Source organism: Globicephala melas, chromosome 6 (genome assembly GCF_963455315.2).
Source record: "Globicephala melas chromosome 6, mGloMel1.2, whole genome shotgun sequence".
Taxonomy (NCBI): Eukaryota; Metazoa; Chordata; class Mammalia; order Artiodactyla; family Delphinidae; genus Globicephala; species Globicephala melas.
The window spans coordinates 93,231,875-93,519,159 of NC_083319.1; the positions used below are offsets into that span (position 1 = coordinate 93,231,875).

At 48.6% G+C, this 287,285-nt stretch overlaps 4 protein-coding genes, 1 long non-coding RNA gene and 1 other non-coding gene across 16 annotated transcripts; 4 read left to right on the forward strand and 2 right to left on the reverse strand.

The window, feature by feature from the left end:
• The first annotated feature begins 6,506 nt into the window (after positions 1 to 6,506).
• Positions 6,507 to 11,831, forward strand: CKS2 (CDC28 protein kinase regulatory subunit 2). The gene is made up of 3 exons (XM_030832494.2): positions 6,507 to 6,682; positions 10,159 to 10,286; positions 11,550 to 11,831. Exons 1-3 carry the CDS (start codon positions 6,624 to 6,626, stop codon positions 11,600 to 11,602), a joined length of 240 nt encoding a protein of 79 aa, XP_030688354.1. The 5' UTR covers positions 6,507 to 6,623; the 3' UTR covers positions 11,603 to 11,831.
• Positions 11,832 to 13,852: 2,021 nt separating this feature from the next.
• On the forward strand, positions 13,853 to 53,455 carry SECISBP2 (SECIS binding protein 2). Of its 7 annotated transcripts, none has more exons than XM_030832510.2 (17): positions 13,853 to 13,986; positions 14,990 to 15,138; positions 20,278 to 20,527; positions 20,774 to 20,897; positions 22,175 to 22,404; positions 25,742 to 25,823; positions 27,404 to 27,609; positions 29,119 to 29,241; positions 30,761 to 30,850; positions 32,165 to 32,297; positions 39,644 to 39,810; positions 40,516 to 40,654; positions 42,290 to 42,413; positions 43,050 to 43,270; positions 51,378 to 51,532; positions 51,871 to 52,063; positions 52,514 to 53,455. In XM_030832510.2, the coding sequence occupies exons 1-17, from the start codon at positions 13,951 to 13,953 to the stop codon at positions 52,615 to 52,617; spliced, it is 2,526 nt and encodes an 841-aa protein (XP_030688370.1). In that variant the 5' UTR covers positions 13,853 to 13,950; the 3' UTR covers positions 52,618 to 53,455. The 7 variants fall into 7 exon arrangements, with proteins under 7 accessions (XP_030688370.1, XP_060157194.1, XP_060157196.1 ...); XM_060301211.2 differs by having other exon boundaries at positions 27,518 to 27,609; XM_060301213.2 differs by having other exon boundaries at positions 27,521 to 27,609.
• Positions 53,456 to 54,450: 995 nt separating this feature from the next.
• Positions 54,451 to 173,160, reverse strand: SEMA4D (semaphorin 4D). 5 transcript variants are annotated; one of them, XM_060301217.1, is made up of 19 exons: positions 173,023 to 173,160; positions 104,170 to 104,234; positions 91,362 to 91,708; positions 89,811 to 89,956; positions 86,904 to 86,966; positions 85,065 to 85,163; positions 81,820 to 81,913; positions 81,058 to 81,171; positions 80,098 to 80,249; positions 78,884 to 79,059; positions 78,645 to 78,801; positions 77,423 to 77,645; positions 76,535 to 76,650; positions 71,207 to 71,379; positions 71,075 to 71,118; positions 67,516 to 67,725; positions 60,059 to 60,268; positions 56,335 to 56,432; positions 54,451 to 55,962 (listed from the first exon to the last, which is right to left on the reverse strand). In XM_060301217.1, the coding sequence occupies exons 3-19, from the start codon at positions 91,465 to 91,467 to the stop codon at positions 55,939 to 55,941; spliced, it is 2,205 nt and encodes a 734-aa protein (XP_060157200.1). In that variant the 5' UTR covers positions 91,468 to 91,708; positions 104,170 to 104,234; positions 173,023 to 173,160; the 3' UTR covers positions 54,451 to 55,938. The 5 variants fall into 5 exon arrangements, with proteins under 5 accessions (XP_060157200.1, XP_030688355.2, XP_060157199.1 ...); XM_030832495.2 differs by lacking the exons at positions 54,451 to 55,962; positions 56,335 to 56,432; positions 60,059 to 60,268; positions 67,516 to 67,725 and adding an exon at positions 67,881 to 70,207; XM_060301216.1 differs by lacking the exons at positions 54,451 to 55,962; positions 56,335 to 56,432; positions 60,059 to 60,268; positions 67,516 to 67,725; positions 173,023 to 173,160 and adding exons at positions 67,881 to 70,207; positions 130,128 to 130,284.
• Positions 173,161 to 214,180: 41,020 nt separating this feature from the next.
• LOC132597425 (uncharacterized) lies at positions 214,181 to 260,065 on the reverse strand. Its single transcript, XR_009564191.1, has 4 exons — positions 258,594 to 260,065; positions 256,953 to 257,032; positions 218,448 to 218,555; positions 214,181 to 214,903 (listed from the first exon to the last, which is right to left on the reverse strand). It is a non-coding gene; the product is annotated as an uncharacterized lncRNA (long non-coding RNA).
• Positions 241,765 to 241,837, forward strand: TRNAE-CUC (transfer RNA glutamic acid (anticodon CUC)). Its single transcript has one exon. It is a non-coding gene; the product is annotated as a tRNA-Glu (tRNA).
• A 162-nt stretch (positions 260,066 to 260,227) lies between the features above and the next one.
• Positions 260,228 to 261,795, forward strand: GADD45G (growth arrest and DNA damage inducible gamma). Its single transcript, XM_030832530.3, has 4 exons — positions 260,228 to 260,401; positions 260,663 to 260,764; positions 260,894 to 261,107; positions 261,194 to 261,795. Exons 1-4 carry the CDS (start codon positions 260,349 to 260,351, stop codon positions 261,302 to 261,304), a joined length of 480 nt encoding a protein of 159 aa, XP_030688390.1. The 5' UTR covers positions 260,228 to 260,348; the 3' UTR covers positions 261,305 to 261,795.
• Positions 261,796 to 287,285: the final 25,490 nt, after the last annotated feature.

Sequence of the window (287,285 nt, forward strand, 5' to 3'; positions counted from 1 at the left end):
TGAGCAGGACCCTATGGGGCTCCCAGGCACGGAAGCCTTTCTGTTTCCCCATTTCTTATTTGTAGGGAATAGACTCCAACCTCCACTACCTTCCCTGAGTCCCAAAGGACAGATTAGAACAGTTGCTAATCAGGGAAGGGAGGGGATGCAGAGACAAGGGAGGAAACCACCTGAGGCCAGATTAAAGGAGTGCAGGCTCTGCACACACCCTGATCCTTATCAGCAACGCTGCCCTTGAGCCATTGCTATAAAACTCCTCACTAATCTTCCCGGGTTGGGACATACAGTTTTTCAGGGCACAAGCCTGCTGTGTCCCCCTTTGCCTGGCAAAGCAATGCAGGTATTCTTTTTCACTTCACCCCAAACTCCATCTTTGAGATTTGATTCAGCACCAGTGCACAGAGGTTGAGTTTTCAGCATCAAGACCACGAGGTGAAGGGCATCCCAGAAGCTGTGGCTCACAGCCGACCAGAGGGAGATATCCCCACATTCTAGTAGAGATTTTCAAACGTTAAGAAGTGTACAGATCACTTTTGAAGGGAAGTAAATCTCTCCAATCAATCACCAGTGTAAACTTTATATCCATTATACTAGGGGAAAAAACCCACATATCTTTATTATAACGTTATATACCTAAATATACAAAAATAGAATACGGCTTATACCTTTTAAACAAAACATCAAAATGTCAAATACAAGATAAACTAACTTCAGTTTAAATACAAATTAAATTGACTTTAATGTGATAGATGTTTTGCTGAAACCAATCATCACCGTCAACACACTATGATAGTCTTAAAGATGGTTTTTTTTTGAGGCCAGCATGACTTACCAATCCTATTGGGCTTTTTGATACTTCATATTGTGATATTGTGATTTATAAAAGCAATACTTATTTGGTCTTTGACCCTGTTTCTGGCACAGAGCTCCTAAAATGCTAGTAATTTACAAAGACCAGAGAGCAATAAAGGTGTCCTCCTATGTTAATGAGGTGACTTTCGGAATGCACATAAGAATGGGGGCTGGGGCTTCCCTGGTGGCTCAGTGGTTGAGAGTCCGCCTACCAATGCAGGGGACACGGGTTCGTGCCCCGGTACGGGAAGATCCCACATGCCGCGGAGCGGCTGCGCCCGTGAGGCATGGCCACTGAGCCTGCGCGTCCGGAGCCTCCGGAGCCTGTGCTCCGCAACGGGAGAGACCACAGCGGGGAGAGGCCCACGTACCGCAAAAAAAAAAAAAAAAAAAAAAAAAAAAGAATGGGGGCTGGCTACCAGTGTAACCAAACACCGGAGTGTTGGAAATTTCAGTCCCACCTCCTGACCTCCGGAGAGGGGAGAGGGGCTGGAGGCTGAATCAGTCACCAATGGCCAATGATTTAGTCAATCAGGCCTGTGTAAGGAGGTCTCCATGAAAACCCAAAAGAGAAAAAAGACGGGGTTTGGAGAGCTTCTGGTTGGTGAACGTGTGGACGCTTGGTGAGAGCTCAGGGAGGGCATGGAAGCTCTGTCCCCTTTCCCCATGCCTTGCCCTGTGCATCTCTTGCATCTGGATGCTCCTGAGTTGAATCCTTTTATAATTAACCAGTAATCTAGGAAGTAACATGTTTCTCTGAGTTCTGTGAGCCACTCTAGCAAATTAATTAAACCTGAGGAGGGAGTTGTGGGAACCTCTGATCCATAGCTGGTTGGTCAGAAGTTCAGGTGACAATCTGGACTTGCAATTGGCATCCTGAGTTGCAGGTGGTCATAGGAACCTCCAGTTTGTATTCGGTCGATCAGAAGCACAGGTAACAAAACTGGGCTTGAGACTGGTGTCTGAAGTTGTGTGTGTGGTGGGGCCGGGGGCAGTCTTGTACGACTGAGCCTTAACCTGTGGCTATCTCCAGGTAGATAGTGTCAGCACTGAGCTGAATTGCAGAATATCCAGCTGGTGTCAGAGAAATGCTTGGTGGTGTTGGTAAGGGGAGCCTCCCCCAGCCCCGCACCGGCCCCAACCATTTAGGAATTTGTGATCAGGAACAAAAGACAAATCCTTTATTACTTTATTCTAACAACTGCAAAAACTTTTCTATAGTGTACCTTTTGTTTTCCTTTGACATATTCTAACTCTGTTAGTTTCTCATTGGTCCACACAATTAAAGGAAGACTAACAGGAACAAAAAACATGCTTGGGCTCTGAAATTAAGAAGTCGTATAGATGATGTAGAATTAATTTGTCCATGGACTTAAAACGCAAAGTTTAAACAGTCTGGCAGGGAACTTGAGGATCCTTCCCATCTGTGGAACCTAATTTGAGAAACGTTGCTCTTAAAAGCTGTTTTCCTTCACAGTTTATTCTCTCCATCCATTCACATCCTTTGGCAACCTTTAAAAGATTCCATAGTAATAAATGACAAAAATCTTAAGCAGAACCCAGTTTTTCACCTATGAAAAAGTGACAAAATATTTCGATAAGAATAGTAACAATATGATTAGGTAAATTCAGACTTTGCTTTTTTAGACAATAAATGTACAAAGTTACTTTGCTTTATTTCCAATATATTTTAAATTGTCTTGAATTTATTCTACTCCTTCTTTCAACACTTTGTGAACAGTAATACATTTTCTTTTTGAATCCAGTGTTGCTTTTGAGATTGTTATTGTCTATTCTTGTTGCTTTGTAGGTGTGATTGGCAACTTCTCCCTGGAAGCTTTTAGAACTTTCCTTTCTCTTTGACGTTCTTAAATTGCACTATAATCTCTCGCTGGCACTCTATAAGCCCTTTCAATCTGAAGTCTTTTTTATCTTTACTTAAAATTGGGAAATTCACAGCCATTATATTTGTATAGTATTTCCTCTCCTGTTTATTCTCTCCCTTGTATCAAATGGGACTCTTGTATCGAATGTTATCACTTCTCCCTTTAGCCTCCAGGTCTTTTTACTTCATGTTTTCCATCTCTACCCCTAACTGATGGTTTCTGCGACTGTTACTCAGCCCTGTGTTCTAGTTCACTGATTTGTTCTTCATTAGTATCCACAATACTTTCAGTTTACCTACTGAATATTTTATTTCAACTATTTAGTTTTCAATAATATTGCTATTTGACCTTTCCTTAAGACTGCAATTACTAATATCCTTTAATCTCTTATGATATTTATAACTTATAGTCATAATTCCAAAAAAATAATCAAATGTAAAATAGAAAATCTTTTAAAGTATGTGGTGAACTACAATGTGTATTTATGATAAAAATTTAGCAAATTAGTAATGAAAAGAGTACACACAACCTCAAAATGACAGAGTAGCTAGAACTTCAACAAAACTGCAGTGAACATTATACTGGGCTGGTTATTACATCCCAAAGTCAGTTTGTCTATCAAGGTATCTTAATTTTTATAAGCCACTGCTACACTGTCTTAATTACTATAGGTTCTTAATAAATCACGATCTACTAGAATCCATTAAAGTGTCTTTGCTATTCTTGGCCCTTTTCTCATCCATATTATAGTCAAATAAGTCCTTTGAATGTGGTATTTTTATTGGAATTAGATTGACTTGACAATCAATTTGGAGATAATTTATATCTTGACCATATTGAGTCTTCCTAAGCATGAACATAGTATATTTGTCCATTTATTCAAGTCTTCATTTTTGTCTCTCAAAATTTCATAATTTTGCATATCAGCACTTTGTATATCCTTTGTTAGGCTTATTCCTAGGTAGGTGAATTTGATGCTAATACTTTCTTTTTGAATAGGTTTTCTAGTTGTTTCTGCTATATAGGAATGCAACAGACTTTGGATATGAATCTTAGACATATAATTACATCAGTTGCAAATGATAGTTTTATTTCTCTTTCCAAATAATTTGCCTTAAACTTCTCTTAATTGTGACGGCAGACTTCTGTACATTGTTCAATACAATTGGAGATAATAGAACATTTTAAAGAGAATGCTCCCAATGTTCCCTCATGAGAATGATATTGTTTTTTATAGATACCTTTACAAGGTTAAGAAAGTTTCCTCCTACTCCTAATTACTAAGTGTTATCACTGGTGAGTGGTGGGTTTACAGTTTGTATTATAAAAGAGTGGTGAATGTTAGGAAATGTTTTCTTCTGCTTCCATTGAGAGGATTTTTTTCTCACTTCCACTGTTAATGTGGTGAATTACATTAACAGATTTTCTAATATTAAACTATCCTTGCATTTGAAGATAATATATCACCCTTTTAAAAAACACAATTGGATTCAGTTGGCCAGCATTTTATTTAGGATTTTTACATGTATCTATTTGAGTGGAAGGTATAGGTACTTTCCTTTCTCATGTTGTTTTTTTGAATCAACATTATTCTTGCCTAATAGAATAAACTTCTGCTCTAGAAGAGTTTATAATTAAGAAATAAACTCTTGGTAAAACTTTTCTGTAAAGCAATTTGGGGCTAGAGCTTTATTTTTATGTTTTTAATTGAAATATTCATATACCGTACATACGGTTCACCCTTACGTATACAGTTGTTTTTTCCTATTCACAAAGTTATGCTGCCACTACCAGAGTTGGACTTTTAATTACTGCTGTAAGTTAATTGATATAGGACTCTTCAGTCTTTCTCTGGCTTCTTGAGCCAGTAGAGGAACACAAGCAAGGGGAAGCAGATGAAGGAAAGACGGAGAGACCAAATAGAAAACAACTAACAGAGACTAACGAGGAATCTAAGTGTAGTAATGACACGGCGCTAAGTATTTTTAAAATTTTTCCTGAGATTGTATACCGTGTACAGAGACATACACAGAAGTATTATCTCAGAGTGAAATAACATTATATTTGGGATCTCTTTAAAAATATTCTAGGAGGGCTTCCCTGGTGGCGCAGTGGTTGAGAGTCCGCCTGCCGATGCAGGGGACACGGGTTCGTGCCCCCGTCCGGGAAGATCCCACGTGCCGTGGAGCGGCTGGGCCCGTGAGCCATGGCCGCTAAGCCTGCGCGTCCGGAGCCTGTGCTCCGCAACGGGAGACGCCACAGCAGTGAGAGGCCCGCGTACCTCAAAGGAAAAAAAAAAAAAAAATCTAGGAAAAAGGGGGAATAAATGAAACAAGATGGGCCAAACGTTAATGGCTGAAGCTGAGCAACTGGTACCTGGAAGGTGATTATATTACTATTCTACTTTTCTGTGTTTGAGATTTTCCACAATGGTCTCTGTAAAAATATACCTCTTAGTAAGCTTTCCTTTCCCAGGTTCCACCAAAAAGTTAGTGACTTCCTTACCCATCTCCCTTAACGGGCTATTCACATCTTTCCTTTTTTTGGCTGAGTCATGCCGGATCTTAGTTCCCTGACCAGGGATCGAACCCACGTACACGGCAGTGAAAGTGCCCAGTTCTAACCACTGAACCGCCAGGTACAGTACTTGTATTTTAAACTAGGATTCAATGCTAAGAAGCCAAAGGATTTTTTTTTGCGATAGACGGGCCTCTCACTGTTGTGGCCTCTCTCGTTGCGGAGCACACGCTCCGGACGCGCAGGCTCAGCGGCCATGGCTCACGGGCCCAGCCGCTCCACGGCACGTGGGATCTTCCCGGACCGGGACACGAACCCGTGTGCCCTGCATCGGCAGGCGGACTCTCAACCACTGCGCCACCAGGGAAGCCCCCAAAGGAATTTTTGCTAACCACTTTTAATCCCATTGTCCTCTACTAAACATCATTATTTTAGTAATCTTTTTATTTTCCCATATACACGCACACACGCATATCTACAGAGTTGTCGGAGTGCGCAAACGGCATGGGAAGACAGTTTTCACCTAACATAGGTCTCTGGGCCATGGCCCCACCGCCATCTACGCAGCACTCCGTGGCAAAGCTCCGGAACGTCCCACTCATCCTGGCGGCGCGCATCGCCGCGGTGAGACATCTGGACGTCTTCCTCATGTCTGGGCACAACTTCTGCTTCTCCCCGTCCTTACTCCCACAAACCGGCCTTGGGCGCCCGCGGTGATACTCCTCCCCTCACGCTTCCCACGCCTGGGTTTCCCACAGTCTAGGACCACGGGCTGGCTTTTCTCACCTCCCACTGACTTAAGACGCGGAGCCGGGTCTGGGGAAGGTGCGCCTGCGCACAGAGTGCCGTTCGTCGGGCAGCCCCCACCCCCCGCCCTCGCCAAACCCCGCGATACCTTACCCCTCCCGCAGGCTCGCTGCCCCAACGGCTCCGCGGACCTGGAACTTTCTAAACCCCTGCGCACGCGCTCTACGGCCCTTAACGTCCCGGCTCCGCCCTTCCCTGGCCGCTCCCCTTTTCGTCAGGGAGATCCCCGCCCTCACGCCACGCCAATCATCCACTTCTTTCCTAGGCCGACCTCGCAACAGGCCTTTGATTGGCTGATCTGGGTGCGAACGCCGCGGAGGGGCGGCGACGATAGGCTGGGAGCCGGTCCCGGCGTATCCGCAGAGTGCGTGGAAGGTGATTGGTCAACACCGTCGTCCAATCAGCGGCGGGCTGTCGGATTCAAACCGGACTCGTTTGGCTTACGGTCGGTTGGTCTCAGTCGAGTCGTTGCCTTCAGTTGGCGAGGGCGTGTCGGTCGCCTGCGCCCGTTCTTCGCGCCTCGTCGCTCCAGTCCCTTGCTGCCCACCGCCCTCCCGCAGGATGGCCCATAAGCAGATCTACTACTCGGACAAGTACTTCGATGAGCACTACGAGTACCGGTGAGCGGACGGGACGGCCTAACTCAGCCGCGGCCCCGGCCGAGCCTGAGCTGGAACTTAGGCCGGGTACCAGGGGCCAGGACCGGGAATCGGGGTGGAAGTGCGTCGGGCTGAGGTTGGGGTCGGAGCTCGGGGCCGGGGGCCGGCGGTAGGGTCAGAGTCGAGCCCGGGGGCCTGCCGGGAGTCGCGGTTGTGTCGGGGTCGGGTCGCCCGGGCGGGAGCTTGCGCTTCTCCTCGCCTGGAGGGCCGGCCCGGCTGGATTCCGCCCTTTGTTCCTGTCTGTGAAGAGGACGAGGCTGGGGCGAGGATGGGGCCGCTTCTGGTGCAGAATTGCTACCTTAAGGGGAAGGGGCCGAGGGCCTGAGCGGACCTGGCGTAGCTGAAGTGCAACGCCGAGAGCCCTAATCGCAGCGGTTCCTAAGAACTTAGGCCTAGTTCGCATTTAGGCAAACGTCCCCCTCCCAGTCACAGCGGGCGAAAGGCTGTCGGAAGGGTAATTTTGCTCAGGTAACGTCGCCAGAGAAACACTTCTCTTTTTCTCTCATTTGAAGTTAATGGCCCTAAAAAGTAGCTTGTAGGGGAGTCCCCCTAAAATGAGCTTCCTTGGGATTCGAAATGTGTCTTGAGTATGGCGACTTCGGCAGAGGCTGGTGCGTGTTAATCCTCTTGGGTTATTATTAAAGGGGCTTCCTTTTGAGACAAAATTGAGAACTCGAATGGATTTGGGGCATTTTTTTCTGCTAGAGTGTATCGGCAAAATTTTTGGCTTTGAGGGATTTCTGGTTTCTGCATCATTATGTGATGCACTAGAACATAGTTGCTAAATGTGTAAGATTAGCAAATTGGATTGTGTGAGGGAAGAAACACTTAACATTAGCTTTAATATATGCAGGAGTCTTAGCTGGGGTGTGGCTTCAAAGACCAGCGCCACCCAGTTCTCCTGGGTGGTGACTAGGATGCTGCATTCTGGGAAACTACCAACTTGTAGGAGGGGCCAAATAGTGACCTTATTTTCTGCCTCCTATCCTTTTACGTTAGATTTCCAAGAATGCTATTTGAGTTAGAAAGGATATAACAGTGGGTGGCCTCTTTTTTCCCCTCCCCTTAGTATCTTGTAATTCTTTCTTAGTATCTTGTAAATCTTTCTCTGGAGAAAAACGGAGGATTTCTCTGGGCAGCTTTGCAGGTTAGTAATACCTGCATTGCCCAGCAGGGGTTATCCAATAATGGACAGAATGTAAAACCACAATCTTTCTAAAAATCTGGGAAAATATTAATTGTGAAACATGTCTGGCTCCGAGTAGTACTTTTCAGGACTTTTCCTGGCAGTAGTTACATTTTCTAGTTTCAGTATACTAGCATAATCATTGATGAGCACGAAGTAAACTAGTCTATGCTATCAAGATTTTAGCCTAATAGACTAAGTGGTTTATGTGTAGTAATGAATAGAAGAAAATCCTGTCATATCTGAAATGATATATTCTAATCCAGTTTTAATCTAATTACTATCTAATCCAGTATTAATCTAATTAATATCTAATCCAATATTAATGAAACCTGGTCTTTCTTGACCAAGCCACTTGCCGTTATCAAACAGGACAGTAATGTCCAGAGAAGGGAAATTTAATTGTATCTTGCAGTGTTATCTTAGTAGCTCCTTTGTTGTTTGTACTGCTGTGGCCTTTTTTTAACCCCCTCTTCACCCTCCATGATAAGCCCTTGGTACTGAAATGTTAGATTTTTGGAAACAGTTCTCCTTACATGTAGTTAGAAATACATAGAGGAGTTATATCCATGCAGAAAAAAATACAGGTAGACTTCCCATCTGAGTTTGAAGCTACTTAAACATTTTTCCCTCGTAATCAAATCCTGATGAAGTTAGCCTGTCTCCATGGTTTATGGAGAAGGTAGGGTATATGACTTATATCTAGACATAAATTGGAACATTTTGTATGGCATACATAATATGAGTACAAAAGCTAGTTTGCATTTTACATTTCTCTTGAGACTAATCAACAATTATGTAGAGGATAGAAATAAGGTAACAGGCTATTTGCAGAGCCTTAAAAGTAGATGTTAAAGCAGTATTTCAAGAGTCAATGAGCTAGCTGGTAAGTATTGCTAAGAATCATCATGTAGTTCACTGTAATTGGTAAAATTTTTACCAACTATGATAGTAAGCATAATTTGACTTGGTGGCCTTGTGGCCAGCAAGCAACATAACACAACAGTTCTAAGGCTTGATTTTGTTATGCAAATTATAGGAAATTGGTACTTAACCAACCACTCACAGACTAGAACTTAAGTTGGTGACAGTGCTTATTATGGGTATGGGTTCAGTTTTCCTGTGACCTGACTGCTCCTTTCTTACCCCAGCCAACAAATTCACAGGCATATATCTAATACTAGTCAAAAAATTTGGTTGGTGGTAATGGATGACGGTATAAAACTACTGCTCCTGGAAGTGATTAAAAATGAGCCTGGGAATTTTGATTTTTATAAAGATCCTTTCAATTGTAATTAAATAAGAAGTCGGTGGGGGTGCATATTTGTTTTCTAAGAATTTTTCAAATCTCCAATTGTACCTATTCTTAATGGTTTGACATTGAAGAATATTGCATGCCTTCTTTAAAAATTGATTAAAGTTTTGGATATAGGCCAGTAACTTATTGGAAAACTGAATGTCTGTTTTAGGTAGCGGGTACGTGTATATGTGCATTTAGTGTTCTTTGCTTTTAATTTCGAACAAAGTATAAAGCAACTTCTGGAGTTATGTACAAGGACTTGTGTCTACTACAGATCTATAGAGTAATAGGAAACCCAAATTAACTGTAACAAGCTAGATTCCCCCAGCCCTGCTACCTGGGGCTAGTATGACACTTCTTAAAATCAGGGACCATTCTTAATTTATAATCACTTCTGTGGTCTTAGATGGTTTCCCTAGCTCCCTGATCATATCAATCTGCTTCATAACTAACAGGAAGGAGAAAAAAGAGAATTGGGCATGTTCTTTTCTTTCGAGGATACTTTCCATAAGTTGCATAAATTCTGCTTATATCCCGTTGGGCAGGATTTAGTCACATGTGACCAGAGGTAGCTGCAGGGGAGGCTGGGATGTCTTGTATAACCATGTGTCCCACTTAGTTTTTGAGGTTCTATTCCTGAAGAAGATTGAGACAATTAGCAAGCAGTCTCTATTAGGGAAAAAAGTTAATCATAAATAAAATGCCTTCTACTTTTGGACTGCATATTCTAATCTCTAATTTGAACACAGGCCATCAAGATCAGAATTAAAGGTAGTAGAGAGTAGTCTTTAAGATTGATGCTAATGGTAATGTAACAGGGTTGCTTTAAAGAACTTTAAGGGCAAAGAACTCAAATTTTAAGTATCCTAAAGATGCATGTATAAAGTGACCATAATTGTAGGAAAGGCATAGTCACTTAGAGCACTAATATTTCGCTGTATTTTTTAACAGGCATGTCATGTTACCCAGAGAACTTTCCAAACAAGTACCCAAAACCCATCTGATGTCTGAAGAGGAGTGGAGGAGACTTGGTGTCCAACAGAGTCTAGGCTGGGTTCATTACATGATTCATGAGCCAGGTAAGTTTTGCTATTAGGGAAGCACTAACTGAATTAAAACAGTAGTGGTTGTTAAAATTTTTTTAGTAATATTGACGTTTCAGTGGTATCCCAAAGTAACTCTGATAAGCTTGACTATTTTTGAATGACTGATACCTCCCTAGAGAGGGTTCCAATTTTATAGTAAATAAAATACCATGAGTGAAAATAATGCATTCTTCTAAACTGCAAAAATAAACTATTTAGTTAAGAAAAAAGAAAAGGATATTCTGTTTTATTTTAAAATGCGTGTCATTGCTAGTAGTATCTTGAAGTATTTTGCCATAAATATATTTAGAATTCTGGTATCTCCTCTTTGAAAACTAAGAACTTAATGTAAGACAACTGAGTGTCCTGAAGTTCTGTGTATAGAAATTGATGCAATTTGAAGTGATTTGTTTTTTCCTTTAGACAATTAGTATCTACCACATTAAGATGAAATGAGATAGCATAGCTAGTGAACTCAAATGTGCTGCCTGTGTTATACTTGAGTGCTTATGCTATTACGTGGTATTTACCAGAGAGTTTTCCAGATTACTGTTAGTAACTATTAGTAAACCAGACTAAGAAACTTTGTGGTGTTAAACTGTGTTTTTGGGTTATCAGTAAATCTAACTAAAGGACTTAAACTGCTTTGAACAAAATTTTAAGTCTTAGAAGCTGAATTAGGTGAAACTAAAGCTGTCTTGCTTTCTGCTTTTGTTAAAAGCAGCAGCAGCAGCAAAAACTCTAAGACTTGTAACTTTCTTGGGATTGGAGCATATAATTATATTAAAAAGGTGTTTCTCCAGATAATACAATGCAGCTGAGGACCTTACCTGTAGGTTCATAGTCAGTCCTCCACCTGCCAAAACAGAATCTACAGGGATGGGCCCCTAGGACCTGCATATTTTGAATGAGGTGTTAAGTGTTTTTTCCAAAGAAGAGAAGACCTTTTTCTTTTCACTGGAATTGAGATTCTAAAGATAGAAACCATTCTCCTTCTCAAATTGCATCTTTACTTAACAGCCCTTTTCTCCAGGGTGTGTAAAAACTGGGGGAATATTGTTAGGTTGTTTTCTTCTGTTTACTGTTTACAGTGACATGGAGCAAAATTTATTTCAGATACCTCAATAAGTAACATTAATTGACCATAGATTTATTTTACTTTATTTTGGTTCAACTGAGAACTCTTTGAATTTATGTTGAATGAATGAAAATTAACCATATAATATTAAAATAATATAAAACATTTTCTTTCTACAGAACCACACATTCTTCTCTTTAGACGACCTCTACCAAAAGATCAACAAAAATGAAGTATATCTGGGGATCATGAATTAAATCTTTTTCAAATTTAATGTATATGTGTATATAAGGTAGTATTCAGTGAATACTTGAAAAATGTACAAAGTGTTCATCCATTCCTGTGCATGAGCTGTATTCTTCACAGCAACAAAGCTCAGTTAAGTGCAACTGCAAGTAGGTTACTGTAAGGTGTTTAAAATTTCTAGTCAGTTTTTCTTTTAATGTAAGTGCCTGTTTGACTTTACCTGTTACTTTTGTTAAATAAAGTTTGTATGTTGCATTTATCACTGAAGTTACTGAGGTTTGTTTTCTTAAGGTTAATTTGTGACTATTGAGGATGTTGGATGATTTCAGTTTTATAATTTTAGTCCTGAGGAAATAAATTCACTTTATAGAAATAAAATGTTAGGTGGGTTTAAACCCATTAGCTTGGTGTGATTGAGGGTACCATTTTTTAATTTATTTATTTTAAATTTTTGGCTGTGTTGGGTCTTTGTTACTGGGCATGGGCTTGCTCTAGTTGCGGCAGGTGGGGCTACTCTTTGTTGCATTATGCGGGCTTCTCATTGCAGTGGCTTCTTGTTATGCAACATGGGCTCTAGGCGTGCAGGCTTCAGTAGTTGCAGCACATGGGCTCAGTAGTTGCGGCACACGGGCTCTAGAGCGCAGGCTCAGTAGTTGTGGCGCACGGGCTCAGCTGCTCCGTGGTATGTGGAATCTTCCCGGACCAGGTATCGAACCCGTGTCCCCTGCATTGTCAGGCAGATTCCCAACCACTGCGCCACCAGGGAAATCCTAAGGGGGTACCATTTAAATTCACTTATGAAGACACTAAGAACTAGGGATAAGTTTAATAGAGCCAAGGTAGATTTTATAGCTCTGTCATTAATTTAATTCCTAAAGAATTGTCTAGAATCTCCAACTGAACAAAAAGAAACCCAACTTAATACTCTGGGCTACCTCCACTTATGTAAATACTGCCACACCTAGTTACCTTGGGAGAAACCATTTAACCCCATTTCTCTTTTCCATGTGCCAAATGGGGATACAGTTTTCTATAAAATATCAGCATTTTAAAAACTTTGAAAGCACTGTAAAAAGCACCCTTCTTTCAGTGTGCATTTTGTGTCTGTTAAATTGCTTTTTTAGCTGCTAGGAAAATATTTTAGAGTGAATGCAAACAGAGGCTTTTTATCTTCATTGCTTTATGCTGGAGAAAACTTTTAGGTGAGCTGCCAGTAAGCATAAGATCCCAGACCCCAGTGTGGTGGTCCTCTATGCCCCTCTCTTTAGAAAAGGGTGGTGCCTTTACACAATGAGCAAAATAAACACTGAAGGTGGTGATGGGCAGGAGCCTAGAACTTATTTCATCCCCAGGGACCCACCCATTGGCGAGAGGTCCCAGGTTAGGACAACAGAAGGATGCCAGAATCGTTAAAGTAAACTATTGTATTTAGTACAGACCAGTATACTGCATAATGCTCAACCTCTCCCCACTCTGGAGGTTTGGGTGTGTCTAAGTATGTTTAATCGCCCTGTGGGATCTGCACAGAAGGACACCAGGAGATGAGCTGGAGCTGCCTGCATTTACTGCTTGAAATACCTGGTAGTCACTCAACAGAGGAAACCTACAATCAGCCTCCAGTTTAAGATTTTCAACCTACTTAACCGCTGTCAAACAGCTTGCACTCTTCACCAAGTAAGCAAGAATTCTTGACTCTGCACCGTCCCTCCCTCCCCACTTCCTCACTCCTTGTCTCCCACTTCCCATCCTACCTAAAGTCTCCTGCCCTGGAGACTGCTTACTTCCACCCTACTTTTCCATCTCTACCTTTCCCAGCACATTCCCTAGTGGTCAATAGCTGTCTGTTGAACTGAGCAGTTTTGAAATTCTTTTCCGCGGTTACTTCCAAACTGCTTTAGGTTCCTGGAAATTTAAGACGCCAAATCTTGTTGGCTTTCTCCCTTCGTAGGAGTACAGGGTATGCGGTTCCCTTAAGTCCCCAGCCTCCCCGCTCCAGGTGCCCGCCACCCTGTGCACCGTCCCCTCGTCCAGGCCTGGCCGACCGGGGGTTGTCCGCTGTCTTTGCGGAGACAGTTTCTTGTAACTCCATACTCGACACGCGCTGGGCTTTGGCGGCCCAGAGGGTCACCCCACCGGGAACCTCGCGCAGGCCCAAAACTGTCACCGCGCACACTTCCGGCCGGAAGCAGGGCGGGGCCGGGGCGCGTTTTTGTGACGCAGTTCCTGGAGTTCGCTCCAAAGGTGGAAAAGCGGGGAGGAGGAGCGTCGCGCTTCCGTTCCGCCTGCCGTCGGGCTACTGGCCTACCTGGCCAGCCCTCTTCCTAGCCACCCGCCATGGCGTCGGAGGGACCGCGGGAGCCCGCGGGAGAGGTGAGGATGGCGGCCCTGGGCGCCCCAAAATGATGGTCTTGGGCGGACGGGGTAGGAGCTGGGTTAGCGTGGCCCGGAGGCTTGTTGGGGACAGGCCCGGGGGCGTCGGGGTGGGCGGCCGCGGTCCCCAGCCCCCGGGCGCGCCCACACGGCCCGCCGTTAAACGCGGTGAGGAAGGACGCTGTCGACGGGAAACCGCCTCTCGTCCCGAGGCTGCGGAGGGGTTGCGCTACCGTGCCGGCTCACCGCACTGCTGATTGGGAGCCGAGTGTTTAAAGCAGCTTGTTAGTAACGTTTTCTGAAGCGGAAGTCTGCTCGACGTGCTCAGAGTACCTCTAGAAGGAGCCCTGGTAATCGCATAAATTGGCTTTCACACAAATTAAAAACCATGATTATAAGTTGTTAGTGGAAGTAAATCTCTCAATACAGATGTAAAAACTGAAAGAATAAAAGCCAAACGAATTTTTTTGTATTCGTATTCCAAGGGCTCATGGCGATAGAAAGATTTTCTAGCAACGCTTACTTTTGCGTTTCAACAAAACAACTTTTAGTGCTTCGCTGAGTGAAAAGCAACAGTTTTAAGTTCTTTGGGAAATCTAATAGAAATAAACTTCCGCAGTGTGTTTTGAGCGCTACAGTTAAGTTTGACAGTTTGATTGTCCCTAACTCAGCTGAGAGAGGTAAACTACCATATTCTACGTTAAAGCTAAGGAAACGTTGTCACTTGTGGTTCTAACTATACAGTCTGGGTTGACTTTTACTCCCACTTTAATTGGTTGTCCTTATTCTTCATTTTTAATATTGGGTAGACTGTTTTTTTCTAGTGAAAAAGTGCGGAGAAATTGTTAGCAAACAAATTCTTGTCCTTGCTAGGCAGAAGTATTTGGACAACAACATTAGCATTTCTGGGGCTTCGAGAAGGGAGGGACTCTCCCTTTTTTTATTTTTTTTCCCCCACTTGGTTGATCTCAGAAGGTAGCCAAAACCCCCTTTTTTTCCTCAGGGCATCAAGTTGTCAGCAGATGTCAAACCATTTGTCCCTAAATTTGCTGGGCTCAGTGTGGCATGGTCAGAGCCTTCAGAAGCACGCGTTTTTCCCAGCTGTGCAGCCACGACATACTATCCATGTGTCCAGGAACTAGCAGTGCCTGAGTATGTATCCTTCTGAATGTCTTGCCTTACCTGGGGACTTTTTTGCTTGACTTTAATGGTGATTAAACTTGAAATATGCAGCAGCTAACACATTAACGTTTTCAGAGCAACTGGAGAAGATGCTCCTCAGCCAAGAAGCGTCTGATCCAGTAGCACAACTTAACTGTGTCCCACACCAAAAACTGAAGCTCCATCTCTCCTTTTCTTTCTCCATATTCATTTGCTTATTTTTGGCACAGAAAGTGGAGACTGCATTGCATTTATTAGTGGGAAATGCAGTTCATTTGTGCATACAGTTTATAAGTGTATCATGTATCTAATGGGAGATGAAATGGCAGGAATGAGTGGGCGAGAGGAAATTGGGCAAAGACACGCCCAAATAAATAAACATGAGGAATGAGTGGGTTTTGCTTTTATCTGTTTTGCTTTATACATGTTCTATGGAGATGGATTCTACAAATTTTGGTTATAAATTCTAGATTTGACTTGAAAGAAGGCTTATATTGTCCTTTAAATGTTCTTTTTCCTTCTCAGGATTTATTCTCTAGGTATTTACAAAATGGTTTCCATTTATTAGCTGAATTTAGAAAAATAAATGTTAAACCTTGCACATAATTGTGTGGATTACTTGTAGGTTTATTTTTAAGGCATGAATCACCTTTATGCTTATGTAAAAATCCTTGTCTTTATGTTCCTTTGTTGGGTCAGACTTGTTTCCTTTTTTTCCCCATACCTACATGGTGTAATTGAAAATAGTTTATACTTCATACAAATTCTAGAACTGTATTCACGAGAATGAAAGTTGGAATGAATAAGAAAATTATTGGGTTGTCTGGTGTATTTAGGAAATAAGGAAAGTTATATTTTTTGACAAAAGTTGAAGTCCTGCCTGAATGTGCTGAAGGTCTTTGGTAGGAATACCAAGTTTTCCATTGTAATTTCATCCTTTGTAAAAGGGAGGTTGGCATGGGTCTCTTTTGAGTCATTTCCTACCTTGAGTGGCTCACATAATAAAATACAAGATGTATCACTCTCAGTGACAAGAACTCTTAAGTCATCTGCTGGGTGAAATTCTAGTGACCCAATATAAAGGTGGAAAATAGTTGTATAGCTAAAGCAGCATTCTGGTAGTAACATGAATTGAGACTAATCAGAGGCTCAAGGATGCTAAATGCTGAATTTTAAAATTATGTTTCTTAACCCCTTATCCCTTTATAGCTTTGATTTTTTTTTTTTTAATTGTTTATAACCACTGAAAAGGTTGACTGACAGTATTCCTGCCTGGCAAGAAAACAATTAAAGACAAAGGAGGCATGAAACCAAAGGGCAAGTTTAGAAAGAATGAGTGCCTTTAAAGTGGAGATGAAATGGTGAGACTTTACACAGTAGAGAAGTGATTATCTAGTCAGTTCTAATATAAGTTAAGATTTGCATTGCTATAGTCAGATTTTGTTTAAATGGAGATCTCTTGCTGCCTTGTAAAAAGGAGTAGAATTTTCTGTAACAAACATATGTCCTCTTTCCTACTTATTCCAGTATAGCAACCTAATTCTGTATGTCCTTAAAGGAGTGACCTTTAACAGAATATCCATCTCTAGTACCTCTAGCAGTGCTTGCCAGGGGACTTCATTTATTCATTTGGAGTTCATTAGTGAAAGCCTATTACATGGAAAAGCACTAGTTCCTAAGCGGGGAAAGACTGTCTCATGAGCTATGCTCCTGTTTTTGTCTTATATATAGATTTGAACTGGTGGAGATGGAAGAACACGAACTACCAATCTCCTCCAGGTTTGTTATAGACAAGACAAATATCAATAGAAGTATTCTGGTATATAGAATTGGCCATGTTTGGGAAGTAGTGAGTATTTACTGGTGTAATGAACAAATAGAGGTTATGCAAACAAAGTAAGTTCTCTGTTCCCAGTCATCATCCCTGGACGATGGCTTTGTTGATTGTCATAGTACCTGCTTTGTGACAAATCCTGTGTAACACATGCATGAGGACATGTGTGCTTTGTTTGGGAATTACTGAATATGTTCATTTCTTTCATGCTTGCCACAATCCATGAGGTTGGCAGGGAGGTGTAGTGTTATTTTACACAGGAGAAACTGAGACTAGAAATGCTTGTCCAAAGTTCCTCAGAGACGTAGCACCAGGACCAGAATTAGCATTCAGTTCTTCTGACCTGAGTTCGCTGTATTCCCCAAAGCTGCTATTGCTGTCGGTAAAGTTGAGCTTTTTCAGTATCTTGTAGTATACTGTAAAAATCACAGTGCCAATGGATGCTTTTAAGTTAAACCTCTTATCTATGAGAATTAGCAGTTCTCCACAGAGTGTGGCTCACGTCAGGTGGGTGGGTGGAGGAGTGACTGGATTCCTGACAGGTTCTGGCCTGGTTAGAGGGGACCAGATGCAAGATATGTTTGGGAGACAGTAGAGGAGTACGGCCCCATTGTTAGGGGGAAGCCACTAGTCAATTGGCCTACATGGTACAGCTGAAAAGTTAGGTTTGTTGGGTAGGAAGTAGAGAGCTCTTGGGGGTGTTTTGGTTGGGGTCATGATAATCACTCCTGGTTTCTGGCTCAACTTAAGGGAAAGGGACTTGAAGGTTTTGATTGGGTTCTAGGCACTGGAAATAGAGAAGAAAATACCTGGAGACCTGCTGCAAGAGAAAAGGGTTCAGTGGTTGTCCATATGGGTTTTGGTGGAAAAGACGCTATAGCAGTTTCCAGTTGAATACATGGAAAGATTTGGGATTATTCATGAGAGCATAAGTTGGCAGTGGGGCTGGTTTGGGGACCGGTTGTTATGTTTTGGAGCTATATGTGCCAGATGGGGGAAAAGTGAACTATTAAGTGGAAATGACCTGTAAGTTGGAGATAGAGTCCTGGAGGTGGTGAAAGTGTTGGAATTGAAGTATGTAAGTGAAGTCCTGAGCAGAACGAGGAGGAATTCTGACTCAGAGTGAGTCTGCCAGATGAGATAGGGAGAGTGTAGGGGAGGCCACGCCATGGAGGAACCTTTGGAAAATGGGTGAGAGCAAGGAGAGGGCAGAGGCTGCCAAGTGCAGGCTAGTGGAGCTTTTCAAGTGATGTGATAGAAGTAGACACCATGCAATAGAGGCTACTGAGCTTGGCAGGAAGGAGGGTCCTGGGAGACTTGGTGGTCGTCGGTAGTGATGGGGTAAGGGGAAGTGGGGCTGAGAGATTAGCAGGGGAGGTTAGGGGCTGCTAATAGCAAAAGGAGGGGGGCAGATGAGACGGTGGGGCATAGAGGAAGTGTGTTACTATGGTTAAGGGCCATCTGAGTGATTCGTGGCAACTGGAACTTCAGAGGCAAGCCATTTGCCAACCGCAGATGCTGTGGGTTATCTCTTTGAAGTTTTGTGTTGTATGTTGCTCTCTGCATGTAACTATATTTACCTGGGATGGAAAGAAAAAATATCAACTTTCCAGAGGAATAAGGATCAGTGAGGGGATAGAAACCCAAGTGACTTGTCCAAAGGGGGAAACCAGATTGTGACCCAAACCGCGGTCTCCTGATTCACAGGAGAAAAATTTTCTGGGTGACAACAGCCTTCAAAACCACTACTGGATCCTGCCTCCTCCCACCTCCCTTTCCTTCTTTACCTGAATTTCATTGGTTTGTTCATTTATCCATGTTTTGGACTTGGGCTAGTCATTTTAACTTTTTTTTTTTTTTGCTATCAGCCCATCTTCTTTGCCTGTCTTCTTTTGTGGAGAACAGGTTCTTCACCTTCATCTGCCCTCCATTAGATTTTCTGAGCATCAAACAAAATAAAACAGAGATTCACATCTAGGGTTAGCATCTGGGGAGCAGGATGAAGCTTTGAATCTTTCTCTTCTCAGCAAAGAGCAGCACTAGGCCAGGTGTTCTGTGGGGCAGAAAATGGTCAGTAAAAGGGTTCGTTGGGGTTTTAATCTGGAATATTTCATTACTAGAATCAATTGCTTACAAGAAAAAGATCTTATAAGATTTAAACTTGTTATAAAATGTCATGAATTAATAGACGGTGATTCCAGGCAGTTCAGTGCTGCATGGAAGCGAAAGCAGTGAACATTCTCATCAGTGTGTTAACAGGTCTAGCCTGTAGATAGTGACTCCTTTCCTTCCTCAGTGCAGACTCTTCCTTGCAGCAGAGTAGAAACACGACTTCTAGTAAGTGGTGCCTACGCCCATATCTCCTGACAGTTGAACAGTTGGAAGATCATATGGGATGTCTCATCATTAGCTTTGGCTCTTCCTGCCTTTCAGTGGACCAGTACACTTTTGGGATTTCATTGATTTGCTACAAGATAATTTGGAGCTCTGGAAAGTCACAGAAACATCTGCTGGTGCTTATTTGTAGGAATGAGAAGATAGTGATTTGTATTTAACTCAGCTGCTTAGCATTTTGTCATTGTATCAACTTTCATTGCAAAATGGTTGAAACCTCTGGCCGTATACCAAATTTGCTAAAAAAAAATCAATGTTAAATTATATTTCAGTTTAGCCTAGCAGCTTGAGAAAGTTGAGGCAGTAGCAGTGTTCACAGATGGTTCCATCTTGTTAGCAGCGTGTGTAGTTCCTGGACCGCCTTGTGCGTAGTGTCCCCATTGCAACTCCAGCCCCAAGAGTCAGTAGAGCACAGGATGTGGCAGTGGGCTTGGAGCAGGGAAGGGGCTGGGCAGGCTGTCTGCGGGCACCTGGGGCCTCAGGAGGCAGGCCCTGCAGGTTGTCGGGGTAGAGGTTGGATGGGCAGTAAAAAACTCCCTCTACTGAGAGAATGGTCTGGATAGCTCTTTTGGCCAGGGTTGCTGAGAGAGGCTTTTCCAAATATTTGACAGCATGAGAGTGGAAAGCTGCTGGAGCCTCCTTGGGCTTTTCTAATGTTCCTTATAATAGGGTCCTTTCATGGAGGTTCCAGATAAGTAATGAAAAAAACAGAACTAGGTCAGCATCTTTCTTTGCAGGTTAAGAAAAAGTGCTCAGAGGTTTTATTTGGTTTTTAATTTGAGGTATTGCTAGAATAAATGACCTCAAAAATAGTAAAAAGTTTAAATTTGTTTATTACAAAATATTAAGCTCCTTGGTTTGTGGTATTAAATCTGCAACTAAAATTTACCCATTTTATTTAGACAGAAACTCTATGCCGAAGATATGGCTTTTGGAGCTTCAACTTTTCCACCTCAGTATTTATCTCCTGAGATCCCTCTTCATCCATATGCCTATTCTCCTTACACCCTGGAGTCGTCACAAAATGTTTGCCCAGTGCCTGGCTCCCAGTATGATTACAACCAACCCGGTTGTTTCGGAGGTTTTCAAACCGTGAAGCCACGAAACGAGCACGTGTGCCCTCTCCCGCAAGACACAAAAGCTCTGTTTAAGGTCTGTAAATGTTTTGGTTTTGTTGATCACTTTAGCATTTAAAACATAAAGAACTGGTAAGTTCTTGCGTGTTATTTAAGATATTTAAATTTTGAGATATTTAAAATTTGATACGGTCTAACCTTTCTAAAAAATGGTTGAGTTGTACTTATGAATTTGCAGATTTGAGCCTTTTTTATAGTGAATTTATGTTACTTTTTAATATGTTACTTTTCAATTATGTTTACTTTTTATTGTTTCCTGCAGAAGAAAACCTGTGATGAGCAGAAGTTTGACACTAAGAAGACTGATGGACCTATATCATCTGATCTAAAATCAGTTAAAAGTTCACCTCGTATGTCCATTCATGCTGAGAATAGTTTGAAATCAGGTAAAAATAACATGCTCTGTATGTTATGTCTTCCTACCTTGTCTACCCCCAGAAACGTCTCTGTTCTTTGAACTATTTTTGTGGGCTTACACATCATGAAAAACTGAGGCCATCAGGTTTCCTGTGGGATCCTGGGGGCCTTTCCTCCCGGGGAGGGAACTTGTTTGTGTGGGCTCTATGACGTGTCCTTAACATGTTATTACCTTGTTTTGTGCAAGAACTTCTGTTAAGTCACATAGCAAGTAGGTGATAATCACCCGCCTCAAAACAGTTGTTAAATAAAAGTGAATTACAGTCACATCCCTTGTACTATATTTGATCATGTTCATCCCTGAAATAGCTTCTCTGGTATTCTGTTGGGACACTTTTTAATACGTGGGAGAGTTGACTGTGGTTTAAATCCCATCCTAAACAATACTAAACCTGGGGCAGGACAGTCATTCAGAGGACATGTCTGCTCTGGTCTTGAAAACTGCTGTTCCAGTCTCTGGCTGAAAGTTAGTGATTATACATGACGTCTTGTTTTTTTCATGTAAATTACTTACTATTGCACGTTGATCACAGCCATCATCTGTTTATATAATAACTTAAAACCTTTGTAATAGCGTACTTACTGGGAATGGTCTGTCATTTTATTTACATGTGTAATTTATTGTTACTTAATATGTAACTTTTTCTCTTGGTGTTGACTTCACTCATAAACCATCTGGTACTTGGTAATATGAAAGAAAATTTGAACAGTTAACTGTAATAACTCTAGCCTTAAAATTAAATAATTTAAAAAATGCTGGGGCTTTATGGCATTGTAACCTGTAGCATCATTCATTTGCATTTGAAGGAGAAAGATGGGAAAGAGCTTATAAGTTTCGTTTTACTTGTTTCTCTGCAGTTTCTTTCAGCAAACTAAAACATGGAAATTTTATTATTTAAAGAAAATTTGTAAGAGTCCCCTTAATCTCACAAATCTCTAAAGTGTGTATTAAGAATAATTGAAATGCCCAGCTGCACAGTCAGGTTAAGGTAGCTATTTCATCCACTTTAGAGTTGCTCCTAAAATTTGCAGTGTGTTTTCGTTTTTCTGCTTGGTGGCCCCCATGGTCATTTATGTTTTCCACTGTTACAGAGAAGGTTAACAACACTACAAAAAAATTAGGCTGTTTAGACAATAACGTGTTGCATCAATAGCAATAGACTTTCTACTCTGCAATTTAAGTGTGAGTACAGGTCATTAGACAACATCTAAATTTTTACCCCTACTTTTAATTCTGTAAATACAGATGGTTATTATAAACGAACAGACAGGAAATCCAGAATCATTGAAAAAAGTGGATCTGCCTCCAAACCTGAGTTTGAATTTACCAGGTTGGATTTTCCTGAACTGCAGGGTCGAGAGAACAGTGAGATACCAGAGATACAAAAGCAGCTCAAGTGGGGGCCTTTACGCTCTGCCTCTACTGATGTTTCTCTTCTAAGAGAAGTGGGGAAACCTGCTGCAGTGTTAGCAGAGGTGAGTGCAGCCTCCTGCTCTTTTTGTTCCCTTCTTTCTTCCTTTCTCCTCAGTGATGGGTAGTGATGCAAGGACATCACTTCAAATACTACACTTCACATCTTGGTATGGGAGGGGCCTCTCAGTTCGCTTAGGTGACTTTCTCTGTTGTTTGAACTGTTTATAGTCAGCTGTAACACCTGGTGTGGCTATTCTTTCCAGAGAATCACTTAGCAAGTGTCTTCATATCTGGTGGCTAGAAAGCATTGCAGTGTCTCAGGAGGAGAGGATTGTAGCACGGGTTCCTGCTTCCACAGCACATTGTGAAAATGTTGTTTCTACCATTGCATTCTGGTAGCACTTTTTCCAATACAGGGAAAGAGATTTTTTTAAATCAAATAGTAATGTTAAAACTGTGTAGTGTAACTTCTGATTTTTCCAGGCTTTTTATCTGCACCTCAGTCTTGTCAATGATACGGAAAATGTCATTGCAATAAGTGCACTCAGTGCCTAATAATTTTAAATTGCACTGTATTCACCATTTGATCTCAAAGTTTTACTCCATCAAATTGACGCATTTTTCCTCTCAAACAGATTGATTTTGAGACTTCCAGGAAAAAACCTTATTGGGTTAGTAGTCCCTAAAATGGCTTGTGACAAATTGGGGCCCATCCCAGTATGGAGGTAAGGAGAAAGAAGAAACAATGAAGAAAACAGAGCTCACCAGTTCATTTACCTCTTGAATGGAGAAAGGATTTCCATTTCCTGTCCTAGCACTTCTCTTGGGTGCCTGGATACTAAACCCTCTGAAGACTTGATGGTAGTGGCTTATAATGTGCAGAAAATAAATCATTCCCCACATGTTGACCCTTAGACTATTATACCTTGGTGTTATAATGTGCAGAAAATAAATCATTCCCCACATGTTGACCCTTAGACTATCATACCTTGGTGTTTTCCTTTTACACAGTGGTGATAAGTAAGGCCGATTGACTGATACAGAAGAATCACAGTTTCATTAGGCAGCTTTGTGACTGCTTTCTGGGCCCTGGCTGGGTGTATGGAATAGCTGAGTAGTCGAGGGGCTCCATGCTTTCATCATGGGTGGTCAGTGGATAATTCTAAACCCGTGAGCACTGTACAAAAGTAGAACAGAGTACAGCGGGTCCAGGGTGAGTGGAAGCATGACTGACACTTTATGTCATGGTCACTTGTTACATATGAGTACTGCATATGTGGACAAGAAGTAAGACATATCATGCTATGTGGGGAGATGTACATACTCATTGCTTTATATATTCACACTCTTGAATTATGTGTGGAGTATTTTTTTGTTTTTTTCCCATTTTCCCTCTAAAAGAGACCTTTTTTTCCTGATGGTATTAGTAACATCTTTCAACATGAGGAAAATATTCAGGAAAAAAAAAATTGTCTGAAGCTGTACAACCAAGAGAAAACCATGTTTGACACTTATTCTTTTTTTAATGGTACATTGTGGGAATTGAGGGGCATTCCTTTCAATTTAGGATACACATGTATGATACAAGCTTGTGTTTGAATTTTTCAAAACTTGTGGTAGTTTTTCCATGTCATAAAATATTTTTTGAAAATATAACTGTTGCATTGAATCTTTGGTATTGATATATATAATTTACTTAACTATTCTAGAATAAGTAAGCCATTTCTAGTGTTTCATTGGCTTTGGTGAGCATAAAAGTTACGTTTACTCAAAGAACAGGCTGTGTTTTAATCATTTATGTTATTTTATTTTCTCCTTTGATGAATTTATTTTTTTTTAGTTAACATAATTGCCTTTACATACTGTGTCTATCTGGAGCCCCATAGAGAACACAGCAGCCTATAGGATGGGGCCGGAAGAGAATTTGTTTCTCAGTGTGCAGTCACTTCCACAGAGCTATGCTGATGCCACATCACCTCCTCCAGGACTAGCCCAGTGTTTTGGAAGCTGAGAAAGGTGCTAATAGAAGGGAGAATGGCATCTTTTTCTTTGCCAGACTCCCAACCTCCCCATGCCTTTGGAGTTTCCAGAAATGTTTCATTAAAAATAAAAATTCACTTCCCCAGTCACCCTTGTTTTGCATCCATTTAGTAGTAGCGAAATGAAATTATCGAGATTCTGTTCAGAGGTTGGGCCTCAGTCCTGCAGTGGATTGAAGCAGACAGCTTCGCACTCCTGGGATGGGGTGGGTGCTCTAGGCGGCACCTCCTGCAAGATTGGTATGGTGTGCATCTGTCAGGCAGTAATTTGGAATTTGCAGGTTAGCAAGTGACACCTGCCTGCCCAGAGAGCCCTGCCTGATGTCTGTAGGGAAGTGGTGGGTCCTCTGGGGAGGCCCTGGGGCAGGAAGGCCCAGGGTGAAGTAGGTATTTCCAGGCCCTTAGTGAGCTCTACCACGGGGCCAGGAATCAGTGGATGCCACATGGAGGATTTTGCTTTATTTCTATTTGTATTGAAAATGGGGGCTTTCTGTCCTAGTTAAGGAACATGTTCTTTCCATTGTTCTGAAACAGCTCTTGGAGGTTAACAGGCTTCTACTATCCAAGCAGAGAAGTGGCACAAGGCATATTCAGCAATCAGCTATTTTGGCCACTGAACAATTCTTTTTTTTTTTTTTTTTTTTTTTTTAACTAGGCTTAGATGTAATGGAATGGTAAAATGGATAAGTTTATGAAACATATGAACTCCAGAATTTATTTTAAATCCATTCAGTGTGAATTTATCATTTTCCTTTCACCTTGGCTGCTGGTCATTTTGAGGTCTCTCTTAATGTACTCACTTGTCCCCAAGTGTCGTTTGGTGCCTCTTCCATGCGTGTGGCAGCTTTCTGTCTGTGAAAGGGAGTACGTATTAGAAGGCCTGTATTTGTTTTTGTGGGTATGTTCAGGGATTTTTTGAGCCTTGGTGTGGGGGTGTGGTGAACGACAGCTTTTGCATTCACAGTGGGCACTTCGGCTCTAAGAATCGTGTAGGTACATCTGTGCTGATTTGGAAATTGTTGGTTGTATGTTGGTTTTTTTCCCCTAAGTTACATGATACTGCGTGTGGTGTGATCCCATTATGGAGATCCATTTAAAATAATATACAAATGTTTATGTCCTAAGCAAAGAAATAGAAGGATGCTAGCTAAGCTGTAGACGGTGGATGGTTTTTCCTCTAGGGAATGAGATTTGGCAGAAGAAAGTAATTTAATTTTTCACATAATGTACTTACGTGTTTGGAATTTTTAATTAGCGTATGTTTTGCAGGTTTTAAGAATGGCGAAGGAAACTATATATTTCAAAAATAATGATTACTTTTATTCTGAAATAGTAAGAAAAGAACTGGTTTGTTTTTTAGGGTGAAACAGTGGTGAAGAATAATAATCGGACCGGATCTGTAACTGATAATGCTGCTACCAGTCCCTCTTCATGTACAAGAGGTAAGAGTGGGCTACCAAATATTATTTTAAAATATAAAAATTGTCTATTGTTGTCTGTTTTCTTAGTTCATTTTCAGTCTAGTGCAACTGAAATGTTTTTGTTTTAAAGCCTTCTTTAAGGCAGCTGATGGGTTGATAAACTGGCATCATTGTTAGAAGACTGAAGTAAGCAAACGAGATCCCACATCCATGCACAAGGAGTGTAAACTACGTACAAGTAAAGCATTCTAAATGAAATGTTTGTTCGGTTAAGTGAGACATTTTATGAACTCAGAAATGATTACTTTCTTAAGCATTACCTATATCAGTGGTTCTCATAGTTTTTGGTCTCAGGACCTCCTTAATACCCTTTAAAAGAACCCCAAAAAATTTGTTTATTTGGATAACTGTCAATATTTGTAATATCTGAAATTAAAACTGAGAAATACAAAATACTTACTAATTCACTTTAAAAGTAACAATAAACCCATTACAGGTTAACATAGCACATTTTAATTAAAAAAAATAACTATTTTCCATAGTTAAAAAACTAGTCAGGAGAGGAGAGCAGCCTTTACGTTTTAGCAGCTCTTTAATGTCTGGCTCAGGAGATCTGCTTCGGCATTCACCTGTTTCACTGTTCTCTGTCGTACAGCCTCTGGAAAACCCCACTGTACTACGCTCATGGGAGAGTGAGAGTGGGGAAGGCAGATGGCACATTCCTGTTACCAGGAAAACAATTTTGACTGTGGACCCCTGAAAGGGTCCTAGGAGTCTCAGAACTTTGAGAACTGCTGGTCTGTCCTGACCTGGCCCAGAAGTGAGATATTCAGAGAGAGTTCAGTAGATTCTGCTTTTGAAGTTTTTGTGAGTAGCTTGTCCTAACAGAAGACCTTTTCACAAAATTATTCTAGATTTATTCACAGGTGTGTTTTCAGTTGCGTTAGCATGTTTGGTACGTACGTGGTTCAATAAAAGACCTTCACTTTAGCAACTGCTGTGAAGATGCATAGCTGTGTGGTGACAAGAACAGCCTGTCTCCCCACTGTGGGGTAGCCACAGGCTGCTGACATGACCTGCCCGTGTCCTGAAGGATGTCCTTTTGTTTTGTCTGTATATAGAGTTTCATGGGCACCTACGGAGTAGTGTTGCCATACTTATGCCTATGTTCTAGAAAGAAATAAATTACCAGTTATTGCGATAGCTGAAGTTTAGTGATCTTTGATTTCTGATGTTAAAGGTACACATCAAGGTTAGTAGGGCCACAGTTTGCTCTTTAGCTCATTATATCTGTGTGTTTGCCACGTGGATGTATTTGTGGATTATTGTTTTTTAATGGAAACTTTTTTGTTTACCACCTGCACCTCTAAGTTAAAAGAACAGTTCCTAGGAAAGTCAGTTCCCCTTACAAGTTAATTCAGCATGCATGTTCCAAGAAGAAAAACAAATTTAGTGGATACTGTAGTTTCCAAGAGAATGTTCTTGACAACACTTTAATTTAACTATGCTCTTGAGTACTTCATGTAATGCATGCTTGGAATTTCTAAGGAATTTCTTTTTACTGTTGGGATTGTTCAACAATTTTGGTTATCTTTGAGCAGAATTATCTTGGACACCAATGGGTTATGTTGTTCGGCAGACATTATCTACAGAACTGTCACCAGCCCCTAAAAATGTTACTTCCATGATAAACCTAAAGATGGTTGCTTCATCAGCAGATCCTAAAAATGGTAGTATGTCATCTTCTGAAGTTTTATCTTCGGAGCCTTCGTACAAAGAGAAACATGTTGTCCATCCTACTAAAAAGGTACGTGTCACAGTTTGATTATGTTGCTCTTCTGTACCACTGGATTGTCTTTTTTTCTCAAATCCTAACTGAAAGTGTTACTGTAGGCACTAATCTGAGTTGGTTGTATTCAGTACTTGAATTGAATACAGTCTAGGGACACAAGTGGTAGCTTTTATACACAAGTAAGGACGTGCATGTTAGACCTATGGTCTTAAAATATCTGTGGACCATTTTTAATTCTTTACAAGAGAGATTCTGGCAGTAGCTTATGCTCTGGTATATAAAATACTGCAGTCTTTTGTCTGTTGATTTTACATTGCTTTTACCTACCAGGTACTGGTAGCAAGATAATTGTGTGTCACATTTTGCGATCATCATGTATGTTAATTGATTCTTGGTTAATTGCAGCTACTTACTATAAAATAGCATTTCAGAATCCATTTTTTCCTTTCAATTCAAATAATTTTAAGTTGTTATTTTTCAATCCCTAGATTTCTTTCTTGAAGAGCCTTTTTTACTGGGCTAGATTTTGGGTTTGATTTTCATTGTGTACTGATAACATTATTTTAAGTTGAAATATGGTCATATTTGTTTAGTGCTGGTTTCCTATCTTTTTGAGTGTTAGAATACTTTTTGATATCGAAAGTGTCTTAGACCATCCCACACAAACAGGAGCTGCGTGTTTATGCTTGGTTGATTGAGAAATCTCTGCTGGTAACAATTAATGGTGAAGTCAGACCTGTGTGCCTGTTCCCTACAGCTTTATGCACATACTTGTGAAACACAGGATGCGGCTGTGAGGCCCCTCCAAGTACACATGGAGACTGGCCAGCTCCAAGGCCCCGCTGGTGTCGGGGCGCAGGCTGCACAGTAGACCACCAAGTCACCATCTAAATGAGCTTTTAACACTCTTAAGAGTTAACAGATTTTATTTTATTTTCCCAGCATCTTTTTAAAAATTATTTTTTAATTAGAGGTGTAAGAAAAGTTTATTTTTGAGAAGTCCCAAAATAAAGATGAGAAAATGAGGATCTCCTGTAATCCTATGACCCAGATGGCTTTGCATTGTGGTCATAATGTTTTTTTTTCCCCTTCTAAAACTTTCTGTATTGTGAATTTTTATTACTGAAATAGCACCTGTAATACTACAAGGATCTAATTATGGAAAAGGTCCTTTTCCCATAGCCCTTTGGTCCCCACCCCTCTAGGAGCCTCCATTAACAACTTGCTGTCTGTTTTACCTCAGGGCTCCTGAAAACATAAATAAAGATGTTTATTTTGTTTTAAGTTTGTTTTTTTTTTTAAAACAGAAATGCGGGGACTTCTCTGGAGGTCCAATGATTAAGACTTTGCCTTCCAGTGTAGGGGGTGCAGATTTGATCCCTGGTTGGGTAGTTAAGATTCCACATGTCTTGTGGCCAAAAAAACCCATAAAACAGAAGGAATATTGTAACAAATTCAATAAAGACTTTAAAAATGGTCCTAAAAACCCATGATTTTTGCTTTTTTTTGTTGTTGTTGTTCTAGTCCAGAGCATCACAAGGTGACGATCCTGAGCAAAACGAAGCCTCAAGGAAGAATAAGAAAAAGAAAGAAAAGTCTAAATCAAAATATGAAGTCCTGACAGTTCAAGAGCCACCAAGGATTGAAGTATATTTACATTTATTACTCACCTTGTTTGATATAATAAATGGGTCTTCCTTAATAGAAATGGGTTCATACTGGTTGCTGAAGTAAAAATTCTCCAACATTTTCTTTAATAATTGTAGTGCTGGGCTTCCCTGGTGGTGCAGTGGTTGAGAGTCCGCCTGCCAATGCAGGGGACGCGGGTTCGTGCCCCGGTCCGGGAAGATCCCACGTGCCGCGGAGCGGCTGGGCCCATGAGCCATGGCCGCTGAGCCTGTGCGTCCGGAGCCTGTGCTCCGCAATAGGAGAGGCCACAGCGGTGGGAGGCCCGTGTACTGCAAAAAAAAAAAAAAAAAAAAAATTGTAGTGCTAAAGAAAATAGTTGTCACCCATTTTCTTCAGTTCTTCATTTTGGTGTCCCCAGTGCAGTGCCCATCTCATAGCAGGTTCTCAGTAAACGAATGAATGGCCTAGAGAAAAAACTACTTGTATTGAAATTTAATGGTGTGTATGCCCTACTACTAATATATACCCCTCAGTATCTTCTGGTCTGTTTTTTTCTTTGCTTTGGCATGCTGGCTTCTGCAGGGCCTCCTTTTCTATCTAGATGTTTTGGTATAATATGCTCCACTATTGAGAGAAACTTAGAATACTGTAGATCTGTTGTGGACCCTGGTCAAGAAGAGAATATCATGAACTTCCGAAAGTGCTCTTTAAATTGTTGTCCAGTGATACTCCAAGAATGTCTCTGTTCTCCAAGGAGCCATCCTGGATCCTGATTATGTTTCTCATGGGTCTGCAGTACCAGACTCAGCAGCCTGGCTCCTGGTGCTGGCAGAAGGGTCTCTCAGCAGTACTCCCAGGCAGCCAGCTTAGGGTCAAGCCCGAGGTGTTCCCACAAACTCGAGGGGCTCCCAGGGCTTTTTGAACATTCCCTTGAGAGTAATGGGGTTGCATGTTTGAAAACCTATGACTGCGGTAGAGCATTATTGTTTGGGCCAACAAATAACTCATTATTTCTGCCCACATTTTTCACATAATTTCTCCAGGGTCCCTAAAATGTTGACAGAAGCACATAAGACATTTTAAAATGATTTAAACATTGTTTAGAGACCTGTTCCTTTGTTTCTTTTTTCTAGTCTAGGATCAGCACATGTGACAAGATGCTTACATCCCCTGAGTCCAGATTGATGGTTTCCCTACAGAAAAGCATAGTTGAAGGATGGGTGCTTGAAAACTCTTGTGCCAGTATGCTTGGGGCAGTTCGTAGACTGCTTGGTGAACCCACATCCTTGAGGCCCCTGCTCTCTGCCTCTGGAGCAGGGAGATTCAAACTGCGGTCCTTAACTTTGTTCTAAGAGTGAAATAAAGCCGAAGCACTTACATTAGTTTTTTGGTTTTGTTTTGACTGTTTTATAACACCTTTGAGCACTTTTATAAGGATATTTTTATGGAAAGAAAATAAGACCAAGGAACAGGTTGTAGTTGGGCTTATTTGATAATTGTGATTTGCGAAGAGCTAAAGGGTGTGTGGTTTACTTAGGATGCCGAGGAGTTTCCCAATCTGGCAGTTGCATCTGAAAGAAGAGACAGAGTAGAGTCACCGAAATTTCAGTCTAAACAGCAGCCACAGGTAATTTTTAGATTGAAACCACAATTGCTTTTGGCTTAACTTTTCTTGCTAAACTAAACTGAGAAAAACTGCTTTCCAGACTTCTTTGTGTATGGGGACAGGTGGTTTTGTTTTGATTCATTCCTTCATTGGGGAACCACATCCAGTGTGTTGAAACAAAGTTGCTCTTAAGCTAAAACTGCTTTATCACTTTTGAAATTAGGCTATTGGTAACTGCCATTGCTGTATCAGAAAGGAGGGGAACACAAACTGCCTAACTTGGATTTAAAGAAAAAACTTTGACTTAGTTTATTCAGGAAACAGAAGAATCTCTTTGTGAGGCAGTAATGTCTGACAGAAGGAAAAAAGAGAGCCACCAGCATTTCACTCAGGTAGTCAGGATCAGAGGAAGAAATGATTCTTCTCTTGCCTTAGCCCCACTGTGGATTCAGGAATGAACTTGTAGTTCATAATCTAGATGGAGAACTTGCATACTTTGGGCATGTTCGTTGTCATTTTGCCTTTCAAAGTGGGGTGATTGTTTTCACATTTGTGAAAAGTAAAATTCTAAACCCATGTATCTTTGCATTCCTATGTTGTAATTTGGTTATCTTCCATCCCTGCAGAGGTCTCTGTGGCTGCCTGTGCTGTGCTTAGCACTCACCCATTGCCATGAGCCCTCACCCAGCGTGAATTTGGCATCAGGGAAGAGAACAGTGGCGTGGGGCAGGAGTGGAGGTGTTAAAGCACAAGAGACAACACGTCCGTACACCCTTATACAGTCTCAAAACCCAAATCAGAATGATTTCAGAAATAACATTTGTTTAGAGTGTATCTGACTTTGCGCCTAAATATAATACTCACCTGCTGGGTGTGTTTTGGACTTGTATAAATTTTTGGTCATGCCTCCATGGTTTCATGGCACTTGGTTGGCTCACTTAGGCAATTGGAGAGCGAATGGTGTTAATGAGGCAGTAGTACCAACCAGCTAGCCCCACACATAAACTTTCGTAGCCCAGGACTTTATACAAGTCTTGGTTCCTTATCTGTAGATGTATGCTGTTATTCACAATGGAGATGCAGACGTGTAAGTGGTTTAATTAAACCAGTGTTATGAAAGAAGGAGGAGAAAATAAACAACCTTGGTGGTAATATTGGCAGATAATTTGGAATTGACTGGGGTTTTAATTACTTTAATTTTTTTTAATTTTAAGATTTTTATAGTCCCTATATCTGTTTTATCTTACTAATTATATGATTTTTTATCATAAAATGAAAAGCACAATTTGTAAAATTTAGTATTATAAATAAACTTCTGATTTTTGAACTTTTTAGAATAATTTTAAAAGTAGTGGAAAGAAGAGCCAAATTCCAGTACAGTTGGATTTGGGAGGAATGCTAACCGCATTGGAAAAGAAGCAGCACTCCCAGAATGCAAAGCAGTCCTCCAAACCAGTGGTGTTCTCAGGTAAAAGAGTCTTTTCATTTCAGACAAATGATTGAAGTCTTTTTCAGTAGACTATTTTGTGACTGTTTTTTCTTGTAATCAAAAGTTGTTTATATATGATCAAAATAATGTGGTGCTGGAATAAGGATAGTTATAGACCAGTAGAATAGAATTGAGAATCCAGAAATAAACACACATATCTATGGCCAGTGAATTTTTAACAGGGTTGTTGAGTTCATTAAAAGGACAAAGAACAATCATTTAAAAAATGGTCCTGGGGCAACTGGATTTCCACATGCTTAACAATGAAGTTGGACCGCCAACCTCACACCATATACAAAAATTAACTCAAAATGGATCAACAACTTAAATATAAGAGCTAAAACTTGAAACTCTTAGAAGAAAACAGAGGTAAATCTTCATGACCTTGGATTACGTGATGAATTTTTAGAAAGGACACCAAAAGCACAAGCAACAAAAGCAAAAATAGATAAATTGGATTTCATCAAAATTAAAAACTTTTGTGTACCAAATGACATTATTAAGAAAATGAGAAGACAACTTATAGAATGGGAGAAAATATTTGAAAATCGTATAAGGATTTAAGATCCAAATATATAAGAACTCTTACAATTCAGTAACACTCATTTAAAAAATGGGCAGAGCTCTTGAAAAGACATTTCTCCATGAGAAGGTATATGTACGGTCAATAACATGTGAAAAGATGCTCAACATTGGTAGTCATTAGAGAAATGCAACTTAAAACCACACTGAGGCAGTTCTTGAAACCTACTATGATAGCTCTAATCAGAAACATGGAAAATAACAAGTGTTTGTGGGGATTTGGAGAAATTGGAGCTGTTGCTGATGGAAATATTAAATGGTGCACTTACTTTGGAAAACAGTCCCATGGTTCTTCAGAATGCCAAATAGAGAGTTGTCATGTGACTTGGCAATTCCACTCCTCTGAATGTATCCAAAAGAATTAAAAACAGAGACTCAGACACTTGTACACCAGTGTTCATAGCAGCATTATTCGTAGTAGCCCAAAGATGGAAACACCCCAAATGTATATCAACAGATGAATGGGTAAGCAAAAGGTGGTATATACATACAATGGAATATTCAGCCTTAAAAAGGAAGGAAATTCTGTCATAGAAAATAGATTAGCGGTTACCAGGGGTTGAGGGGAGTGGGGAATGAGGAGTTATTGTTTAATGGGGATAGATTTTTATTTCGGGGCATGAAAAAGTTCTGGGTATGGGTAGTGGTGATGTTTCCAACAACGTTGTGAACGCAATTGATGCCACTGAATTGTGAAGTGAAGAATGGTTAAAATAGTAGTTTCTATGTTATATGTATTTTATCACAAAATTTTTAAAGTTATTTAAGTACGATGATTTTAAGAAATAGGTCTTATTAAAAGGTGGGTTTTGGGGACTTCTCTGGTGGTCCAGTGGTAAAGAATCCACCTTCCAATGCAGGGGATGCAGGTTCAATCCCTGGTCAGGGAACTAGGTTCCCACATGCCACAGGGCAGCTAAGCCCATATGCCAGAACTCCTGAGCTCAAGCATCTCAGCTAGAGAGCCCATGTGTCACAAACTACAGAGCCCACGCACCCTGGAGCCTGCGCGCCACAACTAGAGAAGAGAAAACCTGCGCACCACAACTATAGAGAACCCTGCACACTGCAGCAAAAGATCCCACGTGCCGCAACTAAGACCCGATGCAGCAAAAAATAGATAGATAAACATTAAAAACAACAACAACATGGGTTTATGGGTTTTCCACTTGATGTGATGACTTGGTGTACCTAAAAGTCTTACGTAAGTGCCCTGTACAGGTTATAAATCTTCACCAGATTGAAATGAATTACCTGCCTGTCCATGGGAACGCAGCGGGTGGCAGTGTTGGCTTGGTAGTGATGCAGTCATTCTCTCCTCTGAAACACCTCTTAGAGCCAAGATAGTTAAAATTGGCAATATGTTATACAGAGAAATAATGCACATTTGCCACCATAGTCTTTTAAATATGTTTCCCTCTGAGGCAGTTTATTTACTTTAAAAGTGAAAAATAGGTATCCAAGGAAATGGTAAAGAAGCTTACTTTTTTTGGTTTCTGAAGCATTTTAAAGCAATTTGTGGACATCATGTCATTTTACTTATAAATACCTCAATCTGCATCTCTAACTGATGGTGATTTTATTATGGCATTAATCCCAGAAAGGATAAACATGATTTGTCTCTTCAGGGGAGGGAGGTAGCATTTCTTTTCTTTTGAAAATTTTCAAACATCTGGAAAAGCCGAATAAAATCATGCAGTGACCACCCATGTACTCACCATCTAGATTCTAATTTTTTTCAATCTCGTAATTTTTCCAGAGGTCAGCAAACTATGACCTGCTGGCTGCTGGCTGTAAAGTTTTATTAGAACACAGCAAACACTTGTTCATTTAAGTATTATCTGTGGCTGCTTTTGAGTTATAATGGCAGTTGAGCATTGCAGTATGCATATGCTCATTAGCCTAAAATACTTGCTCTCTGGCCCTTTAAGGAAAAGTTTGCTGACCCCGATTTATCCATTCATCAATATGTTGTTTTTTATTTTTGCTGCATTTAAGGTCGGTTGCAGACACCACTGTATTTTACCCCCAAGTGTTACAGCATGCATATCATTTACTAGAATTCAGTATTTATTTATGGCTCTTCTTTTCCTTTGGAGGTAAAATATGCATTTAGTGACATGCACAGATCTTAAGTGCACCATTTGAAGCCTTTTGGCAAATGTGTAACTGTGTAACGTAGACTCGTGGCTATGTAGGACATCGTCAACACCCTTGAAATTTTCCTCAGCCCCTTCCCATTCCAGTCATTCCCTGCTGCTACCCACAGGCAACCATGGTTCTGATTTTTTTTCTGCCATAGACTAGTTTGTCCTTGTTCTAGAACTTCATGTAAGTGGAATCTTAGTATATGCTTCTTTGTGTAAGTTTTCTTTCACTCGACACAATATTTTTGTGACTTACTTACACTGTAGATGTATGTCAGTAGTTCTTTTTGTTTTTTATTGAGATGAAATTCATGTAGCATAAAATTAACCATTTTACACTGTACAATTTAGTGGCGTTTAGTACATCCACAGTGTTGTGTAACCATCACCTCTGTCTAGTTCCTAATATTTTTATCACCCCAAAAGGAAACCATTAAGCTCCCCATTTTCCTCCTTTCCCCAGCCCCTGGCAACTACCTATGGATCTGCCTATTCTGACATTTTATATAAATGGAATCATATAGTTTGCGACCTTTTCTGTCAGTCTGCTTTCACTTAGCTTAATGTCTTTGATGTTCATCCATATTCATGTATCTTATTTCACCAGTGTTTGTGATCGAATCATATTCTGTTGACCACAATTTCTTTATCTATTGATGGACATTTAGGCTGTTTCCACCTTTTGTCTGTTGTGGATAATACTGCTGTGATTATTCATGTACAAGTATTTGAGTGTCTGTTTTCAATTCTCTTGGGAGAGTGGAATTGCTGGGCCACGTGGTATTTAGTTTATAAATTGCCAGACTGTTTTCCAAACTGCCTGTGTACCATATTACACTCACCAGTAATGTATGAATGTTCTCCTGGTTCCACATCCTCATCAACATTTGATGTTGTTGGTCTTAATTTTAGCCATTCTGATGGGAGTGGAGGTGGGATTATTTTGAAGCTGAAAATTCTGAACACTCTCTGGCAGATGATTTTATATGGGCTGCTGAATGATATAGTCAGCAGTTTCCCAAATAGCCTTCTCATGGCTACAGCAGAAGTAAGTTTTAGTGAGTTTCATAGTGACCTTTATTAAAAGCCCAGAGTACAAATTTAAAATGTCTGAATGCAGTTAATTTAGCCCATGTACAGTGTGGCTGAGGCACCAGTCGACGGTGTGTCCCTGAACCCAGTGTTTGTTTTTCACACAGTATCCCCAGGATTGCCAACAATGGCACTGCCTGGGAGTGAGCTGAAAGTGCAGGTTCCAGGAACACCTCAGAAGTGGTACACTAGAACCACTTGGTATGGGAAGGGCAGTAGGTGTTTTTAACAAGCACACAGTGGGATTTTTTGTTTTGTTTTATCTTTGTTTTTCACTTTTTTGTGGTGGAAAATTTGAAACATAATCAAAAGTAGAGAGAATATGATGAATACTGCCACCATGTGCCCATTACCCAGCTCCATCAGTTAACAACATTTTGCCAGTCTTGTTGCATCTGGAACTCTACTTTTTTTTTCTGAAGTACTTGTAGACATCAGGTCATTTAGCCTGTAAATACGTCAGTATCTCTAATTGATGGTGATTTTGTTTTTAATTGAACCACTCTGCCATCCTCCCGTCTAATAATATTAATGATTATTTCTTGCTAGCATCTTGTATCCAGTCTGTATTTAAATTTCTTTGTCTCAATGATTTTGGTAATTTTATTCATTTCAGGATCCACAGTTTTATACATCACATGTGTGAGTAATTCTTACATATATCAAAACTTGGGACCACTGCCTTCTTAGATATTCCTCAAAGTTGCTTTTCTCAGCTCATCTTCTGTTTGGTAAAGGCCTGCAGTGTTGGCCTTTCCAGAGAAATCTGCAAAGTGCTTGGCCAACCGCTGATTCTGAAGAATGTAGCTTCTTGGGGAGCCTGCAGGGAAGTGTGTAAACTACTGACTGAGCATTCTAGATCTCCAGTCAAAGGTAAAAGCAGGAAAAGTGAGGGAACTACCTCTGAGGCTATATGAGGTGGCTATTTTGCAACTAGTTTCAAGTTGGACCTTTTAGATGCAGTTGTGTATGAAGTACATAAACAGTTTTGCAAGGAGTGGGGGCCTTCAATCAGATGATATTTTTAAGTATTTGAGGTTGTCAGATTGTAAGGTTGGGATTTTGGTAGTATTGAAAGGACATTTTGGTCAGAGATCCCAGGAATACCCAAATACTGACATGTCCATCACCTTCCTTTTTGACATCAGTAAGGGAACCATTCTTTGCAGAAAAAGTAAAAATTAGGTAAGAGGAATTCAGGGTTCCTCTTTATTTTAGATGAGCCAGTACCAAGTACCCCTATGTGGGGCTTTTGTGCCAGAACACAACTTAAGTCAAAGGCCTTTGGAGGCTTATGTCTATTCTGGAGCCCAAGTCAGGCCTTCCCAACTGGCTGGTCAGATTAAAGAGGAGGTGAATGCTTTTACCAGCAGCATAGGGAAGAGTAGCCCTGGCCACCTAGCAGACGGTGTGTTTAAGATATGTTTCTTGTAGACAGCATATAGTCGGAGCTTTCTTTTTTATACAGGCCAACAATCTCTGCCTGTTGAGTGGGGTGTTTTACTCATTCATGTTTAATGTAATTGTTACTTTGGTTGGATTTACTGCTGTTGCTATTTTTTTCTGATTCTTATTTATTCTTCTGTTCATCCTTAACTGCTTTATTTTATGTTAAATATAGAGTACCATTTTGATTCCTTTGTTGATTTTTTCCTTTACTTTAAAAATCCTATTTTCTTAAAAATAAAGTGGTTGCTTATAAATAAGTAAATTAAGCAATGAATTCTGTCATTGTTTATCTAGGAACATCTATATTTTACATTCATTTTTTGAAGGATAGTTTTGCCGGGTATAGAATTTTTGGTTGACTTTTTTTTCTCCCAATACTTTGAATGGCATTCCATTGCCCTCTTGCCTCCATTGTTGACAGTGAGACGTCAGATATTACTTGTCTTGTTGTTCCACTTTCTGTGGTGAGTTGTTTTTCCCTTGCTACTTTCCATAGTTTTTCTTTGTTTCCACCTTCAACAGTTTGACTATGATATGTCTAGGTGGGAATCTCTATATTTATCCTACCTTTGGTTGGGTACTGTTTATCCTATTTTGGCTTTGTAGATTAAAGTTTTCATCAAATTTGGGAAATTTAGGGCCATTATTTCTTCAGAATATTTTTTGTCTTTTCTCTTTCCTCTCCTGGCACTCCCATTATATGTATAGTGGTATGTTTGTTGTTGCTCCACAGGTCTCTTGAGGCTGTCTTCATTTTTTCAATCTTTTAAAATCTTTAAAATTTTTCTTTCAATTGAATAGTTTCTATTGATTTATCTTCATGTTCACTGATTTTTCTACCATCTCAAATCTGCTACTGAGCCTTTCTCCTTTGTTATTTGTATTTAATGAAATCCTGTGTTTTCATCTATTCTCATAGTTGCCTTGAAGTCTTGGTCATCTGTGTCCCACAGCTGGGAGCACTCAAAGACAGTTTCTGTTAACTTCCTTTTTTCTTTAGTATGGGTCACACTTCCTTGTTTCTTTGGAAGTTTGAAAAATTTTTTGTTGAATACTGAATATTTCAGTTAATATATTGTAGCAACTCTGGATTTGATTTTTTCCTTCTGAGAGTAGTGATTGTGCTGGGGTTTTTTTGTTTTGTTTTGTGTAAGGAACTGCCTTGGTCTGAATTTGGTGGCTGTCTTCCTCACAGTGTGTGGTTGTTGATGTCTCTGCTCAGTTATTTTTTTTTTGTTTTTATTTTGTTTTTGGCTTGCCTTTCCAGGAGTCACCCCTGTGTCTACACAGCACTTTTAAAACATATTCCAAAATTAAGGAGGGTGGGTAAAATATATTTGGAAAAATACTGATGGTTGTTGAAGCTGGACAGTGAGTACCTGAGTTTGTTGTTATACATTCTCTTTTTCTTTGGTATGTGTTTAGAAATTTTCCTAATTAAAAAGTAGGGGGAAAGTATGAACAAGTTAACTATTTCCTTGGGAACAGGAACAAGGTGGGAAGTAGAACAGAACCATAGTATGCAGTTGAAGTGTACTGAGTAGTGATTGTGGTCATGTATTTACACTGTGCAGGGAATTTAGGAAAGTATGTTTATGTCTAGAAAACTCAAGAGAATCAACTTGAAATATAACTAGGATTTTATAAGGTAGTGAGGTAGAAGGTATGCATAGGGAAGCCAGTGGCCAACTCCTGCAAAGGCAGTGTCAACTGAAAATGGTGGAGTAAAAGGCATCTTAAATCTTAAGTACAAGCTACCCGGAAAAATTCTTAATCAAAAAATGAGACCCACACATCATCAGATTTTACTGAGCAACATAGGAGATTTGATTACAACATAGGAGATTTGATTACAACATAGGAGCAATATAGGAGATTTGATTACAGGGATAGGAAGCTGGTTCTCTAAGGGACAATTTGATGAGGATGAGGAAGGTTGTGGGTATGGGCGGGCAGCATAAGGAGCCCCTGAGACAGATCTGCAGCGAGCCTGCCCTCTGGAGCCAGGCAGGTGGCGGGCAGCAGCCTGAGCCATGTGTCCCTACTGTGTTGTAGTCGGGGCGGTGCCCGTCCTCTCCAAAGACTCCATGTCAGGGAAGAAGGGCCACCGCTTTGGCCAGGTGAAGACCCCGCACAACCCGTTAGACTCCAGCGCCCCCCTGATGAAGAAGGGGAAGCAGAGGGAGGTCCCCAAGGCCAAGAAGCCAACCTCGTTGAAGAAGGTGTGTGGTGTTTTGTTTGAAATTGGGCGCGAGAAAACCTACAGACTCTCCTGTATCTGTGTTACTCCTTTCGACTCTTACATTTTTAGATTTTAACCTTCACTCTCATTTGAAACTGCTCTTGTCAAGATGGGTACACGATTTTCTGAAAGATGATCCCTTGCTCTTCCCACATGGTGTGCTAGAGCGAGTGAAGCAGGGTGCCTTAGCTGCTGGAGGGGGAGGCCTTATTTATTTATTTTAATGCTTTGGAATGACATGGACAGAAAACCAGAAATGGGGGAGTATGTTCTCATTCACATTTTTTACCCTCATTCTACCCAAGGCAATCTGTCTAGTGCTCAGATTTGGTAAATATTGGACACTTCCTGGCACACGTTCTTTGATTTAATTTTCAAAGCAGCCTGTGGAGTGTGGTGGGTCTCAGATGGAGGAAGGCATGTCTTGCCTGGGGCCAGGTAACAGTTGAGCTGCACAGTTGCATCAGAGCCCAGTTCTCACATGCCCTGCTCTGTGCACCCAGGGGGAACATGCTGCTCCTGGGCTGTGGGTGAGAGGGTTGGGCCCACCCATGGGGGTGGGTGGGGAGTAAGGGCACAAACAGGCACAGTGCCAACCAGCTTAACTTGGGTGGCTTATTTTGCAGAAGAGCTTATTTTTAAGTGCAAGTATTTAGATGTTTTGATCGTTTATTTAATTTTAAAGATTATTTTGAAAGAGCGGCAGGAGAGAAAGCAACAGCGTCTCCAAGAAAATGCTGTGAGCCCAGCTTTTGCCAGTGACGATGTGCAAGATGGAGAGAGCGGTGGTGACGACCAGGCCCTCGGGCAGCCTGACCCCTCAGGTACCGAGTTCTGTTGGTTTGCTTCTTAAAGAATCCTTCAGCGGGGGCGGCCGTATGCACAGCCAACTGTCTGGGCTTTGCCCAGCCCTTGTCCCTGTGTGGTAAAAGCACGTGGGCGTTGGGCCTTGGGAATGCAGAAGTTTTCAGTCTCCTAACTTGACAGTAAGAGGACGTCCCTATGGGCAGGTGGAGCTTCTGGTGCCTCTGCTTCTCAGGGGTGAGAGGGACAGAGGGGTGAGGCCCCTGAGTTCGATCTGTGTGACATTGGATGGTCCTCGCAATTTGAAGTGCCATGAGAATTAACACCATTAACTGCAGAGCTGCTTGCCCACAAGTGTGTGAGACATGGTGTCATACAAGAAATGGGTTAAGTAAGCATTTTAGTGAATTATACATTCAGAACAGTACACAAATCAGAAGCATATAGCTTGAGGACTTTATACCAAGTTCAGAATTGTATCAGCCCCACAGTCCCCATGATTCCCGCTCAAGGCCTCAGCCCTGTCTGCAGCCCTACCCGTGAGCTTTCAGGCTTTGTTCCAGTGGAATCTTGTAGTGTGTGCCCCTCTGGCCAGCAGTATATCTGTGGCCTGTAGAGGTAGTACCAGATTGTCATTGCTGCATAGCATCCAGGTGTACAAATGTGCCAGGTGGCATGGGAGTGTTGTGGGCGTTTCCACTTTGGGGCTATTAGAAGCACAGGTGCTGTGGCAGCGTGGGATGTATATAGGGGACGTGAGCACCCCTCCTGCTGGCATTTCCCCGGGGTGGATCTTGGGGTTGGGTCCACTGCCACCCAGCCTAGAGGCTCCTGCCATACAGGCTGCCAGGGGTTTTACAAGCTACGCCTATGGGTGGTGGAGAGGCCAGCCACGGGACATTGTCTTTCCTGGTGGATGAACTCCTTCCTCTGGTGATGTTATTGCACTTGCACTTTGGAAGTGTCTAGAAGTAACAATTTGAGTGTTGTAAGCTGTTATTGAATCCTGTCTGATGGATTTAAACACACCTATTGTGGCTTTCCCAGTTTAGATGTTCAGCTTCTCTTTTAAGGGTTATTTGATAAAGGAATGGTTTCAGGCATTTGCAAAAAAATTGAGAACTAATAAACCTGCTTTTAAAACTTATTGATAAGAACTTCAGGTTAAATTTCAAAATTAAAAAATAAATTTGGCCACTGAAACCACACATTTAAAAATGGTTAGGGAATTCCCTGGTGGTCCAGTGGTTAGGACTCCACGCTCTCACTGCCAGGGGCTCGGGTTCCATCCCTGGTTGGGGAACTAATATCCTTCATGCTGCGTGGTGTGGCCAAAAAAACCAAAAACAGTTAAAATGGTAAATTTTGCAAATATTTGCCGCAATAAAAATAAGAAATAACTAAATAAGGGGCGGGGAGGCACCTCTAGGCAGTGCAGAGAGTCGCCCGGTTCTTCTGATTTCCCAAGCCATTCCCATCACTCCTCTGCCTGCTGTGACACTCGGTGGCCGTGTCTGGATGTGGCGGGTGTGTGCCGCCGAGTCTGGCTGCTCTGGCGACACTGCCGCTGTTGAGCATTCCCTGCCTCAGTCCCCGCAGTCTGTGTGTGGAGCCCTGGAGGGGCCATGCTGTGACTTCTTTCTCTAAAACTCCAGGGGGAACAGAAGAGTTGGTGTCCTGTGCTTCTGTGGCAGAGAGCAAGTCGGAAGACCAGCTGGGAGCTGAGCCCCAGAAGGAGGTGGACGCCTGCCCCAAGATCCACAGCCGGCGGTTCAGGGAGTGAGTGAGCCTGGCAGCTGTGCCTGCAGTGGGGCCTGGGGCACTGTGCTCACTCTGACACTGGGCGTTGAGTTCTTCACCCACTGGCTCATCTGGGCCCCGGTGTTTGCATCCTCCCGGTGGAAGGTGGCTAGGACCTGGTTGTAACACATGCCAGGGCTACCTAATCTGCTCCCGAGAGGTCCTAGTGCCGTGATGCCAGAGGTGCCCTTGAATCCAAGCTGTGGTTGGGGGAACGGGTAGTGAGGTGACAGCCCGTTGCATCTGGGTTCCCCTCTCGTTGTGTAATTTCTGTATGTAATTTCTTAGGGCACTCCGCCTCCTTCCCTCCCACTTTTCTTCAGGATAGACTCCCCAAACATTTTTTTTCATGAGGAGAGGTGCCCGGGAGTAGCTGCCCTGGGGACATGGGGCCCAGAGGTCTTTTGTCCCTTATAGTTAGGGCTGGAGAGGATGCCTCCATCCATACCTTTCATAACATCCTATCAGGAGTTCCACCTTTTTGACTAGTATTGCTCATCAGAGCGTGATTTCTTGAAAGTGGCATGCTGTCCCCCTCATCTGAGGTGTGCCAGGAGCAGTGCGCTGGAGTGTCGCAGCCAGTGGAAACGTGACTGTGTCTAACATTTCTTTCAGCTACTGCAGCCAGATGCTCAGTAAAGAAGTTGACGCTTGTGTTACGGACCTGCTGAAAGAGCTGGTTCGTTTCCAAGATCGTATGTACCAGAAAGATCCAGTCAAGGCTAAGACCAAACGCCGACTTGTGTTGGGGCTGAGGGAAGTTCTCAAACATCTGAAGCTCAAAAAGTTGAAATGCGTCATCATCTCCCCCAACTGTGAGAAGATACAGTCGAAAGGTAAGGGCGCTGTGGCGTCCCTGGCGTGTGGCCCCCTGCAGTACACACCCTCTGGCTGCCACACACGCATCAGCAGCTAAGGGGCACCGAGGCCTCGGCACCTCAGTTTGTTTCATTTTCTCTTAATTGAGTAATTTGTTTCCAGAGTTTATGGGATCAGCCAGTGCATTCCTCTGTGAGGCAGGCTGTGGTCTTCACAGTGTGGCTCAGCTGGCCTGCGCAGGCCTCTTGTGGTTACTGGTCACTCGCACCACAGAGGCTTTGTGACTGGCAGCTAGGCGGTCCCTGCATTGGGCTTTTGTCCGTTTTAAATGTGCTTGCTCAGTCTGTGACTAACTCATCTGTCCACTGATTAAAGATGGGTTTGTTGGGCTTCCCTGGTGGGACAGTGGTTGAGAATCTGCCTGCCAGTGCAGGGGACACGGGTTTGAGCCCTGGTCTGGGAAGATCCCACATGCCACGGAGCAACTGGGCCTGTGAGCCACAACTACTGAGCCTGCGTGTCTGGAGCCTATGCTCCGCAACAAGAGAGGCCACAACAGTGAGAGGCCCGCGCACCGCAATGAAGAGTGGCCCCTGCTCGCCGCAACTAGAGAAAGCTCTCGCACAGAAATGAAGACCCAACACAGCCAAAAATAAATAAATAAAAAGAACAACAACAACAAAAAGATGGGTTTGTCCAAGCACTTGGCCATCTTACTGATGCTGGAAGGTTGGTTCCGTTTTTCGGGATGTGATACGCTGGGCGAGGTGACCGACAGATGGACGTCTGTGACATCTCCCATTGGCCCTTGGGTGGTCCATTTTGTGTCCTCCTCAGGCTGCGCGGTAGAGGGGTTGTCAGTTAAGAGCAGAATGCCGTCACTTAGACACTGGTCCTCCATCTTCGTGTAAGTGTTCGGAGTCCTTCTCTGGTCCTATTCCTCTCTCCTTCAGTGTAAACTTCCACTCGGCTGGAACTGGACTTTGAGGGATCCAGTCCAGATCCTAGCCCTGAGCTTTTCTGGTTGCTGTTCCAGTCTGAAGACTTGAGGTTTCCTGACTTGCCTGCAGCACCCAGGGGCACTAGGGCAGCAGCTGGACCTGCTCATTGCCAGCCCAGTGGGCTTATCCCCGTCCTAGTTCAGGGCAGGTCCAGTCCCAGCCATCAGAAAGAGGTCTCGGGACCTGCCTATTCGGTTGTGTGCTGGCAGTGTCCCCACCACAGTCCCATGGCAGGCGCTGAACTTGAAATGAATCACTCCTCAAGCTCTCACCCGGCTGCCTGAACCTCTTAAGGCAATGGGTGCATCGGGCATTCTGCAGCGTCTCTCCTGGAATCGTTCCAGGCTCTGTGCTTCCTGTGCAGCTGTCGTCCTGGGGACGGCCTCCCCCAATCCCTGTTGGGGTGTGGTGTTTAGTGGCTCTCGTGCACTCCTTTGTCTCGGGGTGTGCACATCCCCCAGTGGCTTATGAGAGAAAGGGTACATGGCAGCACATTTAGAAGATGGTGCTTGAAATCCAGGCTTTCTGGTTTCTGACCTTTTCCCCTTTGTTCTCCCTTATCTCTGGAAGCTTGTGGGAAATTCCTTGTGCGCAGGGTTCTGGGAGGTGGGGCGGTTTGCAGGCAGTGCCCTCAGTTCTCGGACGTGCTGTTGGGTTTGTGCTCTGAATCTCCCTACAGTTGGTCCTCTCTAGGCTCTTCCTGGAACCATGTTGCTCAGATGCTGGGCCTCCTGCACTGCTGTCCTCCTGTGACTTTTCCTCTTCCTTTCACCTCTTTCGTTTGGTTCTGTTTTCCGTAAGGATTCTTCAACTATGTCTCAATCTTTCTGTAGAGGTTTTTATTTCTGCTATTATTTTTAATTTCTGGGAGCTATTTTTATTGTTTTCTGAAGTTTCTTTGTGTGTTGCAGCTGCCGTTCCTCTGTGGATGTGTTTCCTCCCTGAGAATAATAGTGATGTGAGGTTTCCTTCTCCCTGCATAGCCTCCCTTCCCAGGTGGTTTGCTGTTTTGATCTCATGGTGGAGGTTTCTGCAGATACCGGTGTCTGCTATCTGTTTGTCTTTTTTTTTTTTTTAATTATTAAATTTTTTTGGCCACACCGTGTAGCATGTGGGATCTTAGTTCCCCAACCAGGAATCAAACCTGTGCCCCCTGCATTGGGAGCACGGAGTCTTAACCACTGGACCACCAGGGAAGTCCCCTGTTTGTCTTTAACAGCTATTATAGCTGACTAGAAATCTGGGGGTGGGGCTGGCATTTAAAGGCTTTGAGCTGCATTTGAGGGCAGTGGTTCTCAAACTGTAGTGAGCATCAGAGTCACCCAGGAGGCTGGTGAAGACACAGATTCCAGAGTTTCTTCCTGAGCAGGTCCAGCAGGCCCCAAAATTTGCATTTCTAGTAAGTTCTTAGTTGCTGCTATGGATGCCAAGCTAGAACCTCTGCTGTAGGATGACAGCTGGGCTGCTGCTCTGTCTCTCTGACTCCATATTCCCTGGGGAAGAACTCTCTTACCTCCTGCTGGGAGTCTGTGACCTTGTCCTTATGCCCACGGTTAGAAGTGTGGGTCCCAGTGTCCCACAGACCTGCCCATCTGCCTCACCAGAGGCCTGGCACTGGCATGTCGGCTGGGTGAAGTGGGTCTGGACATCAACTTGCTGTCACCTCATCTGAACTTCACCCTGTCTCTGAAGTGCCCGGTGCTGCCTGTTAGCTGCCAAGCTCTGGGGATTGAATTCTAGGGTGTAAATGGCTGGGTCTAGGGGTTTTCCCATTGTTGGCTTAGGTCAGCTGAGTCAACTGTTTGCATTTCAGCTTCCAAAACTTTTTTGCTCTTATCTTGCATTCTCCTGTGGATTTTCACCTTTAAAAGACAAACCAGGGACTTCCCTGGTGGCACAGTGATTAAGAATATGCCTGCCAATGCAGGGGACACGGGTTTGAGCCCTGGTCCAGGAAGATCCCACATGCCACAGAGCAACTAAGCCCATGTGCCACAACTACTGAGCCTGCGCTCTAGAGCCCGAGAGCCACAACTGCTGAGCCCATGTGCCGCAGCTACTGAAGCCCACGTGCCTAGATCCCGTGTTCCACAACAAGAGAAGCCATCCCAGTGAGAAGCCCGCGCACCTCAACGAAGAGAAGCCCCCCGCTCGCCGCAACTAGAGAAAGCCCACATGCAGCAACAAAGACCCAAAGCAGCCAAAAATAAATTTTAAAATTATAATAATAATAAATTTAAAAAGACAAACCAAAAAATGGGAATGTGTGTACTCAGTTGGCAGTCCACCTTGCTCTTTCTTTAAGCCTCCACTCCTCTGACTGTGGCAGAGAATGGAGCTAAGAATGTACTGATGGACATCTCAAGGATTTGTTACTCATTTAAAATACGTTGTTTAATCATCCGTCCCTACATTGTTTTTTTTTTTTTTTGCTTTGAAGCATAAAGAACTCGATTATGTGTTTTAGGAATGTTTATTCCTTTGAAAAGATAACCAATAGATTGTCATCATTTTACATGTAAAATTTAGTATTACAGCCTGGGATTATGTTAAAATACTGTATTTGCTCCGAGTGGCATTGTTCTGATAATTCTGAACTTAAACTTTAAATGGAAATTGTTTACCTGATTGAGCATTTGCTTGTTTTAAGTTGTCTTCCTGTGGAACTTTGAGAAGTCGGCACTTGGAGATGCTTTCAGCTCTCACTAGTAACGTCGGCTGGGAGCTGGGCTGAGCAAAACCATCTTGACTTGGCTGCTGTGTCGGGGAAAGCAGGGCATGCTTCCAGTGTCCTCTCCCAGGGGAGTCAGAGGACGCGCTGAATTCCCTCAAAACGAGATGTGACAACACGTGTGAAGTGTGATGTCATCTACCAGGGAGGCTCCTTGGGGCTGGTCACATGGGCACCCTCTGCCTGGCATGTCCCCACATTCCAGACTCACAGAAGGAAAGCTGGTGTTCAGTGTAATCCTCATATGCATTTTGGGTACAGTAGCCACTCTTCATAGTTGGGGTGACAGGGGTCCTCCCAAAGCCCAAATTCAGGGACCAGAAGGGTCAGCCAAGTAAGTTGGCCTTTTTATGGATGGCAGCTGTTGGGCCGGTTGCATTATAGCTCTTTTCGGTACACTGCTGTAACAGCCTTTGTGACCAGCTCCTGGGTTGGGGTACACAAGGCAGAGACAGACCCTTGAGTGAGAGGCCATGGGGCTGATGTTGAAGAGACTCGGTCAGCCTCCCATGGTAAGCTGAAAATATATCACTGTAAGGAACACAGCCATCGCCTCACCTCTGGTCCTGTCTCCCCCTTTTCACCACCTGCCCAGAACTGTTTTTTCTTTAAAGTTTATATCCCCAGAGATTTCATCCTCATCTTTGATACTCTTCAGGTAGATCTGGGGCAGGGGGGTGGGCAGATTTCAGGGATATGGGGCTTAACCATTAATCCCCAGTCAAACCAGCTGCAGAATGAGTTCCCAGTTCCCTCAGAGCAGTAGGATGTGCATTTGAGAAGTTCCTCTTGAAAGAAGATTAGGTAATCATATATAATTAGATACCAGGTGATAGGAGATCTTGGGAAATTTTTCCTTCCATGCAGACGTTGTGTGTTCACTCAGGAATTGGTCAGTTTCCAGAGGAACCGGGGCAATGCCATGCTGTAACCTCCTTTCAGATGCTAGGTTCAAACAGCTCACCATGCAAGAGGGCAGGATTCAGTGCTTGTTACTTTCCTTTGGGAGTAAGTCCCCCCAGATACTTCCCACCACCCAGAGGCAACCACCATTGCTATATTTTGATGTGTCCTTGTTAGTCCGTGTGTGTGTGTGTGTGTGAGTGTGAGATCTGGTGTCCTGGATCCCATTTGTGCCTTGCTCTTTTTAGTATCACAGTCTGGCTCGGGACACTCCCATTCTTCTGGCTGCGCAGTCCCGGGCTGATGGTCACTTAAGTTGCATTCAGATTTCTGTAGCCGTAAACAAGGATGCACCTTTCACACTGTAGTTTTTTTCTTTTTTCTTTTTTTTTTTCTGGCCACGCTGTGCGGCATGCAGGATCTTAGTTCTCCAACCAGGGATCAAGCCCACACCCCCTGCAGTGGAAGTGCAGTCTTAACCACTGAACCACCAGGGAAGTCCACACACTGTTGTTTCTTACTGAACATCTCCGTAGGTACATTCCTAGAGCGAAACGGCCTGTGCACTTACCAGGTTAACGCACATGCCACGCTGCCCCCCGGGGACACTCCAGCCCCTGAAGCCGGGCTGCTGCTTCCTCCTGGCCTCCCCACCCTCTTGGGAAGATTCTGTTAGCATTTTCTTGTGAAGGGAGGTTGAGTACCTTTCCACTTGTTTAAGGGCTTGGCATTTTCTGTAAATTGTTGATTCTTTACCCATTTGTCTTTTAGGATGTCAGTCTTTTTTATATTTATGTATACCTTTTTTTAATAAATAAGAGCCCCTTTGGGTAAGAGGTGTAAATATTTTTGTTTTGTCATGTGTCTGTTTTTCTTTAAACCTTTTTTGGCCATTCAGAGACTTCAGGTGTGTACATATTAGTATTTTTTATTCTTGTTTTTATTGCATCTAGGTTTTGTCATTCATCGACCTTCCTGCTCCAGGATTATTAAAGATTTTTTTTCTTAATTCTTTTTTTTTCCTGGTTCTTCCATGTTTTCATTTTTGTTTAGGTTGAATGCATTTTAGTCTAAGATGGATCTTTGCAGAGGCTGACCTGCTCGCTGTCCCTTCTGCACCTTCTCCGGTGCTTCAGAGTGCTTTTGCAGACCTGCTCAAGCACCACGCATTTGGGTCGTTTCTGGACCTTCCATTCTGTCGCTCTTCATCCCCCGTTTACGTTTTTGTAGTTTTATAGCAAGCTTTAATACCTGGCGATGCTAGCCTGACGTTTCCTTTTTCAAAAGGCTGTTCTCATATTATGTATTGGGTTGGCCAAAAAGTTTCTTTGATTTTTAAGTAAAAATAAAAGACACATTTTTCATTTTCACCAAGAACTTTATTGAACAACGTATTCACCCTTTTGTTCCACTACCTTCTGCCATTTTTCAGGCAACTTCATAATTCCATATTCCCAAAACTTTTTGAGCAAAGAACTGTCCCGGGTGCCTTTTACAGTCTTCCAGGAAATGGAAATTTTTTCAGTCAAGAGACTTTTGTAAAGACTGAAATAAATGGAAATCTGAAGGTGCAATGTCTGGTGAATACGACGGATGAATCAGAACTTCCCAGCCCAGCCAAGCTGTAACAGTTTTTGCCTGGTTATCAAAGAAACATGCAGTCTTGCGTCATCCTGATGGAAGATTATGCATTTTCTTTTGACTAATTCTGGATGTTTCTCAAGTGCTGCTTTCATTTCGTCTAACTGGGAGCAGTACTTGTTGGAATTAATCGTTTGGTTTTCCAGAAGGAGCTCATGATAGAGAACTCCCTTCCAATCCCACTGTATATACACCATCACTTTCTTTGGATGAAGACCAGCCTTTGGTGTGGTTGGTGGTGGTTCGTTTTGCTTGCCCCAGGATCTCTTCCATTTCACATTATTGTACAGTATCCACTTTCCATCACCCATCACAATTTGTTTTAAAAACGGAACATTTTCGTTACGTTTCAGTAGAGAATCGCATAACGAAATACAGTCAAGAAGGTTTTTTTGCTTATGTGGAACGCAAACATCAAAGCGATTAACGTAACCAAGCTGGTGCAAATGATTTTCAGTGCTTGATTTGAATATTTTGAGTATGTCGGCTGTCTCCTGAGTGTGGTGTAACGTTGATTGTTCTCAATTAATGTCTTGATTTGGTCGCTATCAACTTCAACTGGTCTGCCCGACTGTGCAGCATCAGCCAGCGAGAAATCTCCAGCACGAAACTTTGCAAATCACTTTTGACACATTTGATCAGTCACAGCACCTTCTCCGTACACTGCACAAATCTTTCTTTTGCGTTTCCACCTTTCTTGAAATAATAAAGCATAATATGCCGAAAATGTTGCTTTTTTTCTTCCATCTTCAATATTAAAATGGCTACACAAAAATTCACCAATTTTGATGTTTTTTTAAATGCATGCTGATATGGCAGCTGTCACAATACAATCTAACAAAATTGTTTCGAATGAAGTTAAAGACATCTAAGTGCTACTGGAGACATCTTACGGAAAAAAAGAATGAACCTTTTGGCCAACACAATATTTTTTAATTTCTCAAAAAAATCCCACTTAGAGGAAGTTACAGTATAAAAAGTTTTACATTAACATAAAATTGACGTGATCATATTGGATCATTCCATCCAAGAGCATAGGTGCCTTTTGTTTAGATTTTCTATTGTGTTTCACTAGCATGTTGAAGTTGCTCTATAAATCTCTCACGTTTCTTGCCACATTTATCCTTACCTGTTGTAGTGTTTGGTTGCTGTCATGTATAAAGTCATTTCTTCCGTTTTATGTTCTAGCTGGCTGATGCGTGTGTGCATACTGGTTTCTGCACTACTTGTGCACAGACGTCCAGATGTGATCCTCCTGTTGGTGGTAACTTGTCAGTGCTGCTGGGTTTCTGGCTTCACAGGCATGTCACCCGCATGCAGGGCTCCCTTAACCCTCTCTGCTCTCAGTGCCACCCCCGCCCCACTCCTGCCTGGCTGCTGCTTCGCTGGGAGGCAGGGTTGGAGGTACTCAGTGACCTCTCTGGGCTCTGGATTTCCATCTCTTAAGTGGGGTGCAGCCTCCCCCTCAGGGTTTTGTGAGGATATAGGAGCCAGTCCACACGAGGCCGTTAGACCGAGAGTGGCACGCGGTATTCAGCAGATACTTAACCAAGCCTTCATTTTTCCATTACGCACAGCACCAGCACCAGATGTTGACTTGACGTGGACACGTTTTATTGCTTTTAGAAGTGTCTCTTGGAGAGTTGATTTCTTCCATGTGGCCTAGAGTAGTAGTGTACTTGCACCGCAGTGACTGGCTCTCTCCTGGTCAAACCTGGCCTGGTACACTGGCTTGAGTAAGGAAATAGCCAGGAGTGTCACTGTCGGGAAAAGCCCTTGGCGGCCAGTGTCACCAGCACGCTCGTGTGATGCACTTCCTTGTCATTTTTTTCATTGTCCTTTGACCAGGTGGGCTGGACGATACCCTGCACACTATCATTGACTACGCCTGTGAGCAGAACATCCCCTTTGTGTTTGCTCTCAACCGCAAAGCTCTGGGGCGCAGTCTGAACAAGGCTGTTCCTGTCAGCGTGGTGGGGATCTTTAGCTACGACGGGGCCCAGGTGAGATGGCGAGGGGGCGCCGGCCTATCTTGCTTGTGGGAGGGAGTCGGGAGGGATGGTGGTTGTCTGCACTTCCACAGCACAGCAGCCCTGAGCCTCAGGGGCCCCCGTGTTGAAGGCAGCAGCGTTGGTGGCCTTCTTTCCTTAAAAGCATGGAAGTGTGATTCCGAATTTAGGTCCAGGCTCACTCCTGCCGCAGAGGAGCCTTAAGCAGGCCTGAGGTCAGCACCTGCTCTTCCCTCGGGCAGCACCGCAGGCGGGCATCACCCTGCTTCCCCGTGGAGGGCGCCATCGCCAGTTTGCAGGGGATGTCACCTGTGCTCTCGTTTCTGCCCAAGGACCAGTTCCACAAGATGGTCGAGCTGACGATGGCGGCCCGGCAGGCGTACAGGACCATGCTGGAGAATGCGCACTGGGAGCTGCCGGGAGAGCCTGGGCCCCTTGCACCCGCTAGCCCGCCCACGCAGGGCCCCAGCTGCTCTGCAGAGAACAGACCCCTGGCCCCTGCCGGAAAAGAGGAGCCACACTACAGTGAGTGCTGGGGGAATGGATTTGGGGTTGAGCCTCCTCTAAGTCTTCATCGACACGGATTAAAAAGGGTGCCCAGGAGAGCAGCATGGCCACTGTGGCAGGACCAGCTGCAAAAGGCCCCGTTAAGACCCGGCCCTTGTTTAAGAGGTGGTCTCAGACTTGGGAGGGCTGGTCAGTGGATGTCTCAGACAGACCTCGGGTCAGATGGCACCCAAACAGAGGGCATCCTTGAGGACAGCTGTATCCCTGGCGGGCGGTTGTCAAGGCCGGCGTGCGCCAAGGTGCTTGGTGCTGCTCACGAGGGGGTTGCAGTTGGGGACTTGGGCTTGAGTCCTTGCTGGGCCCCATTTAGGGAGCTGGTTCGCTGGGCAGGCCACATGCTGCTTGCTTTCCAAGAGACTTCCCTGACTGTCCCTGCCATTCATCAGCTGTGCACTTTCTTGTTTCCAGTTGAAATCTGGAGAAACCATCTGGAAGCATACACTCGACGTGCCCTGGAACTGGAGGAATCGCTGGAGGCTTCGACCTCTCAGATGATGAACTTGAATTTATAAAAGTTCTTTCCTGTGTGTTTGTGTATTTGGGGTAAGGGGGCGGGGGCTGAAAGACTTCGGGGTCTTTTTCTTCTTCTCAGTTCTTCGTTGACCTAGTGTGTGTTTTGTATGACTGTTTAATTGGGAAGTTAACCAGTGGTGTTTGTAGGCATCCAAAAGCTGCGAGTCCCATGGACGGGCACTTGGTATGCTGGCGGAAACCTTTTCACAAAGCCTCGGGATGCAGCCTTGGCCCTCTGAGTGCAATATGAGTCTGGAAAATGCTGGAAAAGGTGGTACTTGGAGTACTCTGCTGCTAAGGGAACGTCTCTCCGTTGCAGAGTAGCTGAGCCAAGTTAGTTTGTGGAAAGCAGCGGGGGTCTGAGGTGATGTGGCTGGGAGGCAGCGGGGTGCCAGCCTGATGTTCCCGGTCCCGGTGACCCAGCACAGCCCTGCAGAAGCCGCTGGACGGGCGCTGTGGGAGCCAGTGTTAGTGCAGGAGCGGTGGGGTGGGGAGGGGTTCCTTTCTCAGGTTGTGGCTTTTTGGCCAGAAGATTTGGGGGTACTTGGAGGGTTTGCTAAAATGAGCCTCAGGAGGAAAATCGGTTCTCTAACCTGTGACCTTTTGACATGAATTATTCCTTTTATTCTTTATTTCGCAAAGAAACAAATGTATATTGAAGTTCCTAAATTTCAGTTTTCTGCAAATAATCTGCAAATATTTTTTTTCTTTTGTAAGTGAACATATTTTGAATGTGGTTTCTATCTTAGAGGCCAGAAGGATAGAAGTTTACTTTCATATTTTCCTGTAAGTAAGAGGGCTTATTTATTTTGAATAAAGAGTGATTATTTAATTTCACTGGAGACTCCAGTCATCTTGGTCTAATCAGTGGTCCTGCGTCCTGATACGTGTCTTTTGGGCACTCTTCTTTGAACTGAAGGGGACTGAGCAGGGAGAGGTTTGCTGCGCTCAGGCCTCTTGGGTCTCGAAGTAGAGACTAACCCTTAGAGACTGTTGCTGGACCCGCCTCGGTCTGGCCTGCTGGCGTGCTGGTCACGGGAAATGGCAGGAACGAGTTTCACTGCTTTGCACTTGTCAAGCAAGCAAGGTATCGTGTGGGCTTGAAAATACTGTTAGTTGAATTCAGTCATGCCAGATGTACCTCTGAGAGTGAGTGGCCTGTGACAAGCAAATAAAAGTGGAATAAGGAGTCGGAAATGGCCCGCTGCGTGGCCAGGGCTGGCGGCGAGGTGGAGGTCATCTGTGGGAAGCACCAGTCTATCTTCTCATCTGTTGTTCCCGGTGTGTGCCCTACTTTTCCATACACTTTCTGAGCTGTTTAAATGAGGGACATGCAATCTGGTCCACCAAGCCCTCCATCCTGTCACAGGTTTCTCCCTCAGGGCCACCAGGAGGAATAGCAGGGAGGACCCCACCCTGTGTCAACTATAGTAGGTTTGAAAAGTAAAGGTTCCAAATGAACTTATAGGGAGAAAGTTAAATAGCTTGTCAGCTGCATTCAGCAGTCTAGAATTATAAAACTGACAAATCAAAAAATCATTAAGAAATCTCTGCTAGAGATGCACGTTGTTTGTCCAGAGCCCCCAAGGCCTCTGGGTCTGTAGTATTTGTTCAGATTAGCTGAACAAAGTACGTTGGGTTTTTAACATCACATTCATTCAGCTCCTGAGAGGGTTCACTTGTGTGACTTAATGCTGAGTTGCCCTGGTCATGGTGTCATTTTCCTGACAGAGGCCACTGCTGCAGGTGACACAGTGACCTACTCTGTACTGATGGTGCCACAGAAAGCAGGCAGGCTCCCCAAATACAAACACGCTTCACTGAGCAAATGTAGAAAGAACTCTTTATTTTCTTCCAACAAACAGTTCAGAGAAAACTCATCCTCATAATCCCATTTCCCACCAGGACCCTGCATGTTGACGTTGTGATAACTGCAACTGTCTGTTTTGTTTTGTTGGGCATGAAAGTGCTCTGACTGTATCCAAACTTGAGGAAGAATCATAGCACCAAGGAAAGGGCCCCAGTCTTGGAGCTATCCACTCCGCAGCTGTGGTGGCTGGAGCCTACCTGCACTAGAACCACAGCGAGGGCCGATGGGTGTTTCACCAAAAACCCTGTCACAGTGCGTGGCGGTCCGTGAGCCAGCTTGGCGTCTGCTGGCAAGGTGGGCCAGCAGCTGGGTGGGCAAACGGGACAACTTTAACCCCGAAGCCAGCCGTCCTCAGAAGCCTTGTTCAGAATGGATCCTCTAGGTGACTGGCTGGAAATGTGTGCTGCTCTTGTACGAAGGTACCCAGCTTCAGGACAAGGGGGTCTGGAAACAGCTGTGGTCATGAAGCTGAGGAGACATCCATTTGCTAGGGTCACAGGAGAAGTATAACTTAACAGAGGTTTTGGTTTTATGATAGACTGGCATTCCATTAAAAAAACGTCATTCCACAAACAAAAAGTATCTGTAAGGTTACAGGCTGAGCAGCCTCGGCCTTCATATTTATACACACACACACACACACACACACACACACACACACAGCGTGAACAACTAGGGACCCAGAAGCATGTGTACAGAGTAGCCTCATCAGACCCGCACCGCTGTGAGAAGAGTGACTGTGACCTGGGAGAGGCACACAGCTGACCTGCTGGCTTTTCCGCTTCATACAAGCTCGGTGCCCAGGCCGTGGCCGCCAGTGCACAGGTGCACACTGGGAGCTTTAGAAAACAGGCCGAAGCTCTGATATTAGTGAGGAATAACAGAGTCTCTTCAATCCATGTTTGTTAGCTCCTGAGTTGGGACCTCAGCACTCAAGGTTTAAGGCAAATTCTTGTCATTTGAAGCCTTGCCCTTCCCTGTCCTTTAGAGTCGAGTGGCTAAGTATGAAGGTGGCTCCACAGCAGTAAAACCAGCAGTTAAGAGGGGACTGAGCTAACACTGGGCTGTTTAGGGGGCAGGGGGCGGCCCCTTTGCATGACATGAAATCAGTCAGATGGTGAGGAGTGACCTGTGGAGCATAACAACAGTGCTTCTGGGGGAGGAACCGTCATGCACACTGCCGTCTTAACCAGGGTTTCTGTCTGTAGCCTGTTAACACCTTTTTGGTTTCCTGTTTCTGTCAGGCCATTCTGTCCCATCTAAGCACCTAATTAAAAGAGGTTTCGGCTACTGTCGCAGGTTCACTCAGGGCTCCGTGTTCTCCACTGAGCAGCCCTGATGGCCTCGTCCAGCAGCGGGGAGGCAGCTCACTGCCCTGGGGCGTCCAGGGCTGCATGGCAGGTGACGGCAAGGTCGGCTTGGGGTTGGAGTCAGCACTGCCTCCTGGTGGCTAGGTGTCCTGGTTACAGCGTTCCTGAAAGAACAACGTGGACTTCGAGTTCCTGGCAGAACAGGAGGGCCTCGAGTCCCCTTCCCGTGTGCTCCCTGTGGGGTCTAGGGTCCCGCGGGAGGGAAGCCTGGTGTGCTAAGCTGTGTCTGGGGGTCGCAGTGGCCATGGGGGCTTCTTGCCAGAACCAACTGGCCCTGCCTGATTTCGGTTTCCTGTAAGGGCCCCACCCTGCGCTGACTCCCTTCCGGGGATTGGCTCCAGGCTGGATGGCTGCGGGTGGCAGGGGTGCAGGTTTCAGAAAGCAGAACTGCTCAGTGGGCCAGCAGGAAGCACGTGGGGCCCACTGGCAGCACGGGCCCCCCAGACCCCTGCCCTCCCTCGGGCCCGGCCACATACCCACTCCTTCCTCCAGCTGTGCATCATGCGGTCGTGTTCCCCGACCACGGCCCTCCAGGTGGCGAGCTCTCTGGTCCACCTCTCCTGCTGGGTCGCCTCTGCAAGACAGAGGCGGGGCTCCAGGTCTCAGCTTGCTGGCCTTCACGGTCCCCCGGGGGCCCTCCACGCACCGAGGCTGTGCTGTGAGCTAGGTGATGCCCCTCTGTAGGGCCGAGCCAGGCCGAGGCAGCCAAGTGGGCAGGAGTGAGGCGTTTACCCTTCGGGCCTCGCCTTCCTGGCTGCAGGGGCTTCCATAGTCAGTGCCCCCTGCCTGCCCTTCCCCGGGCCACCAACTCCCACAGCAGCTGCTCCCCAAGGTCACAGTGGCCCCAGCCGCACATCTCACTGGCCCTTTCTGTGTAGCCAGGAGAGGGGCTAACTCCCCACACCTCACGAGCAATGCAGATACTCTGGGGCTCGTGGCGGTGGGGGGCAGGGGCTGCTGCTGCCTCCCTCGAGTGAGGCGGGAGCTGAGGTTCAGAAACCTGCTCGGTAATGAGGTCTGGCGTCCCCTTACGTCACGTGCTACTCGCCCCGCACTGCCCTCCTTTTGTGTTTGATCCTGAATTTTGAAAATGAGTTACTTGTAGGGGTTGTCAGGGTGGCATGAGTCTGAGAGCCATAGCTTTTCTTTGTAAACATAAAAATGCACCCCGTCATTGCTTTCAACTATAGCTCACGTGACTAATTTCAGAAATGGGTTCCAGGGACTTCCCTGGTGGTCCAGTGGGAAGACTTCGGGCTCCCATTGCAGGGGGCCCGGGTTCGATCCCTAGTCGGGGAACTAGATCCTGCATGCATGCTGCAACTAAAGATGCTGCGTGCTGCAACTAAGACCCGCCGCAGCCAAAATAAATTCTTTTAAAAAAGCAAGAAAGAAATGGGTTCCAACGACCTGAGTCCTTCAGACAGTAAGTCGAACTAATACCCTGAGCAGAGCTGAGCAGGCCCAATGGTGACGGTAGCCACACAACCAGCCCTCGGCTGGAGCTGCCCCATCCCAGGACGACAGTGGGAGGCACCCAGAGTTCTGGAGGAGGGCCCTTAGTGGCCCTTCACTACAGGGGCCCTGCAGGGGCTCCTGACTCAACACGTGCGAATCCAAATCCCAAAAGAAACATTTCATCTTCTAACACATCCTCACCCACCACCACCCGTACCTTCAGTAAACATGGTGGGGTCTGTGGGGAGATAGAAAATACTGAGCTGTCTTAACTGTGCTCATGCCCTCTCCTGGATTTTGGGTCTACTGTCCACAGAGTGACCCAGGTGTAAATTTTCTTGCCATCAGAGTCAAGCCCTGCTCCTTACTGGCTAGTGAGCTGTGTGACCTTGGATGAGTCACTTAACCTTCATCATCTGTGAGCTGCACCTTCCTTATAAGGCAGCTGAGTTAGATGAGGTCAAGCAGTAATGGCCCCAACTGCCTAGTTGCTTCTCTGGCTACTCCTACTTAGCTACTTGCTGATAGTACCGTTCACTTGACTTCTGGATAAGAGGTCACAATTTGTAAGGCACACTTATGACGAGATCATTCATTTTACCTTGACAGCAACAGGCAAGGGCATTCTACAGAAACGACAGGAACGGAGGTTCTAGGTGGGAGCGAATATTTGTAACTTCCTTTTCTCTGTAACCCCCACTTAAAGGACAAAGGACCTTTTAAAATATGTACATTTACATATAAACTCTTGAAAAAGGACAAAGAATAGGAGAGGAAACAGTGAAAACCTGAAAGTTGAGAAGCAGAGGGACCAGTGGAAACGGCCCCTGGCAGAATCAGCAGACCCAAGCACACAGGGTCCTAGGCCAGCAGCTGGGAGACGCTCAGGAGCTTGGGCAACAGGGAGTTGGCGCGCAGGCTGCTTCAAAGGCTGTGCAGAAGCAGAAGCACGTGGCCCCAAGGACCCTAGCCTCTCTGCACAGCCGGGGAGCTGCCCTGCCTCTGCTCCCCAAGAGACTGTGTTCTTGGAGAGCACAGGACGGGTGACCTGGGCAGCACCCGCACTGAAGGCAGACAGGATGGTGGGCTTTATGTACTGAATGATGAGGCCCCAGCCTCTTGCCAACCTAAGTCCTCACAGATGGCCCAACCTAAGCCCTGGACGGCCTGCTGCTCCAAGTGTGGGCTGTAGCCAGAGGCCCTCCGCACGACAGTGGACGGGTGCGGGGCAGACCAGCCTCCTCACTAGCGCACGTAGGAATCTCCTGGAGAAGTTAACACAAGGTGCTCCCGGGACTTCTGAGTCGCTGTGCATTTCTAATGAACTCCCAAGTAGTAGGAATGCTGCCTGTCCAAAGACTGCACCTTGGGGAGAAAGGGCCTCGTAGGAGGGATCTTTGTGCCCCTCTCAAATGTAACCAACAATCAAGGGTCCCAAGACTTCTGAGGGAAACAGACAAAACCACCAAAAAAGGGCAACTGGGAGGGAAAAGAAAACTGGAAAATCCTCTCAATAACCCTCAGAGAGGGGAGAAGACACCGCATCCACAAGGCAAGAAGAGAATGCACTCATGACAGAACAAAATGAAAACCTCCGAGTAATAAAGTGTGAGAGTGGGATGAAAACTAACAGGTGTGCAAGATAAAGTTGAGAAGAGCTAACAGAAGCAGAGGTGACAGGAAAGAGAAGATGGACCACCCCAAGTAGCCCAACATCTTGGAAAACAGTTCCAGAAAGAACAGGAAATGAAGTGGAGAAAAGTGAATAAGTGTTAAACGCTTCCGAGAGTTGAAGGCGGGGGCTTCCACGTGTGACGGGGCCCAGCCAGGCACGCACTTGCACAGCGCTCAGAAAGCCAGTGGTCACACAGGGTCAGTGGCAGGCTCTCAGGAGCCAGAAGACAGGGCCAGCCTCACACACTAGGGAATGATTTTCAGGCCAGAACTGTCCAGCCTGCTGGACTCTCTAAGTGTGAAGATGGAGAAAAGACATAGGCTCTCAAAACACTGACTCCCCCCATACACCCTGGGTGTGCCAGAAGAGACACTTCACAGAAGAATGAAATCAAAGAAAGGAAGGCACGCCGGGAAACACATCACGAGATCCAACAGAGAGGAATGGAATCTCTAGCCTCAGCGGGAGAGCCAGTCCCAGGGAGGCACTTGGCTCCTGGTGCAGAGGTTCTGGGGATGCTGACAACAGGACACCAGTATGTCTGTACTGACTGGGGACTGAACTGCAGGGTCTGATGTGGAATTAATGACAAGTATGAACCAAGCAAGTAGGAATCGGCACAGTGGTTACCTACGTGGGAAACAAAAGTACCGGAGGGGAAATCATAATAGACTACGGGGTCGGCCAACCTAATAATGTTAACACAGGGAATTCCCTGGCGGTCCAGTGGTTAGGACTCCGCACTCTCACTGCCCAGGGCCTGGGTTCAATCCCTGGTCGGGGAACTAAGATTCCACAAGCCATGCAGCCAAAAAAAAAAGATTGAGTCTTCTATCGGGAGGACGGGGGATTGGCAGCCAGCATGCATTCATGTGTGCACACGGGTACAGGTGTGTGCGTGTGCACACACACATGCATGCACCAATGAGGCAGACAGTGAAAAGCTAACTCATCCATGTTCGTGAAACCCTACAGGTAATCCCCAGACTGAAATGTTCCCATGCAAGTCTGCTGCTCGAGGGACAAGGGTAAATAGTGAAGAGTCGAGGCTAGGAGAGCGCACTTACCGAGTCTGGTCACGGTGACCCGCACCTTGGAGGTCTTGTTCCCCGCCGTGGCGAGCGCGGAGCAGCGGTACTCGGCGCTTTCCCGGAGCGCATCTCGCAGCCAGCTGAGCACATGGGCCCTGCCATCAGGCAGCGCGTGGGTTTGCGCAGGAACACACACCTCCAGCTCTCGCCCGTTCTTCTCCCAGAGAAAGTGAACGTCCGCAGGACCTGGGGGCACAGAGACCACCTTCACCACCAGGACCCCCACTAGGGATCATGGGAACCATGGGAACTATCCTGGCACGGGAGATGGGGGCTTCCCAGATTAGGGGCCTCGTCCCAGCTGGACTCAAAGTGACAGTGCAGTTTTCCCGTAAGTCCCTGTCCTTCCCCTGGAGGAGGCCTGGAGGTGGTTCCCCACTGTGGTCCCCAGTGACCCTTGGGAGCAAAGGGGTACAGACCCCTTAGTGCCTTGTGCCCCATGGCTCCCTGCTCCCTGACCTTGCTCAGGTGCCTTTTTCAAAGCACACCTGCGTGGCCATATCCCCATGACACACTCTAGGCCATTGGGGGCACCCCCTTTCCCTTTCTCGCCGGGCTGTGCACCCCCGTTGGAGTGCCTGGTGGCCGAGCTCTGGGGCGGATGTCTGTTTGGCACAGAGGGTCTGGGCCTGGGAACTTCATCTGCCCACCTGGCCCCGCTGCCACCACCTTCTTCCTGAAGCTCTGCGTCTGCTGGGCCACTCCCTCTTACCCCAGTGGAGCCTGGCCAGGCGTGTCCGGGTGCTGAGAAGGGCTGAGGGCCTGTCTTACAAAATAAGGGCTTGGAGGAGAGTGGACCAGAGGAGGGGAAGGGCCCAGACAGAAGCCCCCTTCCCAAAGCATGGCAGGGTCCTGTACACGAGCCACCCGCAGATCCCGTACTCATTCCACAGTGGCTGGGGTGGTGGGCTGTGGAGACCACTCTGTGGAAACCCTGGGGCAAGACTGGGCTCTGGTCCCAACACTGCAAACAGCCTCAGCAAATGACCTCCTTGATGGGGCCACCTTCTCCTCCCACGAAGTGCAGCTGGATGAGCCTGGGGCTTCAGGCTTCACCCTGGGCCCCAAGGGCTGTGCTGAGACGGGCCCAACTCCTGTCCCTGCTTCAGAACCAACAAGCCAGGCCGCCTTCACTGTGATCTGCTCACACACTGGCTTCCACTCAAAAGTGGCTGAAGACAGGACAAGGTCAGATTAAAACACCCAGCTGGCACAACTAGGCTCCTTCCTGGGTTATGTGCAGACCCCCAGCTGAGCTGAGCTGGGACAGAGCAAAGGCCAGGCCAGGCCCTAGACCGAAGCAGCCGCCGCCTGCCCTGAGCACCCAGCTGGCTCAGAGCCGGCCAGGAGTGGGGTGCAGGCCCTACTCCCTGTGGGCTCTGGGGGACGCACAGGCCCTCTGTTCCCGCTGTTCCCAGTAACGGGGCGGGGGGGGGGGTGGATGGTGCGGTGCTGGGCCAGGCCCTGCTGCTACCCTAACTGCCTCTGCCAGGCAGGCACCCCAACAATGTGGACGAAGGGGCCCTCTGGCCTCCTTGCCCAGGGACCCAGCTCCCTGACAAGTGCCTGCTGTTCTGCGTGGACAGCACCGCCCTGGATGGGCATGCCGTGAGGCTGACCCTGACCCAGACCTGATCACAATCCTGCCTGAGAATCAGCTTTTAAAAGCTAGATTCCATCTCAGATGCCCGCCAACCTGGGAAATCACATAAAACGTGATTTCATGCAGGATGGTCAGCAGTACAAGGAATACATCTGCCTGTGGCTGGAGTTCACTGAGCAGGAAAAACAAACGATAGAGCCAAAGGATTAAAAACCAGCACGAGAACAACTGGCATCGGGGTGTGCTTGCATGCGGGAGCCTGTGGGAACGGCCAGGTGGGAACGGTGGTGGGCAGACATTTCTCTGTTACGTGCTGGGCTTTTTAGAAGGGGAAGAGACTTCTAGTTTAGATATGATTACTTTTGATGGGTTCGTCGCCAGTAAGGTCCCCGTGTGACCAACTTGGGACCTATTCACCTTTGTGCAGTCCCTGCATCAGTGACCCACCACGTTCAGGATCCTCAAAGAACCTTCCTCCCAAGGGAAGGTGAGACCCTTGAACCGGACAATCCTAGGAATGAATCCGAGACAATGATCAGAACCCACTGAAGCCGTTTCTATTGGAAATTAGGAAATGTCCCACAGGGGGGTCCCCTGAATGCTGTGGCAACCACCCGTGTTGTCACTGATCAGGAATCACGTTTAAGATTTAATAACACGAAAATGTAATAATAACATTATATTAAATCAAGACAATATGTAAGTACATTGTGTATGTATGTACATGTGTGTGGACACATGCACGCGAGAAAAGGCCTAAAAGCGGCCATTGTGCCAGTGGGGCTGCAGCTGGTTACATTTGGGGGTGACTAGGTTTTTGCTCTTCATACTTTCCTGAAGTTTCCAAATTCACCACAACAAACAAATACTGATTTTATGATAAAAATAAAATGCTATTTGGAAGAAAGACACGTTACACAGGCTCTGGAGGGAATCCTGAAAGCGTTTAGAAGCGTTTTACACAGCAGCCCCCAGCCTTCCTGGGCCAGTGGACGAGCCCTCAGGGGTCTGTTTAGTTGTCTTCTGGGCAGGATTTCTGGTGTTTTGTTCTATCACTATAATTTTGCATAATATAAACTTATATAATGTACAAAACAAAGCGTTTTGTACTCTACCCATAGATAACTCTATACATACTCTCCGTATACATTCAGATGTACATACTTGTACATATACGCACACGTACACGTACACAGCCCCACGTCTGTGTGCATCTTCCTGGGTGCCTGTCAGTCGGGCAGAGGTACTTCCTCCCTTTAACTGAATGCACTTGGTGACACCATGTTCCATTTAGTCATTCCCTGGCCAGCAGGCACCTTGGTGGAGTCTAACTTTAAAAGCTGATATGCCCGAGGCATTATTGATTAAGAATGCGTGACTTGTCTCTGAATTTCAGACACTGAAGTCGGTTCTCATCCCCTTGCCCGGCTCAGTGGTGCCATGCACCGAGCCCCCCAGGATGGGGGCCACGAACATGGGTCACAGGAGCCTCTGGAAGGTTCTCATGACTGACACTGGGACAAAGAACCCGGGTGGCCTGAGCTGGGGATGATTCGTCACCCCAAACCACATGGGCCAGGACCTCTCAGGAGCCAAATTCTCCTTCCACCCACAGTGGCCAGGGCACAAACAAGGACAGAAACCACCTGTATCTCCATGGTGAGGACAGCGTCAAGCACCGTTAAACGTTCTCTAAATGTGTATTTAATGGTAGTAAAACGTTACATATGTTAAAGTACTTACGTTCCATTTATTCTTTTTTAAAACTATCCAACTCATTCTGAATGCAGAGGAGATTAAAGAGAGAGGGAAAGCGACAGTTAAAACCGGTCAGCAGGGCCACCACATGACGTCAGTGGGGACCTGGGGCAGCAGGCCAAACCCACCTGTCCCACAGGGACCTGCTCCTCGGAAATTCGGGGCCACCAGGAGTCGGGTCCCAGCCCACCTCAGGATTGCGGGACTGTTGGCTCCATCCTGCCCGCACCTCGACCCACACCGTCTAAGGAAACCTACTGGTGTAGAGTTGACTCTACTGTGTGACAAAACCAGCATCCCTCCGAGCAATGGCCTCTCTCCAAGGGAAGCCGGCCCATCCTAGAGGTGGAGGGCCTGAGAGTCCCCAGCTGGAGGGGGTTGTGATGGGATCCACCCTAAGTCCTCAGGCCACGTCCTGACAGCTGCCCCACTGCCTTCCGTGCAGCTCCAGGCAGCCAAGCCTTCCTCCAGGCATCCTCCGTGTGGTCAACTCTGACCCCCAGGCCCGTTGCCCTGGGGCCAACCCACCGCCCATACTCACGCCCTGGGTCCTTCCAGCTACTGGGCGGCCGGGTGCACCCCTGTGGGGGGCGGGGGGGGCTCTTCTCCGAGCACCCAGAGGCTGCACACACCAAGGACACTCATTCCAGATTCCCCGGCGTGGCCCAGAGTTCACATCTGTACAGAAACCAAGAGAACCTGCCCGGGAGAGGAAAGGGGCTCTCCCAGGTCTCCACCACCCCAAGGTCATCAGCTTTCCTCCTCAAAGTGTCTCAAGCCCGTCACACAGGTGCTGGGGCCCTGTGGTCAGCTGAAGAGTGACCCCCAAAATATCCAGATCCTAAACCCTGGGACCGTATGTGGCAAAAGGCGCTTTACAGACAATATTGTGGGCCATGTCGGAAGGAGTGGGAGATGCCTGCACGGCTGCCAACTTCACGGGTTCGCTGCAGGAGCTCCGAGGCCCAGGCCGCTTCTGCCCCTCTGACCCTGGTGGCTTAAAGGGCTCTGATTTCTAACATTGTAGTTAAAACATGAAAGGCCATCTGAAACCTGAATATGCAAATGTCACCCAAAGTAGAGAGGATCCATTCTTAGCTTTAAAAACAAAACAGGTCTAACTCTGACATAGAAAAATAGTTGTATCAGGAATGAGGGCAGGGCCGTTAGGGTAAAGAGAAGTTCTACGTTTGTTAAAAAATTATATAGGTCTATTTCTGTCTGTATATATGCGCACGGTGCATGTGCAGACACATGCTTTGCACAGACGTGCATATGGACGCATTATCAATCGCTGTTACACGTACAGGCCTGCCTTGTTTTACTGTGCCTTGCTTTAATGCACTTTGCAGACACTATGTGTTTTACAAATTGAAGGTGTGTGGCAACCCTGCATCGGGCAAGTCTATCGGCGCCATTTCTCCAACAGCATTTGCTCAGTGTCTCTGTGTCACATTTTGGTAATTCTCACAACGTTTTAAACTTTTTCATTATTATTATAATTTTATGGTGACTGTGGTTGGTGAACTTTGATGTTACTATTGCAGCTTGCTGAAGGCTTGCTTGATGATTAGCATTTTTTAGCAATAAAGTCCTTCTAAATTAGGTTACATAATGTCATTGCATACTTAACAGACTACAGTATAGTGTAAACGTAACTTCTAGATGCATTGGGAAATCAAAAAAATTGTGCAACTTGCTTTATTGCAATAGTCACTTTATTGTGGGGTCTGAAACTGAACTCACAACATCTCTGAGATGTGCCTGTACGTTTTATCTGTATTTTCAGCCAAAATAAAGGTAAATGTGCTCATGTGCACGTAGTGGGAGATTTCTTCGCTTATCTGTACTATTCTAATTTTCCCACAAGGAGCATGGATTACTTCAGAAAAGTGAAACATGACTACATGCCTTCGTAATTTCTCCAGCTTAGAACCCCTTTTCTGTATTTGTCAATATTTTCCTAACTCCCCACTGTGCACATACATCGCTTTCAAACGGAAGACAGCCAGCAGTTAGGAGACCCGCCCCCAGAACCTGGAATTTGTCCTCCTTACACTCAAGACTCAGGGCCTGTGAATGGAAGCATGGCCACAAGGCACATCATGCAGGGTGCTTTGGACCAAAAAGAAACACAAACACACACATACATACACACACACACACACACGGATGTGTGCATACATGTCCACACAAGAACATACATACATGCACACACGTGTGCACAGATATGTCAGCAAAGCACACGCACATACCCATGTACACACACACACACATGCACACATACACACATCAACATACAGACACACAGGTGCACACACACACTCCACCAGCATGATCTGGAGATGCAGAGAAGACGGTAAGCTGAGAAGCCCCTCCGAGTCACCCAGCCGCGAGCCCATGCCCGCCGTGAGAAGCCGACCTGGCCTTAGCTGGGCCAGAGCTTGAGCCACTGTGAGATGGTTCCCTAAGCCTAGCTCTGCAGTGACACTCAGCCCGAGGCCACGTGAGAGCAACCTGGACAGGGAGGTGCCTGCAGGCAGAGGCAGGAGCCAACATTTCTGCAGAGCCGCAGCCTGACAAGAAACTTGGTCTTTAGTTCTGGTGCCTTCTGGGACTCGGGGGAGGGGATGGCCAGAGACACTGCCTTTTTAAACTGTGCACTTGAACACCCACATTGCACAGGGAACCGGCTTTCGCTATTGGGCTAGGTTTAGAGGAAGAGGGCAGTGCCTGCCTAGATCTGGACGTGTCATTGGGGACACCCAACCCAGTGACATGTGGCAGGATGAGCCTGGGGACAAGGCCTGCGTGGGGCCTCAGACAGAAGGGACATGCTCTCGTCCACTCTGCCCCTCAACAGCAGGCCGCCCTCGGGAAGAGCAGGTTCCCCAAGTGCAGACATGAAACCGCTCTGTTGAGGGGCGGGTCCCCGCAGGCCCAGCTATGGGGCCTGAGGGCCTGTGTCTGCTAGCAAGGGACCCTGGTGTCCCCAGCACTGAGCCTCTCCGCCTTCCCACCAAGGAGGTTCCCCAGTGTGACTGTGGAGGACCCTGCCACTGTGGGACGGGCCTGGGGGCCTGAAGCAGTTCCCGGGCCCCTGTCCCAAGGGAGTCAAGTGGCTGAGAGCAGCACCCAGGGGACCCGGGGCCACACGGACCCGCCCCTTGCAGGTCTGTCTGCAAAAGTCCCCTTCACTGGCAACTTCCCTGCCCACTGCCTGAGGTCCAGGCAGGAGTCACCAGTGGCCACACATGCGGGGTCACAAGTGGACAGAGCCACTCAAAGGCTTGTGAGCCAACTCCACAGGGGATCAGGCAGCAGCATAACACTCAGCAGCTTCTCACAGCTTGCTTAAATTCTCAAAAAAAGGAAAACAATGAGATTTGCTTGTCCTCCTCACTAACTTCATTCCTCGCCTCTGAGCAAACAGAACAAGCCGCCAGGCCTGGAACATGCCACGTGCTTTCCCTCCACGGCTACTGATGAGTTAGAAGATGGCAGCCTGGGGAGACCGGGCCACCGGGCGCTGCCCAAAGCCCAGGACACACTCGGAACGTGTGTTTGGCTGACGCCCCATCCCAATACCATCCAACACAGTGCCAACGCCTCCTGCATCCGAGGGGGCATGCTAGACTCCCAATCTTTTCTGCGTTTAAACATCTTGAAGCAAGTTGTTAAACCAATTCCCATTCTGGAGGCTCTACGGTTAATGTTTTAAATCTCCAAACGCCACATACATCAAACCCAAATTGTTAGCCGACAAAGAAGTAACCCTATATACCAGCAATTGGCAAGCTGCCGTTTGTAAATGAACTTTGGTGCCCGCGCAGCGGCAGCTTTCAAGCTACAAGGCAACAGCTGAGTAGCTGCAACAGAAACCATGGCTGGAGAAGCCGAAGAGTTTGGCCCTTTGAGGAAAACACTGGTCGGGCCCTGCTGTCCACAGGAACAGCCTCGGGGTAACAGTTTAGCGTTGCTGGGGACCACCGGAGAGGTGCAGCCAGGAAGGCCGTGCTCGTGGAGGAGGCCCCCACTGCCCACCCCCCACCTGGACAGGTGCCCCGCTCACCTGTGGCATGGCAGAAGAGGTGGAAGGTCCCCAGGGCATGCACGTGCTGGGCCTGGTCGCTGAGGAAGGGCGGCAGCAAGGTGACCTGCAGGCGGCTGTCAGGCCCCGGGCCCGAGGCCGGCCAGGGGCTTCGGGGAGAGGAAGATGAGTCAGGGACCAGACAGGACAGGGAAGAGGACCCCGGAGGAGGAAAGGGCAGAGGAGATGAGGCTGCGAGACAGAGGACAGAAAAGAGAGAGGGCTCTGAGGCAGAAGTCGTCAGGAACACACCGCATGCCAGAGAAGGGGAACAAAGTGCAAGAAAGACAGGGGCCCAGGCCGCGCGGGGAGGCGGCGGGAGAGCCACAGGGAACCACGCGCCCGCGTCAAGGATATAAGCTTCTGTTTATTCGGTTACTTTCCGAACGTATACAATTCAAAGTAGAAAAATAAAAACAAAGTAAATCTTATAAAACACAAATGTTTACACCAAAACGGTCGAATCCTATCATGCTGGAAGATGACACTGTCCACACAGGCCACACACACACTCAGAGTTTATTGCTCTTTGCCACAGAAAGAAAGGCTCCTCTATGTGGGTGTCTGGAAAGCAGGAAATGGAGCATGACGTCGGTGATGGTTAGACTGTGCCGCCCACTTGCACCTTGAAAGAGGGCGACAGGCCTGGCAGGTCCGTGGCGGCGGCATCTGTGGGAGGGGTGCTGTGCTCACCAGCCTGGCTGTCCCCGGCCGCCCTGCTCTCTTCCAGTTATGGACAGCCCGGTTAGGCCAAGTGGAGAGTCTGGGCAGGCAGAGGGCATGAGATGGAAGCAAAAAGAAAAAGGAGATGTTCAGATGACCAAGATGTCCCGGTGAACGTTCTGTCTGGGCAGGAGGTTTTGACCAGTGGCCGTGGGCACTGGATTGTAACTCACTCGTCCCCTCAACTCTGGGCCGGCCCAGCTCCACCCAGAGCACGCTGGGGGCCACATCCCTCCCTCCAAACCCTGCCCGGTGTTGTGAGACAGTCCTCCACAGCCTTCTCCTCAAAAGAGTTAAAACAAGAGTTAAAAAAAAGGTACAGAAAAAAAGTCTCTCTGAAAATGATGCTTCCCTTAAGGAACATTTAAAAAAAAAAAAAGGACATGTTCTCAAGACATGGTTTTGTCTACATTTCTAAAAGCAGAAAAGAATGCATTTAGCAAAAGTAAGATTATCCCTGAGAATCTTAAGCAACATAAGCCATACCTTTACCCTAATATACAACAAAATTCAGAAGATGTACATCTTCCAAATATTAAAACATCTGCTTTAGTAATTTAAAAAATGAACGACCCAACAGGCCAACAGAATTAAAGCAAAAATCCTAAAAAGTAATTATGTGGAAGAAATGGTTCGTGCCAACCTGGACAACAAGCGATAAGTTACCAATCTGATAAACTAAAACGTCATTTCCAATCTGGAATTAAATTCTCTTTCAGTGGCTGCTACAAGGAGGGGATGCTCATGGCCCAACTCTTCCCGGGCCAGTGGCGGCCCAGCCGTCTTCCCGCCGCAGAGTGGCCTCGGGCAAGCTTGCAGGCATGACTCCAAGGGCCCCACCGACCAGCAGGCCGGCCGCGACGCTCGCCGTTTTCCGAAAGGACAAAGAGAAACCAAGTCACAAGCGCGACCCAAGAGAAAAGACACAGAAGACTGAGGTTTGCTGACGATGGCTACCTACGCAGCACTGGACGGGGGACTGAACTGGCAACACAAAGACCTCCCGGGGAGCAGCGGGTGCCTCAGTCCCCGTCCGCGTCCGAGTCGGCAAACTTCAGCTCGCACTTGACGTCGAATGGCCGGTCCCTGACTGGGAGCTCGTCGATCTTCTGCGAGTCCTCCCGGTCAGTGGGCAGCCTGCTGGCCATGGTGTCCTGCTCTGTCTCATAGCCAGTGTCCAGGGCCGGCTTGGGCTGCCCCCCGTTCTGCTGGGAGAAGCTGCCCTGCTCCACCAGCGTCTCCTTCACACTCTGCTCGCAATCCGAGAAGTCCGACGTGGGCTGCTTCTTCCCGAGGAGCATGGCCGAGCGGAACTTTAAACACTGCCCGGGCAAGTAGCCCTTATAGCAGTTGTAGGTGAAGAGGCAGAGGAAGAGGACGAAGAAGAAGAGGAAGAGAAACATGAGGAGACGGTTGTCACTGGACTTGAGATACATTGTCTTCTCCGAGTGGACCTGGGGGACCGTGTTGATGACAATCTTTGGTTCACAGGACATGCTGGTGGGCCCCTCGGGGCTGGAGGGCAGGGCGATGGCACTGGGAGTGGTGACCTGCAAGGCTGGGGTCTGGGGAAAGGAGCCTTGGGTGGGCCCCGCTGACACTTTGGAGGTGATCCTACTACCTTCTGTCCGTGTGACCGGCGAGGTGGAGGCCACCGGAGTTCGAGGGACCACCTTGACCTCCAGAACGTGCTTGGCCACCACCTGCAGGACTGTCTTGTTCTTGACCCTCTCCTCAGACAGGCACTGGTACACCCCACTGTCTCCTTCTGACAGGTTGAAGATGAGCAAGTTCTTCCTGCCCACCAGGCTGTACTTGGGGCTTTCGGCCTTGAGCACGCCATTCTGGAACTTCCACACCACCCGGGCCAGGTTGGACTTTTGGGAGCATTTGAGTTCTGCTGTGCCACCATGCTTGAAAAAATGCTGCAGGTAACTTTCTTTAATTTTATCTGGAACATCAAAATAAACGTGCACAGCATCAACAACCCTGCTCGATACTTCTTTCAAAACTAGGTTAACACGCACAAGAGGACACAAGAGTTTCACCCTGTGGAGCAACATGGAATCTTCCAGAACAGCAAGGAGATAAAGACATGCGTGACGGAAAAGCAAAGATTAAGACCCCAATGGCAGCCCTTGGGGACAAAGAAATTGAAGCCAACTCTGAGCAGAAGAAATCCTGTTTCGTACCCTGATTTCCCAGGAGAAAACTCCCCAGGCCGGGGAGGCTGGGCAGCGGTCAGCTGTGCCTTCTGGTGGCGGCGCTGAATCAAACAATGGGCTTCTGCTAGCGGCTGCCGGGTGTGCTAGCCGTTCGGTGGGCCTTGGCGCCCTCCTCCTAAACTTGTCTTAACTGATGCCAGCTAGCGAGCGGGTTAGGGATGGGAGGGCAGGGGCCCAGGGCACGCCTGCCTTCAGCTGGGACATGCCTGACCTCCTGGCAGGGGTGGGATCCCCCGAGGGGAACGGGGACTAATCTCTCATGAGTTCCTCCCTCCTGTTCACGAGAGGTGTAGGTTTTGTTTAACGCGCCCCAAGCTAAGCAGAAGAGAGGATGCATCCCAAGAGCAGACATCACAGTTTGGGATGGAGAGTGCCTTCCAGTACACAAATACACTCTGCGTGGCTTCAACATCCTGTTCTGTGATAAAAGGGACAGAGAAACATCACGGGGTCTGCCACGAGATTACTTGACCTCTGTTCCAAGTAGAGAAAGAAAAACAAAATGTACGAAATGCCACACCAGCAAAGCATCATGAAATGGTTACGTGACCTGGCCGCCCCTGAAGAGAAGGCAGCGAGGACGAGCAACTTACCGGGGCAAGCGGACGCATCCCCACTCATTTCCTGAATCAAACCCCTGCAAGACAACCGGGCACAGGTTACACAGTGCATGCGCTTGACGCCATGGGGCTGGGCGGAGCGCCTGCATGCAGTGGGGCTGGTACCTGCTGGGGCCATCGGTCTGGTACAGGGCGATGCAGGCGGCCGCGGCCGGGCTCCAGGCGCAGTAGGGATCCCGGGCCAGCACGCAGTCCTCGCAGGTGCCATGTTTTCCACAGAAGGCCACGGGGGCCTGCACCACGCCCGAGTTGGAACCGGCATAGACAAACCTTCTGCCCTGTGGGTGTGAAACAGATGAGAACGGTGGGCACTGGGTGGGGGCAGCCCTCAACGCGCCAGGTGCTTCTCTAGCTCACGGGGAGTGATGACAAAGCTTCGTCCCGAGCTTCTGGAGGAGGAAGCGGAACGAGGCCAGGTTAGATCCAAGACAAATCTGCACTGCAGCGTCGTGACAGACGGGTGGATTTTGGACGGAATCCACGGGCTAACTCAGAGTGTGCTGGGCCTTGGTCCAAATCCCTCCCCTCCCCCGTCCGAGCACCCACCTTCATCCTACCCACCAGCAGTGCATCTCTGCACCTCCTCTGCCTCCTCTGTGTGCAAGAAGACCCACTAGCCTGACACTCCCGACTGCCCTCCCAGCCTCACTAGACCAGAGGCCAAAGGGCACAGCCTCCAAAGCCCATCTCGTGCAACACGTGAGCACCAGCACACAGACGGCCCGTGTCAGTGTGTGAATGCAGCGGGGCCGCAGTGAACACAGGTGGAGAGTGAACAGAGCTCTAGTAAACAAGTGAGGAGGCATTCATTTCTCACGCATCTACGTTTACGAGAAATGAACGCGGCTGGGGAAATGGACAGCCACTCTCAGAAGCAGAGAGCAAAGCAGGCTCCTCCGTGTTTTGGAATGCTGGGCCTGGGACGTCTCCACCCTCAGGCTGATGCCGCCGGCGCCCGCAGCACTGGTAGGGAGCCGGGCGCACGGGCAGTTGGGGCAGGCTGATTTCCTCACGGGACTCAGCTAGAACGAGGGCTCCCCCAAGGAGTCCACCTGAAGCCCAGCAGCAGACCCAGGGCTGGCAATTCACATACGGCATTTTCTCTCTCCTTTGCTGATAAGCCTCTGTCTCACCCTGACACTCTAGAAAAGCCGTTGGTTAATGTCAAAAGATTCCCACGTTTCCACAGAGCTTAGTATTTAAAACACAGCCTCTATCCTCTGAGGACATGTTCTGAATTAATTTCAGAGTCCAGCTGGAGTGCAAAGGCCCTGGCATTACATCAGATCTCCTGGCCTGCGATGCCTTGAAGGCCCAGGGGTCACAGACCCACCGTGTGTGAGCACAGCCAAGAGAGGGCAGTCCCCTGTGCAACAGAGTCAAACTGTGATGGCAGGTGGCAGAGAGAGTCAAGCCCAGTGCCAGCCTGTCCATGTCGGCAGAGACCCGGGCAGATGAGGCCAGGTGAGCCCATATTCGTAAGAAGGAATCAGGACGACACCCTGTACCACAGTTGGGATCACATGGCTCAGAGGTGAGGAAAAATTTCCTGGGGAGACCGGCCAAGTGGGCAACTTCAGTGGGGTCCTATGGAGGGGCCCTGGAGAGGGCTCGGACACTCATGCACCCTCCTCACACCACAGCCTGCTCAGCCTCCAGCCCTCGCTCCCCAACAGGGCAGGGCCTCCCCAATTCCAACGAATGTGGACGGGAAGGGAACAGAAAAGTGGCTTGAGATCCCACAGCAGCAAGCGCTGCAGGCAAGGCCCATGGGTGGACATGCAAGTCAGTGGGCGAGAGGCAGCCGGGTGTCTGAGTAGCCTCAAGGTCACCCACAAGTAAGTGTCAGCCGCGTGGGGGCTGAACACGGCCCCCAAACTCTTCAACTCCTCCTTCCAGGAGCTGGGGCTTAGCTCCCCGCCGCCCCCCACCCCCGACCAGGTGGACTGGATCCACTGACCACACGGTGTGGGGACAACGTGGAAGGAGAAACCGAGTAACTCTGAGAAGTCATTGAATCCGTGTCCCCGAGACAGTGGTCATCTCCCCAAATGCTCAACCCCAATTTCAACGCGAGAAAACATCAGATATGCCCAAACCGAGGGGCGTTCCACAAAACGCCGATCAGTTCTCTCCAGATGTGTGAAGGTCGCCAAGATAAGGGCAGACGCGAGCCGTCAGACAGACACCGAGGGAGGCCACGGGGGGCCCTGGAGTCAAAAAGCAGGTCGTGGGAACGCGCGGATCGGGCGTGTGGAGGTGAGTGCAGGCGCTGTGCCAGCGGGCCTCCTCGGTTAGGCAGGCGCGCTGGGGAAGGGCCACAGGACCCCTGTACTATTCACCCCAGCTCTTCCGTGAGAGAAAACAAGCCGGCCAGCTACCACCCGGCACCTGTGAGATCGGCTGAGTGTGCACGTGCCCAGGTGCCCTCCTGCTGGCCCCTTGTGGGTCCCCACCCTCTGGGTGACTGTGCCCTCAGCTGCAGCACCAGGCTCTCTCAGTCACATCTTGGTCTCTGTACACACAGGTGGGTGATTGTGGGTGGACATGGCCAGAGCTGGAGGAGCTCCCACCTTTGCTGTACAGGGGGCATCTGACCATCAAAGAGCGTCCCCGGGAAAACCACACTCAGCCTGCTCCATGGGCCCAGAGCATGCCTGCCATGTACGCACAAGAGACTGGAGAACACGGCTGTTCATGCAGCAGGGGGAGAGGCAACCCAAGTGTCCACCAGTGGGTGAATAAACCAGACGTGGTGGATGCGTGGGATGGAATACTATTCAGCCCTGAAAAGGAAGGACAGACATGGATGAACCTTTAAGACATTATGCTGAGTGAAATAAGCTACTCACAAAAGGACAAATGTTGTAGGATTCCACTTATATCAACACGAGGTTCTTAGAGTAGTCAAACACACACAGACAGGAAGGGGAATGGTGGGTGCCAGGGGCTGGGGAATGGGAGGAAGCGGGGAGTCAGTGTTTAATGGGTTTGGGGTTTCAGTTTTGTAAGATGAAGTGCTGGAGATGGGTGAGGATGAGGGTTGCGCTATGTGAATGTACTTAATGGTGCTAAAGTGTACACTCAAAAATAATTAACGTGGTACAATTTATATGATGTACACTTACCACAATAAAAACAAAAAACAAATGCACTTGTCAGGGGAGAGCAGGTAGTGACCAGGGACCCCCCTCCCTGGTAGCACTTCCTGTGCTCCCCCAGCCCTGTGGCAGCTGCTCGTCAGTTTTCTGCATTGAAAGCCAGGCATGATCGACCCAGAAGAGGCTGCTGGTGGGGAATGGGGAGGGGGGAGCAGGTGTCTTTTTACCCTAAACAGCCGCTTCCTGCTGCCACGGCAGCACGGACAGCATTCTGAAGCCACCCTGAGCCCACTAGCCCAGGAGAAGGTGTGGGACCCCATGGGCACCTGAACCACATCCCAGCACAGTGGAGGCTCCTGTGGGAACAGGCAACTCACTCCCTGCATGGCTAGCCCCCGGCCATATGACCAATCCTGACCTCAGGCAGGTGAGCACAGGACTCACCTGTCAGACTTCCCACAGGTGGTACTGCCCCCTCCCTCCCTTCTCCCTCCCCTATCCCTCCCATGGGATCAGTACCCACATGCCCTGGAAGACTTGGGTTCAGGATGGCAGGGCCAGCTGGGTCTGTGAGTGATGTCGTGGAGCAGAGCCGAGCCCTGTCTGCACTGGGGGCCTGGCCTTGGTTCTGATGAGTACCAGACCATCTGGAGGCTCTAAGCGTGCTTGCTCCAGCCGGGCTGAAGCACCTGAGCAACGTGGCAGCGGCCAGAAGGGCTCCTGGGTTTCCCTGTTTCAACAACGATGCAGGTGGGCCTGGGGGAAAGGGGGCCAAAAGCACCCACCCGAGAGGTACAGATGTCTGGTAGCCTAACCCCATTAGGCTACTTCGTCTTCCTTCCCTTTTAGAACTGGAGCAAGAAAACACACACTGCGGTGGCCAAGAGGGGAAGTGACCCTGCTACAGGAGTCTGAAAACCAGATCCAACTCCTCAAGCTCATGATGCCGGGGAGAGGACGAAAGACCGTGTGTGGAGTTTGCAAATACGCATCTGACCAAGAGGTCGCCTTCTTTTCTTTCTCGCCTGGCTATCGGGACCCCCTTCCTACTGCCCACAGCCCAGGGAGGAGTGAGCCTGGGCCCCACGATCCGGGTGGAGGCCCCTACCCGGAGCCAGGGCAGGGAGGATGCTCTGAGGGGCTGGAGGAACAACCTCTTTCCAACGTGAAGAGAGGATGGCCCAGGAGTGTCACAGGTGAAAAGGGAAAATCTCAGCAACAGGGCGACGCCATACGAAGCAAGGACAGCCTGGCTTGGTGCTTCCAAGCAAGGCTTTGCAAACAGGGTGCAGGTGGGAGAGGCCAAGCGATGGGTGGGCCTGCAGTGGAGGGGAATTCGATATATGGCCAGGCTACCAATTTCTGATGCTGACCAGAGCCTGTTAGCCCAAGGGTCACAGCATGGGGAGTCACAGGGCAGGGCTGGGACAGTCCCAGGGTTTGCCGTCCCTCATCGTATAGATGAGGAAACCCAGGCAGGACTGGTCCACCCAGGCTCACAGTCGCGCACCTGGAGCCAGGACATGGATGAGGTCACCTGGTGCCCGGCCTGAGCTCTGCTCTTCACTCCCCACTCCGGCTGTAAACCGGGTGGCACACTTCCCAAAGGCCACTTTGGATGTACAGCAGGGAACAGCCTGTGGACCACAGGGCAAATCCAGCCTGCTGGCTGTTTCTATACAGCCCATCAACTAATAGCGGGTCTCACATTTTGAAACGGTTGAAGAAAAATCAAAATAATAATATTTTGTGACATATGAAAATTCCACGAACTGCAAAGCTCAGTGCCTGTAAATGAGGATTTGGTAGAACATAACAGGGCTCACTTGCTTCCGGACTGCCCACGGCTGCTCTCAAACTGCAACAGCACGGGCATCAGAGCCTACAACATTCACTCTTGGCCCTTTACGGACAAAGCAGGCCGGCCCTGGTGAACGAGACAGCGCCTCATGAAACGGGGCTTTACAGACACGGCGCATCGTTACTCAGAGGACGCTTTTCTGTGCAGATGAGGAAGGTGCATGGAGGGCACCCCCGCCAACTGGGTCTTACCCTCACCAAGTTCCGGCACAAGAAGTGTTTTCACAGGCCAGTGAGCCCCCCGACAGCATCGTACATTGGTCCCAACAACTCGGTGAGGTTCTGCAACTTTTAGGACACAGTTTGCCTTCCCTCCACCCCATACCCCACAGCTCATGGAAGGACTTTCTATAAGAGCCTGAAGGTCGGCTCCTCTAGGCCAGATGGACGACGGAGCCTGCCTGGTGCAGCCCGACCCAGCCTGTGGGCACCGAGACGTGGGGCCATCCAGCCGGCCACCCAGTCACTTTACCTTCTTGGAGGACAGCAGCAGGGTCTGGACGGGCTCGAAGTCCTGGAAGAGCTGTGTCTCCTCGATGATGTGGACGTTGTTCTCAAGGCTGATGGCTTTGTGCAGGGCACCCCGGTCTGCAAGGTCAAAGCTGCAGGTTACTCCCCAGGAGGAGAGGACGGTGCTGGCACTGTCAGCCACGCAGCCAATGGTCACCCTTCTGCCTCCCACTCCTTCCCCCAGTAGGAGGCTTAGAAACAGATGTTTTTGCATTAGACACGGAAAAGGAAAAGCCATCAGCAAAATAAACAACTGGACTGACATGGGTTATCCCATTTTTATCTGAAAAATAAACAGCCCTTTGTTGACTTCAATACCCCTCATCAGAGTAGTTGACACTGTGTCCTCCAAACAAATGTGACATGGTTCTTGGGCTGCACTGGCCTCTGAGGGTGCCATCCTTGTGCCAGGAGCCCCAGGCAGGGGAGGCTGGTGGCTGCGCAGCACCCAGAGCTGACCACAGAGCCCGCCAGCTGCTGCTGTGCCTGGCTACCAAGACCATTCCAGAAGACTTGTGTCGGAGTCTACGGACCACCAGGAAAGGTGTGTCTCCCACGGCAGGTCAGGACAGGTGTCAGGCAGGGAAGTAGGACGTGCCCATGTGCCGGCTCTCAGCAGCCTCCCTTTGCACCGCCCAGACCTACCACACCTGAATTTCTAGATCTGGGCCAGGACTCGCATTTTTAACCAGCGCCCCAGGTGTTCTGATGGTCACAGAGATCTGAAGCCATCCAGGTGTGGTGACTTCTCAGAAACGCTTCCACGCCCTAACAAACCACTCAGGCACCTGGGCGAGATGCTGGCTCCGGGAGGCAGAAATTAGCTGGACTCACCCACGTTCTTACCCACCTGTGCTGACAAACATGACGTCATGGACCGTCCCATCCAGGGCCCAGGTCCTGTCCACCACAATCTGCGTGTAGTTCACGTCACTCTTGATCAGCCGGGGCCTGTTGTCTATCGGGGTCACGGAGTCATCCATCAGAGGGTGGTCTTTGACAAACTGCAGAGTCTTGTCTGGTAGGTTGAGGGAGCTGGAGAAGTTGGCCGCACGCACCTCCCGGTTGATGCACTGAAGGGAGCAGACCACCCGTTACTGCGGGGTGCACGGGCACATGGCGCGCGCTCCGCACAAGAGGGGAGGCTTCCCCGAGGTGACGAACTTAGGACTACACAGTGGATTTCTTGAAAAAATGGAAACACTGAGGTGATCTTTCCCCAGGAATCTGAAAACACAGTTATAAAGCAGGGAGGAAATGCAACTGTCCTTTTGTCCACAAGACACAATTGTGTCTCATGATACATATAGTCAATGAAGTAATTTTCATCCATTCATGAATGAAAAAAGCATATCACACTTCTGAAATTGAAAAATACACACTTATCATTCCACATCTCTCCCAGAAGAGAAGCCTCGAAAAATGGCTAAAAATAGTCCAATTCTAGATATAAATAGCATAAAGGTCAAGAGCACAAAGGATTCTTTTTTCTATCCTAGTTCTTGATGTTCATAAACCAAAATTCATGACCACAGGTGAACACCTTTTGCTTAAAGATACGCATGAAAGGAACTGACCTGTGTTAGCAGAGACGTACCCCAGAGAGGGGGACCATCCTGGGGGAGTGAGCTCCAAGCACCAGGCCACTCTCCCAGGTCACAACCCCACCACGGGCCATGTACACGGCCCAGCTCACCAGTCACGTAATAAACGGATGCAGCCACATCGGCCTAGACACCCACACTGATTTCTACATAAAATTCACTACTTTTAGGAGAAAAAAAAATGTGACTCATATTAACAAATGGAGAGTATCGCTCATCCCTTTGCTAAGAAATCGTGTGTTTCTCTGCAAGAAACAGAAAATGAAAAAGCTCTAATTTTATTACGCAATGTTAATCCCACAGTACAGCTGGTGCCAGCCAGAAGAGCTTTCTTGTTCGGGCAGTTTGTAGCCACAGCTGTTACACAACACACCGATGAGAAGAAGCCAGGAAAAGGAGAGTGTGTCCACGGCCCTTCCCAGTCCCGGTGGACGCCCGTTCCCCGTGGAGAGAGCCCGGTCCACTTACCGCCCCGGGCCGCGGTGTGGGCACGGCCCCGTTGTAGCGCACCCACTTGGTGTGCGACTGCTCCACCGTGGCGCTCTGCATGTACTTCCCACGGGAGAAGACTGCCTCGGCTGTGGACAGGTTGTAGGCGCACACGGCCGAGAGCCCCACGTTGTTCCTGGGGAGGAGGGGGCGACGTGACTGCCCTGAATCGGGAAGCGCAGTGAAAACACTCCCAACCCACCCACCCGGGCACTCACAGCTGTGGGGTGAAGACCCCATAGAACATGGGCTCCTTCAGGCTGGGAGACCTGAGGACAAAGACGTCTCGCAGCACGTTGAAGACGAGGTTGCTGTCTGGCCGGGAGCAGATCAGCCTGGCCTTCAGGAAGGAGGTCCACTTCTTCTGTAAGGTCCTCAGGCCGCCCTGATCCCCCTGTAACCCCAAAGACACGTGTGGTAGGAGGAGGGCAGACTTCCCCCGTGAGCAGGTGATAAGTGATGTACTTGGGCCCAGAGCAGCTCTGCCTGAATGAAAGGAAGCCAAGGCTGAAAAGGAAAGCTGGCTGCAGACTACTAGTGACGCCAGCAACTCCCTTCATGCCAGCTCGGGTCATCGATTGAAGCACAAAACCAAATCAACAAAACCCTCTCGACGGACCAGTCTCCCAACTGTAGCTAGAACAACTGTTCGACTCTGCCCACACTCTGTGTCATGCAGCAGACCCCCGCCATCCTTGCACATGTTCACTGCTTTGGCCCTTTGGCTCATGTGCATCTCCAGACTCACGACCCGTCCATGAGTGACTGGCAGAGCCAGGGGCTGGCGGACGCACAGGCTCCCCAATCTGTCTCAAGCCAATGTGTGTACGTGTGGTCTCCCCCAAAAGGGGCTCCTTGTGGGAGATCAAATCTTCACTTCCTTCCAGCCCCCAAGTTATCTGCTGAGGTGCTCTGGTCCTGCCAGGTCCTCCAAAACACTTTTCAGTGAACTGCCCACCAAGCAGCAATCGTGAAACACCCCTGACGTGACTTGGTCTGGAGAGAAATACCAAAACTCTTACAATTGGATGCAGAACATGAAATCGATGTATCCTCACTTATTCTGGACCCAGTGAAAATGCACCCCTCCTCATCTTTACGTTGGAATGGAAAAACCCCAATTCCAACAGAATTTGGTTAACACAGTATAGAAAAACTAACTTTTAATAAACTGGGGGAGGTTTGAGGGAGGTGTGTTAAGATCAGAGCCCTGAGGACAGTCATCGTCACACACGGGGCGGGCGCCCCTGTGGTCTCCAGGGAGGCCCGCAGGGAGGACAGAGGCCCGAGCCCTCGGCCCGTCCACACTGACATCTGTAGCGTGGAAGAATAAAGTGGTCGGGAAATGGACATCTCAGAGGAAGTGTGGAGCCTGGGTGACACACTCTCACTGAGGGCTGGGACCAAAGAGAAGAGGGGGTGCTGGGCTCACCTTGCAGACCCTCGCTACCCGTGGGATCATCAGCTTGAAGACGAACTCGTACTCCACAGACACCTCTGTGAAGAAGAAGTAGACCTTGTCGTCCCCGTCGTCCCCGCCCTCCAGGCTCTCTCCTATCACGTCAGCAAACACGAAGCTGGGCTCTGCAGGGAACAGACGCTCTGGTTATGCCTGTGCGCACCGAGGGCCCGGGCACCCCCTATCGAGGATGTGGGAGGGTGTCCACACCACACCCCAATCAAACGCCAGGGCCCGGGAATGGTGACGGTGCCCATCTTGCCCTCCTTGGCCTAAGGAGATGCCCGAGATGGGGGTTTTGAAGCACAGCCTCCCGGTCCAGCCCAACAACTGAGGGCTGGGCCTCACAACTGGCAGGCAGCCTGGGGGCCCCAGGGAGCTTGATCCCACCATAGCCTGGAGACCCACTGGAAGATATGCATTTGCCAGTTTAAACAGCACGTGCCTAAAAGAGACAAACTGCTGACCACCAGATCCAGGTGCCCCAAGGTTCTGGCTGGCTGGCCGATGCCCACGAGAAAAGTCCCCTGTGAGCATCTCTGTGAGCCATCTGGACTGTGAATCCAACATGGACACATGATGTCCAGACATAATGGTATAATATCACATGCTGATGTAACGAGCCTGAGCTCGCCATTCTGAGCCTCCCAGATCCGTTTTCCAGAAGGCGTAAAGGCAGGCTTGAAATAGCGCTCTCTTAGCAGAGAAGAAAGCAAAGAAGCCCGTGGATGCTGGCTGTGGAGCCCCCGGCAGTTCCAGAAGCGCCCCTACTGCACTGGGGCTGACGTGAGCCCCGGGACGGAGGAGGGTGAGCCGCAGATGCCCTCCTGTGAGGCTGGGAGCCGGCAAAAGGAGAACTGGAGTGAGGGCTCTGCCGGCGAGGAAGCCGCCCCGAGCAGAAACACACCTTCCGTGATGCCACCTGCTTCTTACCGTTCAGCCAAGGAATTGCATACTCCGTTCTCAGAGGACTGTGGGAAGAATTTCGGGAGATGATGGGTTCGCTTCCCAAAAAGTTATACGACGTCCCAGAATAAAGCTCTCCATCTTTGGGCGGAAAGAGGAAAAGGGAATCAACACTAGTGTCGGGGACAGACGCTCAGCACCGCATTCTCCTCCCAAGCTAACACAAGTCCTCCCAGGAAGCGGAGAGACTATCGCCCTGCTTCTGGGCGCATGTTTCTGCTTCCTGAGTCTTCTGTTTTGTTTCTTTGACATGGGTAATTTTAGGCTCCATGTTAAACTGTTAGGGGCAATCAGTAACACAACGCAAGTAACTCCTGCATCCAGTAAAATAACAAACACAACAGTGGGTGCACACAAGGCTCCTGGCCTGCTCGCCTTGGGTGTACAAGGCCGTTCCGAGGCAGGTCATGGCTCAGTCACAAACGTCCCTCGAACAGGAGCATTAACTCAACGTGGCCGAGTAATCCAGATGATTTGCACAAAGGACAGATATAAGATAATCTCTTCCTACAAATCTAACCTGAGGACTGTGGAGGTGGCTGGTTATCCTACTGAACAATGAATTCAAAAGCTTGTATCAGCGGGTCTGTGGAGAGGCTCCTGTACCTTCTGTGAGGATACTGAATATGGGAACGAAGCAGAGGGAGACCCCTGTGGAGGAGGAGGAACGGGACCTCCTGGGGGTCCAGCAGAGCTAAGCCAGGGACAGACCCTGAGAGCAGGACTCACCAACCATGACGGACGTGTAGCTTTGTGCTGGGTCAAAGGGACACCTTCCTTTGCCGTCTTCATTTTTGCCCAGAAATTTAAAGGATGTTAAGTTCTATAATTGAATGAAAAGAAAGAGTGCCATAAAATGTCTGAACTTCTGTAGTCATAATATATCTTTGTGGGACCATTTAATTTACAGACTCACTCTTCTGGGGGGACAGAGGAGAGAACACATGCACGGTCTACCACCTGGTCCCAGGTCTGGACGCTGGTGCCTTGGCACCCTCTGATACCCTCGAGAGCGCCTCCAGATCTTGGAGCCTCAGTTGACTCTCCTATAGGACAGAGACAGCAATGCTGATGGCTCTAGGGTCGTAGAACAGCCAGGGAGAACCAAACACAGGATGTGCTCCGGAAGGGACTGGAAGGCCATGTGCAGAACTTTAATATCAACAAAGATGCCTTCAAAGCAGCGGGGGACCAGGCTATCCAATAAACAGATAACAGGAAAAAAGGAGCGGAATCTCTACCTCATTCCACCCATCGAAACACACTCCAGGTGGATCGATGATTTAAATATTAAAAACAGAACCGTGCTGCACTAACAGAAAGTATGGGTGACAATTTCAGTCTTGGGATAATCTCTCCTCACCTGACAAGACAGTCCAAAGCCAAGTAAGGGAAAAAATGGACAGATCCAGTACACGAAGCACTGGGAAGCGTCTGTCCACAGAAGAATGAGACAGAAATTGACAGTGACAAAGAGGGGGAAATGCCTGCAAAATGACAGATGAGGCATTTCCATCCCTGAATATACAAGAAGCTTGTACAAATGAGTAATAAAGCATTTCCAGGAGGAAAACAGTCAAAGCACAGCAAGTTAGAGAAGAAGAAACCTATCCGGCAGCACAGACAAGAAAGGATGCCTGAGCTGCCAGCAACCCAGGAAGCACAAGGCAATGAAAGTGCGGTACCATTTTCCACCTGAAAGCCTGGCGAAGCTTAAGAAGACGGACACCCAAACTGCGATGGGTGGATGGGCAGCCCTGCTGTCTGTCAGAGCGAGGGAAACATGTCACAGACGGAGCAGAGAGGGCTCAGGGGCATGGGAAAGATGCAGTTACATTTCTAACAGGCTGGTGGAAACAATACACAGACTTTTCACCTCTTAGGTTAGGAGGTGTGAACTGGGGTGACAGTGCACCCCACTTGATGTGATTCACTGACTGCATTTCAAGAAGATGTTTGGGGAAATCTGAACAGGGACTGGAGGTTAGATGACATTAGAGAATTATTGTATATCTCCTTAGATATAATGACAAACCCAGCATTACTGTAGGAAAATGTCATTATTCTGAGGCATGTGACAGCATTTAGGGGTCATGGGTGTGCTCACACCTGTGCACACATACGGACGCTCCCAACCATGCAATCTGTGTGGTTAGAACACGTGTGTGTGATCAACTTTTCTGTCGGCTTGAAATTTTTTTTAAATATTGGGGAAAAATATAGGTCTAGATTTAAATGAAACATATGATTCCCTTACCTCAACAACTGACATGCCCATGGAATTTAAGTTTAAATTCCATACCTTAAGCTTCTAACTATAGAGTTTAGCCAGGAAATCCTTTCACGTGCAAAATGTTTCTAATATGACTAATGTGACCTACGGAAAAAGAAACTAAGTCTGTCTATGAGGACTGAAGATCTCAACACCTAGATGCACCCCCTACCCCGATCCCAACCTCTGTTGCCAGAGTCTGTGGACACAGACAGCCCGGCAGACCCACCCTATGTATGGACCCCACCCCAGGGGTCTGTGTGCGGATACAAGGTTTTCGAAGCAGGTCCTTACTTCGCCCATACTTTGTCCTGTCATGTATCTCGGACTCAAGCTTGGAAAACATTTTTTTAATTCCAATGAATTTAGGGTTCTAGCAAACTAAGCTTTCCACTTTAGCATACTTCACACTTGACAGTTACTCACTAAATAGGGACAAACACTAGAAAATGTGCTTCATTATCGCTCCTCAAGTGCATTTAAAACACTCCTCCCTCTTTGTGGTTGTTATAAATGGCTCATCAGATTATCTGAATAAAAAGAGTATCTCCCAGAGAGGAGATGCTGCTGTCTAATCCGCTCTCTCCTTCCGGCTACCGTCAGCAAGGGAATCAGGAGTGGTGGGAGGGCGGTGTAAGAGTGGGGGGCCCTCTCCAAAGGACCCTACTGACAACTGACGAGGCTCAAGGAGAGTCAAGGACATGATGCAGGTGATGGAGAGATGGGTCCTGCTTCTATAACCGCTCAGCAAACTGGCACTGTGTTGTCACTCCTCAGAGGGAAGAATTCCAGAACTGTCTATCAGTGGGCAACTTGTACCCCAACAGCCAACACTGAACGTGGTGCCCCAAGACCAGAGCAGCAGACACCATTGTAGTGAGCCCGGGCTGCCATGACGACCACAGACAGGGGTCGGGGGAGCTGCAACCACACATGTTCCTGCCTCATGGTTCTGGGGGCTGGAAGTCCGAGATTAGGGTGCCAGCATGGCTGGTTCCTGGTGAGAAACCTCTTCCTGGCTTGCGGACAGCCACCTTCTTGCTGTGACCTCACGTGACAGAGGGAGAGAGCTCGAGAGCTCTGGTGTCTCTTCCTCTTCTTATAAGGCCATCATCCTATCAGGACCCCGGCTTCATGACCTCGTTTAACCTTAATTACTTCCTCATGGGCTGCATTTCCAAATACCATCACATTTGGAGAATTAGGGCTTCAACATATGGAATTTGGGGAGACACAAACACTTAGTCCGTAACATATATGAACCAAGAACAAGGGATCCAAGAGCAGAAGTCCTGAGTTTTCTACTTGACCAGGGCCCATGTCATAGCCAGGGCTCCCTCACAAAACACAAAATGTGACAAGGAGAAATAGGCAAGATGCTGGATCAGGGCACATTGATGCTTCCTCTCTGTCAACACTGGCCTTCCCAGAAGGTCCCCCCACTGCCCGCTCTGCACTATGGGCCAGCGGTCCTGTAAGTCCTGCACCCAGTCATGCCCTCAATCATGGTGGTTTACAGACTGGAAGGCTTAAAGGAGGCCAGTAAGTGGGCAGAGGCCTTCTGCGGAGCCATGGACCACCCCCATCCCCACACAGCTGGCAGGAGAAAATCCTCCCAGACTGCAGAGTGGAGAACACTTGCTGCTGCCTCGAGCCCCACACGCTGCTTTAACTACTGACCAGGGGACCTGCGCGGCCTTACCAGGTGGTCACAGGCTGGCTGGAACGCATTGGTCCCGCACACGTAAAGGGCACTGGCGCTGAGGGGCTGCAGCACTCGGATGTAGTTAAGGCATTCTGTCTACAAGGAAGAGAAACACACGGGTCAGCCACCATGCAGGCTCCACCGGACGCCCTCCCTGATCCCAGCTGTCCAGGCTGCTCACTGCACAGCACGAACCAGCCAAGCACAAGCCCAACAGCAGCTCCTCACGGCTCACTGATGACCAACCCGGCTGTGAATTCGCTGCCACCCTTCCACCTCGGGCCTCAGGTGCCATCCATCTGCACAGGCTAGCCCTGCCCTGCCTGGCACGGTGGGAGCAGGCTCCCGGAGACCCGGCTCCACCCCTGCACAAACCTAAATCTGCAGCTGGCCAGAGTGCTTCTGCCTCTGCAGGGTCCACAGGCCGCTGTCAAGTGCCAAACAGATTTCACCTCAGTCACTGATTTATACTCAGCAAAAGTGTATCAGCCAAAAAGCAATGAAAGCTGACCTCAAACCTTACTGGACACCTGGCACAGGGAAACACGTATTCACTCTCACTGAACACACAGACCATTCATTGTGTTGGCAGGCCCGAGGGGGTGTGTGATGTGCAGAGTTCCCTCCACCTTCCCTTTCTCTGGGGGACCCCACCCTCGACGCCCCAATGTGCGCAACTGGAAGCAGTGCTTCTCAGGAGAGGGGTGTGTCCGGCCCGCCTAGCTCAGGGGAGAGGCAGGACTAATGAGGGGCTCCGAGCCCGGCTCCACATCAGAAAGGCCCTGCAGGAAAACCAGATGCCACTGAAGAACCCACCCACTATTTTAGGCTGAAATGTACTTGGATTATATGTGCTAGCATCTGAAATTATCTCCACTCGGGAAAGGTTTTTTTTTTTTTTGCCGCGATTGTTTTGAAACTGGTTGGAAGTAATTCATCGTCCCTGAAAGAACTGGGAGGGACCCTTGTCCGCTGTATGGCCTCCACGTGGGGCTGGCCAAAGTGCCTGTTCTAATTTAGCTCTAAGACAACTCCCTGCGACACCTGTTATTACATCGCAATGCCTGCATTTTCCCTCATTTCGAATTTAGTGACTTTGGTGAAAGTGTTTAGTACTTTGCTAAAAAAGTTTAGCCAAAACATTTTTTCTGTTTTTGTTTTTTTTTAATTTTAATTGCTTTGAAATTAGCCAACAACTACTGAAATTGACTATAACCCAGCTGTCTTAACCAACTACCAAGGAAGACGGGGCGCTTGTATTCCAAGACTCCGACATCGGCCCAGCACCAGTTAGGGGCAGGGTAGCCCAAGTGGGTGGTAGCCATAACCCAGAGCTCTGGAGGGAGATGGATGGACACTCAGCCCAGCGCTTCCCGGATGGCCACCACACTGAGATGCCCAGTATCTCCTAGCGAAGGAGCAGTATCTCAAGGCACAGATGCTGCCAGCAATCCAGAAATCCTACAGCAACCCCTCCAGGCCACTGGAGCTCAGGGAAGGCATGAACCCTGCACTGTACACCTTTAGGCCAGCAGGCACCAGACATCGTTTTCTGTAGTCAAAGTTTCAGGCCATTTGAATAAATTCAATTCAGATAAACTTTAAAGTAATTTTCTAAAGTCTAGTATGTTTGGCACTTGCACTGAGAGCCCCAGGCTCGCCACTTGGGAACAGGGAGGTAACCTGCAGGATGAGTCACGATGACGTGAGCAAGCCTGGCAGCATCCTGAGGGTGGGGCAACCTGCCTGGGCTGCACCACAGAAGTCGGGGCGTTCGGGAGAGTCAAACAAGTAAGACAGGCCTGGGTGGGCTCTGAAGCTTGCAAAAGAAATTACCTGTTTTGATTTCCCCTTTTCCGCGCATTTTGCTTTTTTATCTTCCGAGACCTTCCAATATGCCTGTGAGGAAAAACGAGAGTCCATTTCAGTGCATGTTCCCCCTTTAGAAGGAGATACTGGTATAAAAAACATACAGTTTACAAAGCACATGGTGGTGTTTAGAGCACAGGTATTTCCCAAGACATTAATATCTCAGATTGCAAAGCGAGGCTCAGAGAGCAGACGCTGGGACCCGTGAGCAACGGGGCTTCATGAAAGTTCTGTGATCCTCATGCTGCAGCCAGGGGGCCTGGAAGGCGGCTCCCAGATGACTGCGATTCACTGAAAAAACCTGCAAATATTAAGTGACTGCAAGTGGGGAGGATTCAATTATTTATCAAGAAAATAAACTGCAGGCATTTTCTTTTCTTTTTTTTTTTTTGGTCGCACTGCGTGGCATGTGGAATTTTAGTTCCCTGACTAGGGATTGAACCCGTGCCCCCTGCAGTGGAAGCGCAGAATCCTAACCACTGCACTGCCAGGGAATTCCCTAAACTGCAGGCATTTTCAAACATCAAGTGGGTTTTCTCATCCCTTCAAAACTGATTCTTGAGTCTAGTAAAATGTCTTGACGTTTACTTTATCAGTGGAACAGCAGGGTTATGATGCTTTAAATTTTATGTGATGGTAGGAGGTGAAAGTGATGAAGCCACGGGGCTCCCTCAGGTCAGATGCCTTCCCACTGAGATCTGTGCTCCTGCTTCTTCCACACCAGGTGGACGAGCCAGGCTGGCAGATGCCTCAGCCCTGCACCCTCCAGAGGACAGGGAGCAACAGCGCTGCATCACAGAAGGCTCCCACGCTCCTGCCTCACTGTCCCCAAGATGCCCCATCTGCCCGTGTGATATTCCAGGATTGATGCCAAAATATATTTCCTCCCAGAGAATCAAAGCTGGCCGTAGGGCACTCAGAGGTCAGGAAGTACACAGTGCTTCGCCATGGCAGTGAAGTGAATCCCCTAGCAATGTGTTTTCAGAGAAATGGAAGTGCTAATCAGGACACGTGAAAGCAGAACAAAGTCCCATTTCCAATAGCAACTTCCTTTAGAAATTAAAATGTAGACAATTTCATCATTATCTACAGGCAGTGCATAAGGATACAGGAGCATGAACTCTGACAGGCCCTTGATCATGGCGTTTTCACTGAAGCTTGGCTGTAGTCCTTTCACTTTTTTCCCTCTTTTACGTCTACAGAGCCTAAAGCCTCTCGGTTACCCACAGTGATGGCATTAACAGAGCAACGGGGGCTCTGACTGAGCACCTGCAGGTCGGCACAAGCACACGGTGGAACCACGATGCTCCCAAGACGAGATTCTGAAAGGCAGTGTTAGCCTGAGTTGTTGGAAAGGAGAGTAAGGCTCAGAGGAAGGGGATTCAATGAACACAGGGACTAGGGGCTGAGCAGGGCAGGCCCTTGGCAACCCTCTGCTCTAAGTGCTTACTGTTCCAAACACTTTATTTTCAAGGGGTAATAACCAGAATCTCGTTTACATGAAACAGAAATTAAGTACTATGCCTGACTCTGGAGACTAACACAAAATGAAACAAAAAAATAAGAGATCTGGGGCAGAAAAGGCACAAGGTGAGCATGGGCTGGCTTTATTCCAGAGAACCAGAAAATTACACCAACCACTAGGGTGGTGTCTAAGGATTCAGGAGCAGAGGAGAGGCTGCCAGAGGCCAGGAGGGGACAGACTGAGCATTGGCTACAATGGCTTGAGGCACTTCAAACACGTTTAAATCCACGAGTCATGGTCATACTAAAAAACCAAAAACAGTCCAAAAACCCACTGTCTCCCTTTGGGGAGAACTTACTCATTATTTGGAAAACTAGTAAATAAAGGCGAAGGTTTCAAGCACTGATCCTGTCATGTCCAAAGGAACTGGCCTCGGGAGATGTGAATAGCTGGCAACGGGCATTTCCCCGTCACTGACAGTATTCCAGCTCACAGATGGAGAAGGAAAGGTAGAGGCGGGACGTCCCATTCTGCAACCCTTGACGTGCTCCAGACTGCGACGGTCAAGGGCCAGGAGGAGGACGCCCGCCTGGGTGGAGGGTCCGGCCTCTCACAGGAGCCAGACCGGGGCTGGGGGCCAGACAGGATCGCGAGTGGCTCTCCCAGCCAAGTAGACCCAGGGCGGCTCCTAGGAATGGAGACTCCACGACGGACAGAGTGCCTGGCCACACAGACGGCCTGAGTTCAACCCGATCAAACTGAATAGTCAAACATCATTTATGAGAGAGTCCGTGAAATTTGAACACTATTTGATGAAATTAATTTGGGGGATGCAATAACGATAGTTTGGTTATTTTGAAAAAAGGAGTCCCTTCCTTTAGGAGATGATCAGGGAAACACGTGCAGATGAAGAACATGTGTTTGGGATTTGCAAAGCCTCCCAGAGGGAGCAGAGGAGGAAGACGTGGATGGGAGGATGGGGGTGAACCCCCGGCCTGCGGGAGCCTCGACGGGTACAGGGTTCATCATATCACTCCCTCTGCTCCCGTGTGTGCCTGAGATTTTCCGTAATAAAATGTTCAAAAATCCAAGATAAAAAGAGGGTGACCCCTGGGTGAACTGCCAGCCTGGGGAGGACGGAGGCTGCCAGGGGACACCCTGAGATGGGGCTTGGTAGACACAGGGCGGGAAAGAAGCTTCAGGATGACAGGGCCCTCAGCCCTGGTGGACAGGAAGGCTGCTCGCTAGACGCACAGGACGTCCGTGGGGCTGGCCACTGGGGTAAGCAGGCTCCACAGCCAAGAGAGGGCCTGACATCCCAGGAGGAGGCCGGTGTGTGGCTCTGAGGAGAAAACACTGGAAAGGGTGTGTGGCCCAGACAGCAGGGGAGCGGGGAGCCCACACCATACCTCATGTTGCTTCTTGGAGATATTGTGTGCGTTCAAGGCAAACACGGCTTCCCGGGCGCCCACGTACAAGGTGTCCTTGTCCTCACTCAGCAGCAAGGACGAGTAGTTGAAGATGCCCGGCTCGTGAAATTGCACCAGCTGCACCTCTGGGGAGGGCGGGGTGGGGGGAGAACGTATTAGGTATTTCTGAGCTTGGACACACCCTGAGCATCTGGTCTCCTTTTAGTGCGTGGCTGTCTCACTAGGGCCATGCATGGGTCTGCTGCCACAGTGGACAGGCCCCAGCCGAGGCCAGAACTCAGGCACCTTTGGGTGGAGGCTGCCACCAAGTGTGAGGCCCCAGAGCCACTGTGCTCTACCAGTGCTGTGGCCTGACTTCCGTCCTGCTCCGCTCCCTCCAGCCCAGCTGAGTTCCAAACCCGGCAGCGTGACCTCCTAGGAACATGACCTTCAGGCAGCGTGACCTCTTCGCAGTGTAACCTTGTGACCTCCCAGGAGACTGCAGTCCAGACACCTTAAACTGCTGACCACTGTGGTTCCCTCTCCCTCCCATCAAACTCTTGTCTATGTGTATTTAATCACCCACAAGTGAGGTTTATAGAGAATATAACTATTTAGGATTTTCTTATTCAGAAAAAAGTCATTTACCTCAAAGCCTTTAAAAAAATCTATTTCAGTGATTACACCCCTTAACCCAAGCATTTTCCAAGGATATAACCACCACAAACTTAAAAAGCAGAGAAACAAATGACTCTTTCACTTATTTGGTAATTGCATCAATAGCTATTTAGGAATATGAGGAATTTAAGGATGAGCTATTTAGGAGTCATATAAATGTATTGACATGATTTCTTAAGGAGCTACTTCTTCTTTTTGACCATCCCAGAGTCAATTTTAAACTTGGCTTTCCATCTGTCACCAAGCTCTGATTTTATTGAAGGGTTAGGAGGTCACACTTCTGCTCTTCTAATTTCCCACTGTTGAAGAAAGATGCACACAGGATAGAGGCTCTCCCAGCACACACACTGCCTGGAATTCTGCACAAGACAGCTCCAGCCCTGCAAGCACACCTCGCTCAGGACCACTGAGCCTGAAAGACTGGAGCGGACGGTTCCTAAGACACAGCTCCCAAACGAGGAAATAAACAAAAGGGAAACTAATAAATAGCAAATGAAAACAACTGGCCTGACGCTCAGCTATACATAATTAAATAGCCTCAAAATATTGATACTACTTGGTGTGGTTTGTGCTCAGGCAGTGCACACCAAACGTCATCAGGCACAAGGAAGATAAACATCCTTCCAGGGCCCCCCCGCACCCCGCCCCGATTTAGAAGCCAAATCAGCAGGCCAAGAACAAGCCCTGCGAGTGTTTCCAGTTATCGGACCATCTCCCCAGAAGCGGCGGTGCAGGCCGTCTGCCCACACGCAAGTGCCAGGAGGCCAGACCCAGCAGAGCAAAGGGCACCTGTGCATCTCAACACCACGAGCAGGGAGCAGGGTGGCCATTCCCTTCAGATGCCACCAGCGCCTGACACGGTTCTGCCCTCACCTCTGTGCTCCCAGGTGATCCTAGGTATGGGTGCAAACGCCACCGCTGTCCCAAACACCACTGTGAGGGCGGTGAGCAGCCCCCCGACGGGGGCGCACATCCTCATCAGCTGGGGCCGCAGCGGGGACTTCAGCAGCAAATGCCCGCGGGCAGGCGAGCCCACGGTGGGTGTCAGGATGGTCGCTGCTCAGAGCTGCAGGGCAGCCTGGAGCTGGTGGGCGGCGCAAGCCCTGAGGCCCCGCATTTCTCAGCACTCTGGGTGAGGTCGAGCTGCTCTCACCACTGCAAATATCAAAGGCCACCTGGTTCTTAAACAGCGTGCTTCTCTACAGCCCTCTGAAGAAATCCTGGAAGAAAGTGAAAATGAAGGGTTACGAGTCAGGATGTGTCGTAATAACGCCTGCTTTCTGTTTGCTCAATATCCCCCCACGGCTCTGCTCTCACCACATCCCCAGCCACGGACTCTGTCTGCTGAGGAGAAGAGAGTGGTGGAGACATAGAGGGCTTCCTGTGGGGACAGCCCCACACAGACACCGCATCCCAGAGTTACAGGAGTCAGGGCTTCCTGGTCCTCAGGTGGGCCCGGAACACAGGACAGACACAGGGACCCAGACCAGGGAGACAAATGCCTGCCTGGCTGCCCAGCTTCCTCCCTGTGCGGGCACTGTGTCCAGCTGGTAATGCGATGGGAAGGTAGGGAACGGAACCGGGGTTTCAGTTTCCCTCAGAGACTCTGGCTTCCCAATTCCTGTAATACTCATAGAGGACGACAGCCAGAACTAAAGACTAGAGAGCTGCACGGAGGCTGAAATGTGAGAGTACACACACAGACACACACACAGATGTATGTGCAAGCACACACGTATGCACGCATACAGATATGCATGCCTACAGACGCACATGCCTACAGACACATACACATGCACGCACGCATGTCCTGGTCGTGCAGGAGGAGCTGACCTCCTGCAGGGGACAGGGCCACCCCAATGGCCTCGCTCCTCCAGCCTCACTGCAAAAGTCGGCATGTCATGGAAACTGGTCATGGCCTCTGATCTGTCACTGAGACGAAGCACCTCATGGAAAGAACAGGCCTGTGCTGAACAGAGAAACTGTGGGGCTGGGGGTCCTCAGATCTCCTGGCACCCACGCTCTGCCCCTGCCCCACGACTGCCTGGAGTCCCGGCCTCCCGCCTGCTCAGCCCCATGCACCATCTGCAAGGGTCCCTGCGGGGAGCTGCAGGGCAGCCCTGCTCCACATCAGTGAATTGGGGCGATTAGGGTTTGCCCCTGACCCAAGGCCCCACCAGGATCCCAGTGAGACTGTGAGATGGGCTTGTTCCCGCCTTCTCAGGGGGAGGTTAAAGCAAAACGTCGGCCTGAACAGAGGCAGGACGCTTGCCAACCACAGCTGGGGAATACAATTAAGCTACAGCAGAACCACTGGACTTTGCAGATGTGCTGCCCTGGGGGGCCCACACGGAATCCAAGGGCATGCAACCTGCTCCTCAGCTGAGTACCCTCTGCTGCAAAATGGTGAAGCAGCTGCCTCCCCGACACCCCTCTCCCCACCCCCACAGGCCCTGGGAGTCAGCCATGCTCACGTCCTCCTCTGCCTTCCACTCCCACCAAGCCAACCCCCCTCCAGGTCTACCAGTCCTACTGACACCCCCGGGCCCTCCCTCTCTAGAACCTTCCCCTGCACCCACCACCACGTCAGGACGCCTGAGGGGCAGCCAGCTCCCTTAACGCCCTCTCCAGCCGTCCTCTCCCGGCTCCGGCTCCCTGGGGACCCCACAATTTGCCACAGGGCAGCACCTGTGCAGCCACCTGCCCTGCTGCCCTCTGACACATCAGTCCAAACCAAACCTCCCAAGAGGGTTTGGGGAGAAGGTCCGGCTTCCTGTTTACCTGGTTAAGTCACTGCCTCCAGGGAGCCCTCCCTGCTCCTTTCTATTCTGCCTGGGAAGTCACCTCTCACACCCTGGTGTCCTTCTCTGGCCCCCAAAGCCTAGCAGGGAGCACGGCTCACCCTCCACAGTGCTCTGGGGTCCTTTTATTTTATTTATTTTTTTATGTGCACGTACGGGCCACTACCACCCCCGCTCCCCTTCACAAAGGAAGGACTCATGGGGGACTTTCACGGTGAGCACTTGCCACTGGGGAGATGCTGGGCAAGGGCCAGACACCAGGGGCCAAGCCTCATCTGCCCGCCCACCTTCCCTGCTCAGGCACCCACTCTGCACCTCCTCCCCCCAGCCCGAAGGCTGCCTGGCGGGGCTCCCCATCCACCCAGGATCTGTTCTCCATCCCAACATGCCTATTGGCCCGTGAAGTCAGGGAGCACACCGAGTCCATCTTTTCCTCCAGGGACTGGCCCATCCTGGGTGGAGACTGGCACCTCTTTTCGACAAAGGGCCGGATGGGCATTATTTTCAGCTTTTTGATTCCTAGAGCCTCTGTCCCAGCTACTCGAGCCCAGCATGGTAGCTCAAAAGCAACCACAGATGACGTGTGAATGGATGAGCATGGCCGTTTGCCAACATAACTATTTACAGGATGGGCACTGGGCTGCAGGCCAAGCCCTGCGCTGGGGGCCCAGGGGGACGGTCAGCCCAGACACCCAGTGGCAAAGGCACGATCCATGCTAAACACAACACCGGATGCACCAGGAGGCCAAGGAGGCCGGGAGGGGAAGAAGAGAGAGAGCTGCCTCATGGGGTAGCCGTGACTGCTCACCCTCTGCGGAGCCAGCTCTTAGAGGCACCCACCGTGTGGGTCACAGTCACCCTCAGCCAGGGCCCTGGTGGGGACTCTGCTCTCCTGCCCTTAGCAGGGAAGTGAGGTACAAGGTGGTTCCAGAAGCCCAGGCCAGGCGAGGCGTTCCCGATGTGACCCACTCAGCAAGCAACCCCGGAGTGTCCAGTGAACACTAAATACACTGCAGCAATCCTACACAGCCACAGGACGCCCAGGCCCTGGCGAGGGCTCTTTGCGTGGATGTTACTGGCTCGGGGTGCACCAGACACCCGCCTAGCTCGTTCCCGGGTCCATTTCCGCCACTACCAGTCTAATTGAAGCCGTGCCCACCCCACCCCAACCCCCATCCTTACCTCTCCACAGCCTCCCACCCCTTTACTCTGCTTCCGTTCTTGCCGCCTGGGGTAGAGATTGCTGGCTTCCTGTCCCAGCATCCACATCCCTTCATTCTCACTAACAGAATCTTGATTTTACCTAGGATGGCAATGTGGCCAGTTAACCATGTCTCCCAGCTCCCCTGGCAGCAGTTCTGGCCAAAGAACTGTGGACAGGGCTTCCCTGGTGATGCAGTGGTTGAGAGTCTGCCTGCCGATGCAAGGGACACGGGTTCACGCCCCAGTCCGGGAAGATCCCACGTGGCATGGAGCGGTTAGGCCCATGAGCCATGGCCGCTGAGCCTGCGAGTCCGGAGCCTGTGCTCCGCAACGGGAGAGGCCACAACAGTGAGAGGCCCGCGTACCGCAAAAAAAAAAAAAAAACAAAAAGAACTGTGGACAGAAGTTATTAGGTAGGAATTCCAGGAAAGCTCTCTAAAGGAGGCTGACTCAGCTAGTGTTGGCATTTTTTTTTTTTTTTTTTTGTCTTCAGCCTTTTCTCCTTTTGCTGCCTGGAACTCAAATTTGATGGCTGGAGCTCTGCCAGCTACCTTGTGAACATGAAGTTAAGAGTCTCATTCTGAGAACAGCCAAGTAGAAATCCAGAAGAACTGGGGACCCTCACAACATACTGGAGACTTTACACCTGCTTTCTTCTGCCTAGACTTGATAATAAACTATTAATCTCTTTAAATTATTGTTTTTTTCAGATCTTTGTTACCAGCAATCAGATACAATTCCAAACAGATACAACCTCCCTGTGACACATTTACCAAACAGCAGCAGCAGACAGAATAACGTTTTTAACGTAAATCAGAGCATATCATTTCCCTACGTGAAACATTTCTCACTCAGATTAAACCCAAGCACACAACCTTGGTCGACCTTCTATCCAGCCTCTCCTGTTTCATGTTCCCTCCACCTTTCTGTCCCAGCCATTTCTGGACGTGCGGAGCCTGGCCCATCTGCTAGGCTGTCTTCCCACTGCTTGGCAAAGCAATTCAGAACATTTCCAAATGTGTCTGTACCAGAGATCATGTGTGTAAATCCCACGGCACAGTCTCATTAATTTACCAGAGAAGACTTTCTCTCTGTATGATTGATCAGTGACTGGCAGTGCCTCCCCAAAGCTTCTCTGCTCCGAGCTCCCAAACAGGTAAGGTTTCTAGGAATGCTCCAAATCAGGGCAGGGAGAAGCTCAGTGGCTGCCAGGGTCAGAGCGGAGTGAGGGGTGAACAGGCAGAGCTCAGAGGATTTCTACCACTCTGGAGTGAGACGTTGATGTGGAGGAGGGGACAAGATATATGGAAACTCTATGTACTTTCTGCTCAATGTCACTATGACTCTAAAACTGCTCTCAAATAGAAAGTTTATTTAAAAAACCCCACCACACACCAGCACAGAGAGGTCTTTCCTGAGCACAAAAGGAGCATGTGTGAGGCCCTGTCCCAGTGTGCCCACAGCCTGGGGTGCCCTTCTGGCTGCGGGGCACAGATGTGAGGCCCACTGGGATGTTTCACTTCCCCTCAAACATCAGCATGGAGCCCAGTCTCTGTTGGAGGGAAATGGTTTGCAAGGATTCAACGGCAAGAACAAATTCCTACTTCAGTCGCTGACAGAAGTCACTTTTCTGGGACATCCCATGACACGCAGGCTTAGAACCCAGATGTGGGAGATGGGAGAATCCCTCTTTGGAAACTGGTGCCCAGAACACAGAGTTTTATCTCAACTCCCTCCTCATACCCAGTAAAATTCTGACACCCTAAAAGGACATAAACCCATACGGATAAAAATGGGGAGAGGGTGATAGCCCATGCGGACGTTAACAAACCTGGGAAACTAGAAAGAAAACAGGTGAGCAAAAGCAGTGGTGTACTGGCAAACCTTAACAACTGGCTCTCCAAGAGGGCAGGGTGCCCTGCTTTGTAGTGTATGCCGATCCCTGGGGTGCAAATGCTGCTTTCAAGCTTCCAACATGATGTCACTGAACACAGAGACAGGACGAGATGCACGGTAGCACACCAGTGCACGGTAATTCCACCACACAGATACAACAGGCATGTGGCCTCAAGAGCAGGTAATAGTACAGGAAATAGTAAAATGCACGGGAAGCAGTGGGTTTTGAGTATGTTTACCTTCACTTGTATTTTTAATACAATTTATTTAAGTCCACATAATTTAGTGTTTGATAATGGCTGTGTTCACTAGCACACCGCTGTTAGTAATTAATTGCCGCTGTGGACAAACAGAGCTGAAACTGGAGCCTGTGAGAGGAGAAGTCACAAAGAAACCTGAGAAAATGAAAGCGACCTTAGAAATTAAAATCTTGATTAAGGCAACAAAATGTTCAGCTGAAGGATTGGAAGATAAAATTGAGGAGGTTTCCTAATAGTTGAACAATGTGACAGAGAAAAACAAAGGGAGAGAAAAGAGAAGAAAGCTAGAAGATGGATTCAGGAGACCCATGTCTAACTGACAGGAGTTCCAGAAAAGAGTGAGAATACAAGAAGTTACCAGAGAAATAATAACAAGAAAATGTCCAAAATGAAAACCCCACAGGTTTATAGAATGGAAGAGCCCAGCAGTGCAGTGAATGAAGAAAGGCTGCAGTAGAGCCCTGGGAGACAAAGGGGGAGATTCTGAAAGCTTCCAGAGAGAAAACAGGCTCCAGACAATGGCCTCTCAAGAGCCACACCAACAGCTAGGAGGCAGCACAATGCCTTTAAAGTCTCAAAGAAGGAGGACTGCTCATGCAGACTCTCAAATCAAACCCAATTATCAGTCACCTGAGTGTAGCACAGAAACATGTCCCAAGCATGAAAGTTCTTAGAACTTCTACCTCCCTTACATCCTTTCTCAGAAAGTTACTGAAGGACTCACGCCACCAAAACAAGGGAGCTGCTTCCCTGGTCTTCCTGAGAAGGAAGAAGAGCTGGGGGACGAGAGACAAGGTGTGCTCCGTGGAGAAGGGGTGCAGGGGGCAGGAGACAGAGGCCGAGAGGGTGCAGGAGAGCTCGTGCAGAGTTACCGTGCGTTTGTGCGCTGAAATATGAGGGGAGCCTGAGGATGAGTAACACATTCATAGATTAAAAATGTAGCACACACACTCAAAATGAAGCAGTTACTAACCCCAGAGAAAGCAAAAGTGAAACTTGAAAGGAAATGTGATCAAAGCATACTTATTATGGCCCAGCTTTGAGCAATACTGACATGGCACCAATAACAAAAACCGTGGAGCAACGTCACTGGGAGGGTGGGGGAGGAGTGAGTGAAGGAGGACATCAGAGAGCCCCCATCCTCACCTTCCATGGTAATACAGGATCTAAAATAGCAAATGCAGGAAATACCTGTACAAGCACTTTGAAGGAATATTACCCAAAATGGCTAAAACAGTCGCAGCTCACTGTCTCAGGGACAAAGCGACAAGACCTGAGCTCCTGTTTTCTCTCATAAGCTGTATAGTAATTATTTCAAGTTAAAATCATGCGCATTAATTGCTCTGATAAAAGCTAATTAAATTTGTTTAAAGAAATCAATGCTTTGATTCTTTGTAGCCTGGAAGACAGCAGTTCAGTGGGTGGAGAAGCAGGGGACACGGCCCCCTGCAGGCAGCCGTCCCAAGGACCAGGCAGAGCAAGATGTGCTTATGCAGCCACACTGGGGTTCATACATTTTTGCAGAAATAGGATTATTCACCAAGCGGCAGAAGTGCCCTGAGCAGCAGAACAGGAGTTAGTGTAAAATGAAGCTTTGACAGTGCCCAGCAAGGGGACCTGGCCTCCCGTCCCTTCACTCGCCACAGATCACCCCCCAACCCCAGTCTCTGCATTTGCCGCTCCCTCCTCCAGAACATTCTGCGACACCCCCACCCCGCTTCCCCACCCAGGAGTTCCTGGTGGCTGGCTCCTTCCCACATGCACCCTGGCCCCAAGGCCACCTCCATCCTCCTCCTGCTTTATTTTCTTCATAGCAGGAGTAGGGACTTAATGCTCAACGATGTGGTCCCTTCTAGGGCCGGCAGAACCAGAGGAAATACAAACATCTCAGAAGACTAAGGCCAGAGCTGGAGAGAACCAAGGTGAGGCCCCAGTGGCAGAAAGTTTCGCACACATCATAGCCAGAATGAACAGAAATTTAGAACGGATTCACAGCTCCAGGACAGGCTGAGCTGCCTTAACAAATGGGCCCAGTGGGGCTTCCCTGGTGGCGCAGTGGTTGAGAGTCCGCCTGCCAATGCAGGGGACACGGGTTCGTGCCCCGGTCTGGGAAGATTCCACATGCCGTGGAGCGGCTAGGCCCGTGAGCCATGGCCGCTGAGCCTGCGCGTCCGGAGCCTGTGCTCCGCAACGGGAGAGGCCACAACAGTGAGAGGCCCACGTACCGAAAAAAAAAAAAGATGGACAAACAAATGGGCCCAGTGAATTTCAGCGGAGGCGGGTGGAAGGGCCAGTCTCTCTCCTTCCGGGACCTGCAGGAATGACCACTGTGCACACGGGCTGCTCACACTGGTTTAGGTGAGAAGGGAAAACATTCTTCTTAATCGCCTTGAGCCTGTACCAACCCAGACACTGTCGTTAAGGAGCAGGGCGGGTGCTGAACTAGCCAGGGGGCCACTCACTCCCAGCCATTCCCAGGCCCGCCCTGCCCACGGCGGCCTGAGGACGGGTACAAGTTCTTTCTGCAGAAGTTTCCCAGCATGGACTTCATCCAGCTCTCAACTATCTTTACCTCATCAGCAGGCGCCAGACTCCCGATGGCCTCAATCAGACCCTGCGTCTCGTCCCCAGATGGTCTTTAAAAAAATCCACAAGAATAGCCAAAGGTCAGGAGGGTCCATGCCACACACAGTTGACTCCTCTCTGGGGAAGAGGTGTGAGGGATGCATGTTTTGCTTTATGGCATTGGAAGGGTTTGATGTTTGTCCTTTTTCAGTAAGCATGCATTGTTCCGTATAATTTAAAAGTGCTAAGCAAAGCACACAGCACACTCACCCAGACACACAGCCACGGTGCACTCAACCGGGAACACTGGCTCGGCAATCGCTGCCGCGTTAAGAATTGAAGCCTTAAATGTTCAAATGGAAACAACTGGACGAAGCGCCCACCCTCTGGCTTTCGTGGGCACTTCTGCTGGGAGCCAAGTGTCAGGAGTGTGCATTTGGCCTCCCCCATGTGAAAGTGTCACAGTGAGACAGGAGCCCATTAGAAAGACAGGGTCATACAATGTCACACCCGTTACCTACACATAATTGTGCTGGTTCAGGAGGAGTGCATGACCCCACTTTAAATGTCAGGAGAATGGAACCCAGAGGGGTCTCTGAACCCGGCACTCAGGGGCCTGTCAGTGCCTGTCATGCGGCAGCTTTCCAACCGAGCGACCCTGAATCAAGTCAGGGGGTTGGGGCAGAGGAAACAGGGTAAGGGCTATTTCATGAAACCATACACACATCTGTGTACGTACGCTTGTGTGTGTACATACGTGTATTGTGTACCTGTGCACATATACACATATATGTGTGCACCTTTAAGTGTATATTGGAGTATATGTGTGCACGTATGCATCTCTGCGTGACCTGTATATGCGTGCATTCATGTATGTATGTGTACACGTGTCGTTTGTATACACGTATCTATGTATATGAGTGTTCATCCATGCATGCACACACCTGTAGGTGTGTGCATGAGTAGGTGTGTGCATGAGCATCTGTGTCTGTTCATGTGTGCCTGTATGTGTGTGTGTGTACATGTGTGTATGTGCATGCCCATGCAGTGTGTGTGCTCTCTGTGGCAGCACAGAAATCCCGATCTAGCACTGCATTCCTAGATGTGACCGGTGACGAAAGGCTAGGGTCCTTTAAGGCAGGAACCATGGGCCGAGGGTACTGTCTGGGCTCTGTCACGCCTACCCACACCTTGGCTTCCCTTTCTGGGACCAGCTGTCTGTAGGGTCACAGAGGGGACACCACTCACTACCCCATGTAAGGCATCAATGCTGGCATCAACAACAGGATGCTAAACCAATGTTCAAAGTGTCTCCACTGGCATCCCCTGGAAACCCATGAAAGGGGAGCTCAGGTGACAGCTGTGGACAACTACTGGGGGAGCCTGTTGACGCTTCTTGTCTATGGGGTTTGCCCAGACAGGGCAGGTGAAGCCCCACTTACCCTCTAGGCCCTGTGGCCAGGACAGCGGAAGACACACAGCTAAATATACCTTCCCTTCCCAGCCAGGAGCAGAGAACACAAGAGCCACCCTACGACCATGCCCTGCCAGTGCTGGTGCCAGGCCCAGTGTCCCCATCCCCAGGCTGTCCCCCACCCTAGGCTCCCCTACCCTACCCCAGTCACCAGCCCTGCCCCAGGCTGCACCCCACTCTCAGCTCCTCTCCCTACCCAATCCCCCAGCCCCAGCCCCAGGTTGTGCTCCCCCCCACTCCCCTCCCCACCCTCAGTGCTCTCCTCCCCCGCCCCTGGCTGTGGTGCTGATGTCACCACCTTGCCAAATGGCCTTGCCCTCTCAGGAATCAGGAACAGGTTTCAGAAGCTCTCTGTGTCACACACACAACAAACAGTTTTTTGTTTCAACTTCAGTTTCCCCAGGACTTAGAATGGATCCCAGGAGCCAGGCTCAGCCTTAGAGCTGAGTCCAGCTGGACGCTCCCCGCTGCCCCAATGGAAAAGCGTCCAGGACACCGGCTTTCCCCTCCAGCCGCCCCGCAGGGGCAAACAAGCTGGTCAGGATGTCCCGACACACCTTAACCCTCGTTCTCTCACCTAAACCCAGGCACGTGTGTGTCACAAATGTGCCGATGGAAGCCAGGAAGGAGAAAAAGGGCGGCAGGGTGACAGATGTACATACCAACCAATTAATCAGCAACCAATCAGCAGTGATGATGCTGAGAAGGGCATACGCAGGGCAGGTGCAGGGCAGCGGGGACCCTGAAGCACAAAGGCCAGAGGAGGGAGGGATCACACCACCTTGTGTGACATCATTCTACACTTCACAGTCACACTGTCTCTTTGGAGGGCGTGTGACACCCTCGCATAGCGTGTGCAGTGCATTTGTCTCTGAGCCCGGACAGCTTAGCACCAGGGAATACAAAATAACCTACCTCCCCTAGCCTGATTCTTCCTGTCGGCCCACCCCCAGGGAGGAATATCTGTTGTCCAGGGGCTGCTGGCGTAGTAGGGAGCTCAGCTCCAGATGTGCCCCCAGGCTTGTTTCCCAAGGGCTGGAGGACACCATGTGCACCAGGAGATATTTTAAATGTCACTAAAACTGGTGCTTCAATCCCCAGTTTGACCTGTACAGAGAGCAAACTTAGATAAATGATACTGTTGAAAAGTTCTGCCTTAACTGGAATTTATTTGCATTCTTTTTTTTTTTTTGCGGTACGCGGGCCTCTCACTGCTGTGGCCTCTCCCGTTGCGGAGCACAGGCTCCAGACGCACAGGCTCAGCGGCCATGGCTCACGGGCCCAGCCGCTCTGCGGCATGTGAGATCTTCCCAGACCGGGTCACGAACCCGTGTCCCCTGCATCGGCAGGCGGACTCTCAACCACTGCGCCACCAGCGAAGCCCTATTTGAATTCCTAATTTTCTCCTTACCTTATAAAACTCTCCTACCTTCCAAAGTAACTCCAAGGGTGCTTAATAAAGAAATAAAGTAATAAAGAAATGTAAATTAAAATAAAATACCTAATTATCCCCCACGAGACAGAGAAATTTAAGATTGCTGCTGGGGTGCTGGTGAAGGGCTGGAGGATTTCCGAAGGCGATTCTGAATTTCCAAATGGCTCCTACTTCCTAGCTAGTCTTGGGCAGCTATCCTGGACCAGCCCAGTGTGCAGAGCCATGTGGACGAGGACAGCCCACGAGGGCACCTGGAGGGATGTGCCTCCACCGGGGGGCCTAGTTAGCAGACATGTGCAGGACACTGAAGAAGCTAGGCAGGAACCACCAGGAAGCACACAGCACCCTGACCACATGGAAGGGCAAGGGCAGAACAGCAAGCCAAGATGACCCATGTGTGTCCAGGGAGGAGGTGCCAGTCCACATACACATACGCGCGCGCGCACACACACACACACACACACACACACACAGATGCACACATGGACACAGACATACATGGACACACACACACATGGACACACACACAGAGACACACAGGCGCACATATAGACACACATGGACACAGATATACATCCAACTGTTAACAGTGATTATCTCTGGGGAGGGAGAACGGCCAGGGAACTCACTTTTTAATGTTTGTTTTTAAAACAGTGAATAATGTTTATAATGCTTTGTAAAAAATTAATACATTAAAAATTTATGTCTCCTCTACACTAGACTCAAGTCAGTGAACAAATATTACATCCAGCACATCAACCTGTGCACTGGTATGTAATGTTCCACAACCCAGCCCATTTCTTGGTGTCTATTCTTGCCATTTTATTTTTTTGCCCTTTTGCACTTACACAGAAATGAGAAGGGGCTTCTTTTCCTGCATGCTTTTTATGACCACAAGGTAAAAGTAACAGAAGTCTATTCTTGCCATTTCTTTGCCCTTTTTGCATTTACATAAAAATGAGAAGTGGCTTCTTTTCCTGCATATACTTCATGCTTTTTATGACCGCAAGGTGAAAGTGAGAATCCACCCTCTTAGACTTTTACATTGGAATTCTCTAACAACTCAATATAGTACTGAACAGAAGAAACCACCCTTGTTTTCAATTACCTTCTGTCCAAAGATTCCAAAATATTTCTTTAAAATAAAGTGTTCAGCAAACAAAATCCAAAGACAAATGATCTAGGGGAAAAAAACTAGGAAAAAACACTTGTAACATAAATGCCAGGGCCTGGAATTCCTAATAAGTGCAGTGATCTAATAAACTACAGAAAGAAAAGACCTAATAAACTACAGAGCCCTGGCCAAACAGAGCAGGTAATTAAAAATGTATATGTATATAACCAGCCAATAAACACAGAAAGTGCTAAGTATCCCTAGAAGTGAAGCTGTGTTCATTAAAACCACCCCCACCCCAAAACTGGCATAACAAGTCCTCGTGACTGCCACGCATGGCAGACACCAAAGACTACACTGGCAGCAGGTGTGTGGAGAAGCTAGCAGAAATGACAACCCCACCAGCTAATCCACAATACATGAGTAGCATAAAGGGATGAAGGGGAGGTAGGGGCTTACTTTTTGTTTTTACAAATTAAATTGGCATTTCTCTTTCCTCTAAAACTGGAAATACACGGTTGACCACGTATTAACTGACCAAAATTAAGATTAATCACAAAATGACTCGGCTTCAGGGCAGATGACATGGAAAGCCATCTTTTTACACCAGACATCACTGATGACCGCCCCATCCCCAAAAGAGAAGATGGAGCATTTCTGTGCCTAGAGCAGGGGCCTGCAGCCCAGAAAGGGGGCAGGGGAAGGAGCACGGGGCAGAAAGGCAGTGGGGGAAGAAAAACAAACAGGCAGTGCCCCTACTGCCCTGTAGGCTTCCCTCAAGCCAGCCCCAAGGGGCAGCAGCCAAGTCCAGATCTTTGGCCCTAAGATAGCACAGGGACCAAGGACCGACCTTCGGCTGGATCCCACTGAGGTTTCTACAAGGTGTCATCTTTGCTAATCTGCGAGATAGACTGAGAAACAAAGGGATTTTACCTGTATCTTGTGCCTCTCGATACTTCCCAATTGTTTCTAGGAAGGAGTCTTCAGAAATCTTGGCTCTGAAAATAATGGGAAATGAGAATATTTAAACAGTTAAACTGTCCACATAAACTCAGCATCACTTCTGGAAAGGCACTGAGAACAAACTCCTGCCTTCACTTCTGGAGCCCCGCAGCTGACTCTCTGACCCAGGATGGCTTGGCACTTGTTCACTTGTGCAAACAGGAGGAGGGAGTATGCAACTGCTCACCCAGGAACAAAGGAAGTGAAACCTGTTGGTCACCCAGGTGCCGGAGCTGGTCCCCAACCACTGACCACCACCACTTCCCTGCAGAACAAGCCATTCAAATACAAGCCAGAGTCACTGTCAGCTGTGAGTCCATCAATCAAAAAAGTATCATCTGGGCTTCCTTGGTGGTGCAGTGGTTGAGAGTCCGCCTGCCGATGCAGGGGACACGGGTTTGTGCCCCGGTCCGGGAAGATCCCACATGCCGCGGAGCGGCTGGGCCCGTGAGCCATGGCCGCTAAGCCTGCGCGTCCGGAGCCTGTGCTCCGCAACGGGAGAGGCTGCAACAGTGAGAGGCCTGCGTACCGCAAAAAAAAAAAAAAAGTATCATCTACTGGCTATTGACTTCAGATATGTATCCTTTAGAATTCATCTTCATTGAAATCCAAAGGCACCAGGCGATGAAGGAAAAAGTGATACAGATAACATATTCACGAGAAAATGATTTCCTAAAAATCCCATTTAATTCCTTTTCTTTGTTTTTGATTATTGTTTATAAGCCAAACAGAAGAATTTCCACAGTGGTATAGCAAGTTCCTATATTGTATTTGCTACCCCTTCCCAGTGCAGGACAGAGCCCTCAAAATAGGAATCCCCAAGTCCAGTAAGATCACAAACTATCAGACAAAGAGAATCAGAATTGCAAAATCAGAGGTCACAGTGCAGGATTAATGAAGGTTTAGAGGCTGGTTAAATGGACGCTGACGCCTCTGCAACTGCAAATGATCCAACATATTTTTTAAACCTCAGAATAAAGCTCTAGCATTTTTTTGTCGTTGGAATTATTTTTTTCTTTTGCTTCAAGGGTTTATACAATTATTGCCATTTTTCTGAAGACAGCTGAGAAGTAGGAGATGCTCCTTGGAAACGCCGTTGATGCCCCATCTCTCCCACACAGTGCCCCCGCACCCCGGGGAGTGGGACCATCATGTCTGCAGCCCAGACACCAGTTTGTACCCCACTCTTACATGTCCACCCAAGCACACAGTTTCCAGGGCCACCCAGGGCCCCTCAGTGCCCAACAACTCAAGTCAGCAGATGAAACCTCAAAGTGACAGGCAGAAATGGTTAGGATTCACCCGGCCTCACTGTGATGTACTGCCTAAGACTGAGTCTGGGTCTTTCCCACAGAAGCGACTGCTTCTGATGGCCAATTTATAAGAAAAATATCTTCAGATGAGCAAGCAGGTAAGTGTCCTAGAAAAAGTTATATCCACGCAAGACACAGAACCTATCTCTTCTGTTTAAATGCTCTTCTGGGCGAGCAGCTGACACAACCGATGGACAGGCAATGGGCAAACCCAATGAGCTATGGCATTTACCCGTTCACACGGGGCTTTCCTAGCACATGGGCAGGCGGGGCCCAGCAGCCACTGGGGACTGCTGAGAACTCTTAAGGAAAAAAGAAAGTGAGTCACCCATAAATAAGAGGTTTAGATAAATAATGTGAATACTAAGAATTTTAAAAACAAAAAACTTCTCTCTTCTAGAGATTCAATAAGTCTTTGTCACTTTAATAAATAAAAGCCCAGAGCTGCTTGTTCTGTGGTTGGACAAGGTGCGTATCATATTCACCCTAATTTCATGGTTTTGAGCAACAAGTGACAGCAGGCTAGGGTTCCTGTGTGTGTGTCTTCAGCACCTCACACAATGCACTTGGACACTGGTGTCCTCATTTTCTGCCTTCAAGCCAAGCCTCCGTATCTACCCTCCATCAAAGAGCTTCTAGCCCCCAGGTTCCTGAGTGAAAATACTCGCTTCTGGCTCAGTCAACCGAGAGGCCCTGAGGGCCCCCAGTTGTCTGCACCCTTTACCACAGCAATTTTTCTCCTTTCCCAACATAAAAACCCACAGGCTATAATTAGTTATCACCATACTGAAGAATGCAAAAGACATGCTCTGTACGCAACTACTAACCATATCATTCTGACTACGCATCTCCTCTGACTATGCAAACCTGCTTATAATGCACATAATGTACAGTCCATTTTCAAAAGAAAGGAATGGAATCCATCAGAAGAGAGATAAGTGTTTTCCTCTGGTACACACAGGAAAAACCTGGCCCATGCCCCGATGGCAGCGGTCTCCTGACCATTTATGACAAAAGTGCAGAGCCCAGGTAAAGGGGGTCTTCATCTTGCAGGCACCTTGCCTACATTCTGCCATTGTGACCTCACCTTCCGAAGGCCCCTTGCCTCAGCAGTAACCCGGTGTTCTCTTTAGTGCGTGGAGAAGACACAAGCGGGATGGGGCCAGGCATGGGACTCTGTTGGGTCAGAACGACCTGGGTTCCAGGCTTCGCTTCTCCATTTTCCAGCTGTGTGTCCTTGGGGAAGTTACTGGGCTTTTCTGTGCCTCTGCCTCCTCATCCAGAAAGTGGACATAATAATAGTACCTACCTCATTTGGTTGCTGTAAAGATCCATGAGTAACTTATGTGAAGAGCTTAAAACAGTGTCTGGCAGCTTCCCAGCACGGCATAACTATCAACTATGACTCTTCCTACCTGTGAAGTGGAGCCAGTTATACCTAACTTGTTAATTACCTACCTTGAGAGACATACATATCAGCATTCGGCATGTGTAAGCACATTCCCCATTCCCCATGACCAAGGCTCTACCAGCCTCCTCCTCTCACAGGGAATTCAGAGCTCAGAGCCTGGGTCTGCCTGGGGTCACATCCACAATCTCCTGGGAACAGGGCCCCTGTTTCTGCGGTCGTGGATGGGGAAGGGGCCTCGAGCCTTATCTGCTGAACTTCCTCACTTCAGCCCAGAAGCCCACGCTGGAGGTGTCTGGGCAGTGTGAAATGGGGAGATTCAATCAGCACTCCACCCACATGCCCTGTCTGGGGTGAGTTTGCACATTAGTGCAAGACACCATTTCCCACCTCTGAGAAGGGCAGCAACGAGACAGGCTGGCTAAAATGTACGGTGATTAGGGGCTGGGGGCAGCATTCACATGCACTGGGGCAACTTCTCTGGGGGCTACTGGGTGACACCTGTCAAGATGCCATGTCCAGACCCTCTGACCCAGCAGTTCTCCACCAGGAATTCAGCTGGACACACCCCCACGTGTACAAGATGCCCAAGTACAGTATGAGGCTGCTGATAGGAAAACTCTGGAAACACCTAGAAGTCCATCAGTTCATGTGCATGTGGGCACATATATGTGTGTGTATGTTTGTGTGTATACATACATATATATACACTGCATATGTGTAAGCTGATTTGTGTATGAGCTGTGGCACATCTATAGGATGGAATACTACACAGCTGTTAAAAAAAATAAAGTGGTCACTGAGATGAAAGGATGTCCAAGATACTTAATTCAGTAAAAATTAAGGTCCCCCACAGTGTTATAATATGTTCTCATTTGTGTAGACACAGGGTATGTAACCATTTGTACGTGCACATAATTTACTCAAAACTATTTGATTAGATCAGCCCTTAATCAAGGATCTGCTGGCAGTGAGCGACTAGAGAGTGGCTTTGGTCTGGAGTAGGGGTGTATTTCAATTTTTACTATATGTATTCTTTAGTACTATTTGAATTCTTATGTTAAGCATGTGGTTTCCTAATTAAAATACTTTAAATCTGATATTAAAAGTAAAATATATTAAATGTAAAAAACTTGGAAAATAAAAGGTCAGAGAAGAAAACATTTCTGGCAATTTCAAAAAACAGGTTACTATAACTATTAAAACATGATTCCCGGAATATTACTCAGCCATAAAAAGAAACGAAATTGAGCTATTTGTAATGAGGTGGATAGACCTAGAGTCTGTCATACAGAGTGAAGTAAGTCAGAAAGAAAAAGACAAATACCGTATGCTAACACATATATATGGAATTTAAGGGAAAAAAAATGTCATGAAGAACTTAGGGGTAAGACAGGAATAAAGACACAGACCTCCTGGAGAATGGACTTGAGGATATGGGGAGGCGGAAGGGTGAGCTGTGACAGGGCGAGAGAGAGGCATGGACATATATACACTAATAAACGTAAGGTAGATAGCTAGTGGGAAGCAGACACATGGCACAGGGATATCAGCTCGGTGCTTTGTGACCGCCTGGAGGGGTGGGATAGGGAGGGTGGGAGGGAGGGAGACGCAAGAGGGAAGAGATATGGGAACATACGTATATGTATAACTGATTCACTTTGTTATAAAGCAGAAACTAACACACCATCGTAAAGCAATTATACCCCAATAAAGATGTTAAAAAAATAAAAAAATTAAAAAAACATTTAAAAAAAAACCCATGATTCCCTTTCTGAAATTTACTAAACGCATTTCATCAAAATGGAAGTTTTCAAGAACAGCAAACAGACTTTACATCATTTCCAGCAGTTCCGACGTTTTGTTGGACCTATTTATCCTAAGAAAACTCAGACACAGAGGAAAGCATTTTGGTGCAGGTGAGTGCCGCAGACCCCGAAGTGGGAGAGGCAGGCTCATAGCCATGCAGCAAGAGGAACAGAGACCTGGAACTCAAGAAAGAAGAAAGCACCTGCAGCATGTGGGCTGCTGAGTCAGGGAGCGGGGAGAGGAAGTGAGGGCCCCAGCGTGAACTGTGCCCCATGAGTCTCTGCATTTGGCCCCATCCCACATGATCCAGGGTTCCCCAGCACCAACTTGTGACTATGCCATGTTGTATAGCTAAATATGATAATGTTGCACGTTCAGATCATTGTCAATTTCCTACTTAAAATTCATTTTTAAAGACTGATTTTAACCAGCAAAACTTGAGCTAGAAACCCTTCTTTCTAGAATGCAGAGCCTATTTGCCGAGGTCAGGTGGCACAGAGAAGACACCGTGAGAGGGTCATCATAAGGCTCCCCGCTTACATAGGTGGGGGCCAGGACACACTTTCGTAAAATATTGATTTGACTCACTTCTCAGTTTTCTATGAGTTGAGGTATTTTGAAAAGGCATACTTTCTATGATATTACACAGTCAACATCTAAAACATTTTTTATATTTCTTTCAAGCAATTTAGGTGCCTTAATTCAGTCCATGTTTATTCTCCCCTAATGGGGAAGGCAGCAAAGTGTGGTGGCCAGAGTGCGTGGCCAGAGCATGGACTCTGAGGCCAGTCTCCCCAGGATCAGGTCTGGCGCTGCCACTTCTCAGCTGTATGACCTACAACAGGTCACTACCCACTCTCCCCAAGCTACTCCCCCAGCCCCTCCACCTCCTCCCCAGCTACTCCCTCAGCCCCTCCACCTCCTCCCCAGCTACTCCCCCAGCCCCTCCACCTCCTCCCCAGCTACTCCCTCAGTCCCTCCACCTCCTCCCCAGCTACTCCCTCAGCCCCTCCACCTCCTCAGCTACTCTGCGGAGGAAGCGGCATGAATGAGGAGTCGTAAAGCACATATACACACTACAGGAGTGCACACTGAATCAATGTTAACACAACAACACAAGCGACACTGCGCTGTTGTGATACAGTGGGGACACTCCCCAGTGCTGGGGAAGGGCCACCAGACCTCACAGCCACACTCAGCCACATCGTAGCAGAAACAAGTGTTGGGGAGAAGCAGGTGTTTTCAAGCCAACACCAATCCCCGTGGTAGCTCTAACTGTGATTTTGCCTAGATTTAAAGCTTTTTTTCTAAAACGCACAGCCACGACGTCAGCTTTTACTACCACCCCTGCTCCATGAACCTGAAAACGTCTAAACTCTGGGTCCATCTGACTCCAAACTCAATCAAGCCCTTTCTTTGAGAGCCTGACTGGGCTGCCCCAGAGCGACCTCTGCCCTCTCTTCCCAAACTGTGTGTCGGCACCACCCCAGGACTCCTCCTCAGTCCGCACCCCCTTCCACCCCTGCTGTCCACCCTCCTGCAGGGCTTTGAGAGCACACGGTCCAGACTCACCTACAGACGTCCTGGTTGGAGCCCCCTGTGCACCCGGAGTCAGTGTGATTTCAGGGGCTGAGAACCAGCAGAAGTGCCACTGCACTGCCTGCCTTTCCCTGCGTGACCCTGCCTTCCTGCTCCACACACCCCGGCTGTGCCCTGTTGGGTACATCTCCATCATACCCACCTCCCGAAATCCTGGCTGTCACTACAGCTTGGCTCATGGGCCAGGGCAGCCTGAAAACTGCCCTCAGAATGGATGCCTGGACTTGACGGAGCTTTGCTTACTGGGTCCTGTGAAAAGTTATAAGCGAGAAGAATAATGAACATCCCACCAAAAGGTAAAGGTGAGAAAGTGACTGTTCACAAGAGTAAAGCAGGCACTCCTGCCGGACTCCAACAGCATCACTCGTGACGGAGGTTTCTACCACGCTTTGCTGTACTCACCCCTTGCACTCTGAGTGACCCAGGGCACATACAGTATCATGAGACAGGAGGTCACTCACGTCCCTCGTGTGCAACTCTCTGGGGTGTGCACACTCCTGACCATAAACACTGGACACCTGAAGGAGCCCTCGGTGTGGGCCAAGAGACTTGGCACCAATAACGGGGCAGCAGCCGTGCGGACCCCTGCTGCCTCTGGGAGCGGCAGTAACTTCCACTCCCCAGCAACCTCCGGATCCTTCAGAGCCCTGAGGAGGTGGGTTTCATGTGCTGCTGATGCAGAGAAAGAGAGAAAATGCAACAACTGGCCTGGAGCCAAGATCAGAGCTGGGACTCCCTCCCTCCAGGGTCTCACATTACCCAGAGGCCTTGTCAGCACCTGACAGCTCAGGACAGCCCATCACACTGGGGGTGGGGCGGGCACGTCACAGTGAGCAGGACAGAAACCGCTCTCTGGGGAAGCCTCGTGTCTCCAGTTTGAGCTGATGCTCCTTCTGCCCTGGAGCCGGCAGCTCCCACCCCTCCTTCTCCAGGAACTCAGGGGAGAGATGAGGGGCGTCCCTGCTGCACGGCTGGCACTTCAGAAACAGTGTTTTCTTCTCTTCACCATTTGGTGAAGACGTCACAGAATCTGCCCAGAAAGAACCATCTGGAATCTGGGGCTGGCAGAGGACTGCACTCAGGGCTGCCTGGGGCAGTATCCTGCACCCCCAGGTGCTCACGGCCCCCTCTGAGTGTCCTCCGGGAAGCACGTGTGGTTGCACCAGGGGAGCAGACTCCTCTTGCCCTGCACAGGGCCCCTAGACCCAGCCCGGCTGCAGAAGGACAAGAAGGTCTCTCCTCTCGGCCAAGGCGGGAGGGACAGGCCTGGGAGCCTCACCAAGCCCAGACCCAAGCGGGGATTTCTTTTTTAAGTCCAAACCACAAAATGCCACTCTCTTTGCCTTCATATCTAGTGATTCCTTAAAAATACACAGCAGAAGTACAAAGTCAGGCCAGCTCAACCACAGGCCATCATCCAGCTCGAGTCGGCAAAGGCCGGAGCCAACACGAGGCCCTCTTCTTTCAATCCTGCCTCCCTCCCCGGACGTGGCCTTCCCTCCCAGCTTGGCAAAACCCATTAGGGAATCCACGCGCTCCGGCAAAAGTGCCGTGAAGGCCCAGGTCGCCTCACCCTGGCAGGACACAAAGGAACAGCCATGTCCCATCATCTTGGGCCCAATTTCTCCTCAGTATTGATTTTAGACTTCCAACTGTTCTCTACTGTGCACATACCACTCGCACAAACCTTTGAGTCTGACTCGCCAGCTTCCACATCCCTTCGAGGGGACTTCAGGAACGCCAACTCAGCCCTGGACCGGCTGAGCACCTTGCAGCAAAGCCTGTTACTTTGAGACTCCGCTGCCTCTGTACCGTGGTCAAACCACACCAGCCCCCACCCAGTCAACGGTGGACCAAGAGGCCTCTGTCTGTCTGACCCCAAGGTGCTGTGGAGGCCGCCAGGAAGGTCAGAAGGGCACACAGTCCAGAGAGACGGCCATATTGGAAAAATCAAATGCCTGTATCCCTCCAGATGGCAGGAAGGTGCCTGCGAGTCACCTCTGCTAGAATTCCCAGCGTGAAGCGAATCCCAAGTCACAGTGAGGCATCTGAAGTAACCACACACACCCCACAGTCCGGGAATTCACTCTGAAGTCGCCACACACGGAAGAGACCACCCACGTTTCACAAGCCACTGCTGGCCGGACCCAGGTCCTATTAACCTGCAACCTGCCCGGAGCCCAGCCTAATGGCCCCAGGGCCCGCAAAGGCCCTGTCCTTTCAGCAGATGGAATTCCACAGCAGACAGGGCGTTCCCTTTCTGAGCCCTGTGTCACCTTCCAGATGATTCAGAACGTGTGAGACACGGAAAAGTGGCAGCTGGAGCATCACCATCACACTGTCATCTTCCAGGTGGAAAACTCCAGCTGACGGGTTAACCAGCCTCGCTCTGTCTCCTGCCGTGCCCAGGAGGCACCTCCGCTCTGGGACCACTGCTAAGGAGCGGGTTAGGAATGAAGCAGGAACAGAGGCAGAGAGAGGGGTCTCTAGCCAGGAGGTCTACCCTCCCCATCCATGGGAACCAAAATTAACTGAAAAATCTACATGACATTCTGAACATTCTTAAACCACATACACGAGGCCACCAGCTCCACCACCCCGCCACTAGGGTCGTGCCAACCTGCCCCTGTGGAGGACGGTATCTCGGCCCAGAATGACTGGGCCCAGAATGACTGGGCACAGGGGCAAGGCACCTTCCTCAGCATCGGCCTCAGTTACACCAGGTGCCCGGCCAGGGAAAGGCCTCTGAGCGCTGCACACATTCGCCACCTGGCGCATGCTGGGCACCCTCGTCCAGCAACAAAGGACACGGGGATGCGATGTAGGGATGGAATAGAGGGCACCCCAAATGTGGTTCTAGAACAGCGCCAACCGGAGGAAAGGACTTGGTTTTCTAACATCTCAGGACCCTTTTTGGTAAGATGCACATGATTTTAAAGGCTGAGTAAATGTGAATAATTGTGCTGCACTCATCTCTTTTCTGACCATCGGACTTACTCAGCTGATAGAAAATAGGGGTGTGTGCACACATCAAACGTCCCCGTTCTGTTGAGGATGTCAAAGCTTGGAGGCCTCGCTTCCTGCTGAGCTGGACCTGGAGCACGGCCATCTGGCTGGGCCATCTGCCCCAGGAACAACCACTCCTCCTTGGGCGCCCCCTTCTAAGACCAACCCGAGGCCTGGGCGAGGTGCCAGGCCTCCTCGTGAGCATGTAGTCCCACGAGAGACACAGGGTCAGGCCTTCCTCATCCAGTGGGTCCCTGATGACAGCCGCGTCCAAGGAGGTCCACCGGACTCCTGCTATCCTCATGTCATGGGACGTGGAGCAGGAAATCATAGGGGGCAAATGTCCACCTGTGGAGGGTCCGGCAGGTGGGTCCGTTGGGTCCCTCGGGGTGGGCTGCTGCCCCCTGGGGTGGGAGTGTGCGCCTGGTGGGCTGGCCTCAGACAAAAGTGGCTTGGTCCCCGGTCCTGGGAATAGGTGCTTCCCTTGTCTGCAAAGCTGGCTGTGGGCCAGGCCTCACCCAGGCACTTCTGCTTTCCCTGTGACCACAGAGAAGGACGTGGTCTAGACAGATCCTCCTGGGCAGTGTGGGCACCACTTCCCATGAAGGTACTTCCTTATGCTCCCAGCGGTGACGGATTCAGGACACTGCCACCCCCACTGCCACAGCTGCCCTCTGGGCTCTACACTCGGTGCCACCAGTCAGGTCCCTGCTGGGGACATCTGAGTCACTGCATGTTGGACACAGCGAGGGACTCAGGCAGGCCTGTGAGCACCTGCTGAGGGCCAAGTCCAGGCACAGATATGGGGGCCGGGCATACCTGCAGCCACCCAGGTGGGCGCTGGGCAGCAGAGCAGACAGTGGGAATCCTGGGCCAGACTCCAGGCACGCCTCTCAGAGCTGCACACATGTCAACCCGGTAAATCCTCAGAGCCCCTGAGGACTTGGCCCTTCATTTCAGACAGGAGGAAACTGAGACACAGACAGCTCTCAGCCCTGTCCGGCCGTCCACCTCTACCAGGACGGCACTCTCCCCTGCAATGGGACCCTGACAGCACTCACACCAGCCCTTCCTCTAGGTGTGGGGTGATGGGCGCCCCCAGGGAGGAAGTGCTCCCAGAAGAGCAGAAAATGAGCTCCAACTCTGGGCTGGCTGTGGGGATACCAGGAAAAGCAGAATTCTCATCCTGACCTTTGACCTTGTCAGCGGCCAATGGGGCTTCCCTCAGGGCTGGCTTGGCCCGGCCCTGCCTACCTTCCATCAGCCCCCTGGCGTCCTTCTCAGCCTCCGGGTGCCTCAAAGCCACCCAAAGCCCTGGGTCTGGAAATTGATAAGGAGGGGCAGGGAGGGGCCCCTGGGTAGAAGTCATTCATCTCAGGCCCAGGAAGCAGCGCAAGCCAGGGCACCGACAGCCAAGGTGGCCCCAGCTCCTTCCGCAGCAATGGTCACCAGGCACCTGACCACCTGACGCAGGTCTGGAGGCAGCTCCCCCTACCCACCAGGGGCCCCACAGCCAGCAGCCACACCATCTCCCCCTGGTTACCTCTAATCTTAGCGTCACTCGTCACCTGTGAGAAGCCAAGCAGATGCAAGGGGTAGCGCTGACTTCCCCATTATCACTGCAAGAGCCTTCCCAGGGCGGGGCCAGGAACGGAGTGAGTCAGGCCACCTATGACCCCAGGAATACACTGCTGTCTCACAGGGATTCTTCCTTCCAGCAACCGTGTTCATCATCAGATATTCGCAGATAAGAGTACAAAGGGCTGGAAACTTTCAGAAGCCACATCTGTGTCGAGCAGTGGGGTCAAGCGTCTGAAACCCACCGTCTCACCCCAGGCCTGCTCCCCATGTCACCTCGCCACTCCTCAGGGCTGGAAAGCAGAAATTTCCCCACTCCCACGTCGGAGACCCTGACCTAGCTGGATCACATCACGTTAGTAAACACATCTGCCTAACTGGGCTTATTTAAATCCAGTTTCTCATCAAAATCTCAACTTGTTCCAAGTTAGGAGCCCAGCGGACACTTTGTAAAGGACGGTTCTGGCCAAGGACGGCGGCTGCCTCTCAATCTCCAGGCCATCCACATGTCCCCACCTCCAGGAGATGCCTTTCCCCAGGGCAATCCGGGAAGCACGCCCTTTCCAAATAAATGCACTTTGCTAACTAGGTCAGGCAGGAGTGCACACTACCCATCGTTTCTTGCTAGCTTAAAAAAAAGGCGTAAGAGTGAAATGAAATAATTCACACAAACTGCAGCCTGCACAGTGAATGAAGAGGGACTACTTTCATGCTCAGAAGAATGTGGTTTCTGTTCAATGTCAAGCTGTTTCAGACGGGACATTCTGCTAGACGGGACAAACTCAACTGACAATACAACCTCATTAAAAATTCTATAACTACAACCAAAGGGGAGCGGGAGATGGGAGGAATTGGGAAACGGGGATTGACATGTATACACTATTCATAGTATGTATAAAATAGATAACTAATGAGAACCTACTGTATAGCACAGGGAACTCTACTCAGTGCTCTGTGGTGACCTGAATGGGAAGGAAATCCAAAAAAGAGGGGATATATGTATACATATAGGTGATTCACTTTGCTGTACGGTAGAAACTAACACAACATTGTAAAACAGCTATACTCCAATAAAAATTAATTTAAAAATAAACAAATAAATAAGAACTATGTTAACAACAACAACAACAAAAACACAACTCCATAACTACAACACTTTGGAAAAGACATTTCCGAAGTTGCTGCTTCACCCTGACCTGTGGTCAGAGGGGGGCACCCAGTGGGTGGCTCTGCAGGAGGCTGCCCAGGACAGGCTTCAGGCTTGGGATGGCAACCACACCCAAAGCATCCACGGGTGACAGAAGTTTCTAGAAACATTTCAGCCACAGGGAGGGGATTACTCAGAGGCGAGGACATACATAACAAGGCTCTCCCAACTTGCAGACCAGAAACTTGAAGCTTCTGCTCCAGCTTGCCCAGCCCAGCCCTACCCCGGCCCCCTACCCTGCGAGGTCCCTGGGGCATCTCTCTGCTCTCTCCAAAAACCAGGAGAGCCACGCTGGGTAACCCCCCTCCCTTCCTCCCGCTCATGCACGGAACCCACCGTCAGTGGATTACAAGCCCCTCAGTCTTCAGTAGGAAACAACTTCCTGGAGGTGCCTGCTGCCAGGCTGCCAAGCCTCCCCCCACACCCCGACCCTGGCAGGAGCTGGCACCTGGCCAGCAGCACAGCCCGTGGACCACGTCTTTCCAGGCCAAGGGGACCTGCAACAGTTATTGCTCACTGGTGAGGGCGGAGCTGGGCCTGGCTTTCTGGAGGAGTCTAACAAGCTCTGCCACGCTTCTTTCCTCGGACTCAGCAATCCTACAAGTTCAAAAGGATGCCAGCCCAGGAATCTTTACCTCCATGTCACTTTAACGAAAATAAAAATGTATAATCTAAATGTACACTCATCAGGAACTGGCTAAATAAATAATATTATAGCACGCTCTGCCATCAAGTTAATGCTTGTTGACAAACACGGATGAACACAATACATTATTAAATGCAAAGAGGAGACGATAAAACAGCACTTAAATGTAAGCTTATTCATGTAAAAAACTAGCCAGGAAAGCTCACGCCCAGAAGGGTGTGGGCATCACTATTCTAAGCGCTCGCTGGAGCTCAGTCCCTGATCCCAACAGGGCAGCATTACCTGCCTTTGCAGGGGAGCTCTCTGGGGCCAACTGCACCTGATCTTGCAGCCCAGGGCACCAGGCAAGCTGGCCATGATCGCCTGTCGGAGGCGGAGAGGGGGCAGGTGCGGGAGGTGCTCAGTTCTGGGCAGGGGACTTCTGGGGCATCTTTAAATATTTTCTTTAGACTTTTCTGTATCTCCTCATTTTTTTACATTAGGAAATGCATTTTTCAGTACTTTTCTTACAAAACTATCATGTCATTTCCAAACAACAGCAGCTTCTCCAGATTCTTTCAGTCTGTTTGCCCATAGGCCACCCCACAGCGAAGGGGAAGGTGGCCCCGAGTCCCCCCAAGAGTGCAGTCCTGCCATCCTCACAGCCGCATTCGAGGACTTCCAGTCCTCAGCCAGACCAGATCCGCACTTTCAAATCCCCAGCACGACTCTAGTTACCCGTGTCTCCATGTCCCAGTCACACCACATTCCCCTCTGCATCTGGGCTGCCCTGCCCCATCAAGTCTGACCCGTCCATTTACCCAACAAGAGAGACGTAAATTAGTCCGGGTGCTGGGCCCAGCTGCCTGGGTTTGAGCTCTGCGTCCCCTTACCAGCTGTGTGACCCAGGCCAGCTATTTAACCCCTCAGCCCCTCGGATTCTGAGCTGTAAGACAGAGCTGGCCTCAAAAAGTACGTGGGTTATTATGACAGCACTTGGCACGACAGACAGTAACCACTAATGTCACAGATGATATTAAAATCTACCACGGAATGGCCTGGGCCGTTTGCTAAGCCTTTAACAAGATCATCACACTGTAGCTGCCGAATCCTGCTAAGGGCAGCAGCCATAAAAAACCAATTCTGCCGGGACTTCCCTGGTTGCACAGTGGATAAGACTCCACCTGCTAATGCAGGGGACACGGGTTCGATCCCTGATCCAGGAAGATCCCACATGCCTCGGAGCAATGAAGCCTGTACGCCACAACTACTGAAGCCCGTGCACCTAGAGCCAGTGCTCCGCAACAAGAGAAGCCACTGCAATGATAAGCCCTCGGACTGCAACAAAGAGTAGTAGCCCCCGCTCGCCGCAACTGGAGAAAGCCCACACGCAGCAACGCAGACCCAACGCAGCCAAAAATAAATAAATTAATTAATTAAAAAAAAAAAAAAACACACACACCAACTCTGCCAAGTTTCACGTTTTGCTCTTTCGACAACAACTTTTCCCCAAAGAAACTGATCAGAGAGGGAAAGAGCTTTGTCCTTGGCGTCTGAGGAAATCCACCTCTTCTGCACACCTCCAAGCAGCACTGACCTCAGCCTGTGACTCTCATGTCCTATCCTAAAAGATGTCACCCTGCAGGGTGGCACCTGCTTACCGGAGGACATCTTGGGACAGGTGTTGCTGACGAGAGCAGCTGCCTCATGCAGTGACCTAACATTCATACTCCACAGCAGAAAGAGTAAGAAGACCCGTGGAAGGGAGGAGGGCACTTGGGTTGCCCAGAGCCAACCTGTGAAAGCCAAGGCCAGGAGAGGCATCCCCTGGCCTTGCCGGCGCACCAGAGTGAGGCTCACACGGGGACAGCGGGAGCAGTGCCCACAGCTCCAGGCGCCTCAGACACCTGCACTGGCTCTCATGGTTTGTTGGGAAAGAGACTTTGCCTCGGTAGGGTCTGGGAAATGTTTCTGATACAGTCTTTACCTGAAAGGGGATGATATCAACAGTACCTCTGGCGGAAAGTGTAACCATTTCCAAAAGCTTGTTCCTGCATTAAATCCACCTCCCCGCAACACACAGCCGAGAGCACAGCCAAATCCCACCCCAGAGAGGGCACTCCCACCAAAACCCAAGTTCACAGAGTCCAGGGGTACGGCATCCTGCACACCCAACCCAGCAAGAACGGGTAGGGTAGGGAGGGGGGTGCTGGCGTAATACTCAGACCTTCTAACTTTCAGGAAATTATACAGAACAAGCCAAAAACAGCCATAAAGGAAATGAATCCACTGGCCTGGCTGGCACAAAGCTAATCGAGAGCCACACAGATGCTTCTCGAAACCAGTAGCCCTATTGAGGGGCTAAGACACTAAATCCCACAGAAACATATAAGCTGGAAAAGATGCGTCCCAGGTCCCAAGCCACAGCAGAAGAAGGGGCTTGAATCTAAAGTCCAACTGGGGTAGTTTGTTGAATTAAAAGGTCGCATAGGGCTTCCCTGGTGACGCAGTGGTTGAGAGTCCGCCTGCCGATGCAAGGGACATGGGTTCGTACCCCGGTCTGGGAAGATCCTACATGCCGCGGAGCAGCTGGGCCCGTGAGCCACGGCCACTGAGCCTGCGTGTCTGGAACCTGTGCTCCGCAACGCGAGAGGCCACAACAGTGAGAGGCCCATGTACCCCCCCCCCAAAAAAAAAAAGGTCACATAAGCTAAACTGTGTCACTGGAGAGGACACAAAGAAGGTCTGTGACAGGGCATAATCCAACCAGAGGGAGGGCCGGGGGCACCAAGGCACCCAGAGCCAGGCTGCTGGGCCCTGCACCTTAAACCAGCAGCAGCACGGACAGCACCGAGGAGGGGGTTGGCTGCGGGGTCCTGCTCACTTCTCCTGCTGGGTACCTGGGAAGGCACTCCTCCTGCCCTGTTCACACTGTCCTCTGTCCTCTCTGTACTGCATGCCTGGGGCCCATGGCTGCTCGCCTGGCCCTGAACGCATGAGTGCCTCATGTACAGTGCACGCTCGGTCAGGTCCCTGGGCAGGAAGAGACGCTGGACCAGGGATGACTGATCCTGCCCCCGAGCAGGGGGCTCCTTCTCAGTGCAGCTGAGGTCAGGGCAGAGTGCCAGCACACTTCCTGCTCCCACCGTCCAAGTCCCCCAAGACACACCACCTCCTCCTTCCCTCCTGTTGTTAAATCCTACTGCCCTTTGCAAGCCAGCAGGACTTCCAGCTGCTTCTGAGCTGCTCTAAACCCCTGCAGCACCTGCAGTCTAGAAGGTGATGCAAAGCTCCATGCCAGGCCAGCAGTAGCAGCAGCGGAGTCCACGGGCACATTCACGGCCCCCCAACAGCATTCCAAGTTTACACAAGCTGTGTCTGCTTAAGCCCTCTAGGTACTTCTTACCTAAAGTTTGAATACCACTGGTCTACATGACACAATTTCACACTAGATTTTACATTTTCTTTGCTGGTCAATAATGATTTCATTTGTCTTGTCTCCATAAGTGATTGTGAAGCTCCTCTTAGCACAAAACCGCATCTTAACGGACCTACATTGGTTTCCTATGGCTGCTGTAAAACAATACCACAAACTTGGTGACTTAAAACAGCATAAATTTATTATCCCAACTGTTCTGGAGGTCAGAAGTCTGACATGGGACTCACTGGGCTAGAATTCAAGAGCTGGCTGCATTCCTTCTGGAGGTTCTGTGAAGAATTGTTACCTTGCCTTTTACAGCTTCCAAAGGCCTCCTGCATTCCTTGGCTGGTGGCCCATTCCTCTACCTTAAAGCTAGTGAAGAGCACAGGCCAAAGAGCCCACTTGAGCATAAGGATTATTTTGAGCTGAAGGCAACTGAGAACAGCAGATACAAGAAAAGCTCCCCGCCCTCCCCCATTTGCCTAAAAGCAGGACATAAATTCTCTCTGTAAAAGTGTACCGGAGATGACACTGAGATGAGTCTGCATAATTAACCTTACTCAACATCCTTTATCTACCATATGCTTCCTAGTCACCTTCCCACAATTTACTATCCCTAGGGACCCAACCCCCCTTTCCTTCGTCTTGTCACTTCAAAATGTATTGCCCTTTGTTAAAGTAATATATAAGACCCAAGTTTAACTGCTTCTTTGGGTTTTTACTTCTTTTGTGTGAAGTCCCTGTGCATATAACAATATTAAATTTTGTATGCCTTTCGCCCCTTTAATCTGCTGTCAGTTTAATTCACAGGCCCCAATCACCAAACCTAAGAGCAGAGGAAAAGTTCTTCCTCCCCTATGCCAGCAGCACAGCATCTTCTCTCTTCTCTGCCCTTCTGACTCTCTTATTACGATCCTGTGATTACATTGAGGGCCTACCCAGATAAACCAGGATAATCTCCCTATCTCAAGATCCTTAACTTAAATCACATCTGCAAAGTCCCTTTACCCTGTAAGGCAACACAGTCACTCCAGGGACTAGAATGTGGACGTGTTTAGGGACCTGCAGACCCCCTAGCAGAGCCCTACTGCCATTCAGTAATGTGGCCCTACAAGGGCACAACTCCTAATTTTTCTCATAGAAAAAAATAAGGTTTTTAGGTGGTCTCCCAATTTCTTGATAGTGAAAAGTAATTAAGATTTACTTTTTTAATACTGGGAAGTCCAAACAAGACCCATCTGCCTTTGAGGGCTGAGTTAGCCAGCTGGCCTGAGAGCTAAGAGTCCACGTAGGTGCCGTGTTGGATGGGGGCCGCTGAGAGGGGAGAATGCCACTCCTGCACATCCTCCATGAGGTCAGACAGCGTTGGAGATGCCAACACAGAAATCCAGGCTAGGAAAAGTCAGGATGAGGGCAATTGTAAAGTAGCATGTATTTTAAGAATGCTGGTTGAATAAAAATGCAAATGATTGTTAATAGGAACTAGAAAATAAGAAGGAAACCACACATTCCAAGGTAATCTTGACTTGATGAGTCATTCAGATGCAAATTTTATCCCAATTTTGGAAGGATTTACAAACACCCCCATTCACAGCCCTATTCCTATGTTAATTCTAATCTCAGAACTCTCCCTCCACAGTTCCCAGCCTGGGCACTTTCCCGCCACTGTCTCTTTTTATGAGGCCCTTAAGCACAGGCAGCTTTTTCAAGCTGGCACGGCGGAGTTTCTGGTGTGTCTCTGGCCACCCCACCCCGTTCCGGACCCCCAGGGACAGAGCCCTCCCCAATTCTCGGACTTTCACACACTTGAGTCCGACTGGACTCAAGGCCCATGGCCTTCATCGGCTTCTTACCAAGCACATATGAAAGGGAGAAACCAAGAGACCTAAGCAATCCAAACAATAAAGGGAGGTGACAAACGACTCCCTGCCCCATATCCACATCTGCTGTGACACATCCACAGGGACCTGAATCAGCTGCCCAAGTAAAGGACCCAGGAGCCTCTCCTGGCCAGCAGAGCACCTGCCCTGCATCACAGCCTCAGCCCTGGACGCCTGCTGACCTACTGCATGGACAGATGGACTTCTCACAGACAAACTCCTCCAGTCCTCTAGAAGAGTGACTGGTCATTCAGGCCCTGGTCACTCGGGTGGGGGGATAGAAGGACACCTGCCTGCTTACTCAGCCCGCTCCCATTCAACTGATCTGTGAGAAGTGGGAAAACAAAACCCCATCGGCACGAATAGTAAGAAGATGCTGGGATGCACTAAGTACGCAGCCTCACTGTACACATCTCCTCGTCAATGAAATGGGGATGACTGGAACTCATCCCAATTATTGAGAGGATTAAACAAGGTGCCACATGTCAGGCACTCAGAACTAAAAAACCAAACTCTGATTTTTATACATTCTTCTACCCGGTAGTTTATAGATCCTCCTGGATTCTTCTAGTAGGAAATAACAAATCATACCATCTGGAAAAAAGAAAGGAAGAAAAGAAAATGCTGAGCCTCTTGGCAGCAAACCCTAAAGAGCCAAGCCCCTGCTGCCAGGCCCGGCGGCCTCCCCTCTCCCGGGGCCACACTTGCCGCCGGCTCCCTGACCCCACCCTGGCCACGGGCAGGATGGCGCTCAGGATGCGGTCTGGCCTGGCCGCCCCATCCTCATGGGGAGCTCTGTTGCCCAGGGCGTCTGTGCCGACACCTGGGTCTCCAGGGTGCAGCCCGGGTGGGGCCACAGGGACGGGCCACGGGCAGCTGGGCCCACTGGGGCCACGACAAGGCGCCGTTCAGCAGCGGGACAAGGCCCCGCAGTGAGCCTCCCTCGGGCCATGGAACACGCTTGCCCCATTCTTGTCCCTTTCAATGGTCGGCTGTGCTCCATCGATGTGGGCCCGATTGTTCTCCTGTGTGGGCTCATTCAGGGGGGCGGGCAGGGCCAGCCCAGGCCGAGGGAGGAGGAGGCAGGAGCTCCTGTCCCCAAGAAGAAAGGCCCTTAGAGCCCTGCAGGGAGGGGGGGAGGGGTCCTGCCGAGGGCGCGCCCCTCGGTGCCCAGGGATCACACAGGCCTGGCCACGCAGTCACTGAGGGCCTCTGGGATCTGGGGCGAGAATGGGAAGCTGCCCTTCTTCCTGGCTCCCCTGCAGGGCCCCGGGCAAGCCCCTCAGCCCCTCCAAGAGTCAGTGTCCAGCCTTGAAAACAGGGAGAGTCGTGGCATCTGGTCATGTGGTGGCTGCAAGGTGGCAACGAGGGTGAATGGGGACGTGGTGTGTGCAGAGCACCTCTGCACCGCTGGCCAAAAACCAATGCGGGAAGAAGTGCTGGTAAAGGAGCGCCTCTTCTGTCTCCTGACCACTGCCCATCGGCACATCCTCCCATGAGCGGGCCTGGGACCGCCACCCCGTCTGTGGGGTTGGCTGGGCGGGGGCACACGAGCACCAGTGTGGCACTGGCCGTCCCCCGCGGGGGCTGGAAGGGGGCACAGCGTGGGGATGGTGGTGCCCACACATGGTCGTGAACAAACGCGAGGAGATGGGCAGACATCGCAGGCTCAGCCTCCCAGATACGGCTTCCAACCGGCACCCAGCACCACACCAACCTCCCCCTTCCCCAAAATGCAGCACCTGCACCTCTGCTGCTGCCATGAGCAACTCTGGGCTCCATGAGGGGAGGACACGGGCCTGGGACACAGCGGTATCTGGTGACAGCAGGCGCCAACCCACATGTGCTGCCTGCAACAGGCACAGACTCTGGTGTCTACCTCTGGTTATGCGGCCACCAGGACAGAGGACTGGCTGACAAGTCCTGGGCTGAAGGAAGCTGGGTCGTGATGTGGGCAGACACAGATGACTGCCATGCACACTGGGTGTCTGAGCCTCAGCCATAAGCTGGATTGGGACTGGCCGCACCCATCTGACGGACGGAGCTACACTGTATGAGAGGTCCATGCCCTGCCCCAGCAGGACAGTAACTTGCTCTGTCCCAGACCTCAACTCTAAAATCCCTTAAACACAGCAACCAGGTCCATCCCACCTGCTGAAACAAACAGCGCCCAGGCAGCTGCCAGCACGATGGCCTCTGCCCTTTCTAACTGGATGGTTCCTAATGAGCCACAGAGGCAGTGGGAGGGGGTCAGTCTGCGCCAGATGCAGGAAGACTGTGACAAGGGGCGGTGATGCAGACTCTGCAGGGAGCAGCCCCACCTGACCCAGGCACCCGTCCCGTGACCTCTCACACCTTCCTCTCCCTCAGAGCCTTTGGTGACAACGCCCTGACCTGCAGGCTTGGAGACAAGATGCAGGAGAAGCAGGAGGGCCACAGCTGTGGTGGGCTCTGGGAACGCCACGCCCTGGGATGGCTTGGGGTCGACTTCCAGAGCCTCCCAGGGCCTTGTGATGGTTCCCATCAAAAGTCCAAGAAGACATGCTCCGTGACTTGGTCGATGGAGCCAGGTGACTGTGACCCTCAGCTAGTGACAGAGCTGGGCTCATGAAATTCGGGAAAATATTAATCTATCCCATCATGAGTTAAAAGCTGCTCCAGTCAAACCAGCATTATGAAAACACTTTATTTTGTTCATGAGAAACACGAACGTTTCTGGCTTTAAAGATATTTTGAGGCAATGGACTGAAATATTCTTTATACTCATTGACTAGAATTATATATAACTTATGTATTGTAGTCTGCGACATGCTTTACAATTTTAGAATATTTTCATAGACTTATAATATATGAGCTATATGTTTTTAAAAAACAGAGTTTCTTTGAATCCTTTAAGGTCTGCTTGCTGCGAGTCAAAACCACTCTGGTCTGTAAATTGCCTACGAAGATGATTAGCTCTGAAGGCAATTTTCTTAAAGTAGCAGTAACATTAAAAGAAACACTTGGGGGCTTCCCTGGTGGCGCAGTGGTTAAGAATCCGCCTGCCAATGCAGGAGACACGGGTTCGATCCCTGGTCCGGGAAGATAGCACATGCCACAGAGCAACTAAGCCCGAGCGCCACAACTACTGAGCCTGCGCTCTACAGCCCATGAGCCACAACTACTGAGCCCGTGCACCGCAACTACTGAAGTCCGCATGTCCTATAGACTGCGCTCGGTAACAAGAGAAGCCACAGCAACGAGAAGGCTGTGCACCACAACGAAGAGGAGCACCCGCTCCCTGCAACTAGAGAAAGCCCGCATGCAGCAACGAAGACCCAACGCAGCCAAAAAAAATTAATTAATTTTAAAAAATTTAAAAAAATAAAATCTGTATCTTAAAAAAAAGGAAACACTTGAGGAAACACTTTTCTTCTGTGATTAAAGAGTTCACAAAAAAATTAAGGTACCAAACAAGAGGCTAAGAGTTTCAAACAGCAGCCTTTGCCTTCCGCAAATAACGAGATGCAAAATTTAATTCCGCTTCCACTGAAAAGGTGCTCCTCTGATCAGCACTAGCTCAGCAGACCAATCTCAAGATCTCTGCAGCCCACTCAGGCCCCAGAGTGTATCAACAGGTCGATTCAATTTATGGTAAACAGCAAGAGAAGTGTCTATTTTTATAAACCTATTTACAGGTACTTGCACCTTTACAAAAAGTTAGCAAAGAACCAAATGCACAAACTTAGGTCAAATGAAAACCAGCTGACTTATGTTCAAGCTCACCACATCTTAGCATCAATTTGAAGCATGAATACAACCTTATTTGGCTCAAGAATGCTCCGTATAATAATTCTGCAGTCAGTGCATGGCCTTGGTCACAGCCAAGAGCCAGCTAGGGTGAGCAAAAGCGCCAGGGACAAACCAGTCTGCCTTCTGTCTCACCAAGAACAGTCCAGACAGACAATGGAGGCCCAGTGGTCATCACCTGCCCTCTGACCTGATCCTCCCTGTGTGGGTCACCCAGGACATGGAGCTTCTCTCCTAGAGCCCCTCACCTGTACACACCCTACACACTGCTGTTCCCAGCCACGCTGACCCCTTTGGCCCCGTCCTCTGCTCGGGCACCTTCCACATATCAGCCACTCAGGGCATCCTCCACACCCTTCAAATGTGGCCCAATACCCTCTGGGTAACATGTCCCTGATTTTCCAGAAAAAAGGAGGCCACGATGGACAGACCATCATGGGGGCTCTCAGGGGGTCTGCCTGGTGGACATGCCATCTTGGGTACTCTCAGGAGGGTCTGTGCAATGGACAGGTCACCCTGGGGACTTTCAGGGGTATGAGTGGTGGATGAGCCATCATCCAGTTGGGGGAAACATGCGTTTCCAGGCAGACAACCCAAAGGTGCTGAGGCGAGAGCCCAGCACATCAGGGCCAAAGCCAGAAGAGAGATGCGGCCAGAATGCTGATAACATAAGGGTGACCCTGGGCTCTGGTCTGGGGCCAGGCTGTGTCAGGATGCCCCCACCACGAGAAGGGGGCAAAGGGAGCCCAGAGGCAGGAAGAGTGAGAGGGCACAAATCACCTCCCGCCCAGAACTAGGGCTTCCTTCTCAGAGCTGTAGGGTCCCAAACGCCTGGCCCCCTCAGCCCACCTGCCATCAAGGCTGCTTCCTGCGGGCATAACTCCTGGGTCGCTCTCACCATGTCCACCTCCACACCAGGCCAGTGCTTTCTGTTTCCAGCTTTCCTACCTGGACCTGCACTAAAATCCCATTAAACTGTGGCCTCTGAGCAGCCCCGCAGCAACAGGCTCCACCGCTGGGACAAAGGGCTGGGGGCTGGCAGTAGGATGACTCCTCACACAGGGGGCTATCACCCAGCAGGGCAGGGAGGAGGCAGACGTGGGGGACCGACAGCGCCTCCCAGGGCACACGCCCCACAGCTGGGTTTAAACGTCTCTCCTCCCCACTGGACACGCAGCTCGATGTGCACATGCCCGCATCGTGCAGGTATGGACTTGCTGACTGTCACAGGCGAGGCTGGCGAGCTCGCATGTTGCTAACGCCCCCTCCCCGGCCAGGCTACCGGGAGTGCGTCACACGTCCTTCCCACCCCTGCCGGCCACAGCCTCTGGGCCCCAACTAGGTTTACTTCCCCTGTGTGGCCTGGGTCATGGTCAGTGCCACAGCAGTGGGAGGGGCTCTGTGGGACAGAGGCCAAGGAGCTGCCCGGCACCCACCCACAGCCCCATAGGCGCAGAAGGAGTGGCTTCATGTTCTCAAGCTCCCCTGTGTCTATTAAGTATAAAAAGCTCTGCAAGGAGCACTGAACTTCTTACTTGGTCACAGCAGCACAGGAGGAATTATAAGGAAGCCAAGTGCCTGCAGAATCTCAGGAGCGGGGTGCCTGCAGCAAGGAGAGGCAAGTGTCAGCGCGATCTGAAACATCAGAAGAAACTGCCCAGCCAGGGCCACCTCCTCTGCTGGCTGGAAGTACGGAGTCCAAGGTGAAATTTGGAAAGACAGATGAGTTTCTCTTCCGCAGGCACCCAACAGCTGGCAAAGAATCAGCACCACACACCCTCCCCGCCTAGAGCTCTTGTGTCAAAACCCACTTGTGGGGGGTTAAGAGCCATGCAGGCCTGGAGGGGTCAGCACTAGACACTGCCCGGCATGGCCGGGGTCCCTGGCCCGCCCTCCTCACCCCTTCCCAGTAAGGAAGCAGACAGACCACCAGGCACAGACCCTGGATCAGCCCTAGGACCTGGTTCAAGTGCACCAGACAAACACCCACCCCTCGGTGTGCCAGGACTGTCTGCAAACCCTGTCACAAGCAGCCAAGCCCGAGTCTAGAGGACCCGAGTCACCCAGGAGGAGCACGCCTAACAGCGGGCAGACACCACCCCTGCAGCAGCGCCAACTGCCCCCCACCCTCCTCCCTCCTTCCCACGGGGCCTGCCCTCCACCCACAGGAAGGCACCTGGTTCACCTTCCACTGACTGCACAGCAGGTGTGCACGGTCCAGTTGTTCCTGCAGAGCCTCCAGCCACCCAGGTGTCTGGGGGACAAATGAGCCCGCCTGCACAGTGTATCCTGCACCCTACCCACCCATGGCTGCCACCCGAGAAGCAGGCTGGGCCACCACCAGCTGCCAAAGGAGGACCTTCGCAAGGCAGAGTGACACGACAGCCCTAGGCCTGCAGCACCTACACCCTCCCCCCGCCCCACCCCACCCCCTCTTCTGCTGAGCCCAGCTTCCTTCTGTGAGTCTGCTGTCATCCTGTGTGGGGTGAGGTGTATGCAGCTCAAGGCACACCTCCACCTGCAGTGTGGGCGGGGCTAGGGCCACAAGAGGGTCAGCACAGGCCCTGACCACACCAGGCTCCCAGTGTGGGTGCAGCCAGGCCAGCTTGGGCAGCACAGTGGGAGCTTGGGCACAGAGGGTGTTTGGGGGACACAGAGGACACGTGGGGAAACAGAGCACTGCTGCTCAGAGGGCCCGAGTCAGTGCTCAGGTGTGAGCTCCTAAGGGCAGCCGGCAGACACGGGGTACCTGGGAACAGCCGCATTCACACACGCCAAGGGCACATGCACCCCACCACGTACACACATGCCCCACCAAGTGCAGAGTACTAGCACCCACACCCAGAGAAAAGCCACGCCATGGCAAGTCCCCGACACAATGGTGGAGCCAGTGCAACGTATTATCTTTTCACTCCCCCCATGATAAACTTGTTCTCTGTTTAGTGCCTTTTCCCTTGGACACTACTATTTCACTTGTTTAATGATCTTTAAAAATTCTGCATGTGCAGAGGGGTAATTTTATGCAATGTGATGGTCGTTGTGCCCCTTTCCACCTGGCCCTCCCTCCAACCTCCACCATACCTTTGTGCCCACTGCCCCTGGCAGCACAACCACCGTGTGTCCACCCAAATCTTCCTCTGCCCAGGAGCCATGAGACACATGTAAATGTGGACACGCAGTCATGAGTGCATATATAAGAACAGTCCTGTAACATCTCATTGTGAACACAGAGCTCAGCAAGGGGGTGCGGTTCCTTCATCTGCTATCGAAACACACTGTACATACAGTCACTACCAATGTAAAGTTGGAAAATGGAAGACAAACAGGCCAGTGGTATGGAATGGAGAATCCCTGAAGGTAACCAGTTTACACGAGACCATACTATACCACAGAACTGAAGTTCAGTTCATTGATCAAAGGATGGATTACTGAATAATTAGTGCTGGTACACTGGAAGGAAATAAAACCGGACTCCCCTCCCTCAAGCATCTTACTCCATATTACGCAAAAGCATTTTAGACACACTCAAGAGCAGAATTTGTACACAAAACAATAAAACACCTGCCAGGAAGTCAAGAGACAGCCTGTGGAATCTTCCTAACAAACATGGGTACCTGGAAGTCATAAGAGGAAAGAAAGACATATTCGACAATAAAATGATTTCATCTTGATGGCAAATGACACGTTAATAAAAGTAATTAGCAAACAACAGAACTGGGAATAAATGTTTTCAAGGCAGAAAATCAACAACATTTGTAACAAATAAACAGCCCCTACAAATGGATAAGGGAGGGGAAAACACACTGAGAGAAACACGGGCAAAGAACACAAACAGGCATTTCACAGACGGAGGGATCTTTTGAGCAAAGATCCTAAACTCACCAGATTCAAAGAGACACATGTCAAGGAACAAAGCTGCAGCTCTGCCCCTCTCAGACTGACAAAGTCGAAAAGACTGCTCATGTCCACCGCTGAGAGAGCATGCAGGATCAGGGCACACTCACCCATGCAGGGAAGAGACGGGCTGCTAGATCTTTTTGAAAAGTTATCTGGCATGATCTATGAAACAAAGAGACACACACCCTGCCCCAGCAGTGCCACTCCCTGAAATCCATGCCTGAATAACAGCCCCATGCATGTGGCTGGGGTATTTACGGTAGCACTGTTTACACTGGCTGTGTTCTTTTCCTGTGGCAGCTCTAACAAATGACCATAAACCGGGTGGCTTAGAACAACAGAAATCTATTCTCTCACGGTTCTGGAGGCCAGAAGTCTGCAATCAGTTTCACTGGGCTGAAATCATGGTGTCAGCAGGGCCGCGCTCCCTCTGGAGACTCTGAGGGAGAATCCTTCCTTGCCTCGCCCAGCTTTTGGTGGCTTGTGGCATTCCTTCGTTTGTGGCCACTGTATTCGTCAGAGTCCCCAGAGAAACAGAATCAATAGGATGTGTATATAGAGAGAAAGAGATTTATTATAATGAATCTGATCACATGACCATGGAGGCTGGAGAGCCCTGAGATCTACAGTCAGCAAGCTGGACCCAGGAGAGCCGAGGGGACAAGTTCCATCTCTGGTCCGTATCTGAAGACAGGAGAAGACCAATGTCCCAGCTCAAAGAGAGTCTGGCAGAGAGAGGGAATTCTCTCTTATTCCGCCTTTCTCCTCTATTCAGGCCCTCAATTGATTGGATGAGGCCCTCCCACATGGGGGAGGAAAATCTGCTTTAGTCTGTCTACAGATCCAAATGCTAATCCCACCCAGACACGCCCAGGATCAGGTCTGACTACTATCTGGGCACCCATGGCACAGTCAAGCTGACACACAGAATCAGCCATCACACCCACATCACTCTTACTCTCTGCTTCCATCTTCTCATCACCTTCTCCCCCTGTCTTTCACATCTCCCCTGCCTCCCTCTCATAAGGACACGTGTGATGGCATTTAGGGCCCATCAGATAAGCCAGGATCACCTCCTCATGCAAGATTCTTAACTGAATCACATCTGCAAAGATCCCATCACTAGAAAAGGCAACACGCAGAAGTTCCAGGGATTAGAATCTGACTTCTTTGGGGGCCGTTCTTCAGCCTGCTACAGAGAACCAAAAAAAGCAATCTTGGAGCCTGAGTGAGTGGCTCCAAGTGGGGCCTGGTCCAAGTTCATGATGAACACTGACCAGTCAGTAATTAACCCACCGCCCCCCCACCCTCAAAGATGGCCAAGAAGACAAAGACACACGATCTTGCCTCCATAATGAACACAGCTGGGCCTCTCTCAGGTTCTAGTGAGGACACTTTTGCTGCCCATGGCATTTTCCTGCAAAAACGAGTGCCCCCTTTGACTCAAAGGCATGGGCCATCCAAGACCCTGGAGAGCCATGTCTTTCCAACGAGGCAGCAAAACAAGGCAATGAAGGCATGAAGAGTATCCGTACAGGGCTTACATAGAAGGATGGAAGCACCCCCTTCCCAAACCCACCTTCTGCTCCCCAAACCAAGCTGGGCAGAGTCCTCAAAGCCAGCCATGCCAGGGATGGGGGAGGGGCTCTGCCTCACCCACATTCCTGCTGCTCTCTCCCCGCCTCCAGACAGCTTAAGGCTCCGCCACTCACACCCTCTTCCTTCCCGTACAGCAACCTGTCCGAGTCTCCCATCAAGGGCTATCTCACCCCAGGGGCCCATCCTCGTGTCCCCCACAGGCCAGCCTCACTGATGGACGCATGCTTGAGGGACATCTCCAGGCAAGGCTGCCTGCTCTCTGGGAGAACTTGCTGCTGAGCTCCAGCTGGGAACTACCCCTCGGGGCCACTCCTTGGACATCTCCCCAACTCCAGGCGTAGGCTCCTAGGGCCTCCTCCCCTCCAAACTTCATGTGTCCCCAAGCCACACTCCCCGTCTCCCAAGGTTGGGATGCCTCCTAGACAGCCCGGGTGGAGCTGGCCTGTAAGTGGACCCTCCATCCTTCCAGTTGCTCAGCCAAAACCTCAGTGCACCCTCGGCCCCCACCCCATCCCCGATCCAACCTGGCAGCAAGTCCTCCCAGCTCCACCTCCAAATAAATGCCCAATCGGGCCATCCTCCCACCCCTACTGCTACACTCTGGCCCAAGCCACCACGTCTCTCCCTGGATCACCTCACAGCCTCCTAACAGGGTGCCCTGTTCTACCTTCCAGGGTCCATTCTTCCTAGAGGCCTGTGGTCCTTCCAAACCCTTGGCTCCCAGGGCTCCCATCTCAGCACCCCTGAGCACAGATAAACTCACCATCTACCTACCTCTTCTTTCACCTGTCCCTCCTGCACACTCCTGCCTCAGGACCTTTGCAGCTGCTGTCCCCTTTGCTTGGAACACTCCTCCCCAAACCCAGGCCCAGCTCCTGTCTTTTCTCAACAAACTGCCCCTTCTCCGCTTGACTTCTCTTCTTTGCACCCACCACCATCTCACCCCCCCATATCTGACTTACTGATCCCCTTTGTGGCCCGTCCTCCCCAACACGAGAAAGCTCTCTCCACTGTGGAAAGCCCGGTGCCTAGAGCATGTGGGGCACAGCTCAGGAGTTCAGTATGCTGTTCGAGTGATGGGCCCCAGAGGGACCTGTCCCTCCCTGGCTATCAGGGAGAGCTGGGGCTCCACACCCTGGGCTAGCCATGCTCTCCCGCCATGGGAGCGGGGCCGCCCTGGGGGCCACAGCTTGCCCGCACTCCAAGTGTGCACGAACACCACAGGGCGGGGCAGATGTGGAACCCGGAAGCCTGTGCATGCCATGAAAACGTGTCGGATGCACCAGAAAGGAGTTTACTGAAAGGCTGTTTCGCTGGCTTCACCCATGCACATGACAGCATCACCACACGCTCACTCTTTTCAGAGAAAAACAGGCTTTTGTGGGATATAAATAGCCCAGCCAGATGTGGGAAGGCCTATGGGTCTCTCCCAGGACTCGGGCCACGTGCCCTGCAGCTACTCAAACAGCAGTCCACATTCACCAGCTTGTCAGCGGGGCTTCCAGGGGCGGAAGAGGGTTAAACGGTGGTCCCTCCTCCCACCAGATCAGTGGCAGGGGTTCATCAAAGCCATCGCTGACACACAGGCTTGGCACGCCCACCAGCACGCACAGGCCACAGCTGTAAGTGGAAGATCAGGCCAGATGCACTGCACATTTCTTCATCCACAGAAATCAGGGAGACAAAAGCCCAGACAACGGGGAGCCCGGAAAACAGGGAGTCCGGGTGAGGCGCAGCCTGAATGACAGGGAGCTGGGATAGCCTTTCAGGGGAGCAGCGTGCTCACCAAAGCCAAGTGCTCGGTTCCCCATGCAAGAGAAACACCATCTGAGCACAGAACCCATTTCTTGGATGAGGCCCAGCAGGTGTGTAATTGTCTGCAGAAATGCAAAAACAATAGCACTTAGAGCTGGTTTCAAGGTACTCTCAAAGCCTGATGTACCTACCTGTTCCTAATCTGTGCCTCCCAGCCTATGGGCTGGGCCTTGACAGAAGGGGGAACTCAAACACAGAGGGTATCAGAGAACAGCTGAGATCTGTGCCCCCCACAGAAACACCAGGCGGGCCGCACACGTGACCACGTGCATGATTTCAAGTGTGCCTACAAGTCACATTGAGAGTAAAAACAAAGAGGTGAAGTTAGTTTTAATAATATATTTTATTTGGCCCAATACACATCGAAAGCCCAATCGCTTCAACACATAATTAATAGGGTCGTGGACAGGATATCCTACTGTTGCTTCTGAGTCTAGGTCTCCACAGCCACAGCACTGCTCGGCTCTGACCGACCACACCGGGGTGTGGAGAAGTGGAGCGCTTCTCACACCGTGTGGTGTCAGCCACAGCACTGGACAGCATGGGCCCAGGTGTGGCTGGAGGTGTGGAAGCTTCCAGTCACTATGAATGGACCCAACAAGATCAGAGTTGGGGACAGCTATGGAGGGAGGTCCTAGATGCAGCCCTCTGTCCACCCTGGTCCTGGTGCCTTGGAGCCCCGTCCTTAGCAGGATGGACAGAGCACCAGCACCCATGGGTGCTCTCTCACTAGACACTGACCAGGGCAGCCCCTGAGCTGGGCGGTGCTCAAGCCCTCCATCCTGTTATGGCAGCTTTTGAACACACCGCGTTATACATACATGCCTTCTTGTCAGTGACCTGTTGCTCCTGTAATATAATTGTTCCGTACGCCTTGAGAGCACACATTTGGGCTAATACCATGCACAGATCAGCGTTAGGATAAAGTTCCTTGTATATAATTTTTACATTAAAGAGTCATGAACTTTCAGCTCCTCAGGCCACTCACCATTAGTTAGAGCAGCACCCACAGGACCCTGGATGCCCTCGAGGGGTGGTCCTGGGAGCTTGTCCAGGTGACAGCCCCACAGGGCTGCAGCCAGAGGACCAGAGAGACCCTCCCTGGCCTTCTGACACAGGCAAAAGTAATTAACTCCCATTTCAGAGTCATTTAATTACATCTACAGTCGTCCTGCTCTCAGCTCTGCAAGACGCTGAATGCCATTTGCTAAAAATAAAGCACACCTCCGAGGGGCAGGTGCTCTATCTCATGCCCATGGAGCCCCTTGCCTCTGGGGGCCACCCTTGTACCCAGGCAGCACGCACAGCACACTCTTGGTAAGAATAAAACTGTGGGATTAACAACCAGGCAGCACCAAAACAAAAACACGCAGAGTAATTCACTACCTGCACTCAAGTTCTCACCATAAGCAGGACCACCAGGCTTTAACAGTTTGAGTCAAAAGGGAAAAAGTGACAGATGAGACATAAAACTGCACCCCGCAGACATCCACAGGAACCCTATCCTGGGAGGCCGCAGAGCCCCTCACAGACCCTCCTGTTCCGTGCTTCGGGGAAGCCCACAGGCAGGTGACATCCCCAAGGTAGGCACCCCAGCACCGCCAACAGACCCACGCCTTGAAGCCAGGCCTCCAAGACCACCTGGTCCCCGTTCTCATGGGAAGACACACAATCCTAGAGGTCAGCTCCTCGCAGAGGCTGACCTTGGATCACCGCACGTCCCCAGGACTCTCGTCACAGAGACAGACGGGCCCGCAGCAGCAACACAATGACATACCTGCTCCACCCTCACACAGAGAACCCACCCACACGACGTTTCCCTACGAACCCCTTCAAAGTGGCAAAGTTGATCCTGGAAATGAGTTGTTTTCTTCACTTCAACACAGTTCTAGAGTATTTTTTAATCTTCCTAAGCCTTTCCTTTTCAATTATCTTTTGTAAGCCATCTATTTACAACGTGACAGGTAAAGCCAAGAGGAGATTCCTAACATGGGGGTGGGGCAGTTCCCAGGGCCGGGGAATCAGGGCAGGGCCAGGAACCTGGGCAGCAAACACCGAACGCTCCCTCCAAGAACAATTCCATCAGCAGGACGGGCATCTGGAGAGGACGTGGTACTTAAATGTCTTGTGTACACACTGAAAATAAAAGTCACTCCTGGCTCCCTCTAACGCAAACATGTCTGGAAGACTTTTAACCCAGGTCTCTCTCCGGGACACGCACAGATGTCTGCGGGTCTGAAGTGGCCATGGCCCCGCTAGCTCAGGGTGTGACTGACGCGACTGGCACCTGACATTTCCACCACCCTCCTCCACTGCCATGTCCAGAACTGCCAGCATGGGTCCTGCTCACTTTGTTAGCTCTTCTGGAAGCTGATTCTTAGGCTGCTGGCTCCCAGCCCAAACAAACGGAATCGCTCCCTCAGAAGCTCTCTTCTCTCCTGGCTTAATCAGAGCAAGTAAATGCAACGAAACGAAAGCTCAAGAAGTGCCCAAGGCGGACCCTGAGCTGAAGACGGCCCTCCAGGGCCACAGCGGGGGCCAAAGCTTCAAATCCAGATTAGCCAGGGTGTGAGACTGGAGGTCCCAGGTTGCCAACGCCCCCGCAGGAGAGAAGCAGCATGAAAGGCAGTGATGGATGGAGAGTGAAGAGGCTCGGAGCTAGCGTTCATGCCAGCGCTGGGCGGCAACCCCATTCTGCAGCCCCAGCCCTTCCCCTCCTGCCCAGAGAAGCTGGCGCTGACCACAGACACCCCACTCCTGGACCTGCTCCCACAGCATGGCCTCGAGCAGCCCTTCTCCTGCCCTGGCCTCTGCAGCCCGCAGCTCCCAGACAGACTGTGAACCTTCCAGCAGAACTGCCTGAGCTTTCTGACACCAGCTTTCCTCCTCTGCCTCTCCAGTCCCCAGCTGGTGCCAGGGAGCGTAACAAACAGATGAAGCTGCTCACTGATGGAGGAACACCTACGGCAAGACCTGCTCAGGAGCCGCCTCTAAAAAGAACTGCACTCTGCAGGCGGATTTCATCCCCTACCTGATGATCGGTGTCATCAAACATTTTAGCAACTGGGATGCGGCTTCCTACTACCGTCTGGGATGGCAGAGTCTGAGACAGAGTGAGAAAAGGGGACACGTGAGCAGGGCAAACCGTGAGCCAGAACCCCTTACCCCCTATCTTACACGCAGACTAAATGCCCCAGCCATGCAACAGGCCCCTGGGACTCAGTCATGGGGTGCAGTTCACCTGGCCAGGAGAGACCAGATGCAGCATCTGCATGAACTGGGAGCAAAGAGCGTCATTTGCACCCTGATTCCGTTCATGCCACTCCCCTTGGCCCAGTGAACACTGAGCATGAGCTCCGGGAGGTGCAGGAGTGGGGGCGGGTCAGGCCTCACTAGCAATGGTGTGAGTGACGACAAAGCTCCCAAACTGGCCCCTAATTCACAATCACGTGGTAAGAAACTGCTGGTGCTCAAGCTTAGTATTTCAACAATGTTTAAGTTTTAAAGTGAATTATGAATGTAAAAACCAAAATCAGAAAAAGAGAAAAGGGGGGAGGAAGAGGGGGAGAGTCAAAGCAAGAAAAAAGAAAAGAAGAAACCAAAAATGTCGTGGAATCTGTGAGAGTTTTTAACAACCTGTAATCAGGGCGGGCCTACTAAACGTCCCCCAATCAGAGCCTAGGAGGAGCATGACGCTGCCGGGGCTCCTTTGCCGGGGCTCCTTCCTTCCACAGGGCTCCTGGCCTCCCTCAGGAGGCACCCCAACCCCCTGACCAAGCCCCACCGAGCAGCTCAAGGGCACAACATTGTAGATGGCCAGCGCCCCCTCGCACGGCCCTCTGTCCCCAGAGCCACTCCTGCGTGCGGCAGGTCCTTCCCATCCATCACAGCCCAGCTCACATGTGCCTCCCCTGGAAGCAGGTCCCCGTGGGAAAGGCCTGGGCGGGGCAGGGTGGCCCCACTGAGGTTTCAGCGCCCAGGCGGCTGAAGCACGCAGTCCAGGCAGCCACCTGTCCGCCGCCATGACAGACCCGCTCCCTGCAGAGCTCAGCCTGACAGTCTTGACTGCACCTGGCCCTGCGATGGGCAGGTGGACCGCGCCATCCTTCTGTGATCCAGGAAGGGCTCGCTGCACATGACTCAGATAAGACGGGGGGCCCCATTCGCCTAGGGCAAGGGGAGACACGGGCCCCCGAATTCCACTCTGTGCCCTGGCTGAGCAGCTCACCCCTACAGATAAATCGGAACGAAACACTTGTTACCCGACTCTGGTTCAGCTTCTCTCCTTCCCCCAGGCCTCCCTCAACCCACCGTGAGGCTGAGCACTCGGATGGCGCCCCTGAGAACAGGCCGGCCTTGGAGGACACATCTCCCAATCTACCACCCCATCACTCTTCATCCCCACACCCGGGTCCTAATAGCCTTGTCTACACCTCCCTACCAAGGAAAAACCCAGTTTGCCGAACCCTGACATCTCTCCACTGCAACAGCCGCCTCCTTGGTTCCCCCATAATAATCCTTCCTAATAAAGCCTCTTATTACTATGTCTGGCTTTGTTTTCCATGTGACAACTGATTACAAATTACTTGAAGCCCAAAACACACGGGTCTGATGGACAGGTGAGACCTCTGACTTCCACCTTCCTGAAGACTCATAGGGTTCCATAACGTCCCACCAGTTCAGGGTCACGGTACAAACAGGAACTGGTTCAGGAGTCAACTCAGCGGCGTGTCTGAGACCTCAAGTCACAGCTGCTCCTGGGGGCTGGCAGGCCAGAGAAACAGGGGGAAGCAACATCAAAGGAAAATCACACCACTCACGCACACCCAGTGTCCCACTCGCTGTGGAAAACTCAGCCTTTCCTTGGAAACATCAAACACAGCACATGGGACCTTTTGCTTAAGCTGACACCCCTCCTGGAGGTGGGCAGGGCTCCATGGGGCCATCCAAAGCATGACACACAGTGTATCCAGGACCCCTGCTCTCCAGGCCCCTGCAGGGAGAGAAGTTCCCGGCGGGAATACTCCCACCACCAACAAATGCTTGCCCTCATGCTCTGGGCGGGGGGCGGTCACTGCTGAACTGGTCACTGCTCTCCTGAACACAAAAGATTCTCTTCTAAACATGCTGTAACTAAATGTGTGAAATGAAATGTTCATCTCACTGGTAATCAGAATAATACAAATTAACACAAGATGCCATTCTCCCCCTACAGAATTAACAAAGAAAAATTGATAAGGCTCAATGGTGGTGAGGAGGTACGAGTCCCTCCCCAACGTCAACAGCAAGCCTCTTCAAGAAGCAACATCCGGAACCTTAGAAAAGTCAATGGTAGCTACGGGTAATGATAAGAAACAGGGACAGGTACTCACACACAAAAGTTCTCACCCAGGAGCCTCTCGATAGCAAAAAACTGAAAACTGAAAAGAGAGGATTAAATAAATGAGAGTATATACAGGACCAGACTGGCACCAGAGTGTGCGTACGTGTCTTTCTGGACACAAGACCTTAAGCAGATCGCTGCGATTTTGAGTCAAACCTCCTCAGCCAACCAAGGAGGTAATGGTGACACCCACTGCCCTACCTGAGGTGTGTTGACACATGAGGAAAACCATCAAAATAAACCTCTAGAAATTTCATCCACCTGAGTTTTTCTCCTACACTGGAGAATGGCATAAGGATAGAAAACCACAGTGTACAAACCCTGGAGAAAGTCCTGGGATCAACATGTGTCTTTAGTAACGAATTAATGGATCAGATTTAACAGAAGGGTAGGATGGGTTTTAGCAAACCGCTTTTCCTAGCAGCTGATTAAACTCGGTTTGGGTTAGGAAGGGAAACCCTCAGGCTCTACTAAGACCGAAACTGCAGAGCGAGGTGCTGAAATCACACACGCACACGCCACTCTGGCTGCGACATTCTCTGCGTAGCCAAAGGGAAATGCTTAGAAATCGCTCCGCACCACTGTGCTGTAAATACTTGAAACTTGGTCTCTTATGAATACAGATGTTGGGACATTTCACTAACTTCTCTCCAAAACTTTGGTATGGTGCCACAACTCCTCACAGAAATGAAGGTCGTTAGCCATGTGTTATTTACGGAAAACCCGCAAAGCTGGTTTCAGGAGAGAAGTGGGGACTCCGAGGGAAGGGGACCCAAGCTCTCTCCTCATGACAACACTGATGTGAGCGACAACAAGCAGCCGTCGGATAGGATGTGGAGACGCTAACAAATGCCTATCACTTAAAGCAAAAACAAGCCAAGGACATCTTGAACTGAAAGCTGTCCTTGGCCGTTTACAAAAGCACCAACAGCCCTCCTGAGGTGAAAATCTTGAGCTCACACCAGCCATCTTCTGTCCAACAATCCAGTCCCTTCTGCAGACAGGGGTTTGTCTCTGTTCAACAGGACTATTCTGGGGGTTCCCACAATCAAGGCTTGACCTTTCTCTTTCTGCTCAAGGTCACAACCACCTGCTTATTGCGGTTGGTTTTGGACAGCAGGGAAAGGTCCCTCCCCACATGGCCAAGGGACTGGGAAAAGCCAGGATCACTGAGGGCCGAGTTCAAACCTGAGGTCGCACCAGAGTGAGGGCCCCACGAGGAAGACTGACTGAGACTCGGGCCAGTTACGGGGTTCAACCTTCACACATGGAGGTTGTGCTTTAGGTCTGCTGGGAACATGGGGTGCCAGGGAGTCCTCAGCCCCTGAGGGACAGGCTGGGCCAACTCGTGGCCATTACCACGGGGCCCAGAGAGCTCAGGGGGTGAGGGTCCTGCTCTCTGCTCAGCTGATGACGACACCTAGCACGCAAGCCCACTGGCTCCGACTGCATGGGATTTCTGTTCTTGGCACTATGCCCTCTCCACAACTGTAAACATCTGGATTGCTCAACACAGCACTGGACTTGTGATAATTAATCAATACATGCTGACTGACCTGGCACAGGGCACAGAGCGCCAGCCCAGGAAGATGACTTCTTTTCAAAATATCACCCAAGAGCCCCAGACAAGACCAGGAAAGTCCACACGTGAAGTGCTCACCTACCCTCCATGACCAGATTCTCATTCTAAAAAAAAAAAATCCCCAGCCCACCGAATGCCACGGAGGTAGTACAGGAGGCGCTGGAGGACTGAAAACCAGCACCACCCAGTGAGAAGGGCTGGCAGCTCAGCCAAGGGCGGGATGGTTGTTAAAAGGTCATTTTAAAAAATGACCACATTTGGGCTTCCCTGGTGGCGCAGTGTTTGAGAGTCCGCCTGCTGATGCAGGGGACACGGGTTCGTGCCCCGGTCCGGGAAGATCCCACATGCCGCGGCGCGGCTGGGCCCATGAGCCATGGCCGCTGAGTCTGCGCGTCCGGAGCCTGTGCTCCGCAACGGGAGAGGCCACACCAGTGAGAGGCCCGCATACCACACACACACACACAAAAAAGACCACATGTTAAAAATGTTATTTAACTCATTATTCATGAGGAACCAATGAGACATTACAGTGCCTTCAAAGAAGGCACAAGATTATATGGAGGCTGAGGGAGGAGGAAAGGGAGTGACTGCTTAGTGTTACGCAGCAGTGAAGTACCATTTTCATCACGCAGGGGGTGATGAAAAGGTCTTAGAACTAGATACAGGCGGTGGTTACACACACTGTGAATGTCCTAAATGCCACTGAGCTGTTCACTGTAACGTGGTTAATTTTATGTTATGTGCACTTCAGCTCAATTAAAATACATACATATATATATATATATATATATAAAATAAAGAAATATAGAAATGAACTTCCAACAGGCACAAAACTGGATTTTTCCATGGGAGGAAGTCAACTGCCCTGACACTGGACAGAATTCATTTGCCTGTCTACAGGCGAGGACTGTCTGCATTAAGTACCACGTACAGAGCTGTACCAAGCCAGACAAACCCCACAGGCTCCAATGTTCCATGCAAAGGATGCTCATTCCAAAGTCCACGGTGGACAGAAGGGAGGGAGAACTGTGAGGTTTGGGAGGGAAGGGGTCTCAGGACCCGGCAATGGTACACAGTGAGGTGAAAGGGGAAGTGGTACCAAGAAGGACTCCTGCATTTCTAGAGGGGAGTGGGGGATGAGGAGAGCTGGGGAGCTGGGAGCTGGGAGGAGGTTTGCCCCGACAGCATAAGGGACGCAGGTCCTGGAGCATCACTGTCCAGTGAGAGGCCCAGCAGTGTCCCAGCAGCCCCTCCCAGGCTGTGGGACATTCCCAGCAAGGAACTGCAGCCAGCTGGGGCATGTGCCAATGGAGTTGACACATAAATTGCTGAATGATATGAATGAAAGATCCCCCCTTACTCAAATAAAAAAACATGCTGATCACTTAGGTCTGTGCTCACACAGCCTTGAAAATGAGGAACAGGGACGCCAATTCACTTTCAGAAATGCCTTTTCTTTCTGCCAAACTAGAATTCTTTCTAGGGTTCCTCGAACATCTCTAAGAATCCCTAACATCAGAGAGAGGGGGGCACCTGGGGCCTTCTCTTTCTTTGAAAAGAATCACTGCTCTAGGAAGCCACACACGTTTACCCCAGGTCTGCCCACCCCCCAGACCCCTTCCAGCCTGCACACACCTGCTCAGACACGCTGATACCAAGCAGACCATTCCTTGGAGGTCAGAGGAGAGACCGTTCTTGGGGCACACGCTTCCTTGAGAGGCCGCCCAGGGAGTTAGTGAGGTTCCTTCTGTATAGAACACATGCCGTGTCATGTCGAGAGGGCATGTGCTTCCGTTTGCACAAGCCCATGCTTGAGAAACATCCGTCTCAAGGTCTAAGTTGGTCACATGCATGCATGAGCTCCTTGGTGACAGGCAAACTGCTCTTTGCACTGTAATTTGTGCGCACTGATCAACACCCTCATATCCAGTCCCTGGACAGCACATGGCAACGTCTGCAGTCCCGATGGTCGGTGTTTTCAGGTGAGTTCTCATGTGACACCAAAGGACGTAACTGCCGTTCACATGGCGATGACACATGAACACCACGTCCGTTACCGGAACCTTCTGCAAGGATGCTGCTCCACTTCAACTGCCCTCTCCTTACTATGTAACTATTAGGTTCTAAGCCACAAGCTCCAGAAGACATGGCCCAAAGAGGGTTTTGTTACTCTTTTACAAGCAATCAGAACAGAAACTAAAATGTCACCAAACTCCTGGAAAGAAACAGAATGATTAGTCTGCAGAGCTAATCGTACAGGTAAGAATTAACAGGGGCTCCCCCTCTCAGCTGCTAAAGCTGAACACTCTCCGTGAAAAGGAGTGGGCATTCCTTCCCCACCATGCCTCCACCTGTGCCCCGGCGCCGGCCTCCCTCCTGGCGGCCACGTGCGGACAAGGACACAAGGACACGGGGAACGGGTGGAAGAGCGTGCCTCCACGTACTTTCATGCCCTCGCAGCCTAGCTGCCCATCTTCTGAGACCTCAGAACTAGATGGTCTTGGGATCTCACGTGGGACGCCCCCCAAGGCACCACGCCAGCATGTGGTGCCCACGATTTAGCCCCAAAGGAGACTAGGGCTGCAGGGGCTAAAAGGATTTACACCCAAACTCTATCGGAGGAGGGGCTGATTTTAATTCCCCTCCTTTCTGTACATACTACAGTACATGTGCTACTTTTGTAGTAAGGGGGAAAATTACACCTAGAAGAATTACAATTCTTGAAAGGCTCCCCACCCCAAACAGCCCTCCAAAGACCTAAGCTGTCCTGGTGGCTAGTATCCAAGCCACAGCCCCTCACCTGGAACTTCCTGACCAGCCTGCAGCAGGCAAGCAGCAGAAGGACAGACTGAGTTGCCACAGGACTGTGATAGTGACTAAAGCAGGGCGGTCAATGTGCCAGGCCTGGTCCTCCAAATGACTTGCAATCATTTAGGAAACTCTGTGTCCCTAACCTCGCCAGGGCCTGCACAGGTTTCCAAACCCTTCTGCTTTTGCAAAAACCTATTTTCTTTCTATTGCTCATAAATGCCTCTCTTATTCTAAAGCCCAGTGTGACACAGTTTTTTTTTTTTAATTAAATGAAGCAAAATTAATCTTGCTTGACAAATTACTAAACAACTATGACCCTTTCTCTCTCACTTAGGAAGATGTCACAATATCAGGATCAGAAATTGTTACGGTCTGAATGTTTATGTTTCCCCCCACCCCAAATTCACATGTTAAATCCTACCCCCACCCCCGGCATGATGGTATTAGGAGGGGGGCCTCTGGGAGGTGAGTAGGACATGAAAGTGGAGCCCTCATGAATGGGATTCGTGTCCTTATAAGAGAGACCCCAGCACGCTCCCTCGCCCATTTTACCTTGGGACGACACAGTGAGAAGTCCAAGACCTGAACCCAGGCCCTACCCGACCGACCACATCAGCACCCTGATCTCAAATGGCTAGCCTCCAGAGCTGTGAGAAATAAACGTCAGTTGCTTATAAGCCACCCAGTCTGTGGTATTTTGTAACAGCAGCCCAAACCCCACAGCTTTCCTCATTCTAAAAATGTTTACTTTAGGATTCCTGATGAAGGAAGACAAAGTATCATACAGAAGGACATGCTATCAACTATCTTCCATCCCGGCCAAATAAACGACCACTACTAAACAATCTCCACTTAAACCTCTAACTAAAACATACCACTACACTGGCTTTAATTTACCAGGGTTTTAAAAGCAACCCAGGGGCTTCCCTGGTGGCACAGTTGTTAAGAATCTGCCTGCCAATGCAAGGGTCATGGGTTCGAACCCTGGTCCAGGAAGATCCCACATGCCACAGAGCAACTAAGCCCGTGCGCCACAGCTACCAAGCCTGTGCTCTAGAGCCTGCGAGCCACAACTACTGAGCTTGCGCGCCTAGAGCCCATGAACCGCAACAAGTGAAGCCACCGCAACGAAGACCCAACGCAGCCAAAAAAAAAAAAAAAAAAAAACAACGAACCCAGTTTGTGGCCTTGACTAGAAATACATGAAACATAAATTAGTCAATACTACACACACACCACTTGGAACAATCCCCTTAAACACCATGAACAAAGGGGGAATCTCTTCCACCCTTTAGTGAGATTCCACACACCCCCGCCCCCCCTCCCCCACTGTGTGAAATTGCTCCCTGGCAGCAAACTGATGCTTCTGGAAACACAAGAAGACATGACATGCAGGTCACTGGGGTGCCGTGTATTAACTTTCCACCCCTGGGCACCAAATGCTGCCCAAAAGCCTTAAAGTTCCTCCGAACACACCTCATTTGCTACTCCCTAAAGATACCACGGAAACCCAGGGAATCCAGCCTAGGGAGACGGGGCAATGCCTTCAGCTAGGATGCTGGCCCCATTCCAAACAAAGGCTACATTTCAGACACTAGGTCTAATACATTCCCAAATCCCAGTACCAGGAGAGAGAGGTGTGATCGCTGCAGACCTCACAGACAGTAATGGATAATAAGGGAATACCACGAACAACTCTGCAAGTAAAGTCAACAACTTAAAGGGAATAATCCAATCTCTCAACCACCACAAATTACCACAATGCATCATGATGAAATAGGTAACCTGAACAATACTTAAGAAATAGAATTCATACTTTAAAACTCTTCTGAGAAAGACATCTCCACACCCAGATGGTTTTACCAGCAAATTCTACCAAACATTTAAGAAAGAACATCAATTCTACATAAGCTATTCCAGAACACAGAAGAAAAAACATTTCCCAACTTAAGTGCAGCCAGCATTACCCTGATAACAAAACCAGACAAAAACAGCACATGAAAATTGCAAACCAACATGAACACAGATGCAAAAATCCTCAAAAAATATCAGCAAATTTAATCCAGCTACAGATATATATATATATATAAATGGTACACCACAACCAAATGGAGTTTATCCCAGAATGCAAGGCTGGTTCAGTATATAAAATCGATCAATGTAATCTACCATATTAACAGTCTACAGAAGAAAAAACACACAAGCATATGAATTTACGTAGAAAAAGTATCTGAAAAAAATCAGCATCCAATCATGATAATTCTCAGCAAACTAGAAATAGAAGGGAACCTCGACAGTCTACTAACAGACATCTGTGAAGAAACCTATAGCTAACATGATACTCAGTGATGGAAGACTGAATGACTTCCCCTAAGACCAGGGACAAGGCAGATGGCCCCTCTCACTGCCTCTATTCAACACTGCACTGGAGGCCTGGCTAGTGAATGAGGCGAGAAAAAGATATAAAAGGCATACAGATTAGCAAGGAAGAAATAAAATGGCCTTTTCACAGACAGCATGATTGCCTCTGCAGAAAATTCCAAATACTCTACAACAACAACAAAAAAGCTCTCAGGACTAACAAGTGAGGTGAGCAAAATCACAGGATACGAGATCAGTAACAGAAAATGAATCATCTTTCCATGTACTCCCTATGAATGATGGTAAACTGGTAAGTTGAACTTCATCACAATTAAAACGTTTTGTTCTGTGAAAGATTTTGTTACAAGAATTAAAAGACAAGTTATAGGGCTTCCCTGGTGGCGCAGTGGTTGAGAGTCCGCCTGCCGATGCAAGAGACACGGGTTCGTGCCCCGGTCCGGGAAGATCCCGCATGCCACGGAGCGGCTGGGCCCGTGAGCCATGGCCGCTGAGCCTGCGCATCCAGAGCCTGTGCTCCGCAGCGGGAGAGGCCACAACAGTGAGAGGCCTGCGTACCGCAAAAAAAAAAAAAGACAATTACGGACTGGAAGAAAATATTTGAAAACCCCGAACCTGACAAAGAACTTGTGTTCAGAACATAGGAAAAGTTCCCAAAACTCAACAGGAAGAAAAAACCAACCCAATAAAATAAGAGACACTTCACCAGGGAGGATATAGAGATGGCAAATAAGCACGTGAGAAAATGTTTAATGCCATTAGTCACTAGGAAATGCAAAGTAAAACCACAAGGAGACACAGTGTATGCAAATTAGAATGACTAAAAAAATGGTGGTGCAGCCACTGTGGAAAACAGTATGGAAGTTTCTCAAAAAACTAAAAAACAGAACTACCATATGACCTGGCAATTCCGCTCCTGGGTATATATCTGAAAAAAAAACAAAATTGCTAAGTTGAAAAGATACATGCACCCCAATATTCATAGCAGCATTATTTACAACTGCCAAGCTATGGAAGCAACCTAAGTGTCCATCAACAGATGAACGGATAAAGAAGATGTGGTATAAATATAAATATACACACACACACACACACACACACACACACACACACACACACACAACAGAATACTACTCAGTCATAAAAAGAATGAAATTTTGCCATTTGCAGCAACATATATAGACTTGGAAGGCATTATGCTAAGTGAAATAAGTCAGAGAAAAACAGATATTGTGTGATATCACTCACACGTAGAATCTAAAAATACAACAAACTAGTGACTATAACAAAAAAGAAACAGACTCACAGATATAGAGAACAAATTAGTGGTCACCCGTGGGGAGAGGGTTGGGGGGAGGGGCAATACAGACAATGGGGATTAAGAGGTACAAACTATCAAGTATAAAATAAGCTACAAGGATATATTGTACAACACAGGGAATATAGCCAATATTTTATAAGAACTATAAATGGAGTATAACCTTTAAAAATTGTCAATCTCTATACTGTACACCTGTAACTTATATAATATTGTACATCAACTATACTTCAATTAAAAAAACCTACTAACAAAACCAAGTATGGGTGAGCATGTGGAGCAACTAAAATTCTTACAGGTTGTTGGTGAGAATGTAAAACAGGACAGACACTCCATAAAATATTTTGGTAGTTTTTACGAAGTTAAACACACACTTACCATATGGCCCAGAAATCCCACTCTTGGGTATTTATACTAAGTAAATGAAACCATACACTCACAGAAAAGCCCTCACATGAATGTTTATGGCAGCTCTATTCAAGCGTACAATGGACTACTACTCAGTGACAAGAAAAAAATCAACTGTCGATCACACAACAACTTGAATGAGCCTCAAAGGTGTTATGCTTAGGAAGGAAGCCAACCTCAAAAGGCTACCTACTCTATGGCTCCATTTATAGGAAGTTCACGAACAGGTAAACCAGAGGGACAGTCTAGGTCAGTAGTTCTATGTGGTCAGGGGTGATGGGAGGGTGTGAATATAAAGGATAATACAGGCGTACCTCATTTTACCGGTACTGCCCTTGGCAGATACTGTGTTTTCTACAAATTGAAGGTTTGTGGCAACCCTGCATTGACCCAAGTATACTGGCACCATTTTTCCAACAGCACTTGCTCACTTTGTGTCTCTATGTTACATTTTGGTAATTCTCACAATATTTTAAACTTTTCCATTATTATTATATTTGTTACGGTGATCTATGATCAGTGATCTCTGATGTTACTACTACAACTCGCTGAAGGCTCAGATGATAGTTAGCATTTTTTAGCAATAAAGTATTTTCTTTGCCTTTAAAAATTTTTTTAATTTTATTTTTAATTTTTATTTTATATTGGAGTATAGTTGATTAACAATGTTGTGTTAGTTTCAGGTGTACAGCAAAGTGATTCAGTTATACATATATATGTATCTATTCTTTTCCAAATTCTCTTCCCATTTAGGTTATTACAGAATATTGAGCAGAGTTCCCTGTGCTATACAGTAGGTCCTTGTTGGTTATCTATTTTAAATATAGCAGTGTGTACATGTCAATCCCAAATTCCCAATTGATTCCTTTTCCTCACCCTTCCCCCCAGTAACCATAAGTTCGTTCTCGAAGTCAATAAGTCTGTTTCTGTTTTGTAAATAAGTTCATTTGTTAGACAGAAGACCTAAATAGACATTTCTCCAAAGAAGGCATACAGATGGCCAAGAGACACATGAAAAGATGCTCAACATCACTAATTATTAGAGAAATGCAAATCAAAACTACAATGAGGTATCACCTCACACCCGTCAGAATGGCCATCATCAAAAAATCTACAAACAATAAATGCTGGAAAGGGTGTGGAAGAAAGGGAACCCTCCTACACTGTTGGTGGGAATGTAAATTGGTACAGCCACTATCGAGAACCATATTGAGGTTCCTTAAGAAACTAAAAATAGAGCTACGGTATGATCCAGCAATCCCACTCCTGGGCGTATATCCAGAGGAAAACATGCTTTGAAAGGATATATGCACCCCAATGTTCATTGCAGTGCTGTTTACAATAGCCAAGACATGGAAGCAACTTAAATGTCCATCGACAGATGAATGGATAAAGAAGATGTGGTACATATATACAATGGAATATTACTCAGTCATTAAAAAGACTGAAATAATGACATTTGCAGCAACGTGGATGGACCTGGATATTATCATACTAAGTGAAGTAAGTCAAACAGAGAAAGACAAATATCATATGATATTGCTTATATGCAGAATCTAAAAAGATGATACAAATAAAGTATTTTTAAATTAAGGTACATATATACATTGGTTTTTTTAGACATAATGAGATTGTACACTTAATAGACTACAGTATAGTATAAACATAACTTTATGTATCTGGAAAGCAAAAATTTCATGTGACTTGTTCTACTGGAATATACGTTTTATTGTAGTGATCTAGAACGGAACTTGCAATATCTCCGAGGTCTGCCTGTACAGGGGAGAATTTGGGGGGATGGAACTATTCTGAATCCTGATTGTGGAAGTGGTTACATAAATATACATGTATTAAAACTCACAGAACTGTACACCAAAATAATCACTTTTACTATAAAATAATTTTAAATATGAAGGAAAAAAGAGTAAAAGGACTACATTAATTTGATTCAAATGTTTTTAAAAACACTTCACTTTTAGCCAGACACAAAAGGACAATACTCCATAATTCTATTTGTCTGAGGTCCCTAGAGTAGCAAAATTCATAGCGACAGAAAGTAGAATGGTGGGTACCAGGAGCTGGGGGAGGGGGACTAGGGAGTTGGCGTTTAATGAATTTATGCACAGTTTCCATTTGGGAAGATGAAAAAGTTCTGAAGTGGACGGTGGTGATGGCTGCACAACAGTGTGACTGTACTTAATGCCACTGAACTGCACACTTAAGAGTGGTTAAAATGGTAAATTCTATTTTAAAACAACTTTATCAGAAAAGTAGATTTACAAAAGTGTACTTGTATGAAAATAAAACAATAAAAGGGAGTTCTAAAAGCAGGAAGTTAAAGCTTTAACTGCGGATCACTCTCTGCAGACTTGTGCTGCTTGGTTTGGAGTGCGGCTTCCAGACTTTCCCTGCATGAACCGTGCACGCAGGCTCCGTTACACATGGGACAGGGTCTGTTCATACTGTGATCACAAACCAGACAGAGACCCTGAGTCAACTTGTCCAATCCTTTGGACTTTCAAAGAATCATGCTTTTGCTTCCCACGAGAGGCAACCAAAAAGTCGGTAAAATACATCGATCGTCTGAAGAAGCATTTTGCACTTTTAGCCATATCTGAGCTGATCAGAACCTTAAACAGACCTGCATGTAGACAGAGGGCAATGGAGACTCTGGCCCAATCAGTCAGTGACAAGTTTGGACCCTGTTCCTCATCTCCTCCTTGAGATCACGAAGGGAAGAGGGCAGAGAAAGAAGGGGGGTTACACCCCCATGGCAGTATTTCTGGGTCCTGGAAGCTGCACTGTCCGGCCCATGCTCCTGATTCAGAAAAGTTCTAGCCGCTTTGCAGCTTCTGGGCAGGGTCCTCCCACCACTCCCACTGGCTGACAACAGACTGAACCCCAATGATGTCCAAATGCAAACTGCAGCTTCTAGATACCTGGCATCAGTAAACACCAAAAACAAACACAACCTGACTCATTCGCCCAGCTCACGAGCTTGCATCACAAGCTTCTGAATGGTAATTAACCCTCGTTTAAACTCCATGTTGGTGGTTGAGTCAAGAAATCATTGGCATTTTGATCCAGATAAGAACACCACAAGGATTATGCTAGACAAACAAAATAAAAACCTATCTGAGTGTTTCCAAGTTCTTAGTTTCTAGCAATATTCCTTTGTGTACACAGATGAGAGAGCCAAGTAAATAATCTCTGTAAACTGTTTAAATTAGCTTCTCTTTCCTTCTCTGTGGTTAGGCCTCTAACCATTAATCTTCCCTGCAGAACACAAGCTTCAGCAGACATGGACCATTTTTGAAAAACTACATACACTTCGTCATCTATTTCCAGTTTGATTCCCAGAACATCCTGACTGAGGACAGGGCTGAAAAATGAAAAACGATCAAGCCGCTGGTTTCCCAAGCCCCTACCAGCAGACCTATGTCCCTCAAAGAAGAGAAAAAAGGCAGAAAGAATGTTTGTTCACTGACACATCCCTCTTGGCTAACCTTTCCACAGGGTGTCAAGACCAGAGAACTGGTCTCAGGTCTGTCACTGGGGAGCCCCCGGATGCCCCACCGGGCCACCCTAAGAAGTTCCAGAAGGCGCTTCTGAGAGGAACAGCTGGTGCTTTAGGACCTGGGGGCAGGGGGAGGCAGAGCTGCCACACTGCTCTGGCACTCACCGCTGTCACCAGGCGTCTCCAGTGCCAGCTCTCTGGCATCCCAACTGGCATCCCAGCTGGCCTCCCGGGTTGGAAGAGGGTCAGGCTTGGGTACCACAGAGGCCCGACAGCGCCTGAGCACCAGGAGAGCCGCACGCTCAGGCATGCCCCTGGCTGCCAAGGTGGGCCACACTTTTCTCACAAATAGCGAGACAAGAGGCTTTGTGGGAAGCTTCAGAGGCCTGGGGGCAGCTGTGCCCGCACTGTGCCCCACACACCCAGAGGCAAGGAGAGATTGCGGGTCCCCGGGAACCTAGTGACGTCCCTCTCTGAGCCTCAGCCAGCTCAGAGGTGTGTGAGAAGCCACCAGACACACCGAGTGCCAGGGCCAGAACTGACGTTCCCTCCTGCCACCCAACCCTGGGTCACAGCCCTGGCACCCATGCCCCTCGGGCTCCGGCCTGCCACCCTAAGCCCTTCCACCTCTGGGACCAGCCCACTCTCCCATCCATGCATTCATTCATTCATTCATTAGCCTCAAACAGCGCACCCGATTGAAAAGAATGAGAAGAGCCATCTTCCTTCGTCAATTTGGGGAACCCTGCAGAGCTCCTGTTGGTCTGTCTCCCTTCCCTTATCCACCAAGCAGGTCATTTCCAAGCCTACAGAAACTGGAGGACCAGGCCAAGCCTGCCTGGAGACACTACACTGCTTTTCTTCTGTTTCACTGTGATTATTTATCGTCCAATTAACAGCACAGCCAAGGGCTTCCCTGGTGGCGCAGTGGTTGGGAGTCCGCCTGCTGATGCAGGGGACGCAGGTTCGTGGCCCAGTCCGGGAGGATCCCACATGCCGCGGAGTGGCTGGGCCCGTGAGCCATGGCCACTGAGCCTGCGCGTCCGGAGCCTGTGCTCCGCAACGGCAGAGGCCACAACAGTGAGAGGCCCGCGTATCGCAAAAAAAAAACAAAAACAGCACAGCCAAGAGGCCCGATAAGAACATGCCAGGCGGACAGGTCAACTTCAGCGGCATGGAGGACAGGAAAGGACAGCCAGACCATGACCCGAACAAGGGTTTCTGCTGGAAAAAGAAAACACCAAGATGCGGAGCACCAAGCCTTTCAGCTAATAAACACTTCCACCATGTCCATGTCAGGAAATGAAGCATTTTATAGCAAGAGGATGACAAGTATCCTCTCCAGAGGCACCTAGGGAGTCACTCAGGCCTAAACATGGGGCCAGAGGTGACGGAATGAAGGAGCAGTCCCAATGAGGCCCCAAGGCAGCAAGTATGGGGCTCAGCCTACGCCAGGCCAGAGCTGTGCTCCCAGCACCATCAGAATGCAAGAAACGTTACCTTCCTCCACACTGGCACTGGGCCCCGTGGCCCCTGGGGACGAGCCACAAGCCCCTGTCTGCTCAGGGAGCAGGCTACCCCTTGTCCTTGTACACCCTAAACAAGCTCATGTACCTAATCTATAACCCACCATGGGGTTGAGGCACTTGGGGGTGTTGATCAGGACGGTTAATTTTACATGTCAACCGGGCTGGGCCACGATGCCCAGATACTTGGCCAAATTATTCCAGAGGCTTCTGTGAAGGTATTTTTTGAATGGCATCACCATTTAAATTGGTAGACTTTTGAGTAAAGCTGATTACCCTCCATAATCTGGGTGGGCCTCATCCAATCTGTTGAAGGTCTTAGTAGAAAAACCACTGATCTTCCGCCAAGAAAGAGGGATTCTGCCTCCAGGCAGCCTGAGTCTCCAGCCTTCCCTGCAGGTTTCAGACTTGCCAGCCTCCCCAGTCACAAAAGCCAAGTCCTTAGAATAAACCTCTCTCTATATGTACACACACACACACACACACACACACACACACATATCACTAGTTCTGTTTCTCTGGAGAACCTTGACTGATACAATCAGGGCCACAGCTTCCGAGATGCCACCCAGCCTGGGCCACCCCCGCTCTGGAGCAGAACATTACTGTGGAGAGAAAGCCTCTATGAGCACACAGCACCCTATGAAGGGTCCAGTGAAAAGCCATGTGTGCGAATAGGACACACTGCCCAACATCTATCTGGGGCGCATAACTGCCTCCCAGGAAAACATGCTGCATTACTTATGACATTTTGATGAATTTTCACTTGTGCATTGTCATTCTAAACAAGCAAGAAGTGTGGAGGGGGTGTGGGGAGGTGAGTTTTATCATCTGGCTAAAAATACAATCAAAATGATATATAGAAAACTAGTTCTATAAGCCTCCTAGTGAGCAGACACTCCTAAATCCATGAAAACCTTTTGGAATGCAAATCTCCAGTTCTGCTGTGCACTATTTTTCAGGAATACATGCACACACACAGGCACACATGCACACGAACACACACACAGCCAATTCCAAATATCACCAATTTCTTTTTTGGGCCCCACCATTCATGGGGGCCATTGCATGTCCTGCAGGCAGGTGGCCAGGCTGGCACAACCAAAGCAGACCCATGCCTGTCCCAGAGCAATGGACATGAAAGGCTCGGACCCCTCAGGTCACCCCCACCCCCCAGACGAACCACAGAAGCAGGTGATGGTCCCACGGGTCTCCAATCAAAGTTCATTTGTATCTGTTAAAAAGCTTATGGATGCAATGCTTGTAAATAGGCTTTTCTTTTCCAGAATACTCTAAAATGAAAGGAATTCCCCAAATCAATAAAATCAGTGAAAGAACAACAGCTTAATTTCTATTAAAGTGAATAATAAAGTGGATAAAGACCAAGGTCAGGTGCTTCAAGGAGAAAATGCAAACAACTAATAAACCACAAACAAGCAATGGGGTCAGAGACCCATGACCTACCCTTCTCCTGATCACACTGGTGAGGACTAAACACACTGGTAATGCTCCGGGGCGGGGAGGTGAGGGGGAAGAGAGACTCTTGTGAGCTTCGGGGGCACAGTGCTGTCCTGGCAGACAGCCCAGCCACTCGGGTCAAAATTAAAAATGCATACACCCTTTGACTCAAATATTTCCATTCTAAGACTCCTATTCAAATACTCACTGGAGTACACCAAGAAAAACTGTCATGGATGTGGCCGACTAGAGAGACACCCAAATTTCCGCCATGGGGTAAGGGACACAGGGTACACTGTCCTCAGAGACTCGTGCACAGCTTCATGGTGCAATGCAGAGCACGTGCGTCAATGCCACAGTGCTGAGTGAAAAAAGTGAGTTGCAAAACCCTCTAAGGTGTGACCACATCTTTGGGAAACCACCATCTATGTGCGTGTGTACATGTGTGTGCACACACATATGTGTGTATGTAAATGGCACAGAGAAGACCTCAGAAATGCAGCTGGCAGTGGCATATACCCTGGGCACGAGGAGGTCGCTTTTACTCTTTGCTTTCTTTCTTCATTTTCAAAACAATAAAAACTCCATTAAAATAAAGGAAAAGTTAGTCAGCATATCTGACTTCCTGTTCACACTAAAGATTCAACGGGTATTTTTGTAGAAAAGCTACTTAAAAGAAAAGGTTCCAGCAGCAGAGATAAAAACCCACATAAAAAGATAGAAGGCCCTTTCCTGTTTCCCCTCTGAGTCAATGCAAAATTATTTAACAAAGCAGCAAGTTTCCACCACACTCTCATTTCTATAACTTCCCACGAATGCAGAAAGCAGCCGCAGTTTCCATTTTCCTGCTGATAAAGCCTCGCTGAACTATATCCTGGAGAAGGTGAATGCCTGCCAGCCCCAGGCCACACCCCCTCCCTCTGCACCCAGCCACCAGGCCAGTCCCCACCCCACCAGGGCCACCCGCCTCCTTCCAGCCCCACTCAGTACTTCTCTTGCCTTCTCATGTGCTCCAGTAGCTTGCAAAGAACGTTGACTCAGAGCCTGTGAATGTGACATTATTTGGAAAAATATTTGCAGACGTATCAATAATTCAGATCATGGAGTTAAGAGGAGATCATCCTGGGTCACCTAGGTGGGCCCTAAATCCACTGACAAAGGTCCTTATAAGAGATACATGGACGAGAGACACAAGGACGAAGGCCACGTGAAGATGGAGACAGATTTTGGAGTGATGTGGCCACAAGCCAAGGGACACGTGGAGCCAAGAGAAGCTGGAAGAGGCAGGAAGCGTCCTATCCCAGAGCCTCCAGAAGGAGCACAGCCCTGCCAACACCTTGATTTTGGACTCCTGGCTGCCAGGACTAGGAGAAGATAAATTCCTGTTGTCTAAGCCACCCATTTTGTGAAGCTTTCTTACGGTGACCCTAGGAAACATGCATGCACACCGTGATTCTATGAAGTGTAAGCATGTTTTCCTTCACAGTCAGTTTATGGAAAAGGCAGAAGGCCTCCTTGCTACAAAGACAATGAAAAACCGCAGGATGAAATTCAAGTAATTACCATTACTGTACCCGTTATGGTTCTGACCCAGCACCTGTGTCCCAGGCTAACCCCACCCGACCCGCAGGCCCTGCCCGCTTTCTGGGGAGCCACCACTCTGTTCCAGCCACCACTACAGTGTAACAAACCACCCTGGATTCGGTGGCCCAAGACATTTCCCCACGCTCAACGGTTCTGTGAGCCGGGAGTCCCAACGGGCCCCAGCAGGGACTCTTGTCTGCGCTCCAACGTCTGAGGGCCCGGCTGGAGTCCTGATGGCCAAGGGCTGCGATCATGTGACGGCCGATCCCCTCACATCAGGGTCCTAGCGATGAGGGTGCAGAGACCAGGACTGCCCACTGCAGTCCCAGTGCTACGTGGCCTTTGGGGGTTGGGCTTCCTCACAGCATGGCAGCCGCAGGGCCATCAGACCCTTACTTGGCATCTCAGGGCTCCAAGATCCAAGCAGTCAAGAGGCCACCCACCGGGAAGACAGACACAGCACCTCAGCGACAGCAGTGCTAACGGATTTACAGCCATGTACTTTATTTAAACTGCCACAGCTTTTCTCCCTACTCAGCTTCGGCTGCTTCCTGCAGTTCTTGAGTTCCGACTCAGCATTCCCGACCTTAGAGACCTCAAGCCCACCCTTGGTGGTCAACACCCACACGCAAGCTTCCCTCCCTGGTGGCACACATCCCCCGTCAGCGTGCCTATGTGCTGTCATCCGGCTGGAGGCACCACATCCTAGGTGCTCTCCCTCCACATCCCCCTCCCCTGCTGCAAACACAGCGCCTGGGACACGCAGAGCACGTCACCTGCTCACCGAAGGCATGAACAGCAGCACAGCAGAGTGAGAGGGCACAATGCAGTGAGACAGAACTGTGGAACAGAGAAGGACCACCATGTTACAATGACCAGGGAGGTTTCCACCCAGCCTTGCTGGGCCCGCCAGGCGGGGAGAGGCAGAGGGTGGCAAGGAGAGACCCCAAGGGGCCAGATGGCAGCAGGGGCATCCTGAACGGAGAATAAAGGGACAAGAATGTTCACAAGCTACATTCATAATGGCCCAAGCCAGAAACCAAGCCAACAGCATCGCAGGCATGTGAACTGTGGTGCACGGCCCCCATGGAATGGTGGACGGTGGGGAAGAAGAAAGAACCCTGGGTGTGCAGCAGGGCCCGAGGCCAGCCACACACAGGAGCTGAGGGACATCCATGGGTGTGCTCCAGAACCCAGTGTATGCAAAACCAAACCCAGCCAGAATGCACCTCTGCTGCAATCAGTGGGGACAGTACCCTCGGGGAGGAGTGTTGCAAGGGCCCAAGGGCTGCGGGGCTGCTGGTGCTCTGGGCACCACACAGCTGGGCTCCATCTGTGAGCAAAGCAAGGTCATGTGTGCATCACTGTGAAGTCTGCAAACATCTCACTGAAGAAGGAAGAAGGAAAATGGGAAGATGAAAACAGAAGCAGGGGCAGGCCAGACGGTTCTGCTGCTGCTTCTGTTTTGTTGACCTTCCCTTGCATTTTAAGGTGGGAAAGGAAGAGAGGCCACACCGAGCGGGGCAAGGGAACCCACTGCCAAGCAGCCAGTGATGGGCAGCCATGAAAAGAGGGCAGCCAGAAGGCAGGTGGCCTTTCCCAGGTGGGACCTGACACCGACAAGCTCACCCTGACCCTGGAATTCAGAGGGTGAGTGCCACTGTCTATCAGCTGCTGCTGTTTGGGCTGCTCTCCTGGAGAGAGGGTGCCCCAGGACAGGAGGGCCGGCCCAGAGCCACACAGAGGTCACTCTGCTGGGCAGAAGACAACTGTGACACCACAGCCTTAGGAGCACATTTCTTTCCAACAGACCCATCCTCCTTCAGCTCTCAACAGACAGGCATTGCACAAAGTGCAAAGAGAAGCACAGGCCAGGCTGGTACAAGCACCCTGCTGGCTCTGGTTGCTCCGGGAAGTGCCCAGCCATTCTCAGCCAGTGCAGCTAACGGCTGCTGCCAAGCTCATGAAAATCACCCTGGTGGCAGAAGCCACGCCACTGCTCCCCAAGCCCCCAGCCAGCGGTCTGCAGAGTCTGACACCTGATGTGGTTAACAAAAGGGGCTGTGTTTGGACAAAGTGTTTTCCTGTCTTTAGGGACTGCAACAGAAATGCTACTCAAGGCCTGAAAATAGTCCTGATATAAAACATCTCAGCAGAAGTCTGGGCCTTGGGAGAGGGCTGGTGTGCACACATGCTGCTTCCTCTCCCAGGGAGAGGGGAAAGCGAGTGCGTCCTGGGTCTCGCTTGTTTTTGAAGCGGACGTCTGTCCCTTCTGCTCACTGTAAGTGGTACCTTCTTCCCCAGACAGAAAGTCCATGCCCACCGGTTCAGGAGGCTTCAGAGCCATCAGTACAGACCAGAGAGGACCTGCATCTCCAGACCCTAAGCACTGAGCATCTATTTTAAAAACTGTGTTCCCACCCCCTCCCCGGTTTGCCAGGGAAAACCAAGCCCTGCTCCCTTGGTGGTCTTGTCCATCAAGTGGGAAGGGACATAAACATAACGGAGGCCGCCCTGCTTCCAGAGAGGCCCGAGGGATCTCACATTTGAAACCCAAGCCACTCTGTCAGGTTTCAAAGACCCCGCCAAGGATCCACTTCTGTGGATCAGGAGCTCTGCTCTGACCCAGTTTCCTGGCACCCGTGTGTGGCCCCATGGCAGCTGTTGCAGAGGCGGGGGCACCTCCTCTTCTCCAGGCTCCAACCTGCACTCAGCCCCAGACTCACAGAAACCAAGGATGAGGGCACCACAGCCACTGGTTGATGTGGGAAATAAAATAATATGTAGCCTGCACATTTGGCTTAATGCCAAAATTTTAAAATGTCCAGGCAGCCGCACGTAGGGCCAGATGACAAAATGGGATTTCATATTTTTCCATGTGTGGGTGAAAACTGTTTTCAATACAATGCAACTAAACAAAATATCAGAGAGCATTGTACGTGGTCAGGGGTGAGTGCCATGCTGAGGAAAACTTTGGTTTTAGCGGGGCATGCGTGTGTGTGCACGCATGCCTGTATGCACGTGTGCACACACACGTATGCAGGTATGCTGCCTCACAGTACAAATACATGTCTTACCGTGAGCCGCCCTCAGGGTCTGAAAGCAGCCAGGCTCCCTGATTGCCATGAGGTTTTAATATTCTAATAAAATGTTTTCAGCAACATTAGACAAGCACCGAAACCTCTCTGAAGCTTGGTTTTAAATATGACACTGAATTCCATGTGCATCCCGGTGCAAAGTCTGCTAAGAAGGGATGTTTCACTTGTCACCTCATTTTGTAATTCCACAGCCCCCAGGAACCGGTGCTGCCGACCCCACTCACGAACGGATCAGGCCTTGCTGAGGCCGCACACACCACACACAGGGCCTAGGCAGGACCTCGCAGCCAACCCCATGCCGACCGTCAGAATGGGCTCTCGCTGGAGCCAGGCATGGAGGAGAGTGGCGGGCCCACCCCTTGTGCGTGGTTCAGGGCAGCCACGCACTCCCACCCAAGCAGCTACTCTCTCCCTGTCTGGAGAGGCCGGCGTGGCTGGCCTGTTTCCCACAGTATGTTTTTCATTTAAAAGTACAACAAACAGAACTCCCACCTGCTTTTTAAACAAGGCAGGTATAACAAGTCTAAGAAAAGCGTGTCAGACTCACAAGGCATATGATGTGTGTGTACCCGCACATGTGATATGAAGTTGTGTTTTTCCATTTTTCTTTGTATTTTTCCTTTATTGCTGCAGAAAACTGGAGACACGCAGACAAGCACCAAGGAGGAAACAAAAGCCACATCATCAACTAACCATGTGACTCCTGTTCTGGACACAGTCTATCCAGTGCTTTCTAGGCAAATTATAGGTCCTCGCTGTAGGTACTGCTTTAGGAATGGTTCTCAGCACCTGATGTGATATGTTGATCCCCCAGCAAATTAGTCATATTTTACACTACTATTTTTAGAGATGGGCTAGCCTAACTGTATCTCCTCATCCCTGACCATCTGTCAGGGGCTTTCAGCTGGTATCTGGGTTTTCTGTTTATCAACACCCAGCACCCTTTCTAATAAATGATTCTTTACATCCATGATTCCTTAGGATAAACTTCTAGACACTGAACCGCCATGGCCGAGGGTACACACATCTTTAAAATTTTTCAAACACCTCAACCAATGGCCACCCCTCGGTGAGTGCATTAGGAGCTGTGTATGCAGAGTGCACCTCCCTGCAGGCTTCAGGCCCCCGCCCCCTTGCTCACATCTTGGTCCCACCACCTCTTGGCTGAGTGACCCCGTGCATAAATTTCTTATTCTCTCCATTCTCAACGTCCTCACCTGTAAAAGAGGGAAGAACTGTCCTGACAGGGCTGATAGGGCTGTGGTCAAGATTCCATGAGACAGGTATAGAAGGCATTTCTCAGGTCATTTGCCACAAATATCACTAGGTCACCCTTTCCCATAACGGCCTCCCTGTTTCCAAACTCGCCTTTCCAACTCATAAGCCAGAGGTGCCAGAGTCACCGCTAACCAGGGATCTGATTGCATTAGTTACTGCTCAAACCCTTGGACAATTAGGCAGAGTGAAAGAAGCTGGACTCAAAGGCTGCTCACTGTATAACTCCACTTATACAACATTCTGGAAGAGTCTATAAGGACGGAAAACAGATCTGTGAATGCTGGGGCGGGGAGGTGGGGGAAGGACCTGACTCCAGAGAGACACAAGGAAATCTGTGGAATTATGGAAGTTTTCCATATTTCCATTTGGTGGTCGTTACATGACTATGTTTTGAAACTCATAGAACAGGACATTAAAATGGGTGAACTTTTCTGATCACAAATTATACCTCAGGAGATCTCACTTAAAAACAAACAACAACCCTGCAGAGAAGGAAGTCTAAGCCGTGTGGTCTGGTGTTCCAGGCCTTGTCTCCTGGCCAGCTGCTTTCCTTCCCATTTCTCGCCTACTCCAAGATCTGGCACATACAGAACGCCCTCCGCACCTGCAGGCCCAACCAGGGTCCACACCAAACCTAAAGCCCCGGCCAAGGCTGCTGGCCTGCTGTTCTCCAAACAAACCCTGTGTTCAGACTCCAGGACCCAAATCCTCCTCTGCTCTCTCAGATCCTCCTTCTCCCGCTTCTGGGAGGCCTGCCTGGACTACCGGTAAGTAAAGATTAACCCCTCCTTCCTCTGCGTCAAAGGTTCTCAATTCTGGCTGCACAAGAATTACCTGAGCAGTTGTCAGAAGCATGGATCCATGCCCTCCCTCCCACCCCAAAAGATTCTGATGTAACTGGGCAGGTGTGGGGACAGACACTGGGGTTTTGTTTCGCTCTGTTTTTTTTTTTTTTTCTTAAAGAATCCCAGGCTCAGAAATGAAAGAGGGAACATCATGCAAATCCAGAGACATTAAAAGGATAATAAAGGAATATTATAAACAATTTTATGCCAACAACTTTGACAACTTAGGAGAAATGAGCAGATTCCTTGAAACACACAAATCACCAGGACTGACTCAAAAAGAAATAGAGGGACTTCCCTGGGGGCACAGTGGTTAAGAATCCACCTGTCGATGCAGGAGACACGGATTCGAGCCCTGGTCCGGGAATATCCCACATGCTGCGGAGCAACTAAGCCTGTGCACCACAACTACTGAGGCCACGTGCCACAACTACTGAAGCCCATGCTCCTAGAGCCCGTGCTCCACAACAAGAGAAGCCACCGCAATGAGAAGACCGCGCGCTGCAACGGAGAGTAGCCCCCACTCGCCTACAGCAACAAAGACTCAACACAGCCAAAAATTAATAATAAATAATAAATTTATTTATTAAAATAATTTATTTATTAAAATAAATAAATAAATTTATAAAAAAGAAGAATTAGAAAGTCTTAATAGCCCTATATCAATAAACTGAATTCATAATTAAAAACCCTCCCCATAAAGAAAATCCAGGATAGCTTCACTAATAAATTCTATCAAATATTTAAGGAAGAAACAATGCCAATCCTACACAAACTCTTTTTTAAAAATAAATTTATTTATTTTATTTATTTATTATTTTTGGCCGCATTGGGTCTTCACTGCTGCGCACGGGCTTTCTCTAGTTGCGGCAAGAAGGGGCTACTCTCCATTGCGGTGCATGGGCTTCTCATTGCAGTGGCTTCTCCTGTGGCGGAGCATGGGCTCTAGGCGCACGGGCTTCAGTAGTTGTGGCACACGGGCTTCAGTAGTTGTGGTTCGCGAGCTGTAGAGCGCAGGCTCAGTAGCTGTGGCGCACGGGCTTAGCTGCTCCGCGGCGTGTGGGATCTTCCCGGACCAGGGCTAGAACCCATGTCCCCTGCATTGACAGGCGGATTCTTAACCACTGCACCACCAGGAAAGCCCACAAACTCTTAAAATAATAATAAATGAAGAGGGAACACTTCCCAAATCATTGTGTGGGGCCAACATTACCCTGATACAGAAACCAGACAGAGGTATTACAGGAAAAGAATACAATATCCCTCATGAATATAGTTATAAGTAAACCTTAACAGAATTGTAGCAAATTGAATACAGCAATACATAAAAAGGATTATACATCATGACCAACTGGGGTTTGTGCCAGGAGTGCAAGGTTGTTTAACATTCAAAAATTGACTCATGTAATTCAGCATACTTAATAAGAAAAAAAGAGGAAAAACCATATGATTATCTCAACAGATACAGAAAAAAAGCATATAACAAAATTCAACATCCACTCCTGATAAAAACTCCATGCAAACTAGAAAACTTCCTTAACCTCAAAATAAAAAGGCATTGGACTTCCCTGGTGGCGCAGTGGTTAAGAATCCACCTGCCAATGCAGGGGACACAGGCTTGAGCCCTGGTCCAGAAAGATCCCACATGCTGCAGAGCAACTAAGCCCATGTGCCACAACTACTGAGCCCGCCTGCCACAACTACTGAAGCCCGTGTGCCTAGAGCCCGTGCTCCACAACAAGAGAAGCCACCGCAATGAGAAAACCACACACCACAACGAAGAGTAGCCCCCGCTGGCCGCAACTAGAGAAAGCCAGCATGCAGTAATGAAGACCCAACACAGCCAAAAATAAATAAATAAATAAAAAGAAAAGGCATCTATATAAAATCTTCACCTAACATCATATTTAATGAAAAGACAAGTTCTTTCTTCCTAAGATTGGGAACAGGTAAGAATGCCCACTGTCACCACTTCTGTTAAACATCCTAGACAATGGAATAAAAGAAAAAGAAATAAAAAGCATTTTAACTGGAAAGACAGAAGTAAAATGGTCCCTATTTGTAACTGTCATTATCTTTGTGCAAAAATCTTGAAGGACTACAGAAAAGCTACTCAAACAAATAAGTAAATTTAGAAAGGTGATAGAATAAACAATATAAAAATCCATTGTGTTTCCTTATAGTATAATAAACAATTAGAAAATAAAAAATGTTTAAATCCATTTATAACATTCAAAACCATAAAATACTCATGAATAAATTTGATTAAATATGTATAAGACCTACAGTGACTGCTACAAATCACTGCTGAGAAAAATGAAGAAAGGCAAACACAGACGGAAAGGTAGTCCATGATCGCTGACTGAGGCTCAATATTGTTAAAATTTCTACATTACCCAAGTTGATCTAAGGAGTTAATGCAACCCCAGTCAAAATCGAAGCAGGCTTTTTCGTAGAAGGACTGGTAAGCTGATTTTAAATTTATATGGAAATGCAAAGGCTAGACAACACAATTTTGAAAAGGAAGTACAATTGGAAGTCTCACTATCTGACTTCAGGAATTACTACACAGCAAGTCATGAATACAGAGTGGTTCTAGGGTCAATGGTGAATAAGCCAAAACAGACCAGAATTGAGCCTGAAACAAAGTCACACAGATTCTCAGTTACTTTTCAAACATGATGCCAATAATTCTGTGGAGAAAGGACAGTTTCTTTAACAAATGGCACTGGAACAACTGGCTATCCACACTCAAAACAATAAACCTCAGTTCTTAGCTCTTTCCAGTTAACAGGTAACTCAATATAGATAACAGATCTAAACGTAAAGGCTAAAACCATAATGTTTTCAGAAGAAAACACAGGAGAAAATCTTTATGACTATGGGCGAGGCAAAGTTTCTTATATAGGACACAAAAACCCTAAACTACTAAAAATAATTGATATAACTGGACTTAAAACTAAAAATATATGCCCTTTGAGAGATACCATTTTTTAATATTTATTTACTTATTTAATTTTTGGCCGCGTCAGGTCTTAGTTGCAATGTGCAGGATCTTTCGTTGCAGCATGCGGGCCTCTCTCTAGTGGTGGTGTGGGCTCCAGAGTGTGTGGGCTCTGCAGCTGTGGCACGCGGGCTTAGCTGCCCTGCGGCATGTGGGATCTTATCTCCCTGACCAGGAATTGAACCTGTGTCCCCTGCATTGGAAGGCAGATTCTTAACCACTGGACCACCAGGGAAGTCCCAAGGAGATATCATTAATAAAGTAAAAAGGTAAGCCACAGACTGAGAGAAAGTATTTGCAATACAAATATCTAACAAAGAACTTGAATCCAGAATATGTAAAGAACTCTTAGAACTCAAATATATGAAGACAAATAACCCAATTTCAAAGTCATCAGATTTGGGGCTTCCCTGGTGGCACAGTGGTTGAGAATCTGCCTGCCAATGCAGGGGACGCAGGTTTGAGCTCTGGTCCAGGAAGATCCCACATGCCACGGAGCAACTGGGCCCGTGAGCCACAGGTGCTGAGCCTACACGTCTGGAGCTTGTGCTCCACAACAAGAGAGGCCGCGATAGTAAGAGGCCCGCGCACCGCAATGAAGAGTGGCTCCCGCTTGCCACAACTAGAGAAAGCCCTCGCACAGAAACGAAGACCCAACACAGCCATAAATAAATAAATTAATTTAAAAAAAAAACCAGCCCCTGTTTCTACATCATAGCCCGCCAGGCCTTTCAACTAAGAGTCTGGTAGGTAGTTAGTTAATCTGGTAAGTTAGTTAGTTTCAACTAAGAGTCAGGGTAAGTCCTGAGCATCTCTTTAGAAAAAAAAAAAAAAAAGTCAGCAGATTTGAACAAAAACGTAAAATAATAAATACAAATAGCTACTAAATACAGGAAAAGATACTCAACTAGAATGTCCATGATCCAGCACAACTCCCACTAGAATAGCTAAAATTAAAAAGACTGACAACAGCAAGTGTTGGCAAGGATGTGAAATAACTGTGCTCGCACATTAGCAGTAGGGATGTAAAATGATACAGCCACTTTGGAAAACGGTTTGCCAGTTTCTTATGAAGTTAAAGATACACTTACCACACAACCCCACAATTCTACTGTTAAGTAGTTACTCAAGAGAAATGAAAACACCTGTCTGCACCCAGATGTGCATACAAATGAATACAGCATTTTTTATTTTTTATTTTATTTATTTATTTTTTTTTGCGGTACGCGGGCCTCTCACTGCTGTGGCCTCTCCCGTTGTGGAGCACAGGCTCCGGAAGCGCAGGCTCAGCGGCCATGGCTCACGGGCCCAGCCGCTCCGCGGCATGTGGGATCTTCCCGGACCGAGGCACAAACCCTCGTCCCCTGCATCGGCAGGCGGACTCCCAACCACTGTGCCACCAGGGAAGCCCTATATCTTTTTTATAGTGGTAAAATACACATAACATAAAATTTACTACTTTAACCATTTTAAAGGGTATGCAACCATCACCACTATCTAGTTCCAGAACATTTTCATCAGCTCCAAAGGAAAGCCCGTACATATTAAGCAGTCGCTCCCATTCTCCCCTGCTCCAAGCCCTGGCAACCACTAATCTGCTTTCTGACTCTGCAGATTTGCCTATTCTGGATATTTTGTATAAATGGAATCATGCAACATGTGCACTTTTACGTCTGACTATTTTTACTTAGCATAATGTTTTCAAGGGTCATCCATGTTGCAGCACGTGTCAGTACTTCATTCCTTTTCCAGCTAAGTAATATTCCATTGTCTAGAGGGACCACATTTATTTATTCATTCATCCACTAATAGGCATTTGGGTTGGTTCCCAAATTGTGAACAGTGCTGCTATGAACAGTGGTAAACAAGTTTTTGTTTGAATATCTATTTTCAATTCTTTTGGGTATTTACCCAGGAGTAGAATTGCTGGGTCATATGACAGTTCTATATTTAACTTTTGGAGGAATCTCTGTTTTCCAAAGTTGCTCTACCATTTTACATTCTCAAAGCAATGTATGAAATTTATAATTTCTCCATACGCTCACCAACACTTATTATTTCCCTTTTTTTTGATAAAAACCATTCTGGTGAGACGGAAGTGGTATCTCACTGAGGTTTGGATTTGCACTTCCCTAGTGACTAATGACGCTGAGCATCTTTTCATGTGCTTATTTGTCATTTGTCTACCTTCTTTGGAGATATAATACGTTCGCTCATGTTTCAACTGGTTGTTTTTCCTTTTGTGTTGAGTTGTAGCTCACAGCACTTTTATTCACAACAACCTCGAACAGGAAGCAATCCAAACATCCACCAACAGGTGAATTAACTAATAAACCATGGTACACCCACGTGTACCAAATTTCAAAAACATGCCAAGGGAAAGAAGCTAGACACAGAGTCTACAATACATGCTTCCATTTTGAAACTCTTAAAGAAACAAATCTCATAATAGTCTAATTTCGGCAGATCAGTGATTGCTTGGGTGGAGGGCTGATTGCAAAGAGGCAACAGGAAATTTGGGGAGGGCTCACAAGCTAAACAATCTCTGTTGCAACTGCTCAACTCCGGCTGACAGTGGCCAGGGATGGTGTGGGTGCATGAATGTGTGAGGTGCACTTGACCTGCAGGCCAGAGTTCACCCACTCCTGGCGGTTGCATAACTGTGTACCTTTGTCAAAACTCACTGAACAGGGTACTTAAAACAGTACCTTTTACTGTACGTAAATTATGACTCAATAATACTGGTTAATGAAACATTGTTTCTACAGGCAGACACCCCAAGTCTAATGGACATCCAGAGTGAGGCCCACAGCCCTGCCTCTGTCCTCCTGTCTGCCCTCCAGAGTACAGCCCACAAGGGCAGGCTGTGCTTAGCCCAGCCTTGGGTGGCCTATTAAAACCAGAGCTTCTGATTCAGGGGGTCTGGGGTAGAGGTGAAAACCTGCACTTGTGGCAAGTTAGGGGGATGTGATGCCGCTGGCATAGGAACCACTCCTGCAGATGGGTTCTCTCTCTCATTCACGTAGCGTTCAGTGGATATGGAATTAAGGCAGTGTTGCAGATAACACGCAGGTCCTCGCTAGTGAATGGGGCCTATATATAGGAAATGCCAGGCTAATATCAGGAGGGAAATGCTCACATTCTGGCTGTGAGGACACAGCCCCACTTTCAGCCTCTGTTTCTGGCCAGGCCCATCAGGCCAGTGGACCTGGCCCCCCTTCGCCCTTCTCCTGCCCCGCACAGGTGTCCTCTCAGCCAGGAGGGCATCCACCCCTTGCCCAGGAGCCTAGCAAACTCAGCTCTCCAGGCCTTCTGTGCTCACCACCCAAGAGCGCTCCATCGCCCCTGGGCACCCACTGCGGTACTCAGAGGCTCTGCTGTCACAAACTTCCATAACCATTCTCTGAGGCCCTGGCTCCTCTCCCCTGTCTGCATACCTCAGGGCCAAGCAGAGGGGCAGTGCACACTAGAGCCAATGAAAGTTTGCTTGCAGGGGAACAGCTGGCCTCCCATCTGTCCCTATCAGACGACTTGGGCAAGGGCCCCACCCCACTTTCTTCATCACTCTTCCCCTCTACTCCGTCCTTCCCTTCAGGACAGAAACCTGAAACATAAGCCTTCTCTCAAATCCTTATGCCCATCAGCTACTCCCCATTTGTCAGCGCCCCCTTCACAGCAAAATTCTCGAAAAAGTTACCGACTCTTGCTGTCCTGAGCTCTCCTTCTCCCCCTTTCCTGGCCCACCGCTCCCCTATACCTCTCATCGGGACACTGATGACCTCCATGTTGCTAAGGTCAATTCTCCAAGGATAATTCTCAGTCCTCACCTAACTGGACTCCTTGGCCAGGCAGCCACTCCTCCCCATGCATGATCTGCCCATGGCCCTGGATGCCCCTGACACCTCTGGCTTTCTCCTGCCCTGATAGCACTCCTTCTTGGTCCCTTGACTTTGGACCTCTCCTCTCCTCCATCCATCCAACTCTCCTGCCATCTTGTGCTGACTTAGCTTTAAAAATCACACCTGTGTGCCGGCAGTAGCCAGGTTGATTGCCGGGCCCAGGCCACTCCCCCAAACTCCAGCCTCACTTGCCTGAAAAGCCCCTCACCACCAGCACATGGACAGCAACAGAGCTCACAGGTACTATCTGGAGAGCCAGCAACCCTCCCGAATTCCCCACAACTGCTCTGCCCACAGAGAGACCATCTCAGGATGATGCCTACTCCATCCTTCAGGTTGCCTGAGCCAAGAATCTCGAGGTCACCTTGGACTCCTCTATTGCTCCAATCATCCTGTTGGCTCCATCTTCACAACATACCAGAATCTAGCCAAACCCACCACCTGCATGGGGCTGCTCCTGCGCTCCAGCCTCACCCGCCCCCTGGTCTTGCTACAGTGTGCTGGGATGTCCCCCTGGGTCACTCCTCACCTCCTCCATCAGCCCACCAAGCCACCTAATTTCAAATCTCAAACCCCCCCAAACTGCTGTCTCCCTTGAGCACCTGGACCCCACAATAGCACTATGGCCCCGATGCATGACATTCTGACTTATTTCTTCTCCTTAGCCTTCCATCAGCCGCTACTTGACCATAAGTGCCAAGTTGGCAGAGCCTTCTGTCTCTTGGTTTCTTGCTGCAACTAGAGCTCAATAAACATTTGCTGGGGGAAATGGTGAGACTCCATGAAGTGGACAAATCTGCGAGTTGAAAGGGGGCTTAAAGGTATCTAATTCCTTCACCTCAAGAAAGATGAAAGATGGGACCTCACCTACAAAGGACACAGACCTCCTGTGTGCCCTGAATGCCCAGACAGCACAGCTCTACTTGGGCAGGATCCCTAAGGCCTCTGGGAAGCACTAAGATGCAAGGAACACGTCTGATCTCAATGGGAAAATGGGCTGTGTATTTACAGCCCGTTCTGATGGCAGGCGGCTCACGGCCACACAGACAAGACCCCAGGCTCAGAGCAGAGCCACCCTGCTGCAGGCCTGGCTGTGCCCTCCCACAGCCACAGAAAATACTAGTAAACAACAACAACAAACAAAACTCCCTAACACACGGTGAGAACAAAGTGGGGTCCAGCTGAGGCCCTTATTCGGGCAGGCCCCCGGGAACGTAGTGTCCTTGCAAACAAAATCAAAACACGCATCAGAGCCAAACAACACCGAAATGCTAGATCAAAGCAGATTACATTCTGGTGCTTAAGCAACTCAAATTTCTTGCAATAGGACAGGAAAATAGAAAAAAAAAAAAAAAACACCACTTAGGATCCCAGAAAACTTGTACTTTTTTACTTTGTAGATATAGGATTTTTATGCTTTTTTGTTGGTATAAGATTAAAGTGACTTAACATACCATTTACTAAAAGAAAAAACAGCAACTGCTAAAAATGTGTGGGACAGCCCCACAGTGGCAGGTCATCCAACTAGCAGTGGAAATCCACCCACGAAGGCCCTGGACCGTCTTTGCTTTTGTTTCTGGGCCAAGTCCCATGGAAGGGAAGGTGGTTCTCCATTTAAAACAGGACTATGGTGGGTCTGAGCTGAGGGCTTTCCCCATCCCACGGCCCAGGACCAGGATGGTCCCTCAGCTTACTGCCCCCATTGAGAGATGATGTTGCTGTTTAATTTTCAGGGTTTGGGTCTTGTCTCCGCTATTGCCGAGGTCAGGGTATCAATGTCTCTTTTTCATGGCCCACAGATCACATACTCAGAGCATCAGTGACTATCGATTCATTGAATGCCTCATTTAAGCCACATCATCCGTTATTAAGTTGTGTAGGAACATGAATTCCTACAAGTCAAATCCATTTAGAATTTAGATTTAGAAATTTAATATTTAAAATAGGCTATTCTATTCCCTAATGGAGACCCCTTCTTAAAAATACATTTTATCATTACAAAAATAATCCCACTGTAAAAGAAACAAACCACACAGAAGTACATGGGGTTGAAAGGACAGGTTCCCCTTGCTCCTCCCGCCCTCCCCCTTCTCAACCCTCCCTCAACACACAAGCACACACACTCACATGCACACACACATCCTTCCCTCTCACCCCTGCTGCTAGCTGGACAGTCACTCTTACTTGGAGCTATGTCCTTAGAGCCTGGAACAGTGCCTGTCCCACTCATCCACAGTGGCACTCCATCATCATCTATTCAATACACAGCGTCTGTCCTTCCAGATGCTTCTACACCTTATTACCTACACATGCATAAAAGGAGTCATTCCATACAGTCTACACTAAGGAGCAGTGTTTTCACTTAATACACAGGCACTTCTTTTAAAGCAACCCTCAACTATTTTATGAAGTGAAGGATCCTACGGCATTCTGGGGTGGGGGGGAATGGGATTCTTAGATTATTAACTTTTTTATGGTAAAGAATTTCAAAAATACACAGAAGGGGCCTGAACAGAATAACGAACTCTCAGGTATGGTCACCCAGAGCCAACAACCATCCAACCATGGACAATCCTGCCCCTCCACCACCCCACCCCACCCCCACCCGTGCTGAGATCTGAAACAGATCTCAAATGCTGTATCATTTCCTCTGAAAATAACTCCAGTATCTATCACTAAAGGCTAAAGATTGCTTCAACGTAACCTCAATGCTGTTTCTAAGGAATATAATTATCCTTTAAAATCATCATTCACTCAACAAATGTCCAACTGTCTCATAAATACCATAATTTTTGAAAGGAGTGATTCTTGGGTCAAGAATCACTTTCACGCAGTCTCTACTTTCATAGACAGCATCTTGAGACTATCACAGCAAATAAGGGACCATGTCCCAGTGGAGGATCACAAGGCACGCTGGAAGGCAGTTATGGGGGAACGACACCTGGGCTGCTGTGATGCCTGGCCCAGGTACTACCCTGCCAGGTAAACGTTCATGCACTCGGGAAGGGTCAGGCAGCTGGAAAGTGAGCCACTCCAAGGAACTGGGATGAGCCAATTTGCCTATCCCAAAGGTCACCTTAGTTGACGTACCGAAAAACACCATCCCAGCTCCAGGCGAGGCCCACTTACACACTGTCTCCACTTGACTGAATCAACAGTTATTTCCTCTTAATAAATCTCCACTTCCCCACATCACCTCTTGACAGCAGGCAGGCTGAAATGGCCATGAGTTGTGCTGAGTGAGTCTCCAGTGCAGAGGAGCCTGCCCAACCGGCCTGCTCTCGGGTGACGCCCCGCGACATACTCAAGTGGCCACGGGCCCTAGTGGCACGGGTGGAGCTGGGGAGGCTGCACTTGCCAAGCCCCAGGAAGGACGGTAGTCTTTCTTCCAGCAACCACCCTCAACAGTCAACTGATGGCAAGTTCATTTGTATATTTTTACATGGCCAGCTTCACCCCACAGCACCCTGCAGGCCTGGACAGTTACCTGGCCACTGCTATCACTCTCAGAAGAGCCTGGGGATGGGGGACTGGGGGCACTGGGAAGCACCACCTGCCACATCACCTTCCCAGGAGTTCTTTTGATCAAACAAATTCTTAGCATGAGGGGAAGGTTGCTGTTAATTATGGAACAATCAGAAAGCCAATTCATTTACACAGCAGCAGGGGCCTAACCCAGGGACACTGGGGACTCCTGCTGGTGGGGAGGGAACATGGGTCCAACCTGCCAACCGAAGAGCTCTGGCCCCAGGTTCATCAGACAGAACAAGGGGTTAGGAAGAGGCTCCTGGCCACCATCCCGGCCGAACGCCCCCTCCCCCCACCAGAAATGGAACCCAGAGGGAGGGGAGGGAAGCCTGGGCCTGTCCATGCTCAGTGTGGGAGAGGCAGGCTCCCTCTAGAAGCACAGAGGACCAGCAAGAAAACCATTGATCTCTGCAACACATTATTGATTTTGCTATGTGCTGGCACCAGTGGATGGTCCTCCCCCCTCACTCAGAACCAGCCATTAGTGTGCACTCCCAAGCACTGGCCTAGACATCCCTGCCTGGTGTGGGGAAGGCACTTGAGATGAAACCCGCCTTGGCTGACCCACAGGGAACAGACCACGAGTGAATCATTAAGGAGTCATTAAGGTCATCTCCCTGCCCCCAGACCCACTGGACAGCTGTGTGGTGTGGCGTTGCCCCCTACTCCTGAGCCGGGGTGGATGCACCATCTGCCGGGACCCTGAGCAAGCCTGCCAGAGCACCCCGGTTACCAGTGGAGGGTCTCTGACAGGTTGTATTTTCCAACAATCAAAGGGAGTCAGTTCCCATGTCAGCTCGGGGTCCTGTAACATGGTGAAAGAGTGGAACTGGGCAGGGCTGCCTCTCAGTGCCAGCAATTAGTTTTTATTTCTTTATTTGGTTTACCTGCTGGTTGTATTACAAACACTTTTTTGTTCAATCTGAAGGTCCAGCCTCTTGGGGGGGACAGTCCTTGTCCACAGAAATACCCCAGCGTGTCCCTCACCATCCCCTCATTCTTGTAGGTTTTATCCCTGGTGCCTGGAGTACTCAGAGCAGGCCTGCTTTATTTTTCTTTATTCTTGCAGACGTTATGCACAGACACCAACGGTTCAAGTGACAATCGGGGCATTATCTCTACCAGAATCCTGGCCTCAGCACTGGCCGAGGCAGTCTGTTTCTGGGACACAGTAAACATTCCCAAATAACGGCCCTCAGGCAGCCAGAAGGCAGGCCGCAGGCCTGGGGCAGATATGAGGTGACAGGTCACCGATGTCACTTTACCCCTTGGAAAGGAAACTTCCGCTCAGTGGCGCCTAGTGGATTTGAATAGACTCAGAACAGGGGAGCCAGGCACTTGGCCACAGTCACCAAGTCCTAGATGTGCTTAACATAAAGGGAGGTTTTCAAATCAAAAGCAGAACAACTTCGCATGGCAAACGCTCCAGAAAGCAGGTCCCTGCCCTTGACAATGAGGCCTAGGCCTCATTTTCGGTGAACTGCTCACCTCCAGACTCCCATGCACCCCACCTCCAATACTAAATCAAATAAACGAAGAGGATCACCACGACCCAACTCTCTTTTCCATGTTTGTATTGGCAAAACCCCAGTGGATTCAGCCTCCTGCAGCTCACCAAGCGGCTGCAACAGGTGCAGCCCTGAGCTAAGGCTGCTGATTCTCCTTGGCTGTTCTAGAATCACGCAGCCAAAACCCTAAAGGAAGCCGAGGCCTGCAGCATTCATCACCAGGGCCCCGACCTGCCCCACCTGTCTGAGTGCGCGGCTCCGGGTCCAGCGCCCAGGATCCGCGGCCTCGGAGACAGAAATAGAAGCCGCGGGGCCTGGCCAGGCCCGAATGGCCAGAGTGGGGCGGGGGCCGGGAGGACAGGATCGGCGGGCCTGGCCGAACGCACCGCCCCCGCCCCTGGGCAGGGTTGGCCACGCGCCCCGAGCCCCCAGCGCCGCCCCAAAGCCGCCGAGCCACCTGCGCGCCGGGGCAGGGAAGGAGCCGAGCAGGGGAGGGGTCCTGGGGGTCCAGGGTGGAGACTCCGGGAGGGGTCCGGGGAGGAGTCAGGGACCTCCGGGAACGGGACTCCGTGAGGGTCCGGGGGTCCGGGGAGGAGTCACGGGGCTTCGGGTCGGGGTCTCCGGGAGGGCTCTGGGGACCGGCCCGGGGAGGGTCTCGCCGCCCCCACGCACCTGCCCGGCCCGCGCCCTCCCTCTGCCCAACGGCCCTTACCTGGCGCGGTGCGTCCTGGCCGCGCGGACCAGAGGTGCCCGGCCCAGAGAGCGCGGGCGTAGGAATGATGGCGGCGGCGGCGGCGGCGGCGGCGGCGGCGGCGGAGGCGGCCGGCTCTCAGGCCCGGCGCGGAGGGGCGACGCGGCCAGGCTGCGCGGGGATGCTGCGGCGCGCGAGGGCGCGGAGGCCGGCGCGGGAGGGAGGGCATGGGGTGGTGCGCAGGCCCCTCCTCTGCTCCCCTCCTCCCCTTCCCGCCTCCTCTCTCGTCCCTCCCCCTCTCCCCTGCCTCCTCCTACTCCCCGCCCGGCTCTCCGCCCTCTTCCTCTCTCCCCTAGCCTCTCCGTCCCTCCCCTTTTCCCTCCCCTTTCTTCACCTTCCTCTACTCCTCCCTGCCCCCCTCCCCCGCTGGCCCGTACCACCTCCCACCTACACACTTTCCCTCTGTCCTCTTCCCTCCCCATCTCCCACCTTCGTCTCCTATCCCCCAGGCTCCCAGAGGCTAACCCCTGCCCTGGCCAGTTCTCTGCTGGGTCCAACACAGGTTATGGTGAAGTGCCCAGTTGCCCCCTCCTCACCACCTGCTAATGGAGCAGCTTGCCCCATCTGGGAGCCTGACCTGACCCCACCCTTTCCAGGCCCCGCCAAATCTCCAAGGTTTCTCCCGCAGGGCCTGGTGCAGCTGTGTTGGGGACCTGCACACTGTGTGGACAAAGCATGTGGGCTCCCAGGACACTTGCTCCTTTGCTTCCAAGCAAATCTGATTTGTATAAGAATACTCCAAACCAAACCTCCTGCTATTTTTCCAGGGTGAAGCAGGCTGGTACCAATCTAGGATTTGCTGCAGCCCTTCTGTTTGCCCCCATGCCAACTGTGTGTTTTGTGTTCAACATTTGCTATACCCCTGGTGACACACATTTATACTAACCCACAGGTTTGAGGACCTAGGTACCCTCCGAAGACTTCTCCAAACCTTTCTGCCCTGGAGAAAGAAGTGACAGGTCTGGAAGGTGGCTGGCCTGGCCAGTAGGCCTGCTGAGGGATGCTGTCCAGAGAAGGGGGTACAGTTCCCAATGAATGAGCCAGGATTTCCCCATGAGTAGGAGTCAGGGAGCTCTGTCGCGAGGCCTGGCCATAGATCTCCAGGCTGCAGGCACACTCCCAGGGCACCTGAGGCCGCTTTCCTGATACCTACAAGCCACTGAGAGCCAGGGTGAGAGTTTTAAAATGAAGCCATTCCTAAATGATCAGTAGTAGGCCCGAGAGCCTCACTCCCTTCAGGGGCCAGTTGCCTTTCCATGCTGACATTCCAAGAGGCAGGCCTTAGGGCCAGTACACTGATGCAGGGCCAGCAAAACTAAGATGGTGAAGCTAGTGCCAAGAGTGCAGGTAGGGGTTGCCAGGAGCTCACCCCCTTACCCTCTGTAGGTAGAGATCATGACCTGGAATCTGGAATCTGATAGACTCCGGTTTGAGTCCTGGCTCTGATGCTTCCAGGGTGACCCTGTGAGCCCTGTCCCACCCTTCCCAAGGTGAAGATCTCTCCAAGCGTTGCTGAGCATGGAGGAGAGAATCTTGGGTAAAGCCCCCAGGACCATGTGGCCCACATTCATCGTTGGCTACTCTTATGAGAAAGACATGGGGGAGATGTCCCTTCCAAGCTGTCTTCCAGTGGGAGAAGTCTGTGAATCTGTGTTCACCATCTAATTTGGAGTAAAACTTGATGGGAAGAGATTAGGGCAGGGCTGTTTTAACAGCATCCTAGGCCCCAAGAAGGGACCCGTTCTTTGGATCGGTAAAAGCCAGTATTGCAGAGCTGGGGCGGGGTGGGGGTACTCTCCTGTGCTCTTCACTAGTGTGACTCATCCAGAACACGGTGCCCTTGCTTGGGGTCTAAGGACAGCCACCAGCAGGCTGTAGGAGTTGTTGGTAATACGGATGGAATTAGTTGACACATGGGGAGCCTTCAGTCTGGAAGATCCATGTGTGGAGCACAAGATGGTGGAATCCAAATATTTGCAAAGCTGTCCGGGAAGAAGGATTACCCTGCGGGGTTATGAAGGGCAGAACGAGGACAGATGGGTGGAAATTAGATTAGAGAGTCGATTTCCTCCCACTTGTGAGTGCTTCCTGGCAGATCTGCCTGCCAGAGAAGCATGTCCTGCAGGGCCAGCGTCTAGACAGGTTCTGGGACCACCACGGTAAACTGCTGGAGGGGACCTGCAGAAGGGCTGACCCCTGGAACCTCTCCCAGCTGTTAGACCATGCCACGCTGTCTTTAATAAGGCAACTGCACCCCTGCCTGCTCCCTCTGCAGACAAAGCAAAGGTTGGCCAGGCAAAGAAGAGACTGAGCACGCCTGACACGGAGCCCATGCTTCCGGCTTCAGCACCTTCGACAATCAAAATAAACCTCTCTTGACCTGTTTCCTCATTTGGATAAAGGAGATAGGGGTGGATTCAATGAGATGACAGCACTTTCCCACCACCCAGCACCTGGGAGGGACTCATCCGGATCACACAAACTGACCCAGTTTGTCTTTTCGTTCTTGTTGATGTTTTACATTCTATTATGGGACATTTTAAACTCCTTCAGAAGAATAACCAAAGGAACCCTGTGGACAGGGATGGTAATCTTGTGTCACTTTTGACCCACTCCCTGCCCCCCTCCAATACTAAACTGAAACACATCAAAGACATCCTCTCCACCAATTTGTCTTCCAGCTTCCCCAGAAATGCCAAATGTTTGGATACTTAGGTCATATTCTGTGAAGTCTCTCTACATTTCCTGTCAGAACCTTGATGCATCTCTGTGTGGATGAGCACAGTGACTGCCTAGATGATATTTAAATCCCACATGAAAAGAAACTCTGTGTCAGTTTACAGGGCACCACTACACTGGGCTTCCACCATGGCCCAAGGGACATGAGGAGAAACACCCATTTCTCCACCTCTGCTCCTCCGTGGGCAGTGGAACTTGTGTGTGGTTGGTTGGGAGCAGTTTTAAAGACCGCCAACACGGTGAGTATTTGAGCAAAGGAGGAAATGTTTTCTAGAAGAGCTGGCCCTATGCATTTCACCTGCAGCTAAGGGTACAGCCCCAGAGCCCAAGCCTGTGAACAAGGGCTTAGCACGTGGGCTGCCAAAGCAAAGGGCTGTGGCCCCGGGAGAAACGGGCCCTGGGGGCTGAGGTGATGTCTGGGTAACCTCTGCCCACTTGCTCCCAGGTCCAGGGAAATGTCTTTTGTTTTGTTTTTTTTAACACCAAAAGTTATTTACTTTTTCAGTTTTACCACCAAGGAGTAATCTCTCTTAAACATTTATGTCCTTTTATCCCCTCACATATCTGAACTATTTTTTTTTATTGAGGTGTAGTTGATTTACAATGTAGGGTTAATTTCTGCTGTACCGCAAAGTGATTCAGTTATATATATATATATACATACGTTCCTTTTTATATTCTTTTCCATTATGGTTTATCACAGGATATTGAATATATTTCCCTGTGCTGTACAGTAGGACCCTGTTGCTTATCCATCCTATATATAAGAGCTTACATCTGCTAATCCCAACCTCCCACTCCATCCCCGCCAACCTCCTCCCCCTTGGCAACCATAGGTCTGTTCTCTATGTCCATGAGTGTGTTTCTGTTTCAGAGATAGGTTCATTTGTGCCATATTTTAGATTCTGCATATAAGTGATATCATACAGTATTTGTCTTTCTCTTTCTGACTTACTTCACTTAGTATGATAACCTCTAGTTGCATCCATGATGCTGCAAATGGCATTATTTCATTCTTTTTTATGGCTGAGTAGTATTCTATCGTGTATATACTACATCTTCTTTATTCATTCTTTGGCTGATGAATATTTAGGTTGTTTCCATGTCTTGGCTATTGTAAATAGTGCTGCTATGAACATAGGGGTATGCGTATCTTTTTGAATTAGAGTTTCGTCTGGATAAATGCCCAGGAGTGGGATTACTGGATCATACAGTAACTCTATTTTTAGTTTTCTGAGGACCCTCCATACTTTTTTCCATAATGGCTGCACCAACTTACATTCCCACCTTCTGAATGTGACCGAAAAGTGCTCCTGGGATGCATGGGACCAGGCCTCCGCTGTTAGCGTGTGTGGCAGCTGATGGCATGGCTGTCACCCCACCCCTCACTGTTCCTTCCCCCACTCCAGAGAAGGCCCATTCCTGGCAGCCTCTGTAAGATGAAGGGTCCTCACGGGTCTCCACTGGGCACCTCATTATCAGAGCACCTTCTTCAGCTGGAGAGGGAATGGTCAGGGCCCCCAGTACTCTCCGGTGCCATTGCTGTCCTGGGACCCCCACAGAACATGGAGCATTCGTCTCTTGAAAGCTACATTCCAGCAGCAGCATATAAATGAAGGCTTGGAGCTGTCCTCATTGTTCTGTGTGCCTCGAGCAGTATTTTAGCTGTCAGAGCACTAAGTACTAACTCGGTCTGGTTAAGGGGTGTAACCTAGGCCTCATGCACACTCTTCCCCAGCACTTTCCCTGTTGCTAAATGAAAAGCATGGTTTATCAAGTCTTCCTTTGCCTTATTCATGGAGTGTAAATATTCCTGAGAGCAGGGCTGGTGAAAGCCGCTGAGTGCTACCCCAGTTGGAACAAGGGAGAGTGGAAATCGGGGACGCAGAACAGGATGCTGGCCTGCTGCCCTGGCTGACCATTAACTTTAACCAGAGCTGGTGTCCTCAGTTGACCTGCAACAGCAACGCCTTCCCGACCCCCAAAGGCCACCTACGCCACCAGCTGCTCGAGCCACAGCACTTCCCTGTGACATCCGGCCTCTGGCAGAGGACCATCAGGCATTACAGCTGGAACATCATTTCTCCAGCCCCACCCTCCCAACCCACACCCTGGGCAGAGCAGAGCCTCCCCTCCTGCTGTGATGTCACCTTGCATGGCTCTCAATCACCACCTGCACCAGGCTTCGCTACAAATGTTTCTTGCTGTGTTTCTCTTTTAGTCTGGTCTTCATTTTGAGCTCCTAGAGCTTAGTGAACTCTTGACCTCTTTTCGGAATATGCTTTGAAATGCATAAAGTAAAATACAGGATTAGAAGGGAAACCTATTATACTGAAATCCGGTTATCAAAATATCTCAAAATGTGATCCATTTGCTTCATTAGTTACCCACTGAGTAGCACGCTCTAGCAGCAAGCCTGATGACTAGTAATTCTGAAGTCGTGACAAAGCTGCCCAGTATTTTGAGATGTGACGTGAAAATATCTGTGATTTCTGCTGGGCGCAGGTTGCACATTTAGCTAACGTGACTGCATTCTGTTGCCTGCATTGATATTTGAATACAATTGGTTAATGCCAGTTAGAGATTAGTGGGGTGGGGAGGCAATGTAGTTCTTTCCCGTGGATTCCATCCGTATGGACCCTCCAAAGTCTATCCAGATTAAGAATTACCATTTTAAAGGGAAGGGATTTTGGATCCCCTGCATCTAGCACAATGCTTGTATAAAATTGCCCTCAAACATGTTTATTGCATTAATGAAGGAGACAGGACTCTTGGTTGCAAGTGACACAAATTCAGCTCAAACTCTAGGCTCACTTACATTTAAAGATACTGCAGGTACAGCTAGATCCAGGGGCTAAGATACCATTGGTGGCCTTCGTCCTTTCACTGACTCCTTTCCTTCTTCTCTCTGATTGACTCTGGTTCTGCTTGGGTATTGGTTTCACTCTCCTGCCACAAGGCCACTGGCAGCCTCAGTTCAAAATGATGACAAAGATTCTTTCTCACCAGACTACGCGTCCCATGGAAGGACTTTGGTTGGTTTTGTTGGGTCTCCTGCCCATCCCTATTCACTATCTGGACCTGGGTGGTGGTCAGCCGAGTATATACATATGCCAAAATTCATTGAGTTCTGCCCTGAGGACTTCTGTACTTTTATGTCATAAGTTATACTTCAATCAAAAATACAAAATGCGAAAAAGGAAGAAAAGTGTTATGTAGTTAAAAATGGTGGTGCACTCAGCTCTTGCTAGAGGGTTGGGCGAGCGTCCCACCCCCACTGGATCATTCCTGATGGGCAGAGGCACCGGCAGGTGGAGTTGTGTTCCTGACACCCCAGGGCTCGGGCTTCCCAATACAAACATGCAGGCAGGGTATGCTGGCCTCATTTGTCAGACAGGAAACCGGGTCAGGTCAGTTTCGTTCGTTCTTCACTGGTTATGTCCTTCTAAGGCAGGATTTGGACCCTGGTGTTGAGACTTCCTGGTGGTGCCTGTCTACACACAGACGTGTCAGAAGGTTTTGTGCGAAACCAGGCACTGATCAGACCACGTGATGGGTAAGCTGCCTGCCCCGAGAACTGCAGGCAGCCCCTCAATCTCATGCCCACCTTGACTACCCTGGGGACAGGGAACTCTGTGATCCAGACTACCCTCTGATTAATCAGGGATTTAGAAGGTACAAAGAATTAGTCTATGAAGAGAAAAGTCGAGGACTTCATTGCCATTGTTCTATCCCCCAGGTTTCTCTGTCTACGACTGTTTACTTAGGCCTTCTGGAGATTGACAGCATTCCTCTCACAGCATCTCCAAGCTTCACTTTCATCGTATCTGTTGGAGGCACTCACTGAATGCTGAGCATACTGTGTTGTTTATTTCCCCAGCAGGTTAGAGGAAATAGTCCACTCTGAATGAAAATACCACATGCCCACAAATGACAATAACCTACCTGTTATGATCCAGTTTTGAAAGATTATATGAAGAAGCAGAACTGAAAGATCCTTCTCTAAGAACTCTGGAATTGCTAGCAGAAATCAAAAGAATTTTCATTTTTATTACAGACATAAAAACTGTTTTCAAATCAGGCCGTTGTCTAAGCATTATGAGACCATCAAACCCTCCACCGTCCTGGCCCCCGCCATCCGGCTGTCCACATGCTCCCCTCCAGAGACAGGACAGCCCTCCCCAACGCCAGCATTCATGCCTGCTTGCAAAGTGCTCAGTGGTGTTTTATTTGACAGAATCAAAATCATCTTGAAAGAGAGTATGTTTGCAAAGATTGAGTTTTAACCAAAATCAAGGCGAAATGCTCTATTATTGAGGCAAAATGCAAGAGTAAATGAGACATTTAGAAGGAGATGCTAGTGAAAACTAATTTCAACAGAAAGCCCTCTACAGTGTAGAACTGCATCATTTATGCTTTAAAGTTATTATGCAAACATCTCAAGAGGAGTCAAATTAAATAGAAGTAAACAAAATAAGAGATGACAACCCTCCTTTCCCCCCCCATTTTGTAGCACAATCATTTTAGCATTTTGGTGCTTTTTCTTCCAGGCCTTGTTCCCCCTCAAACAAACATGTAAATATGCACATATTCTTTTAAAAGTTCTGGTATGAATTTATCTCTCTTGCTTTCTGTTATTTATTTGTAAATGAGACTGTACAATTAAATTTCATTCTGCAATTCACTCATGGACACCCTTCAATGTGCACGCATACAGCCCTACTTCATTCTTTTAAAACTCATTGTAAACCGCTATCAAAGTAACACATGGACAGGGTAAAAACAGTTTAATCCAACCACATAGAAGTACATTTTAAAGAAAATTCTCACCCTGCCTCCTATTTCAAGCCCCAGAGAAACCATTTTTGGATTCTCTTAATTACCTCCGTAAACTCTAACGGAAGGTGCTACGTTTCTGTTTCCTGATTTATCAGTGTTAGACGGTAGCTAATGGATTCTTGGGATGAGAGATGACTTTGCACCCACTTACCCCCATGTCTCTTGTTGCCCCCTAAATTTAAAAAATATGTGTGCTATTTGAGGTCTTCTATCAGTTTTCTGTTTATTGTCAAATGCCGGGCTTGAATGTTTATTTTTCTCACTCATTTTAAGCTGTTTCATTTGATTGAAATAAGAAATAAACGCCCATCCCACTCCTCCCACTATTCCACCTTCTCTTTTCCCCATCCACTTGTCATGGGGTTATTTTTTACATTTTGAATTTTCTGTATTGGGATCTATATAGGTTGATTGAAAAAACAGAACAACCAGAAGAAACATGTATCACAAGTCCGTAGCTGTTATTCCCCGAAGAATGAGTGACGGACAGAACCATTCCGGGGAGGGAAATGTCCTGGGCCACTGGCTTGACCTCGAAGGGACATGTCCCCGAGGCCAGGAGGCGCAGACCCTGTCCTTGCCCTTTACTTGTTCCTCCAATTCATGCCACTGTTCAGCTTGCTGTTTTCCCAGAATTTCTGATGCTTTTTCCTTCTGAGCACATGCCTCCAGCATAACAGAGATTTTCTGTTCCAGTAGATGCTGCTCATTTCTTGTGACCCCGTTTCTTCCCGGAGATGTGCTTCTCAGAGCCGGCTGCCGTCTGTCCCAATCTTGGCATGAAGCAGGCCCGGGTCCTCCTGTCGCTGGTACAGACTGCCTCTCCCCCAGATTGGCTCCCCTATTCAGTTGGCCCACATCTTGCTTTCTTAGTTGGCTCCTTCCTTTTGCTGGAGCATCCCCCTACCCACCAGTGGCCTTAGTGAGATGCGTGGTCAGAGCAGAATTCTAGGTTGACATTTGAAAGGCCTTGCTTTCTTCTAATGGCAGCTCCTGGTACCATGGATGATGACCATCCTGATACTCAGAACTCTGTCGTGGCCTGTTTCTCTCTGGAACTGGATGCAATCTGCTCTCTGTCCCTGGTTCTCTGAAATTTCATGACATGCCTAGATGTGGGTGTTTTTCATGTTTTGTCACTCTGGAAAAACTCTATGAATTAATTCTTAACTAATTTCCTTTCCTCTGATTTTCCTCTTTCTGTAACTCCCATTATTCAGATATTAATCTTCATTAATTGATTCTCTAATTTTCTTAACTTCTTCCTTCTACTATCCATCCTTCTGCCTTTTGTTTTACTTTTAGATTCCCTCCACTTTTTCTTCAAGCCATTCTGTTACCTTTTTCATTTTGGCTATGTGAAGTTTAATTTCCAAGAAGTCATTCTTACTGTTGAAGTTTCCTTTTTTTTATAGTATCTTGTTTTTATTTCATGGATACACTATCGTCTTTTCTCTGAAGGTCTTAATTTTAGTTTTGGGGGGGGGATCTTTTGAATGCTACGTGATTGTCTCTATTTCCTCCAAGTTCCTTTTCCTACATGTGTTGGTTTGTTTCTTTCTTTCAGCCCAGGGATTCCTGACTGCCCTTTGAGAACTTCACTGCAGAGTACTTGGGCAGGCACCACTCACTTCTCTGGGACCCTGGCTTTCTGTGCCAAGAAATCGTTTCTCTCTGGCTGTTCATTTCCTTGGGAAAGAACCCTCTGATCTCCTGCCTGGACAGGGTGGGGATAAGCCCGCTCCCCGTCCTCAGGCTGGGGCAGAGAAGGGCCGGAGGGTTTTCTTGTCCCCCACAGTAGATTTCTACTTCTATGACCCTGCCTTCCCCTGTCCCTGGCATCACAGAGGACAGAAGGTAACAGAATGGGGAGTGGATGTGGAAGTCTCACTGCTTCTTAGATTTTCACCCGATTCTCCAGTTATTGGTCACCTCCACGTTCAGAGGTCTCTGATTCCCGAGACTTTCCTGGGTTCTATGCCAAAACTGTCTTGACCTACTCTCTCTGTTAAGTTGGTACCACTACTCATCCATCCATTTTCAAGGTTCCAAAATTACTGACACCTTTCAACTATTATTACCTCTTCTCCCAGCCTCCTGGTTGCTCATTTCTTCCCCGACACTTTCATATGAAAACTACCAAACAGACAGAGGAGTTTCAAGAACTGGATGGTGAACACATGAATACCTACCACAAATTCCACCACTGACATGTGACCACTCTGTGTCCACACATCCATTCATCTGGGTATCCAGCCATTAATCCGTCTCATTTTGAAACATGCATTTCTAATTGCAGACACCACTACACTTCTCCTAAATACCTAATTATTTCAATAGCAGTTTGTTCCTTTTTATGATTTCAGTAGATTCTCCAACGTCTGAGGAATCTACTTAGAATTTCTGTGACATTCTCTTCCGTTCTTGAGTTATCAGGGTTTCTCCACATTCAGTCAGTTCCTCTCTCTCATTACTGTGGGTTTTCCCAGATGCCCAGTAATTCTTGGTTGTCTGTTCATCTGTAAGAATGAGGACTGGACTGACTGATTTAGGCGGCTGGCTTTGCCTTCCTCTGCCTTTGAAGGTGCAGGTCTGTTTTACCCACAGGGAAAGATTCCTGGAGCTAATTGTGTGTGGGAGCATTGTGTGGGTCAAGAGCTGTGGGTGCGGCATGAGTCTGGGACATGGCTCTTAGGCTGGGCTCCACCGGGCTGTGGGATAGGATGACGTGATGGACAGCTATGGAGTCCCCTTAGCTAAGCTTCCCCACATTGGGCGGGGTTAGCGTGGGCCACACTGTTTGGAAGTAGAAAGTAAATCATGGAGACATCGTATGCTTGAAGGGGAGTGGGGCAGGGCCAACCAGATGCTGGCGTGGCTGCCGGGATGGGGTGGGGGTGGGGAGTGGTCAGGCCTGCAGCTGCTCCAGCATCAGCCAGATCCTTCCTCAGCTTCTCCATCCCCTGGGCTGGGTGCATGATTTGCTCTGAGATGACCCACATTGCTGAATCTGGCATCTTGGAGACAGAAAGGACAGCATGTGGATCAATACTGGGATCTGGGTTCCAGCTTGTCTGCACTCTTCCCCTTCACATCCATCTGTCCTTCCCAGGGCCTGCCCCTCCCTGGGCTTGTGAGACAGTGGCCTTCCTCAGACTCTCAGCTTGCACAGCGAAAGGTGAAATCGTGGCACACATCACCCCGGTGGTTCTGCGTTCCTGACAGAATCCCTACACCCGCCCCCATGTGCACCCCCCGAGCAATTTGATCACCTAGAAGATTTAAACTCATGTTTACAAGGATACTTGTATTTATGTTTTTGGTTTCCATGTGCTCTTTAGGTATAGTATGGATGGTCTCATGCCGCATGTGTTTGTAATTAAATAAATTAAATGTACCTAATACTACTTAATGACTCAAGACATTTGCCTGCCAGGTGAAACTGGGGCTTTGTTTATTTAGCTGCAACCCTCCATCATACTTTCAGAAATCTCGGGCTCCGAGCTCCTACAAGTCCAGAGGAGCATCACCTCCCATCGCGCCTCACTCATGTGCTTCCACGCTGCACTGGGTGCATCTTTGCTCCTTTCCTCCTCCTCTGGGCTCCGTACAGATTCTGGAGCCACAAACACCCAAACAAAGGATTTTCCTGAGAGTCTGCAAGAGTTCAGTTATGTTACCAGGGCAATCACCTAAATGTACAAACCTAGGGAATTCCCTGGCAGTCCAGTGATTAGGTCTCTGCGGTCTCACTGCCGAGGGCCCTGGATCAATCCCTGGTCGGGGAACTAAGATCTCACAAGCTGCATGGCCAAAACAAATGTACAAACCTAATAATGACTAATGGCATTGTTTCAACTGAGCACATGTGTGGGCCATGCACTGGGATGAACTCCATATTCGAATATTTAAATTTTACCATGACATATTTCAAGCATACATAAAGCACTGAAAAAGAACACAGAAAATACCCACCTGAAGGACAAAAAGGCTACCAATATGGAGACGCCCCCTTCTGTACCCCCTTCAGCTATGTACCCCGAGGCACACTGTGCATCCTTTGGTGACTTTTAAACTTTAGAGAAACAATTAATGTGTTGAGCTCAGGGATTCTTTGAGAACCTTAGAAGATACCAGGTGTGAAATGTTGCACGTTAGCACACAGTCTTCTAGAAAGAGAGTGAGCCTTTGCAATAGTTCTTTTCTATTTCAGAATTCATTTCCCTGCCCTCTCAGAGGTTTCTCCCCCATTCCATGCTTAAGCCTTTTCTGACTTACAGTGAACTCACTGTTTAAACCTAGTCTTCTCTGACTGTATGTGGCTTCTCTAATTATTGTTCATCAAATTCTATTTCCCCGCATCATGTCAAAATCAGATGGTGATTTCTTCCATCTGTTACCACAATCTGTTCAAACTGTCACATTCCAAGAGCTTTCTGAAATGAATTTGCTTCCGCCAGACATTAGGGACTGGGTTTCGGTATACAATACTGTATTGGGGTTCTTGGTATATAATAGAAAAATTGCTATTTCCTCCAATGCCTGTCGTGAGTAACATGAAAGTGGTGAGTGAGACTCAAGCAGGATTAAATTCCGGCATCCTCAAAATATTCTTCCCCTCTAATACAATAATATTTAATAAAGAACCTTCCCATCTGTAGCCTTTTCCTCTTCAACCACAAATATTCTTAGCTCAGACAGAACATTGAAGTACTTATATTACCTTTCACAGGCTATAAATGCCACACACCTGGATTTGAAGGAAGAATCCCTGTTCTTGGATGTATTTCATGAGAAATGGGCAGTGAGTGGGCTCATTCCAGCATGGAGCTACTCCTATGAGGCAGAAAACTGTTCTCCTTTCTCATTAAGTAAAGTGGTTTGCAAAGACGCCCTGTGGATGTGTTAATGGACTTAGGGCTGAGAGGGCCAGAGTCACAATGATTTTTAGTACGGATGCGGAAAGCAGCATCTCTGTTCATTGTACAGATTAGGAGCGAAGCAAAAGTTTGCTCTGGAACAAATCCAGTGCAGAGAGGAGGAAGCAATCAGTCTAAATGTATTTTCCAGGAGAGATGTAGGGCTCAGGTACCTGCCCCACCCCTAGGATGCCCATTCTGCTTTGGAGAGCAGTCCCTGCTGGTCCCCACCCCCAAATAGTCCTGGAAACCAAGAGGATCCCCACGATGGGACCACATGCAGTGTTGTTCCCCTTTATAAATGTCAACTTGTAGTGATGTATTCTTCGTTCAGAGCAGAAAATATTCATCCTGTGGTCTGTGAAAAGCACACTTTTGGGGCATAGATGTTTTACATGTTTATATTCATTGCACAATTACCAACTCTTGCTTTCATTTAATTGTGTGAAGCTGCAGCTAGCCCGAGTCGGAATCAGGTTCCCTCTTTTCTTCCTGCCCTGCCCCATTTTTATATCCAAGGGAATGTCCTGTTTGTGAAATGAGGGAATGAATGGCAATCCCACCAGGTGCTGCCTTTCAGAGGGTTTGCTGCTCCTGCTACTTGTGACTTGCTTCTTCTGGTTCCTGAAGCAAGATTCCCTTCACTGGAACATTCTTCCTTGTCCTCCTTTCATCAGTGCTGGCCTGCTGGGGGCCATTCTGCCCAGATAGCCTGAGCCCAGGGGCCCAGGGAATGGCCCTCCGTCTCACTGAGGGCTCCAGCTTCTCAGGAGTGAGCTTTAGGGAGGCGGGAAGGCCTCCTCCCTGGGATGGTGCCAGCACCCACCATGAGGAGCTCATGTCCTCAGGGCTAAGAGCCTATGTGCTGGAATCTTACCACCTCTCTCTGACAGCAGGTTTCATCCAGGTCTGAGAAGGCTCTGGGGTGATGGGCATCCTAGGAGCACCGGGAGAAGGGAGATCGCTGGCCAGAGATGTGGGGAACCATCTCTTTACAACCTTTTTACATTTTCGGCATCTTTCCTCTCCCTTGTGGAATGAGAGGAAGAAAGTGGGCTCTGCAGGGGATTTCATCTCCAATGTGAATTCATCCCATGCTACCTGTATTTTCATTTAGCCTGGTTGAATTCCTTGGAGGGTGGGGGGTGGGGCAGGGGCGGTTGTTGTTCACAGGTGAAGTGAGTGCTTCCTTTCTTAAGAATCTGCCAGATGCTTTCCAGGGCGGCGAGACCACTTTCACATCAATACACGGTTTCCGTTGCCCCGTCCTGGCCAGTGCTCATGCTGTCAGCTGCTCCAGTTTCAACCATTCTGGGGGGTGAAGACTAATGGGATACTCCCAGCATTTCCCAAACACATTTGGCTACAGCAGATCTCATAATTCCAGCGGAGGAACCATGCCAGCCTGGGAAACCCTGCTGAAGGGTGGAGCTGAATCTGAGATGCTCTGGTACAGGTTTCTGATCAAGACTTGCCGGAAGTTTTGTATGCAGGCTGCTGCCCTGTTTGAGGGAGGTCCCAGAGAGGCTGACCCTTCTCATGGGCAGGAGTGTCTGCATACAGGGACTGCCACCGTGAGGGTTGTTCTCTGCCGGCCTCGGGGCATGGGCTGCAGGCAGGTCGCTGTAGTCACAGCCCATCCTCCCCTTGTTGGGGGATTGCCCCCAAGGAAAGGGCTTGGCTGCATAGTAAATCACCTAAGCTTCCCCACCTGGCCTGGACCCAAGGCATATCCGACCCAGAGAGAATTCTTCCCCATCCTCACCCATGTCCGTCCATGACTTGGCCATCAAACGCTTCTCCAATAGCATCTCCAGCAGATCTTCCCAAAGTTGAGAATCATCTCAGATGGAAGAATAACTTGCTGTAAAGCCCTGTCTAGCCCCTTGGAGAGACAGACACTTCCCCTCACACCCTCCCCTGGGCCTTAGCTATGTCACTGGAAGGCCGAAGCATCTTTAGGAAGAAAACTAAGGGCTGGCTGGCTGCTGAGAACCTACCTCCCAGGCCCTCAGAGGGAGCTGTCACTCCAAGCCCATGACCCCCAGGCTCCCATGCAGCTCAGTCCCACCCCCAAGAACCCGATCTCTGCACCATCATCGGTGGCTTTTAGATGTCACTGTGCATGACTGTGCAAACCGGGGCTTCTCTTTGTCAGCTTGCTCACAGGTTTAGCCTCAAAGACACCATCCATCATGGACAATTTTGAAACTCTGGAGATTAGAAGGATGGATGCACTTTCTCTGTGGAGATGCCAGCCCTCGGGAGTTGGCATTGATGACTGTCTAATTGTGGACACATCTTCCTTCCCTTGACAGCACTAAAATGCTGCCTGTTCCTGACCAGATGGTGATGGATCTTTGATCTTTGTGGTGACAAAATGTTGGCCTCTGGAAAGAGACTGTGAGTCTCAGATGGAGGATACCACAAAGGAAAACAGTGACCACATGGAAAAAGACTCTGGCACATCTGTCCCCAGGGGGAGGTGTGGCTGTACCTCAAACTGGCCTTACACAACGTGAGGCTTGGATGGCATGACCTGGGCATGGAGTGAACCCTTTCGTGGAAAAATCACTTCCTTTTTGTGCTTTGTTGAGTCTCAGTGAAGCTTAACCCAAGTTCCATCTGGGTGGGGGGAGGGGAGGGGTCCCCAAGATCATCAGATGTTCAGAAATAATTGAATCCACTTGGGGGTGAAAACTGGCCTTGGGCTCAGTTTCGGAAGCAATTGGTCTTCTCGGAAACATTGAACTCAGGGGAGCAGGGAAGCAGGGAAGCGTGGTGCTGAACAGGAAATTGGAAACGGATGGATTTTATCCCCTTTGCCAGAACTAGGCCATCTCGTCTCTGTAGTCTGCAGCTGGCCTGGAAGAAAATTATTTTCTATGTCCTGCCTCTAGAAGATCCCTGTCCTCTGGGTGTGAATCTCATTTCCTCACCAGTGGATGGTCACAGCTCCAGTCCTCATGCACCCATATGCTTCCCAGGAGAGCTCCCTGGACTGTGTGAGAAGGGGGAGGAAGTTTTCAGACCAACTGGGAGGGACTCTTGCCCTGGAAGCAGGGGATGTGATGGAACAGATGGCCCTAGACCTGGGGAAATACCTTTCCCAAAGCAGGGACATCATATATGAGGTCTAAAATGGGACAGAGAGGATGGGATTGGCAGGAGGGTAAAAACAGAATACTAGGTTATTTTCTGTGTAAAATATAAGACAGATCCTGCTATTCAAGCCTGCACTGAGTGAAGAGCCTGCATAATAAGGGGTGAGGCATATCTGATCTGCCTCAATCCCTGTGCTGGGATTTGCACAATTACCTTTAGTGATTCCACATATGGACAGGGAAATCCTCAGGGGGGGCTACGTTTGGGCCAGACTTGAGTTCAAAAGTGTCCTCAAAGGATTATCATACCACGCCACAATACATGGGGACATAGGCCTCCGTGCCTTCTGCATATCTTAACTGGGCACCGACTGTGCTCCTGGCTGGGAGGACAAGGCTGAACAAGCAGACAGGATTCCTGTCCTACCTCTTCCTCCCCATGAAAAAATGATAGGGGAGAAGACTAGAAGTGAACAGATGCAAGTAAGAGAATGTAATGATGCCATGCTTCAGTATGGAAATAAACCAGGAAGGAGACAGAGAATAATAGACTGGGATCTATCCAGAGATGGCCTTTCTGGGCAGGTAACACTAACACAGAAACTCAAGAATGGGAGGTGTCTGCCATGCAGGGCAGTTTGAAGACATAGCACCAAGTTGTTGGCAGGCCTCCCGTCATGGAGGGTGTCTCTGTCCCCTCCCCTTGGATCCGGGCAGGTTCCTGCCTGCTTTAATGGATAGAGATTGGCTGTAGTGGTGTTCTGTGACTTCCCAGGCTAGTCATAAAAAGCCAAGCATTCATTCCACTTTTGTGGAAGCCCTCATTCTTGGGCTCCAAGCTCCCAAATAAGAAGTCAGGGCCCTCTGAGGTGTCCATGCTCTGGAGACCCAAGCCACAGGGAGAGGCCACATGGAGGAGCTTGGCTCAGCAGCCCTGCTGAGCGCCCAGCTGGCAGCCAGCATCAACAGCCAGCCAGGTGGATGAGTCATGGGGACCTCTGGCCCAGTCGAGCCTGCAGGTGACTCCAGCCCCAGCTGACATCTTCCTATAACCTCAGGAAACACCCCATCTGATACTTACCAGCTGAGTCCTCCCAAATTCCTGACCCAGGAAATTGTGAAATACAGTAGACAAACTGGTATTGTTTTAAACTAGATTGGGTAGTTTGTTATGCATACGCAAGGTTGTTGCATATGCCTGGGGCGGCGTGCATGCTCAGAAATGACCTGAGAGGCCCTCAGTGTAGCCCCTTGGCAAAGACTGAGGGGCTTACTGATTCTAGGTGTTTAAAGAAATCTCTGTCCCGTCATCAGCTGACTAAGAGAAACTAATGGAACAGAGACTTTGTGGCCACATACGACAAAGAATACAGTTTTTACAGAAAATTCAGAAAAGTCACCAAACAAATGACAACATGAGCCCTAGGGAGGGGAAGAGAATCAGAGTTCCAGAGTTGCCACATTAGATTATTTAAAATGCATTTTCAACAGCAACAACTACAACAACAACAAAACAGGAAGCATGCAAAGAAACAAGAAAAGAAGGCGCATACACAAGGCCAACAATAGAAATTATTCATTAGGAAGCCCAGACATTGAACTTATTAGACAGATATTTTAAGCTGGCTATTTAAAATATGCTTAAGGAACTAAAGGAAGCTATGTCTAAAGACTAAAAGGGGAGTATGAGAAGGATGTCTCACTAAATAAAGAATATCAATAAAGAGAGAAAAATTATAAAAAAGAAAAGTAGAGATTCTGGATATGCTGCTAAGATGTCCAATATTCTAGCTGAAAGATGTACCATGATTGTGGCTACTGGGAATGAACAGATCAAAGCAAGATCTGGGGGAAAAAACCCCACATTTTCAGAGAACAGGTGGCTGAGGACTATCCCCGGTGATACCTCCATCCTCAGTAAGATGAGCTGGGAGAAGAAGCCGGTGTCTCTAACCTGCGTTTGTGTCCTGCATTGTGCTGAGTTGGTGCCTGCACACATGAAGCGCTCAGTGTTGTCTGTGTTGGCTGACCACTCCCCAAGGGTGGAGGGTCAGAGAGCAGAGGAGCAGGAATGGTGGGGAATTAACAGGACGGGAGCAGGAGGGCTTTTGGACTTGGCAAGTTTGTGGGTGACTTGGCACCCCATTTGTGGCTGCACCATGGAGGATGAGACTCTGCCTGCAGGAGGTGGTTTGGCTTTGCCTTGCGTAGATGCTTTCTCCTGGCAGAAGAGCAGGTGCTGTGAGAACGTCTGCCCTGTGCAGATACCTTGAATTGGGGTAAACCCAGTGGCTCCAGGGCAAGGCCTGGACACTTTGGGCCAGTGCACTGTGAATCTTTAGAGAGGTGACCACATTCCCAAGTGCCTGGTGGGTGATCTTGAGGATGAGATGGAGGCCCTTTCTCAGGGGCTCAGGACCAGAAGGGAGGTACCAACAACAGGCTATGGGGCCCAAAGGGAGACCAGCCAGGCTTTGCCGGGCAGTCGAGTGAGACTGGGTTCTGAAGAAGGAGGAGAGATCCTGGAGGGACTTATGACCTCCATGTGATGTGAAACTCTCCTCAAGGTCAAACGGAATCCAATGCTATGAAACTCATGGACTCAGTTAGTGACAGCTTTGACCAGCTTGAGAGACCAGTAATTCCACACGCTCTCAACTGTTGCATATCTTCTTGCAGCTGGTCGATCCCCCGGGCCATTTCTCCTCCTTCTCCTCCTGCTGTGGCCCTGTCTCCAGCCACCTGGCACTCATCTTACCTGCTGGAGAGGGGCTGGGAAGATAGCAATGCATCAGCACGGTTCTGTGGTGTGGTGACTGGGTAGGAACTCATTGCATCATCTTTCTTTATGTTGTTAGATCTCAAAAAGAATATGTTAGTTGAGGGATTCAAATGTTGGGCTACTCTTACCTACTCGTGTTCTTCCTTCTCTAATTCCAAAGACAATCGAGATTTGACCTTAATGGGGAACTCCAAACATACACCCTGCCTGAAATAGGAAGCATTGAAATATCTGGGAACCCCCATAGAAGACACTTTTCCTTCTCAGTGTCTCTTCCTCATTTCTTTTCCCACCAGAAGAACCCAAACTTTTATCTATGTAGCAGACAGAGAGACCTTCATCTCAGAGAAGCTAGGTTTCCCACGCCCCTTTGGTCTAAACTAGTCACAGCAATACCTGTTTCCTTTGCCACTGATTGTTCTAAGGGGTGCACGGGAACATGTTCTGCATGATGAGAGGTAAAAAGAAATCAGTTGGAGTCTCATTAGGGTTTTTCTCCTGTCCCTTCCTTCCAGTTTGGGATGCTGGTGCAATGCCTGGAGCTCTGAGAGCTACTTTGTAACTAGGTGACCAGCATGAGGATTAAAAGCCATTGTGCTGGGAATGAAATGGAAGGACAGGACGTGTCTGGCTCAGATGGCGTCATTGAGCTAGGGCACCAGCTCTGGCTTTTTCTTCTGTGACACCACTAAATGCCACTATTGTTTCAGCCTCTCTGAGATGGACCTTTCTCATATTTGTAGCAAAAAAACACTTTTTGGGAAATATTTTTACAAAATTCCAGCCTGAGTAGGTGTTACTTTACACAAACATATTTGTTCCTTTTCAACTAACTTAAACTGAGGTGGCTTTCACTTCTCTCTCTGCAAATCTTGTTTGTCAGCAGAGCGGGGTGGGGAGGGAGATGGAGGATGTCACCTCCCAACAGAAGAGGAGGTTGGAAGCTGCCCCGCAGATCATGGAGGCCATGTGCAGGCAGGAGAGGATCTGTTGAAACTTGTTTTGCCCTCTCAGGTCCGTCTCTGTCCTGGGGTGAGGATCCTGCTGCACTGGCCAAGGGTGGGAGACGTGTGGGGCTTTTGGACCATCAGCATCTTGGGTCTCATGGAGATTCCTCTTCCTGGGGGCCACCACGACTCCCTGGGGCGTCTGGAAGGGTGGCAGCCTGGTGGTTTTAAAACATGCCTGCAAATTCTTTGACAATCCTCCAGCCAAGAAGTGGGGTCTATGCTCCTTCCCCTTGATGCTGCGTGAGCCTCTGTGGCCTCGGGTGACTTCTGAGGCTCTGATGGAAGAGGTCAGGCAGCTGTGCCTGCTTCTCTCGGAACCCTCGCTCTGGGAGCCTCCAAGTCAGAAGTCTGGGTTTTGAGGGCGCCAAGCCGAGAAACCACACGGAGAGATAGACAGAGAGAAACAGAGAGAGAGAAAGAGATTGACAAAGACAGAGACACCTAGGGAGAGGAAAAAGAGAGACAGGCAGAGCGACAGAGAGAGATAGACAAAGACAGGGAATCAGAGAGACACAGAGAAACAGAAATAGAGAGAGAGGATGTCCACGCGCCCAGCCAGGGCCCAGTGTGTAAGTGAGAGGCACCGCTCCAGTCGTGGTCTTGGCTGCCCCACAGGAGAGGCCCTGGGCTGGGACACCAGCTGAGTAACAGGGACGACCCTGCTGACCTAGGCAACTGGGAGGTTTGCTGTGTGCACCAGACAACAGGAAGGGACGAGAGCCGGCCCCAGCCAGCGTTCTCAGGCCATTTCACAGGGACAGGACGTAGCGGGGGTGAAGCAGGGGGCTCACTGGGGCTGCTGCAGGGCAGAGAAGATACCTCGGGCTCTCAGGGGTAGGGGGTGGGGTAGCCCTGAGCCTCACCGAGCTGGGCAAACAGAACCATCTCCAGATGCCAGAGCACCCGGCCCCTCCTCCCACAGCCCGCCCTTCCAGCATCTAGAAGCCACTTTGGAGAGGGCAGGGCTGGCAGAGAAACTCTTGGAAGGATCTATACATTCAAGCCAGGCACACTTAAGTCGCTGGACTGGACTTTGTGTCATTCATTGCTGTGTCACAAACAAACCTAAATACCTGGATGAACACAGCAGTCCTTTCTTATTTTTCATGATTCTGTGCGTGGCTGGGTGGGTACCCTCCTGATATTCCCCTGGGCTCAGGCAGGCACTGCGTGGGTGTCCCAGGGGCTCCCCCATGAATCAGGAAGTCTCCTAGGCCCTCTCTCCTTGGGGTCTGTTCCCAACCTTCCCAACGCAGTGGTGGTCCCGGGAAGCAGACTTCTCACGGAGCGTCATCCTGGCCGCCTCATATGAGTGGAGATGAGTGGTGAGAGCAGCACACATCAGGATGGGGACGTGGCCGCACTTGATCCACTGCAGGAGGGGTCTCCGGGACAGACGGACTTGAGTCATCTTGCCACTTCCTTATGCCCTACCCCCAGCCCGGCGGGGCAGAGGCTCGGGCACTGTGGGATTCATCCTGGGAGGTGAAGAGCCTACCTCTTCTGCTTACCGACACCTTCCCGGTTACCTGGAGCCCCTGGAGGGCAGACAGGAACACTGTTTTGTACGAGATTTAATCTCTAGGCTGTCTTATGTATAGAAGTGTATGTTAGTGACACAATTCTCACATACCTTACATTTGGGCTTTGCATTATGCCCCTGAAATCTCCACATTAACTAAGGACATTTTATTTTACTTTTAAAATTGAACAAAAGGGCTTCCCTGGTGTTGCAGTGGCTGAGAGTCTGCCTGCTGATGCAGGGGACATGGGTTCGTGCCCCGGTCTGGGAAGATCCCACATGCCACGGAGCGGCTGGGCCGTGAGCCATGGCCGCTGAGCCTGCGCGTCCGGAGCCTGTGCTCTGCAACGGGAGAGGCCACAACAGTGAGAGGCCCGTGTACAACAACAACAACAACAAAAAATTAAACAAAAGTTGTAATAAAACTGTATATATTTAAGGTGTATAACAACAAAAATTGTATATATTTAAGATGATTCGATGTACATATACACTGTGGAATGAGTAGTACAGTTAAGCTAATTAACACATCTCACACAGTTACTGTTTTGGGTGCAAAACCCACTCTCGTAGCAAAGTTCCAGTGTTCAAATGCTATTATTAACTGTGGTCATCATGTTGCACATTAGATCTCCAGACTTATCCTATATAACTGCAGCTTCATACCCTTTGACCACATCTCCCCTGCCCCCCCCTCCCCCGCCTCCAGCCCCTGGTAACCACCATTCTACTCTCTGCTGCTGTTTACTTAACTTTTTTAGATTCCACATATGAGTTCCTGCAGTTTGTTTTGTTTTGTTTTGTTTTTTCCCCTGTGTCTGGCTTATTTTACTTAGCATAAAGTCCTCCAGGTCCGTCCATGTGGTTGCAAATGGCAGGACCCCCTTCTTTATTATGGCTGAGTAACATTCCATTGTGTATATATTTACATCACAAATTTGATGGAGACTTAGGTTGTTTCCATGTCTTGGTCATTATGAATAATGGGAAATGAACATGGGGGTGCCGATATCTCTTCTAGGTAGTGATTTCACTTCCTTTGGATAAATACTCAGAAGTGGAATTTCGGGATCATATGGTACTCTATTTTTTAGTTTTTTAAGGAACATTCATGCTATTTTCCACAGTGTCTGCACCAGTTTACATTCTCATCAACAGTGAACGAGGGTTCCCTTTTCTACATATCCTCTCCAACACTTGTCATTTAAAAATAATAAAGATTTAAACAGTCCACTTAATGTCAGCAAAAAGTCAGGATGAATCCAGGGAGCTAGATAATCATTTTGCATCGAGGAGAAAAAGCCCGAATCTCCTAAAATTCAGTGAGTGTGCTGTATCCCATCCACTTTATCTCAGCCTGAACTGCTGGCTCAAGTTTTACTGCTGTAGGAATACTCAAAAGAAGGTTAAGGACAGAGAGAAAGAAAGACAGAGAGAGAGGAATGAGAGACAGTGAGAAATAAAAAAGACGGCAGGATAGTGGGTGTTATTCCATGAGAGTAGAAACGCTGCCGGAGCACACGTTGGACCCCCTGTAGTTTTGGAACCTGTCTCTCCTCAGCTGATTCTCTTTGCAGCCTGGTCTCCTCTGCAGGCTGCACATGGGATGGGAGAGGGGTTCTCACCATCTGTCCTGATGGAGTGGTGCCTTCTAAGCTTGGGAGTGAACATTTATGGAGAGTGGGGCCATTAAACACATTGGTTTCAGAGGACCCAGCTCCAGGCCCTGAAACTCCAGACACTGTGATTATTATTGATGATTCATACCAACAGCCTGTGTAGTCTTTTATCGGGTGTTTCCTTTGACCCACACATTATCATTAATGATTTATTATTTGTAATGTCCAATGAAGCTGAAGACGTAAGTGGAAGCGATTGGTTCCAAAGGTTTAACAATTTCTTCCATTTCTCAGCTTTCATGACTAATAGGAGGAGGGAGGGGAGGTGGAGAAAGAGAAGGGATAACAGTTTAGAGCCCGTCGGGGGGCAGCACGTGGAACAGTAATAGGGAGACATCCCACCAGCACAGGCCTGCAAACCTCCAGCAGCTCACCTGCCAGGGACAGGGGCAAAGCTGAGTTGACCAGTCTGTCTTGGGTTTCGAAATCCTTGACTCAGGACTGGCTGACTTCACTCAGGTAACATCTGAAAGATTTAACCAAGAAGAGAAGACTGGAATTTTGCTGTTCCAAAAGGCTTCCATGGAATTCCCATATGCATCTGTATGGATGTCCTACTTAAATCTTTTGTGAATTTTCACCCAATAATTTTCTTTTCATCCATCCAGATTATCCCTCCAAAGAGAACATGAAGGTAAATCAAGTCAAAAGTTCTGTTCATTGTCTTTTCCCCTGAGGGGGGAAAAATACTCCAGGAATGTGGATCTGAACCCAGGATGATCCAGAGAGAAACCGTCAACTTTTAATTTTCCAACTTTGATGAAATCTTCCATGAATCCCTCACAGCCTCCAGTCTTATTTTCCAATTTCTCAGTCTGTGTTCAAGAACTGTGGAATCAAACTTGGCTCCACCTGTAGTTTTGGGCCCCTCTCCTTCATTCTCTTGGAGGTAGTGTTGTTTCTCTAGAGGTATGCTGGCTCTCCCCATGTGCCCCCTGGCCTCACCAAGTCCCTCCAACTGGAACGTTCTTCTTGGCATCTTCATTGTTGAAACTCTCTCCACCACCATCATGCCCCTTTGTGGAGGCAATTTAGCCATTTACATACCAAAATTGTCCAAGTGCAGACCCATTGTTGAAGCTTTCTAAGAGTCACTCACACACGCATACACAGACACACACAGACACACACACAGACAGACAGACAGACAGACACACACACACACACACACACACACACAGGGCTGCAAGGATCCACAGGAGAATATTCCCTGCATGTTGTGTGCAAGGGCAGAAAATAATGGAGCTCATCTCTATGTGCAGGGACAAGTTAAATGCAGTATAGCACCACTGCCCTGGGATACACACAACTTTAAAAGGGTGTAAATATGCCCAGACACAGGAAGATGCCTACATTAGCAATCTATTGCTACTTAGCAATATACTGCAAACTTAGTAGCTTGAAACAAGACACATTTTTTATTTCACAGCTTCTATGGGTCAGGAGTCTGGGCACAGTTTAGCTGGTGCCCTGAAATCAAGGTGTCAGCTGGGGCTGCCATCTCATCTGAGGCTCGATTGAGGAAGGACCTCTCTCCTCACTCACATGGTTGTTGGCAACATTCAGTTCCTTCTGTATTGTCAGACTGAGGGGCTTCCATACTCCATCTTCCCCACATGGCCACTTGCTTCCTTGAAGCCAGGTAGGGAGTGTTTCCTGGTAAAACTGATGTTATAATCTAACGTGACATAATCATGTACATTTCATCACTTTTGCCATATTTTGTTGGTTAGAAGCAAGTCATAGGTCCTCCGCACATTCCAGGGGAAGGGATTGCATGTGAATATTAGGAAGTGGGCAGGGATCACTGGAGGTCATCTCAAAGTCTGTCTGCCACAAACAAGAGAAAAGGAACACAGCAGAGGTAGATAGCTGACCACAAAGATTCTGTGGAATCGAGCTATTGCTGGGAAGGGGCTTCCAGCCAAGGCATCATTCCTCAGCACCCACTTCTATCTAGCCAAGTGGCTAGTTCTCACCAATGGCACGTGAGTGGATGCAACACGTATCACTTCTGGTCCACAGGGTTAAGAAATGGATGTGACCTCCCCTGTTTTCTCTCTCCTCATCTGCCCATTGAGTTGGAGAGACCTGTGTTGAAGACGTGGAGTCACCAGGGGCAAGGACTTGAGTCCATGAACCTGTGTTCGGAGGAGAATCCCCAAACAATAGCACCCATATGGATGGTGATGTGCCCATGAAATACACTTTTATCTTGTTTAGCTGTGCAGATTTCAAGACTTATTTAAGACCTTAAGTAATACATATGGTGAAGTATGATCCCATTAAAAAAACCTCTATATGCATGTATGTAGATATGTATGTATGTAACAATATGAAATTTTCTTTCTCTTAATCAGGTAGGTAGAATCCCCCAGCTGTCTATTGCTGTAAAACAAACTACTCCTAGACGTTGAATCATAAAACAATAAACATTTTAAATCTCTTCTGGTTTCTGTGGGTCAGGAATTTGGGAGTAGTTAGCTGGGTGGTTCAGGCTGTGGTCTCATCTGAAGGTATGATTGTGGCTGGAGGACCCACTTCCAAATTGGATCCCTACATGGCTGGGCTGTGGGTGCTGGTTGTTTTCTGGAGGCATCCGTTTCTCTCTGCATGGGCATCTCCATAGGGCTGTTTGAACATTTTCATGGTTTGTGCCTGGCTTCCCCTAGAGCAAGGGATCCCAAAGGCTACCAGGCAGAGACAATGTCTTTCATGACCTAGCTTTGGAGGTCACACACAGTCACATCTGCAGTGTCTTACTGGTGACACAAGTCAGTGCTGCACAGAGCATGAGGACCAGGAGATGAGAACCAGTGGGACCATCCTGGGGAATAGCTAATCACAGGAGGAACCAAAGGAGAATCCCTTGATGAGATCCTTGGGGCAGGGCATGGAAGCCTGAGGAGTTTAAACAAAATGCACAAACCAATACAATAAGTGGAAAGGCTAAGCTGTTCCTGATGAGAGCAGGGGCACAGGGAGAAGAGCATGAATGGGGGGCAGGTGCAAGCAGAGGGCAGCACCATGCGGGGTGGGTAGGGGGACACACCATGTGGTGAGCTCCGAGGGCTCAGTGAAGACAGAGATGGCTTTGCAGAAACAGAATCCTGGGCACAGACGACCATGCAGACATCAGCCCTCAGCCTGCCGAGTGATTTGGGAACTGATGCTCTCTTCATCTCATGGGAGCTGGAGCTGAAATCGGGGCATGTCTGCAGTGGGAGTCCTTGGGGACTCACTGTCCAGCATTCCCATGAAGTGATAAGGAGGCTGCAAGCAATTTGTACTCCACATCTGCTGCCTCCACCTCCCAGGCCAAGGAGATGTAGGGGTGGCTGCTTTATGCTGTGTCCAGGTTCTCCAAAGTGGGGGGTTCACATGGAAAACTTTCCACTTCCATTTTTTATCTACAGAATAAAAATCTTGCCTGGTGCAGACGCTGGGAGTGTGTGCCCACCCTGGCGCTGGTGCCCAGTTAAGTGGGATCCAGGACTTCAATATCTCATCCAACTGCACCCACCCCTACTAAGGGACAGATGGCTCCAAACTGCAGAGTGAAGATTATACTAAGGATTTTTCAGGGTAAGAGAAGACAGCTGACAGCGTGAAAACATCCACTGTCTGTTAGATCTCACAGGACGCCTCTCCCAAAATTACAGTAGCAAGAATTATGTAAAAGAGGGATTTACACCTGGAGTCACTACTGCAAACACTACCTTACAGGTGTATTGTCAACTGAGTACTAACCAGTGTGGTTAAGACCAACATTTTTAGCAGAACATTCAAAAATATTTTTTCAGCTTTGTTTCATCCATTAAAGGGCTTTGTGTGTGTTGTAATGTATGTAAAACACAAATACAGCAGTTACATGTAATAATATACACACATATCTATGCTCTCATCTTTTCACTGACAGTGCTGCATGATTAGAAAATGTGGGGACCATTCTTCCTGTCTCCTCCCACCTCTACCCTCCACCCCCAGCAGGCAGGGCCAGCCTTCCACCCTAGGGTGTCCCACTCGGCCACCACCCTTGGCAGACAGGGAACCCACTCTGCCTTGGGCTGATTCTCTGGTCGTCCCCTCCCCATGCAAGTCCTGCTTCTGAGGTTGGGCAATTGTAGGGCTCTGACCTGGTCAGCAGCGTGAGGAGGCCAGGCTCAGGCCCAGGTTGGGAGACGAGGAGGGAAGAAGCCTTGTCTGGGTCTGGCCCACGGCTGCACCACGTTGAAGAGCATCACTGCCTGCACAGCTCTGTGAACCCCAGGCAGCACCCCTGCTTGCTGTTAATGCCACCCTGTCTGTGGGACTTGCTCTGCTCCTGGGGCACGCCCATCAACCTCAGGCTCACCCCTGGTGTCCTCTGCACCCCATCACCATCTGCGAGGGCCATTCTTTCCCCTGTATCCCATCTTGTTCTAAGTTGGTCAAATCATTTGGTGGATCTCCAGGAACGCATCCAAACGGCAGACACTGAGGCCCAACACCTTTAGCTAGCCCCTCATCCCTGTGACACTGTCCTGACTTCCTCCAGCCTGGCAGGATGGGACTCAGGGTGAAAGTTGCAACAGGGGTTCTGTTGGCCTTCAGGGTGGCTGGTGGCCTGAGGTCAGCTGACACTAGCCCTCCAGCCCATCCTATCACCAGTCCTTCTCACCCCCACCTGGGGCAGGCAGAACTGTTTGGAGCCTTGTATGATGACTTGCCAGGCATTTCAGTGTCAGATTCTGAGGATGGGCAGAAAATGTCCAGTGTCCCCACATGAGCTCCAGTCCCAGCCTCTGTCCATTATTACTATAAATAGGGAGCTCTCTTACACCTCCCTGCACCCCAAATCCAAAGCAGCACCCTGTCTCTGGTCAGCAGGTCCTCACTGGAGATGCTCTATCAGGGTGAATACTCCGTCTCCAAGTGTTAGGTTGGATGACTAGTCAGATCACTGTCCTGTTTCCCCCCAGCCCTCAAGGCAGCTACCCTTCGTCACCTCCAGAACATAGGTAGAGGGTTGCCAGGTTCCCAGGGGGCTAAAGCTCAGCCAGTGAGGCCACTTTCCGACAGTGGGACCTGCAAGCCAGGTCCCGGCTCTTTTCTGCACTGAATAGGTTGCCCGTGGAGCATCTGACTTTAATCTGCTCATCTCTGGTTGCGGCGTCTCTGTGGGAATGGGGTGACCAGGGGTCATCCTAGACTGGGTTCGCTGACAGTTAGGAACTTTCTCTTGCTAGAAATGGAACTGTCAGGAATTCATGCACAGGAAAGCTACTCCTGGAGCCCCTGGCCTCTCTGCAAGTTCCTGGACAGGAGCTATCCTTGCCCCATGCGTCCTGGCTTCTATGGTCAGGGTTAGAAAGGTAAGAATGGATGCACGCAATGCCAGGCATTCAGTCCAGCTCGTCTTTGGGGGCTGTGTTTCCAGGCGAATGAGGCAGGCCTAGGTGTCTGATGTGCCTGGACCATCTCTAGTCAGAGGAATCATTTTCTAATTAGCTCTGGGGATAGCACCCTCCCCTCTGTCAGGAGTCAGCCTGCTTCACTCCCGGATCTGGGATGCTCGTAGCCATTGTGCACAGGGACGCCAGTATCTGGTGGCCGTTCTCTGGCTGGCTCACAGCCTCTGCCTGGAGCTTTGACCTGTCCTCCATGGGGGTGCAGACAGCCTGGGGTGCCGGCACACACAGCTTGACTGAGAGCTGTCTGACCTCCCTGAGATTCAATTTTGTAGTCTGTAAAGTGCAAATGACAACACCTCCCCTCTGAGGTGTGTGAGAGCCTTCTAGCTGAGTGCCGGGCTACCTGGGGCAGTAACCCATCTCAGTGGTCAGGGAGAAGAAGTGAGATGGTGCTGGATGGCTTGCATTAATACTGGTAACAAAGGTGGCCATTTACAATCAGAATTCCTGACCGGGATCTTCTGTGCGGCACACAACAGGCCCCCTCTTAGTGCTGGGTATGTTCCCTTTATCAGCGCCACCATTGGCCACCTGATGTGAAAGGGCCTGAGAGTGTCAGTCAAAAGTTACCACATCAGAGCTGCTCCATCACCTCGGTGGCCCCCTTCCTCCGTGCACTGCACGAGGGTGGAGGTGGGTCCCCTTTATGTCGGCCCCAAGAGGCTCCATGCCCAGCAGTCCTGGATGGTGACACTGACGTCTACTGAAGTTGGCCCCAGTCAGGCACTTTCCTTGCTCAAGATGTGACACTGTCTCATCTTCATTACCAGGGGTCCGGCCAGGCCAGGGAACTCACCCATGGCTCCACAGCCTGCCGGTGGCATCCCAAGCCCTGCAAACCCTTGGCTGGCCTAGGTAGCCTGAGGCACCTCTGCTGCTTGGGAGATTGAGTGTTCATATAGGGAGATACCTCAAGGCTGCTCCCAGGGCTCTCCTGTTGCCATAGTGACAGAAAAACTAGTGGCAATACCTCAGATGGTTGACAAGATGTAGCATCTGGTGCTGTCATGGATACAACTTGCTCAAGACTGGGTTCTAATGTGGTGAGTGTCTATGGTTTCGTACCTGGAAGGGTGGGGGGTGGAAAGGATTCCATGGCCCAGGTGACAGCTCCACCTCTGCAATTGCATGTTGATGTTATTATGGCACAGAACAGGTCATCCATGAACAGAAGCTATTGTTTTAATGAAAAATCCACACAGCTGACAATGGATAGGAAATTGAGAAATAGACTCAGGCAGAGTGAGGACTTTGAAATAATTCAATCCAGGGATTCTTAACAGCAGTCTCCAGCTCACTTGCACTTTATACCTGGGGAGATAATGATAAGAAATGCTTTCTACCAGTTAACTGGGTCTCCTTTTTCCTTATTTTTGGTGTCTTTGCTATATTGGTTTTCATTTTTAGCTCTGTTCTTTAACGGTTTCTAGAACCCAATCTCCTCTTTTTCTTGCCTTATTCTCATTTGGGGACATTTGATGATTAATAAAATAATGTTTAATCTATGTTATTATTTGAAAAGTAATGTTTATTAACTAGCAATTTGTAAAGAAATAATCCCAGTCACGATCTCCATGCAGGGGTTGGATGTCAGACCCCCCGCATGGCCCCGCCACCAGCTGTGGGTGAGAAGAGTTGGATTTCTTGCTGAGGGGAAGGAGGTCCACACCCCCAGAGCTTCATGGGCATTGCCCAGGGGTGGCAAGGGAGGGATCTAATGAGAATTGGACGCCTGATTTACGGTAGGCTCCATTAGGATTGGGTCTGGGATTCATGGGGCAGCAAGGTGAAGGATTCCCAGAATCTCAGTGTGCAAACTGTCTGTGGATGTTCTCTATCAAAGAATTGATGGGTCTTTTGGGAAGTTCCTGTCATGAATAATTAAGCTATTTGCTTGGAATAGGGAAGGGATGCTAATGAAAATGGTGTGAGAGCAGAGCCCTGCTCATGTAGACGGTGAGCACTGTACATGTGTGTGTGTGTGTGTGTGTGTGTGTGTGTGTTTCCAGTTCTCACAGGACATACATGGACATATGTTAACTTAATTTTGCACATGTTTGCTTGGTTTATGATTTATGATAGTTAAAATGGACAATACCAAAAACAATATTGGAAATTGAAAACATTGCCATCTGCCCGGCACACTCCTGCTTAAACATCTCTAGGGCTCCGTTTCGCCCAGATCTCAGTTTCCAGTGGGTCATTAGGCTCCTGGTGTCCCCAGCACCCGCCCCTCTGTCAGACCAGTGTCTTTTGCTGTTCCCGGTGTCCACTGCCCTCCTCTCCGGGCAGCACATGGTGACTCTCTCCCTACCCCTTCAAGGCCAGCCCCGTCCCCTCTTCCAGGAAGCCTCCAGCTTGTTGGGCCCGAGGAGCCCCATTTCCTGAGAGTCAGGGCTGTTGCCGAGATAGTGCTGTCTACACTATTGCTCACACCGTGTGAGGTGCATTCCTGCAGGGCCTGGCATGAGCACAATGGGTGTGTGCGTCTGTGTGTGTAGGGGTGTGTGTGTGTGTGTGTGTGTGTGTGTGTGTGTTTGTATGTAGGACTCTATATGTCTGAGTTTTATTGGGTTTCAGGGTGGAAATAAATGCAGAATAGTTAATCAAGAGGGTGATAGTTTTTTTTTTTTGTTTTTGTTTTTTTTTTTTGCATATGCGGGCCTCTCACTGTTGTGGCCTCTTCCATTGCGGAGCACAGGCTCTGGACGCGTAGGCTCTGGACGCGCAGGCTCAGCGGCCATGGCTCACGGGCCTAGCTGCTCCGCGGCATGTGGGATCTTCCCGGACCGGGGCACGAACCCGTGTCCCCTGCATCGGCAGGCGGACTCTCAACCACTGCGCCACCAGGGAAGCCCCAAGAGGGTGATAGTTTTAATTTTCATTTTAGATAAAAATTACAGTCTTCACACTGTGATCTCGACACGTCATTGACAGTTGTTCCATTTCTAACAGGCACATTTTTGTTCCTGGAAGGTTGCGCTCGGTTGAGGCTTGTGGGCAGAAGATGTATTCTCGGTGCATGGCAGCCAGGAGCTCCTGTTCCAGGCAGCAGCCCCTGAGCCCCCGGGGATCCCAAATTCTGCGTCTGCAGAGGGAAAAGTGAAAGCAGCCCCGTGGATGCCCACGCTTAATGCTGAGGAGGGCCTCAAATGACTAGCGAATCGGAAGAGACACCAGGTGTCCCTCAGCACATCAGGAAGGAAGTCCTGACAGTGGCCGCCAGGATGTCATAAAGTGACTTCAAAGAACTCAAATGTAGGCTTTTGAGGAGGTCTGAGACCCGAGGGGGTGGGGAACACCCGCGGTGGAGAGAGGTCCAGGCAAGTGTGGGGCAGAGAGGAGAGGATGGTGAGTGAGGAGCTCTAAGAAATGCACCAAGTGCCCACGAAACAGGCCTTGGTGAGTGTGCAGTAAGTAGAGGGATGCCGGCCCACATCTCCCTTTATGGAGGGATTTGTAGATGATTACTTAGCTCACTTGGTATTATAGTAGAATGAACAAAAGTCCTAAGCAAACAAAGCAAGGAACTCTGGATAAAAGCATGAGGGCAGACTTTGATTTCATCAGATAAAAGATGATTTAAAAACATGGTTTCTTATCATACTAAGTGAAGTAAGTCAGACAAAGACAAATATCGTATGATATTGCTTATATGTGGAATCTAAAAAAATGATACAAATGAACTTATTTACAAAATAGAAACAGACTCACAGACTTAGAGAATGAATTTATGGTTACCAGTGGGAAGGGTGGGGGAAGGGATCGATTGGGAGTTTGTGATTGTCATGTACACACTGCTATATATAAAATAGATAACCAACAAGGACCTACTGTAGAGCACAGGGAACTCTGTTCAATACTCTGTAATAACCTAAAGGGGAAAAGAATTTGAAAATGAATAGATACTTGTATATGTATGACTGAATCACTTTGCTGTACACCTGAAATTAATACAACATTGTTAATCAATGATACTCCAATATAAAATAAAAGTTTATAAAAAAGATGGTTTCAAAGTGGACCAATAGGAAAAGAAGAGGGAATACCAGAATTGGGATTAGTTGGATAAATTATGACACATCCATATTAGGTGGGGTTACATAGGCATTTAAAGTAACATTGAAGAATGTAATGTAATGGCATCAAAAGATATCCATGACCTTATGTGAAAATACAGAAGGTAAAACACACACACAGAAACAAACACACACACACACACCCCTCACACATATAGGTGTGTCTACACGTAAAGACAGGAAGAAAGTAGACAAAATTGCTAGAAATAATAGATGTGGGAGGTGAAAACACAACAATTTTCTTTTTCTCTCTTCTTTCACTTTTTTCTTTTGTCTTTCTTTTTTATTTTTTAATGTCAGCTTATCTGTATTTAACTTTAGCTTTTCTTTTTAAAAAATGAACATATATATATATGTATGTAACACATCTATACATATGTTTCTCTATGTTTTAAATAAGTAAAGCAATTTAAGAAAAGGAGTTTGGGAGACACCTACTGCACTCTGACTTAGGCCAGGCCCAGTCCTAGGGCTGTCTCTGTTTTCTCATGTAACAACCCCCTGAAATATCTGTACCTCTTCTCATCGGTGGGTGGGTGCGGGCGTCCCAGGACAGCTAGCTCATCAGTGCTGGGCCCCTGGCCTGGCATACTGGCTTCTGTAGCCTTCAGGGCAGGGAGAGCTCATCTCAGTTTTGTGGTCATTTCTGAGCTCTGACTGCCATATGTCCTGGCTTGTCTGGAAGGCTAGTACCCTGCAGGATGTTCCTGCCCATTCAGGTTTCCGAAGAGACAATCAGGCCGAGCTGAGTAGGCTTTCTGTGCAGAGAGAGCTGAGGTTCTGACACAGAGCTCAGGCTTCACCCTGAGAACGGCGCCAGGCCCTCTGCCTGGACTGTTAGAGGGACATTCAGTGACTGTCCACAGTGGGGCCCCAAACCAGGAAAAAGCCTTGGAAAAGACCTCGCTTTGCAGATGGCAGACAAACCTCTGTGGGGTGTTCATCTATAATCCAGATGTTCCTCTTGCTTCCTGTCTTCAAAGCAAAAGGAAAGCCCAGGTCTTTTTGTTGTAAACAGATACCATTTGTGATCAGGATGGGAAAGACAGTGGTGTTGGGTTATACGCGATGACAGAATTCCCCTGGCTGGTACTCTGGGCCGTTTCCTCTTTGTTACGGCGTTCATCATATTGAGGAAAATAAAATGCAATTCCCACTCTTCCAAAAATATACAAGTGTGTTTCAGTGTCCTCATGCCATTTATAACACACAAAAGGACAGGAAGTTCAGACACACAATTTTGCCTGTTACCTAGAATAGCAGTGGGTTGTGTCCAAGACAAAAACTGAGTCATAAGCCACAGGCTGAGTGTTCCACATGGACACCTATTTTTTTCCCTTCAACTATAAATTCCATAGTTCATAGTAAAGTCTCAGAGCCCTCGGAAGAGTGGTCATTAAAAGAGATGGGGCCATTTGGAAGAAAATAAGCCTTTCTTATTAAATTCAGACAACAGCGGGCATTAATACACAGGGCTCTTGTGCAAGTAGCTGCAGGGGCCCCGACAGGACTGACCTCCTCTCCTGCAGCTGGTGGGAGCCCCAAGGAGGCAAGACACGTCAAATAACTGTGACTGCATGATTTGGGCCATTAGTCACGTGCTTCCACTATGGTCTTACACTTCAGGGAACTGCCTTTTCTCTCCTAGACTTTGAGCTCACAGGAGCAGGGATCATGTTTTCCTGTCTCACCCACAGGGCCCAGCACTTTCTTGAACATAGTAGGTACACAGAAGTAGTCTTTGCCACTGTTGACGATGTGCAGCTTTCGCTGCTCACTCTGTGCGCCTGCTCTTTTAGAACTGCAAAAACATCCCCGCTCCATGTAGAGGTGCGCACTCTTGGGTGGGCCCAGGCTGCAGGCACAGGGCTCTCTCCTAGCTTAATACTCTTACAAAGCATTTATGTTGTATTAATGTAGGGAGCAGAGGTTCACCTCTAAATTGAGGCAAAGCCATATCCTTTACAAGAAGCCCAGCCAAGACCTCTAGTTGCTGTCACAGCCTGTCGTGCCCCTTTCCCTGTCCCCGGGGACTAACGGTGGGCTTAGCAGGCAGAGTTGGGCACCACTCTCCTTTTCAGTCTTTTGGCAAATTTCTGAACCTCTACCATTTTCCAGGAGATAGCCATGATGCTGTATTTGCTGCAAGGCGGTCGGGCTGGGCAGTGAGGTCCCTTCCAAAAGGGACGGCCAGTGGGTGTGTGGTACAGACTCTCCTTCAACTTTCCACAGAGAGCAGAGCTGAGACCTCGCAGGGGCAGGGTTGCTGCAGGTCAGTGAGAGATGGCTGAGGGACCGGGCAGGAGACCATTTTGGCTTTGGTTCCACGAACATCTGCATGTTCACAGGTGTGCCGAGATGTTTAGAGGTGGGCCCTGGGTGTGGGAGGGGTGAGCCGGGAAGGTGTAGGGATCCGCTGTATGCAGCTCATCAGCAGAGGGAGGGACTTGGTAGTGACAAGCTCCTCTCCCAGGCAGGGTCAGCCTTTCTGATTTTCAGGGAAGCTGGTGCGCTCGAGGGAGACGGACACCCCCAGGGAGTGAGAGGCTGGTGGGTGGGGCAGGACGGTGTGATGCCCGTAGGCTGCTTGCCCTCATTACCTTCTCCTCCTGCTAAGGCTTCGCTGGCTCCCCACTCCCCTTGCATGGGCCACAAGGCTGGCTTTGACCTGGAACCTGAGGCCAGGGAGAGAGCGGGAAGAGAGAAGGCCAAGGACAAATCTATACTGGTCCCTTGCCCCTCACAGCCGTTAGATCTGAGCGTGTCACTTCCAGGAGCCTTGGCTAGTCCCTCAGTGAACTGGGGAGGATGATGTCTTTGAAAAAAGGTCAGTGCTACAGCGTGGGTTCTGGGGTCTACCAGTGTGTCAGCCCTGCTCCTAGGTCTGCCACGTGTGACTGCAAACCCTTGGCAGAGCACATGCACGGTGCAGCTGGGGAGTGTGTATATGTGTATGTGCCTGCATACCTGTGTCACGTGCATGCTGTTGTGTGTACATGTGCATGTGTGTTATGTGTGAGCATGTGCTTGTGTATGCATGCAAACGTGCATGTGTGTGTGCACGTGTGTGTGCAGCTACATGTGTTATGTGTTTGCACACATGCGTGTGCATGCCTCTGTGTGTGCATGTGTGCATTGTTTATGTGTGAGTGTGTGCCTGTGTGTATGTGTGTGAATGCCTGTGTGTGCATGTACTTGTGCATGCATGCGTGTGAACGTGTGTATTGGGGAGAGCTAGATGCTCCTCCTTCTCTTGTGTATACATACATCTTGTGTCCTCAAATCCTAAGGTGCCACCTTTGCTCACAAGTGCATCTCTCTGTATGTCTTGGTTAGATGTTTACACATGGTCTTTGAAATGAGGTTGAGTGGACAGGACAGAAACACTCCCCCCATGTGGGTGGTGAACAGCATCCGAGCCGCAAGCGCTGCAGCATCATGCTGGGAGAATGTCCTACCCCAGCGTCCGGCCACCAGGGCTGCCTTCGCCTTGGCCTCCTGTGGTGCAGGGACCGCCGGAGTCCTCCTGGGTCCTGCTGGCCGCTCAGGCCGCCTGCTTTTGGCATCCCACAATCGTTGTTGACTGCCTGAGCTGATTTGTTCACAGTGTTTTAAAAGTTAATGTTTATTTTTACCAAGATGAGAGATGCACAGAGTTTTAGGAGCCACAGACTTGGAAGGAGGACCAGAATCCTCTGCCTCATTTCTCTGGTTTCATTTCTCCTGAGAAGGAGCCTTACGTCACCCCCAGCAAGAGAACGTGGTCACAGAGCTTAGTGTGGCCTGTCTCTGGAATCCCAGTGTGTCCCTGGGTCTAGATCCTCTCACTCAACATCATGTGTGATTCCCCCAGGTGGTTATACGAACAGCTGGGTCTATCCATTCTTATCGCTGCAAAGCATTCCATCGTGTGACTGTGTTGGATGCATAATGCAAATATCACTTAAATATATAAATAAGTATAATATACTTGTACAAAAATTATATATTGTATAAAATATATTTGTGTGTATAATTACATAATATGATATCAGCTATATAATAAATGATATATACTATATATACCATGTGATATATAAGTTATATTATTTATTGTGCATAAATCTTATTTATGGTTTATAAATAATTTATGACATAATTGATCTAGTGTATTATCATATTCAATTATATATATACCATTCTACTGTTGGTTCACACTTGAATTGTTTCAGTTTTTAGTTATTGTTTTTATCGAGATACAATTGACATAAAGCATTGTGTCAGTTTTAGGTGTGCAACGTCATAATTTGATGTATGGATATATTGTGAAATGATTACCACATAAGTTTAAACACTCATCACCACACATAGTTACAAGGTTTTTTTTCCTTGTGATGAGGACTTTTAAGCTCTACTCTCTTAGCAACTTTCAAATCTACAACACAGGATTATTTTAGCTATTATGAATAGTGTTGCGCTGAACAAGTCTTTGGGTGACTATGATCACGTCTCTGAGTATTCACCAGAGTGGAATGGACGTGTCATAAAGTGTGCATATGTTCATCTTCAGTAGATATGCCCGGGGGTTTCCAAAGTGGTCGAACCAATTTACATTCCCATCAGGAACACAAGACCATTCTAGTTGCTCTAAATCCTCACTGCTTACTGGTCATTGAGTTATCCTGTTTTATGAGCCTACGCAAATTTTTTCCCCTTTTTTCTGTTGTGTTGTCTGCTCCGGACGCGCAGGCTCAGCAGCCATGGCTCACGGGCCCAGCCGCTCTGCGGCATGTGGAATCCTTCCGGACTGGGGCACGAACCCATGTCCCCTGCATCGGCAGGCGGACTCTCAACCACTGCGCCACCAGGGAAGCCCTGTCTGCTCTTTTCTTATTGGCTTGTCAGGGTCCTTTGTATATGTGGACACAAGTCCTTGGTTTGGTGTGTGTAGGTTTATATCTTCCTGACCTTATTGGTCATTTTAGGGGTGTCCAGGGAGGTAGCTGATGATGATCCTACCCTGTTTAACTGAAGTCTGTCTTAACTCTCTAAGACTGTGAAACTATGCTTCACATCTCTCAACCTTGAGACAGTAGGTGGGAGAGCCTGGAGCTTTTTTGTTTTTGTTGTTGCATAGAGTTGCCTTTTTTCTCTTGGAGAAGGTCAACTTTTCTATTTTTCACTCTGCAGAGGATTGCTGCTAACTTTGCCTTTGGAGTTCATCTCCCCAGACAGCCTGAAGACGCTCTGCTTGTGCAGCAGACGCTGCCTGAGACAAGCTTTGCCTACTTCCTACCAGGTAGATTAATGTGAGCAGATAGTTCTGGAATGGCTTACTGTGGCAATGAGAGAAGGCTGGGATTGATTATTTACATCCTTAAAACAGCCCATTTCCAAGGACCACTGATTTGGTGCCTCGTTGGTTTTTATATAACCCAGTGCTGATGCTGTCGGTGCCTCACCCCGAATCCCCTGATTCGGTCCACCTGAGTTCTGCAGCCACAGCAAGTGGGCAGTGTCCTGTCTCCAGCACATGTCCCTCTCTTCCTTGGATGAGAGCATTCCCAGCATCCAGGGGAATGTCCCCTGAAGGCAGGTGGGACGCGGAAGTGCAGGACGTTAGCGACCCTGGAACAATCCACTTCATCACACACACAGGACAATCCTGGGTGCTCTCCGCACAGTTTCTCAGAGGGTCCCCAGTGGGACCGAGCACCATCACCCACGATGGTGACCTGCCCATAAATGGGTCTTTGGTGGCTGTTCTCCCTTCCCAGGCTCATTTCCCCCCTGGGCTTCCTGGACTCACATTCCAAAAAGACTGCATGCATTCAAGGCTAGGTCTCAGGCCCTGCTTTCGGAGGAACCCAGACTATGATACCTCCTTCTTTCCAGGAAGGATTCAGGGAGTTCACGAAGTATATGTAACATACAATATGTTATGATGTGATATGAAGAAAACCTTGGACTCGTGTTTTGGTGTCCTTCTCCCAAATTATAGCTACATATGACCATTGCTTCCCCAACATCTGTAAAAATGTGTGGTTGTATGTGTGTGACTGTGCTGAATAATAATAATGATGATGATGGTGATGATACCGAGCAGGACCCATGGGGCCTTCCTGGGGACAGACCCCTCTCCCATATCCTCTGCTTAACTCCTCTCTGAAGTACCTAGATAGTAGTATCTGATGCATATTTCCTGAGTTTTTCAGATGCTAAAAACCACCACCAAATGGAAGAAATTAACTACTTGATGACCATGATCACGTAGCTCCCAGACCTCCTTCTGGTGCCTAAGGATTGATCATGTTAACCCCTGTGACACTGCTCTGTTACCTCACCATCAACCGGTCAGAGAACTGTGCATGAGCTGATCGCATACTCTGTCACCCCCCTTCCCTCACCTGGCCTTTAAAAATGGTTTGCTGAGAATCTGAAAAATAATAGATATACATTTATATATAATTGAATCACTTTGCTGTACCTGAAACTAACACAACATTGTAAATCAACTAAACTCCAATATAAAATAAAAATTTTAAAACATGCTATGGTGAAAACCTTCAGGGAGGGGCTTCCCTGGTGGTCCAGTGGGTAAGACTCCATGCTCCCAATGCCGGGGACCCAGGATTGATCCCTGGTCGGGGAACTAGATCCCGCATGAATGCCGCAACTAAGAAGCCCGCATGCCACAAGTAAGAAGACTGCATCCCACAGCTAAAGATCCTGTATGCTGCAACAAAGACCCGGTGCAGCCAAAAATAAATAAATAAATAAATAAATAAATAAATAAATAAGACAAGAAAAACTTCAGGGAGCTTGGGGTATTCTGAGCACAAGCCACCCCCCCCCACTCACCCCCATTTGCTTTACTCAACCCTGCAATAAACCTTTTTCTGCTCCAAACTCCAGCGTCTTGGTTTGTTTGGCCTCATTGTGTGTTGAGTACCTGAACTTGTGTTTAGTAATAGTAATAATAATAATACGGTTAAGATGTAACAGAAGACTTGACTGGTCTGGTCTGATGTGTGTGCTCCCAGCTCATTAGATGATGGGGAAGAAATGGGCACAAATCCACCCTAAGTGAAACGACAATTCCATTTTAGTGTGAGCCTTCAGTACCCCAATAGCAAGCCTGCTGGACTATACTCCCCAACCTGTGTGTTTTCTCCACGGCAAATGCTTATCAGCTGCATTTATTAAGTGATCTGAGCAAAAGAGAAGGATGTCTTCCTATTGCAGCTGTGTGTCTTCCCCACATGTCTTGGAGGAAAGGACCTGGGCTGGGAGGTGTCAGATACTTCTTACAGGGAGAAAGACCACCGCCTCTTTCAACCAGGCTGTGTGTCCCTGAGAGGCTTCCGTTTTTCACTGTGCACTAACCCAGATGTCTGCACCCCTGTGCACACCCACAGGGTCCTCCAGCCCCAGTGCCCTTGGGGGCCACTTGCCTGTGTGAGCAATGTGGGTTTTCTGGGCACACATCCAGGAACAGACTGGGGGTTCCCAGCCCATGCTGCATGCGCCCAGCTCTCAACTTGCAACATCCCACCCAGTACACAGTTCCTCCTTCCCTGCCCTTCTCCCTGCTGTGTCTGCCTCCTTCCCCCGCCCCAGCTCCTGGATCCCCAGGCCCCCAAATCCTTCATCCTTCCATCTACAATGTGACAACAATCTCCACTTCAGGGAATTGACTCAGTTTCTGCCAGAAGAAGCCCTGAAGATGGTGATCCCACGGCTTGGTGCTGTGCTTGGTGGTGATCAAGGACCCTGCTCCTTCTAGCCCATCACTTCCCCCACACCCAGTTTCCTTCTGAGTTGCACATGGAACCCCCTCCTGGATGGAAAGGAGGCTGGTGAAGGAGGTCTTCTCCAAGGCCTCCCACCTCCCAACTCATGGGCCAGAAATAGGACGCCGGTCCCCCATTCGTTCTCCACATTTGTAAGGCATTGATGTGACCTCATGGGCTTTAACCAATCTTTTTTTTTTCTTTTCTTTTAATACCTTTCTTGGGGCTACTGATTTTTTTTTTTTTAATATTTATTTATTTTTGGCTGCTTTGGGTCTTCATTGCTGAGCAAGGGCTTTTCTCTAGTTGAGGCAAGCAGGGTCTACTCTGTGTTGTGGTGCACGGGCTTCTCATTGCGGTGGCTTCTCTTGTAGTTGTGGGCTTGAATAGTTGTGGAACGTGGGCTTAGTAGTTGTGGCTCACAGGCTTAGTTGCTCTGTGGCATGTGGGATGTTCCTGGACCAGGGCTTGAACCGTGTCCCCTGCATTGGCAGGTGGATTCTTAACCACTACGCCACCAGGGAAGCCCAGCTTCAACCAATCTTGCTGCATCTTCTGGTGCTGGCAACTATCCCAGAAATAAAATTTGGGATCTCTGGATGGGCAAAAACATAAGGGGAAGTATCTATCAATTCAGCAGCTGATAGTTTTTGTCATCCCGTCGTTGAATCAACCTCCTTGAGAAGCAGTCAGTGAGACTAGCTTTACGTTACAGAAGTGAGCAGCCGTAAGACACCCAGAGCACTTAAAATCAATAAAGGCTGAAATGCCCATTAAAAAATGGGCAGAGGATATGAGCAACAACTAAAAACAACAACAGTAAATCCAAATGGCCAATAGACATTCTATAAAAGGAGAACAACTTCACTAGAGCCATGAAAAGCAAACCAGCGCAAGACTGTTTAGTGTTTAATCCATCAGGTTAACCAAATTTGAAAGATGTTGTTTAATAGAGATGGTGAAGATGTGGGGAAATAGAACTCCATATTCTGCTGAAGGCAACGTAATTGGTACCACTTTTAGGCGCTAAGTATCTTTCAAAATTCGAAATGCATATACACGTCCATCCAGGAATTTTATTTCTAGAATAACTTTCAAAAGAAATACCAGCACATTTGCCAATAACGTACATACAGTGTTCATCTTTCATAAAGCAAAAAAACAGAGTAATTAGCTGCCCCCAGCAGAGGACTAGTTAAATGAATTATGAAACGTGTATATTATGAGCAGTGTGCAGCTGAAAGAAGGCTTTACAGCTGATGTGGAAATGCCCCTGCGTTTTAATATTACAAGAAAAAAAGTCAGGTTGCAGAGTAGTAGGTGTAGTTGATGAATAAAAGCCTACTTATGTATGTACACGCACAAACAGGCTGTGAAACAATGTCTGTCAAATTGCCAACAGCCGTCACCTGCAGAAATGGGTTTGGTGGCAGCAGCTGTGACTTTGAAGGGTCAATTTTCACTTTAACTGTGTACACTTCACATGATCTGAAAACTTTTCCATAAAGAAGATAGCTTTTGCCTCTGATATTGGTGGACCGGGTACTTTTGACCACCTGTCTTACAAGGACAACCAGAAAAGCTGACACAATGTAAAAGGCGGTGCCGGGGGCAGCAGGAAGCCAACAAGTCTGTGAGGCCCTGGAAGAGGCTTGGGACCCAGGAGGCTGCACGCAGCGCTGGGCTTTGCTTTTCCGCCGCTGGGCTGTGCAACTTCTTGAGTCAGCCTACACAGGGCGGGCAAACGTGGGTGGGGGATGGCATGGCCCATACTTCAGGTTAGGACCCCAAAGGATTGCACCCTGGGAAGTCAAGTAGCCCGTGCATACCTGCAGCCCAGCTCCCAGTTCATCCCCAGAACATCCTTGACACTGAACTGAGGCCAGGGAAGCACAGACATCCTCGCTGCAGGAAGGTGGTATTGTCCTCAGCCTCTGGGTGTGTCTATGAACGAGAGGGTTTTCAGAGAGAATATTTGTCAGCACACAGGCACAGCAGGGGCAGGGGTGGGGAGGCTCCCTGGAGGAGATGGCATGGGCTGCAGCCCTGGGTGAGGTGTGGGCTGTGGGTCTGCTGGGTTCACAGGAGGATACGCTCCTACCTGGGCTGTGGGGTATGAAGGAACATCTAGGTCAGTCAGCTGGCCCCTAGAATTGCCCATGGACTGGGAACCCTTCTTCCCGACTCCTTGGCAATCACATGGCCTTTGCTCTCATCTGCAGAGATGACCAGAAGAAACCGCTATAGTCTGTTAACACTGGAAGACATCTTCAGGATGAGAAAAGTCAAGGGTCACTGTTAAGGGCAATAGCTGTGTCCCTAAAAACCCTCAGAACAGCACCTTGATGGGACCACCTGGCATCTGAGCTTCCGTCAGTTCCTGCGACATCACCAAGAGCTCCCCAATGTTCAGAATAGTAAGATTTGATTTGGGGAATTTCTGGCCATGTTAGACTTGGTCATCCAAGCCAATCCTTGGGTTGAAGACAAGCAGAAAAGCTGGCCAAATAATTTTTACGTTTTTGACTGGGGCATCAGAGAACTAACCAGGAATAAAGAACAACAAGACTGAGGTTCAGGAGAAGACAGCAGTTCAGAGACGTGGGCCTGGATCTGGTCACTTTTGCCCTGAGGTGGTTGAAGAGCTTAGCAGTGCATTTGCCATGCTGGAGGGAGGTGTGGGTGGGGCAATGCTGGGGTGTCAGGATGCCCGTGGTCACCTCCTATACTTAGGTTGGAGCTCTAAAGTCTGCACTCTGGGAGTAACACTGAATCACAGGGAAAGTGAAAAAGAAAAGAAAAGAAAGGCAAAAGACAGCCTTCACCAGGCTGTAGTCTCAGGCCGAGATATCTAGGGGCTTAGAGAGTCTCAATTTTTGAAGACAGTTATGTAATGCCAGATTGCTAGTCAGCCAGGAGCCTCAAGGGAGTAATGAAAATCCTGTGGGTCTCAAACTATTTCTAGAAGTAATTTTCAAATACAGTGTCTAGTAAACCATCAAATTTAGCCCGAAGTGAGAGGAGACACGATTAATAAGAATAAGCAAAAAGAACAAACAATAGCCCCACAGGGGATCCAGAGATTAGAATTTGATTAGAAAATGCATCCTTAACTTCAGTCCAGGCCTTTTTCCACCTGGACAGGGCAGCCTGGAGACAGTCTCCATACGATGAGTAGTGTGTCACTTCACACAAAATGCAAGAAACTTAACTGAGAGTAATTCCATTGACCCTGCTCTCTCTTGTGCTACTGCAACCATGTGTTTTATTTCTACCAAAAGTTGAAGGCTTCTGCAAAAGGTTTATTTAATTTTCCTTTTTCTCTTTCCCTTTCTATTTCTCCTTTCTTTCTTTCTTTCTTTCTTTCTTTCTTTCTTTCTTTCTTTCTTTCTTTCTTTCTTTCTTTCTTTCTTTCTTTCTTTCTTTCTTTCTTTCTTTCTGTTGTGGACTGAATGTTTATGTCCCCCCACCAAATCTACATGTTGAAGCCCTAATCCCCAATGAGATGGTATTTGGAGGTGGGACCTTTGGGAGGTGATTAGGGTTAGATGAGGTCCTGAGGGTGGAGCCCCTATAATGGGTTCAATGCCTTTATAAGAAGAGATACCAGAGCTCTCTCTCTTTGTCATGTGAGGACACAGCCAGAAGACAGCCATCTGTAAGCCAAGAAGAGGGTCCTCACCAAAACCCAGCCATGTTGGCACCCTGATCTTGAACTTCCAGCCTCCAGGACTGTGAGAAACGGATGTCTGTTATTTAAGCTGCCCATCTGTGAGACTTTGTTATAGCAGCCTGAGCTGACTGAGGCATTTTCTTTTTTTCCTTTCCTTTCTTTCTCTCTCATCTTTTTCTTCTTCATATTTCAGTCTTACTCTTCTTTCCTCCATGGTCATCTCAGCCATAATGTTACCACAGCTGCTGCATCTCAAGAACTTCACTGGCCAGGCAGGTTTCCAGGTATTTACACAGAATATTGGCTTTCAGACTGTTTTCCCCCAGGTGAATTGGTGCTTATTTGATTTAACTCCATTGTGTTTCCTATCTGGTTTTATAAATCAGATTTCAGTATTCCCAAGTATGATTTTGTTATTCGTACTTAGGTAGCACCTCCTTCTTCAGCATCATTTCATTTCTAATCAGTTTCCTTTTCCATATCTGTATCGTTGTTGGAAGATAGATTTTAATAGACAACAATCTCTTAAAATAGCATCCTATACTTCGTTTATTCCTTCTCTCACTTGGACTTGACATACACACTGTGAGATAAGTGTCACAATCTTAATTTTACAGCTGAGAGAACTGAAGTTTCTAAATATGAAGGGACTGATCTCAGGGCTTCCTGCCTGCTAGGTCGGGAAGGAGGATGGAGGGCTGAGTCTTTGGACCCCATGGGTTTTTATGGTTGATGAGGAAGAAACGTTTCAGGGAAACAAATTGATCCCCCCAGAGCCAGCATTTGAAAAAAAGGCTTGATACTTGTCTATACTTTGTAAAGAAGACTCTCAGAACATAGAGTTTTAAAGTAGACTTATTGTCATAGTCTTCTGTGACCGTAGGATCAGTGTTGTACTGATAAATGTTTAATAATTTCTTGGGCAGGTGGAGGTGCCAGCTGACTTACAGAGCATGTGGATTTCTGTCGTGTAAATAGCTCCTCTGTGGCTGATTTCAAGCTACCAACATGGTATCACTGAGGCAGAGTTGGGGAGAGTAGCTTACTATTGTATACTATCTCTATCACACAGACACAATAGACATGTGTCCTCAGGAGCATAGGTACTAGAAAAACATAGAAGTGGTGGGTTTTGAGTGTTTATTACCTTTGGTTTTCTCAAATTAATCAATTAATTAATTAATGGCTGTGTTGAGTCTTCATTGCTGAGTGCAGGCTTTCTCTAGTTGCAGCGAGCTGGGGCTACTCTTCCTTGCTGTGCGTGGGCTTCTCACTGCAGTGGCTTCTCTCGTTGTGGAGCACGGGCTCTAGGCACTCAGGCTTCAGCAGTTGTGGCTCACAGGCTCTAGAGCGCAGGCTCAGTAGCTGTGGCGCACGGGCTTAGTTCCTCCGTGTCATGTGGGATCTTCCCGGATCAGGGCTCAAACCCATGTCCCCTGCACTGGCAGGTGGATGCTTAACTACTGTGCCACCAGGGAAGTCCCATTACCTTTGTTTTTAACATAATTTAATTATAAGTTTATATAACCTAATTCTTCACGATGGCTGTATTTAACAACCAGCTCATGAGATAGCTGCAAATCCAGCCACTGGCTCATGGGATCTGTAGGAGCTGGCTTCAGCACCCTGCTGCTTAAGACGCTGGGAAGAAACTGATACAGGAGGAAAGACCAGGGCACACAATTCAATGCCAATCCAACTGGTCAGGGGTGTTTCTGCTGTAGCACACTAACTATAACTACACAAAGGGGCCTGTCTAGCCAGGTAATGAACAGCTCAGGGAGGACTGTTTGGGAAGATGCATCCAACGCTTACCTCTCTTGTCCTGAGTCACTGAATTTCAGGAGGCAACTGCAGCTTCTGCCAGCTTCAGGCTCTGAAACTGCAGCCCATCTCTCCAGTGGGCAGAGTCAAATTGTGCCCCTGGGAGGAAGTGAGAATAGAAATAATAGAAGTGGAAATCAGAATTGGAATAGAGAGCATGAAAAGGCCAATTGAGATCCACGGATTTGCCACTGCTGTAAATATTTACATGTGCTGATTATACTTGTAATCATCGTCATGCGTGTGGAAATGTTTCACCTGCTGTTTGTTTAAAACATTCAAGAGCAACTGATACTGTCGCCTTGTGATTTTAATTAAATGTCTAGGAGAGTTTGAGTTTGCAATCAAATTTTAGAGACATCTGATTTAACATAGAACGTGTTGCTTACCAGCTGTGAAAGTCGTGCTTGTTTAGAGAAGTTGTTCTCAAAGTCTGGTCTCCAAATTCTCAGGTTCTGTCCCAGACCTGCTGAGTCAGAAACTCTGGGGGTGGGCAGCAAGTGTGTTTTAATGAACCGCCCAAGGGGTCCCGATGCACGCTCATGTTTGAGAACCATTGCTCTACAGGGATTGTTAACCCCTTAAGGAAAGTAAATTGTATATTAGATAAAACACCAAAGGTAGCGGACATTTCTCTCAACACTAAGCCTCTTGGACATTAAGGAGTCTATCTATGCTCTTACTGGAGCTTTTCTCATCAAACCCTTGGTTCTCCTCTGAGCCTCACACATTTTTTCCTTTTATAAAGTGCAGGATGAAAACCAAATAACAGCTGTTTCCTTCCTAGGTTTGGGGATAGGGGTTCTGGGATTGAAATCTGCCATGGAGTTCAGGCAGTGCCAATGCTAGGATCGTCCATCAGATACTGATTTTTACTTGTTCCCTTTCCATTTTCCTTGCCCCTGTTCTAAGCAAAACATCAAGTCCTAATGTTGCCTTATCACCTTTTGCAAGGGGGAAACTGGGCACTACTTAGAGTTAGTGGCTTAGAGCATGTGTGTGTGTTGAGTGGGGCAGTGTATATGCATATGTGTTTTAAATCCTTCCCTCATTGAACAGCTGATGCTGGATGGACTGATGGGAGGAGGGAGAGTCCAGGAGAAGAAAGAGGGCAGGGAGGGTTTTGGGGCCATGATTTAGTGTAGACCCATGCCCCAGGTCCTGACGGCACCCTGCAGAGTGACAAAGTCTCTGAGGAAAACGGTATGGTGGCCCAGGCAGACATGGCTTCCATCTTCACCAAAGGGTGATGCTGGCCTGCATCCCAGGCTGGGTGCATGCTGGGAAGGGACATCCATGCCTGTGAGTCCCCGAGACCTTGGCACACCCAGTGTAGGGGGAGGCAGGGAGAGTGGCTGAGGGGAGGGAGACTGAATTTTTTATCGCCCATGGAATGATAGCTCACAGCCAGATTTGAGTGGGTCTGGAGAAAATAAAGAAACATGAGCTTTCTTGCACACAGTTGAAAGTATGGTGAAGACTTTCATACCAGCTTCGGTTAGTTTCCCAGGGTCCTTGCCTTCCTCCGCCGCATGTTCTAATCCTCGCTTCTTTCCCCAAATGTATTATCCCAGATGAACACCCAGCACGTTGAATCTGTCCCTCCCATCTGTTTCTCTGTCTTTAGACAGAATATTATACAACTTAAGCTAAAGTGAAAACACCAATAAGGCTTGAAATATTACACTTTTTTTTTTTTTTGGTACGCAGGCCTCTCACTGTTGTGGCCTCTCCCATTGCGGAGCACAGGCTCCGGACGCGCAGGCTCAGTGGCCATGGCTCACGGGCCCAGCTGCTCGGCGGCATGTGGGATCTTCCCGGACCGGGCCATGAACCCGTGTCCCCTGCATCGGCAGGCGGACTCTCAACCACTGCAGCACCAGGGAAGCCCTGAAACCTTACACTTTTTGGTACGTGCCTCCTTACCACGAGGTGGTTCCTGCATGTTGGTGGTACAGAGCCCTTAATTCCCAGGGCCAGGGGGGTCTTCGGGGAGAGCATGGGGCATCATGGCTGACTCAGAGCTCGGTGACACAGGTCACCCCGCTGTCCCCACTCCCAGCCTTTGGTGTGGTCAGAGCCCTCAGTGACCAGGAGCTCCATGTTCTTCTGAGGTTGGTTTTGAACAAATGTTTATGCCGGAAGCACAGGATATGCTGGGTGGAGGAGGTGTGCTGACGATGGGGTACTTTCTTCTTGGAATGGTCAGTATTTTTCGTACTGATTCCTATTTTTAAATGTTAGAGAAATGAAGTCTGTCATATTTGTAGCAAAAATATCTTTTTGGTTTGTCATTTGTCTCCCAACTTCATTTGATATATTTTTGTCTACATAAAAGCATAAACCTTTTCCACAGTCAAATACAGTATTTCTAGTCCTTCATGGATTTTTCCATTGCCTTTCTACCTAGTGAGCTTTTTCTCACATTGAAATTTGTTACCTATTAATCATTTTTTTTCACCTAATTGCTTTTATGGTTTGGCTAATATAAAACTAGGTGTCTTTTGGTGCGTGCAATACAAGTCAAAATGTAAGTTGTTTTCTTTTCCTTAACTACTTAACAAATATCCCCTCAGTATTTGTTGAATAATCCATTCCATTTTCATTGGTATACTTTACTTCTTTTCTCAGAAAAATAGCTTGATTGAGGCATAATTTATATACCATAAAATTCACCCACTTTAAGTGTATGACTCAATAAATTTTAGTATTCTGTAGAGTTATGCAGTCATCCCTATAATGGAACATCTCCAACACTCCCAAAACATCCCTTGGCCCATTTGCAGTCAGACCTCACTGCCACTGCTCCGCTAGTCAGCCGTGGATCTGCCTTCTGTTTCTAGGAATCTGACAGTTCATATTAGTGCTATCATACACTGTGTAGTCTTTTGCACCTGGCTTCTTTCATGTAGCATGATGGTTTTTAGGTTCATCTGTATTGTAGCATGAATCATTAGTTTGTTCCTTTTAGTCATGGCATAATACTCCATGGTGTGAACATATCAGATTTTATTTGTCCATTCATCGGTTGATGGACATTTGGGTTGTTTCTACCTTTTGGCTATTGTGAATTTAGCTGCTCTGACCGTCGACATACAAATCTTTGTGTGGACGAACGTTTTCATAACTCTGGGGTAGGTTCCTAGGAGTGAAATTACTGGGTCATATGATAAGTTGATGTTTAACTTCTTAAAGAAACTGCCAAGCTGTTTTCCAAAGTGTCTGTGCCATTTTACTTTCCCGTCCCAGGTGCTCTACATCCCTATCAGCACTTGTTCCTGCATGCCTTTTAAAACATTTATATTTGTTTCTTTTTTCTATTTTAAATTGGTATAGTTGTCAGTCTTTTTCAAGTTATGCTTTAAGAGTAACTATGTTTTCATTTCCTTCCATAGTGAGGGGAATGCAGACTGCCGCTTCCCTACTTAATACATTCTTATCTCAGGTCATAGTAACACCCACGAAAGTTCAATTCCCCTAAAATATATATATATAAATTATTTCTCATCCCCTGTCCAACTCCTAAGCAAATTTTGAATTCAGAGCCAAGTAAATTTTGGCTTTGATCTTTGAGCTTACTTCTTTGGGCTTTGGAGGTGATGAAAACACCATGAAAGTTTCCTAGTCTTAAAGTCCTTTTGGACATTGGGGCCAGAGCAAGGCTTTTCTCCTTGTTAATCATTTGGGGTGTGTGGAGGGGTTCTTCATTCAGTACTTTGCTCTGTGATCTTTATCCCAGGTTTGGCGCTGCCCCCAGGAAACTCTGTGCTGTTCGAACAGGACCTGGAAGGCCTGTGTCCATGCAGAGATCCGGGACACCCTGCCTGCCTGCTGACCTGGGCGCACCCAGCTTGCAGCCAGCTCTGCACCCGCTGGGCATGCCTTGCCTGTGCTCGGTCACAGTGTCCTTGAAAACACTGGGTTTCTCCAGTGTGGACTAGAACTTTTTGTTCTGTGTTGTTCCTCCTCCACAGACTGTGTGCCAGCTGACCAGAAGAATTAGGCACAAGGCTGAAGAATCCCCTGCATGGATGGCTGTCCCCTGGTCACTCTTTCTTGCTGAGTGGCGTCTCCAGGACTCTTAGGTGTCTCACTGCAGTCTTGCAGAGTGCAGGGTGGAGCAGTCATGAACGGGCATGATTAATTTCATCAGCTGATCTTCATGTCTGCAAAGTCCTTGTGGAGACCAGGTAGATGGACGTAAATGGGGCAAGAGGTGTTTCACCATGGGTGCTCCAACCCAATTGCCCTGCACTCAGCATTTCTCTGAGGATCGTGCCTGTGACAGCACCTTCCTTCCAGAACTTCCTGCAGGGGACATTGGGATACTTTGGGGAAGAATTTTATAGACTATGAAGAACGTTCTCCTTTTAAAAATACAGCTCACATACCATTACCATCTATTTCAAAAAATAAACCACTTCATCCATGCTAGTGGAATTTTTAAAACAGCGAGATATTATATATGTATTTTTGTATATTTCTATTGTGAAATGATACGCGTTCAGAAAAGTTCAGAAAACTTATGAGCCATGCGGTCATTAATTATGAAAAACCAAACCCCATGAACATCACCCAGTTCAAGAAACTGCACGTGGCCTGCCTCTGAGAGCCCCCCACTTCCCCACCCCGGCTCCCTGCCCACCACCATCTCCTTATTCACCCTGAAGGCTGCTCAGATGTTCATGATAATTACTTCCTTACCCTCTCAGCACCATCTTCAAACACTATCATTTAGTCTTGCCTGTTTTGTTTATTTAATGCTCTCTTTTGATGAACAAAAGTTCTAAATTTCAACGCAGTCCAGGTTGTTCAGTATTTTCTTTGATGGCCAGTGCTTTTTATGTCCAGTTTAAGAAGGCCCTGCTGACCAGAGGTCTTGAAGGCAGCCCGTATTACTTTGTAAAGCTCCATTGTTTGACCTTTTACACAGAGCTTCTCAGCCATCCGCCCCCAACCGTGTGAGGCAGAGACCAGGGCTCACATTTGATCCCAATGCCTCCATACGACTCACTGGAAAGATTCCACTGAGCTGCAGTACCACTGTCCTCAGAAATCAAGGGTCAATCTTGTATGATGTCATTCTGAGCTTTCTAGTCTGTTCCATCAGCCTGTTTTCTTTTAATCCTTGTGCTAATATCACACTGGCTTAATTCCCAAGCCTTTATAATAAATCTCAGTAGAACAAGGTCCAGTAGAACAAGTCTTTCTACCTTCAAGTTTCATGGCTGTTCCGTTGCCATGAATTTTAGAATCAGCTTGTCAAGTTTCATACATGCGCAAATGTTGGAAATGTGATTGGAATCACATTGAATTTATAAATCAATTTTAAAAGAATTGACATCTTTACAATATTGAAAATTTCAGTCCATAAACATGGGATATCCCTCCATTTACTTAGGTCTTATTTAACTTTCTTAACACTGTTTTTTGTTTTGTTGTATAGATTCACACCTCCAGGTGTGCCCATAGCCCTCTCTTTGTGTGCTGAGCACTGGCCCATAACACCCGCCCCTATTCTCGAGATTCCTTCTCCTCCTCCTGTCCTGATTTGGGTTTGAATCTTGACTAAACAGTGAGAGGATGGGGCATATCTCTCTCCTCTCCAGGCCTCTGTTTCCCCATCTGTAAGGTAAGGACCTTAGTGCCTGTGTCATAGGTATGAGAAGATTAAACAAGAAAGTACACTTGATATGTTTTGTTAGAGTCTGGGACATGAGAAGAACTCAGCTAATGTTACTTTGAAAAACAGGATCAAGGAAACAAGCAACCTGCAGGATGGGTGCTATTCAGAGGGAGCTTGTATGCTGTGTGGACCAGTCACACAAGAGATGGCCTGGGGGGGGTGGTTCTGGAAGGATGGATGGAGGGGGTGGTTCTGGAAGGATGGATGGATTTGCATATGGGACTAAGGGCAGTCCAGGGCTCACAGTCTGCACCCCAGCCCCAAGGAAGTTCAGTGGCTTTTAGCCCACTGGTTGGTGAGCAGAAAGGCAGGTGGAGGCGGGGTTGTCATCCAGATGCAGTAAGGGGCGGCTGGCCTGGTGCTGGTGTTCTGACCCTGCAGAGGGCTGTGTTTCAGCCCAGCTCAGCCACTAGTTGAGGTCGCTGTGCATCACGCAAACTCTCACCCAGCCCTTTGTCTTCTAGTGAGGACAGGATTCAGGCTATACTCTGGCTTGTAGTAGCAGCAGGAGAATGGACTCACTGTCTGCTCCTGCCATTTATAAGTGGGACCTAGGTGACATCACACATCTAACTTCAGGGGAGGACCCAGTAACTCTGGCCTGGCCTCACAACATGTTACAATGTGCCAGGGAATTTTACAAGCTACACTTTAAAAATCATAGTCGTAATGATGTTATGGAAAGCGATAGAAGGCAACGAGGGTCAAGAAGAAAAATAGCAACAGAAGAGGTGCAGGCACGGGGAGTTGCTATTTTAAATGCCCTGAGAAGGGACAAAGTGTGGTAAACAGGCGGTTTTTTTTTTTTTTTTTTTCTTGAAGAACCTGGACTTGGGACGTTTCTCATAGGAGAGGTATTGTGTCTATGGGAGGAGCTTGGAGAAAGGGGAGCAAGCGGGTCCACCCAAATGCCCCTGAATTCTTCCTGAAGGTGTCCACGTGCCTTGGGAAACCAATTCTCCCCCGTGACACACTTACTGAACAAAACCCAGTTTACCAAACAGACGCTCACATCCTGGAGTTGATGCTGAAGGAGTCTGGAGAAACAACTTCCTGCTGAAATGTCTTGGATCTGGGTCTGACTTTCAGAGCTAGGACAGAATATCAGATAGCTTCTCAGGCCCGTGGACACCGGAGACCATGGGATCCGGAGAGGACGGCAAGTGACCGGGGGCCAGGGACCCTCCACCTCCCGCAGCCCTGTCTTTCTCAGAACCTTCAGGGGACTTCTGGCTGATCTGTGACAGATTGTCTCCTTGAGTAAACTTTAGATAGGCTCCTCTGGGCCTTACCCTGCTCTGTCCTTGACCTTTCTAGCCCAATTTTAGCAAGAACCCTGCTAAGTAAGTTTAGAGAGAGTTCCCCCATCCCTTATATCTGATCACCCTGCATAGCTGATCAAGAATTTAGAGCAGGCAGATGCCACAATCAGATCTGTGTCTGTTATTTGTTATTTGTCACTCTGGCTCCAACGTGAGCATGTAAACACCAGTAGACATGTTGCCCCAGTTGTCCAGGGGATAAATAATGGTTTCCTGACCTGGGGTGTGCAGTGCAGTTGGAGAGAAATGGATGGATTTAAGAATATTTGGGAATTAGGGGACACATGGCCCGCTGGCTAAGCAGCTCCTTTTAGGCTGCTGACCTCAGGAGGATGAGGTGGGGGAAATCTCTGTCCCCTTGCAGAGTGGGGCTGCCCAGGTATGCAGCTGTGGGGTTCCAAGGAAAGGCTCAGGCTACCGAAATTTCTAGGAAACTTAAAAGGAGGCTCAGATGCATCAGTGTAGAAAGACAACCTGAACATAAAAAACAAAAGTGCCTTGGGGCTTCCCTGGTGGCACAGTGGTTGAGAGTGCACCTGCCGATGCAGGCACACGGGTTCGTTCCCCGGTCCGGGAAGATCCCACATGCCGCGGAGCGGCTGGACCTGTGAGCCATGGCCGCTGAGCCTGCGCATCCGGAGCCTGTGCTCCGCAACGGGAGAGGCCACAGCAGTGAGAGACCCATGTACCGCAAAAAAAAAAAAAAAAAAAAAAAAGTGCCTTGTAAAATCCAAACTTTCTTTCTATTCCCTGGATTCCTATTCAGTGCTGTCAATGGGCTTACACACCATCATCCTCACTCACACAGTTGTAATCAGGTGTAGGAGTCCCATTTGATGCTCTTAAAAAAAGACAAAACAAAATAAGAACCTTGACTTGCTAGTGGGCACACCTGCACTTATTGAGAGAGTCCACTCCAGTGTTCTTTCAGGAGTTTCATTGGGGTCTGGGTGTGGCTTTGCCAGATTTCATCTGGCTGCTTCTCCATTGTGGGCAACTTGATTCACCTCCAATTTCTCATTCTCACGCTTGGCTGGGCCACGGTTGGCATGGCAGCTTGAAAGCCTCTTATCTAGACCATGGAAATCATTCACAGTGTTTGACCCAGTAATGTGGTGCCTGGGAAGTTATCCCAAGGAAACAACTGAAAGAAAAAAATAACTGCAGGAAGACACTCTTTGTGGCGTTCTCTATGACAGGGGAACAATTTCAATTGGCTGGCAAGGTCAACAATGGGGGCAGCCCAAGTGTATTGGAGAACAATAAAGAGGGTAGTTTCAAAGGCCATGAAAACATGGCAAACATGGAAAATGCCCTCATAGCTCCAGTGAAACGATAAGCACACTGTGATTACACGCATGAAGAACTGATGTATAAAACCTAAGGAAAACACCATTGGTGTCAAGATGGGAATATGGGCAGTTTAAGTTTTTCTTTGATAAACTTAATTTTAAGAATACTTAGCTGTCTCTTACAATACACAAAATTCAGGAAAATTATAGGAAACAACATGTTGTCGTTTAATTTGGGGGCAGTTATTTCTCTTGGATACCTTCACACTGACCACAGTTTTCAAATCAGAACGAGTCTGAAACATTTTCTATTGAGCTTTGTGTGGGTGATTGTATTTATATTAACCTCTTACAAATACTATATCAAAATTGGCATAGATAACACAGCATGATTCTGGAAAGGCATACCATTAAATGAGAAGCAACATTTAGCAGCAAAACCCAAAACCAAAACCAAAACAATGTACAGAGAGCTCCCTTATTTAACATCAGATTCTATTTAACATCAGATCCACGGCTGACACAATGTTACCCAATGGTGAAATAAGGCAGGGGACAGTTTATTGTTCTTGTAACTTGTGTAGAAGTCATGCCCATTTGGTTGGGAGTGTTGGAACCCCACAGGCATGAGCGTAGGCACAAGACAGATTTGCGGTCCCCAGAGCTAAACCGTGGGAAGGGAGGGAGGCGGGTGGGCCCCAGGGGCACCGATGCCCAGGCTGGCATCATCTCCCCCAACCAGTGCACTTTCTTGTTTTCCACTAGTGGACTTGTTTTCTTCTGATATTGTTCAGCCCTGATTTAATGTATGCCATATTACGTCTCGATGCAGAAGGCGAAGTTAGGAGCAAACTTTGTAGACAGGTGGGATGGCCTATCCCAGTGGCAGTACCTCGTCCCCTACCCACCCATAACACACCCGTGCTCACTCATTCTCTTTCTTTTATACACACACATGCTTAAGTATGTGTGCTAGCACACACACACAACACACACAAAACACACACACACACCTGCGCAAAATGTGAGCCCTGAATGGGCCATTCTCGTGGCATTGTCCCATGATGTGAGAACTCATGGAAAAGCGGACAGCTTTTCCACCATGAAAGATAAACCCTAGATCAGGTCACTACCTGTACCACCCAGGCTACCGGTCATAAGCTGAGTGACTTGCTCAAAGTCAGGGACCTGGGCTGTCATGGTCACCACTTTGCATCCAGCATCTGAAATATTCAGTCTTGGTCAATGGAGGCCCATCCCCGAAAGTGCGTCTCCTCTGATGTTTTTGCATCTCTGATGCTGAGGACCAGTCCCAGGCCTCAATGTTCCTTGGCTTCCCTAATTCTGAAAACCTTTATTCACCCCAACAATACCCTTGAACTGCTGAACCTCATCGCCTACAGCTGCTTCCTCTCTGAGCTGTGAGATCCAATGCATCCTGTCTTGTGTTACCCCTGCTGTTCTAGCACTCTCATTTCCTTGGATCTAGAAGATCTTCACTTGACATAGCTGAGCCCTTTGGTCTAATGGCCCTTCTAGTTTGTGAGTTCTTGGTGAGTTCTTTCCCTGCAGAATTGATGCATAATTTTAACCACGGTTTTGCCAGCATAATTAAGGCCTGTGTTGCCTTTCCTCTGCAACCTTCCCAAACTTGCATCCAATAACCCCGCTTCTACTTCTGGAATTAAGATGGTGTGCACTGCTTGATAAAATCTCCAGCTTCATGGATTGGGGACAAAATCACAGTCCTCACTGCCGTGTGTCCTTAGTACAGATGAGTCTTCCACGTCTGTGGCCCTGGCCAGCTGTCTGTCCTGCTCCTGCAGTGCTTTCTAAGCCATTCTACTTTCCTCCAGGGTCCTACTCTTTTTTCTTTACATCTCTCTTGGTTGATGACCTTGCCTTCACCCCTGTTGCAAATTAGTACTGTTAAGACTGACTTTCTACTCTCATGTCAATCAACTGGTCTACCTCTGCACCTTCCTGTCCCCTCGAGGGCCGGGCTGCACTCTCACTGTCTGGGCATCCTGTCAAATGCAGATTATGAGTCAGCAGGTCTGGAGTACATTTTAACAAGCTCCCAGGTGAGGTCATGGCTACTGGTTCCAAGATTTCACCTGAGAAGCCGAGTGTTTGTGAACACCTACTTCTTGTTTCCTTAGCATCTATTCATCCCTCCCTCCTTCCACCATCAATCCATGTGATTCTGGGGAAGCTAATTCCACTATCATCTTGCTTCTTGGCAAGGTCAATATTTCATCTTGTGCCAGGGACCACAGTGACTGTTCACAATTGGACATGGTCCCTGTTCCCTGCGTAGAGCTCAGGGAGTTTTGGAAATTCTGTGACACAGACCTGTTTCTTCTGGATGGTTGATGTGAGGCTGTGACTCTGGTAACAGAACTGCCATATTTTTTGCTCCAATGAGGCAGCATCTGGAGAAGGAAGGTAACCCATGGAGAGAGGCAGGGCCACGATGTCCCAGGGAGGTGGGGCAGAGCTCCCGTCACACGGGCCTGAAGCCTCTCTGCCCTGGGCTTTTGTGTGCAGAGAAGCAGTGTGTTCTTGCTCTTAGTTTAGGCCCATTGGCTCTGGTTTTCTGTTACACGTGGCTAAAAACATCTCCGATGGAACAAGAGACATTGCATAGCAGTGGTGAGAACAGATTACTAAATAATTCTGAGACAAGCCATTCAATACAATAAAATCAAATCTCTTACACCATATAACATTGCTAAGCAAATTATAATTAATTAATGGTTGACATAAAAACCATTATTTTCATATCCACCCATTTTCTCATGTTTCCCCAGCTCTTCTCTTGCATATGGAAATGAATCTCAAGTCTTCTCTTTACTGGTTGAGTTTTCTGCAGTGCTGTCATTTTTTTCTTTAAAAAAAAATTGTTGTTTTTTGGCTGCATCGGGTCTTATTTGCGGCACTGCAGGATCTTCGTTGAGGCATGTGGGATCTTTTGATGTTGTTGTTGTTGCGACGTGTGGGTTTTCTCTCTCTAGTTGTGGTGCAGGGGCTCCAGGTTGTGTGGGCTCTGCAGTTGTGTCGCAAGAGCTCAATAGTTGTGGCGCGTGTGGGCTTAATTTCCCTGTGGCATGTGAGATCTTTGTTCCCCGACCAGGGATCAAACCCGCGTCCCCTGCATTGGAAGGCTGATTCTTTACCACTGGGCCACCTGGGAAGTCCCATCTGCAGTGCTGTCTTAATTAGTCATCCCTGGGAAGGCAAGCTTGTGCTGCAGCCCATGGAGCACCACACTGGCCACCACAAGAAGCAGAAGTAATGCCGTCCTCTGCTTCTCTCATTAACTCCGCATGGCAGGCATTGCACACGTATTAAACAGAAAAGGAAACTCAGAAATGCAAAAGGGCTCACCTAAGCTCTCTTGGGGTAGATGTGGCAGAGTTGGAATATCAATTCAGGAAGCTCCTCCAAAGCCATTCTCTTTATGGTAAACATTTGATGATCTCTTCCACCCTTCCTTGGGCAGGGGAAGTACCCTGTCCCCTCCACAGGGGCAGACACACTGATCCTCCTAATTACGGGGTGAACACAGGACCCAAGAGAGCCAGTCAGATTCCCTCTCAGAAGTTTGCATCTTGAGCTGACACACAGTGGGGAACCATTAGAGCTGAGCCGTCCTGTAGAATGTCCCAAAGAGCTGGCTTATGTGGCTTCTACTGACCACCCCAGGCTTCCCAAGTCCTGGCTGCCCAGCTTTTCCATGACTATGATCTGCCAAATGGTCTTCCAATAGTTTTGGTTTGTTTTAAGTACGTTGGATTCAATTTCTGTTGCTTGCAACCAACGGGCCATATTGATATTCTCTTCTTGGTCAACAGTATTTTCTCCCAGAGGAAATATCAAGGAGACAATGGCTCTCAAGATGGGTTTTGGAGGTAAGCAAGAGTTAGTCAGTTACAAGGGGGTGGGGTTGAGAATTCCAGTTAGCTAGGAAAGCATACTTATAAGCACAAGTGCTTCAGGGAACCTCAAGTATTCTGGTCTGGCTGTCATGTGGTTAGGAGAATGACCTGTGTTAGCCAAGAATGAGTCAGGAATGCAAACCCACTATGCAAGTTATGGAACAGGGAATGAGACCTTACACAGTCTGGGGTTGCTGGAGGGTGTGCATGGGTAGACACGTTGGAGCTTGCAGGCAATTCCAAAGTGGGACCTCGAAGAGGAGCCCACAGAGGAAGATGCAATGCCACTGTCTCTCTGTGGCTCCTACGTGGGTTTGCCGTGAAGCGTCTGGTGATCAGCAGCAACAGAGGAGAGGGAGGGCAAGCTGGAACTTTCTGTTACTTCCAAGTCTCTTCATTACCTTATCTGATCACACAGATTTTCAGGGAGTCAGTGAAGAACACTAGCCTGCAACCACAAGGAAGGGAATGCTGGGGACACCACTCCCAGCCTGACCTAGTCAGCTAGAGTACAATCAAGCACATGACCTGACCAGAGTTGCAGCATTTGGAGATAACTCAGCACCAGAGTGAATCCTGCAGCAAGTTGGGAGAGGCAGAAGGTGCCCATGGGAATTACACACATCCCCGAGAAGTGAGGAAGGATAGCAGAAAGGGAGGGTGCTATGGTCTCAAACTTTGTGTCCCCCCGAATTCATATGTTGAAACTTAATGCCCAGTGCAATGCTATTAGGAGGTGGGGCCTTTGGGAGGTGATTAGGTCATGAGGATGGAGCCCTCATGAATGGGATTAGTGCCCTTAGAAAAGAGACCCCAGGGAGTTTTCTCACCCCCTCTTCCCCCTGATCTCAAACTTACAAACTCCAGGATGGTGAGAAATATATTTCTGTTGTTTAAGCCACCCAGTCTGTGATATGTTGTTAGAATAGCCTGAGCAGATTAAGACAGAGGGACAGGAGAGATGTGGGCAGTGACACATACTGGACTTGGGTAGTCAAACATAGCTGGTCAGTGAGGAAGATGGGAGTTTCTAGAAGAACCCCTAAGTCAGGCTTGGGTATCTAGAGGGAAAAAAGGGATATGAGAGGGCAGTCTCCCTGAGTTGGAAGGATGAAGGAAGCTGTCCTTGGAGGTAGAGTTGGCACCATTTCCAGGATTCTGGATGGGATGGAGCTTGTTCAGAAAGATTTCAGGGACCTGGCGGAGGGAGAGGGGTCGCTCTACAGCTAGTCCCATGCCCAGGCTGGCAGTGTCTTGACTGAGCAGCACAGACCTACAGACACTGGTTAATCTTTATTGAGCTCCCACCTGGCCATCCAGGTGACTCATTCATAACCAGGACAAACAGATGGAGAGATGGACAATATGGAAGAAAACCCAGCACAACTGAGCTCTGATAGAAGAGCATGGTGTGAACTCTCAGTCTGCCCCAGACCCGGGGTCAGGGAAGACTCAGCAGGGGACGGATTTCTAAATCACACCTGGCAGTTGAGTGAGAATCAGTAGTGTGCCAGAGAGAGGAATCAGCACCGCAGAGCCCAAGGGCCAGGGAGAGCACATGTTGTGAAGAGAGGAGACAAGTCCAGGTGGCCGGAACAACCTGAAAAGGGAGCTGGCGGACTCAGGGCTGGAGAAGTCAGGTGTTCATGATGTCTGACACGGCAATGCAGAAGGATGGATAAATCAAGGTAGACACTCAAAATTAAAAATATTCTGTCTTTAACCTTTTAAATAAACTGAACTCTATAAAGGTTAAACAATATATGTATTGTTTATGGAGTGATAAAATCAGTAGTGCAAAGCATTTAGCAAAAGATTCTAATTATGTTCACATTATCCAATGAAGTTTTGAAATGACTGGTGCCGTCTTTGGCTTTCCCTGGCTGTCACTACCTGTCCCACGTCTGCGCCTTGTTGGATTGATGAGCTGCACAGTCTTCTAAGGACCATCACCTACCTTCACAGTCATTTGGGTACCCGAGGGCACACTCACCGAGAATCTTCTGACATGACAGCATTGATCCTGGGATAGGACTTTGCTCAAATTCTGCTGAATTAACTGCGGTGACATTCAATAAGGCTTAGCTCTAATACTGCTCTTTAGAAACGACCAAATACATCAGTGAGAATTGCTTATTGGAATGAAAGGTTTATTTAGTTGGCTTAATTTTATCAATTTTCCTTCACCCTCAGCCCACAGTCTGTCATTTGGCCACCTCTTATGACTCAATAACTTGGAAGAACTTTTGGTTCAGTGTACTTTTCACTTCTGTTATAACACAATACATACATTTTTGTGTAATGTATTCAGACCACCAGATGGTTTTTCTCTTTGAAATGATATTTCATTTTGCTTTGTTTTGATTGGAATATCATGGTCCTTCAGTGCTCTGATAGATTGTGCTGTGTTTTCACGAATATATTTTGCTTTGTATGTTTGATCACATTGAGCATTCCTCAGATTGATCCATTTGTTCTAACAACTGGAACTTCTTCCATTACAGCCACATCTCTAGAAAAGATTTCCTGTTCCGATGGTTAATGACTGCAACTTCACAATTCCTGCAGGAGGGAATCCAAAAGGCTGGAAAGGGCCACCAAACTATCTTTGCAGTGTCGGTCTGGAGACCCCAACATTGTTTTCCATTTCCCATTATTTTAACTCCCTTTTTCTACATATGTTATTTAATCCTCATATAGCAAGGTTACCTTGCTATATGGTAGTAAATATAAAGCTTATTGAGAAAAGTTAAAGCCAATTAGTTGATTTATAGTATTTTTAAATTTTATTTTTCAGAGATGAATGCAGCATTATGGCTGATGTCAGATCAAACTATCCTAGTATTTTCTATCTGCTGTTTGGAACTCCATATTTTTCCTGCAATACTGCACTCCACCGCCTAGAAAGGATCAAATAGACATGGATGTAAATACTTCACTCTGAGACCATATTTTATGAGCACTGACAATAAAGTTTGATATATTGTTTCAGATATCTTACAGTGTCACAAAACCATTTATTTACCATGAAAATCTTAGATTTTACATTTTAAGTAAATTATTAAAATGACTTTTTTTGTCAAAAGGTTGAAGTTTTATTGGTTATAATTGAAATTTTACAGTTTTGATTTATATATTTTCCCCCAAATTGTTTTCTTTTTTCAGTCAGATATATATTCTGCAGCAAATTGATTCCATAAATTTAGATTGCAGTGATATGCCCATATCAATATGATCTTTTGTCTTATTAAATGTATTGTGTCTAAAAATGCCAAATTATTTTTTAACTACACAGCAAAACTTTTAAATTGTGATGGTGGTTGTTAAAGGTTAATATGATTTATGAATATTATTTGATTAGCTTTTCCCCAAATGCTTTATTATATGTAACTTATAATGTTATTACATGTTTTCTCATCGATGGTTGCAAATTGTCTCTCTGAACTGGGAGATTTCTCACTGCCCATTCTGATAAAGTAAATGTTTAACACTTTCCACCTTTAACCATATAACTTTTGAGTAACATTTCATCCAACAACTGTATCACAACAACAAAAGTAAGCCACTTGTTTTTCTTGAAATTAGCAAGCTATATCTTTTCATTTCAGGAAAAACAAAGTATTTCATGACAAGGTACTGCAAGTTATCCAAAGTATGAAAACAAGATGATGGACTTACTTTTATCTCTGTTTTCTCCCCAGAATTAAGAAAGACTGTAAAGGGGAATTCCCTGGCAGTCCAGCGGTTAGGACTCTGCGCTTTCACTGCTGAGGGCATGGGTTCAATCCCTGGTCAGGGAAATAGGATCCCATAGCTGCACGGCGTGACCAAAAGAAAAGACTGTAAAGGGTTAGACAGAAGGCATAACCCTGAGGGACACAGAGACAAGCAAGCAAATGGCAGTTACTGCATCTTGGATGCTGGTGATAAGATGGACAAGGGGTAACTGAAGTGCAGAGAAAGCTGAATTCTTGCTCAGCAATGTGGAGCCAGCTGAGAAATGGGTCTAATTCATACACTGGAATGCAGAAAGGACTAGGAATCAGAGGCATCAGACCCCGCTGACATGGGGAAGTGGGTGCAGTGGGAAGCAGGGTTGTTAGAAAGTTTGCATGGGGAGCCATTTAAATCCTCTAGTCCTGTTCTCCTGCCCTGCTGCTCCTTGATCGCCCTCCCTGGCTCTGGAAATGTCTGAAAGTTTGCTCCCTGCAGAGGACCAGGTGAGGGAGGCTGGACTCAGATGCAAGCATCGCTGAGGGGGGTTGATACTGAAATGTCATCTCACCTGCCCCCTTTCTCCACAAGAGTACAAGAACGTTGGCAGCCAGAGGTATACCCTTCAGGCAGGAGACCCCATGACCTTCTCCAGAAAAATCCACCAGCCCCAGAAAAAAGATGATGAAATAGCCCAGGTGACTGAAAGTCACAAAAAGCCCACCAGCCGAGTAAGTGTCCCTGCACCTACTCCTGATTTTGCAGTGAGTGTATTTGTACCTTGTTCTAAGGTCAGAGGGCCATGAATCAGACATTTGAAGACAGAAAGTTTCCAACAAAAGAAACAGAAACCAAAGTAAATAGAAAGAGCACAGGGGGGTGTTGGTGGGGGCTGGAAAAATTGGGAGAAAAGACAAACAATGTAAAAATAAAATTTCCTGAGAACTATGATTTGTATTCTTAAAGAAATAAAGGAAGATATTGCTCCTAAGAAATCAAAGCAGGTTAAAAACCAAAAAGGAATGTTCATAGCATAAAAACAGGTCTTGGAAACTAAAAAAATATGAACAGAGAAACGAAGAGTTTTAGTGGAGGTGATGGAAGGAGACTAGGGGATATCTCCAAGAAAATAGACTTGAAAAGAAAATTAGGAAGACGATGGGAGAGAAAAATGAAGAATATTAGAAGAGTACTCCAGGAGATCTGACATCTGAACAAAGGAACCCCACTAGTGGAGGTGAGAGAAAAGAGAGAGGAATTTATCAAAGAAATCACTTAAAGTTCCTAGAACAGAAGGACTTGGGTTTCCAGTTTGAAAGGATTCACTGAGTGCCCTGCAAAATGGAAGAAAAAAGACTCTCCTCAAAGCACAAAACTTGGAATGTCAAAACGCAAACACTGAGATCAAGAACAATCCTAACACCTTACAGTGAGGGGGAGGAATGTGACCCAAGCCCAACAATATGGCGGGGGCTCACAGGCAGTGAAGGAGTGCCTTCCAGAGATTGCAGGGAAATGATGTCCAGCAGAGACCCTAGACCCAGAAGGGCAAGCAGTCAGGAGGAGGATGGAAAAATGACATTTCAGTCCTGTAAGTTCTTGAGGAACTTGCTCTGCAGATACCCTTTCTCAGGAAGCTACTAGAGAATATGCTCCAGCAAAATGAGGGAACAAGTCAAGAAAGAGAAAAACAGGAGGTCCAGGAAGTAAGAGAGAGGTAAAGGAATGTTCACAATGACCTGTTACCTGAGGTGCCCTGAGGGTCTTGTGGACCAAGGCTGCAGAGTGAGCACCCTGAGGGAGCAGCAGCAGGAGGAAGGTCCTAGAAAGACTCCTTCCAAGAAAAAAAAATGCAGCTGGTGGAATACTTGATGTTTCTGAATGCATTGAGAAGAGATTCATATTTCTGGTGAAGGGTTTTGGAATAAATTTGTAATTGGTACAAAAAATGTAATAGCCTGCAATACCTTACAGTGAAACAAACAATATCTTTTTGTGGCATGAAATGCTTGCTAATTTTAAAAAAATGAGTGGCTTATTTTTGTTTTTAATGTCATAAATGTTGGCTGCATCTGTTGCTTGAAAGTCACCAAAGTTGAAATTATCAAACACATTTTTATCAGAATTGGCAGTAATGTACTGGTAAGTTCATGGTTCAAAGAAAGAAAATTTGTAGTCATCAATGCAAAAACATAAAGGCACATTATGAATTGGTTACATACAATAAAACATTTGACATATACTCGAGGACAAAAATTATGGAAGGATATTGATGATGCAAATGAAAAATATTTAGTAAATCTTACAAAAAATCTGCAATATTTCTTTTAACATCTTTAGTGGAGTATAATTGCTTTACAATGGTGTGTTAATTTCTGCTTTATGACAAAGTGAATCAGCTATACATATACATATATCCCCATATCTCCTCCCTCTTGCGTCTCCCTCCCACCCTCCCTATCTCACCCCTCTAGGTGGTCACAAAGCACCGAGCTGATCTCCCTGTGCAATTCAGCTGCTTCCCACTAGCTATCTATTTTACATTTGGTAGTGTATATATGTCCATGCCACTCTCTCACTTCGTCCCAGCTTACCCCTCCCCCTCCTCGTGTCCTCAAGTCCATTCTCTACGTCTGCGTCTTTATTCCTGTCCTAAAAATCTGCAATATTTTTGACTGCATAGTTAAAAATAATTGAACATTTTCAGACATGATATAGTTAATGGAATTTAAAAAATAATAATATTGATATGGGTATGTCATTGCAATCTAAAATTTATGGAATCAACATTTTGCAAACTATGTATCTGACTGAAATAAGAAAACAATTTTTGGGAAAATTTATTAATTAAAGCAGTAATATTTTAGTCATTACCAACAAAATGCATAGTTACATAGCTGAGATATATTGTATTAGTCTTCTCAGGCTGCCATAAAGAAATACTGAGTGGCTTAAACAACAGAAACTAACTGTCTTACAGTCCTGGATGCTGGAAGTCTGAGATCAAGGTGTTGGCAGATTCAGTTCTTGGTGAGAGCCCTCTCCCAGGCTGCAGATGGTTGCCTTCTCGCTGTGTCCTCACATGGAAAGGAGAGAGGAAGCAAGCTGTCTGGTGTTTCTTCTTATAAGGACACTAATCCCATCATGGGACTCCATCCTCATTACATCACCTAAACCTAATCACCTCCAAAAGGCTCCACCTACAAAACCATCCCATTGGGCTTCAAACATATGAATTTTGGGAGACACAATTCAGTCCATAGAGCATATCTAGACTTTAAAGAGGAGATAATTCTATGGCTGGGGGTGGGAGGACACTACCCCTTCGGAGAGCAGTTCCTCATCTCTCTGAGGCTAAATGGGCACATGCCTGTGACCTGGCAAATCTGCTCTCAGATGTGTGCACATGTGCATGTAAATATAAATGTCCACCCACAGGAGCATGAATAAACTGGGGTACATTCCTGTGATAGAACACCACATACAATGACATAAATGTATCTCAAAGTGGTAATTACGTGCTCAGGACAGCAAGTTGCAAAAAGTTGCATTCCATATGATGCCAAATATGCAAAGAAAAAAAACATGCAATACACTGTGGTCCGTTGTTTGTGGATATGTATATATGTAGTATTTGGATTAACTTTAACTATGTGAACAAGTTCCAAAAACAATATGGTGATGATTTAGACTGAAGTCCTATAAAACATATAAGATAAATTGAAGAGAAGGGACATATATATTCTACTAAGTTTCTCCATCAAGAAATAATATATGTCTCACCATACAAACAGTTTTTGTATTCTATTCTGTAAATATTGATAGTTTTCTTCCTTAGGCACTATACACTTCTTTTAGGATTATCTATAGGTATTTTCTCTATTTTTGTTGCTGTTACTTCTGCTACTATTAATGGAATCTTTCTCCATTATAAATTATATTCTGTGATTGTTGTGTTATAGAAAAGATATTAATTTTTTACTCTTTATTCTTATATATTATCACTTCATACATTATAAGAATTTTAAGATGATTCTCTTAGTTTTCAGTACATTACTCCATTATCTTCTAATTGTAATACTTTTATTTTCTCCTTTTAAATAATTGTATGTCTTGTTCCTGTTTTATTTTTTAATCTTCTGCATCGGCTGAAACTTCCAGAAAAATGTTAAATAATAGTGATAACAGGCAATTTTGTTTTGCTTCTAACTAAAATGAGAATGTCTTTGAAGTATGTTACCGGTTGCCGCTCAAAATTAGATTTTTAGATTTCTCAACTTTTTACTACTAGTAGATGTTAAATGGTATTAAATTTACTTTGGGGCATTAAGTGAAACATTTTAAATTAGAACCTTTTCATGTCAATGTATAACATTAACATCTTTCAACAGATTATATTTTAAATGCACAATTCTACCATTAGATGGTGCTGTGCCCCCAATTTTTCTGATGCTCTAACATTATTGATTTGTTGTTAAAAGTTTAAACCTTTGAATTTAATATGATTCTCAAATGAGTGTCCTTTCAACTTTCTCCAAACTGACCCTAAATTAAGAATATTTTTTAAACCTTTCCCCCCCTCTTTATTTGGTCAGTTTTATAGGAGGTATAATTTACACACAATCCAGTCTACAATCCAGTCCACAATCCAGAGTTCTAACAAATACATAGAGTCTTGTAACCACCCCACAGTTGATATTTAGAACATTTCCATTACCCTGATAAGTTCCCTCATACGTTTTTGTAGACAGCCCTCTTCCTTGACCAGCCCCTGGAAACCACTGATCTGCTTTTGTCAGTGGTTGCCTTTTCTGTAGTTTCACGCACGCAATGTGTGATCTGTTGTGTCTGGTCTCTTTTCTGTAGCATCGTGCTTTTAGGGTTCATCCATGTTGTCAAGTGATTCTGTAATTTGTTCCTTTATATTGGAGAATAGCATTTCATTGTACGGATATATGACAATTTATTTATCCATTCACCCTTTGATGAGCATTTGGGTTGTTTTTAGCTTTTGGATATTATGAATAAAACGGCTATAAACTTTCACGTACAAGTCTTTGTGTTGACATATACTTTCACCTTTCTCTAATGAATACATAGCAGAGGAATTGCTGAGTCAGATAATTCATATATGTTTAATTTGATAAGATGCTGCTTCCAAATGGTTTTTCCAAAGTGGCTGTACCATTTTACATTCCCCCCAGCAGTGCATGAGAGTTCCAGTCTCTCTCTCCACATCTTCACCAACACTTGGCATCATCAGTCTTTAAAATTCTGCTGGGTGTATAGTTATATTTCATTGTGGTTTTACTTCACATTTCCCTAATGTCTAAGGTTGTTGATCATCTTTTCATGGGCTTCTTGGCCATCTGATACTCTTAGGTGAACTGTCCAAATTGTTTGGGCCCTTTTAAAAAAGTGGGTTATCTCCTTATTATTGAATTGTAACAGTTTTTCATATATTCTGGGTAGAAATCTTTTATATATTTTGTAAATATTTTCTCATAGTCTATGGTTTGCCTTTTCATTTAGCTTAATGGTATCTTTTGAAGAGCAAACATTCTCAATTTTGAAGTCTATTTTACGAAGTTTTAAAATATATGGTTCATGCTTCAGGGGTCCAATTTAAGAAATCTTTGCCTAAACCCAGGAGACCAAGATTTTCTTCTGTTTTCTTCTAAAAGTTTCATAGTTTTAGCTTTTACATTTAGATCTATGAGTCATTTCAAATTAGTCTTTCTATATAGTGTGAAGTAGGGGTTGAGTTTAATTGTTTTGTTTTGTTTTTACACGGGGATAGCCAATTGTTGTAGCACCTTTTGTTGAAAAGATTATAGTTTTTCCATTGAATTGCCTTGGCACCTTTGCCAAAAATTAATTGACCTTGTATGAGTGGGTCCATTTCTGAACTATTTTTTTTTCTATTGATCTATATGTTTATTTCCCGTAGACCTTATTACCATGCTGTCTGGGTAATTGTTCATTTCTAGTACATCTTACAATCAAGAGTGTGAGTCCTAAACCCTGCTCTTCTTTTTCAAAATTGGGTTGGCCATTCTAGGTCCTTCTCATTTTCACATACATTTTATAATTAGCTCAATTTCTACAAAAAAGGCTCCTGAGATTTTGCTTGGGATTGCACCAAATCTATCCATCAATTTGGGGAGACTTGACAGCATAACAATAGCAAGTCATGAGCATGATATATCTCTCCATTTATTTGAATTTTCTTTAATTTTTCTCAGATTTGTTTTATAGTTTGTGCATCTTTTAATTTAATAATAAACTTAAATAAATTTATATAAACACTTATATGAAATAAGTATTTCATATTCTTTGATATCATTGTAAATGGGATTTAAAATTTTTTAATTTCCAATTTTTCATTGTATTTCTAGCATACAAAAATTTCCAATACATTGTACTTCTAGTATATATGAATACAATGGATTTTTGTATATTGACCTGGTATCCTACAACCTCATTACACTCATGCGTTAGTTTTAGCAGCTTTTTTGTAGATTCCTTAGATTTCTCTACACAGAGTCTCATGTCTTTGTGGACAAAGCTGGTTTTATTTCTTCCTTTCCAATCTATATGGCTTTTATTTAGTTTTCTCTCAAGGACTTCTGTGGTAGGCAGAATCATGGCATTAGAATGTCCACGTTCTAATCCTTAAATCTGTGAATGAATTAGCTGACATGACCTAGGGCAATTAAGTTTGTGGATGGAATTGAGGTTGCTAACCAGTGACTTCAAAAGATTATTCTGGATTATACAGGTGGACCCAGTGTAACCACAAGCGTCCTGATAAGGGAAGAAATTGGCAAGGAGGAGGTCAGAGTGATGGGGTGAGAGGGACTGGGCCACAGTTGCTGGCTTTGAAGATGGAGGAAGGGGCGGTGAGCTGAGGAATGTGGGCAGCTTCTAGAAGATGGAAAAGGCAAGGAAATGATTCTCCCCAAGAGTCTCCAGAAGGAGCCAGCCCTGCCCACACCTTGATTTCAGCCCAGTGAGATCTGTGTCAGACTTCTACTCTACAGAACTGTAAGATAATAAATATTAAAAGAATGAAATAATGCCATTTGCAGCAACATAGATGGACCTAGAGATTGTCATACTGAGTGAAGTAAGTCAGACAGAGAAAGAGAAATATTGTATGATATGGCTTGTATGTGGGATCTAAAAAGAAATGATAAAAATTAACTTATTTATAAAACAGAAACAGACTCACAGACTTAGAGAATGAACTTATGGTTACCAGCAGGGGGGAAGGGTCAGGGGAAGCGATAGTTAGGGAGTTTTGGATTGACATGTACACACTGCTGTATTTAGAGTGGATAACCAGGGACTTCCCTGGTGGTCCAATGATTAAGACTCTGCACTCTCAATGCAGGGGGCCTGGGTTCAATCCCCGGTCAGGGAACAGATCCCACATGCCACAACTAAAGATCCCATGTGCCACAACTAAAGATCCCATGTACTGCAACTAAAGATCCAGCATGCCGTAACTAAGACTCAGCACAGCCAAATAAATAAATAAATAAATATTAAAAAATATAAAATAAAATGGATAACCAACAAGGAGGACCTACTGTATAGCACAGGGAACTCTGCTCAATATTATGTAATGACCTAAATGGGGAAAGAATTTGAAAAAGAATAGATACATGTATATGTATAACTGAATCACTTTGCTGTACACCTGAAACTATCACAACATTGTTAATCAACTATACTCCAATATAAAATAAAAAGTTAAAAACTAAATGTGGGTAAGATTCCACTCTCCTAATGCAGGGTGCCCGTGTTCGATCCCTGTTCAGGGAACTAGATCCCTCATGCATCCCGCAACTAAGAGTCCGCATGCCTCAACTAAGATCTGGCGCAGGCAAAATAAATAAATAAAAAATAAATATATAAATATTAAAAAATATATATGTGGTTTCAAGGCACTGAGTTTGCTGTAATTTGTTACAGCAGCCCCAGAAAATTGAACAACCTCCAATGTTGAAGAAAAGTGGTGAGAGTGGACAGAAGATGCTTTTTAAATGGAGTACATTGATTTTTAAATAATGCTCTTTACAATAACAATTGAAATCATGGACATTTCCTGGACACCTGACATGAATTCGATCTGGAATAAGATGGATCTGGACCCATTTAACATTAATCCTGGTGATTGTTACTTGAGAACCGAAGGATGTTTTTAGGCAGGGGTCCCCAACCCCTGGCCATGGACCGGTACCGGAACCGGGCTGCACAGCAGGAGGTAAGTGGTGGGTGAGTGAGCCAAGCTTCATCTGTATTTGCAGTCGCTCCCCATTGCTTGCATTACTGCCTGAGCTCCGCTTCCTGTCAGCATTATGGTGAGTTGTATAATTATTTCATTATATATTACAATGTAATAATAATAGAAATAAAGTGCATAATAAATGTAATGCACTTGAATCATCCTGAAATCATCCCCCTACCCCCGGGTCCGTGGAAAAATTGTCTTCCACGAAACCAGTCTCTGGTGCCAGAAAGGTTTGGGGAACACTGTTTTAAGGGACACCTCCAGCTCAGGGTGGTAAGAAGTATGGCTGTCGTTTTGCTTCTCCATTAAACTATTTTTTGTATGACATTTACTTTAAGCATTTTGGATTCCATACCACACTGCCTGAAAATCAGGACTCCATGTTGACTCATTTTCTGGAAAAAGTTACGAGAAATTCATCTCACTTAAAAGAGTGTAGCAAGGCTGAGACATGTTGCTAAAGTCTCCCTAACACTCTGGAATCCAGGTGGAATCAAATCCATCTTTCAAGCTGGCCTGTCTCAGGGGGACAATCCCTGTTCAGTAGGACTTACCTTGAATGGATTTCTGAGATCCTGGGGAAATAGGTTGGTCGAGGTTTAGGGCTGGTTTTCTTGGAGAGTCTGTCTGTGTTGTTCTTTCTCTCACTGTCTCTCTGTCTCTGTGTTTCTGGTGAGATGTCATGTTTGGCACTTAAGCATACAGGAGATGCTACCTGGATCTTTCTCTGGGCCTGTTTCTGTCCTTTGGCACTGGGCTGCCACTGCCGCCACCTACCAGTCTTTCTTTGCTTTCTTTTGCCTCAAATTTCTCACTGTAGTTATGTTTCATCTTGCAGCACAGAATTGTGTGTTTATTTGTAAGCTGCCACAAAGTATTTCCAGAGACAAATAAATAAGTGTATGTGTCTCAGTCTTTTACTGTCTATGCTTAAATGTCCCTGGGCCCCAGGCCAGCTGCAGACCTTCATAGGATATTCTGTCCATGGAGGAGTTAGCCACCAGGACGGTTGGGCTACAAATCACCCAGCACACTGTGCTGTGCTTTGTGCCTGGACGCCCTCATTCTGCTCTGGAAGCACATAGCGCACACCTGATACATGCTTTGTGGGGCAGACACGCCTTGTCTCCTCGGCCAGTCTGGCCTTGGCATGATGGAGGTGGAGACACCTGGGAGGCTCTTTCTTACTCCTGGCTCCTTGTGAGAGAGGAGGCATCCATGTTACTGGGGCCACTAGGAGAGCATTTCCTTCCCTTGGATTTAGGTGGTAGGGTTTCTGAGAATTGGGATCTGTCTTTGGATTGTGTTTCTGCACACTGGATGTTGGCTGGCAGCCTCCTCTCCTCTCCAGTCAGGGCTCTTCCGCATGTCCTGTAATTTCCCCCGTGCACCTGTTACGATAAAGACCATAATTCTATGGTCTTTCCTGTTCTCTTCTCCGTGGTGCGTCCCTTGCTTCAGTTCTTCACTGCCGTATAACAAATATCCCCAAGCCGAGTGCTGTGGAGCAACAGCAACCCCTGTGGGCTGGGGCTCCTTGGCCGAGTGGGTGCGTCCTCTCAGGGCTCCTCAGGGGGTGACGGCCACTGTGGCTTGGTCATCTCTGATTCCCTACTCCCACATCTGGAGGCTGACGCTGGCTTTTGGCTAGGACTTCTGCTGGCACTGTTGGCCAGGACGTGTGGCCTCCCCTTGTGGTGTGGGCCTCCTCAGAGCACGGTGGCTGGGGCCCTAGGGACACCTATTATGCCCTGACCTCAGAAGACACGTGGCATCTCTTCTACCATGTCCTGCTCCTCAGATGCAAGTCACATGTTTGAGCTGAGGGGAATGGGCTCCATCTTTTGTTGGAAGTCATGTCTAGAATTTTTGGACATGTTTTAAAACCACCACAAGGTCCTTTAGGGATTGTACGAGTTTACTGGGGCTGCTGTAACAAAGGACCACGGACTGGGCTGCTTAAACAACAAGAATCTATTCTCTCAGGTTCCAGAGGCCAGAGTCTGAAATCAGGGTGTTGGTGGGTCTGCTTCCTTCTAGGGGCTCAGCACGGAATCTCTTCCAGGCTCTGGTGCTCCCGCAGGCCTTGGTGTTCCTTGGCTTGCATCACTCCAATCTCTCCTCTGTTTTTATGTGGGCTCTTCCTCTGTGCGGCCGTGTCCAAAGTGCCCTCTTCTTCCAAGGACACCAGTCATTGGATTTAGGGTCCTAACTTCAAGGTAGCAGGAAGTGTGATCTTCCTAGGTGACTAGAAGGAAAGTAGAACAGAAATGTCCTCCACACCCATCTGCAGTGGGGAGCCACACGCCAACATGCAGAAAGGAACAGGTAAGAGACACGGGGATCCTCAGGACATTTCTCCTCCTGGACACAGGTCCATTGGGCCAGGTGACCTCTTTTGATCCAACACATGGCTCATCTTTCACAGCCTTGCAGTGAGCTGTGACACATGTCTAAGTTTGCAGCCACAGAATGCAGGAGCAGAAGTGACCTGTGAGCTTGGGCAGAGGGTGTGGCAATCCCAGGTGGACAGGGGTGCCGTGGGGTCCACACAAAGTATGCTCCTTGGACTAGTCTGTAACTGCTACACCCACGAGGAGAGATGGAGCTAGTGCAAGAATGCAGAGCAACTGCATTGCCAAGTACATTGTTTAGTTCAGGTAATGCTTTCTCTGTAAACAGGACTTTCTCAATGAAGGAAGCACCATGTCGATTCATGTCTGGTGCAAGTTTCTTATCTAGTTTCAGACCAGCCACTTTGGATACTACTGCTGCAGGGGATGGTGGAAAATGACCCAGGACTAACCTGGTCCCCCTGGCCTGCTCGCCTCAGAAGTCATCTGAGAGAGAAATGAACTCCCCATCCCCAAGCGCCGTGGTGTTAGATCTGCTCATGACAGCACCGTGGCCCTTCCTCTTACTGACACATGTCTAACCAGCTTCTCACACTATTTGATGAATGAACAAATGATCACCCAGCTTCTCTGACTTCTGATTATGCGTTCAAACAAGAGTTCTTCCAACTTTAAGAGTCTGGCAATACTCCAAGATAAGTAGGAGTGTGGGCTTTTTTTTTTTTTTTTTAAACATCAAAGTTGCTAAGAGACCAGATCCCGACTGTTCTCAACACACAAAAGAAGATGATAATTATGTGACAAGATGGAGGTGGTAACCAATGATACTATAGTAATCATATCGCAACATACAAATGTATCAAACCAACACATTGTACACCTCAAATTTACACAGTGTTATATGTCGATTATACTTCAATTTAAAAAAAAGAAGAAGGGAGGTGGGCTCTGGGGTCAGAAGCCAGGGCTCAGTCCTGACTACTTGCTGGGGCCCTGGGCACATTACATAACACCATGAGCCTCAGTTTCCCCATTGATTGGCATGGTAACGATTGGAGTGCTACCTTACTGGACTGTTATCAATATTAAGTGAGAGTATGAATGTAAAACGGTCAGCACGGCACCTGATATGTAAGTGCTCAACTGACATCATTATTTCTATTATTGCTGCTGTGAATGACATAAAGAAAGGAAATATCATCACAGAAGGACCTTCTTGACTCAGGGAGAGTCTATTCCAGTTGGATTCAGGTGAACAACTGCAAACGTTTAAGAGGATGTGATGTGAATGCTATCAACATTGTCACTTTACAGGAATTAGTCCAGTTGCACACATTCTGTGATGCCATTCACAGCGGACAAAATCCAAGGTCCAGGTGTTCCCCTACAGGGGAGGGGGGGTCTGGGGACCCTGCTGCCAACCCACCCGTTCTGCCCATGGTTCACAGGTGGAATGGAGGCTGTGCCCCTGGCTGGCCCCTCAGGGGCCAGAGGACCTTGCTACTGGGGCAGGGTCTCGAATTAAGCACACACAGAGGCCAGAGCCTTGAATGCGAGGTTCACTCGTGGTGAGAACTGCCCACCTGTTTCTGGAGCGCTGCCCTGCTTTCACAAAAATGACCTGGAATGTGCAATTTTAAATTTATCTTTTCTGCCATTCCCAGACATCTAGGCTGTTCGGTTTCTGCATCCTAAGTCCTGCTTGGGTGGCAGTGTCACCACCTGGGAGGCTCCATGTGCTAGCTGGACTTGAGGCTTGGAGCCACCCGGTCTAAGCTGAAGGCGGTGGTCATGGAGGTCTCTGGGCAGGTTGTGGCTGGGCCCACTGTGTTCCCCCTGCCTTTATTTCTGTCCCTGCCTTGGTGAGTTCAAATATGTCTGTGGGGGCTTCCCTGGTGGCGCAGTGGTTGAGAGTCTGCCTGCCGATGCAGGGGACACGGGTTCATGCCCCGGTCCGGGAAGATCCCACGTGCCGCGGAGCAGCTGGGCCCATGAGCCATGGTCGCTAAGCCTGCGCGTCCGGAGCCTGTGCTCCGCAACGGGAGAGGCCACAACAGCAAGAAGCCCGTGTACCACAAAAAAACAAAACAAAAAAATGTCTGTGGGCATCAGGGTATAAATTGTACTTCCCAACATGCTCCTAAAAATTTGAGTGAATGCTACTGTTTGAAATTGTATGTGTGTATATTTAGACCAAAATCATGAGAAACGCTTTCCAAATATCAGACCCCTTGTGTTAAGGGGAGAATTTCTAAATAAGTCATACGATTGAGGGTGGAGGGAACCCTTGTTGGAACCTTCTGGGATTTAAGAAGTGATCAAGAAGGTGCTAGAGTGGTCTTTGTTTTTAACATCCATGAAGTCTGCAAAATGTCCCCCTGCCCTTGCTAGTTGAGTTGTGGTGTGATCATGCAGCCAGCCCCTGCCTGGCCTGGGGGAGAGGCGTGGGGGTGGGGAGTGGACAGCTGGCCTTAGCCTCAGATTGTCCCCTGGATGTCACCTGAGCAGCTGCCACAGAAGCAGCCTGCCAGGGATCACCATGTTACTTCTGCTTAGCTTGGCCCAATTATCAGCAATAAAAGTTCCATCAGAGCGTGCACTTTGCGTGGGGTGACGGGGGTGGTGACATCTGTGTCTGGGAGCCCGGGTGAGGTCGGCTCTGCTCCCCCTCTCACTGGGCACATTCTCTGCCCAAGCCTCACGCCACAGACAGAAGCTGGGGCTCAGGCTGGGCTCCCGGCTGGTTGAGCCCATGTGAACGGAGGTCTGCAGTCCTGACCCTGGCGGAGGGAAGGTCTCCATCCCTGCATGATGTCCAGTGTGCACAGTGCCCCTACCAGGCTTTCCTGGTCCTGGTGGTGACTGGTTGCATGAGGGAGGAAAGTGGCCATAGGCACCCAGCGCCAGGGGGTGGGCAGTGCATCACCCCGCAGAGTGGCCCTGTGCTTGGCGGCATGGCCCCTCACCCACCTACTATCAGCTCAAGGGAAAGGCCCCTAAAATTCATTTACTCCTTGTTATTGTTTTTGGAGAACTCCTCCCCATCTTCCAGATCCCAGCTTCCTTGAGGAGGGTGTCACAGCCTGGAGCGGCATCAGAATCCCCTGGAGGGTTTGCTGTAACAGATTGCCCATCCCACGTCCAGAGCTTCCGATTCAGGAGGTTCAGGTGGGGCTGAGAATTTGCATTTCTAGCAAGTTCCCAGCTGATGGGGATGCTCGGGGACAAACGCCTCACAGTGTCAGGGCTGGGAGACACTGGGGACCTGTACCCCCATGCTGTGCCCCATGGAACCCTGGTTGTATGATCCACGACAAAGGGTTTGCGGTCAAGTAAGTCTGGCATTGTGGCAGGCCCTCACCTCTCTCTCGGAGGTTCCAGATACACTGTGATAGGGTAACAGCTTTGATAAATCCTGCAGGGCAGCACCGGGTTTCCTTTAACCCCACATTTCCCAAACCTATTTAAAAATGGAGCATGTGGGCTTCCCTGGTGGCGCAGTGGTTGAGAGTCTGCCTGCCGATGCAGGGGACACGGGTTCGTGCCCCGGTCCGGGAGGATCCCACATGCCGCGGAGCGGCTGGGCCCATGAGCCATGGCCGCTGAGCCTGCGCGTCCGGAGCCTGTGCTCCACAATCAGAGAGGCCACAACAGAGAGAGGCCTGCGTACCTCAAAAAAAAAAAAAAAAAAAATGGAGCGTGTCTCTTGCCACCATCCCTTCTACCCGGGGAGGGTTCCATCAGGCATTAGTTTGAGAAGTTGATCCAGAGCTTTATCTTTCCCCTGGGTGTGGCAGAACCCCTCCCCCCACCCCACCCCCCGCCCCGTTCACATGTCCCCTCCTTGACTTGCCAGGTTGAATCCAACTTTGTGAGTTTGTGCTTGCGAGAGCAGTGTGGACTGTCCCTCACCTGACACCTGTGCCTCTTTCAGCCTCTTCCTTACCCCCTTGCATGCCTGCCTCCTTGACTTTTGGGGAGCTCCTGTCAGGGGTTGCAAGAAGAGGGAGGCGGTGATGATCAGCAGGGATCGGGGTGCTGGACGTGGACTTCCTGCAGTCAGAGCCCGTGTCCTGCCCAACCCCAGCCCCAGCTCACTGCCTTGAGCGTAGTACGTGCTCAACTAATGATTATGGCCAAGATGGGCAGGACTGCCTGCCTGCTCCTGTCCTCTGGGTTAAAGCAGAGCTGGCCTCTGGGGAGGACCAGTAAGGATTGTTCTGGGACACATGGATCTTCCTTAGGAAATGCTTTCTGACCCTGCAGAGTTCAGCCCGTGGAGACTCTGTCGGCAGTGGGACTCAGGGGCCCGTGCTCCCCCGCCCTGGAAACAGCGAGGGCCTCCGGGCTCTGAACTGACCAGCGCCCTGGACCACATTGGCTTCTGAGCACTGGGGAGGGCAGCAGCCATGTGGTGGACAGTCGAACTTTCTCAGAGGCTTGCTCTCACCCAGCTGCTGGACGGGGCCTTCTCTGCACCCACCCCCAGGGTTTCTGGGTTATTGGGGGTTGCAAATGGGGCTGCACTTCAGAAGACAACAGTGTCCTGCAGACTGCTTGGCGGAGCACTGAGTGCGGGTGGCCTAGCCTCCTGGTGGGCTGATGTGCTTTGTGTTGCAAGCATCATCTCTGTCTCTCTGTCTCTGTCTCTGTCTCTCTCTTTCTCTCTCTCTCTCTCTCTCTCTCTCTCTCTCACACACACACACACACACACACACACACACACACACACACACACAGTCATGTCGGGCACACATGGTCACGCAGGCTGGTGTTGTGCCCTGGAAGACATGTGTGTGTGGGTGCCCCAGGGTGATCAGAACACTAGATTTTCCCTTCTAGCCAGGACTTGGGCTGGATGGCTTTGCAGGAGGAGATGCCTAGGTGTGCTTTGCAGGAGGAGATGCCTAGGTGTGGGATGTGATCCAGGGACATGTGAAGGTCAAAGGCCAAGCACATCATCGTCATGATGGAGGCATTACCATCAGGGAAGGAGAGAGGCCAGGACACCCCCACCCCCTGGGGCAGAGTGTCCTGACTTGGCCTGTGCCAGGCCTCACTGAGAGGTGTGGGAGGGGAGAGGTGGGGACAGCAGGAGCAGAGGTGACCTCAAAATGTGCTGAGAGTTGGGGAACAGCAGAGGCTGCTGGAGCTGAGTGGGGAGGGGATGGTGGGGGAGCAGGGGCTGAAGCCTGGGCCCTGAGCCAGCGTTTGGTCTTTAGCCACCTGATACGGTAACATTGCCGGCCTCTTCCTCGTTTGTCCTCGCTTCCTGGGCCAGCATGAACGTTGCTCCCACTGGGGCTGAGTCTCCAGGTGGGACTGTTGGAAAAGAGGGGTCAGTCCCTATGGGGTTTCAGGACAAAGGGAGCAGCTGGGCAGGGCAGCCCCGTTCAGTCCCTCGGGGTTGCATCACCTGTTGTGGAGGCTGGAAGCATCCTAAGGGATAGAGCAGCTCTCAGTCCTCTTGTCCAGAAACTATGCCTGTCCTGCTGTGGACTTCTCTGGCAAAATGGAAATACACCACCCAGGCTCCCTTCTGGGCTATTAAAAAATTAATATTAAAGTTTAATGGGAGTCCAGGGAAACTAGGAAAAATTTCCTGCCTATCCAAAATACCAAGGGAGGGATGTGAATGTATAAGATTCCTAATAACTATCCTCAGACCAAGGAGCCTGGATTTGCTGCTGAGTCAGCAGAGTCTCTGCATTTGCAGTAGTTACTGTGCTGTCTAAACTGCTGAATGACCCCCTACATCTCCCTGCAGAGTACTCATGAATTGGAAAGGGTAAAATGGTGACTTTATGTTGGAGAAATATGGAAGACTCCACCTTGATCAAACGACCACCAATATGGGACCATGAATAAGAACAGACTGATGAAAGCACATAATGATACTTGTCCGGAGGAGGACAAGACATTGCCACCTGCATCCCCTGAATCAAATCATGAGGGAACAGCAGACAAACCCAAGTCCTGGGACAGTCTGCAACATCAGGGGCTGAACTCTTAAGACTTTGATATCAAATAAGATCCATGTCATGAAACAGACTAAGGAGCTATTTCAGACTAAAGGAGACTGAAGAGACATGACAATGGACGGTGCTGTGATCCTGGGCTTCCTGGGCTGTAAAGGACATCACTGGGACAATCGACAAAATCGCACTGTGGTCTGTATACTAGATGGTAGCTTCAACTCTGCCAACGTTAGTTTTCTGGTTTTGATTATTTTGCTATGGTTTATGGAATCAGGAGAATATCCTTGTTTGTAGGAAATATTGACATATACAGTGGTGAAGAGGCAGCGTGCCCGAGGCTTACCCTCAAGTGGTTCAGAAAAATATGTATATTTGAGGAAGAGAGAAAAGAATGAAACAAATGTAGTGACATGGGGGAACTGGCTGAAGGATACACAGGAATGCTTTGTTGTGCTATGCTTGCAACTTTGCTGTGTCTGAAGTTTCATCAAAATTTAAAAAGTTTAAAAAGATCTCCAAAACACAGCGACCGAACACAGCTTATGTCTCTCTCCACAATGACAGTCTGGGTCTACATGGTCAGGTGGGGACCCAGGACTGTCCTTATGCTGCCCTCTCCCCTCTCTCCGTTGATAGAAAGCAATTCCTGTTTGAGCAAGTGACATGCAAGTTCATACTCCGTTGGCCAGAGCAGGGTCTGGTGACAAGGGAGATCGGGAATGCAACGTCCACCCGGGAGACCCCCTGCAAAGGCGGAACTTTATTCCATGCAATAAGGGGGAGTGGACTTGGGAGGGGGGACTAGCTGCTCGCCACCTTCCCCTTTCTCCAATTCAGAGGTCATTTGGCAAATGGCCATGGCTTTGATGAGTCTCAAGGCTGTGCATCCAGTTCAGATGTCCCACGTCCTCCACTGCTCCACTGTGGCCTCTGCTGGGTGCCTCAAATATCCCAAACCTATTATAGTCCGGAATGGCTCCTTGATTTTAGCTGTCCTTTCTGTCCTCAGCCTGTGCTGCACTGTCCACTTTACAGTGCCCTCCTGGTGTTCCTGCCACTTGGAAGGCAGGTAAGTCCCCTCTCCCACCCCGTCTCTTGGCCTGGTTCACGTCCATCACCCTTGGCCAGTGGCTCCAGCAGCGCATCACACACCTGCATGCCACAGGCATCACCCTGATCTTACTAAGATGAGGATTCTCAGTTTGGAGGGCTGGGCACAGCCTGAGGCTCTGCACTGCTGACAAGCTCCTGGGGGAAGCTGATGCTGCAGGTCTGGGTTGGAGCTGAGTCCTTTGGAGATGAAGGAGCTGGCACTGCTATTACTGCCAAGAGTATGATCACAGATGGAGGCGGATGAGTCAGGAGCACACCAGCCCGTGGAGCTACCCTTTTCTGAGGTGGACGTCTTGAGGGGTTCTGTCTGTGCTCAAACTTGGCACTATTTTGGAGAAAGGTACCTTGTAGGTCCCTTCCAGTTTAAATTTGCCTATGAGTTGGTAAGAAAAAAAATAATCCATATATTTCACTTCATGTGGCTGATGAGGGGAGTTCAGAACACCAAAGGACCTGGGGAGATTCAGAGCATTTTTAATTTGAACGGAAAACAGGTATATGAGTCACTGGGCTTCCCCCCCTGCATGGCTAAGTGTTATATGCTATATGGGCTGTGTCTCAGAGGAGCTGTCTAGCGGTGAGCCCAGGTTCTACCCACAGTGCAGTGGCATAAACAGGAGGTTTGCATGAGGTCTGGCAGCGGGCAGTCAGAATCCCAGCTCTGTGATTAGCTGTATGATCTTGGGCATGCCATTAGTCTCCCTGAAACTCAGTTTTACCATCTGTAAAGTGGGCAGGAGTATTACAGCTGACACAATGTTCCCAGTGGTTGGCTCTGATTTCCCTTTTGTTGGTGTGTCTCTGTATGTTCACGCCCTGCATCTCTACTGGTGGAAAAACCTACAGGAGCGTCCTCTAGACCTGCCTGACTTCTCAGAGGCTGCACATTGATGAGGCCGCTGCTTCTGCAAATTAACAGAAGTGTGTGACCAGAGTCTGCAGGCTCCCTAGAAACAAAGGCTTTAGATCAAGGTGTAAAGAGGCTACTTTTCAGGGCATCCAGCTATATTCTCCTTGACCACAAGATGGCACCCTGCAATCATGAAATCCACCACAGGCACCGTCAGATAGTGGCGCCTAAGGCGAGCCAAATATTTTTTTGAAATCTTTTCATTAGATGATATCCTTATCCTTCGTGGACCAAGTGGTTTTCCCCAAAGGCTCTAGAAAAGGTTTTACAGAGAATTTTGTCTCACCCCTTTTGGTGACGGGCAGGAACTCCATAGCCAGCCCCTCTGGGTTTGCAGTCCGTCTTTGTCACTTCCTGGCTCAACCTCACTGTATTCTTCATCCAACAATAGTGACAAAAGTACCTCCCTAAGAGGGTCACAGTGAGTTTTAAATGATGTTTTCAAAGTGCTTGGAATAGTGCCTGGCTCATAGCAAGTCCTATAAAAGTCTGGTAAATAAAACTTTAATATCAATAGTACTACTAAGAACACACTCAAGTGTTGCCCCACTCTTTTCAAATAAATGACATTCAACACCGAATAATCAAATTGTACCTACAAGAGTCCCAAATAGGTTGAGAATACTTAAATATTTTGAACTTCTGGAATTCCTGATATATTATGTAAACAATATTTTCCTAATTTATTGTTGTAATTCCTTTCTGGAAAGTAGAATTTTTTGCCAAAGAAGGAGTGAAAGAACTTTATCCATTGCTACTTGCTAAGACGCACACCTTGGTGAACAGCTTGTCTGCAGAAAGGCACCTGCCCAGGTATTTGCCTGCTGGGCCCTCCTGCGTGCCTCCGGTGTGTGGCCTGAAACTCCATCCCAGTCATTCCAGAGTTAACCTCTGAGTGCAATATCACCATTTTCACTCAGCTGGGAACAGACCTGCATCAAACGGCAAGATGAGTAGCTCAGGAGTCAAATGTCTTGCTCTTGCCTCTCCCTCCCTAGAAGCACAGCCCCGCAGACGGCTGGCTTCTTGATCTGTTACCATATGGTCAAAAATCGCTCAGAATAATGCCCGAAGCAAGAATTGGGTTGATGAGGTTATTATCTGTGAGAAGTTTCAATTTGTATTATATAAAACTGAATTGCAGAATATCTAATTGCAGAAAACCATCATGAGGGAAAAAAAATGATCTATAATATCACTACTTTGAGATATAACCACCATTTCTATTTTGATTTCTTTGTACAATGATAGTCATGTGCACTAAATGTTTTTGCACAATCAGAAACACACAGATCTGAATCTTGCTTTTCCCAGTTCCATCTGAGGCTTTATCATGCCATGAAATACTCTTCAAAACATTTATTTAGAGCTTCCCTGGTGGCGCAATGGTTGAGAGTCCGCCTGACGATGCAGGGGACCCAGGTTCGTGCCCCGGTCCGGGAAGATCCCACATGCCGTGGGATCATGCTGGGCCCGTGAGCCGTGGCCGCTGAGCCTGCTCGTCTGGAGCCTGTGCTCCGCAACGGGAGAGGCCGCAACAATGAGAGGCCTGCGTACCACAAAAAAAAACAAACAAAAAAATTTATTTATGGTCTTGTAATGTTTCCTCTACGCCTACACCATGAATTAACACTCAGCCTCTATTGTGGCTCCTGAGTTGCAGCATTAAAAGAAATACTGCAATAAACATTTCCTTGTAATAAACATTTTCTAAGAAAATTATTTATTTATTTATTTATTTTGGTTGCGTCGGGTCTTAGTTGCAGGCACACAGGATCTTCATTGAGGCATGCGGAATCTTTTCATTGTGGCACAGGGGCTCTTCGTTGTGGCACTTGGGTTTCTCTCTAGTTGTGGCGTGCGGGTTTTCTCTTCTCTAGTTGTGGCGCGTGGGCTCCAGAGCGTGTGGGCTCTGTAGTTTGCCACCCGTGGGCTCTCTAGTTGAGGCGTGCAAGCTCAGTAGTTGTGGCACAAGGGGCTAGTTGCCCCTCAGCATGTGCGATCTTAGTTCTCTGACTAGGGATTGAACCCACGTCCCTTGCATCGGAAGGCGGATTCTTTACCACTGGACCACCAGGGAAGTCCCTAATAGACACTTTTGAATGCAATTCTTTAGGAGAACTTAAGAAAAGTAGATGTAATGAGTTGACAAGCATGAACACTTTAAACCATTCACTAACTTTTTGCTTAAGGTCAAAGTAAAGTAAAGTAAGCAGCAAAAACTGGCTTCGAGTTCTGTTCTGCTAACTGCAGCCTCCAACATCTTACTGTCCTTTCTGGGTATTTAGGCACTTTAAATTGTCTTTCAGAACATAAAGGAGGGCTTTCAGTTAGGAAGTTCGGTGGCTCTAGTAATCTATAATAGGCTGTATGTTAATGTTTTCAGAAAGATGACCACAGCATTCCAGCTAGCTGGTGAAAGTTTACCCCAAACTCAAATGCCTACTGGAGCCAGGCAGGGACTAAATGTGTCAGCAGGCCTAATGCGATATTTGGGAGATGTCTAGAGTGATATGGAAAGTGCATGTCATCCACTCCCACCTACACAAACAAACAAGTCAGACCTGAATTTGTGAGTCGTTTTAGAACACTGCCCACCAAACAAAACCCGAATGTGAGCCAAATGGTGACCAGTTGTGACCTTTAGAAACACCCTTTGAGGTTCACGAAGGGCAAAGGGCAGATCTTCATTTCATAGGGGGCGAAACTGAGGTTCAGAAGACTTGGGCACATGGCTAATCCTGGAAGGACAGCACATACGTGGCTTGTCAGGGCTCTCAGCTAGTGTCGCTGACTATGGCTGTGACATGTATCGCAGATCATTTCCTACTCATGATAGACAAAGTACCAAATCTATGAACGATCGCCCCTCTCCCAGTTATTTCAGGGATTTCACTGAGCTAATGTGACTCTCGCGCACGCTATGCAATTGCTCACCCAAGAATAACTGCTCCTTCCAGAAAGCCCTCTCCACACGGGGACTGACCACAGAGGTCCGGCTTGTGCTATGTGGGGATTTCCCTTTTTCCGTTTCCTGCTTGCTGTCCCAGCTGTCATCTGAAGCCTCCACATCTACAGCCCTCAAATTTCACCTGGGGTTGGGGGGGTCTGCACCGCTACCAGGGCGTGGCAGTGGGTGGGCACAGGGGTGGCGGCACCGTACCTTTCCTGTTAGATTTTGGGATGCATTTGCCATGACGCTGTTGGGTTTTTAAGCAATAGGTTTGTGTCTTGCACCAAGATTTGCTTTCTTCGCTGAGTTAATGTAGTATTGTCACTGAGTTATTGCTGTTCACCCCACCGTCCATGAGTTTTTGGGAAAAAAAACCTAACACTCTTCTTAAAACTCAAGAAGCCCTAGAGAAGGGGTTGGATGGGGTGGGGGTCGGGGGAGTGAGAGCAAAGTCTGGACCACATGGAAAGGGGCCAATGCAGATCGCTCCAACGGCCCTGGGCCAACATCGGAGACACGGCCTGCAGAATCTGGGACACAAACAGTGCACACTCCATTTGAGCTCATCTTTTAAGAGCCTGGCCCCTATATTTTGCTGTTCAAACTTCAGTTTCTTCTCAGAGATTGCAAATGCAAAGGGGATGAGCAGGTAACATACATGAACAAAACATCTGGGTGTCTTTGCAGGGGCATGGGGGGGCCTCTGCTGAACTGAACAGCAGTGCTCAGTCTGGGGGTCCCAGTGCCCCCCTCCACCTTGTGGTTACCGGGGTGGTGGTGGTGGGGGTGTTGGCTGCAGGCACACAGTGGCCAAGTCTTCATCTTTTCCAAGAGAAGCTGGACATCCAGATTTTACATGAGAGTTGCTGGTTTTTGAAAGGGGGCAATGACTTGGACATTTCCTAAGACATCCTATAGGCTAAAGGAACCTTACCTGCAGGCAGCACGGAGCTCTGAGCAACCCATCTGTGCCCTGCAGCCTCTGTGGGGCCGGTCCTCATAAAGGGAACGAACCTGCAATTTAATGACAGGGCTTGCGCATGTTCCAAAAGCAAATAATTTCAGAAATTGCAAGAGGGACTGTCTCATAAGTTTACTGCTTACTTAAAACCCACTACTTTCCATACCCAAATGAACGGTGATCTCCACCAACATTTTAGCCAGGCCATGAGAGTGACCGAGACGGGTTCATAAAAACAGCTAAATCTAAACATTTCCAAAGGACTTTTAAAACAGAGCATCTCTGAGGATGTCCTGTTAATGAAGTCACCATCACCTTCACGATTAAGGTTCAGAGGAAGATTTAGGGGTGCTTGGGTGACATCACAGGCTCCTAGGGCTGGGGCCTGCAGCAGGCTGACACATGCGTTGAATGCAGTTTGGGGGCATGGTGGCAACAGAGGGGGACAGGTGGGCATTTGCTATCATCAATTGTCTTCTATCTCAGGGTGGGCCAGGAGGGTTTCTGAAGGTACCTGGACTGGGGTGCCAGCTTTGCCCACCCCTCTCCTATAGTCCGACCAGCAAACTGGATATGGGCTGTCCCAGACCCAACAGCCTCTGTACTTGTCTAAACTGCAGGAGTGGGGTGGGGGTCTGGTGGAGGACCAACTTAGCCTCCAGACAAAATGTTTCCTTCCTAATTGAGATGAGGGCTTTCGGGCCATTCAGACTGACCTGATAAACCCATGTGAAGCCATATCCTGTGTCAGAAAGGCAGTTTTCCTGAAACTGAATACCTTAAAAATGTGAGTGAAGTTGAATAGCCTCAGGGGGTTGTCAATCAGCCCTCTTCCTCCAGGTTGGCTCAGTGCCAACTGGAAATGCTGTCTCCTGTCCGCGCTCCTCAGTGGCCTTCCTCTGGGAGAAGGGGCTGAGGCTGGTGTGTGGGGAGATTTCTAGTGTTTAAATGGGGGGGGGGGAGGGTAAGCACTAAGATATCAGATAAGTCTCATTTTTGCAACATTTCCCATGGATCTGGAAGTAACGCATTTTAAGAAATGTTTAATACTTTAAAAAGAGCAATACCTAAGTCTCAATCATTTAAAAATAAATACATTTTATCCAATCAAGGCACACCATTATTTTATATACCACCAACAAAGAAAGAAAGGAAACGGTAGCAAATAAATGCCACATGGTGCTGCCTGGCTCCTGTGACTAGAAAACAATCTTATGGTTACCAGGGGAAAGGGGGGGAGGGATAAACTGGAGATTGGGATGGACATATACACACTACTACATATTTATAAAATAGATAACTAATAAGGACCTACTGTATATATCGCACAGGGAACTCAATACTCTGTAATGACCTGTATGGGAAAAGAGTCTAAAAAATAGTGGATGTATGTATATGTATAACTGATTCACTGTGCTGTACAGCAGAAAGTAACACAACATTGTAAATCAGCTATATTCCCCCCCCCCAAAAAAAAGACACCTCGGATTTCAGGGATGTTAGGTGAGCAAACACCCAATTCTTGGCATCTAGGAAGAGGCCTGCTTTTGCGGTTGTCCTCTGCCAGCTGGTCACCGGGGGGCGCAAGATGCCAGCACACTCGGTTGTTCTTACCTGTTATTTCCTCTGTCTTGAAGCAGTCTGGGCTCCCAGCGAATCAACCCGCTCCGTCCGCCAACTGTCCTGTCCAGTCTCAAAGGCCTCATCTAGAAAAGGGGGGAGGTGCAATGGAATGCACCCCACCGCGCATTTCAGTGTAGCGCAGAGAGATGCAGACACCAAAAGTGGTAAGCTCAGTGAGTGAACCGTCTGAAGGTGCAGGCTTATAGGTCCTTAATGGTCACAGCCAAGCAATGTCTATTAAACGCTCTCAAGCTGTCGTTTAGTTTTATTCTTCTATTGCTGGAATACGAGCTTTTAATATATGCATATTTAAGTCAATAAAACATTTCGAAATAGACTAAGAATTATGGGCTCTTCCTCTGTCAGTACTGGGTTGGGGTCTCCTTTCGTCCCCACCTCCTCCCTGGGTGAGTTTTGCAGTCCTTACTCTGCCTTCATTAATGTGCAGCTTGGACCGGGCTCAGCCGACCCTACCAGGGCCGTTTCTTGACCCGAGGGCCGGAGGCCAAGTCCCTAGAGTTCAATGAAAGTGTGGAGGAGGGAGATGGTCAGGGTCTTTCCGGCCGGCCTGTAGATGGCGCCCCGGGAAAGGGATTCCGAGCCGCGTTCCCCAAGCTCTTGGGGCCTGGAGCCTAGAGGTCCGGGCGGAGCGCACCCGGCTGTGAAGACGGTGCAGCAGCCAGGTGTTCCTTCCAACTCCCACTGCTGCTCCGCACTTGTGCTAGAACTGGGTGGGCGGCATTACATGCAAACGTTCAGCAGGGCCCGTGTAGAGGGCGCGCATCGAGGGGCACAGGAGCGGCACGCGGCCGCGACCCCCACGCGCCGAGCAGCCTGGCGACCTCCACGCGCGGCGGGCCCTTCCTACCCCACCCAGCGGCAGGTGGACAGTGTCGCTATGAAGAGAAAGCCTCGATTGTCCCTCCTACAAACCGCCACACGCCAGATCTCCGCTATTATGCACCCTCCATAGAAATGCAAACGAGCCGCGTGCGCCGGCCGCAATCTGCTCGCGCGCCCGGGCGCCCCGCAGCGCTCTGCAGCGGGCGGGGAGGTTGGCTAGGACCTTTCAGCTCGCCCGGGTAGGGGCCTTGTTTGTGCTAGGAGAACCTCGCGCTCTGGGCCGTAGTGTCAGCTGGAGGGGGCTGCACTCAGGCCTTTTGCAAGCTTAAAGCCAGCGCTGCGTGTTTTTACTTTAGGTTCCGGTTTAAAAGCAATGGTCTCATAGACTCCAAATTTAAAGTAAAGAAAAAATAGAAAGGTAGCAACAAAAATAAATGCAAAAAAAATTCATTAGATTCCCCAAAGGTGCGTTTTACAAATTGCAGCGTACTATTAGTCAGCAAGGTTTTTTTTTTCTTTTTTTAAAACTTTTTCCTTTTAAGGACTTAAGAAAAACAAAAAGGCGAGATGAAATCTGCAGGCTCCAGTCTGCCTGGTAACACCCCGACAAAAGCGGCAGATTTGAGGCATTGTCATCCCCCGCACCCCTCCCCACGTGGCCTTCTGGCACGAGCCTCCGGCCGCCGCCTCATTTGCATCAGAAAGCGGGCGCGGGCCAATGGGCGCGCAGGCTCGCGCCAGCTGGCTGTGCCAAGGGCCCAGCCTATATAAGGGCGCGCGGCGGCGCCGAGTCTAACTAGCTGGTGGTAGGCGCGCCGGTGTGGGCAGTAGACCTTCTTGTCTTCGCTCGCGTCCGCTCCGCCCTCTCCTCTTGTGGATAATTTGCTGCTCGCCAATCGCAACATGACTCTGGAAGAAGTTCGCGGCCAGGACACGGTTCCCGAAAGCACGGCCAGGTAGCTCGGCGCCGAGCGTCGGAGGTCTTTGGGCTCGGGGATCCTGATCCTGCCCTGGTCGCGGCTGGTTGGGCGTCAGTCTTCGGGCCCGCTGGGGTGGGAACCCGCTGGGTGGAAGCCGGGCGAGAGTGTGCCGGCTGGGCCGGGGGTACGGCACTGAACTGGCGCGCCGGACTTGGGCGCTGGGGGTGCGTCCCCGGGCCTGAGGATCCCGGCGCACCCTCCTGCTAGTCCCCGCTCACGGCGCTGGCTCGTCCGCAGGATGCAGGGCGCCGGGAAAGCGCTGCACGAGCTGCTGCTGTCTGCGCAACGCCAGGGTTGCCTCACCGCCGGCGTCTACGAGTCCGCCAAAGTTCTGAACGTGTGAGTATAGACGCGGCTCGGGCAAGGCGAGCGGGGCGGGAGGAGCGGCAGGGAGACCGGGGAGATGGCGGCGAGGGACACCCCGGGCTCCCCGACCCGACCTCAACCACCTCCTGCTCGCCCGCGCAGGGACCCCGACAACGTGACTTTCTGCGTGCTGGCTGCCGACGAGGAGGACGAGGGCGACATTGCGCTGCAGATCCACTTCACTTTGATCCAGGCGTTCTGCTGTGAGAACGACATAGACATCGTGCGCGTGGGCGACGTGCAGAGGCTGGCGGCGATCGTGGGTACCGGCGACGAGGCGGGTGCGCCGGGGGACCTGCACTGCATCCTCATTTCGGTGAGTGTCGCCTTCGTCCCGATGTCGTCCCCGCCCCCGTCATCGGCCAGTGGCCAGCCAGGCTGACCTCTGCGCTCTCCCCGCAGAACCCCAACGAGGACGCATGGAAGGACCCCGCCTTGGAGAAACTCAGCCTGTTCTGCGAGGAGAGTCGCAGCGTCAACGACTGGGTGCCCAATATCACCCTCCCCGAGTGACAGCCCCGCGGGTATCCTTGGTCTGATCGACGTGGTGACGCCCCGGGGCGCCTAGCGCGGGGCTGGCTCTGTGGATGCGCCCTCCGAGGGCGCCGGAGTGCGGCGTGGAGACTGGCAGGCGGGGGCGCGTGGAGAGCGGCGAGGAGGTGCGGCTCCCTCCCGAGGAGGGGCCCGGCGGCGGCAGGGGCAGGCTGGCCCCAGCCCAGGACTCTACAAGTGTGGGGAGCGGCTGCTCGCCCAGGAAGGCCGGAGGCGGGACCTTGGCCGCGCGGCCGAGAAGGACGGACTGGCCGGGCAGGAGTGACTCAGCAGCCTGTACTCCCGGCAGAAAGGAGAAAGGCAAGGCCAGGCGGCCTGGACTTGTACAACAGTTACAGGAGCTCTGACGGATTTAGCAGTATGCACTGCTGTTTCAAAACGGACACGGGTGATGCTTCATTTTCTAAAGGATTATGCTGCTGCAGCTTTGAGTTTTACAATAAACGTACTGAAACAAACTTATTCTCTTTATTGAAGGCAGGGGATCTTTGTCTGCGGGGAGGTGGTTTGCAGGGCTGTTGACTTCTGAAATTCACGAACTCGATGGCACTTGTTCCATCTTCCTGTTGGGGCTGAATTACAGGCTCCTGGGGTGCTGGAAGTGGGGGAGGGGACGCCAGCTGAGTGTTAGGGCAGAACTTGAGCCCTGCTCCTATTTCTCTCCCTTTAGGAAAAATTTTAAACTCTCAAGACAGGAGCATACTTGGGATAAGACATCAGTGCAGCAGCTGGCCATCCAACCTGATAACAGAGGCCTTTCCCTCCCCTGCCCCTCTCTCTTCTCTGCCCCCTCCTTTCCAACAGCTGCTTATCAGAACAGCTTGCAGGATGCAGCCAGCGCCTTCCTGCACAATGAGCTTTGCCTTCTGCAGGCGCTGCCCTTTGTGGTCCCTGAGGATGGTGGCAGACTGCTCTCAGGAACCTTTTCCTCTTAAAGGAATGGCACTTACAGCAATGTCACCAAGGTATTAATATCGCATATGACATGATGACTGCATTTAAGTGTGAGTCATCATTTTGTCATGGCTGTGATAGAACTTAGAAGATCTGAGCAAAAATGGGAAGGCAGCATCTACACAAATAGGTGTGAGCAATTCTGAGTGGGGCTGGCATCTGCTATCTACTATTTTGAGTGTTCTCTGCCCACATCAGAGTTGTGAGGACGGCTGCTATTCACAGCAGCTTTGAAAGACTTACAGGAGAAAAATAATTGGAATCTGTTTTGGCAAAGACTTTCCTAAGGAGGATGTAGGGGGGAATGTACTGAGCGAATCAATCTTTTTTATTAGACCAACGTTTTGATTTCACGCTGGTGCCTGACTACACTGCTTTTGGCAGGGGAAATATACACGGGGCTAGATTGCTGTTAGCAAGCTGCCCAGGGGTCCATTGAGCCTTCTAGGCAAAGGAGGGGTAGTGTGCTGTTTTTCTAAGAAGAAAATTCTACCGATTTTTCAGCAGTCCCAGGTAGCTGATTGGGTGCCACTTTTTAAGTTCTCTCCAAATCGTGAAAGAATTAACAGAACAGGACTGTACAAACTTAATTATTTCTACTGTAAGGAAAACGTCTTGTTTCACATTCATCAGCTCTTAAAATCCCCCTTGACAGAGGCCCAGTGAAATAATTCAGCTGTGTTTGTGCCCAAGTTTCATTCCTATTTCACCTTCGGCTGCTCAAAACCTTGAGTTTTCCTGGTTGAAGTGGAGCCTTGCAGGGTGGGTCTCTACAGCAGTCTGCATTCTGGCCTAATGACCATTTGCCACAGCATGCTATAGTAAACACAAATGGGGCATAATTACTTTAAAATGTACCCTTCAATGAGTAAATGTAGCGGAGCATTGCATAGAGCAGGCGGCAGACCCTCCTGCTGGCCCACTGAAACTTGTAGAATAGTAACTTGGCAGACCTTAAGAAACTTGGCTTTCTTGGACTAGAATTTACAGTAGGGGCACCTGTTGGAGCCCCAGGGGCTAGGAAAATTTACAGGGAAAAAAAAATGCATGCTTGGACATAGTGCCAGCCCCAAAGCTTGTGCTTAATTTTTTTGTGGGAGGTGTGAACAAGCATTTAATGCTATTAAAATGAATAGGTAATAGGATAGGATAGGTAATAAAATGCACGGTGCTTATAAACACATTATCGTATTTATACTTCCAACAGCTCTAAGTGATAATGCTTAGATAAACTAATTATCGCATGCACGGTGAGATGATCCATGCAGACTGTTTAGCACGATGCCCTGCATCTAGAAAGCACTGGATGAATGTTAATGACAGTAATACTGTATTTATGATGAAGGAGTTTGTTAAAGATCCTAGAAATCAAGTGGACTGGTGGATTTGGACCAGGCTGTCTGGTTCCAGGGCCCAACACTACTTGCTGTGCCACACATCTGGGAAGGAAGACTTACTTTCATAACTTTATACGTTTATAAAAGTTTTATGTATTCATTGCAGAAAACTTGTAAAACACAAAAACAGGAAAGAAAAAAGTGCTGTAATGGGCCATCTCCACATTTTGGTGTATTTCCTTCTCGCCTTTTCTACATCTCTGAGGGGTACGTACCATGCAATATACAAAACCACGTGCTACATTTTTTGAGAAGCTCATCTTCCCTTGCATTTGGTTGTCTCCTGCTTCTTTTCCTTGACATTCTGTTGCATGCCCCCATGTCACTCAGTGACCTTGGAGGTCAGGGTCTTCAGCGCTGCAGTAGGCTCCAGCACAGGAGTGACAGCGCACACTGGTTAGGGAGCCCTGTGTACCCCACAGGCCTCACCAAGCAAGACAGATGCCAGCTGTTTGTAGGCCCGAAGCAAGGCTGTGCCCACCCCAGGGCAATGAGTGTCAATCACGCTCATCTTTTAGTTCAGACAAAATTGTTTGCATCTGATCATGGCTATAAAAAATTGCACTGGCAGAAACGTTGTTGTAAAGATGAAACGAATACAGAAATGAAAGAGGGAGCAGCTCTGGGGGTCAGGCAACCCTCGTACACACAAGGAGCTGGGGCTTCCATTCTCTTTGGTAAGACAAGAGGACAAAATGATTGCCAAGATTTGTTTTAATTTTAAAGGCTGTCATTCCAGGTATTATACATTTAATGAAAACATTAGCCTCAGTGGCACAACGGGTATTGCTCTCGAGGCTCACAGAGAGCCATTTAAAAACAGCGGTAGAGTTTTTTGGAAGCAAAGCAAGGATGTCGGCAAACAAAGCAAGGCTGTGAGGTCAGTTCAGGGAGCAGATATTTATTTTCGCTTCTTTTCGGAGTTCTTGAGCTTTTCTGTTGGTTTCTCCAAGCTATCAGCCCGTACACTCCTCATGGGGTGTGTCCCCCCAGAGGTCAAAAGGAAACTGTCCTTCCCCAGCCACTGAGAAGACACTTGACAGCCTAACTGGGGCAGTGAGGTGTGATCCTGTACCGAGAGACCAGCTGGGGACGGGGGTATGCCTGGACCCAAGAGGAGCCTTCGATTTCTGTTGTAGGGCAAAGTTATACTTGGTCTTTGGAAGCAGCCTTGTGTTTAAATCTAGCTCAAACTTTCGTTCTTTATCTTCCAGGAGATATTTCTCTTCTCTTGGCAAATAAGGTGTGCACATGAAGAGCTCCTGATTTATGTTCTCTCTTCCAGGTGGCGAAGAGGGTGTGGCCAGCAGTCATCTGTGAGGGGTGAGGGCTGCTTGCAAGAGTCTGGATTCCAGGAGGTGGATTTCCTGCTGGAAGTTGCTGGAAACACCCCCAGGGCTGCATGATTCCAGCCCAACAGGCAGCAAAGACCTTTAGAGCCTCTGTGAGCTGGGCCTGGGAGGGACTGCTGCTTCTCTACCTCATGGTGGGGAGGTGGGCACGGCCCTTGGCTACTGGGTTTGGGGGTGGGAGATGGGCTACTCATTCATTCATTCCCTCATTCATTCGTCCATTGGTTCCTTCATTCATTCAGTTGGCAATTACTGTTTGGAGCACAGTTCTAGGTGTGGACTCCTGACGGGTTCTTGCGGGCCTGAGTGGCTTGTTGCAGGTGAGTGTTTGGGTAGGGGAGGGGGGCGTCCAGCTGTGTCCCACACCCATTGGACCCTTGTTTTCAAGGCTGGCCAAGGGCTGTCTGGCACCTTGGGTCTGCTTCCAGGGCGGCTGGGAGTATGTGATCAGAACGTGGGGTCTACCTGCCCGTGACGTTTGGAACCTGGCCTAATTGTCTGGTAATGTAATATTTTGGTCAAAGCCAAGTTCTCTTTCTTATTGCTGCTGTGGCTTCCTGTTGCACAGAATAGATACATTTGTCTCTCTCTAGCTTCTGGATGTGGGGACTGCAGATCAGTGAAATACAGGAAAGCAAGCATGTTTCTTGTGGTCTGAAAACCTCAGTGGAGACAGTAAAATCAGTCATGGGAACATTGTTCAAAAGACCTAGGAGCTTTTTTCCCTCCAGACGGGCTCTAATCCTATAACCGCTGAGCATTTCTGTATCTCATACCAAGTGACTGATGTGGTTTTACTTTATCACCTCAAGGGGAGGTGGGATTTGCTGACGGTTTTCATGATTCTTTTTCTTCAGTGTTTGGGGTTTGCTTTGGGTTGAAGTTTGCAAGCTCTTTGGTTATGCAGTTTGGTGGTTGAAGTGATTCAGCTTTTTTTGTGGTCTCTGCAGTTATCCCCCAACTTTGTGATGGTGGCCTAGATGACATTCACTTACATCATGTCTTTCCTGAGTGGGAGTAATTCTGGAGGATGATTTCAAATTTGTTGGATTTTTATTATGATAAAGTACAGGTGAATAGAATTGTAAGCAGCAACATTAATATAGCAATAAATAGCAAAATGGAAAGAAAAGAAACAGACTGGAGAAAGCATCCTCTTTCTCAGCAAGATCAAAGTTCTGTAGAGTGATTCACAGCAGCAAAGTGATTCCTGGAACTCTTTGCATGGAGAGGAATTCGATGCTAAAATTCCAGGAAGGAGGACACTGATGGTGGATTAGGCACCGCTATCGGGAGACCCATTAAAAACCATTGTGCATTCATTTTCTGTCCTTGGATTTCTGCAAATCACTCAAGTTCTGATTCTGTGGGCCCAAAACAATGATGAGATAAAGCCCACGGATGGGTTGGTTGGCCCATAGTCACCACATGCTCAGCTTGGCTAGCCGGGGGTTTGGGGTCCTACTGGGCAGCCTCAGAGCCCATGCTCCCATTCCCCGTGCAGTCAGGGCCAGGACTACCAGGCACTCTCCCTCCCTGTGGTGTCCAGGCCCCTGGGCCCCCAGGTTCTCCAAAAGCACAGAAAACACTGCGGAGAAACCACTACCCACCCAGGGGCAACTGAGGAAGCCAGAGGGAAATGTGGGCCGGGGGTGAAGCCCTGTGCCTTTGCTGGGCCACCCAGCCTTGGCCATCAGGGACTCCTCTGCCCAAGCAGAAGCCCTTGTCCTGCACCAATCCTGATTATGCTGTTGGAGAAGAGCTGTCCACCCAATTCCGGCAGCCTATTCCAGGACAATGGGACTATTGTACCTCTCAGCCCCCATGACAGCCTGGCCGATGGGCCAAGGCCTGGGCTAGACCTTGTTCGCTCCCTCTCTGGTCACCAGCCGCCAGCAGTGCCCCTGTAGTTGGACCTGCCCTCCCTGCTGCAGAAACATCTCTTTATCTCCCTACCTGTGCCTCCCTCCCCACCTGTCCCTCCCTCCCCACCTTTTCCTCCCTCCCCACCTGTCCCTCCCCTCCACACCTGTCCCCTCTCCTCCCCACCTGTCCCTCTCCTCCATACCTGTCTCTCTCCTCCGCACCTTTGGTGCAGGGTCTCCTCTTCTCAGATCTAGACCCTGCAGCCCCTCTGTGCTGGTCTTGAGCTGCCTGTCTGCCCCCCTGTTGTCATCCTCACCTCCCACATTGCTGGTAGTCAATTACCTTCTCATGACACCGGTGTCATCGTGTTACCCCCTTTCCCTGGAGACTACTGGGACCAACAGATTCCTGTTGCTTCATTGCCCTGCCCTGCTCCAAACATCAGGCGCATCTCCTCCCACTTCTTCACGGGCCTCCTCCTCTACCCTCTCAAGTCTCCTCTTACGTATTGTGGAGATCTGTTTACAAGCCTGAGTGTTCCTCACAGAGAGGGAGAGTGTTTCCCCTGAAATACCTTGACTCCATCATGGTACTTGGGACAGGCTCACTTTACGGTCTCACTGGGTGGAAGGAAGCTGTGTTCTTTGGAGGATGGACACACATCATCCTTACATCCTGCCGTGTAGTCTATAACAACTGCACTTTGAATGCTTAATGAGAGAGGGAGAAGTAGAACCATGTAAGCAGGAATGTTGGTTTGGTGTCTGTCATAGGAGCTGGGGTAGGATTTGATCTTTCATCATCATCGTCATCATTTGATCACCATGGTCACCGTCATCACCAAGCATGTTTGCCGAGTGCCCCTCTGATATCGGAATATAGATCCTAGACAATTTGAAGATGTTAAACTTTACAAGAAGCAACACCAATTTTTAAAAAATCAATAGGAAGACAAAGAGTGAAAAGCACTCACTTCAAGAAGGATGCAAGAGGAAGAGCAGGGAGCAGGCAGTGAAATTGTGAACACGGACTACACAGTGGGAGGGTCTTGGCTCTCTTCTTCAGAAAGCAGGAAACCGTAGCGCATCCTGCATAGAAGCAGGATGGGGCCTCATGGGGATGGGAACAGCAGTCAGCCACTGAGGACTGACCTGGGTGTGGGGTGTTCCTGGGGGGACAGGATGGCTTCTGAAGGTTCCAGTGTGTCTGATACTCCTAGGGCCTGGGGAGACCTGGCAGCAGCAAGTGTTGAAGTGAAGGTAGGCCCAGGGGTCCCTCAGCAGCTTGAGGACTTTGGCAATTGTCTCAGTTTCCCTGCAGAACAAACCATCCCCAAACTGTCTCTCATGATTGGCTCGCTTGGGCTCTGCAGTCCTTTTGCTCCACCTGGAGCTGCCTGAGATGGTACCTGGAGGGCCTGGTGGAAGACTGAACTTGGGCAAGTTGCCAGGATGTCTGAGCGGCTCTCCCTCCCCATGCGGCCTCCCCCTGAGCATCCTACATAGGCGTGGTGCCATCCCTGCTGGATTCTGTTGGTTCACTGGAGCCACAGGCCTGCATTAAGTACGGGAGTGTGATTCCTGGGACGGTGGTCCCGGGGTGCCCTCTTGGAGAGTAGCTTGGAGTCCTGTTTCTGAGTCAGGTTTGAGCTAGTGAGTCCCTCGGAGGTGTATTTAAATGATATAACCCACTCTGAGGGAAGAACAACATCAAAGTACAAAATGTAATCATCCGTAAACTTTTAGTTGGTGTGCGCTGCTGCTCTTTGCTAAGAAAAGTCTTCTTTAAAGGATGTTTACAAACACTAAAAATTGCTTAGATAAATTCCACAGAAGACACATCCCCTCCTCAGCTCAGTGCATGATTATTCAGCAAGTTGGCATGAGGGTGTGTTGTGATCCACATGGACAATTTACTGGTACCCGAGGGTGCCAGGCTTTGCGCCCTCCAGCCTTGCAGATATGGTATCAGCCCCGCCTCCCCCCATAGCCTTCCCCGGCCAGACCCTGCCACACCCCCCAAGCAAAGCCCCAGGACTTGACTTCCCTGTACCTCCACCCTGACCCAGGTCCCCTCAGATGTTCCCCCATGGAGAGTATGGCTTCACATTTCTGAAAGGTGGATCCTTTATCTGAAACATCTGGGTGGTCTGAGCATCTGTTAGACAGTGAGTGGGTTCAGTGATGGGGAGGCCACCAGATTGTGCAAAGAGGAGCCGTTCAGCGGGGGCTGAGAGACCCTCACGCACTGGGAGTCAGCCGGGGCTGGAGGTGCGCCTCCGGGTGCAGTGAGGAAGGGGTTTCAGTTCTAATCCAGACCTCTGTTAACTCACCGCTCTTCCCTTTTTGGTGGGAAAAAATAAGGTAATTTCATACAATGATTTAGGTTTGAGTACTAAAACTATCAACTAGTACAATATGCTAAAATCTGGAATTGAGTCGAGGTGCAGTTGTGCTTGACACTCTCCAGCACAGGCTCCCTGGGCCCCCTCTGGTCGGTGCCTGGAGGAAGGCATTGCCCAGGCTCTGCCCCAGGGCTTCTCCTTGGACTTGGGCAACCGGAGGGTCAGGGGGAGAGGTCAGTGTTTCTTCCCTCTCCCTCCTGCTTTGGAGCCCTGTCCCTGGCAGTGCCCCACCCCCTGCATCGCACCTATGTCAGAAGCCCCTCCCCATGTGCTCTGGGCTGACCACCTCCCCTGAGAACACCTGGCCTTGAGCCCAGCATACCTGACCCTCCTCTCCCCTGTCATTGGCCAAAGCAAGGTCTGCGACTGTGCCTAAATCAGAGAGCAGCGCACCCGACACGTGCCTGCACGGAAGGGCCCACGCTGAGGCCTGACTATCGGTGGCATCCACTCGGACCCCCTTTGCCAGCAGGTGCACCAGCCACTCTTGCTCTGCAGAATCGCCCTTGGCCACAGGGTGCCTTCAGCCAGGGCAGGCTGCCTCTCCACAGATTCAGCCGAAGACCTCAGACAAAGGAGGTGCGAAAGGCCACTCCATGGCATCCATGTGGGACTCACGTGGTGCTCTCGGGAGGGAGTCAGGCAGAGGCCCCCCAGTGCTCTCCAGCCTCCTCATGACCCCTCTCCCAAAAGCATCCCGTCAGTCACTTGAACTGAGGCCCTGTGTCAGCCTCTAGGGTCTGGGGAGGAATGCCCCTGCTTACTGGCTGGGTCAAGGTATTCCATCTGAAAGGCAGGACCTGCCTCATCAGGTGGTGTGAGGATGCAGAGGGGCAAATGCATGCAAAGGGCCTGGAAGCAAGCCTGCAGGACGAGGCCTGCAGAGGACATGGCCAGAGCCACCTCAGCTTGTTTGGTGGTTTTAAGGACTAGGGAGTTCCCCCATTTTTACACAGCAACAGAACTGGAGACATTGTGCAGCCCTCCTATGCACTTTTCTCTGCTGACAGGAGGACAGTTGGGCACTAAATGACAAGCTCAAAAAGTCGCTCAGCCCCAAGGCTCAGGCCATCTGCAGGCGTGGCTCCAGATCCTGCTGTCCACTGTGACACAGGCCTCTTTACTCAGGTGTGGCGAGGGACAGGCCGTGGCCAGTGAGGCAGAGGGGGCAGGGGATCTTCCAGGGCTGCCTTTGGGGGCTGGGGAGAAATGTGCCTGAGAGGAAGGCCAGGGACCCCGAGCAGGGTCCCAGGGGCCACTCTTGCCGGCTTCCACCAGATTCTGTCCGGTGGCTCTTCTTGGCCCTGGGGAGAGCAGCCCGCATGCGTCTGCCCATCTCCTGGGGTTTTGTACAGCGTCTGGGGCCCTGGAGACTTCTCCTTCCCATCAAGTCCGAGGCAGTGTTGTAGCTGCAGGTCCCTGGATCATGCTGTGAGCTCTGAGGGCACAGAGGCTCCCCCCTGCACCCCTTAGGGTCGGGGGGGCTAACCCTAAAGTTACCCTGAATGGGAGTTTCTGCTTTCATTTAACACACGACGGCCCACAGCGTGCTAGTTCTGGCTGACCCCTGGCAGGAAAGGGGTCTGCTCCACCCTGTGGATTGGACCCTGTAGAGGTAGCCATGGAGAAAAAGGAGAGGTGCCAGCCACCTGATGAGGCAGGAGCTGGTCCCAGGCCCCTGCCCCTATTAGGCATGAGGCCAGGCTCTGTGTTAGGAGCCTGGAGAGTGGGGGAGTTGGGGGCCTGCATTTGAATTCCTGACCATGGACCACTTTCCAGCTGTGACCTCAGGACTCTCGGAACCTCTCTGAGTGTTGATGTCCATATTTTCAAGAACTCTGACCTCGCACAGTACCTGTGGGCTCAGAGGTACCTAATGCACCTATTGATTCCGGACCTGAGGTCTGGTTGGGTTGTTGTCAGTCCCTGCCTCAGTCACTCAGTGCTTCTAGGAACAGGCTAGAGGCCTTTTTGCTCTTAAACAAAGCATTAAAGTCCATGAGCTCTTCAAGTCTCACAGTTATAAGATTCCAACTTTCTACGGTCCCACAAACATCTGTTCTATTAGCAGCTTCCTCCAACACACCCACACACTCACTCATACACACACACACACACACACACACACACACATTCCCATAGTCCTCTGTTGTGAGGCCCAATCTCTCAACCTTGCTGGACGTGCAGCTATGAAATGAAGTCAGCAGGCTTTGCTCTACCGACTTCAGACGGCCAAGGATGCATGAATAAAAAGGAAGCTCCCTTTCAGAGGGTGAAGATGCCCTGAGAAAGACAAGAACCCCAGGCTCAATGGCATGGCCATGTCCTGCGAGAGCCTTTCAAACATGCCTGGCAGTTTGTTTTTAAAATTGTGAGCACTGGAAAACAACAGACAGTGCTTCTCTGGATTTTATTTCCCTCTCCCAGGCTGCACTTTCTGAGATGTACTCTCTCACTCTTGTCTTCCTCTAACTGTCACCAAGCCACGAGCTGCACAAAATCTCAGTGCTTGCAGCCCTTTTTCCTTGCTTTTGCTCCTATCCGTGGAGGCTGACATCTGTCTCAAAAAATGCAGGGAGGCAACCCTATTTCAGAGCTGAAGGATCCAAAAGGTCTCTGCCTTTCCCACAGGGTAACTATTCATCCCAACTCTTTCCTACAAGCATTCTCTGTCCACAGCACTTGCCTTATTATTGTTTTTCTCAGGGCTGCAAATTACTTCAAATAAACAAGCTAGTACGTAAAAAATAATGGCTGGAACGCTTGGTTTCCACTAAATGATTAAACTATGGGAACATTGCGACTTCTGGAATACCAGGGTAAGGTGATAGATAGACAGCCGGTGCACAGAATGTTCTGTTCTGAGCTGCAAGTTGGTGGCTTTCATTCTCGTGCTTGGCCTTGCACAGGTTAGCAGTCAGTGAGGAGAACTTGAGCTCTCAGGGTTCTCTGGGAGCCTGTCTCCTTTGCCCGGGGCCAGGTTCTGGCACAGAGAGTGGATTCCAGAGCCGGCCCTGCCTGCACTGCTTGTGCTGCTTGTGTGCCTGGCTGACAAGCTCACCTCAGCAAGATGGAAGCTGCCGTTTGCATACCTTCAGGGAGCAGAGGCTCCCCAGATAAAGCTTTCTGGTGGGCGGGGCAGGAAGAAAACTCTCGGGCTGGGGTCTGCTCCAGGTCAAACCTGCGGGAAGGCAGATCCCTAGCAAGTGAAGCTGCCCCTGCCCAGGGCTGGCCCCACTAACTGATCCTGGCCCCCAGCCTCTCCGTCTCCTCTTCCGCCCATTGAGCCCACTCAGACGTCTCTCGTGGGGCCACTGCTGAAGCCGACTGAGTAAAGACGTGAAGGTGCCCCGTGTGACCCCGTCCATAGTGGACGCCCTGTAAAGGTTGGATGCCTCTCTCCTACCTGGAACGTGAGCAATGCTGATTTTCTACCGCACGTTGAACGTGAGGCTGTAGCTTCACCTAGGGACTCCCCACCCCACAACCTGACCCTGGGGTAATTATGTCTGCATGGCCATCAGGCTGACCCCCAGGGGGGCAGCCTCGCCTTGGTCAACCTTTCCCATTAACGCATCCTGGCCACCCCAGGGCTCACTTCTCAGGGAACGCACGGGGGCTCTGGGAAGCTGTTCAGTAGGACTGTCTGTGTCTCGTCATTCACCATCAGGGAAATGTGTATTTCTCAACACGGCCACCATGGGAGGTTTCGTGGAAGGAGGATCTACTGGGGTTGCTGGGGACAACAGCAAATGAACTCAGGAGACAGAGAAGCCACCAGGAAAGACACGTACTCTGGAGGGTGAGGAAGCTGGGCCACGGGCAGCCCAGCTGAACATGAAAGGGATTAAAGTACTTGTGGTACATGGTGAGGTGGCATTTCTGTTTTATTGGAAAACGAAAGGAGAGAGGGTCTCCCGGTAGCCTTGGTGTGTCACACCATCTTTCTGGCAGAGAGTGAAGGCCACCAGACATGGGGATGGAACGGCTCTGCAGTTCCCAGCGGCCTTGCAGAGCTACTGTGTCATAAGCCAGAGAGCAACTGAAATTACACATACGTCCATATTTGCTGTTGTTGAAAGATCATCGAAGCAAGATTCCCGGGGCTCAGCTTTGTGGCCCTTCTCAAGCTGGTCCAGGAATTGTTTACGAGGCCAGGCTTAACACTATGCCAGGAATTGTGTATCACAACTGGACTTCTTGGATATCTGCTGGAATCAAGGAGCCAGATGAGAGGGAGGGAAATAATCTGAGTGAGAAGGAGGGGGGAACCGGAGCCAACTCTCTCGGTGACTTGGGATGACCTGCCCTTGTCCTCACACTGCCCTGTAGCCTTCTGCTGGCAGGACCTCGTGTACTGCTGATATCTTTATCTCTGTGTTAAGTGGTACTTTACCTTTATTTTTCTGGTTCCCCATCAACACAGCTTGCCATCTTCCCTTCCTGCCTTCTTTCTTGGCACTGAAGACACACACCTGCCTGCCTTTCCAATCTTTCTGGCAGGCCTGGGGTAGCAAGAGGAGGGCAGGAGGTTGCCAGCAGGATCCCCCTCCAGCAGTGGACTGTGCTGAGAAAGTGCAGGAAAAGCAGGTGGGCCCTGTAGGCTCCCAGCCGCTGTCAGGCTATGTCCCTTCAGAGTGGCTCGCCAGGGCCCTGCCTGGTCAGTTTGCTCAGTCCTGGGTCATATGCGCGTGTTCCATGCACAGGCCGTCCAGGAGGAAAGGATCAGAAACAACCACCCCCCACCTCGTGGGCCAGGGAAACTGCTGCCCATGTGAGAGGCCCTCGGCACCCCACGGCCAGCTGGTTTGCAGCCAGGCGGTACTGAGCATCCTTTGTCTCTCGCAGCGATGACTTGCCTCTTTGGGTCAATTATGCAGCCTAAGAGCTGTTATTACTTCTGAACAAAGTGTGCCTTGCAGCCTGTGACAGCTTTAAGGGCAGCCCTGCCAACCAGCACCCTGCCACCCTCCAAAGACGGGGGAGAGGGCGCCCCCAGCAGGTGGCGGTTGCTTGGCGGGCTGCTTGGTCTGGTGGCCACCACCCTGCCAGGGCCGTGAGTTACCAGAGGGCATTTGCTTGTTCGGGAGGCCAATGGGAGAAGCTGACGTGCCAGGGGGATGCTCAGAGGGCCTCCTTTTGACCTGCCTTGGAGGCCAGCTCAGCAGCCTGAAGAAAAGCTGTGGGACTCAGTTTGTCCCTGGGTGCCTCGCTCAAGAGAACTGAAGCTCAACGCACAACAGGTGAGAGGGGGCAGCTCCAGGGGTGGGGCTCCTGGGAAGCGGGATTTGGGATTTGGAGGGAAGCTCAGAGCTCCCTTAGTCCTAATCTCTACCAGCCTAGGATCCACGTCTCCAGCGCCTCTGCGGCTCATCTCTGATTTTCCATGATTTCCACGGGTGCTTAAAGAGAGGGTGAGCCCCACACCCGCCAGTGGGTGTTATAATGTGGTTCTAGATGGCCCCCCTCAGCATGTCTTTGACCAGGGTTGTGAACCCCATGGACAGGAGCTGTGCGTTCTCTGTGGCGGCTCATGCAGAGCCCAGCATGGATGCGCTGACCTCAGGTAGTTCTGGAGACAAACTACTAACTATGACAAAACCCAAGTAGACAGTGCAGAAATCTCATTCTATCTTTTTGTTTCATGGACCATTCTGGGATGTTTCACAGGCTGAAAAGGGATGAATCTGAGGCCACCCCCCCTGGTATATTTGATGGAAGAATTTAAGAGGAGTTGGAAGGAGGGCTATGAAAGGGAGAGATGGCATGGATGGGACCTGTTTCCCGGAGGTTCTGCTGGGCCAGTGCGCACGCTTACAGTGGTTAGGTCAAAGCCCCTGCATGGAGAGCTTGTTTCCCCTTAGCTCCCGTGGAATGTTTTGGAGTGAAGAGATGAGGTTCCCTGGCTTCGCTGCAGCTCTCCTTGGGGCTTGTTTTCTCTCAAGGACAACACAGACTTCTCTCCTGGGGATCCCTGACAGGGGCAGAGGTGGGTGTGGTCACCCTGCAGATGTTTTGGGAGCTCCCCTTCTAGGCGACAGACTGGGCTGGGCAGTGTGGGGCTCTGAGGTTGTCAGCTACTTCCTACCCTCGGGGAGCTGAGGGTCTGTCTTGTCCACCAGCAGCTGTGGTTTGTGGGGGAGGGGATGATCTTGGACCAGCTGGGAACAGCACTGTGGATGCTGCAGGATCAGCAGGCAGGTGGCCACCTCCACCAGACATCCAGGTGTGCAGAGATGGGCCCCTTCAAATCGGACAGCGATAGCTTACTTCATAATCAACACCTTGGTCATTGCTCTGAGAAGGCCAAGTGACCACGACAGCAGCCAAGCCTGCAGGTAAAGGAGCCCTGTGCATGAGGTGGCCATGGGTCGCCCAGGCTGTGGGAGCGGGACTGAGGGGCGTCAGGGAGACGGGGCCTCCACCCTTGTGCCTGGGTTGACTCGGTGCTTCCTGGGATGATGCTGGCCTTGCCAGTCAGTGGAACCCTGAGCACCATGCATTTTAGGTGGTTTTGTCCCTTCACTGGGCATTTTCGGTGTTGTTGAAATGCGGCACATAGCAATGGGATAATAAATTGACCTTTTTAAGGGTTGTCAATAATTAACGTTGTTTTAGCTTAAAACAAAACATTAACTTTTCTGTCTACTCCTTTGGCTCAGTCACAGGTTTTCTTATTCACCGTTAGGCAGTACAAGGCTTTTTGCTAGTGTGCACCTCTTAACTGTTCGGCTGCAGCTCAGTTCAGTGTGAGGGACCCAGCTGACGACATGCTGTGTGTGGCCCCATACCTCCGAGCAGGGGCCACTGGGCTGCCCTTTGCCACCACGATTGCTCCGTCATAAGTCATAAGCATCGCCCACCGCCAGGCTCTCTGGCTGTGCCCCTGCTGAGCCGTGATGCTGTCCACCAGCTCAGTGAAGTAAATATAGCTGCAAAGCCAGCCAGTTCCGTGCTTCCGAAAGTTTCTTTTTAGGTCCATCACAATTCATCTCAGTGCCACATACAGGGCAGCTTAAATCAGGGGACAGATTTCTTTTTCTTTTCTAAATTCAGATTCTCTAGAGTGAAGAACTGAAAGTGAGGAAGATGGGGAGAAACTGAGGTCCAAGACCAGCCTGCAACCTATGCAGTCACTCTGACCCTGTGCTTGGCTTGATGCTCTGTTGTCACTGCCCTGCAGTTCTGAACATCCTTGAGCAGGGCCCCTCACTCTCATTTTTTTTAAAAAAACAATTAATTAATTAATTATTGGCTGTAGTGGGTCTTCGTTGCTGCATGTGGGCTTTCTTTAGTTGCGTCTAGCGGGGGCTACACTTTGTTGCGGTGCGCGGCTTCTCATTGCGGTGGCTTCTCTTGTTGTGGAGCACAGGCTCTAGGTGCATGGGCTTCAGTAGTTGTGGCACATGGGCTCAGTAGTTGTGGCACGTGGGTTCTAGAGCGCAGGCTCAGTAGTTGTGGCTCGTGAGCTCTAGAGTGCAGGCTCAGTAGTTGTGGTTCGCGGGTTCTAGAGCGCAGGCTCAGTAGTTGTGGCACACGGGCTTAGTTGCTCTGTGGCATGTGGCATCTTCCCAGACCAGGGCTTGAACCCGTGTCCCCTGCATTGGCAGGAGTATTCTTAACCACTGTGCCACCAGGGAAGCCCCCCTCACTCTCATTTGACACTGGATCCTGTGTGTGCATGTGGGGGGCCTGAGGTCTCCCTGTGAGCAGGTCTGGTTTGCCCATGGCCACATGGAGATGTGCTGGGCACTGTACCGCCTTCCAGGGTCCATGCAGTTGGTAGAGGTATCTCCTTAGTCTGGATGGGACTCTGCTCCTGGAGTGGTCTTCCCATTATATCTGGGGCTGGCCTTGCGTGGGTCTCTCTGGTGCTGACCAAGCCCCTGGGCCGGTCCTGAAAGGCCCCACTGCCCAACTGGCCTCCACATTGGACTCTCCCTGGCATGTCTGATTTCTCCTGGGCTCTCTGTCCGTGTCATGTCTATGTGGTTCCTTGAAGGGCAGGACCAACCCAACTCTCTGTTGCCCTTGGCAGGTTTCACCTCCCGCAGACGGCAAATGTTGACTGAAAATCCCACTCTGCCTGTTGGCCTTGGAGGAAGGGACGTGGCCTCTGGGTGGCTCTCTGTGCAGCCCTGAGATAGAGTCCCATAGCGCAAGGGGACCCCAGAGGCTGCACCCTCCTGAAGTCACATCATTTATGCCTGCAACACGGTTTGTTCTTCAGTGTCCACCTGCTTGGGCATTTTTGCTTTTCCTCAGGGCTCCTGTCTTGCATGGGTAGTTCCTGCAGCCCAACTGATGGGGCTGGAGGCTCACCAGTGGGCAGAATGGCCCAAAATTCACACAAAACTCTATGGATCAATGTTAATCGGGGCTACCAAAGTCAAGGTCTGAGCTTGCTCACATTTCTTCTGAAAATCAGGGAACGCTCGGCACTCAGGCGGGTGTGAAAAAGCCTGTAGGACATGACTTACTGGCCAACAGAACCATTCTGAGAAGTGGGAGAAGTGGTCCTTCTATTGCAGCTCTGGCTCATGGTCTGATATCAGCCTGCATGATGTCAGAGGGAAATAGAGTTTGACAAGGTCAGCCGCAGAGCTCGGAATCCTGAAAGGGAAACTGTCCTCCTTCCCATTGCCTCTTGGAGAGGACAGGAAATCCCACAGGTGCTGGATGCTGCAGGGCCTGGCCTTCAGTGATGTATGGTCCTGTAGTGTAAACAGAGAATGGGGAGGGTCTGGGAGTGGAGGGGTGATAGTGCAGGTTTGGGGCTTCAGTTAAGGAGCCCCTGAATTCTGTTACTCACCCAATGCATTTTACACACTTAGTGCATGCCAGGTGCTGTTTTAGAAGCAGCAGACACACAGGTGAGGGGCAGATCCTGCCCTGGGAGGGATGGACATGTGGGGCAAAGAATCACACGTGTCAGGTGATGACAGAAGTAAGCACACGATTACAAAGTGTCACAAGTCCGTAAAGGCACATGCTAAGGAGGGAACACTATGCTGAGAGCTGAAGGACCAGTGGGAGGGATGTAGGTGATGTGTGTGTGTGCAAGATTATCCCAGATAGAAGGGACAGCATGTGCAAAGGCCCTGGGGCAGGAGACTCTTGGCCTGTTCAAGGGACTGACGGGGAGCAGGGGGGCGGAAATAGCCTCGTGCTGTTGTGGTGCCACCAAGAGGAATTTACTTTAAATAAAGGGTCCATGAAACTACTTGCTTTTCCAGGGTGTGTGTGTGTGTGTGTGTGTGTGTGTGTGTGTGCGTGCACACACATAGGCGGCAAGGCAAAGAAGAAGAGAGCATAGGGGGAAGGAACCGGGCAGCCCCTGGTACCCCACAAACAGCATCCTGCAAGAGAGTGAAGCTGTGGTCTTATCGACATCATGGTATGGACCTGGCAGATGTCAAACATACCATACGAGTGGGTCACACCAGTCACGGGCAGCCTGGGGGCAGGGGTAAGACAGGGGTAGAGGGTCTTTTCCCCCACAGGAGGGAGGCTGCATCTTCCCAACATTCCTAAAGGGCTAATCGCTATTGACTGGGGGGGACTCTGGGATTAGAAGAGGGGGGGGGGTGGGACATTTTTGCTGTCCTTTTTTGTTAAAAAGGGAGTGGAAGTGCCATTCCCTGAGCACCTACATGGGTCAGGCATGGTCCCCTTGCTTTATCACAACCGCCTCTTGAGAAGGTGTCCCTTAATTCCTGAGTCCCTCAACCAGCCAACAACACTGAAGGGAGGGCTGGCGGCAGCCTGGGGACCCACGGGCTGTGCCTCTCTCTGCAGCCTGCTTGCTGGTTGGCCTCGCTCCAGGAGGCCCCTCTCTACTCATCCTCTTGCAGCCCTGGTCCTCGGCAGCCTCCCTGTCCTTTGGCTGCACTGCCTTGAGGAGGGCCTGGTCTCCAGCCCTGTCCTGCTTCTGCCCCGAACTTTCCTGGGCCCAGCCCAGAGCTTCCCACACCTGCAGCCTCAGGTTTCTCCTCTCATCCTCCTCTGTGGCCTGGAGAGCTTACTGCCCCTGAGAGTGTCGGGGAGGGGGAAGCCGAGGGAGGCTCTAGGTCCAGGGGGTGAGGGCGTTGGGAGGGCGCCAGGCCTTCGGTGTCGGGGGAAACTTGGGGATTCTCCATCGCCCTGATCACCAGCAGGGTGAGCTCACTAATCTTGCTTTCTCCTTTGTGCAATGGAGATCTGGGTCCCGTTGGTCTAACTATTGTGAGCTGAACCCGTGGTCTCTGTCACGCAGACATGGCACAGAGCAAAGTCTGCCCCCATAAGCCTCCTCTCTGCCCTTCCTTCCACCGTTGACCATCCCTGGCCCCCGACAGAGCTAAGTTGTCCTTGGGGTCCCTAGGAGCCTGGGGTGGGGCTGGCCTGGGCCAGGTGGTGGTCCCAGGTTCCCACATGCCAATCCATTCCCGTCCCCACATGGAAACCCCAAAAGATCTTGGGGGCGGAACATTCCCAGGTCTAGTTTGTTCCTTTCAGGCAGTTTCTTTCTGGAAAACAGAAATTTTCCAGTAATAAGAGGCATCCCTGGGACTCGTTGGACCCACATGGAGTGTTCCTGGAGCACAGATTTCACTGCTTATCATTAAGACTAGGGAAGAGGGAACGCCAGCACCCACTGTAGGCGCCCAAACAGTCTGCTTCCAGAATTGGAGTTCCAGGCTCTGTGCTGGCAGCCAACTGATTTTCTTACTGTTGACTCTTTTATCTTCCAGAAATGACCCCTCACAATAGCCTCCTCGCCCCACTATGTGTGGCTCCATTTCTGTTTTGTGCCCTTCGTGCTCCCAGCTCTAGAGAAACCCCTGACCATCTAGTAAATACAAAAGGTATCGTCCCAGAAAGCCATCTTTTGAAGTCAGTTCGTAAAAGACAAGCTCCCTGCCCATTTGGAAGCCGCATGCCCCTTAGAGGCAGCCAATATGAAATTTATTCCTTGAATCCCCCTTTTTTGGCTTTAATAACAACACTCTTCAAAGCCAGCCTGTGTAGCAGGAGTTCTTTCCTCATCGGTGAAGGAAGCTCGTCCTCTCTCACGTTTGCGGCCGTCCCTTTCTCCTTTAACAGTGTCTACAGTATTTCGAGGCAGCCGTTCCTGCTGACAAGCCCCGGTTTTGGCCTGGTATTCGTGGGCCTGGGGCTCTGAGCTGAGAAGGGGAGTCCCGAGGCACAGATTCCCACTTTCCCCTTGATGAGTGTGATATTATGATTTATGATAAATATATAGTTTGGGCTTTGCCCAGTTTCCTGGCTCATGGCTCCCAAAACCCTTAGAATTTCTGAGCAATTAGTGGAAGCATCTTTTCTTATAAGGCTTTGTCCCTTGTCCTCAGTTTCTGAAATTGCTTCAGAGCCGTAAAGGTGAAATGGATGCCCTTTTCCACCATGCCTGAATTTATGTTAATGAGGTGACTTTTGGACCACACCTAAGGATGGGGGGCTTGTTGCGAGGGGAATCAACCACGAATAGAGGGTTGGAACTTTCAGCCCCATGCCCTGATTTCCAGGGACAGGGGAGGACATTGAATCAATCACCAATGGCCAATGATTTAATCAATTGTAACTGTGTAATGTAGCCTCCACAAAACCCCAAAAGAACGGGGTTCAGAGAGCTTCTGGGTTGGTGAATCAGAATGTTTCCATGTGCCACTGGACCGGACCCCAAACTCACAGGGACAGAAGCTCCTTTGTTTGGGACCTTGCCCTAACAGGTGATTTAGTGAGTAAATGGGTTTCCTGAGTTCTGTGAGCCTCTCTAGCAAGTTAATGGGACGCAAGGTTAATGGGAACCCCTGACCTATGGCTGGTTGGTCAGAAGCACAAGTGACCACCTGAACTTGCAATTGGCATCTGAATGGAGGGCGGTCTAGTGAGAATGACCCCTTAATCTGTGGGATGTGACACTACCTCCAGGTAGAGAGTGTCAGAATGAAATGAAATTGTAGGGCACCCAGTCAGTGTCTGCTGAGAACTGCTTGGTGTAGGAAAACCACATAGCATATGGTAACAAGCTACAGGCAGGTAAAGTTTAATGTGGTAGAAAAGATTCAGGGTGAATGCTTTCCTGAGGCAAGACAAACACCAGGGTCAGGCTGGGAAGTGGTTGAAACAATTGGCGCTTAGTGAGGAAGGCGTGGCATTGTCCCTTGGTGACTTGGAGGCATTTACATGGGTATTGCTATTTTGTTTATCCTTGGCATGCCCAGAACATCCTTGGGTGGCCAGGTTGTGTGTGGCCCTTTGAAGCTCTAGCTTGCTGGTTCCTGCACCCAGTCTGCAGAAATGGCTCTTTGCTTGGTGGCACTGCCCCAGTTATAGGCACAGTGTCTTGCTGGAGATGAGAGGATCTCTGAAGTACTGGCAAGCTCCACACTGGACAAAAATGCTGCTCTGAGAGTGTCCTGTGGAGGGAACCTCACCCAGCTCTCTGGATCTTGGGGACAACATTGCTCTGGTCCAGTAGGGCCCCGCTGCCCTCCTGAGCTAACCTGAGAGGGCCAGCCACCAGCCTTGCGTGGTGCGTGCCCTCCGCCATGGGCCTGGGCCTCCACGGGAGCGTCTGCGCAGTGGCAGCCCCGAGTGTCTCCTGGTTTTCGTATGTGAGCTGTAGTGCTGGGCCTCTGGGTGATGCCATTCTAGGTATGGGCTTTATTGGTGTCCAAGCACTCGATGGGTCATATGAACAGTCCCTTGTAGCTGCCCTTCCCCTCTAACTATCTGTAAATGTTAACATCTTTGCAAGGTTTTGGAACACTCAGCCCAAACTGGATGAATAAGAATTACAAAATTATAGCCCAGGGGAGGGGGCTGTTTCTATCATGACTGGACCCATTCTGCATGCTCCTTCTCTCTTCCTTTCAAAATAAGCAGGATATCAAACCTGGAACTCACAGGGAAGGTTTGGTATGGACCCCGCAGAGGTGCTTGCAGGAAGGGAACGCAATTCCCTTTCTCTGAGCTGCTGTTGGCCACACTCCATCTGACACCGCAGGCTTCGACCGGTACAGACGAAGGCTTTGCACCTTGGCCTGAGTGGACCCCTCGGTCACTGCCCTCCTGAGGAGGCTGGGGCACAGTTAATGTGCCAGAACCTTGCAGTGCTTATCAGAGGCTGCCAGGCCAGGCAGCCAGTAGCTTGGGGACTTTCTGAGCCCTCAGGATGTCTCCCCAGCACGTCCTCGTCCTTGAAAGGCACCCAGGAGTCCAAAAATGAGAGAGTCTAATGTGGGCCTCAGACACTCTGGACTCCTTGTTCGTTCAGAATGTGAGATCTGGTTTATAACCGACAGTGTTGGCATTTGCTTATAAGGTCTTTACGAGGCCAAGCTTGGAAACCATGCAGAGTGTGCAGAGTTTCCAAGGCTCCAGCTCGGTGGAGGCTTCACAGCATGCTCGACTGTTTGCCTGCGCTCAACTGGCTAACCTCCACTGCTGCATGTACTTATCAGCAACTTGTCGAAAGGGAAATTTTTCTGTTTTACAAGAAAATGGAATGTTTTCTGCAGGAGATTTCCAGGACTGGCGGGCAGAACACCAGCAAAGGTTGAGAGAATTTAGCCCATGTTGATCCTGTGTGATGTTTGATTAAAGGTTTTTGTAAACTTCTGCCTCAGAAAGGGCTGGGGGGAAGGCGGGTGGGTTCAAGGGTCAGTCTTATCAGAGATCATGAGAAGTAAAATGCTTGCAAAATACTCTGGCATGGAAGACAAAACACAGGTCACATTCCAGGGAAACCTGCTTCCAGGAGGAGATTCCTGGGGTGCTCTTGGGATTAACACCATAGAAGGGAGCAGAGAGCAGTAGGGTTGGTCAGATGGAGGTGTGCAGACTCCGTGCAAGCCCACTCAGGCCGCAGATGAGCCCTCGGGGCACCGGGGAGCACAGTGAGGGGCAGCGCAAAGCCCATCACAAGGTGGAACAAGACCAGGCTGCAGGATGATGTGGGTGCACATGACTCAGGCAAGCCCTCCTTCAGCCACAGTTCCTGCCTGTGGCTTCTGGGCATGCACCTGCAGCCCATAGGCTCCCTCTATGAGGGAGAGCAGCCTGCAATCAGTGGGAGCTGGGTGTTGGCGGATAAATCCTGACCCCCACATGGATGACTCTGAGGCAGCATCTATGTGTCACCATATTGAAAACATACAACTTTTATCTGTAAGCGTTCCCCAAAGAAACAGAACCAATAAGACAGGCAGATAGATGGATAGATGGATGTAAGAGGAGATTTATTACAGGAACTGGCTCACACATTTATGGAGGCTGAGAAGTGCCACCATCTGCTGTCTGCAAGCTTGAGAGCAGGAAAGACTGGTAGAATTCAGTCTGAGTCCCAAGGCCTGGGAACCAGGCGCTCCATGTCTGAGGGCAGGAGTAGGTCCCACCTTAAGAGGAGAGAGGGAATCTGCCCTTCCTCTGCCTTTTTGTTCCTTTCAGGTCCTCAGCAGACTGGCAAGGGTGATCTTTACTCAGTCCATGGAATCAAATACTAATCTCTTTTGAAACACCTCACAGATGTGCCCAGAAATAATGTTTTACCGGGTATCTGGTAAATAGTTTCACTGGTCAAGTTGACATATAGAATTAACCATCACACAGCCTCTTCAGAAAACAACCCCAGTGTGGCCCTCTCAGATTGGCTCTGCCTGGAGAAGTAGGACTGGAGCCACCCGGAGCTCTTCGCAGGAGTAGGAGGGATGGAGCTAGTTCTGGGCTGGCTGGGGAGAGATAATCCAAGTGGCCCTGAACAGGCCAACATAGACACAGCCCCCTCATAGTGTGGGTCTTGCCTGGACATCTGGTACACCTGCCATTTAGGGGTAAGATGCCCCATAAACTGCAGGTGGCTCATACCAGACCGAGACTGTCCATGGGAGGCCAGAGGGTCTAGGCTTTGCTTTTCCTCTCCAGTCAGCTTAGAGGAGCCATATGAAGAGCAGTTAGGCCAACAGACCTCCTGGTGGTTGGAGGGATTAGTCTTTGTGGGCAGCGTCTTTAAAAACCACAATAAGGAAAGTTCTGGGATTTTGATCAGTGCCAAGTATTTCAGGGTCCAGGCCATGGCTGTCATCCCTCCACGGTGCCATTGGAGGCACTGACCAGTGTGCCCAGAGAAGTTCTGAAGGCCGGTTATGGCTTGGGTGCTAATGTTGGCCAAACCACCATTCTCTGTTGGAAGGCTCTGAAGAGGGTACCAGCTCTTCTGAGGATGAACCAGGGCGATTCTTTAACCATGCCAGTCACCATCAATTTTTAGACTTAGGTCTGTGCTCGGCATGGACTGTTCTCCTAGTAGCTGTGACGATCTATTGAAATGGGCACAAGCTGCCCAAAGATGTCATACTCTCGTAGATGTGTGGCTGGGATCCATGCAGATTTTCTTTGATCTGACTCATCAAATTGGAGAAAGCACCATGCCTCCCTGTTCTCCTGTGAGCTTCCTTTAAAATCAACAATGAATTAACTTCTGATGACCATAGATAACAATCGACATAGATTTTAGAATTAAAATTAAAGAAATACAAGCAACAGGGTGCTGATAGCTTCCTTCCAACTCCTCTCAGTTCTCGGCAAGCACTCATTGCTTCATGGAACCCCAATACCACCCTGGATCTGGAAAACTTGTGCTGGACCTTATGGGAATGGTTCCACTTCTGCCAGTGGCTTTGCCAGTGTGGAAACCCCAATGGCCTTTCTCTCAACCTGCAGATGTGTGCAAAATCTTCCCTGTGCCAAGGGCTGAGGGCTTAGCCCTGCCCTGGAGAGAGAACCTCCTTTTGGAGGCTGAGGAGGGCTCCTGACTCCTTGGGGAGAGACCTAACCCTAACCTAACATTAACCCTAACTGATGGTGGATGCAGCATGCAGCCGTGGGGCTCACGGAATCAGTGGATTTTTTACTGAGTTACAGGCTTTCTGCCCCTTCCAGTCAGCTATCTGGCTGCCAGTTTTCCACTGATTAGCTCCCTTCATCTAGTAAATTCCTGAGATTGATTTTTTTAATCCCTGGGTTGTGCTAGATACCATTCATCAAGGGAAATGAGGATCTTTCCTCTAATATTTAAAAATACATTAAAAATACTTTAGTCGAGAACTGAGAAACTTGAAGGTGGTTCTGCATTTGCAGACACTTGTTCCTCTCTTTTTTGGGCTCTGTTGTACCTTGTGGCTGATCCTCCTTATTAAGTGGACCGGGGAACCCAGGCCTTTTAATGGCTCTCACCAGATGGTGGTCTCTGAGAGCTGACCGGGGGCTTCCTTCCTTTCCTGTGAGTGATGAGCCTGGCTGTAGCGGGCAGTGTGTTTGGGTGCCCTTGCTGGTGTGAGACCAGTGTCTGTGACCTGGGTTCTTCAGTCCAAGGAGAGGCCTGGGAAGTTGAGCCATTTGTCCTGCAGGATGCTGGGTGGTGCAATCCTCAAGCTGTCAGCAGCATGACTATCCAAACACGACCCTGAATGCATTATCTGTATGCTGATCTGAGAGTGCCAAGGCTCTCCTCTCCAGATTCCCAAGGCGGCCATGGGCGTGACCGTCCCCTGACCCAGAGCCCTGAGTCGGCCCTGTCCTTGCCCAGATGAGCCCTCCTGGGGAGCCTCCCTCCACGTGAACCTGCAGCCATGGGGCTGTGCAGTCCTTAGCCCCGGCCTGCCACTGCCTCTCTCAGGCTACTCAGGAGGGTTGAGGTAGATCGAGATTGCTCCTCCACTAAGCTGGAAGCCTCAGGGGATGGGGGACGTGGCTCAGTTCCCAGACAGCTTCAACATCCGCTCCTGCATTTCGAGCATGTTCAGTGCGGTGCCTTCAGAGGGGTAAGCAGTCTTCAGTTTTCCATGCTCCCCACCCCTCCTTATTGTAAACCTGGGCATTTTGTGCAGCCACCAAAGGCATTGGGAAGTGTCACCTTCTAACTCTGAACTGGCATGAATGTCATGATTTCAAGCCAGTTAGGGACCATGGCCCACGGGGTAGGCACCGGGGCTGCTTCTGGGAGGCGGGGACAAGAGGCCCGGTTCACATAGGTCCCAGCACTCAGGTGCAGCTTCTCTTTGTGTCTTTTCAGTCTGCGGACTATGCTTCGCTGTCTGACCTCCCTTTCCAATAAGCACTCCTTGGGTGACTCACTGGCTGAGGGCTGCAATGACGTCAGAGAGCATGTGAGCAGAGGGCAGATCTCCAGGCACTGCCTGATGGATGCCCAGACCCTCTGCTCTGCTTCCTTCCTCCTCCCCCCTCTGTCCACGTGGCCAGATCCCATAGGGCCTTCCCATTTTAGCTCACATCTCACCTGCTCAGTAACATGAGCTCCCACGAGACCGGCTGCCCGTCCCTGGACCCCCTGCTTTCCCTTTCCTGGCAGCTTGTTGCTGTCTGCATTCTACAGGACTTGCTTCTTCAGTGTTTTCTGTTTATGATGGGTTCCCCCTCTGCTAGAATGCAGACCCTGAGGGCAGAATCTTGTCTTGTTCAGAACAAATGCCGTGTTCTGAGCAGAATGCAGTTCTGGGGTAAATATCTGGTGATTGAATCAAACGCAGGTTGAAGCTGCGGGAGCCTGGTGCACCTCGCCCAGCGTTCCATCCTCAGGGTGTGAAACCCAGGCCCCGAGAGCCCACTGACTTGCTGGAGATGACAGGATAGCCCTGGCAGAGGTGGAGTGGGTGGCCTGGGGTCCACTCAGGGACCTTCCAGTGGCTCACCATTCCCAACTATGAATTCCCCATCCCCTTGTCCTTCTCAGCTTCCCACTGCAGATGGGGTGGAGGCCTGTGGGCAGCCCTCCAGGCACTGAATGAATGAGCAGGTGAGCGTGTGTCGAAGGCTCTGACCAGCCACCCCTGTGTAGCATGTACGGGGCACTGGGCAGAGGTTCTCGAGCCTGGCCTCCATCACCAGGTACTTGGCCTGGAGCAAGCTATGCCACTTCTCCGTACCTCAGTTTTCCCATCTGCACAGTG

Excerpts from the sequence above, each read along its gene's own strand:
- CKS2 (XM_030832494.2), top strand. The coding sequence starts at position 6,624 with ATGGCCCATAAGCAGATCTACTACTCGGACAAGTACTTCGATGAGCAC. Across the intron at positions 6,683-10,158 it reads GATGAGCACTACGAGTACCG|GCATGTCATGTTACCCAGAG; the intron begins GTGAGCGGACGG and ends ATTTTTTAACAG. Across the intron at positions 10,287-11,549 it reads TTACATGATTCATGAGCCAG|AACCACACATTCTTCTCTTT; the intron begins GTAAGTTTTGCT and ends TTCTTTCTACAG.
- SECISBP2 (XM_030832510.2), top strand. The coding sequence starts at position 13,951 with ATGGCGTCGGAGGGACCGCGGGAGCCCGCGGGAGAG. Across the intron at positions 20,898-22,174 it reads TGAGAATAGTTTGAAATCAG|ATGGTTATTATAAACGAACA; the intron begins GTAAAAATAACA and ends CTGTAAATACAG. Across the intron at positions 43,271-51,377 it reads TGAGAAGATACAGTCGAAAG|GTGGGCTGGACGATACCCTG; the intron begins GTAAGGGCGCTG and ends TCCTTTGACCAG.
- SEMA4D (XM_030832495.2), bottom strand. The coding sequence starts at position 91,467 with ATGAGGATGTGCGCCCCCGTCGGGGGGCTGCTCACCGCCCTCACAGTG. Across the intron at positions 85,164-86,903 it reads AAAAGGGGAAATCAAAACAG|ACAGAATGCCTTAACTACAT; the intron begins GTAATTTCTTTT and ends TCTTCCTTGTAG. Across the intron at positions 81,172-81,819 it reads CTACACGTCCGTCATGGTTG|ATGGAGAGCTTTATTCTGGG; the intron begins GTGAGTCCTGCT and ends TTCCGCCCAAAG.
- GADD45G (XM_030832530.3), top strand. The coding sequence starts at position 260,349 with ATGACTCTGGAAGAAGTTCGCGGCCAGGACACGGTTCCCGAAAGCACG. Across the intron at positions 260,402-260,662 it reads GTTCCCGAAAGCACGGCCAG|GATGCAGGGCGCCGGGAAAG; the intron begins GTAGCTCGGCGC and ends GCTCGTCCGCAG. Across the intron at positions 261,108-261,193 it reads TGCACTGCATCCTCATTTCG|AACCCCAACGAGGACGCATG; the intron begins GTGAGTGTCGCC and ends CTCTCCCCGCAG.